Source organism: Nomascus leucogenys, chromosome 5 (genome assembly GCF_006542625.1).
Source record: "Nomascus leucogenys isolate Asia chromosome 5, Asia_NLE_v1, whole genome shotgun sequence".
Classification (NCBI taxonomy): Eukaryota; Metazoa; Chordata; class Mammalia; order Primates; family Hylobatidae; genus Nomascus; species Nomascus leucogenys.
This window is the reverse complement of record NC_044385.1, coordinates 39,261,169-39,549,526: the sequence shown is the minus strand read 5'-3', so window position 1 is coordinate 39,549,526 and position 288,358 is coordinate 39,261,169. Positions and strand designations below refer to the sequence as shown.

The following is a 288,358-nucleotide window of genomic DNA, read 5'->3' as shown; positions in this document are numbered from 1 at the left end:
AGGTATAAAAAAAGAGTATATTACAACACACATTTTTTACACTTTTTAAAAAGCATACTTTTTGAAAATACAGATAATGGGAGGATATTATGAATAGTTTCATGGCAATAAATGTTAAAGTTTAAATAAAATTGCCAAATTTCTTTTCTAAAAACTCCTACACTCTTTTGACAAAAGAATAAGTAGAAAATAATCTATATTTATTTTAAAAAGTTAAATCTCTAATTTAAAACATTCCATTAATCTCTAGGCTCAGATAGCTTCACTGGTTAGTTCTTCCACATACTTAAGAATTAAATATTATCAGTCTTCCACAAATTTTTCTAGACACAGAAAAGGTGAGCTAACTTTATAAAGCCGGAATAACCCTGATCCAACAACTTGACAAAGGTATTATTGTCAGAGCAATCTCTCTCAAGACCATATAAAAATCATAAATAAAATATTAACAAACCCAATCCAATGTTATGCAAAAATGATAATACACCAAAGCCAAGTAGGGTTTTTTTAGTTCAATCAATTTAAGTCAGCACATTAATGAAATAAAAAATAAAATCATATGGTAATCTCAACAGAGGAAAGCATTTGATAAAATTCAACACTCTTTATTCTAAAAACTCCTAGCAAACTTGGAATAGGGTGAACTTTCTTAATTGGACAAATAATATTTTTTAAATACTTATATCAAATATCACATTTAAGAGTGAAATACTGAAAACTTTCTCCCTAAAATTGTGAATGAAACAAGGATACCTGATACTACCATTTGTATTTAACATTGTACTTGTTGACTTGGCTGGTATAATAATGCAAGAAAAAAATTAGAAGTAAGAATTGCTATAGAGGAAATTAAAATGCCCTTACATATAACATGATTGTATGCAATAGGCAATCTAAAAGAATATACAAATAGAACGAGCAAGTGAAACAAATGAGATTGATATTAATTAATTACATAATTGTTTTCATGTAACAGTAGTAAATGGAAAGTAAAATTTTAGAAAATACTACCATTTACAATAACATCAAAGACACGAAATACTTAGGAAAAAAATTAATGAAAGAGGCAAGACTTTCACAGTCACAACTATGAAACATTATTGAGAGAAATTAAAGAAAATCAAAATAAACGGAGGGATATACCATGTTCATGGATTTAACAACTCATACTATAAAAATGTTAATTTCCCTCAGAATTGATCTATTGATTTCATACTATCTCACTCAACATCCCCAGCAAAATTATTAATTTGTTTTGTGAAAAAAAGACCATCTGATTCTAAAATTTGTGTTGAAATGCAAAAGGTTAAGAATAGCAAAGACAATTGTGAAAAAAGACAATACTGGGAGATTTACCCATGAGTTTTCAAAACTTGTTTACATCTACATTAATTAAGACATTGAAGTATTGGTGTGTTGATAGATACATAATTAGAACATAAGAGAGAGTTCAAAGATATACTAGATGGTCAATTGATTTTGACAGTTATTTCTCTGAAGTGTAGTTTAAAAATAATGATCTTTGCAATAAACGTTACTGGCTCAATTGGAAATTATTATTGAAAAATGTAAATCTCAATTGTTTCACAACAAGAAGCAACAAAAACTAATTATCAGTGAAAAACAGATCTAAATATGAAAATGCAGAACATTAAAGCTTCTAGAAGAAAACAAAAGAATATACTTTTATGATCTTAGGGTAAGAAACAGATTTATTAAACCGAACACAAAATCAATAACATTAGAAATTATGAATTATATAAAAATTAATAACTCTTATATACCAAAAGAGTATTTAAAGAGTGGAAAGTCAAATCAGGGGGCTGTGGCAGAGGAAAAATAAAATAAATAATTAATTTAAAAAAGAAAAAGTCAAGTTACAGAGTAGGAGAATATATTTGACATATATATAGCAAAGAATCCATATCCAGATTAAAAAATAATAATAAAGCTACAAATCAAGAAGAAAGAGGCACAACCAAAACAGGCATTTCACAAAAGAAGATATCCAAATGGCCAATAAGCATATGAAAAGGTACTCAGCTTCATTAAACATTAAAAAAATGCAAATTAAAATAACAAAAACAGTACATTACACATCCAATAGACTAGGTATAAAATTTCTGACTTTACCAAACTTTGTTGAGTATGTAGAGCTACCTTCTACCTGCTGGGGAGAGAGTAAATTATTTGAACTACTCTGAAAAACCCATAGGCAGTATCTAACAAAGCCAACAAAACAGGTACTCTATGACCCAGCAATTCAGCTTCTAAGTATATAGCCAACAGAAATGTGTTTCTGTTTTATCTGTATATCAAAAGACAAACACAATAATTTATAGATCCCCCAAAAAACTGGAAACAACCCAAATGCTTTTTAATGGGAGAATGGATAAAAAATTCAATACAGCAACAATAAAGAACAAACTATACCACATGCAACAACCTGGGTAATCTTACAAACATAACTGAATAAAATAAACCTTACCTAAAAGTATAAAATATGCAATTCCACTTATTCAAGTTCAAAACCAGGCAAAACCAATTCAAGCTGTTGGAACTCAGAAGAGCAGCGACCTTTGACTAGGATGCAGCACAAGGAGTACACAGGAAATGCTCTTCGTTCTTGGTCCTATGTAGCTGCTAGCTACATAGGTGCATTGTACTTTTTAAAAATTATTCTTCACTTGTGTGCATGTTTCTGTGTATATATTATATGTAATAACATGTCTTAAAATAAAACAAAATAAGTGCATACTAATATGTTTGGTAAAATGAAAACTGTAGAAACAAAATGAATGTATGTGACAATACTTTGTAAACAAGTTTCAATTGCTCAACTGTAGGGATGCGATTGATTCTCAAAATATATTTGGTAAAGAAGGAAAGAGAAAAAGAAATATACAAGGAGGACTGAAAGACAGGTGGAAAGGAAAGAAGAGAGGGAAATAGAAACAGAAACTGCCAATACAGCCAAGGATGTATACACCTTGAGCAATCTCCGCTATGCTAGCTATCAGATTCACTGACATAACCTGTACTTGCACACAAAATATGCAATTTCAGCAGTCCAATAACTCCTAAGTATCAAGCTCTGGGTTTTTTTTCAGTTAGACTTCCAAACCATATTTTTAACTTCCATCCTCTACTGCTAACACAATTGTCAGTTGTTATCTATGTAGACATACTCAAGGCTAAATAAATAACAAGACCTAAGGCTCTCACACTTCCCAAATTTGTTTCTTAATATTTATCTTCCTTTGTCTCTGATGAACAGTGAAGTTGTCACTTGATAAAGGAAAAGCGGTAAAACGTAACACAACAACGTGGTTTCCTACACAGCAGTCTGGAAATGGGTCACTAGGAGGAATGTTTTCAGGGTTTGAACTTGCAGGTGAGGACAGTGAGGCTCTAAAATCATGTTTGTATATGTGCTGAGTGTGAGTAACTAAAGAAAAATATTCCTTTGCTTTCAAAGCAAACCTTAAAAGTTTCTTTCCACCATTGAGAAAGATCTCCCTATTCTGACACCTGTAGTATCCAAGATCACACTGAAGACCCTTCTGTGTGACATCTGTATCCCCCCATGCACATCTTTCATGAAGCCAGTATTCAAGATTTCACATACCTCTTTTCAGGTATTCAGTTTCCTGCCCGTCTGAAAATTCTTACTAAAAACATGTTTGTTGCTCACCTACTGGGTGATTTTTATGGCCTATCTCAACAAATCCTCATCACGTGTCGATGGGGTAGCTTATTGGTTCTCATGTTTCAGAGGAGGACAGTGATGTAGAGAGATGTTAAGGGGTGTGTTCAAGGTCATACAGATATTAAGGGGCAGAGCCAGAATCTGTTGGATACCGAGACCTGTCTTCCCTTTCCACACACTGCCTAAATCAGGCCCACATTGCATATTGCAAACTGGTATGAACATCTGGAATCTGAAAAAAGATAGAGGAATATGAGCAACTCTAAAAAGCAGACTAAAACGCAAAAGGCTTAGCACCCTGAGGCTAAATGGCCAATCTTTCATAATTCCATAGCCTCTAAAACCTTAGTAATTGAATTACATTATAATTATGGAGGTTTGTTTTATAATTACTCAGGTCCACTTATACATGCATTTATTGATCCAACCTTTAGTTAATATCTATCAGTTACCACATACTGGTTTAATAACTAGGAATTCAAAAGGGACTATTACTAATGTTATTATTACTGTTATTATTACGATGATGATGACAGCACGCCGCCTACTTTCATGTACTTTATAATCTAATGGAAAGATAACCAATTAAATTAGCAACACAGTAAATGTGTTATCTGTTATAATGGGAAATTATGAGCTGGGTCATCAAAATAAAAGTACAATCATGATTAGAGTTATGTTGTCCAGAAGGCATGAAAGTGGAAAAGATATTTTAGATTTAAATCAAGATAATATTAAAATAAGTTTGGAACTTTTACATGTATGTGCCTTAATAACCAGAAAACTGTATAGCAAGAATACTCTTTTTTGGATGATACAAAATAAATAAGAAATTATTGCAAGTGATTATCTACCTCTGTTTGACAGTAAGATCAAAGCTCATCCACATGAGCTTTTAGGTCTGGCTGTATTTCCATATCTAGCAAGGTATTGTGTAAAGTGCAAGATCTCTGGAGGCACAGGCACTGAGTATGAGTATCAAATGTGTCCCAAGACTGGCTAGTTCTTTATTTTATTTCTATTAGAAAGAGCTATTCATAAGAATATTGGGCATAAGATTGTTGTGAGAACCGAGGAAGATAACATATGTAAATGTACTTTGTTATATATTTTATTAATCAGACACTTTTTGGTTGCAAGTGCCAAAAACTTAACTCAAATTAGCTTTAAAAACAGTATTTACTGACTCCAGTAACTAGGAAGGATGGAGCAGATCTCTCCTCACAAGTTGCTAGGGCTTAAAGGATGCAATCTGAGTGCTCTCCATCTCTTGCCTTTGGCTTTGTCCTTTCTTTTGTAAACAGTCTCCTTGAGGTTTACCTAATCCTAGCTAGCAACCCTATAGGAAAGAGCAAGTCTTTGTCTCCACTTCTGCATCTATAAATCCCACAGATTCTCATTGGCCAGACTTTCATCCTATCCCTAACCCTCAAGTCAATTAATAGGACTAGAATAAGAGAACTAGTGTAACTGACTAAGCCTGGTCACATTTCTCCCATGTGGTCACATGTACCGTACATGAAATTGGCATCCCTATCAGAATACTGTGGCATGTGTTCCACGGGAGGAGCAATTCTCCAAAGAAGACAGGACAGGAACAATCATACTGGAGAGTCAAATCTATGACTATGCAATCCACTACACTGAGTGTGCCTAAAGTTAAGAACTGTGGATTTCTACAGATGCCTCATTAAATTCTAGCTGTGTGATTTGGCCTAGATATTTCACTGTTCTGGGCTTCATTTTCCTCATCTATAAAATAACACACTTTGCAGAGCCATTGTAAACATTAAATGAAATAATAAACCAAGGAAGCATTGTGCCTTGGACATAAAACTGCTCTGTGGGTAGCCATTATTAATAATACTAATTTTCATCTCAAAGGCATAGGAACAAAAGCCCAAAGCGGTTGTGACTTACTCTTGGCCACACCCACTGAACACCCCAATGGAGAGATCAGAACAAGTGGAAGAGCCTGGAGCCCTGCACACATCCTTTACACTCTGGGAATTGTACAAATGACTGATCAATGGTGACGTTTGGTCCTGAGGGAGACAGAGGCTCACATTTAGCTGTGCTTAAAGACAATCGTATAATAATCATAATATCTTGTGCTGCACAGTGCTTTTATTTTTCAAAGTGTTTGCCATCAATTACATCACTTTACTCTTAAATATCCCTATGAGTCAGGAAAGACATTATTGCCATTAGTTGTTGTTCTTATTATTGATTTTTTTAAATGCTACGCTTGTTACAGAGCAAATACAGCCATTCCCATTTTTAAACTGTTTCTAGTATATTTTTTCAATACATTCCGTGGTTTAGCTTTCTCTTACTCGAGTTGTCTTCAAATTGAAACATGGCAAATTTCCTTGACAAATGCACAGCAAAATGGCTTAGGAAGAGAATCACTAAGGGATGGAAGAGCAGGAAAATGCATTTTTATGTACAAAAAAATGGATTAAAAAAATCTGTAATTCCCATTCTTGAATTTCTGCAGCAGCTCAAGTCAGGAGGACCAAGAGATCTATGAGCTGATATGACAACCCAAGTTAGCAGCTGTTCACATGGATCCCAGGCAGTTGCCAAACGAATGCATCTCTCAATGTAAACAGAACCAGTGGAAAGTCTGGGCCTCGTGAAATCTTGAAATCTGCCAAATTATTCCAGCTGCATGAAAATGAGTTCTTACCTTCTTTTATCATCATACAGAGAAGAAGGTATGATGCAGAAAACATAATTCTCCTCTAGGTAAAAGCCAGAAATCCCAGATTCTACCACTCAGCTCTGCCATGGCCTTACTTTAGGCAAGTCAAAGCCACTCTCCGAGCCTCATTCACTTCTAGAGAGTGGAAATACATGAATTTCTGAGGAAGAAGGTCTGGGTATGAATCTAGATTTTCTACGTTTTGACTGCATGACAAGTTATTTAATTTTCTGAGCTCTAGTTACATTTGAATTGCTTAGATTTGAAGATTAACACCCATTTGTAAAAACACCTAATATAGTGTTGGGCATATAGCAGAGGATTAAGAGTTATTAGTAGAACAAAATAAGCAATAAAGTTTACATAGGCTTGAAAGATACACAGATGATATATACATTTATATTTACAGAGGTATTTCTTAAAAATAAAATCAGTTATTTTAAATGATTATAAAGGAATATGATACATCATGCATAGTATACATTAAATGTTTTATATTATTTAGAATTCCTGAATAAATAATTACTCTTCAAAAAAAAGTAACATTGTATAAAAGCAAAGGGTAGGATCACTCTCTTCTTTCATACAATAATTATCTAAGGATCTCCTGTGTGCCAAGCACTTTCATGCACATGCTACTAACAAAACATATGGTGTCTGCCTTGTATAGAAAAGACATTCAACCAATAATAATAAAGGACTGTTCTTCCCTGGGGAAAGTACTTAGAAAGAGTGTTTGAGGAATATATAAAAGTGCTGTCAAACAGTCTCAACAGAATTTAGCTAGGTGAAAACAAAAAGGTAGAGAATTCTAGGTTGAGCAAAGAGCATCAATGAACCAGCTTTGAGGAAGAAGATGAAAGACATTTGCTAAGAAAGAAAGAGTCTATAGAAATCTTGGGAAAAGCATGAATGAATCTCTTAATTGACAAGAGATAAGATCCTTGTCTAATAATATAAGCAGCTACCACATGATGAATGCCGATCTTTCCAAGCACTTCCATCCTTGTTTCCAAAATGATCAGTGTGCCCATCTACAAAAACAAAGCAGAGAGGAGCTTAGCTGCTAAACGTGCTTTGGTAGTCAAACATTCTCATGAGTCTCTAAAGGTAACCACTTCCATAGTCCATCCAACACTTTGTGGCCAACGGGGTTTCACAGTCCAGCTAGGCCACTTACTAGTCAGATGTCCTTGGACAAGTCACTGAAGACCTAGACCTCAGTTTCCCCATTGTTCAATGTTGACAGTCATAAACCATTTCAGCCTTCTTTTCAACCAACCACATGAGACCAACATTTTGATGAAAGGTGTGTTTGGATGTCACCTCCTGCCCTACAATTTTATGTATTTATCATGAAGCCTGATTTTATCATCAGCCAATAACCACTTATAAAAAATGAAAATATCCCTGCATAATAAGACTCTTGTGAGAATAGTAAGGGAGTTGGAACTCACTTATAAAACTCAAGTAGCAAAATGATTTAGCTGTTGGTTAACTCCAGCCTGGGCTATGCCGTGCATGGGAAATGAGCTCAGCTTTGAATGCAGCAGATTCTGCTTGTTTGGGTAGTACTTCTAATCGAAGCATGTACGTATATTTTCCCTCAATCACAGGAAAACAAATTGGCAGTGGCATATTGCTTTGATATTTCAACCATTTGCTGGATTTCCATCCCTCCAAGATATCCAGCATCCAATTCATGCTAAACAGAAGCATGAAGCATGAGTAGGCCAAACTAGAGAAACCAGTATTTATGAGCCTATTCGAACCTTGTAAAGATTTGATCAGCAAATATGCCAATTGATACACCATGTTTTACAACTGCAGTTGTCTTGGTCTATAAAACTTATTATAATTCTGAAGGGATTTCTGCTTTCTTTGCAGACATTTCTGTTTTACTGCCACCGAGTGGTCTAGATTAAAATTGGCAGTTTTGTTGCTTGGAGTTTCAAGAAGCAAAAGAAAGAAGAGTATTTTTATTTTTAAGTATAAGATACAAATAAATAATCCAGAAAGGCATCTTTCTCTCCTGCCTGATTCATTCTATTTTCTCCATCTGAATCATCTAAATATCTCCCCCAGTATATACACACCCACACACGAGCATGCACACACACAAACACACACCCCATTCTATTTTCTCTATTTAAATCATCTAAATACCTCCCCCAGTACACACACACATCCCACACACATTATTCCAGCCAAAATCTAGAAGACTCTAGTATGGATGATGGTCTATAGTATCAATGGGCTATTCTACCTGTATGACCTTGAATAATTCATTCTACTTTTCTTTTATACAATAGAGATTTGGTGAAACACTGTAAGGATTTTTTTTTTCAGCTCTTCTTCCCCATCCACTCCCTAGGTGGTATTTCTGATGTTTTAATATTATCCCATTTGTTATAAGCTGGATTGTGACCTCCAAAAATTTGTATGTTGAAGCCCTAATCTCCAAGTACCTCAAAATATGACTATATTTGGAGATACGGTCTTGAGAGAGGTAATTAAGTTAACATGAAGCCGTTAGAATGGGCTGTAATCCAATCTGACTGGTGTCCTTATAAAAAAAGGAAATTTGTACACATAGACTACAGAGATGCAGGCACACAGAAGAAAGACTATATGAGGATACAGCAAGAAGGCAGCCATCTGCAAGCCAAAGAGAGAGGCCTCAGAAGAAACCAAACCTGCCAACACCTTGATCTTGGGCTCTGGCCTCCAGAACTGTGAGAAAATAAATGTCTGTTGTTTAAGCCACCCAGTCTGTGGTACATCATTATGGCAGCCCTAGCAAACTAATATGCCATCTGAAGCAAAGATATCAAATAATACATAATGTATAGACTTTGAAGCAAGCAACTGGTGTCTTGTTAAAGAGTCTGTGGCATGAAATTGCCTGAATCTCCAATCCTAAGAGGTCTCAAGATGATTGAAAACTTAAAGCTCCATCTGTGTAACTATATATACCTACATAGACATGTATATTTATATATGTAAATATGTATATTTACATATATGGATATATATTTATATATGTAAGTATATATGTACACACACATGCATATATGCTATATATACACACACACAGCTTTGAGAATGAGACAAACAGGTTCAAATCCAGGCTCTGTCACTTATTAGCCAGGTGGCCTAGGCAAAATACTTCTCTAAGATTTATGACTCTGTTTTATATGACAAAATTGGAAAATAACAAAGCGTAATGGTATAATGAAGTAATACATATGTATTAAAGGGAGTAATATTTTTTCTTCATAATCCATACTTATACCTCATGTATTTATTAGTCAGTGTTCTCTATAGGGACAGGACTAGTAGGATAGATGTATATATGAAAGGGAGTCTATTAAGGAGTATTGACTCACATAAACACAAGGTGGAAGTCCCACAATAGGCCATCTGCAAGCTGAGGTGCAAGGAAGTCAGTCTGAGTCCCAACACCCCAAGGAAGCCGACAGTGCAGCCTTCAGTCTGTGGCCGAAGGCCCAAGAGCCCCTGGCAAACCACTGGTGTAAGTCCAAGAGTCCAAAAGCTGAAGAACTTGGAGTCTGATGTTCAAGGGCAGGAAGCATTCAGCATGGAAGAAAGATGAAGGCCAGAAGCCTCAGCCAGTCTAGTCTTTCCGTGTTCTTCTGCCTGCTTTTATTCTAGCTGCACTGGCAGCTAATTAGATGGTACCCACCCAGATTGAGGGTGGGTCTGGCTCTCCCAGTCCACTGACTCAAATGTTAATCTCTTTTGGCATCACCCTCACAGACACACTGGGGAAGAATACTTTGCATCCTCAATCCAATTGAGTTGACACTCAATATTAGCCATCACACCTCAGATCATGAAGAAAATAATTTCCACTCCTTTCTACCCCTTACTCAGGTCGCCCCAGGGGGAGGTGCAGTTAATGCTAATACTGAAATCTGATGTAGATTTGGACCTGTTTTCGCAAGGAGAATGGCCCAACATTAAAGGGAAACAGCCTCTCTTTCCCCATTATTTTCTGCTGATGACTTAGCCTGTGACCCAACAAGCCCCTGGCTAAGTACATGTACTCAGCATCTGCTCGACAGAATCAGCTAGACCCACAGGCAGGACCTAATCTTAACTTGGAGGAAGTAGAAAAGATCCCAAATCTATTTTTGCCAAAGGGCCCTGATCTTTAATATCTACTGGGCTATAAATAAAGATGACATTTTGGCTCCAATTTGACTCCATGTTTCAAAGTTGGAATCCAATGGAATGAAGCTTCTAGTCTTCTGACAACAGGTACCAAGAAATCAGTGGTGTCAAGGAGTAAATATGGGTTCCTCAGGAAAACACTGAGTTGATCTTGGCAGAGAATCATTGCCCTGGACAAGCACACTGGGATGTCCAGTGGAACTTCTTTTCTTTATTATTTTTTAAATTTTCGTTATTTATTTATTTTTTAGTTCAATAGTTTTCGGGGAACAGGTAGTTTTTGGTCACACGGATAAATTCTTTAGTGGTGATTTCTGAGATTTTGGTGCATCCATCATCTGAGCAGTGTACACTGTACCCAATGTGTAATCTTTCATCCCTCACCCCCTCCCACACTTCCCCCCAATTCCCCAAGTTTATTATATCATTCTTATGCCTTTGAGTCCTCATAGCTTAGCTCCCACTTACAAGTGAGAACATATGATATTGGTTTTTCCATTCCTGAGTTACTTCACTTAGAATACTGGTCTTCAACTCCATCCAGGTATATATATAGATCTGGTAGATATATATATATATATATATATATATATATATATATATATCACAATTTATTTATCCACTCATTGGTTGATGGGCATTCAGGAAATGGAACTTCTTTTTATGAGATTTTAAGAGCAGTAAGCAAAGGCAACAAGAGAAAAACCACAGCCGCATTGTACTCAGCATATAAAGTGTGAGAAAGATCCCATTCTACTGAGGCTCTATGGTTTCCTATAGAAATACTGGTTCCAAGGTAGCACAGAAATGTTCAGTCTCATCAGATTAATAATTTTTCATCTCAACAGAGTGGCATCCTGACAAGGAGCATTTGAAATAAGGAGATGCATTTTGATAACCACAATGAATGAATGGAGTGCACTCTTGGCATTCATTTTCAAGGGCTGGGGCTGCTAAATGTTCTGCAATGTTCTTGACAGTCCTGCAAAATGAAGCATGTCCCACCTAGAATGCCAGTACTACCTCCACCAAGAAGCACCACTGTTACGTGAGGATTGGGGCAATTATTCATTCTATTTCATTCTTTAATATAACATTTTCTGAGCTCCTTCATATCAGGCACTGAATGAAAATCGATGGATCTGATATTAACAACATAGTCACCCCTAAATTTCAAAGCATACCAGTGGATATTCCATGCATTCTCACCAACACACCAACACTGTACTTTGGTTGAATTTTTTTTCTCCCTTGAGGATATCATGGAAGCCACTTGAGAATAGCACTTTGAGGGTGTTCTCCAGTAGGATGTTATTACAATTACCTGCCAAGGATGCTATGGTCCAAAGTGCTCCAAGCATCAAACCCTCAAGAGACTACAACAGACTTGCACTCATGATTCTCACAGTGTTGAGGCCACACTGGGCTTTATGCCAAAGAATGGGTGACACCTTTGCTTTTCCCTTTTATGTAACTCTGTCACTTGTTCACCAAACAAGTGCTGCTTGTGTTCTCATGTCTCAGAGTCTCCCCACATCACTCCTTTATCATCCACTTCTAGCTGTGTATAGAATAGACTGGGGTACATGAGCAGGATACCTAAATTTCAGATAAACACTCTAATGTCCAACCTTTTTCAGACTCTGTCCTAGATACCACATAAAACCACATTATTTTTCTCCTTCAACAACCTTTTTCCACCCCTGGAAAAAAAAACCCTCATACAAATCCACTCCCTAAGGCTTTACTTACCAGTTCAATTTATCAGATACATGTAAATCCTAGTTTAGGGTCAAACTGGATTTCCCCCTCCTACTACATATGAATTGAATTAACTACACTTTCTTATACATGTTGATGATTTACATAGATTAGATAAATAAGAGGACAGATCCACTGACAGAGAGAGGAAGGAAGGAAGGAAGGAAGGAAGGAAGGAAGGAAGGAAGGAAGGAAGGAAGAGAAGGAGGGAAGGAGGGAAGGAGGGAGGGAGGTAGGAAGGGAGAGAGGAAGGAAAGACTCCTAATTAACTTTAGCTATTATCATTAACACATGTTGCAACAACTGTGCTATCAATGTCATTTTAAAAATGCAGAAACTGAGGCTCAATGTCACAGGCAATTAGTCCATAGCTTTAGGAGTCTAACTCATCGCTGACTCCAAAGTTCAGGCACTTTTGATTAAATTCTACAAACTCTACATTCCACCCTATGTAAAGCTCAGCTATTTTGAGACCATGGAACAATGTATCATATATGGAAGACTGTGTGTATACCCATTATGTATTTGTGCTTCATTCTGTAAGCATGGGTTCCTCTCTTATCACATTCTGACAAGGAGGGTAAACTGTTGTGGTTGGACTGCAGTGTGCAGCTGAAGCCAAATGTCATGTCAGCTGCATGTCAACAAAGCCTATGTCACACTTGACATACACCAATTTATGCTATTCTAGAGATAATAACAGAAACAATTACGGAAATAAGTAGGTATCTTTCTTCCACATGTATTGTGGGTGGATCAGCTGTAAACAACATTTTCTTTATTTGAAAGTGGTAAATGCAACAGATGGGAAAATTTCTGTTAATAACATATCAGCAATCATGCATATCTATATTTTGTTTGTAAATATAAACTTGTTCTGAATCACAGTGAATTTTCTGCAAGTGTGGGTGTGGTTAACATTACTAGGGCTCATTATTATCCACTTCTCTCTTTTCAGGCACAGGGAGACTGTGCCCTTTTTAAGGTATAAGGCTGTCATTGATTCAGGCCAATGGACTGCATGCAGCAACGATGTGTGTGTCTCTCCTAAGGCAAAGCATTTCATTCCAGGTGGGTAACCTTCCAGCACTTTCTTGTCTTGCCACAGGCATCATGGTAGCACGTGTTGAGACGGAGGTGCTGTAGGGTCCACAGAGACCAGATTGTTGAGCCAACACATGGAGGATAATCATCCTGGAGAATTGCCCAAATCCACAGCAGAATTTGTGTGAATGAAAATTACATTTTTGGTTTCTTAAGCCACGGAGCTGTAGGTGTTGTCTGTTAACACAGTGTAACTTGGCCTCTCCTGATTAACACTATGGATGAGGTTATTTCATTCATACTGTAAGTTAACACATACATCTCTCTGTTGTAGTCAAAAGTAACATACGCATTGTCATCTGATACTAAAACTCTACAATCTGGCCCAAACCCACTTTAGCAATTTTGTCTTCTGAATTCTCCAAATGAACCTAGATGTGATTCCTTGGCCACATCCCATTTCTTGCTTTTCTATGTCTCCACTTACGTTATTCTCCTGCTTAGTGTATTATCTTCCCTTCTCATATGTCAATTACTACCTGTCTTTTAAAGATTCAATTCATCTGTTAACTCTTCAAAGAAGTCTTTCCTAATCCTACAGTTATGAAGTAATTTTTCTTTCCTTTGAATTTTAATATTTATTTTTTCTTACTCTTCCTTACTTTATATCGTATCTAATGATTATTTATGAGCATGTTTTATCCCTCCTGCCAGTAATCTTTAGAGGGGTATTTGAATCTGATTCATCATTGTATCCTCAACAACTCACCATGGTGCCTTAAAATTACATTCAATAAATATTTGATAGATGTAGAGGTACCAGTATTATGAATTTAGTAAGTTTTATCATAAAATCAATTGGGGCCACTTGGGGGTGTCTAAAGGAGTCAAGAAGCATTCCTTTACTCAATCATTTTTTCTTCCCCTTTTAAAAAAGGGAGAGCATTATCCTAACCAGGCCATGTTTATTAGTGGGTGGGAATATTAGGCATTGAAAAGTCCTCCTGCATATACACAAGGCTCGTCTTCTAGGCCATGAAGCAGTATCAGGAAATAGAGCAGGCTTTCTTCTTGTCCCACAAGCATTTCGGAAATGGGGATTTTATGGCCCTTGGGCTTAGGGGCTGGTGGTAACAAAATTGGAACTGAAAGAAGAGTATCAGCAGCACTAACAGTTATTGGGAATGTAGAGTGTACCAGGACCTGTGCTAACTGCTTTATGTATGTTATATCACTTGCTATTTCCAAGAGCAGCAGGGAGATGGTATCACGTGGTGGATAATGCATAAGCTCTGTAGCCAGACTGCATATGTTTTAATTCCAGCCCCATCACCACCTGAAATCTTGGACAAGGCACTTGACTTGTCTCTGACTCAGTTTCCTTAATTGAAAATAATACTCCCTACCTATTATGATAATAAATGTGTTGATAAATAAAAAACACTTAGAATAAGGCCTGTACATGATAAGTGCACAATAAATATTGCTTTAAAAAAGAATGATATTGCTGTTATTATACTTGGTTTATAGATTAAGATACTAAAGCATAAATGCTAAGCTCATTGCCCAAGGACATTAAGGTAATAATTAGCAGAGCCAAGATTTGAATCCACACCTTCTAGCCTCAGAATCAGCATTCTTAATTCTTCTACCATACAGCCAGAGGCCTTCAGCATCACTGGGATAGAATGTTACAAGGAATATTAAGGCTCCACCTGGCTGGGTGGAAGAATGGCCAGACCCGGTAACTTGTGAAGTGTATTTCAACCTTGAGATTGTCTTAATCTGTTCAGACTACTATAATAAATATACCATATACTGGGTGGGTTATAAACAACGGAAATTTATTTCTCATCGTTCTGGAGACTGGGAAGTCCAAGATCAAAGTGCAGCAGATTCAGTGTCTGAAGAAGGCCTGTTTCCTGATTCAGAGACAGTCTTCTTCTTGCTGTATTTTCCCATGGTGGAACAGGCAAGAGAGCACTCTGAAGTGTCTTTTATAAGGACTCTAAACCCATTCATGAGGTCCCTGCCCTCATGAACTAACCTCCTCCCAAAGGTCCCATCTCCTAATACCATCACCTTGGGGGTTAGGGTTTCAACATATAAATTTGGGGGAACACATTCAGTATGTAGCACTGTAGTTCTATTCACAGATATTAAAACTTAAAGGCAGGTAAATTTCTTAACAATCTAGAGCAGGGTAAGCTAATGGCAGAGGTGGCCAGATGGTCTTTATGTGGTTTAGAACTTCTGCTCTGTGCTCATTCTCTTGAACTTTATTACAACCACATTTTCCAGGCCACTATTATTATACTATAGAATTTTAAAACATAATGCTCCAAGGAGACCCTTTAGAGTCAGGCAACTGTGAATTTGAATCATTGCACTACCATTTATTTGCAGTAAGATCTTCGGCAAGTTATTCAACCTCCTATCAGGTTAACCTCTATTGGGTTCCTGTACCTTATAACTGTCTGGGTACTAACTCTTCCAATAGCTCCTACTAACAATTTTGTACATGATTCTACTACCCACCAGCTCCATCCCCCAGTACGATTCATTGGTTCAGATATTTCCTGACCAAGCTGGGCTGACCATAATTTCTCCTGTAGCAAATGGAACTAAGAAATTCCAGATTTGCCAGCTCCTTGGGTAGAAATGAAACTTGTGAATTATGATTAGTGACTTTCTTTCTGGTGATTATTTGTGATCATGTTTTATCCCCCAGCATGTGGCCTGGGGGATGAGAAAATGCTAATGTGTGCTACAGAGAAGAATAAATGAAGCTGATACATAGAGTAGCAGAGACAAGAGTCCTAAAAAATTCCCTGCCATAGTCCCTGACTGTTCCAGAGGCCTGGGTTCATTTCTGTACTTAGTTTCATAAGAAATTCCTTTTTTGCTACAGTCGGCTCTAGTGGAGTTTCAGCTATGTACAGCCAAGGTCCTGGACAATCCAACACTCTGAGATCAGATGCCTCATCAACAGAACAGAGAAAATAATACCCTACATCCCTTGTAGGCTCATTACCGAAATTAAATGAAGTGCCACATATAAAGTGCCTCATCCAATGACTAGCACATAGTAAACCTCAAATAGTAGCTTCTATGATAATATGCTTATCAAAATCACATTATACTATTAAAAGTCATCTATCATGTTTATTTTATCTCGTGTATGAAATATACATTTGCAATCACATACTATGTACTATCACTGTGCTCAGAATGGGCTATGTGGGGAGTAAGACATAGTATTTATTTATCATCAACAATTGAGCAGGTGAGAAAGATTCCAAAGCCATAGTTGCTATCGAAATAGTAGATTCAATAAAACTGCTGGTTTACTGAAAAGAATGAACCGTCTGACTGGGGGCATTGAGGATAAATGCCTTTGCAGGGTCAGTAACACGGACATGATCTTAAAAGTCAGAAACCGAGTCACACAAAAGACCTTTCAGGCAGAACAACGACGAAAACACTCAGGAGAGACACATGGGGATAAAACCTCAGGGAAGGTTGCAGAACACCAGTTAACTGCAGCTGAAGTTCATTGGTTTGGTAGAGAACGTGGGACATGAGTTTGGGGAGGTGAGCAAAGCCAAACCAAAGAGGCCATAATGAAGAACTTGAACTCTAGTGTTCTTCAGCACCGTAGGGTGACTAAGGTTAATAATAATTGATACGTATTTTCAAACAGCTAGAAGAGAAGTTCTGGGATGTTTTCAACACAAAGAAATAATAAATATTTGAGCCGATGGATATGATAATTACCCTGATTTAATCATTATACATTGTACACAAGTATTGAAATATTACCTTTACTCCATAAAATATGTATAAGGAAAGAACACTAATAGCAGTAAACTCTTGCAGTGCCAAACGCTATTCTAAACATGTAAACTCATTTTATCCTCACATTATGGTACATATTGGTATTATTCATGAAGAAATAAAGTCACAGAAAGGCAAAGTAGTTGCCTGAAATAACATCATATTAAATGGAAACCAGGTATTGAACCCTGTTAAGGGCTGAATGGTGTTCCTGCCTCCCAATTTATTTGTTGGAGTCCTAGCTCTGACCATCAGATCTCACAATGTGACCTTATATATACATAGGGTGGTTGCAGAGGTAATTAGCCCAATATCACTTGTGTCCTTATACACAAGGGGAAATTTGGACACACACACACACACACACACACACAGGGAGAACACCATGTGAACATAAAGACGGAGATCTACAAGCCAAGCAACATCACAGACTTCCTGCAAATCCCCAGAAACTAGGAGAGAGTCATGGAACACATCCTCCTTCACCACCATCTGAAAGAACCAACCCTGCCAATACCTTGACCTCAGACTTCTAGCCTCCAATAACTGTGAGACAATGCATTTCTGCTCTTCAATCTCACTTTGTGGTACTTCGTTATAGCAGCCCTAGAAAACTACCACAGGGCCCAAAGTTGACCCATCTAATCAGCATGCTACACAGTCTTGTTTTTCCAGAGCCAAGAGAGCATTTTAAGGAGAAAAGAAACTTGACCATATTTGCATTCTATTTAAAGTCAGCCTGCCTTTGCTTGTCTTTTTACCTGAAGTCCCTCATTAGTCATAAAGATTAGTAGCTTGGGTCCTGTATGTCTCTTGGAGAAAAAACAAATGTAACACCCCCATATCTTTGTAATACATCTCAGTTTAACATCAGTATTTGCCTCTCCTCTATTTGGATAAGAGACTTCACTGCAAAATGCCTCATTTTTATAGATCTATGATTAGACTCTTCAGAAGAGCAGTTCTTTATTGCTTCCTGTTTATAAACTCATTCCACTTTGACTTATAAGGGCAAAAACAAAACATTGGAGACCATTTTTTTTTCCTCTTCCTTACTCTGTTTGATGGTAAATGTAAAATCCTGAAGTTTTAGGACGGGGCATTCTCTGGTCCCCTTATTACAGCTATTTGTCTTTCTTTGGGAAGAAAGGAGAGAGCGCTGACTCGGATGGAGATGTTTCTGTGGAATCTTTCTCTGGTGACTCGTAATCTAAAGCTGTTGAATTCAAGGAAGGCAGTTTTAACCACAGTATTTAATCTTATGGAGACATTTATTGCACAGATTTTTGTTTTGCCTTGTTTAATATAAACCACTGGAGAGATGTTTCGTGGTTGTGTCATTTCATAAAGCAGAGTGTAAAGTAGAAAATAGCAGATAAGAAAAGACCACTCCTTAGGAATTCTGTGACAGAATCTGCATTCTGTAAGGAATGAAGAGCCTTAAAACAGCAGCAATAAAAATATTATCATTAATACACATTTATAGTAACAATGGCTAACTAACATCCACAGAGGAAGTAAGGAGGAGGGGCTGGAGGGGCTATAGAGGCTACTTCCAGAATCAGGCACACCTGGATTTTTTACTGTGCTTCTGACTTTTCCTAGCTACATTCCCTTCAGCAAGTTCTTTATCTTCTCTAAGCCTCATGTTCCTAATCTCTGATATGAGAATATTAATAGTCTTTTTTCATAAGGTTGTTATGAAGATGAAATGGAATGTTGAATGAAAAGCTCTTAACTCAGTGTCTGGCACATACTAAATATTCACTAAATATTAGCTGCTATTGTTATAAACAAGAATATAATTTATTATAAGCCTGCTGCATGTCAGGGGCCTCCAGGTACATTATCTCTAATCCTGATAACAATCTTAGAGGGTAATTATTATTTTCTCCACCTTACAGATAAAAGAGCTAAATTACTTGTTCAAGGTCACTCAGCAGAGGTTCCCTCAGGTCTGAAAAATAGATCAGATTTCACCTGAATGCCATCAAACTGGTAGAAGAGGTGTCCAATAGAAAGCCTCTCACCAATGCCAATGTGTTTCAAGTTGGCATTTGTAAAACCTACAGAGTCAAGATAAGGTCAAAGGATAGTCTTTAGTAGAATAACTAATTTAGTCAAAACCAATTTGTTCCTTCAAGCTTTATCACAGAACTTATAGGAAAACTCAAAATGCCATCCAATCAATTAACTGTATCCTATAGATAAAATTTAATAACCTGGAGTTTAAGAGTCTCTGTGTTAGGTCTCTTTGGGTAAAGATTAATGACAGTCATCTCAAAGTATTATAAACAAAAGGGACGTTTATTACTCGTGTGTTTGAGAGTTCTGGAATGTCTAATTTCAGGCATAGCTGGATCCAGGCTCTTTGCTTTCCTCTCCTTCCCCACACTGGCTCTGTTTTCAGCTCTGCTTTTCTCTGTTGGCTGACTTCTTCCTCCTCTCTGAAAGATTGCAGTATGTGTTGACACAGATATCAACACCTTATCCTCACAGTCTAGTAATCTTAACAGATATAAACTTTTTTCCTCCTATATGTGTATACAAATGGTCCTTGAACAACACAGGTTTGAACTGTGCAGGTCCACTTACAGGCAGATTTTCTTCCAGCTCTACTACCTCCAAGACAGCAAGATCAATACCTCCTCTTCCTCCTCCTCTTTAGCGTACTCCATGTGAAGATGTTGAGGATAAAGACCTTTATGATGATAACTTTCACTTAGTAAATACATTTTCTCTTCCTTATGATTTTCTTAATAAGATTTTCTTTTCTCTAGCTTACTTTATTGTAAGAATACATTACATAATACATATAACATACAAAATATGTGTTAATTTATGATGTTATCAGTAAGGATTCCAGTCAACAGCAGGCTATAAGCAGTTAAGTTTTGGAGGAGTCAAAAGTTACACGCAAATTTTCAACTGCATGAGGAGTCATCACTCCTAACCTCTGTGTTGTTCAAGGGTCAGCCGCATTGGTCATTGATAAGAACTCTGGCCTTTTTAAGCCATAGAGTATAATCAAGCAGCACTTTGATTGAAAATGCCCACAAGGACTCCTTGAAATAGGAAAAGAGATTCCCAAAGAAAGCATTCATTTCACAGAAAGAAAGAATAGGCAAGCGTTTTAGGTAGACAAAACTTCCACAAGTACCATTTTCATTAGAGTATTTTTTAGAGAGAAATTTTAATATTTAATTTTGGTTCTATTCTCCTTCATTCATTCAGTCAAAAAATTCTGTAGAGCACACTGTAATCTAGACAATGTTCTGGATATTTAACAAACACAGAGAAGAAAAAGAAAAGAAGAGTCCTTCAATAGCATGACATTAAATTTTCCCATGGATAATATAATAAATTACCACACACAAATGTATTGTCTTACATTTTTGAAGGTTAGAAGTCCAAAATCAGTCTCACTGGGCTAAAGTCAAGGGGTCAGCAGAATAGATTCCTTCTGGGGGTCTTGAGTAGAATCAGTTTCCTTGCCTTTTCTAGCTTCCAGAGGCCATCTGCATTCATTGGTTCATGATCCCTTCCTCAAATCCCTGTACCCTCTTGCCTCCATTGTCACATTTACTTCCTCTTCTGTCATCAAATCTCTCTCACCTCCCTCCTATAAGGACACTTGCGATTACATTTAGGGCTCATTTGAAAAATTTAGATAATCTTCCCCTCTCAAGTTCCTTCACCTAATCACATCTGTAAAGTTCTTTTTGCCCTGGAAGGTAATATTCACAGGTTCTGGGGATTAAAAGGTAGACATCTTGAGGGAGGGGCATTATTCAGCCCTCTACAGCATAGCACGAGAAGCCCGGACAACCGAAGCAAATAAACACCACACTCTCAGACAAAGACAGACATATTTCCTAAGAGAGAAACCACAAGTTATATATAAGATGAAGAAGCCACTTTCAGCTCTGGAATCCAGTTTGGCTTCTTCCAAAATAAGAGCAAACATTTACATTGTTCGTTATGTGTCAGGCATTGTTCTAAGTTCTTTTCTTATATAAATCGCTTAAACTTCACAAAAAGTCATCCTCATTGTATAGCAGAGGAAACTAAAGCACAAAGATGTTAAGTGATTTGCCCAAGATTACACTGAACTAGCAGGGCAAGGATTTGAACTCAAGGTGTCTGATTCCCAAGTTCACGTATCATTTGAGATCCAACTTAAAGAATGGATAGGCAGGCTGACACAATGAGAAATGGAAGGGCATTATAGGCAGAGGAAACAAAGTGAACAAAGGCACCGAGGCAGAGATATGAAAGGGAGATTCTGGCCAGCGAGTAGACTGGGTTGGATGCAGCATAACAAGCCTAGGAGAAGTAGTGGGAGATCAAGCTAGAGATCTAGCTTGAAGTCAGATAGTGGAAGGTCTTGAAACCACAGACACCTGCTGTGGCTGATGAGATCTTTCAGACATTTGAGTAGAGGAGGGGGTTTGTCAGAGTTGGGCCTTGGGAAGACTGATCTGGAAGCAAAACGAAGGCTAGGAGGGAGGAGTGAGAAGGGAGCTGTCCCCACTTCTCTGCTCCCTTAGCACTTTCTATATCATAGACTGTGGCTGTGTGTCTCACCCACTAGAGAGTGAGCCCCTGGAGGGGAGCTGAGTGTGCTGTCCACCTCTGGCTGCATGTGCCAGTGGCTGATACATTTACCTGTAAAGCACAAAACAGCTAGAGGTTAGGAGGCAGGGGTACGGATGCTGGAGCTGCTGCTGCCTATGTTGATGCAAATAACAATACCGTTTGGGAATCAATCTCAAGTGTCTTTGCCTACATCAGCTGAAGTTTCTTTTAGCATAATAACAACTGTCTGGAAATGTAGGATATGCAGATCTATATTCTAATCTTAGCTCTGTACTTGCTTTTGCAGGATTTGGAGTAGTTTATCAATACCCCAACTTGTTTCTTTTCTCTTTAAAATAAAGTAAAACTATTTTATTTATAACTATTAACTTGTGAGATGAGAGTTATCCAGCTTGTCACATAAGGGATCTGGCATAGAGATAGTACTCAACGTTATTATTATCAGTCTATGATATTCTGCTTTTTGTTTGTTTGTTTGTTTGTTTCTTTGTTTGATACGGAATCTTGCTCTGTTGCCTAGGCTGGAGTGCAGTAGTACGATCTTGGCTCACTGCAAGGTCCACCTCCCAAGTTCAAGCAATCCTCCTGCTTCAGCCTCCCGAGTAGGTGGGATTACAGGTGCGCACCACCACGCCCGGCTAATTTTTTGTATTTTTAGTAGAGACGGGGTTTCACCATGTTAGCCAGGATGGTCTCAATCTCCTGACCTCGTGATCTGCCCACCTCGGCCTAACAAAGTGCTGGGATTACAGGCGTGAACCACTGAGCCCGGCCGATATTCTTATTTAATTTAGTCACCAAATCCCAGTTAGGACAGTGTTATTATTTTGCCCCGTTTTAGAGATGAGGAAACAATCTCAGGGAAGAGAAGGGATTTACTCAAGCTATACAGTGGAGACGTCTGGATTTGAACCTACTGTGTGGAATCTCAACTATGTGCAAACTCACAAAGGGAAATGAAGCCTTCGGAGGAAGGGCGGGACAAGGGTGACCACACAGGTGAGCGAGATGGGCTTCTAGAAGGACGCCCGCGTATCTCTGAGGAACAGAGAAGGCACAGATCAGAAACACCTAGGCTCTTCACCCGTCGGCAGCCAGAGCCTGGGTCCACTGCCTAGGCAGTGGAGAAAAACCTGGTCCCCGCCCAGAAACAGCCTTCAGCGTCCTTAGCGACCAGGGTGGAACAGGCGCCGCCTGCGACGCGGGCCCTGTGATTGGCCGGATTCCTGGGCTTCGTCCCCACGGCCCGTCCCGTCCCCAGGTCTGAGAGTGTCAGCTTCCTGGGGAGAAGCACGGACCGCGCACCTCTGAGCTGCCAGGGTGGGGACGCTGCCCTAGCGGTAAGCCCCCCGATTCTGTTCTCTCCGGGGAATCAGGGCCGACACGCAGCTGCTGGGCAGGGAGGAGACTTGAGGATCACGAATTCCGGGTCTGGAAGATTCCAGACAGGTGCAAAGAGGTTGCAAGTCTCCGGGATGAGGGGCTGCCCTAGCACAGCAGGTCTTCAGTGTTGGACTTTTAGGAAGAACCCTGGTCTAGACATCAGACCCAAGTACTGGAAACAGTCCCGTCCTTCATTCCTCTGTGATCCTTGTCAAATAACACACCCTCTCTGGGCCTTAGTTTTCAAATCTGTGAAGGATCCTTTGGAGTAGAATGATTTCTAAAGGACTTTCACTCTCCGGGTGGTTCTAAAAGGGAGTGTTCAGCTGTGGCCAGATTTACTGAACTGATTTTCCCTTGGCATCACTGTTCAAACACCTTGTGCAGGAGTTCAATTTCAGATTCATTGTATTGTTGTAGAAAGAGATCAGTGATCACAACAAAAGTCTGTCTCTCTTGTGTACAGTCTCCCTTCAGATGCATTATCTCCTTGGATTCACCCTCAAGTCCCTGAGAACAGACCCGGAATTACCCTGATCTCATAAATGGGGAAACTAAACACCAGAGCTGAATATGGATTCTTCATATGTCCCACTAATGTCCTTGTTTCCGCTCTGACCTCACTGGAATTCCATCCTATGTCTTGTAGTACAGGAAGGTAGAGTCACCTAATGACTCAGTAGATCTGCTGTGCAGACCTCTTAGGTGAGATTCCCAAGTCGGCTAATTACTGGTGATGTGATGTGATGTGATGTGAGTAAGTCATATAGCTACATTTTGCTTGTTTCCTCAACAGTAAAACAAAAATGATAATAGTAATTAAAAATATCTTTCTCATGCCTTTGTTAGGAGTGTTAAGTGAGGTAATATAGGTGAAACACTTTGTCCTGCTATTATTGTTGCTTGTTGTTATTGACAAGGATGATGCAGTTCTCTAATGGAAAATCAAGAGGAACAATTTACTTATTTTCGCCCCTAGGGATTTGAAGGGATTTTGAAAGGAATCATGTCTTCAGCCTGGAAGACTCCCTGTGGATCAAATGCAATGCCTGAGATCACAGTGAAAATCATTGGAAGTAAACACTTTCGATACCTCGTGGAGAAGCCAAAGACGTAAGTCCATATTTGAAAAATACGTATGTTGCTTGGATGATAATGAAGTTTTATTGTTTTGTTTTCATCCAGAAATTTAAACTTAAAAAATGCCATCCATGGAAAACGAAATCATTAGGATGCAACAGTAGAGGTAAAATCGTGTTGATAACTTCCATGTGCACTGTTTTCCTGATACTTTTCATCTTTATAATTCCCCATACTCCTTAATTACTTGGGCTGATTTTCCAAATAGATGGGAAATATGAGCATTGCGACATTTATAAATATTAATGGAGCATTGCTGCCTTTTCTCATCGGGCTTGTAATCTACCACATGTAGTAATTTTGGGGAGAGTGGGGGAGGTTTATTAGTCAATTTGTTGTGAATTAAAGGAGTAGGATTAATACAGAATCATAAATTGTAAGGTTTTCACTTACTCCTATTTGTATTTGATACTCCTCTAAGCTTGGGCTTCTCAGATCATGGCTAAGATCTCTTTCTTCTCTTCCAAACCCATCATAGTCACATTTAAGAGATGACACTCATATATTTCTAATATTCACTAGATGTTTCAGCACAGAAGAGTATGACTAGCTCTTTCTTACAGAGTTTCAGTGGCTCAAAAAAGGAGGGAAGGTACTAGATCTGTCTTTCATATAGTAGGCATTCCATAAGTAATAGCTAGTCAAAAATTACTTTTCCTTCCTAAGATTATTTCCTTAGCTCTATTTTCTATTTCAGAAACTCATAGACTGAACAAATATACAAAGATATGGTATCATTGAACATAGGTGCAAGAAGAAATTTTTACTAAACCTAGCTATCATCAGAATCACCGGGAGAGATCTCAAAAATAAAGATTCAGGAACCAGCTCAAGGTCTGCTGAATCAAAATCGCTGAATGCAGGTCACCAAGACTGCTGTTATGAAGTACAGGCTTTAATAAGGCTTTAGAAAGGCACATTAGTTCCTCTTACCCACTATCAGTATTGTAAGGTCTAGAGGGATTCCAAAATGACTGCTATAATCAGTTAGTAATGTCTTCCACTGCACAGGAACTGAGGTTTGCAGCACGTGATTCATACATTTGAGATCCCTACAGTGCTGAGAGGTGTGAAATTGAATCTTAGGTCTGATTCTTTCTTGCCTTTTGACATTGGGAAAATAAATTAACATCTTTGGCCTTAGATTCTACATATATGAAATGGGGATAAAACAACACGTATCTAGTAATAGGGTTATTGTGAGGATTAAATGAGAAAAAGTATGCAAAGTACCTTTCCAGTGTCTATTATAAATAACATGCTCAGTAAATAATTCTGCTATCATTATAGAAGTCTTTCTATAGATATAAAACGTAACAAAAAATTAAACCTCTTTCTATGAAATGCTTGATGTCCCTTTTATATTCTATGCCTAGGACACAGTTTATGTCTGTTTTGTAGATGAGGAAACTAAGACACTGTGATATGGTAAGTGATTATTTTGAGATATGTCAAATCCCTGTCACTGTCAAGAAAAGTAAATAGAATTAGTTTGGATACCTGGCTCAGATCTCCTACCTGGAAGACTATATTATTACTAATTCCATTCCTTCTTTAGGTTGTTTGTTTAGCCTTATTCCCTCCCAAACCCCTTGCTTTTTCCAAGGGTATGGAGCTTAATATGTTTTTAAACAGAAAGCAAGGAGTAGTATTTAATTTTTAAAATAGTGAAAAATTAGCTTTATCTTATAGGAAGGTGCCTTTCCCCATTTTGTTTTCTAAACTTCAGGAACCAAGAAATAAAAGAGTACGTTAAATCAGCTAAATTAACTGTAAAATAAAATATGCAGTTCTATCTCTCCTATTATACTATAACAACTGGTATTTTTTTAGGTAGTAAGATGGGTATTTTGTTTGTTTGCTGTGTTTCCTATAGACTTCACGTTACTGTTGCTGGGATGACATAGGATAATTAATGTGCATTGCTAAAATATTCTTGTATGTTTAAAAATAAATAATTCTTAAAGGCTTCTTGTTGCTCAGGTAAGGAAAGTGCCGCCACTATCATGTCATTCATGCCGCAGAATCTGTCTTCCCAAAAGTGTTTATACTCATAAACCAGGACCTCAAAAGGGTGTTTTCTTTGGGTTGAATAAGTTGAATCCATTAATAAAAATCCACTTAAGAAGCATAGGTAAACATCAAAAAATAAAGGCTTCCCCAAAATGAAAATTTGAATTAGAAGAAAATCATGGATCAATAATGGATAGAAAAACAGAAATCTTCTGTATAACCACATTTTGCTCAGATTTCCTGCAGGACCTGTGTTGATGATGGGATAGTATGACAGACTTGAAGGTGGCCTTTTAGATGCAGCCCACTATATTAACTTGCTAGGGCTGCTGTAATAGTGTACCACAAACTGGGTGGCTTAGAACAACAGAAGTTCATGGTCTCAAGGTCTGGAGGCCAGAGGTCTGAAGTCAAAGTGTCCATAGAGCTGTGATCCCTACAAAGGTGCCAGAGAAGGACCTATGTGTTCTAGGCCTCCCCTTGCTTCTCGCAGTTCCTTGGCTTGTGGCAGCATATCTCCAAGCTTTACATGGCTTTCTCCCTGCATGTGCATCTGTGTCCAAATTGCCCCTTTTTATAAAGACATCAGTCAATTAAATTAGGGGCCCACCCTAATCCAGTATGACCTAATCTCAACTCATTACATCTGTAATAACCCTATTTCCAAATAAGGTCATATACTGAGTTATGGGGGTTACAATATCAACACAGGAATCTTGGCAGGGCCACAGTTCAACCCATAACAACCAGCCTCCCATTTTACAGATGAGGTGAGATAGCTAAGGCCTCAGTGGTCTTAAAGCAAGCCCCTGAAGTTCCAGGCTGGTTATTAAGAACTAAGACTGGAATGGAGCTCTCCTTCCCTCTTTCCTTAAGTTAACCTGTATAATTGTTCACAGGTCAAAGAAAAATGCTTTTATTTAGTATACATATATTTCACAAAAAAGCAAAAGAGACTAATCTGCAGGCTTCAAGGAGTGAAACAAGTTTCCCCCTATTTGTGCCATCATCATCTTCCTCCTAGGTCACCATAACCGCATTTCAACCTAGTTCCCTGTCTCTAATCTTCACACTCTCTAATTGACTCTCTGCAGCTTTGCTCCTGAATGTGTAGTGCATGGATCTCCAGCATCAGTCTCAGCTGGGAACTTGTTAGAAACAGAACCTCAGCTCCCTTCCTGATATATTGAGTCAGAATCTTACTTTAAACCTGAATTTTCAGGTGACTCCTCCACACATTCCAGTTTGAGAATCCCCATTCTCAAGTATGGCCAGCGTGATCTTTCTAAAATAAAAATCTAATGATATGCTGCCACCACCAGACCCACATTTGCCTGCCCCACCTGACGGCTCCTGTAACACCCATAAAGAACAGTACATGCTTACAACTTCCTACACATTTCTGTCTCCCCATTTTACTGTAAATTGTATATGCACGACTATATCCCCAGCGCAGAGGATAAAATCCTGTACATGGTAAAAGCCTATTAAATAAATTAGAGTAACATGGCTGCCAAGAAAAATAAAGATCTAGAAAGATAATACTTACTTGCTTTAAATAAATCCAAATCTAAAGGCCCATGCTGTTAAAATAACATCCAGATGTTACCATGGAACCCTGATGAGTAACATGCCATGTGACAGGAGACAAATAATCTCATTTTCAGAAAGGAGATAGAAGCTAGTAATAATATCACAGAGTCAGAGGCTTGTGGACAATCCCTGCCAAAACCGTAGGCCAAGGAATTAACTACATTAGTTGTGAAAATAAAACATGAAAGCGATGATCACCAAGAGTAAGTATGCATTGACTAAAAATAGAATATGTCAAACTGGTTCCATTCTCATCATTGACAAGATTACTGCAGCCCAAATGAAGAGAATGATAAAGACAGTATGTATTGATTTTGGTGAGTCATTGGGTACATCTTTTTCACAAAGACCTGAAACAAGGCAGAGAACTCTAGACTGGATAGTGTTGAGATAGGTGATACACCAACAAAGTGGTGATGGAACAATTGATATAATCACAACTTGCTGGAGGTGGGGAGGATTTGTGTGTATGACCCTGCTCTGTGTATTCAACAGTTTTTAATACACAGTCAAAGGAAGATAGACAAATTGTTTTAGTAAACCCGTAGGTAGCAGAAAGCTGAGAAGACTTGGCAGGGAAATAAGCTAAAACCAACAAGATTAAATAAACAGAAATATATGCAAAGGCTATCTTTGGAGAAGTGTACATGGAAATGGTTATATGGAATAAATGTTTGGGTATTGCCTGTGTTTGAGCTTAGCATGAGTCAAGGGTATTCAGATAGAGAGATGTGGAGGCTCACTCTACACAGAACTCAGTGGAGTACTGCACACTTCATTCTGGATGCCACGTTTTAGGAGGGACCCTGGCACGCTAAAGGTGGGGGTAGTAGAGGGCATTATGAAATATCCATTGACCAGGACAGAGGTCTCAGAAATAACACCACACATCTACAACCATCTATCTTCAACAAACCTGACAAAAACAAGCAATGAGGAAAAGATTTCCTATTTAATAGATGGTGCTGGGAAAACTGGCTAGCCATGTGCTGAAAACGGAAACTGGGCCCCTTCCTTACACCTTATGCAAAAATTAACTCAAGATGGATTAAAGGCTTAAATGTAAAACATAAAACCAAAAAAACCCTGGAAGAAAACCTAGGCAATACCCTTCAGAACATAGGCATAGACAAAGACTTCATGACTAAAACACCAAAAGCAATTACAACAAAAGCCAAAATCGACAAATGGGACACAATTAAATTAAAGAGCTTCTGCACAGCAAAAGAAACTATCATCAGAGTGAAGAGGCAACCTACAGAATGGGAGAAAATTTTTGCAATCTATCCATCTGACAAAGGGCTAATATCCAGAATCTGCAAGGGACTTAAATAAATTTACAAGAAAAAAACAACCCCATCAAAAAGTGGGCAAAGGATATGAACAGACACTTCTCAAAAGAAGACATTTATGCGGCCAACAAACATATGAAAAAAAGCTCACCATCTCTGGCCATTAGAGGAATGCAAATCAAAACCACAATGAGATACTATATCCCACCAGTTAGAATGGCAATCATTGAAATGTCAGGAAACAACAGATGCTGGTGAAGATGTGGAGAAATAGGAACGCTTTTACACTGTTGGTGGGAGTGTAAATTAGTTCAACCATTGTGGAAGACAGTGTGGTGATTTCTCAAGGATTCAGAACCAGAAATACCATTTGACCCAGCAATCCCATTCCTGGGTGTATACCCAAAGGATTATAAACCATTCTACTATAAAGACGCATGCACACGTATGTTTATCTCAGCACTGTTCACAATAGCAAAGACTTGGAACCAACTCAAATGCCAATCAATAGTAGACTGGATAAAGAAAATGGGGCACATATACACTATGAAATATTATGCAGCCATTAAAGAGGATGAGTTCATGTCCTTTGCAGGGACGTGGATGAAGCTGGAAACCATCATTCTCAGCAAACTAACACAGGAACAGAAAACCAAACATCACATGTTCTCACTCATAAGTGGGAGGTGAACAATGAAAACACATGGACACAGTGAGGGGAACATCACACCAGGGCTTGTCAGTGGGGGATTGGGGGAAGGGGAGGGTTAGCATTAGGAGAAATACCTAATGTAGGTGACGGGTTGATGGGTGCAGCAAACCACCGTGGCACGTGTATACCTATATAACAAACCTGCACATTCTGCACATGTATCCCAGAACTTAAATTAAAAAAAAAGAACATTTGTGATTCATGGGAGGATGTCAAAATAGCAACATTAACAAGAGTTTGAAATAAGTTGATTCCAACCCTCATGGATGACTTTGAGGGTTCCAAGACTTCAGTGGAGGAATCACCGCAGGTGTGGTGAAAATAAGAGAACTAGAATTAGAAGTGAATCCTGAAGATGTGACTGAATTTCTGCAATCTCATGATAAAACTCGATTAGATGAGGAGTTGCTTCTTATAGATAAGCAAAGAAAGTAGTTTTTTGAGATAGAATCAATTCTCCTGGTGAAGATGCTGTGAACATTGTTGAATTGACAACAAAGGATTTAGCATATCACATAAACTTAGTTGATAAAGCAGTGGCAGTAACTGAGAGGATTGATTCCAATTGTGAAAGAAGTTTCCCTGGGGTAAAATGCTATCAAACAGCATCATATGTTACAGAGAAATCTTTTGTAAAATGATGAGTCAATGGATGTAGCAAACTTTATTTTTGTCTTAAGAAATTGCAGAACCACCGCAACCTACAGCAACTACCATCCTCATTAGTCGGCAGGTATCGTCGAGGCAAGCCCCTCCTCTAGCAAAAAGATGAGGACTTGCTAAAGGCTCACAGATGGTTATTAGCATATTTTAACAATAAAGTATTTTTAATTATGTGCATTGTTTTTGACAATTGTATTGCACACATAATAGACTACAATATAGTGTAAACGTAACTTTTATGTGCACCGTGGAACCAAGAAAAGTATGTGAATCACTTTATTGTGATATTTACTTTATTGCAGCACTCTGGAACTAAACCACAAATCTCTGAGGTATACCTGTAATATGCATTGATATTTATACTCAAGATATGCAAAGTTCTGGTATTTTTCCATGTGACTCCCCTAAAGCCCATATTCTGCCATTTTTGAATCCCCCAAAACCATTTATAGTAATAAATTCTTTGTGACTTGTCTTAAACTTCTTTAGGTGTTAATGTTAACAGTTTTAGAAATTAATGTATATATGGAATTCCATCAACTTCCTTTTCACAAATATTAACTGAGCACCTACTGAGTGCCAAGCCATGGAGACACAGAAGTGTACCTGAAGTTCTAGTGATGGGAAACACATAATAGACAGATAAACAATGATTGTTGATGCAGGGATAGTGCAATAAGGAAAAATAAACGAACATGAGGGTCTATCAACTCTTAAAGGGTCCCAGAAGCTGTCTCTGAGCAAGAGACATTTGAACTGAGACTGTGCGGAGATAAGCAGCTAGAATTATGCAACGAGAATTATCCCAGTTTAGCTACCAGTGAGCTAAGACTAGCCCAGCCTTCATCCGTGTGGATATGGCTCTACCAGATTTAAACTCTCCATAAAGCTAATAGTAGCTTCTTCCCTCCCCTGCTCAAGAAAAAGAGGCTGCAACTATTCACAGGTCTCAAGTTTGCCCAATATTGGGCATTTGGCATTCTCATTTACTGTTACAAATCAATGGCACCTAAGGTGACCACCTGCAGCCCAGGCAATTTTTTTTTCTTTTGTATAAGGTTGCCTCATGCTTGCCTCATTGTATTAGTCAGGGTTCTCTAGGGGGGCGGGACAAATAGGACATATATAAATAATATATATCCTATATATAAAATATATGTTGGACATATATTACATATATATGATATATATCCTATTAGTTTTTTATATATATAATATATAATGATGATTATTAGCATATTTCAGCAATAAAGTATTTTTAATTAAGGTATGTGCATTGTTTTTCAGACAATGCTATTGCACATGTAATAGACTACAGTATAGTGTAAACATAACTTTTATGTGCACCATGAAACCAAAAAAAGTATGTGAATCACTTTATTGTGATACTGTGTGTGTGTATATATTATATTACATATATAATATATATAGTATATATAACATATATTATATATAGTATATATATTACATATAATATATATTATATATTACATATAATATATATTACATATATATTATATATATTATATGTTACATATATACTATATATAGTATATATTACATATATACTATATATAGTATATATTACATATATACTATATATTGTATATATTACATATACACTATATATAGTGTATATATTACATATACACTATATATAGTGTATATATTACATATACACTATATATAGTGTATATATTACATATATACACTATATATAGTATATATATTTTATATATATTATATATAAAAGGGAGTTTATTAAGTATTAACTCACACAATCACAAAGTTCCACAATAGGCCATCGCAAGCTGAAGAGCAAGGAGAGCCAGTCTGAGTCCCAAAACTGAACAACTTGGAGTTTGATGTTGGAGGTCAGGAAGCATCCAGCACAGGAGAAAGGTGTAGGCTGGGAGCCTAGGCCAGTCTAGCCTTTTCACGTTTTTCTGCCTGCTTTATATTCTAGCTGCGCTGGCAGCTGATTAGATGGTGCCAACCCAGATTGAGGGTGGGTCTGCCTTTCCCAGCCCACTGACTCAAATGTTAATCTCCTTTGGCAACACCCTCACAGACACACCAAGGATCAATAATTTACATCCTTCAATCCTATCGAGTTGACACTCAGTACTGGCCATCGCACTCATAAAAACTAGAACACCATCCCTCACCAGGAGCACAGCGCTCAGATCCAGGGAACCCATATACCTGCTGCTTTTCTTTTTTTTTTTTTTTTTTTTTTTGAGACAGAGTCTCGCTGTGGCCCAGGCTGGAGTGCAGTGGCGCAATCTCGGCTCACTGCAAGCTCCGCCTCCCGGGTTCACGCCATTCTCCTGCCTCAGCCTCTCCGAGTAGCTGGGAATACAGGCGCCCGCCACCACACCCGGCTAATTTTTTTTTTTTTGTATTTTTAGTAGAGACGGGGTTTCACCGTGGTCTCGATCTCCTGACCTCGTGATCCGCCCGCCTCGGCCTCCCAAAGTGCTGAGATTACAAGCGTGAGCCACCGCGCCCAGCCTACCTGCTGCTTTTCTGCTGCTGAGGTCCAGCTTGCACCAAGTGATACCACAGGTACTCTCCTCCATCCTAGTGACTCCACAGACCTACAGAGAAAGTAAATCATGCAAATATCTGATGAAAGAGCATTCTAAGGAGATAGAATAGTCAGAACAAAGCCTCTTGGTACGTTTAAGAAAGAGCAGGAAAGCCATTTTTTGGGAGCACGGTGGGGAACGGGGAGAGGAGCAGGAAATAAGGTCAGAGAAGCCAGTAGGGCCATAGTAGGAACTTTGGATTTTGTTCCATGTAGAATGAGAAACCATTGGAAAATGGAGAGCATTGGAAAACTGAGAGCAATGCTGCTCACATTGTATTTATGTTTTCTAAAGGCTGCTTCTGTCTGTTAAGTGCTGAGTAACTTGGGAGTGACACAAATAAAAAGAGAGAAAACATTTAGAGAGTTATTATGATAATCCAGGCAGGAGATGGAAGCACTGAACAATTATAGTCCATACATAAAGTATGGATAAATTTTGTGATTGAAAAATTCAAGTATCCCATTTATCATTTTTTACAAACAACTGATCAATAAGCCTTATCTTTGTTTATTACTTTTCTCACTATACAATCTACACAATAGCTGAATATCTATGAATTCAATCTCTCATTAAAACTGAACAATAACATCACAGAAGATACTTATCTTCATTTTTACAAGTTCAAAATAATAAAGTAGTATGCTAAAATCATACTTCTATTAAGCCCTTTCCACTGCATTAAACTGCTTCCGTATTAATATCCTGGAATAATTTTTGTTTGTTTTTGTTTGTTTCTGTGTTTGTTTTAGGCACTGTGAGAAGTATAAAGAAGCATAATATACTGCTGTTCTGGTCATAAGTTTGTAAATAAGAATACAGGGCATTATGAGAGCAAATGTTAAACAGATGTTTTAGAAAACTTATAAGTGTCCGTTGATCCCAAATATTGAGATTATGAAGTAAGTTATTTTTGCCATTTGAATTATATATAGATTAAAAAAATATAATACAAAGTCAAAGTCAAAAACAAAATACTGTTTATAACATATGTGATAGAAAAATAACTCCTAAATGCATAAAGAGCTTTTCCAAATCAATGGGAAAAAGATGAACAGCCTCATTTCAATAATTGGCAATAGACCTAGACAGGAAATAGAAGAAATAAAAAGGAACAACAGATATGTGGGGGTATATTCAACCTGCAGGATAATAAAAGAAATGTAAACAGTAATGAGATATTTTTTACAAAACAAATTAGGAATGTTTTTTAATGGAGATACCCAGTGCTGGCAGGTGTTTAGAGAAAATACCCATATGACACTGTGTTTTTTAAAGTATACTTATTGAAAGCCTTAAAAGTATATGTACTTTGGCATAAGATCTGTATCTATGAATCAGTTCTGTGGAAATGATTATGGATGGGTATAATGATTTGGTTTTGAAGATTTACACAAAAATATGTGTTGTGTCTAGATCCCAATAGGAAACAGATTATACACTCAAACCAGGATGGCTTTAGTTAAAAAGGACTAATTACAAAGATGTATGCTGAGATTAAGAGAACTGCAAGCTATGGTGCAGGAATCATGGACTAGCATCTGCAAGGTTGGTAGGAGCACTAGGTCTGAAGAGAGGAGAGGAGGGGAATGTTACCGAAACTAAATAAAGGAAGCATTCTGCAGCTCGGGCCATCTTGAGAAAAGTAGTGACCTTTGGTCAAGAGACACAGGTAGCCTGAGTCAACCTTGCAGGGAGGGAACCTCCTCCTGCCGGGGCTACCCATTGGCCCAAACCACCTAGAATCATAAGACATAGGCACTGCTTTTCTTAGAGACAGGATCTCTGTCCATCACCCAGGCTGGAGTACAATGGAGGGATCTTAGCTCATTGCAGCCTGGAACTCCTGAGCTCAAGCAATCCTCCTGCCTCAGCTTCCCAAGTAGCTGGAACTACAGGTGTGCACCACAACGCCCAGCTAATTTTTTTTTTATTTTTTATTTTGGTAGAGATGCGGTCTGGCCATGTTGTCCAGGCTGGTCTGGAGCTCCTGGCTTCAAGTGATCTTCTTACCTAGGCCTCCCAAAGTATGAGATTATAAGTGTGAGCCACTATGCCTGGTCTCATGGGCATATAGAGTAAGTCCACAGAGGTCAATTTTCTGGGGTTGAGAAGGATGATGAGGATATAGGTGTAAAAGAAACATCTCCAGCAGAGCAGCAACATTGGAATTAATAAAAATTTGGAAACCAAATTAATGTTCAACAATATAGGACAAGTTAAATAAGCTATTGTGTATCTATATAATGAAATACCATTAGACATTTAAAATGTTGGTGTAGAGATAGAAGTATTGGCCTGTAAAGGTATCTGTGTTATTTTGTCAATTGGAAAATTTTTTAAGAGATTAGAAAGGTTGATTACAATCAATCTTTGTTTTAGAAACAAAATAAAACTTCTCGTGTGTGTATATGGAAGTTTTGTATAAAGAGATAAAATGATATTTGGCCACCTTTAGTTTTGCCAGCTAAGATTTTGAGATAACAAATTTATAATGATAGAGTATTTTTTTAAATCCATCATCTTTTTATAGATTCCTGATTTAGTTCAACCTGATTAAACAAAATAACATAGCAATAATGATTGCTCCTCATTCCCATAGACCATGTGGATGCATCCAGACGTGATGCAGAGAGAGAACTGTTTATGCTGCATCCTCTCACAGTATGGATAGAAGACCTGGCTCAGAAACTGTGCCCTACAGCACAGAGGTCATTGGTGAAGAGGCCAGGCAGTTGCACAGTCATTTTGCTTAGACTTGCAAAAGCAAAACAGGGGGGAATGCAAGTGCAAAAGACACTACATTTCAAGCCATTAAAGATTGGGTCCCAGATTTACATTTTAGCTGATAAACATTGGCTCCAGACTGGCAAAGCTGCACTGTCTGTAAAGCTCTTGGGTGTAATCCACCTGAGGACATCGTGATGCAACAATGTTTGGGTTGTTTTTTTTCTGTAAGATTAAGGAATGTGATTGCTTTATCAGAACAGATTTTTAATACTAATTAATCTTTGTTTTTTAAAGGGGGGGTGATTTCTAAAATTTGTATTTACTGTGATTGGTAAATAACAAGGTGGCCAGATAGATTTCATTAATTATCTCTCTTTTTATTTATTTAAATAGATTTTCTTCAGTTCCTATCTACTACAAAACCTTGACTTTTTTAACTTCAGTTTTGTCTGTCAATAAAGGAAGTTTTGGGATTCCAGAGAAAGAAGCATCCCTTTGTACCTGGGTGATGAGGAGTGTGTGTATAAAGGAGCTAGCACTTTAATTTATGATTAACATAAAATTACTGTTTGTCGAGGGCTGGTGGAAGAACACCAGGCTTGGTGCTCAATATTTTATACATTTTATCTTGATAAGGATTATTTTTTCTCATCTCGCAGCTGAGAACCTGAAAATCAGATATTCCCAAAGTCACACAACATGAAAGAATTTATGTGTGGTGGCTGACACACATAAGCATTTAGATAGAACATATTAGCTAAAATAATTACATTGATAAAGAAATGATTCAAGTATAGGTTCAGGAGTTGAATGAACGTATTTTTATGATCTTTTCGAAGACTAAATTTCTATGATAATAGTATATGGTATGGCTCCATGACATTAAAAAAAGAAGTAAACAAAAAACCTTCACACTTCGACACAATAACATTAGCTACATTTGCACAGGCTTCACATTTCAGCTTCCCTTTGGAGTTTGGTGAGCTTTTTCAGCTGTACTCCCCTCCCATTTCTGATTTTATTTTTTATTGTCTTTTTAAAAAGAGAAAAGTCTGGTTGTCTTGATTATCTCTTATTACTTACAAATAAGAACATGCTTTCATTTACTGAAATTAGATCCCCATTCACTGTGTTGGCACACTCTAGGCTGTCTTCTCCAGAGGGTTTAGGGCCTGTTAGATGGCGCACAGTTGGAAATTGGTGGCATTGAGTCGCTGCCAAGGCTGGCAGACCTTTAAGATGGCATCTGGTGACCTTTTGCTGAGCCCCCTGGGTCCTTCATTTGAGATTTTATGTTCTCGGCAGGGGTGTAATCCAAATCAAATGTGAGATCTGGTGAGCTGGAGTTACATAGGAGGTGGGGCCGCGGGGGATCCCTACCTTGCTTTGGGCAGAGGATGCTACTAGACGCCTTTGCAATGTTTCTTTCTAACCCTGAGACTCTGTGCTCTAATGGAGGGTGACTCTAATGGGCTGGTTTGCAGAAAGAGCCCGGTGAGAGAGGGAACGATTGGACAGTTTTCTCCTCATTTATTTATCATCCAGCAACACAGTAATCCTCTCTAATTGCTCTCATTCCTGGATGACACTAAACTCTTCACGGCAGCCCCAGAGCAGCAGCTGAGGTCAGAAGTACATATGCGGAAGCTAGCTGTGTCTTGCTTCCAAGATAGTATTGATGGCGTTTTTTTCCCCCCTTCTTTTGAAATGGCAAATGTCTATTTTCAGTAATGTAGGTAGATGGTACACAAGCCTAGGAGAAAGAACTGTGAGTTTGTGAACAACATAACAACCAATGCGTGTTGACAAATTGTTTGTGCTAACCACAGACACATGCCGCTTCTCAGCTAGAGAGTCATTTTCTTGATAATTTTCAAAGTGCTATGTATTTTTTTTTAAATACAGCTTTTACTTGAAACAGATTTAACAGGTTATTTTTGGTTTAACATCTACAGGGACTGTTTTAAAAGACAGGCAGATATATTTTACATTTCTCAAGCGACTCTGTCCTGACACTGCCCACAAAAAGATTTCAAAGGTGATTAAAGCAAAGATAATCCATTGTCCCTGGCTTTATCCAAGAGTTAACTCCCTGCCAAATGACCATTTTTGCCTTCAAATCCTGCATGTCCTGCTTTGCTTACCTGCTCCTGTACTTTCAGCTCCTCACATAATCCCAAACTTCCATGGACCTTCCTCTGACTCTACTGCCAATAGGATCTGAGTCTGTGCAATGAAGTAGACAGGTTTAAATCCTGGCTCCACTACTGAAATGCCATGTAAATAGAATTAGGCCAATCACGTCAACTTTCCTGGCCTTAATTTCTTCATTCTAAAATAATAATAATAGGAACATCTGACTATATGGTTGATTTAAGAAGTACATAATCTAATGTATATAAATAAGTATAGCGTGGCTGTCATGTTAAATGTTCAGCAATAATATTATTTTTGTAACCATGGCAAACCATAGTTATTTCTGTTTCTTATGAACTTCAAATAGTACTGAATCTTTGTAATGTTCATTTGGCATTTATTTATATGCTAACTGGGTATGTTTCATATTACTTATGTAAATTTTATACCAATTTAATACTTTATAGAAATACAACATACCTATATTTACATAAAAGTATACATCATAAGTCTACCACTCACTGAATTCTCACAAATGTGGTATACTCATGCAACAAACACTCAGAACAAGAAACAACATAGTACCAGCATCCCAGAAACCCCGTTATGCTTTCTTCTGGGCTATACATCTCCTCTCAAAGGTAATCACTACCGTGATTTCTACAATATAGTTTTACCAGTCGTTAGATTTATTGTTTGCATTATTTTTGGAAAACTAAATGAAACTTAAATTTCTTGAAGGCAGGGAACATATATGTCTTCTCTCATTGCAAAAAACCTATTTGTCAAATATACACTCTCCTTCTCATACTCCCATCTTGCACTACTATCATTTGAGTGTGTTTGTCTTGCAAAGCCCCAGTTCTCTGTGAGCCTCACTGTCTGCCTTCTCTGCATGTCTGCGAGGACTACTGGGTGAAGTGCCATTCACCCTCTCAAACTGATTTCACAAAAACTGATGGTCTTTAACCTTAACTGGCCACTCAGTTGGCCCAGCCAACCTGTCTTATTTTCCTGATCATCCCTCTTCCACTCTTCATAGCAGCTGTCCCGAACCATCTGCCCTTAATTCAGACTTTCTACCCCGTTATTTCCCCAATGAGACCCAAGGTAACCATACCTTGTTATCAGAGAAAATTCAAGCTGTCAGCAATTTGATCAACATCTTGTCATCAAATGTACTAATTTGCCTACATCCTTACCTATTTTTCTACAACCTTAACCCTGAGGTTTCCCTTCGGCGTCTGTCCTCTCAATGACTTCCATTTCCCTTTGTCAAGGTTCATCTTATATCATCAATGATATCCTCTCCTTTTCTACAGTTCAACTGGCTATTCACCATTGGCATTTCAACAGGCTAAACTCCCTAGCATCTTTGAACATGATAACAAAGTCTTATCTGAAACCCTATATTCCACATCAATCATCACCCCATCTTTCTCCCTTCTTGCAGCCAAACTTCTTCAGAGAGGTCTTTATACTTCCTGTCTACATTGCTTGTCCCCTCCTCTTTCTTCAATCCACTTCAGTCTATCATCCACCTACATTACCTCATTGAAACTCCCCATACCAGGTTTCCTGACTACATCCTTATGGCTAACCCAGCGGACCCTTTTCAGAAATTTCCTCTCAGCAGCATTTAATACTGTTGTCCTCTCTCTGGAGACATCCTCTTGCTTTTCTACCAAGTCTTCCTTCTAGTCTCCTGATTCCCCTTCTACTTTACCAGGAACTTTTTTTGAAGCTCTTCTTAAGGCTCATCTTTCCTCTTTAAATGTAGTATCCATCAGAGTTCTTTCCTAAGCCTTCTTTTCTTCTTGTGCTACCACCATCAAGAGGATGACTATAAAAATATACATATATTCAAATTATTGCCCATGGTTTGGTCTTATTTAAATCAACAAGTATTGGAGTTCAACAAATATTATTTAAATCAATGAATGTTATATTTAGATAACATGATATGCTTGTAAATGGATCTTTTCCACTGTATATATAAATAATAGCTAGAATTTATAGAATGCCATGTAGGTACAAGGCATAGCTACTTTGAAACTTATTTTTTCTGATTATAGAATAGTATTTTCTTATGTAGAAAATTTAGAACAATAATACTATAAAGTATAATATGACATGGTATAGTGTAATAGAGTGTAATGTAATACACTGAGTTCTACCACCCAGAGATACCGTTAACTTCTGGCACATTGTTTACTAGATTGAATAGGCATACACATTATATATATGCATTTTACACAGTTGAGACAATCATATATTCACTTACTTTTATAAGTGGACATTTACTTGTATCATTAAATTATTCATAACTATTTTAATGACTTCATACACTTGATCATGAGCAAAGAATGAAATAGTCAATGCATCCACCTATTACTAAATATTTAGAGTTTTCTTTTTTTGCATTTTTCTCCTTAATACACATGCTTTAACATTGTTCTACAATGTCAGAATTTCAGTTTCTTGACTCCTAATGTTTTGTCAGGTCACCCACTGTAAGAATTATATCTGCCTTCTATGTTTAAAATGGTACCTTGTTACTGTTTTGATTTGTAAGACTTTCCGTTATTTTTTTATTTTTTATTTTTTTTAGAGATGAGGTCACCCAGGCTGGAGTGCAGTGGTGCGATCTCGGCTCACTGCAACCTCCGCCTCCTGGGTTCAAGTGATTCTTCTGCCTCAGCCTCCCAAGTAGCTGGGACTACAGGTGTGCGCCACCACACCCGGCTGATTTTTGTATTTTTAGTAGAGACGGGGTTTCACCATATTGGCCAGGTTGGTCTCAAACTCCTGACCTCGTGATCCACCCACCTCGGCCTCCCAAAGTGCTGGGATTACAGGTGTGAGGACTTTTTAATTATTAAACAAAATTGAACCTTTAATTTTGTTTGTTACTTGAATTTCCTTGAATCATCCTACAGTTTTTTTTTTCTTTTCTCTAATATTAAACTTAAATGAAAGGCTCCCAGGAGAAAAGGAAGTCTCAAAGGGAGAGGCATAGGGCAGAACTGGAGCTGACAAACTGTTTTGACTTTCTTTTCTAAGGCTGAAAATACCTGTTATATTTACAAGTAAGAAATGTGATAACATTTAGGGTTCGTTTTTCATACTGGCCATTGCTTACAGTAAGGGTTTGGGAGCAGATAGATAGATTATGAATATAAGGAAGAGGGTAAGGAAAAAGATAAAGCCTGCAAAGATAATATTAATAACATGTTCTCTCTATGGTGAATGACGCATAGACAAATAACCAATATTTATGCTTCCACATTCCACTGTGCTGAGTTACCACTGTTCACAACACCAAACACACCTTCTGTTCTTATGCCAGCCTAGTGTATGAGGAGTCTGCCTGTAAGTAACAAAGTATAAAATTCTTTCTTCACAGCAAGGAGAATGAGAACTTGAAAACAAAAACCCAAACAATGCACCAGAAACCAGTGACCGATAATGCAAGGCAGATGAGCAGAGACACCCCAGTTCCCATTAACTTCACTGATCAGCAAACCAATGATAATCCAGATGATGTGAAAGACAAAAAGCACCCAGAGAACAACCAGAAATCAGAAAACAACCAGAAACTACTAACAGGGGCAAACAGTAGCAGATTCCTGGATGGCCAAGTGAGTGACAAAAAATACCCAAGTTTATCTTGATAATTTATTAGGAAAATATAGATAAAAACATAGGTTCACACAAAAACACACCGTACAAATGTTCATTAATATATTTTGCATGAGACAGAAGTAAGAATCAATTATTTTCAATCTGAAAATGAATTTCAGGGTCATTTTGTATATTGTATCTTTGCTGACCACCAACGGAGTTGGTCATGATCACCAATGAAGTTGGTCATGACAACCAACGGAGTTGGTCAACCTATTCTGCCTGTGGTTAGCTCAGTGATACTCAGTGTTGTTACTATACATGCAAAGTTGGGGCGTGTTGGAGGATAAGAGTCTGTCTGCTTTTACATTACAAAAAGAAATAATTTATTTTAAAAATCCAATGCAACCATGTCTAATTACAAAAAAAATTATAGGCCCAAAACTCTGTTGATAGAAATATATATCACTGCACTCTGTTAACAATCAACCAAACAATTCATAACAAACTAACTTGATGATGATGAATCTATATGATTAGTAATTTGTAATTAAAAAGCAAGTAAAGCAGCAATTGAAAACTGGATCTAAATCAAGACAAAACTAATGATTCATTGATAACAAAGTACCATTTCCAAAATTGCTGAAATTGCAATTAAACAGATACATAGAGTAGGAGTTTTGCAATGCTGCCAAGCATTAAGTGACAGCCAGATATTTTAGTAAAATACTGAATTAGAGTCTGCAGTACACTCTAACATAACTATTTTTAGTTTGTAATTTTAATAGCCCTTTCTAAATCACTGAGCTACTAGCTAGTCTTTAGTCATATGAGAAAATGAATGCCTATGGATTTGTGATCTTCTGTTCATAAGAACCATGCAAAGGATCAAATTTTGGAGTGGTTAACAGCCAAGGTCTAGTTGAACACTGAAGACCAGAAATGAAAGTGACTTTCCCAAAACATGAGTGACACAGATTGAGCTGTCACTCAAGCCTCTTAGTCTCCAGTTTGGCTGAGTCCTTGAATTTAGGCCTTCGTTACAGCAAAAGATAGTGAATCTGCAGAGGTGATATAATCCATTTGAATGATCAAATCTGAATTTTTATCTGAATGTTTTAAACTAATTTAGATTCTGGCATTAATATATTTGTTGTTTTTGCTCCCAAAGAATGGCTTCGGTAATAATATTATGGTTATAAAAGACTTTATTATCGACTGATTGCTTCGAGGTAAATTTTATTATTTACTCTTTGAAATTAATCCTGTGAGGTAGATGCCATTGTTATTTCTACCACCATGGCATAGATGATAAAACTAACACTCAGAAAGGATAAAGTGACTCAGAAGTGTGCAGATAAGATGTTTGTCTAGGTTTTTTTTTCTTTACTTAAATTTTTATTGATCTTTCTAATTATAAAACAGCATAATGATGTAGCAATTTTTGAAAAACAGGAGAATATAAATAAGAAGAAAAATATCAACTAAAGAAAACTAGTGGTTTTCTTTTCCTTTCTTCCTCTTTTTTCCTTCATGCATAGATATAGAATGAGAATCATTATATATACTCTTTATTATCCTGCTTGATTCACTTCATATCATATGAAAAATTCTCCCCTTGGCATGAAAAAAATCATCCTACGCATCATCTTTAATGGTTCTGTGAGAGTTGTACTCAGAACTAACACCTAGATGGATAGCATTTACTATGTGCCAGGCAGTATTCTGAGCTCTTTACAGATATTAACTAATTTACTATTCCCAAGCACCCGGTGAGGTAGGAACTCTTATTATCTTTAGTTCATGGTTAAGGGAGCTGAGAAACAGAGAGGTCAAGTGCCTTGCTAAAGTCATAGAACTGAGAAGTGGCAGACCCACACTTCAAGCCCAGGTTCTAGGTCCTTAGCACCAAACTGTATACATTCCTTTATAGAGATATAACACGGTTCACTTAACAAACGCCTTATGGGCCCTTAAGCCATTTCTAGTTTTTCTCTTATATATAGACATCTGTTTCTTGACACTCCTCCTAATACATCAAGCTGCTCATTCCTGTAATGGACTCTGCATTCACCATTACCATAGGTAACATGTTCATTAGGTAAGCTGTTCTTGACCTCCATGATCTGGATTATTTGCTAGTTCCGCAGTACAGGGAGAAAATTTGCCCCTCCCCTCCCAGAACTCAACAGGGCCTCTAGTGGGAGGCTCAGCGGGGGCTAACACCCTGCCACCAAACAAGGAAGGCCTTGTGGGAGGTGTGGGGACCGACTAATTGGTTCTGTCTGCCGGGCGGGCGTGTGGTGCTGGCCTGCCAGATGGCAGCCACAGTTGCCTGGTACAGAGACCCTCATTACCAGCTTGACTAAGTGGTAAATGGAATCCTGCCGCAGTTACAAAAGCACACCAATCAGAACTCTTTCTAGATCCTTATCACTCACACATAGATGAAAATAAGCTTTCCTGCCTGGGACGTAACAGGCAATCTGGACCAGCTGAATTTGCTCCAAAAGAGAAGTTGCTGATAAAGACTGAGCTAACATGCGTGAGGACGAGCAAGTGTGAAACTCTTTTCCAAATCACAGAGTAAGTTCGAAGAGTCTCATTGGTAGGAAGTAAGTAAAACTGAAGATGTTAAGAGAATCCTTCGTTTTGTGTATATAAGAACAGTGAGATATCTTAGAAATAAACAAGTACAAACGTTCCTTTCACAAAGGAAGAATGAGAGGACCAGAGAGATTAAATGCTCCACAGTCTCACAAGAAAAGAGCTTGGCTTTTCTGACTCCTAGTTCTAGGATCTTTTTGCCTCCAAATTCTGCTTTATATGGGTACGTTTTTGAAAAAATACATATTGTTTATATCATTTCTCAGAATTATCAGCTCTGCCTTCTCTCAGAAGAATAAAAAAGAACGTGTGACTAGCAACAAACTGAGTAGCACAGTTTCAAAAATAAAATTGTAGCGTGCTTTTTGCATCTGGCAGCATGAAAACGAAAGTGTCAGTGCTTTAATTTTAATAATTATCACAGTTTATTGGGAAGGTTTCTTTTCAAAGCCCTTTTGTGTGTTTTCCCTTGTTCATTCTCCACAATAGCCCTGCAAGATAGGTAAAGGCACATGATGTTATCTTTATTTTATAGATGAATAGACAGATGTCAAGGACATTTCTACTTGGCTGTGCATTTGCAGCTCAGATTCAGCAAGTTCGAAGCGGAGCCTTTTATCTTGTACTTCTGGTGGTCTGTGTCTCACAGAATGGTCTCACCCCTCTCTCAATTGCACCAGCAAGAAACCTGAACATACTTTCGTCCTCTCTTTCCCTAACCCTGACATCCAACCAATCACAGATTCCTTTAAATTCTACCTCCTTCGTGTCTCTCAAAACCTTCTCTGTCTTTTATTTTCCTTGTCATCACCATAATCAGACCACCATTTTGTCTCACCAGGGAGATTTTAATTATCTTCCAACTGACTTTTCTGACTTTAAAGCTCTCTCTCTGTATTGGTCAGCTATTGTGATAAATACTGCTGTGTAACAAATCACCCCACAACTCAGTGGTTTATAACAATAATCATTTATGCTCACATCTACAGATATAAGCTTAGGCAGCTTTTATTTATCTCAGTTGGGTTGGGCTGGGCTTGGCTCTAAACTGGATTTGATTCAGGTCTGCTCTGTGTTTTCTTGTTCTGAATCCAGCGAGCTCTTCAAGGATGTCCTTCTCATAGTGATGGAAACATTTTAAGAGAACAAACTCAGTTACACAAGGACATTTTAAGTCTTTGCTTTTTGCTTGTGTCATATCCACTAACATCACATTAGCCAAAGCAAACCACATGGCCAAGCACAACATGAATGGGGCAGGGATATATATGCTATCTCTTTTAGGAGGAACCACTTGATCAGATATAGCCTCTGCTTAAAACACTTAAATTCCCTTGTTAAATCCCAATTGCCCTGGTATAAAATTTAAACTCCTTGACTTAGCATTCTAGCTCAACTCTGTCTATTCTCTATTTCACTTTCATCTCCACATCTCACTAAACTGAAATTCTTTTTTTTTCTTTTTTTTTTATTATTATACTTTAGGTTTTAGGGTACATGTGCACAATGTGCAGGTTTGTTACATATGTATCCATGTGCCATGTTGATTTCCTGCACCCATTAACTCGTCATTTAGCATTAGGTATATCTCCTAATGCTGTCCCTTCCCCCTCCCCCAACCCCACAACAGTCCCCGGAGTGTGATGTTCCCCTTCCTGTGTCCATGAGTTCTCCTTGTTAATCCTCCCTAACACATTTTATGAAGCCAGCATCGTCCTGATACCAAAGCCTGGCAGAGACATAACCAAAAAAGAGAATTTCAGACCAATATCCTTGATGAACATTGATGCAAAAATCCTCAATAAAATACTGGCAAACCAAATCCAGCAGCACATCAAAAAGCTTATCCACCATGATCAAGTGGGCTTCATCCCTGGGATGCAAGGCTGGTTCAACATACGCAAATCAATAAATGTAATCCAGCATATAAACAGAACCAAAGACAAAAACCACATGATTATCTCAATAGATGCAGAAAAGGCCTTTGACAAAATTCAACAACCCTTCATGCTAAAAACTCTCAATAAATTAGGTATTGATGGGACGTATCTCAAAATAATAAGAGCTATCTACGACAAACCCACAGCCAATATCATACTGAATGGGCAAAAACGGGAAGCATCAAACCCACAGCCAATATCATACTGAATGGACAAAAATGGGAAGCATTCCCTCTGAAAACTGGCACAAGACAGGGATGCCCTCTCTCACCGCTCCTATTCAACATAGTGCTGGAAGTTCTGGCCAGAGCAATCAGGCAGGAGAAGGAAAGAAAGGGTATTCAATTAGGAAAAGAGGAAGTCAAACTGTCCCTGTTTGCAGATGACATGATTGTATATCTAGAAAACCCCATCGTCTCAGCCCAAAATCTCCTTAAGCTGATTAGCAACTTCAGCAAAGTCTCAGGATACAAAATCAATGTGCAAAAATCACAAGCATTCTTGTACACCAATCACAGACAAACAGAGAGCCAAATCATGAGTGAACTCCCATTCACAATTGCTTCAAAGAGACTAAAATACCTAGGAATCCAACTTACAAGGGATGTGAAGGACCTCTTCAAGGAGAACTACAAACCACTGCTCAATGAAATAAAAGAGGATACAAACAAATGGAAGAACATTCCATGCTCATGGGTTGGAAGAATCAATATCGTGAAAATGGCCATACTGCCCAAGGTAATTTATAGATTCAATGCCATCCCCATCAAGCTACCAATGACTTTCTTCACAGAATTGGAAAAAACTACTTTAATGTTCATATGGAACCAAAAAAGAGTCCCCATCACCAAGTCAATCCTAAGCCAAAAGAACAAAGCCGGAGGCATCATGCTACCTGACTTCAAACTATACTAAAAGGCTACAGTAACCAAAACAGCATGGTACTGGTACCACAACAGAGACATAGATCAATGGAACAGAACAGAGCCCTCAGAAATGATGCTGCATATCTACAACTATCTGATCTTTGACAAACCTGACAAAAACAAGAAATGGGGAAAGGATTCCCTATTTAATAAATGGTGCTGGGAAAACTGGCTAGCCATACGTAGAAAGCTGAAACTGGATCCCTTCCTTACACCTTATACAAAAATTAATTCAAGATGGATTAAAGACTTAAATGTTAGACCTAAAACCATTAAAATCCTACAAGAAAACCTAGGCAATACCATTCAGGACATAGGCGTGGGCAAGGACTTCATGTCTGAAACACCAAAAGCAATGGCAACAAAAGCCAACATTGACAAATGGGATCTAATTAAACTAAAGAGCTTCTGCACAGCAAAAGAAACTACCATCAGAGTGAACAGGCAACCTACAGAATGGGAGAAAATTTTTGCAACCTACTCATCTGACAAAGGGCTAATATCCAGAATCTACAATGAACTCAAACAAATTTACAAGAAAAAAACAAACAACCCCATCAAAAAGTGGGCAAAGGACATGAACAGACACTTCTCAAAAGAAGACATTTATGCAGCCAAAAAACACATGAAGAAATGCTCATCATCACTGGCCATCAGAGAAATGCAAATCAAAACCACAGTGAGATACCATCTCACACCAGTTAGAATGGCCATCATTAAAAAATCAGGAAACAACAGGTGCTGGAGAGGATGTGGAGAAATAGGAACACTTTTACACTGTTGGTGGGACTGTAAAGTAGTTCAACCATTGTGGAAGTCAGTGTGGCAATTCCTCAGGGATCTAGAACTAGAAATACCATTTGACCCAGCCATCCCATTACTGGGTATATACCCAAAGGACTATAAATCATGCTGCTATAAAGACACATGCACACGTATGTGTATTGCGGCACTATTCACAATAGCAAAGAGTTGGAACCAACCCAAATGTCCAACAACAATAGACTGGATTAAGAAAATGTGGCACATATACACCATGGAATACTATGCAGCCATAAAAAATGATGAGTTCATGTCCTTTGTAGGGACATGGATGAAACTGGAAAACATCATTCTCAGTAAACTAAACTGAAATTCTATTCCATAAATAGAGTTCTGTTCCCTTTAACCTCAAATCCTTTGCCCATGCTATTCTTTATGGGTAAAATTCTCTTCCCTCCATCTTTATTTGATTAACTTCTAATCATATAAGTGTCCCAACTTAGATAGCAGCTCTATCAAGAAGCATTATTGTCTGATTTCCATGACTGAGGTAAATGCCTTTCCTAATGTATTTCCCAGTGAATCTGTGCTACCTCTACAGTAGATGTTGCCATACTATTAAAATAAACTGTTTCCTTATCTGTCTCCTTCCACAAGTCTGTAAGACCACTGAGAGTTAAGAATTGTTGCTTGTTCATTTTCATTTCCAAATGTCTTTCTCTGTATATTGGCTCAAAGCCAACATCTAATTTAATGGGAAAACACCAGAGACTTTCTCATTTCGGTTTGGAAGAAGTTAAAGAGTGCCCACTGGGTCCACTGGCTTTTAATATTATCCGGGAGGTATTTGCCAATGCAATTACATAAGAGAAAGAAAGTATAGGCATATTACTTAGAAAGGAAGAGGTAAAACTATTTTCAGAGTATAAGATTGTACATCTAAAATCTCAAGACAGTTAATGAAAAAACTACAAACAATCAAGAGAATTCGGCAAACTAGAAAGTTATAAAATCAATAATACAAATCAATGGCCGTCATATATGTCAACAAAAATGAGTTAGAAGATAAAATGGAGGAAAAGGCACCATTTACAATAGCAAATAAATGTAGAAGTAAATTAACTAAATAAATAAATCAAATGCCAAGACATAAACTTAACAAGAAATGTCCAAACCTGTATGAGAACAAAATATAAAGCACTCCAGAAAGACACAAGAGTAGATTTGAACAAATGGAAAGGCATGCTGTTTTATTGTACACAGAATGTTAACATCATCAAAACGTCAGTCCTCCCTAGGGTAATTTATAAATTTGTTGAGATTCCAACAAAAAAATAGTATTAGGTTTTTATTTTGTTTTGTTTTACAACTAGCCAAATTGATTAGCAAGTTATTTTGGAATAACAAGCAAGCATGAATAGTCAAGAAAACCCTGAAAAGGAGAGCAGCACTATGAGTAATGGGTAAGATACCATTACCAGATATTAAAACAAAAAGTCTCTATATTTAAAATAGTGTGGTTTGGGCACATGAATACATGAAAGACCAATGCAATTGAAAAGAAAAATTCAGAAATAAACCCACTGGCATATTGTTATTTTGTATATGATAAAGGTGACATTGAAAATTAATAAGAAACAGATGGACATTTTAATCAGTGACACATTATTGGATAGCTATAGAGAAGTTTTAAGTTGGGTCTATTCTTCATATACCATACATATATAGGATGTATATTAGGATATATTCCAAATGCATCAAAGGTTTAAGTGTAAAGAAATAAAAATATACAAATAGTACAAGTAAACATGAGTGATTTCTTTTATCATCTGGGATAAGGGGAAACTTTCTTAACTGTGACTCAAAATGCAGATACAATGAGGAAAACAATGATCCTTTTCACTGAAGGAGTGATTATTTTCACCATATGGCCAGAACCCCTGTAAGCAAAGCACATAAACACCTGACAAAGTTGGAGGAAAATCTGCAACTTGCATCACTGACAAATATATCTCTCATCTATAGAATATTCTACTTAAAATAGAGAAGAAAAAGGGCAGTAAACTATTAGAAAAATGGGCAAAATACATGAACAGGCAGTTAACAGAAAAACAAATGTAAATGTTCCTTAAATATATCAAAAGATGTGGACTTGCTTTTAATAAGTAGAATGTAAATTAATTCTACCCTGAGATATAATTTCTCATTAACAAAATCCAGGAAATTGATAACATAATTTGGCAAAATCCATAATCTTAATAATATACTTTGTTGGAAGGATATGGGGAAACAGATACACTGCTACGATGATAGAAAAAAATTTAAATGGAAAAATTGTTTTGGAAGAAAAATTGATAATAGCAGAACTATATCTACATTTATTTTTTTATAAGAAAATCTCACTTTGAGAAATCTATCCCAAAGATGTACTTGAAAAATATAATATTAAAAGATTTATGCAGAAGATATACATTCCAACATTACCTGTTACACCAAAAAATTGTAAACAACCTAAATTTCCATAGACAATGGACTGTTTGAATAAACTAAGGTACATCCATACCTGGAGTACTATGAAACTGTAAAAAGAAATGTAGAATTTGTGTATATATGAGTATTATTATATATTACTATGTGGAGTAATATAACAAGATACATTATTAATTGAATAAAAGTGAGGTAGAAAAAAATATATAGATTATTCTACTGGGTATCTATCTATCTATATATCTATTATGTACATATCCCTTATGTTTTTTAAAATGAAGGAATTAATTAAGAACATTATTAAAAAGTGGTTATCTCTTGGGGATAGATGGAACATGATGAATGGATAAAAAATAGAAACCATACTTCTCTGAATGTCTTGTTTTGTAGGTTTGGCTTTGCAGCCACATAAATGTTTTACACCACAGAATTATAAAGTAAAATTATATGTTAAGAAAATCAATTTGTAAAAATCAAAAACAAAATAAAATAAATCTGGTGTTGTTATCTTTGGGTATATAACAAATTGCCCTAAAACTTAGTCACTTAAATCAATAAACATGTATTACCTGCTACTGTTTCTCAGGGAAGGGAATCTAGGAGTGGCTTAGATGAGAGATTTTGATTCAAAGTCTTGCAAAATTCCACCCCAGATTTCACCCAGAGATGCAGTCATCTGAAAGCTTGACCAGAACTAGAGGATCTACTTCCAAGCTCACTCATGTGGCTCTTGACAGAGGCCTACTGGCTGTGTCCACAGGTCTCGGTTTTTCTCATTTGGGCTTCTCTCTAGGGGTGTGCATGACATGGCTGGCTTCCCATAAAATGAGTGATCCGAGAGAGATTGATTGGAAGCTGCCATATCTTTGATAACCTAATCTCAGAAGTGATGTACCATCACTTCCACAGTATTCCACTGGTCACATAGACCAATCTTAATTAAATGTTGAGGGGATGAAGGAGACTACATAAGGCCATGAAACCAGGCAGCAGGGATCATTGGGGCCACCTTGAAAATGAGTGACCACATGAACCTAACTATATATTAATTGGCAATAAAATTAAACAAAATGAAACAATTGTAAATGATTTTAAAACACAGTGACTCCATTGCATATCCCTAGTGGAATATTTACTGTAAAGAAAATATTTCTTGAAAAAATATATTTAAATGTTTTTAATGACCATTATGTTGATACCGTTATTCTCTGTGTGTATATTTTATGGGATAAAGCAAGTGAGTCATTATCTTGGTGGTTTTTTCTTTTTTTTTTTGGACTTGCTATTTGGAGTATAGAAGAAATAAAATATAGATAGAGTATTAATAAAATTACATAAAACCCCTATGGTCCTACATTTGAAATGAAAAATCAGTATGAACTCTTTTTAAAAACGTATTTCCCAGTTCTGTCCATTGGAAAAATTTAGAAACAATGACTAGGCCTGAAGCAATGAGTAGCCTTGTATCTGCATTATGTTCAGTAAAATTCCAAGAGCTGATTCCACCTTTGAGCCTGGAATATCCACTTATACCGAAAGCAATGAAGATACCCAAGGCTTCCTAAGACTGGTCAAAAAAGACTCAGGGTCTAACTTCAAGAGGTTCCCACAGTGGAAAGCAACATAATTTGGGCATCAATAAAAATAATAATTGCAATAGATTGAAACACATTAAATATGTTTAAATACATATATTCATAATGATTATTTTAAAAAACAAAAACTCATTGGTCATCTCTGAAGAATGCTAGGGAACAAACTATTTATTTGAAAAAACAGTAAATAAAAGAACCAAGCATTTATTCATTTGGCCATTTTCTATGTAAACTGTATCTGAAGTAATAGTTGATGAAGGGACGTTTCCCTTTAAAGAACTATTTCTGTTAATAAATGAAGAATGGTGGGATAAGAATTTCACCATTTTGCAAAGCCCTAATGAAAACAAAAGGAATTAAGCAATGCATATGAGTGCCTGTAATTATGACCCAAAAAAAGACAATTAGATAGCATTTGCTTCCATGGGAAAATATACCACCTATAAAAATGTCTTGTCAAATAAAATTGATCTTGAACATGAATAAGACTTTAGATATAACTACTATTTTACAGGAAATAAATGATACTTTTTAAAAACGGCATAGGGATGCCAGAAAATGCAGACTGTGTAAAACTCTACAGTGCAGACAACACAGCTTCTTCAACAATTGCAAGAAAAAATAACGATGAAAGGGGCAGAGTGGGAAGACTAGACATTTTAAAAATATGTAAGCCTGGATGCAGTGGCTCATGCCTGTAGTCCCAACACTTTGGGGGGGTCAAGGTAGGAGGATTGCTTCAGGTCAGGAGTTCAAGGCCACTCTGGGCAACCTAGCAAGAACCTATCTCTACAAAAACAAAAAGTTAGCTGGGTGTGGTGGTGTGCACCTCTAGTCCTAACTACTTGGGAGGCTGAGACAGGGGATTGCTTGACTCTAGGAGTTCAGGCCAGGCTGTGGTGAATAATGGCTGTGCTACTGCACTCTAGCCTGGGTAACAGAAAAAAATAAAAAAAAAAAAAAGAAGGAAGGAAAGAAGGAAGGAAGGAGGAAGGGAGGGAGAGAGAGAGAAAGAAAGAGAAAGAGAAAGAAAGAAAGGAAAGGAAGATAGGAAGGAAGGAGGAAGGGAGGGAGAGTAGGGAAGGGAGGGAGGGAGGGAGAGGGAAAGAAAGAAGGAGAGAAAAAGAAAAGGAAGGAAGCAGAGGGGGAGGAGAAGGAGAAGGAAAGAAGGAAGGAAGGAAGGAGAGAGGGGGAGGGAGGGAGGGAGGAGGAAGGAAGGAAGGAAGGAAGGAAGGAAGGAAGGAAAGAAGGAAGGAGAGGAAGGAAAGAAGGAAGGAAGGAATTTAAACAGATGTAAGGAAAAGAGGAAAGGAGGAAAAAGGAGAGAAAGACAGGAAGGAAGGAAGGAAGGAAGGAAGGAAGGAAGGAAGGAAGGAAGGAAGGAAGGGGAGGAGGAGGAGGAGAAGGAGAAGGAAGGAAGGAGACAAGGGGAGGGAGGAAGGAAAAAAGGAAGGAAAGAAGGAATTTTAAAAGATGTAAGGAAAAGAGGAAAGGAGGAAAAAGAGAGAAAGGCAGGCAGGCAGGCAGGCAGGCAGGGAATTTTAAAAGGTGTAAGAGATATTAACCTATTGCAATATATGGTTCATATTTTGAATATACAAACTATGAAAATAAGATTTACCAGACAACTAGGGGATTTTAAACACTGATGAGGCATTTGGAGATATTGAGGAATTACTGTTAATAATAAGGAATTTTTAAGTGTTATAATGTTATTGTGTATTTAAAAAGAGTCCTCATTCTTGGGGCAGTGGTTCTCAAACTTCAGTGTGCATCAGAATTACTGGAGGACTTATTCAAACACAGATTTCTGGGCCTCATCCCACAAATTTCTATTTAGTGGGTCTGGGGTGGGTCTCAATAATTCTCATTTCTCACAGACTCCCAGAGGAAGCTGAGGCTTCTGGCCCAAAGACTACACTTTAAGAACCACTGCTTTATAGACATATGCTGAAATAATGTGGATGAAATAACACACTGTCTGGGCTCACTTCATCTCTGGTGGAGGGTAATGTGGGGATAAATAAAATAAGATTGTCAGTTGGTCACTGAAACCTGGTGATGAGCACAGGGAGTTTCATCATGCTATTATCTCTACATGTGCCTGTTTTTGAAGTTTCCAAAATTAAAAGTTAAAATGTAAACAAAGTATACATTGTTACAAATATGAGTAAAATAGCCAAATGATTAATATCAATATGTATTGTATTAATTTGTTTAAAGCACATTTAAAATCACACATTACATATAATATTAATTTGGAAATACTTTTTTTCTAAGTCTACATTTCTTTAAAAAAAAGTATACAACTTTTTACTTAATGCTTCTCATGGCTGTCTTCATTATCACTACTGCCCATTTTTGAGCCATTTAACAGCTTTCTAGAACACCCCAGTACCTTGGTCTAAATTGTTTAAGAAACAGAACTTTTCACATCTGCATTTAATGCTATCTCTGGAAATTTTCTCCCAAACCACAGCTATCCATTGCATAATGTTAAGATGATTTGTTGTGTTCACTTGTCTTGAAAGAGAGTGTGGATGACTCCACACACGCTCAAAAATAGTTTTATTTATAAGCAACCTTTAAAAGACTTGTTTACATTTCCAACTCTTGCAAGTTCCAACGCCCCCAGAAGAGTTAGTAAATCTGTGTTAGATTTCTGTGCTTCATTCGTACCAGTTCTTTTAGGCAAACATCACACAACTAGGATTGATTGAAATCACTCAGGCTATGGTGTTGGTCCCCAAGTGGTATTTTGTTATTCAAAGTAAACTAAATGAGAGAAATCTATGGTATTAGAGACTTCATAGGTGCTCTGACAAATCCCAAGGTCAGAAACCTGGGGAATCTTGATAAAATTTCGCATTTTATCTTTTTTGACACGTGGGGAACACTCTTCACTTTGGAAAAACGACAGCCCCAGGTGACTTAAATCAGCAAGGGAGAAATCTGAAGCCCAGCCTGCAGCTGGCCTGAACCCAGGCACCAAGAGCTCCTCCCCATTCTCCCATGCTGTTGCTCTAGTTTTTCAGCAGATTCAAGGCTGTTCTTGATGTGGGGGGGGTGTCAGCCAGGCAAAAGACAGAGTCCTGGCCCACATGGAGATCATATTATTGGAGGGAGATACACAAAATACAACAAATAAATATATCAGAAGGTTTTAGAATGTATAAAATATTTAAAATACGTAACACTCATTCTTCACAGCATTCTAGGGAGTACAGTATATTTTCCCCTTTCCATAGGTGAAGCCAGAAAACTTAGTCTGTGGCCAGGCACAGTGGCTCACGCCTGTAATCCCAGCACTTTGGGAGGCCAAGGTGGGCGGATCACGAGGTCAGGAGATCGAGACCATCCTGGCTAACACGGTGAAACCCCGTCTCTACTAAAAATACAAAAAAATTAGCCAGGCATGGTGGCGGGCACCTGTAGTCTCAGCTACTCGAGAGGCTGAGGCAGGAGAATGGTGTGAACCTGGGAGGCGGAGGTTGCAGTGAGCCGAGATCGTGCCACTGCACTCCAGCCTGGGCGACAGAGCGAGACTCCGTCTGAAACAAACAAACAAACAAAAAACAAACAAACAAACAAAAAGACTCAGCCTGTGATGTCTAGGCCCAAAGAATTCTGAGGGCAGGAGTCATACCTGCCTTGTTCATTTGCATCTGTAGTGTCAAGGATAAAGGCACTTAATACATTTTCATGTTTAAATGAAAACAAAAGCAACTGAAAGATACCTTGACTCATGGAATGATGAAGTATTGGTAACATTTCTTTAAAACACTATCATAGAAACACATAAATTCTCAGAGGCAAAAAAAATTTGTATGTGGCTGAAAATGGAAATATTTTATATTACAAATAATTTGCAAAGAAACATATTGTCCTGTGAACAATATGTCTGAAATACCTAGCCAAATATTTTAAAGAGTGAAATTGGCCAGGCCTATAATCCCAGCACTTTGGGAGGCCAAGGTGGGCGGATCACAAGGTCAAGAGATCGAGACCATCCTGGCCAACATGGTAAAATCCCATCTCTACTAAAAATACAAAAAAAAAAAAATTAGCTGGGCATGGTGGCATCCGCCTGTAGTTCCAGCTACTCTGGAAGCAGAAGCAGGAAAATCTCTTGAACCCGGGAGGGGGAGGTTGCAGTGAGCCGAGATGGCACCACTGTACTCCAGCCTGGCAACAGAGTGAGACTCAGTCTCAAAAAAAAAGAGTGAAATTGCTTTGTGGACTGAACACTGAATCTCCCTCATCCTAGTGTAATTGTGAAAAGCAGGATTCAAATATCTGCAAAATTTACTAGGGAGTAAGTTTTGGACAAGTCTGCTCTAGTCATTGCTCTACTAATAACATTTTTATGGCCCCCATTGCCCTCAGAATAAAGCATAGATGCTAACAAGGCTAAAGGTAATTCATTGCCTTTCTCCTGCCTCTCTCTCTCCAGGCTTATCTTTTGCCTTTTCCAAAAGTTAAACTATGCTCTGAAAGCATCATCTGTCTCTTACATACATGCATACACACCTTTGAAGTTTTCTATATCCAGTTCACTCTTCCTGTAATCCTCTTGTCCTCTCCTCCTCCCTCTCCATTTGTTAGCCTATCCAAATCCAAATCTGACTTATCTTGCAAGCCTAGATTTAGATGCCACTCCCTTCAGACCTGGACCACCAAGTCCAGATCAGGTGGACCATGGACTATTCTGAGAGTGGCCCTTAGAATCCCTTTTCTATTGTCATGGTTACTTGCTACGCCTCCCACCATTAGCAAACTCTGTGTGAGCAGGGGCTGGGTCTGTTTTTTTCACTGTAAGGCTTATGACAGTGCCTGGCCCAAACTAGACAACCATAAATGTTTTTTAAATGAAGGAATAAAGTTATATAACTTCCTCAAGCCTTGGCTTTCCAAATGTAAAAGGATGCTAGTACTACCTACCTTGTAGTGTCATTGTAAGGATTTAAATAATGACATGAGCAGGACACCCATGTGGTGCCTTGTACAAAGTATGAGCCAAATAAATAACTCTTGTGATTTTTATGCCTATTCAGAACTCTCTGTCATTCTTGCCCACTCTGCTCACTCTAGAGAGACTCTTGGTTTTTCCTTAAAATGTTCATGACTATAAAACATCTGTAGATTGCTATTCATACTGACAGGTTATTCAACATGACTGTCAATTTAGTAGGTTCTAGAGAATCCTTCTGATCATGTCGTCCTTCTATTACCTGGTATTAAAAATAACCATGTGTCCAGAGGCTGAGGCAGGAGAATCACTTGAACCTGGGAGGCAGAGGTTGCAGTGAGCCGAGATCTTGCCACTGCACTCCAGCCCGGGTGAAAAAACAAGACTCTGTCTCAAAAATAAATAAATAAATAAAATAACCATGTGTCTTGATTTGTACCAAGTTTTTGTTTTAATCAGATATGGTAAGATACCATATTTGGAGACAATTGCCTTTGAAAAAAGAGTTAATTGCTTTCATTTCCCAAGAGAAGCGGGGATTCCACACCACATCGGGCTACTTGAGGACCTCAAGGAGGCAGAAGGAGGAGCAAGGAGAGAAAAGCACAAGCCACAGCCTTTCTCTGGGGTTTAGGTGGGAAAGGCAAGGCAGGGCAGAACAAACAGCTTAGGACTAGCTAGTTGGAATAATTCCCCCAGGCTTTGGGGCATACTGACTATCCCTAGTTGTCTGGAGCCTAGTCTTGGATTTATTTAGGGCAGGAGAAAAAAAGGCTTGCTGTGTGAGAGTTAAATAAAGGAGGTATCTGGGGGTTTGAACTCAGGACTAGTTTGCATATGAAAGATGTATTAGCAGGCCAGTTGTTTACCATCTCTAGGAATTAGCTAGTCCTGGGAGGGGCAGGCTCCCCAGCCAGCAAGGCCTACCTTCTGAAGATGTCAAAACACCATAAAATATGAATAATTTAAAAACACAATTAATATACCATGCTCCATGGCAAGAGAGAACAGGGTTTTACTACTGATCCTAATTCTATCATTTATGCTATTGTAACTTTTAGTGACATTACTCCTAGAGTATAATATTCTGAGCTTTTTAATCTCTTGTCAAAATTAACAATTACCTTTGCTGCCCTTCCTGAACCTGCTGATTAAAACAGCCTAATGATACCCTTATCTCTAATAAGAACCCCACATTTGCCTATAAACACCTTATGTTCTACCTATTATTTTTTGCCTGTCACGACACTTTCTTGCCCCAATGAGACATACCTAAGTGTGAATATATTTGTCTACCACGTGTCAAGCATATAATGCTGAAATTGGTGTGAAGGCAACATTTCTTCATGATGATTCAATGACTCAATGATACATGGGCTAAAGTTCATTTAGAATTGGGAATGTGCTTAAATAAATTGGTTGGTTTACTCATTTTCTCCATTCTTTCCTCTTTCCCTTCCCTACCTCCTCTTCTGCTCCTTGCTTCCCTTTGTCCTTGTTCTGTTAAGATTCCCAGTCAGGCAAATGTCCACTGCAGCTCTGTACCAACCGGAGACCAGTCCCTATCCTATGTGCATGGCATTCCCAGGAGAAAGCTTAGAGACTGGTCCTTGGAACAGATGGTGAGAGGCAGCTCTGACCAACTTGAGGTGTGTATACTAAGAGTTGTTGAGTTGTGTCTATTGTAGATGAAGGAGTGTTATTTGTTGACTGTATTTCTTGATGTGGAGCTGATGATAAGTTGGTCTGAGGGCTGGTCATAGTGGCTCACACCTGTAATGCCAGCACTTTGAGAAGCCAAGCTGGGAGGATCACTTGAAGCCAGGAGTTTGAGAGCAGCCTGAACAACATAGTGAGACCCCACCTCTACAAAAAAAAAAAATTAAAGATAGTCTGAGAATGGACAAATGGACACCAGACTTCGTTTATCCAGTCAGCTTTCCAGAAAGTGTCCTGAGGAGTTCACAGACAAACCTTAAAAATTTCAACCGAACTCCTCATGTTCCTCCCACCTTCCTCCTTTTCTAGGATTGCTGAGCTCAGGAAGGGCCATTATGCTCCCAGTTAACTCAGTCAGGGTCTAGACACCATCCTTGATTTGCATCCCCCATGCTAAACTCCCAGCTGCAATGGGGTCTCCAAAATGCGTTATTCTAAATTCTTATACCATCAAAGCAGTTATTTTGTAAAAGGCAAATGATGTATGTTAAAGCATCTTCTACCACACCATGTACTCTAGGATTTGCTTTCTTCTCCTGAAGGAAGAGAGCCGATGCATTGTAAATAATGAATACACCAGATTGAATGCTCACCTTCAGTGCCACCAACTTGTCCTTCTCCAGGCCAGGACTGCGAGTGGATGCTCAGATACCAGCCCCAGTGTGCCTCTGCTTCCTTGCTTTGGTCTTTAGCCGGCTGACTGAAGAGTGTTGCTCTTTATTTTTCATTGTTGTATTAGGATATTGGCCAGAGCCCAAGTGAGACAACAAATGAAGACGCTTTGCTTCTTGCCCTGGTCAGAAGAGAACTCGAGTCACGTCCTTTGAGTTCCAACTTATTAGAAAAGCTTCAGAAAGAGCTGAAGATCCTGGACCCAATCTCTTCGGGATTTCTTCTCCAATCTCAGCTGAGCCGCCTCTTTTTGAAGCATGAAGTCCCTCTACAGTTACCAACAGTTAAAATCCTTTGTCAGAGATTTTCTAAGATGAGTTCTTCTGAAATGGTATGGCAATCGTACTATTGGAAGTGTGGGTTCCTTTTGTTTCTTTAACTGGTACCCACCAGGGTAAAAGACTAAGAAGTTAGCTACTTTCTTGCAAATGACTTTTATCCCTGACTACTGAGATAAAAACCTTATTTATATTCATGTGTAGAAATTTCTAGTTCGAATAGAAAATAGAGTTAGGTCTCTTCGCTCTGTTTCATTTCTCTTTAAAGGTCCTCCCTGCCCCAACTTGCACTGTCAGCTTTTAACAATGTTAGGGTAGTTACAGATTCAAGAAAATGGGCCCACTCGAGTCCATTCATGAGCTAGCTTAGTCTGCAGGACCCAAGGTAAGAATTGAGACTGAGCTGAGATCTCCTTTGTGTCATCACAACTTCCTAGAGTTAGAAGTGGGAAGTATCTTTGAAATTTACTGATTAGGGAATTGGGGCCCAGAGGATGTCCAAGAACTTGTTTAAGAGACTCAGAGAATTAATGGCAGATCCCATGCTAAGACACAAGTTTCTCAATGACAGGGCCAGAGTTCTTTGGGCATTGTATTTTCCAAGCTCATACCTATGTCTGAATATAAAGAGTAGTCCAAGTGTCACTAAATTCAGGGAGCCAGAGGAAAATACCCTGAAATAGGAAGAAATAATAGCAATAAGAAAATCATTAGTGAGCATGTATCAATAACAAAGCAATAGACAGTGTAAACCTTAAAAAAGAAGGCCTGGACTTTAATCTTAATCCCACCATCTTAGCTCTGTGACATGGAGCATACTCTACTCAAGTTCTCCCATGCCTCAATGATGTCATCCAGAAAACCAGGCCAAAACCAACCTTGCAAGTTTAGTCTCAGGATTTAGTAATGTGATAAATGCAAACTAATAGAATTAGTTATATATTTATGAGAAGTATTTGGCAATGCAACATTGATTTATTAGTGCGATCCATATGAATATTCAATTCAACCAAATTTTCTGGCCTGAGACCTAGTTTCTATCAGGGACCCTATCTAGCTTTCCTCTCCCACTGCTCACCCCTCTGCTACCCTGGAGCTGTCTGTCCACCAGAGTCCCTAGGATGGCATCCAGCTTAGCAGTGGAAATGGATGACATTCCTTCAGTCCTTTCCTATGCAGAAAAAAGGTCTTCAGATTTTTCACTTAGCCTAATAAATTTTTGTCTTCAGATTATCTGAATATATCTGCTCAATATATCTTAATATGTCTGCTGAATACATCATATATAATAAATGCATAAGATATGTGAGAAGGAACAAGAGAGAGAGTGGGGGCAGGGGTGGGGAGAGAGAGAGAGGCTAGAGGTTAGGTTGTACTGTAGTAATAACCCCAAAATCTTTGTGGCTTAAAGCCACAAAAGTTTATTTTTTTCATTTTTATTTCCATAGAGCCAGCCATAGTTCTTCTCAACACTGTTGTCATTTTAGCTCCGGGACCCAGGATGATGAAACAGCCACTTTAGGACATTTTTGGACAGGACAGCAGAAGGGGAAAAAGAGTCCTGGAGGGTCTCATGTTAGCTCACAGGGTCTCAGTTCTGCTTATAACTCATTGGCCAGAACTAGTCACATGGCCTTACCCAACCGCAAGACAACAGGAAGTACAATTTTACCATTTGTCTAGAAGGGAAAATAATAAGAATACTTGCTAAAAAGCACCAATAATTATGATACTATATTTTTAAGTGTTTTTTTAAATGTTTGATGGTAAAAATTTGCCAAATACATTTTATCTCAACAGGCCTCTTTCTTTACATATAAATTAAATGAGGATGTTCTATTTTACATTTAATTTTCAGGTGAATTATGAAAAGCTACTCTGGTTTTTAAACAGTGCAGCATCAGATTATCTACAGCAAAATAAAGCAGCTGCAGACCTGAGAAAAACTGAGAGTCATGGCACTCATATCCAAAGGTACTCTTCTCCCTTTTTGTGAAGGTATTGTTCCTAGGTGTCTTAGTCTGTGTGGGCTGCTATAAAAAAGTACCAGAAACTGGGTGGCTTATAAAGAATATAAATGTATGAATCACAGTTCTGAAGCGAAGGCTGAAAGTCTAAGATAGGGCACCAGCATGGGTGAGTTCTGGGAGGGCTCTCCCAGGATGCACACTGCTGACTTCTCCCTGTATCCCCACATGGCGGAAAGAGAGCAAGTTGGCTTGCTGGCCTCTCCTTACAAAGGTATTGCTATGGTTTGAATGTGTTTCCCAAAGTTCATGTGTTGGAAGCTTAATCCCTAACGCAACAACAGCCCTAGGAGATGGGACTTAATGAGAGGCAATTAGGTCACAGGGCTCTGCCTTCTTGAACGCATTAATGTCATTATCTCAGGAGTGAGTTCGTTACCGAGAGAGTGGATTTGTTGTAAAAAGCAGGTTTATCTCTCACCCTTGCCTCCTCTTGCCCTTCTGCCTTCCACCACAGAATGATGCAGCAAGAAGGCCCTTGCAAGATGCCTGCCACTGACCTTGCACTTCTCACCCCTGTGAACTGAAGAAATAAAATATCTGTTCTTTATAAATGACCCGATCTCAGATATTCTGTTATAGCAGCCCAAAATAGACTAAGACAGGCACTAATCTCACTCATGAGGACTCCACCCTCATGACCAAATCCCACAGGCCCAGCCTTCTGATGTTATCACGTTGGCATTAGGGTTTCAACACAGGAACATTGAGGGGATGCAGTCAGTCCATGGCACTAGACTCCTAGAGCTGGCAGGGATCTTGAAGGCATTCACTCAAACACCTCACCCAATGCAGAATCACTTTGCTCTTCACCAGCACTTGGCTTGTGCTCAGAGTTTTCTCTCTCTCTCTTTTTTGTGCGCAGGCCAACATAGAAAGTTATTTGCAGCAATTGCATATGTTTTTTAACATCAAGCATGTGTCTTTTTATGAGGTTGCTGTGTGAAAATGAAAAACCTCATTATGAAATAAGAAATGATTGTGTACGGGTGCAGAGCTCATCTATAAAGTGTGATTCCAAAAAGATGTTCAGTCAGTCAGCTCCTGGGTTGCAGGCACAAGCAAAAAAAGGTTTGAGATTCAGGCATCCATAGTCACTTCATATAATCTCAAGGGAAAGAAATTATTCAAAACAAGATGTGAGGAATATAATCAGAAATGAAACTCAATAAAGTATAATATTCTCATGTTTGCCAAGAAAGGTGACAAATTGCAGTGGTTAGGAGCATAGTTTCCATTGCAAAAGCCTCGCCTCAACTATTGTCTTTGCCACTCTGGGGCTATGTGACCTTGGTATTTCACTTAACTTCTCTGTGGTTCCATTCTCCAACTGTAAAATGGGCATGATACACTTCACTTCATTGATTTGTAATAGTAACTGAGTTAATAAATGCAAAGTTCCAAAAATCAGTGTCTGGTACATAGTAAGTACTATATAAGTGTTTTTATTATTTTTAACTATTCTTCTAGAAGACACTCTTTTCAGCTGCAAATAATGTGGCATGGTGGTTAAGAGCTATAGCATTAAAGTTAAGTATTTTACTCTAGGAAGAAGGTAGTGTTTTTTGTTTGTTTGTTTGTTTGTTTGTTTGTTTGTTTGAAAATGTCCTTGGGTTAACAGTTGGACTTGATTCCTTCCTACAGTGTGCCCTGTTTCACTGTGATAACTTCAACATTTATTGAATGTGAGCTGTTTGCCAGGCTTACTTTGCTGGGCACAGTGAATTCCAGGATTGACAAAGCCTAGTCTCTTCCTTTAGGGCTCATGGTCCAAAGAAAACAATACTGCCATCTAGGCACTCCAGTCAAATATCACTCTAGGAGCAACTGTCTTACTGAGAGCCATAAAGCCCTAGAAATTTTTAACTAACAGCAACTATCCTTCACATAATACATACTGTAAAATTTTGGCCCTCAGAGGTCATAGACCATGTGGTAGAATACATGGCCAATCCCTGGCATATACGGTCTTATGAGTCCTAGACAGAAAGCCTTTGCTGATACCTAGATAAGGTTAGATCTCTGTATTGTTAGTCCCATAGCCCTTCCCCTTCATAGCAGTTATGGCATTTTCTGTTATTTATTTGACATTTGAAGTTAGGAATCATGGCTGTCCTGGCCAACTCTCTGTCTAGCATAGTTCCAACATAGTTCCTGGCATGCAGAAGATGCTCAATAATATTTGCTGAATGTAATTGGCACCTCCAATTTTCTAAAGAGCTCACATCAATTTACTTTCAGGGATACCTGAATATCTGTTCTATAGAAAAGGCACATGAAGAAATCATTGTGAGTTCATCAGAGAAGGTGCTGCTTTATAAAAAGCAGACAGTATGTTTGTAGAAATACAGGACTGATGGCCTGTAATAAAGCCAGGCTATTTGTTAATTAAGATATGGATCAGCAAAATCCTCTTCTCATGCTCTGTCAGGTAGAGCCTTTAATAGGGTAGCTCTGTGATGTTTTAAAAGGTTCCAGCATTGCCAGTGGCAGCAGGGGTGGCAACAGCTCTCGTCTCCTAAATTGGACCAGATGAAATAAATTTCTGCAACAGGCCTTCTAAGAAACCCTACCAGCTGCAGTAAATGGGTTCCATACAACACCTGCCCATCCAGTACTCAGTGTACGGGGCTAGGGACCAAAGCTTCATGAATTCTTATCTCCAGAAATTGTCCTTGCAAGAAAAGAGGAAGGAAGACTTATGATTCAGAGCTGGAACAGAGATATCTGATTGACAGTGTTTGAGTCACGTGCCCTTGCAGCAAAGAGAGGCTGGTAAAGCAAATAGTTGGCATTCTCCTCGGCCACAGTGAAAGGTGGAATGTCTCATGAGCTGGGGAACTCCCTGGACAGGTGAAGGCACATGCAAAAGTTGGTGACCAAAATAAATGCACATGCCCACTATTCCTTCTCTGTACCAAACTTTTGGAAAATATTATGTATTATTAAGTAGTTCAGAATAGTATAATTTGGAGCCAAAACTTGTGTGAGAGTCCCAGAGCCAAAAAAAAAAAAAAAAGGAAATAATATGACCTTTGGACAAAGTTATATACATCTGAAATGAATCAATTCCAGGTACTGTATAAGATCCCTGGGAAACAGTAAGGAACAAAACAGATTTGACCTCTTAGAGTAGACTACTAGGGAGGAAGTCAGACTTGAAAAAATAAGGAAATAGAGATGTGACTGCAAGTTGAAGGAGACCTATTAAGGAAAAGAACAAAGCACTATGAATAAGTATATAAATCAAGGGTGTGCAGGAGCCAGACATGAGGGCCGATGATGCACACCTCTTCCCAACTCCTCATTCAGCGATGTCACAGTGGTAGCCTGAAATCAACCATGGTGGGAGTATTTACACCAGGGAACTCAGTAATGCAGCAAATTAGGGCTTTATCTTGCAAAGCTGAATGTTAAAGATTTACCAGTATACCACTGAAAGAAACCCAATTTAGATGGGTAGAAGTTGAGCAATGTCATGGACTGTCCCTCTAGAGAACTTGGTGTTTAACTTGAGACAATGGAAAAGAGGAAAAGCTTCACAGAGGAAGCAATAGTACACCTGGATCTGGAGGAACAAATACATTTGGCTGTTAGATAAGTAAACCTATCAAACCAGTTTCATAAAATCAGTGACTATAACATCTCACCCTGTTGCTTTTCACCTATTACTTAAAATAACGATAGTCAGTTAGACAGACCACCTTAATACTTATGTACATTTGCAGGCCAGACTGTAAGTAAATAATTACTCCCAAACATTTCTGAGTTTTTCAGACATAAGGAGCAGAGTCAAGATTAATGCAGGAAATTCAGCTGGTTCAGGATTTCCTCCCAGGGAACTAGGCTCTCTTGGTATGGGGATCTGGTGGAATCTGCTTTGCTTTGCTTGTGGCAGTGGGCAGTTTAGAAATTTCATTTGCCATCAGTAATTATCTGAGTTGAAGAAAAGTAAAATCAAGCAGGTAAAGTAAACTACTATGATTGCTTATTTTTTGTCTCAACCTAGAAAAAAAAGAGTTACAAAGATAAATTAAGAATTTGGGGCTTTGTTGTAGTCAGATTTATTGGTGCCTCTTGGAAAAGAGATGGTAGAGCTCACTCAGATGGAGCAGGTATGAGTTAAGCTATGAAATGTCTGCATGCAGCCTCATGACCAGGTTCCCAAGACTGAGAGGGCCTTCATAGATGGGCTCTCTGGTTCCACAGTGTGTAGCAAAGTTGAGAGATGTAGTAGGAAAGCATGCAGCTGCCTTGAGTGGCTAATCTTTTCATAGCCTTCCCCATTTCCCCTCCAATCAGCACTCCACCTCAGCACTCCAGCTCACAGCCAGAAGTGAACAGGAGCCTGTTGGAGATTTTGAAGATGGCACTAAGGACAACCAATGGCAGACTCAACATAGACAATCTCAATCTGAGTTTTCGAAAAGAAGATCGCTCGTTCTCTGGCTGCCTCCCTCCACCTAAGGTAACCAAAATTCAATTTCAGATTTGTTCCTCTGTAAAGGCCACTTCAGGGCATTGGGTCTATAGTAATAAGGCACAGGGCTGATCCGTATTCTGCCTGTGGATTACATTACACAATTGTTCGTTTTCTTTGCCTGAGAAGTGAAAAACAAGGCAGAAAAGGAATGGTGAAATGTACAGAAATTGTGAAATTGATCCAGGAATTACTTATATTGGGCTGTTTTATGTTAATAATAGAGAATATGACAACACCCAAATAATATTTCACAATGGAAAACAACTATTTTTTCAAGGCCAAATGTTTATTTCTCACACTCTTTCCTGGCTTCCAATGAGAACAGCATGTGGTGTCCCATCCCTTAGCAAAACCAAATTTTAGGGACTGATGTAATTTACTGCCAATAGAGGCTATCATGCTGTTTTGGAGCATTAATTAATAGTGCGGATGTGCTTCATGGAAGATAATCCAGAACCATAATAATTCATGGAACTTCTGCAGCCAAATAAACCCCATCATAAGGCTACTTTGGATACAGGTAAAATAATAATTACCACTACTACTGTAACTCTATTAGCAACACCTCATCATCACTACACTTTTACTAAGTGCCAAGCACTGTGCTAAATGCTTTGCTTACATTATCTCATGTAACACTTACAAAGTTAATTCTATACAAAATACTACAAAATCTAGGTAGTCCTTATAATAGCCATTTAATAAATTTTTAAAACTGAGTCTCGCCGGGCATGATGGCTCACGCCTGTAATCCCAGCACTTTGGGACACCGAGGCAGATGGATCACAAGGTCAGGAGTTCAAGACCAGCCTGGCCAATATAGTGAAACCCCGTCTCTACTAAAAATACAAAAAAAATTAGCCAGGTATGGTGGCACATGCATGTAATCCCAGCCACTCAGGAGGCTGAGGCAGGAGAATTGCTTGAACCCGGGAGGTGGAGGTTGCAGTGAGCCAAGATAACGCCACTGCACTCCAGCCTGGGTGACAGAGCGAGACTCAGTCTCAAAAAAAAAAAAACCTGAGTCTCAAAGAGGCCAAATGAATCACCCAAGAGTCACAGCTAACAAGTGGCAAGGCCAGGATTCAAAGTCCAGAAGAGTTATGGAAACTGAGAGGCAGAATTGGCACTTCATTAGGTAGAAGATATCTGGATGATTCCACTGAGTTCAATATACAAGAGTTAGAATTCCAGAAGATTAGAAAGAATTGGAAATTATAGGCCAAAAAATCCCTGTTAGAAATATTGGAAAATGCCTTTCATCTAGGTATACAGAGGTTAGAATTGAGGGAGTCAGAGAATTTAAAAGAACGGTGATGTTTACTAAGGAGCAAGGACATGATATGCTGAAAATGAGTTCTTATTCTAGGACAAAAGCATTTTTCTCTTAACTTCTATATTTAAAATCAACTCTGCAAAGGCAAAACTCTGTGTGTGTGTGTGTGTGTGTGTGTGTGTGTGTGTGTTTTAATATTATACATGCAAGCATATTTCATGAGAAAGAGAGATAGAGCATTGCAGGAAAGTCCACACAGCACATGTGGCCTTTACTTATTTGTGAGAAGATCTACAGAAATAGACTCTTAGTTTAAAAATTCTTAGCAGCAATTTTTTCTTAGATTAGAAACCACATAACCCAATGGTGAAGCTTGAATATTCTCAGATGATACTCATAGAATGAAACATAAACAACTTGAAAATCAAAATATATTTACTAAACCTCTTTGAGTCTCGGATTTTCCACTGGCAAATCTGGGTCCCAAATATCTACCTCCTGTGTCTATGTGAGGATTAAATAAAATAAACATGTGAAGGCATTTAGCATACTATCTGATTTATAAGGCCCTCACTAAATATGCTTCCTTTCCTTCTTATAAAAAAGAAATCAGTGTTTGGTGAGGGTCTCACTTCAAAACAGCCTAAGAAAGAAGAATCTTCCCACAGTCAAGTGATGGCCACATTGAGGTCTGGTTATCAGGGCAGACCTTGAATCTTGAATGTTCTTCTCCCCACAGCCGTCCCTGAAAGCTTAACTTTATGGTTCAGATCCAAGGAAATGGGGTACATTTTCCTTGAAGCTGGTCTGCCTTTCGTGAGCCATCTGGCATCTCTTAAGACATCTGGAACTCACTCAGAGCATAATACCATTCTGGGAGGCGTGTAAAATAGAATTCTATTTCCCCAGAACATGAGGCAAATTGAGGCCCAAGGGACATTGGAAACAAGAAGCAGCCACTATCACACCTCAACTCCCTTAATCCTGGACACAGGACTTCAGAGTGGACAAGGAAAGGTTATGACTGAGTTAAAAGGGTTTTTTTTTTTTTGGGGGGGGGTTTGTTTTGACCAGTAGCTCTGAATTTCCTTTGGGTGCAGGAGAGAGAATCACAGACTATGAAAACTATGCACTCTCTCTCCAGAAAGATTTAAAAAAAAATTTAAAAGCACATCCACACAGCCACCATTACAGAGGGTTCACAGATCATCTGTAACTTCCAAGATAAATAAATGCAGTCTTCAAGGATATTCTATGGGTCTTGTCACTAAAATCAATGGAATCTGACCTTCCACAGAGATCAGTATAGAAGCATATAAAGTATCTGTCATCTTCATTCCGTGGACTCACTCATCCTGTTCCTCTAGCATGCCTTCAATGCAATGATGGTTTCTGTCAGGATTGCCAAGGCAATGTGGATACACATTCATTTATTTATTAACTTCCCTGACCATTACCCAAGTCAGGTGTAGATTCAATAGGGTTGTAGAACCTAAGACATTCTATGCATGCAGGCTCAGTTTAACCCTTTTACACAATCCATATTCTTCAACATTTGAACTCATCCTCTTTCCGCTTCACAGCACAAACCCCTCCCAAATTGCTCCCAAACCTGCCTCCCAGGAAAAGCTAGCTAGAACATAGGTTGTTTTAATTGATCTTTGCTTCGTTTTCATATAGCTTCCTCATCATTGGGAGGGAGTCCCCTTGATAGCCTGGGTTTGTGAATGTGAAGTTCATTCTTGTGGCAAGACTCTAGCTAGGACATATGTTTAAGTGGACCAGGACTTTAAGACCTCCTTCTGTAGTTTGTCAGGTTTTATTTTCATATTTAGTGTTTTCTATAACCGTAAGCTCTACCTTAAAAGTATAAAAAAGATTTTTACTAACTTTGAATCTTTCTCCTCTTCCAATGCAACAGCCACCTTTCTGATCAATATGGCATATTTAATCCATTCTTACATTTGACATAATAATCACTCAATGTGTTCTGGGCATTGTGGTAGGCACTGAGGACAACAGACTTTTATGGTTTGGGCTCATAAGTTCTCCAGGAGCTCAGGGGAAAGGCAATGTTTTAAATACATCAACACAATTCTGTGTGACAGTGGAATGACAGCAGTAACTTTGAACACAGAGAAGGAACACCAATGTGCCCTGACCTGAAAGCTCTCCAGAGGAGATGATGTAAACACTGAATCTTAGAGGATAGGCAAGTTTGGCAAAGAATGGGGGGACGAGGGAGCTAGGCATGGTGGCTCACGCCTGTAATCCCAGCATGTTGGGAGGCTGAGGTGGGCAGATCACAAAGTCAAGAGATGGAGACCATCCTGGCCAACATGGTGAAACCCTGTCTCTGCTAAAAATGAAATAATTAGCCAGGCATGGTGGCACATGTCTGTAGTCCCAGCTACTCGGGAGGCTGAGGCAGAAGAATCACTTGAACCCAGGAGGCGGAGGTTGCAGAGAGCAGAGATCCTGCCACTGCACTCCAGCCTGGGTGACAAAGCAAGCCTCCATCTAAAAAAATAAAGATAAAAATAAAAATAACTTGGGGACAGGGGAAGAGATGGGAAAAGTGTTCTCGGTAAAAGTCACAATGTGAAAGCACTGACATGAGAGCATGGCTAATTCAGGAAACTGTAAGTCCTGCTCAAGTCAACTTTAGAATGGAAAGTAGGAACCAGTTTATGAAGGGTCTTTCTAAGGAGCGTGAATTTTATATTGAAGGTCCAAAGGAATCATTAAAGGATATTAAACAAGTGAATGATATGATCAGATTCAAATGGGAAAAAAGAGCATTCCAATCGAATTTGGAGAATTGATTAGAAGCATGCAAAACTAGGGCCAGAGAGACATTTTAGAAGGCTGTTTCAATAATCCAGGCAAGAAATTATGAGGGTTTAAGCCAAGGCAGTAACAGGAGGGATGGAGACATCAAGGAGGTAGAAAAGCAAGTCTTGATGACTAATTGGATATGGGCCCTGACTTAGGAGAAATCAAGAATGACTCCCAACGTTCTGGCTTTGGCAACTTGATGGATAGTGGTGCCATTCTCTAAGATAGGAAACAGAAAAGGAGTAATTGAGAGGGGTAGAGGAAGGAGTGATGAGTTCAGTTTTGAACATGTTGATCTGGATAGAGAGGTGAAAACTGAATAGTGATTTAGGACTTTTCAATATGGAGTGGAATTCATAGTAGTTAAGATTACCCAAGGATGTAATGGCAAGTGAGAATGGAAGAAGGCTGAGGAGAGCACTCATTGTTAAGGAGTAGTAAACAAAGAGAAGCCAACAAAGGAAATTCAAACAATCAAAGGAGACATAGGAGTGGAAAAAAAAAAAAGCAAAAAACAAAGAGTTTGGAGAAGGATGGCATGATCGGCCATGTCTCATGCTGCAACAAGATCATCTATAAATAGGATTGAAAAGTATTCATTAAATTTAAAACCATGGAGTTCCTAGTAACTTGGTAAACAGAGTTTAAGCAGAATGAAGGGGTAAAATGCAAATGGAGCTATCTGTGGGAAAAGAGGGAGCTGAGACAGTGTGTACTGATCTTTCAAGGAGCATTTTGGGAAAATAAATGTTTATTTCACAAGTTATTTTTAATAACAGATATTTTATTTACTTCTGTTTAAAAACATTTCCTTATTAAACAGAAGAAACTACATAGAAACATTTTCTTACCAAGGGACATCATTATGAATACTGATGCTTTAAAGGATTTTAATAATAATCGTGAATAACATGGAATTGCTGTGATTTTCTGGTAGATGTTTCTGTTGTGCCTCTCTAACTGGCAGCAGTCAGTTCTTAGCAGCTATCAATCAGTCTGCTTCTAGGAACCCTGATGTACTATTCCTAATATGCTGTTCATTTTAGCCTAAAGCAAAACTCAGTGTTGCCAGAAGTAAGTGATCTGTTCTTAGAATAATCTCTTAATATTGATATTTAAAAATACATCAATATGTTCTAATCATGAAGATAGTTCAGTTCTTATTTATGGAGTAAAATGGCCTAGTGTGACCAATCTCTGACTCTTGAACTTTATTTTTTTGCCAATCTCCACTCATGCACATTCCACTCTTCAGTGAATTCAACTCATGCATTCATGGCCTCTTTCACCCATATATACATTTATTCAATAATTATTGATCCTTTATTTTTCAATACTCTGCTAGCCAATGGCAATAAGAAAATGAATGATACCCAATCCCAGCCCTGAGTAAGCCACCACCTTGTAGAAATGCTCAACAAGTAACAGATAATTACTGCCCGGCCTGGAAAGGGGTATGACAGCAGAACAGATAATGTCAAAATATATGCTACTTCTAAAAAGCACCGTGCTCTTTCTCACCCATAATTACACATGCTTTTCCTCAGCCTGAAATGCCCCCCAACTCCTTATTCTTCTAGCAAACTCTATTCATTTTTTCATGTTTCAAATCAATCTTTTTTTTCCTCTTTTAAACTTCCCTGGCATTTCTCCTCTGTACATAGGAACATGCAAGTTTCAAACCCAGGTTGGTTGTCTTTCCTTTCATAAAGACAAACGAAGATGAGCTTTTTGTTGTCATTTTAAAATGTTGGTTTTATGATTATTCAGGTATGGTGAAACCAACAGATCAGGAGATGAGATGATTGCTACTGAAAAGACAGTTTGTTTATCATCGTTGCTAAGAGGAGCGGGCACGCCACACCATGCGGGGCCAGGCCACACCATGCAGGGCCAGAGGAAGTGCCAGGCTCTGTCAGGAGGCAGAGAGAGTGAGGGGAATGTGGGCATGAGATTTTTTTGTGGGGAATGGGCAGAGCAGGGTAAGCATGCTTAGGATTGGCTGGCTTGCATAACCAGCAGGCTCTGTACTTGGCCCCAGGGTGGTTAGAGCAGGGAAATAGTGGCTCTGTCAGCGCATCAATAAAAGAGATGGTTGGAGTATGGGCTTTGGATAAGTTGGTTAGCTGATAAAAGGCAGACTTCAGGAAGGGCAGTCTCTCCAGGGTCAACAAAGCCCTACAAAGGCTGAAGTATCAATATCAAAAGATAGGCTTAATACAGGCTCTAGACTGAGCTTCCTCTAAAAATAGTAACAGTGACTAAAAATACAGGTCAAGTATCTCTTGTCTGAATTACTTGGGACCAGAAGTGTTTTGGATTTTGAATGTTTTGTTGGATTTCGGATAGTTACACATACATAATGAGTTATCTTGGGGACAGAACTTCAAATCTAAACATGAAATTCATTTATGTTTTGTATATCACATATACACATAGCCTGGAGATAATTTTATACGATAATTGTAATAATTTTGTGCATGAAACGAGGTTTGTGTTAAATACAAATGTGTAGAATTCTGCACTTGTGGTGACCTGTCAGCACTCAAAAAGTTTCAGATTTTGGATTTTTGGATTAGGGATGCTCAACTGTAGCTATGTTTGGACTAAATAGCTATTTTTAGTAGCTGCTATTATTTACTTATATATTCATTTTTTATGTAGTTACTATTAGAAATGTCTAATTTAGTGTAAATAGTCCACACATTAAACTTGACATTTCGTTTTTCCTTCCTTCTCCCCTTCCTTCCTTCCTTGATACTCCGCTACCTCGCTCGCTTTCCCTCCCTTGTTTCCTCTCTTCTTCCTTCTTCCATTTCTCTATTTTCCTTCTTCCATACTCTCCCCTCTTCTCTCTTCTTTCCTCTCTCTCACTCTGCTTCCTCTCACCTCCCTCTGTTTTTTCTTTATTTCATCAAATATTAATCAAATGCCTACTAAGAACCAGGCACTATCCTAAATGCTAATTTTATCATTGCAATCCTCACAGAATCCTGGGAAGTAGAAAGTACTAGTCTTGTTTAGTAAATGAAGTTGTAGGACACAAAAAAGGTTAACTAACTTGCCAAGATCAGAGAGATCACAGGCAGCAGATCTGTGCTCAAACAAGGTCTGTTTGGTTCTCTCATTTATATGTTTAGCCATTATTCTAAATATACAACAAAAGTTACTACACCCTAAAAGTATGAAATATTTGAATCTAAGTGTCACTTACCCACCAACCTGAGAACTGAACTAGTTTGTACTAGTTCAGAACAAGATTTAGAACATATTATGAACTTGGGAAACTTCAATGACACCTCATTCATTCATTCAACAAATATTTATCTGAGCATCTGGTTTCTAGACTAAGTTCCATAACTTATTAGCTATGTGATATTAAGGAAATACTTAACCCCTCCACGTCTTTGTTTCCTCATATATAAAATGTAGATAGTAATATTAACCCTGATAATACAACAAGCTTGTGTGGCTAATCAAAATGGATGATACAAAAACATTTAGCAATTTACCTATATAATCAAGTATGTATAATACATAGGCATTGACTACCCATTCCATGGCTGATAAAAACGTAAGATCAGCATTTCAAACCCCAGTGACTTCTGAGTAATGAAGTATACCTCTGTGTCAACTGAATAAAAACTTGCTGGTAAGCATTCAGTTGCACATTCTTGTCCTAAATGATATCCTGAACGATACCTCAATGGTAGAATGTACTCCTGGGTATTAATTCTTTGTCAAAATAATATGGCTTCTAATTATGAGAAAAAACAAATATTAATTGTATCCTATTGAAACATTTTGTATCCTAGCGAAATATCAAATCTTTTTTATTTTTTTTTTAACTTGTAGGTCAGGGCTATATGTGGGAAGCATGGATTATATCTGACCCTAAGCCTGCTGGAAACATTGCTTAATCATCAAGATTTGGGTTACCAAAATGAAATAAAGTAAGTCAACTTTTATTAAGAACTGAATGTTTGTATCCACCACCCCTTCCCCAAATGATATGGTGAAGCCCTAACTTCAAATATGATGGTTTTTGGAGACTGGCTTTGGGAGGTGATTAGGTTTAGATGACGTCATAAAGATAAAACCCCCATGATGAAATTATTGTCTTTGTAATGAGAGGAACAGACATGAGAGTTTCCTGTCTCTGCCATGTGAGGATATGAAAGGCAGCCATCTGTAACTCAGGAAGAGGGTCCAGAGCAAGAACTTAACCTGCCAGCACCTTGATCTTGATTTTCTAGACTCCTACCTAGTGAATGACATTTTGTGATAGCAGCCCGAATTTTTTATTCACTCTGTCTTCTGTTAGGATACCAATCCCATAGATCTGTCTTTAGAGTAGGAGTTCCATGTGTGAAGCAATCGATTTCATCACTTGATAGAGTTAAGAATGTTTGCTTTTATTGCTACCAAAGGGTCTTCTTGGCCATAGAAAAACAAAGCAGGAAACTTCCACTTACAACCATTACAGACTATCAGGGACTAGATTTACCATTCTACCTTAAACAACTAAAAATAGGACAAAATATATGAAGCAGTGATTCTCAGACATCGAACGGCAAGCAGCACAGAACAATGACTCCTGGGAGAAGAAAAACAAAGCAAGTGAGCCTAGCTTATCGCATAGGAATGGGGAATTCAAGCAGAGCCAAGCGTTCTCCCTGAGTTAAAGGGACAGAGTTTCGAGTTCAAGAAGGCCAAAAAGACTAAAATACACAGTACAGAGGAGTAGAGAAGGGAGAAATCCCCAAAGCCCTCCCTGGAGATTCCCAAGAGTTACCCTTAAATTTTCAAGTGAGTGCTGGCTAATGTGTCCATTTGAGGAAACTACCCAAGGCCAGGGAAGGTAACACCAAAAGCAAGAGGTAGAAACATTATTAGATCTCACATAGGATTGGGAATACTTCATGTTTCCACCAGCTAGTGAGGCAGACCTTGTAACACTACGGCATTGAGTAGAAACCTTAAAAAAGTACAGCACTGTAATAATGGTGCCAAATTACCCCAGACAAACTCAACAAATCTTAAAACTCTAACAAGTCTTGAAAATGATCAAAATGTTTTTGAACAACTTAATTATATCTAAGAACAAAGTCCCCAATTTCAAAGGAACAGAAAATCTCAATCAACAATGTAAAAATCACAATTTCTAAAATGTATACAAAAATTGCTAAGCACAAAAAGAAGCAAGAAAAGTAGGACTTATTATTCAGAGAAAAACCAGTTAATGAAAGCAGATTCCTAAACAACACAGATAATACAATTAGTAAACAAGCATATTAAAAGAGCACTTATAAATACACTTCACTTGTTCAAGAAGGCATGAACATAATGAAAGGAAGATTTTAAAAGATCCAAATAGAACTTCTAGAGATAAAAAATACAATGTCTTCTCCCCTACAACATGAAACCCCAGTGTAATAATGTGAAAAACACTAAAAAATTCACAAAAGAGGGACATTCTGCACAATGCCTAGCCAGTGCTCCACAAAATTGTGAAGGCCATTAAAAATGAGGAAGATCTGAGTAACTGTCCCAGCCAACAAGAACATAAGAAGACATGAAGACTAAATGTAATGGGATAGCCTGGAGGGAATCTGGAACAGAAAAGAAATACTAGGTAAAAATTAAGGATATTGGAATTATGGACTTTAGTTAATCATAATGTATCAATATTGGACCATTAATCGTAGCAACGGTATCATATGATTGTAAGATATTGACAAAAAGGGAAAACAAGCATGAAGTATGTGAAAATTCTCTGTACTATCTTAAATTTTTTACTGTAAAATCTAAAACTACTTTAAAAAAATAAGGTTTATTTTAAAAATACAATACCTGCAAGAAAAATGTTTGTTATAGAAGCAACGGAAGATAAAACACAATAACAAATAAATGAGCTTGACGACATAGATATAGACACTATGTAAAATAAAACTCAGTGTGAAAAAATGAAGGAAAAACTAATAGAGCATCATTGCGCCTTGTGACACCAGCAGCCTCATACATGGGAAATTGGAGTCTCAGAAAAGGAAGAGAGGGATGAAGGGAAGAAAAGCATGTTGAACAATTAATAGCTGCAATTTTTTTCAAATTTGGAGAAAACTATAAAGACATGGACGCAAGGAGCTCAATGAACTTCAGACACAAGAAATTTGAAATAAACCATGCAAAAGTTCATTGTAATCAAATTGCTTAACCCAGTGGTAAAGAAAAAGCCTTAAAAGCACACAGAGAAAAAGACAAATTATAGTAGGTTTTCCCTTTCTGTGGTTTCACTTTCTATGACTTCAGTTACCTATGATCTGAAAATATTAAATGGAAAATTCCAGAAATAAGCAGTTTATAAGTTTTAAGTTGTGCACCGTTCTGAGTAGCATGAAGAAATCTTATTCTGTCCTGCTTGGTTCTGCCTGGGACATGAATCATCCCTTCATCCAACATATCCGTGCTGTATATGTTACCCCTGTGTTAGTCACTTAGTAGCTGTCTTGGTTATCAGATTGACTGTCATTGTATCACAGTGCTTGTGTTCAAGTAATTCTTATTTTGCTTATTTGCTTATTAATGGCCTCAAAGCAAAAAAGTAGTAATGCTGGCAACTTGGATATACCAAAGATAAACTGTAAAGTAATTTCTTATGTAAAAAGATGAAGGCTGTCAACTTAATGAGGAAAAAAAAATGTATGCTGAGGTTGCTAAGATCTACAGAAAGAACAAAGCCTTTATTTGTACAATTGTGAAGAAGGAAAAATAAATTTGTGCATAGGATATATAGGGTTCAGTACTAGCTGTGGTTTCAGGCATCCACGATGGGTCTTGGAAAATATACCCTGTGGATAAGAGGAAACTACTGTAATTTCTTTCTCAAATTTTTGGTAGAATTCACCAGTGAACCCAAATGGGCCTGGTACTTTCTGTTTTGAAAGATTAATTATTGATTTAATTTATTTAATTAGCAAACCAACTCATATCCAGAATCTGGTTCCCTGTCACCCCCTCTATTGTTACTTAACAACACCCATCCACACTACCATTATCTTTCTCCTGGATTTCTGTAATAACCTCCGAACTGAACTCTGTTTCTACCCTTATACCTAGTTTATCTCACTCCCGCAGCTATTGTTATCTATTAAAAAACCTAAAAGTGTTCACATCATTACTCTGATCAAAACACTGCAAGAGTATGTTATTACACGTAGAAGGCAAAAAAAAAAAAAAAAATCAAAGTCCTCTATACGAGTTGCTCCCCCATCACTTTGGCTCCATCTAAAATTTCCTTTCCCTAATCTGTTCCAGTTACGCCATGCCTCTTTTCTTCCTCAAACACACCATGCAGACTTCACCTTAGGACCTATCTTTTGAATGTTCCCTCTACCTTGAAAGCTCTTCCCACAGATATCCTTATGCTAACTCCCTCACTTTCTTCAAGTTTTTGCTCAAATATCTCCTTGTCAATGAGACCTACACTAACCACCCTATTTAAAGCTGTAGCCCCCATCCTTTGTTCCCCTTAAGCTAGTCTCTTTTTGTTTTCTTTTATACACTTATCAACCTCTAATGAATTAAGTAATTTGCTGATTTATCCTCTGTATAGCTATTATCTGTATCTCCCTGACAGACAGTAGATGATAGTGCCATGGGGAAGTCAGGGTCTTTGTTTTATTCACTGATGTATCCAAAGTGTCTAGAGCAGTGCCTGGCACATAGTAGGTTCTCAATAAATATTTATTGACTTGAACTGAATTGGGGGTTGGGGATACATTGACTTGAACTGAATTAGAGAGGTAATCCCTCAAAATATTCTCAGGGATGCAGATACATAAATTCTTCCCTGTCCCTATCTCATGAACAACTTGAAGAAGGCCTTCCTTACCCACCTCACCAAAATCAGGTTCTTTGTGCTGTACTCTCTCATGGCACCCAGTCATTTTATTTGCTAACACTTATCAGTATTTGTAATTATGTGTGTATTTGTGTGATTTGTTAGTTTAATGTCTACATAGTGATCTCCATGCTAGCAAGGGGCCTGACTATTTTCCTCACACTATATTTCCAACATCTAGCCTAGTACTTGGCTCTGTTAGTCTGTTCTCACAGTGCTATAAGGAACTACAGGAACTACCTGAGATAGAGTAATTTCCAAAGAAAAGAAGTTTAATTGACTCACAGTTCTGTAGGCTGTACAGTAAGCATGGCTGGGAGGCCTCAGGAAACTTACAATCACGGTGAAAAGCAAAGGGGAAGCAAACACGTCTTACCATGGCAAAGCAGGAGAGAGAGAGAGATAGAGAGGGGGGAAGTGCCACAGTTTTAAGCCTTCAAACTTCATGAGAATTCACTCACTATCACAAGAACAGCATGAGGGAAATCTGCCCTCATGATCCAATCACCTCCCACCAGGCCCTTCCTTCAGTACATGGGGATTACAATTTGACATGAGATTTGGGTGGGAACACAGAGCCAAACAATATCATTCTGCCCCCAGGTCCTCCCAAATCTCACGTTCTTTTTACTTTTCTAAACCAATCATGCCTTCCCAACAGTCCCTCAAAGTCTTAAGTCATTCCAGCATTAATGCAAAAGTCCAAGTCCAAAGTCTCATCTGAGACAAGGCAAATCCCTTTTACCTATGAGCCTGTAAAATCAAAAACAAGTCAGTTACTTCCAAGATACAGTGGGAGTACAGGCATTGGGTAAATGCTCCCATTCCGAAAGGAAGAAATGGGCCAAAAGAAAGGAGCTACAGACCCCATGCAAGTCCAAAACCCAGCAGAGCAATCATTAAATCTTAAAGCTCCAGAATAATTTATTTTGACCCTATGTCTCACATCCAGAGCACACCGATGCAAGGGGTGGGCTCCTAAGGGTTTGGGCAGCTCTGCCCCTGTGGTTCTTCAGGCTACAGCTCCTTTGGCTGCTTTCACAGGCTTGCATTGAATGCCTGTGGCTTTTCCAGGCACACGGTTGCAAGCTGTCAGTGGTTTTACCATTCTGGGGTCTGGAGGACTGTAGCCCTCTTCTCAAACTCCACTAGGCAGTGCCCTAGTGGGGACTCTGTACAGGAACAGAGTCCTGTTTTTGCCACAGCTGTTTTTGCCACAGCTGGAGCTGGAGCAACTGGGATGCAGGGCATCACGTCTTGAGGCTGCACAGAGCAGTAGGGCCTTGGGCCCAGCCCACAAAACTATTTTTCCCTCCTAGACCTCCAGGCCTGTGATGGGAGGAGCTGCCAGGATCTCTGAAACATAGAGACATTTTCCCCATTGTCTTAGCTATTAATATATAGCTCCTCATCACTTATGCAAATTTCTGCAGCCAGCTTGACTTTCTCCCCAGAAAATGTGCTTTTCCTTTCTATCTCATGGTCAGGCTACAAATTTTCCAAACTTTTTGGCTCTGCTTCCCTTTTAAACATAAATTGCAATTTTAGACCATCTCTTTGTAAATGCTTATGACTGTACACTTTTAGAAACAGCCAGGTCACATCTTGAATGCTTTGCTACTTAGAAATTTCTTCTGCCAGATACCCTAAATCATCTCTCTCAAGTTCAAAGTTTCACAGATCTCTAAGGCAAGGGCAAAATGCTGCCATTCTCTTTGCTGAAGCATAGAAAGAGTGACCTTTACTCCATTTCCCAAAAAGCTCCTCATTCTCGTTTGAAACTACCTCAGCCTGGATGTCATTGTCCATATCATTGTCAGCATTTTGATTAAAACCATTCAACAAGTCTCTAGGAAGTTTCAAAATTTTTCCCACCTCTTCCTGTCTTCTTCTGAGCCCTCCAAAATGTTTCAACCTTTACCCATTACCCAGTTCCAAAGTCACTTCCACATTTTCATGTATCTTTATAGCAGTGCCCCACTCTCCTGGTACCAATTTTCTGTATCAGTCTGTTTTTACATTGCTGTAAGGAACAACCTGAGACTGGGTAATTTATGAAGAAAAGAGGTCTAATTGACTTACAGATTTATAGGCTTAACAGGAAGGATGGCTGAGTGGCCACAGGAAACTTACAATCATGGCAAAAGGCAAAGGGAAAGCAAGCATATCTTACCACAGCAAAGCAGGAGAGAGAGAGAGACAGTGAAGGGCGACGTGCCACACTTTTAAACTATCAGATCTCATGAAAACTATCATGAGAACAGCATAGGGGAAATCTGCCCCCATGATCCAATCACCTGCCACCAGGCCCCTCCTTCAACACATGGAGAATACAATTTGACATTAGATTTGGGTGGGGACACAGAGCCAAACCATATCATTGGCACAAGATAGGTACACAGTAAATGTTTAAGGAATTTACTTATTCATTTATTTAGCAAGCATTTACTGGGTACCTACTACATACCAAGCACTACTCCTACACACTAGGAATATAGATATGAATAAAACAAAGCCCCTTTCCTCATGAAACTTATATTCTAATGGGAAAGATAAATAATACATAAGCTAGAATATATGGCATATCACATGGTGATAAGAGCAATACAGAAAAATAAAGGGTAAAGGTTATGAGCCACATCAATCAATGAACATATGAATAATGAGGTTATGATATTTAGCTTAGTCAATGAATTTCCACTGTGCCAGCTTTGGACATGACAGTGTGCCTTCTTTAAAACCTTGGGGGTGGTTGGATGAAGGAGAGAGGTGTGGTTAAGCTGGAAATGCAGAAAACTGAGCTAAGAGCTGAGTAGAAAATCCCAAGGCCAAAATTAAGACTACCAAAAAGGCACCAATCTAAAGGAAGAAAAAGCAAGTATCAAAGCTCACATTATACCCATACGTAGTTGAGACTCAATAGATATTTGCTGATTAAAAATTGAGATCCAGGACCAAGATTCCGAGAATCGGGAATATGAGACCAAGAGAAAATGGGGAGCAAATAATGTTAGGCTACTTACTATCCTATTAACACTCTCAATTTCTCACTGCTTTTGTGCAGATCAGAGAAGCACACAGATTTCTTTATTCACCTGTCTTTGACTTTTAAATGTTCAAGGATATCAAAACCATAATAACTAAAAACGAATTGCATTTATAAGAAATAAACCTGTTTCATCCCTAAACAGTCATTGGCTAAAGCTTCTTTTGTTGAATTAAATCCATTTTGTTAAGGGCTTTGTATGCAAACCTATATCCTTAAGAGATCAAAGATGCAATTTAGACACACATTTTAGAAGCTGAATGCACGAATCATTATTTTAGTACATATTGTCCATTAATCTGCTGTTCAATTGGGAACCCATTTAGAATGTGGCTGCTTGCTAATTAGCAGGATTCTAGTGCTGAGCTGCTTCCTGACTAAATGTCCTTTAGAATCAATAAAACATCAGGAGGGATTATGGTGATGTGGGATTAGCCCCATCTAACCAAATAAAATGAGTTGCGTTTCCTCCTTAAACTGTCATGTTGCAAGAGTTGACGAGAGGAGCAATTTCACAAACCCTGTTACAAAGTTGTTGTTGTTGTTGTTTTAACATTGAGATTTGTTTTTTTGCCATTTGCCTACCAATTAGCAGAGACATTAGTGAATGACTGCCAGGATAAGGCGATTTTGAGAAAGACTTGATTACGATTTCAAATCTCTACTCTGAATCACCCTTATGTAAAATGAGTTCAGGTTTTGCTGGATGGAAATTATTATCTGTGTTCTTGGCCAGGAACATGTAAATCAGAATTAGCATTTAATGTTTCTGTGTGACTTTGCAATAAATGGTAATTAAGGAGGGCAGAGAGAGAACAGGAGGCAAACTAATACTCTAAAATTGTATTGGCAAAATTAAATGCTTCAAACCAGTTTAAAACACATGCACACAAGCCAAATTGTGTTGGGGGAAGGGATAAATAATAAAGCTGCTATGGAAGCTTCATGAATAGAGGGGAGCAATTGACACAACCACAAGTAGGACTTATCATACACATCTGGCCCATTACTGAGAGTGCAATTAAGTTGAAAAAGACTGGTTTTGCTAATCCCAGGAACAGCCAGAGGATTTTAGAAGATGAAGGAAACATGAGGTGTTTCAGCAATTACTTCTAAAGGGAATAGGAAAAGTGTTGGGTAGCAAGCTATTAGAAATATGGTATAGATCTGCCCATTGGCTGTGCCTTAGAAATCAGACCTGCTGCCTTTTCTCTTCCAGAAAATAATAATAAGTGCTTTATAAATATTAACTCTTTTAATTATTGTAACTTTCCCATAAAGTAGATATATTATTTTTCAAATGAAGAAACTGAGGCATAGCAGCACAGAGAGGCTAAAACCAATACACAACTAATAAATGAATTCATCAATAAGTCTAAGTCAAATGTAGGTTCTCTACCTTCAGTCTTGGCTCTTGGTCACTACACTACACTGATTCTCCTACAAGTCCTATGAAACTCAGTTTATAAGCCTAGGCACAGAGGCTTTGGCCAAACTGCCTAAGTTCCAGAGCTGGCTTCACCCTTGGGCTTGATGCTGAACAGAGTTCTGGATTCGAGTTTAGTATCTCTTGCCCTCTCCTCCAGGACCCAGGAGGCATGTAAAATATGAATACCAAAGAGGGAAACATTTAAGCTCCAGGGGCAGGTATGATCCAAACAAGCCCCAGAGCTTGGAAGCAACCTTTCCTTATCAGTGTAGCCCTTCTACCACCTCTTCAGCCCCATCTATGGAGAAACCCAGCATGAGTCCTAGCTGGCGACCTGGTTCTGAAATACACTAGTTTTGGGAGCCTGAATAAGTAACAAATTTCTCTTTACCTTAATTTTCCCATCTGTCAAAAGGGAAAAATAAGAATTCATTTGTTTAGATTTCAGAGTTTATTGCCTCTATATCAGGGAAGGGCTGTATTTCTCCCAGTTAACCGAAAGGTGGAAAGAATAATAACTTAGTACATGAACAAGAAGGTTAAAGCATAGAAAAACAATGCAAGTGAATGAGCGTCTCTGTAGCAAGGTTAAATGACATGATCAAAATAACCCCCTGACTTGATTGGATAAAGAATTAATGCATATGCACCCAATACATCCAGGTATGGGGCTAGGTGCTCTATGTGGCCACACAGCATAGTCCCAGCAACCCCATGAGTTGGTTTTCCTTTTAGAACCACTTCACAGATGAGTAAACTAAGGTTTAGAGACATTAAATAAATTACTCTCAAAAGTTAGGCTTGTTTGACTCTTACTTCTGTTAGGGCTGTTAAGGCTGAATTGTATCTCTCCAAAGTTCACATATTGATGTTTTAATCCCCAGTACTTCAGAATATGGCTATATTTGGAGGGCCTTTTAAAGAAATGATAGCCTGGTTATGGTGGCTTATGCCTGTAATCCCAACACTTTGGGAGGCCGAGGTGGGAGGATCACTTGAGGTCAGGAGTTCAACACCAGCCTGGCCAACCTGGGAAAATCCTGCCTCTACTAAAACTACAAAAATTAGCTGGTGTGGTGGCACGTGCCTGCAGTCCCAGCTACTCTGGACGCTGAAGCACGAGAATCGCTTGAACCTAGGAGGCAGCGTTTGTAGTGAGCCGAGATCGTGCCACTGCCCTCCAGCCCAGGTGAGAGAGTGAGACTCTGTCCGCCAAAAAATAAAAATAAAGAAGTGATAACTGAGTTAAAATGAGACTGTTAGTGTGGGTTCTAATCCAATCTGAAGGGTGTCCTTATAGGAAGTGGACATTTGGACACACAAAGAGACACCAGGGATGTAGGTGCACAGAGGAAAGACCATGCACAGAGAACACAGCAAGAAAGTGGCCATCTGCAAGCCAAGGAGATAGGCCTCAGAAGAAACTAAACTTACTGACACCTTGATCTTGGACTTGTAGCCTCCAGAACTGCGAGAAAATAAATTTCTGTTGTTTAAGCCATGTGATCTGCGGTGTTTTGTTATGGCAGCCTGTCTTAGACTATTTGGACTGCTATAACAAGATGCTATTAACTGGGTGGTTTATAAACAACACAAATTTATTTCTCAGATTTCTGGAGGCCAGGAAGTCCAAGATCAAGACAGAAGCAGATTTAGTGTTTGGTGAGGGTCCACTTCCTTAGAGACAGATGTTTTTCTCACTGTGACCTCCTATGGTGAAAGCAGAAAAGGGTCTCTCTTAGGCCTCCTTTATAAGAACACTAATCCCATGCATGAGGGCTCTGCCCCCATGGCCTAATCACTTCCCTAAGACCATAGCTCCTAATACCATGGAAGTGAGGATTTCAGCACATGAATGTGGGGGAGATATAAACATTTAGACCGTAACACAGCCCCAGCAAACTAATATAGTCCCTAAAGGCTAAAGGCCTCTTCGGTAATCTTCCTGTCTGGTTCCTCCTTCTGGCATATTTTGTTTCCCTTGACTGAAGTAGAGGATTAGAAGATTCTGAAGGCAATTCTTCAAATCATGGGACTTAATTTCTGATCCTGGCAGTCTGAACAGAGCTAACTCTTTATCAATATTCTATACTATGTCTCAGCTGAGCTTGGTGGGATTTGTAGGAGCTAACCAGATAAGAGACGGGGAAGAGTATTTCAGAGATAAGGAGCAGTATGTGCTGAGACAAAAGCCAAGCAAAAATAAGTTTGGAGAACTACATACCGTTCATTATGGCTGGAACATACATTTCAGGAGGCAAAGAAAGGTAATGGGCTTGGATGGTGAATACCAGCAAACCTTTTGACTTAAGCCTTCGTAACCCTCATAGAAGAGTATACCAGCTGAAATTACCTTCATCAGTATTACAAGGATGTTTCAATAAAACAGGCTACATTTTGTGTGTTTGGTGCTTTAGGTTTGTTTGTTTGTTTTAATATGTAAAGCTTTTTGTATAAAATGACATCTGCCTAACAACCCCCAACTAAAATTTCTATGAAGAAGGAAAGAGACAAACAACATATGAGTAGCAAAAACTGACTAACAGAGACTCTAGTGTCAGAATGTACAAAAGAAATCTTCACTGACTGTAAATAAAAGGAATGTGGGAAAATCAATTCGTTGCTTGCCCCAAGCTGTGCCCTACCCACCTATAAGAAGTGCAGAAAACAGAAAATACTTTATCCCTTCACCACAATCTTCCCCTTGATTTGGGGACCCAAGTCTTGACCAACCAGAAAATTACACAAGTGTTGTTTTATTGTGCAGCCTGAGCACTATGGTTCCCCCCATCTCCTTTCCTTCCCTCCCCTGCCCAAGGATACACACTTAACCACACACAACTCTTCTGTGCCTATTTGGAGAGCTCAACTACCAAGAATGACAGCAGAAAGTTGAAGTAAGCAAGGTGGGAAGGGGAAAATATGACTACGGTGCTTGCATCTGATGAAGGTAATATCTGATAATAAAGTTGCAGAGGTTAGTACAGAAAGGAAGATCACTGTCAGTTGTATATGATGAGGAGCATATAGCTTATGGCATACTACACCAATATGGGGTATGTGATATACAACAAATGTGGTGAGCAGATCCTATCTCTGCCCTACCAAGGTGCACCAGGTGTATGCCTGAGAGGCACCAGGAATGGATGGAAGTTGTCATCTGCCCTTGACTTCAGGTCTAGTGAGCAGTGAGCAAAGCCAAAGGAAATCAGTGCAACTCATCTGCTGGGTTGTACTGAATGTGAATAGATACTCATTTGAAGCACAATACCTAATTAAAAAACAAACAAACACACACTACAATACATGGAAAGGAAGCCACAATTCTGCAGGCTCCAAATCTCACCAGACCTTTTAAATTGATCTACTCTTAAGAAAAATGTAGAAAACCATTGATTATTTTGTAGAGTATAAGAAGCCATGTCCTCTACTGAAATGAATTGGAAAGTAATCAACATAATGAGATTTAAAGGACACAAAAAATGAAACTTAAAAAGCACAAAACATGAACAGAAGAAACTAGAAAGAATTTTGGTAAATATGGATGGTTTCAAGAAAACTAAAACTTTCATAGTGGAATTAAGAGGTAACGAAGAATCAATATGTAATGTCAAAATTAAGAGGCTTTTACAAAATCGAGAGGAAAATAACAAAGAAGAAAATGAGGATAGTAGATATAAAAGAATAAGAATAGAGATTCAGCCTAAGAGGCCTCGGTGTTGTGAAAAAGAAAACTAAAAAAAATGGAAAAAGAAATAAAAATGGGAGTCCCAGCTAAAGAAACTTTGCAGAGCTGGTACAGCTGTACAGATTGAAGGGACTCAGTGTGATGTAAGCTAAATTAAGAAAAAATGTATTCACATCATCTCAACAAAACTTTTATATTATAAAGACAAAGGCAATTATTCAGGGATCCAGGCCAAAAACCCAATAAAACTGAACCAAAGCAAATAAAGAGAAAATTAATTACAAATGACAAAAAATCAGACTGACATCAGACTTCTGCAAAAGTAAATGTCAGAAGACACTACAGCCGTGTCCATGGAACTGCAAAGACAACAAAAATGTAAATGAAGTCAAGTTACATTACGTTCGGATAGATTTGGTGGAGTCAGGGCATAAATCCCATTGATCCATGTGCCCTTTGGACAAGTCACTTACATGCCCCATAAGACAGTTGTCTCAATTAAATGAGATAATGCACAAAAAGTACTCAGAATGTTCACTCCATGCCATTTTAACTTGAAAAACTCAGTTAAAATGGGATTTGAAATTAGGTCTGCCTGAATCTAGAATCAGGCTCACAGGACTTGTCCTCCAGTCCTGATCTGTCTGGCTTGACATTGGAGGTTTGGTACCTACTTTTGTTATTAGAATTATAATGCCTGCTATGGCAACTAGAACCCACTCCCAAATTTAAGTTGTGAATAGCACTTTGAAGGTCTTGGGGGTAATGTAAAGAATGTGGGAGAAAAGAAATATTTTGTTAGAAGGATCTTAAAAATCGTATTGGTCAAGTAAGTCCTATACCATTCAAATCAGGCAATATAGTTAAAAACTTTTCCCTCAATCTGCTTCCCCTGCTGTCAGCATATAATCAAGAATGGGCAGAAAATGTTCTGGTGTCATTTTATCCAGAGGCCTTATCTCATATCATACCTGATATCTAAGAGAACACTACCTGATAATTCCTAACATCTCTGAAAAAATAAATGTTGTGTAATGTGTAAATATTAGTGGATCTAGGTTTTTGTTGTTGTTGTTGTTGTTTTGTATTTTTTTTTCATCAAAGGGTCAGAAGGTGCTGTAGCCATAAAGCTGGACTTCTTAAAATAGTGTGGAAAGAAATTGCAAGAAGTGTAGAAGACAGGAGATGCTTCTATATTGTAGTTTATTTGCAGATCTGTGCTAATATCAGATCTTTATATAATTATTAATATTCCTCAAAAGTGCTTGCTACTTCTTGTTCCACTTTCTCTTACCTGCCTAGACCTACCGCATCTGATATAGTCATCAGCTTATCTGACTGGCAGTCCTGCATATCCATCATTTATCTATCTAATCATGTGCCCAAAGTGGCATGAAACTCTGGAGGTCACATGTTCAAAGCCCAATATCATGATACTTATCCTGACCAAATAATTTCTCTAAATGTTATGTCATATATAGGAAAGCCTTCATGAAATATAAGCAAAATCAACTAGTTACCTATTTAACTCATCATTTTATTTAAAGATAATAAAGTCATATGACATTAGAACTTTTGTTTAAAAACCTGGCATATATATTTCCCAACTTGTTCTTCATTTTCGCTTGACTTCTTCTGATGGACAAGATGGAGAAAGATAAAGATACTTAGTTGAGGTTTGGTTGCTAGCAACAGAAACTGTCTTTTGCTAACACAAGTAAAAAGAAATATTTTCAAAGGATATGAATTAACACAAAATCGGAGAAAAATAAACTTCAGGAAGGAATAGAACAAGACATTAAGGTAGAGATAGAGGCAGAGATAGTGAGAGAGAGAGAAGTGAGGGAGGGAAGAAGGGAGAAAGGGATAAATAGATTGAGATTAACTAGAGGGCGTGGGTCACAACATTGGCTAGGGCAAGGTATGGGACTTTGACCATACCGTAGTCCCATCCATACTGTATCCAAAAGGAAATCAGTAGCTGTCACCCCAGAGAAGAGCATATTTATATATAAATGGAAGGTGGATGCTCGGCAAGCAAATATAAGTGATTTTCAATGTCAAAATTTTGCTAAAGTACTTTTTAAGCTTTAAATGATTACCTGGTTGTCTCTTGCAGACATATTACTCAATGTAATTTCCACTTGGGAATTCACTGACTATTGTGTTCTTGCACTCAGCACTCATATTTATCCCCTTCTATGTTTTTTACTGTGTTGTAATGCTTTCCATACTTGTGAAGGCTAGAAAGAACCTTTCTGAAACCCTCTTGACACAAAGTTCTAAAACTGTTTTAAGTTCTGTCAGTGAGATGCAATTTCATGAGATTTGAAAGGCAGAAGCAGTGGTGAGAGGCCAGTGGCACGGAGACAGTTTATATTTATTTATTTATTTATTTATTTATTTATTTATTTATTTATTTATATCAACAGCAGTAGCAACTGCAGAAACTGGCAAGTGGTTTTTTTTTTTTTGGTTTTTTTTTTTTTTCCCAGTAGTCAGAAAGCAATTTGTACTGCCTGATGACAACTTCATAGCTAGGGACAACTGAGACATCAGCCGGATTTTCTTGCTGTTCCCTGATCTCTGGACCACATCTGCTGAGGCCTGACCCTAAACTTAGAACTTTCTGTTCTAATGGCTTTGCAATAATTCCCTATATCAAAGCCTTTTTTAATGAAGATATACAAAGTAGTTTCTGTTTCCTGCACTGGACCTTAAATGACAGAAGTATCAAAAAGCTTATTCAATATCACTACCAATATAAACAGAGCTTCACTGGACATTCTTTCAGGGCAATCATATTGATCACCAATTTATGTTTCCTTTTCTTTCGCAGATGGCAGAATTTTGTTGAGATGCTGACCAGAGCTTCTTCTGATTTGTTATCTGATTTGCCTGCAGGTGAGTTCCATTATTTTTTTGCTCCAGAGAGACCTTCCATTTTTCACAGCTATTGTTGACTATGCTGCCTAGCTTGAGTGGTTTGCTTGTTGGATTTCGTCTCATTTCTCTCAGAAATGTAAATAGCTCCCCAGTGAAGGAAAAATGGGAGTGAGAATCACCTTAATGGCTATTCTTTTAGGCCAGTTGGATCATAAAAGTCACAATTCTCCAAGTTTTATTTTATCATGAGACATTCTCTAGTGGTAGCCCTTATAGATGAATGCAGTACATTTACAGAAGTTAGTATTATTTAGCAGAATTTCAGGTGCACAGTTGCCTAGATCAAAGGAGCTCATAGCTAGGTAATTATTCCACTGATGTCTCAACAAAAAAAAAACCTGTGAGATGTATATATATGTTTAGTGTAGGTTTTTTTGGTAAACATTTTTAAAAACAAATAACAGAAAGATCCTTTGTGGGCTATTTAATTAAATTACAATATAACCAATTGATAAAATGATGCAGTTGTAAAATAACATGGCTGGGTTGCTACAGGAAGATTTCCAAGACATATTATTAAGTGAAAATTGTAACGATGCATTGGGGAAAATATTTAGCAATTAGCAAGTTTTAAATATGACAGGTGAAAAAATATGCATTGATATTAATCTGCTGTTGTAGTTTTTCTATTTATTACATCCATCAACCATTTACTGATTGCCCTTTGGATCAAAATATAAAGTACTGAATGTGCATGCGTGTGTGTGTGTGTGTGTGTGTGTGTGTGTGTCTGGGATTAAATATATCAGTCTGTATCCAAGTGGAAGAACCTAAGAAACCTTACTAGGTATTTCAAGCAGAGGAAATTTACTACAGGGGATTGGTTATGTAAGTATCCAAAGGCTGAAGGATAAAAAAGAATATGGTGAGTATATTCATTTCCCAGGGCTGCCATACAAAATACCACAATCTTGGTGGCTTAAAACGATAGAAGTTTATTCTCTCACAGTTCTGGAGGCTGGAAATATAAAATCAAGGTGTACGCATGGCCAGACTCTCTCTGAACACTCTAGAGAAGAGTTCTTTCTTGCCGGTTTCAGCTTCTAGTAGCCCCAGGCCTCCTTTGACTTGTTATTGTGTAACTCCAATCTCTGCCTTTGTTTTCTCAAGGCCTTCTTCTTTCTGTCTTCTGTATATCTCTGTAACCAAGTGTTCCTCTTCTTTATCTTATAAAGACACCAGTCATTCTAAGTAGGGCCTGCCCTAATGTAGAATGACTTCGTCTTAACTTGATTACATCTGAAAAGATCTTGTTTCCAAATAAGCTCAGATTCACAGGTACCAGTGATTAGGACTTGAACATATTTTTGAGGAGGACACAATTCAATCCACTACAGGGAGGTAATCCAGACATTAGTAACTGTAGAAAGCAGCTACCACCTTAAGGCTGAGGGAACATAGAGGAAGGGGTACTACTATCAGAATCTAGTAACTAGTGTCACCACACAGATGGTTCTAGGGTCTCCACGGAAATGCCAAGCAGCTGGAGGAAGGATTTCAGAGGGGATTTCATACAGCTGATTCTTGGACTGCGACATAATTTAAGGCTCTAAGAAGGTGGCTGCACTTGGATCTCTTACAAAGCATCATATTTTCAATGAGGAGACCATTGAAGTGATGTCACGTGGCTGTTCATCTGACCTGAGGTTTCACACGTGGCTAGGGCTGAGAATGCTGAAAAACATTATAGCAGTAGCTCTTCTGATGCTAGGTGGATACTTGATGTGTCCTCACATGGCTTTCCTCTGTGTGTGTGCATCCCTGGTATCTCTGTAGGTCTAAATTTCCTCTTCTTATAAGGACACCAGTCAGATTGGATTAGAGCCCACCCTAACAGCTTCATTTTTACTTAATCACCTCTTTAAAGGCCCTGTCTCCAAATACAGTCAGATTTTGAGATTAGGGATTCAACATATAAATTTGGGGCGGGGGGGTACACAAGACCATAGCGTAGGGAATAGCAGAAAAATATGCAAAATGATAAATTGAAGTCTCACACAACTAACTACCTTATATTGGGACACTTATTTTATTTCTCTCTGACTCATTTTTCTCATCTCTAAAATGGGCAAAATATAAAAGAAAAATGCAAACCTGCCCTATTGATCTTATAGGGTGATTGTGAGTCTGACAAACAAAATAAGCAACACATCACTAATTTTTATAGGCAACGTGTCACTCTCCAGAACTACAGGGTTGGGGTAGTGTTGCTATTGCATTGCTGTTGTGATAGCTCACTGCTTATTTACTTAGAGGATGTCTTAGTCTCTTCTCGTTTCTGTACTGCTGGATCTATGATGACTAAATGCTCTTAAGCACGGAGTGAGCCATTTATTTCTGTCTATTCTTTAGCTCCACAGGTAAATGTTATGAAAGTGAAGGAGGGGCATTATACAGAAACTAAAGAAAGATACTCCTTATGGGTGTGTGGAACTGTGAATTTTCTCTTTCCTAGGACCTTTCTGCACTCAAAGATGCTATGCTAACCTAATTAAAATAACTGATTTTATATATACTGCCTTTATTAGAAAATTTATATCATTAAGAATCATAAAAATCCTGGGAACTTGTTTTTCAATGTACATATAATTTTCACATAAATACTTAATATCTGTGACTTAACACTAATGATAAGGAGAGACTACTTTCCAGCAAGCCAAACCTCCTGGCAAGAATAACTAGAAGATTAGATAAAATACAAAAGAAGATTTGTTTGAAGACTCTTACTTGGAATTCAGACTGAACTACCAGACAGAAGGGGGAGAAAAGCTCTCTGTGAAAGGAGGTATCATACAAAATCTCTTAAGTTTTTCATACAATATGTCCAGGTTCAATTAAAAATTGCCATGGATGATGTAAAGCAGGACATAGATTTTGAAATAACTATAATTAATATATGCAAGAAAATAAATGAGAAGATGGGGAATTTTCAGCAAAGAATTTGAATCTGTAAAAGGAATTAAATGGAATATCTACACTTAAATTTATAAAAATTAAAATTTAAAAGCTCAGTAGATGGGTTTAACAGATTAGACATCACTGATGAGAGGACCAGTGAACTGTAATATAGTTCAATAGAAAATATCCAGATTGAAGCATGGATGAAAAATTAGGATATAATACGTTTAAAAGTATGTAAGAGTCTGGGTGCTGTGGCTCACACCCATAGTCCTAACACTTTGAGAGGCCTAAGTGGGAGGATCACTTGAGCCCTGGAGTTTGAGACCAGCCTGGGTAACAAGGTGAAACCCTGTCTCTACAAATAATAAAGAAATTAGCCAGGCATAGACGTGCATGCCTGTAGTCCCAGCTACTTGGGAGGCAGAGGTGGGAAGATCACTTGTGCCCATGAGGTCAAGGCTGCAGTGAGCTCTGGTTATGCCACTACACTCCAGCTTGTGCAAAACAGTAAGACCCTGTCATAAAAAAAAAAAAGTATGCAAGAGACACATAGGAAATGGTGACAACATCTAACATACATGTAACTGAAGTCAAAGAAAAATAGGAGAAAGAGAATAAAGATGAAGTTGAAGCAGTTATGACTGAGAAGCTTCCAAAAGTAGTAAAAGACCTTAAGCCACAGATCTAAGAAATATGATGAACTCCCATTAAGACAAATATAAAAAGAGCTTAGGCCCCTCTAAACATGGTAAGGTCTGAAGTCTAAAATAGTATTTCACAAAAATGAAGTATGATCTCAAGTATGACTGCTGACAAGAGAAAACTCAAAGGAGATGAGGAGTAGCATAAGAGGCTCATTGACACCCCTCAAACATTTCTTGAAGACCTATCACTCAAGAAAACAGAAAAATGGTGAAGGCTTGGCCTCCCTTTTACTAAGGAAAAAAAAATACTCATACTAGTTACTAATTAGAACTACTTCTATTGAAGGGAAAGAGAAGCAAACTCAGTTGGTTCAGACAATATAGAGGTTTTGGTTTATTTAGCTGAAAATTCTGGCAGCAGCAAGGGCTGCAGGAATGGTTTGATCTAACCATTCAGATATCAAAATCAAGGATCTGCCATCTTTCTGGCTCTCTGATATGCCTTACCTGCTGTTGGCATCATCTTCAGGCTCTATATGATAGTCCCTCAACTACTTGGACATTCTACAATAGCAAAATAGCTATGGTAGCTATGGCCATCACATCTTCACAGCATGCTCTTTGGATAGTTGTTCTCCCAGGAAGGAGAGAACTTTACTATCTAAGAAACTGTAACAAGTATTTCTTCTCATATAGAGGCTCAGATTGAGTTTTATGTCCATCATTGAACCAAGACTGTGATTGGGATACCATGATAGGCCTAAACTAATCAGAGATCAAGCTTGGACTTGGAACTGGAGAGTCAATCCAACCAAACCATAGTGCACTGGGATGGGGTAGGAGTAGTCACTACAAAGCAAAACATAGTTGCTATCTTCAGAAGGGGATAATGAAGGAGAGAATCACTAGAGGGGAAAAAAAATGAATGCTAAAGAGCACACACACACACACGCACACACACAAATCAGCTTCAGTCACATGGTGTGGCCCATGGGGCCTTTTAGCCCTGTGAACAATTCACCCATTTCTCTTCCCTTTTCATTCTGCCTCACCCAGGCTCTGCTCTCAGTTATTGCTTGATGCACCAATCACTCCTGCCTTATGGCCTTTGCCTTTGCTGTAACATTTTCCTCCAATGCTCTTTACCCATATATTTTCACAGCTTGCTCTCTTGTTTCTCCTCCGTTCAGGGTTTTATTTAAATGTCACTTCTTTAAAGAGGTCATCGATGAATTCTCTATCTAAAGTGGCAACTATCATTACTTTCCATCCCCTAATCATTGGTTTTAGCTGTGTTTATAGCACTTATCACTACCTGACATTCTTTGATGCATCTCTTTGTTCTCACCACCAGAATGCACACTCCATGAAGGAAAGATTCTGTCCTATAGTGCTCAGCAGCATATAGTAAGCACGGAAATGTTTGTTACATGAATGAATTAGTTCAAGCCACAGACGTAACCCTGCCCCTGTTGTCTTAAAGAGGAAACTAAAACGTTCATTGCCTCAGTTTCCTCATCTGTCAAATGGGGATAATTTCTACCTCACAGGGTTAATTCTTTAGATTATGTGGAAATGTCTGTCATTTATAGATATTTGACATATATGAGTTTCCTTCTCACAAAAGCTTCATTCAGTAGGCCCACTGAAGCCAGAAGCTTTTATTAAAGTCAGTTGTTCTGTATCCTGGTTTTACTTTAGAATCACCTAGGGAATTTTTTAAAAAGTACTGAGCTGGGTTCTCACCTCCTGAGATTCTGATTTAATTGGTCTGGTGTGACGCCTGAGCACTGGTAATTTTTAAAGCTGCCCAGGTGGGTCTAACATGCAGCCAGTGCTAAAGGCTACTGATTTCAAGTCATTAGTGAGGGCAGACAGGAGCGCTGGCTATGTAACTATCAGAGCCCACTGGAAACCCTGTAAAACCTGGCCCTCCAACACCTGGAAATCTCTAGAAGCCAGCTTGGCTTATTTCCTCTGGTACAAATCTTCAACTGGTGGACTAGACAGATGGTTATTATTTATCCTTCTTGCTGTGTTAGAAAGAAAAAATAAATAGCTCTGCCTCAGGTTTTTCAAACAATTTTTACATGTGCAAGCCATTACCTTTTTATATGCTGTTAGGTATAAGGAAAGAGAAAGGGAAGCTTAAAAGAGACTAAGTGGACTAGTATGTATTTTTTCCTAATGGAAGTTTTAGAAGTGCAGACAGTAGAGAGGAATGGGGCTAGGACAAAGTTTAGGTTCTAGATCTTATTTTTAAAAGGATAATGCATTGAACAGTGTCCCAAAAAATGTCTGGCACGTGTTAGTTTCTCTTCTCTGGGGAAACTCGATTTGCTTAAGGACACATAATAATAATAACACAACAACTGATAATAATACCTTGAATTGAGCATCTTCCCTGTGTTAGGTATTTTACATAGGTTTTTTCTTTAATCTCCACAGTATTATTGCAAATTTCTGTAATTTCACAAACGAAAGAATTAAGACCCAAAAGCTTGAAGCTGGTAAAGAGAAGAATCAGGGTTAGATGTTACGTCTGTCTGTTCATCCTCCTCCCCTTTCCCCACATACTGCTCCAAGAATCTCTTTAACAGGACAGCTGTATGATTCAGAGTATTTTGAATCTTTGATAATAAACAGAAAGCTTTTCTTTCACATATTGGTTGAAATAAGCAGGAGCCAATGCTACTAGTTGAGGATGGGTTCTCATGACAACTTAAACGTTCAACAGATCAAATAAGATCTGCCTTGAAAGGCTGCCCTAACTGGATGCCATCATACTCTTCATTTAGCCACTATTAAGGTTTGCTCTATATAGCATCTGGGGTAGATGTGAGAGGATAAAGAAATACAGAGAAAAATCACCCCTCCCCCAGGACTGGAAAAGAATTTGGAAAAATGGCACTAAATATCTAGTGACTTTATTTTTCAAACTATGTATTAGGACACATGATCATTTATTCAGCATGCATTCATTGAGTATTTAATTCTAATGAGGGGTGCTGGGGCTTCAAAGAAGGTTATGAAATCACATGTCTTCTTCATCAAGAAACTGAGGGAGAACTTTCACAATGATTTGTTAAGTGTGATGCTAAAAATCCATATAACAAATGGCTTTTAAATTGATATATGAATTTATTTATAAAAATATCCTTACCTAGATAACACTGTTAGTTAACATTCACTGAACACTTGCTGTGTTTCAGGCACTTGCTTTACACTTTCTAGTCCATGTAATCCTTACAATAGCCTATAGGTGTCATTATCCCCTTTATACAGAAGAGGAAACTGAGGCACAGAGAGGCCAAGTAACTTGCTCAAGGTCATGCAGCTAGCAAGGAACAAAGCCAGGAATCAATGCCAAGGCATCTAGCTCGAGATTGTACTCTCAACCACTATGGTACACTGCGTCTTTGTTTAAAATTTATTGATTAAATCATTTTTATTAAAGATAGTGAGACTCAATTTAGAAATAATATACATTTGTTAATGGCATATCTGAATTATGCACTGAATAATAAAGCCGAGGCTCCCAGAAACCTGTGCTGTATGGTCATCACACAGACTTGCAAAATAAATTAGTCACCAAGTCAGGTGGAAAGTACTGAGTGATCAATGACGGATACCTACAATAAGGCTTAGAGGATTTCCACAGGTCTTAATGTGTGTTTGTGTTTTTCCTGCATCCTGTGGAAATCTCTTCTATTCATGAAGGCAGCAGCATGCAGCAAGTAGTACCTGGAAAACAGAATCCACTGGATTAGGGATGAGGCTGTTCAACCTCTTCCCGTCCAGTACCACTGACCATTCAAAGTAGCAAGGAAGGAAGATCAGAAAGGTTGTTCCTGGTCCTTTGGGTGCACGTGTGTGTAAAAGGAGGGGCAGAGGTTCTTAAGAGGCAGCACCACAGGAAGACATCCCTTCAACTCCCTAAATTACACAAGCCTTTCTTAGGGCCTTTCTACAGGTTGTTGTCTCTGCTTTTCCGGAACTCTCTACTCTGTGTGCATCACTACCATCACCTTTGCCTGGATAACTCCTCTTCAGTAGTGATAAGTGCTACAAACACAACTAAAACCAATCCTTCAGGTTGCGAATTTGTGTCACTTCCTCCGAAACCCCCACCACTGTTACCCCCGCCCCCAAATAAGTTTAAATGCTTCCCTATTTTCTCATATTTTTCTTTAATTTATAGTAACTTGTAACTAAATAATAATTTAGAGTAATTGTTTAATATCTACTTCCAAATCTGAGGTCCATCAGGGTGGGAACCAGGTTTTTCTCACTCATCTGAGTGTTCCATTACCTAACACTATGCCACCCACAGAGCAAAGCCTCCATTTTTTTGTTGCTGCTGTTGCCTTGTGTATATGTGTGTGTTACATGAAGAGACCAAGCTAAACCCTTCCATTTTTTTTTTTCATTGTTGTTCAGTGAAGAATGAAAAGAAAGTTCCCGCCCCTCCAATGGAGCCTGAAGTCCCTGAGATGTCTCAACGCAAAACTGAACATATGGTATGCACCTGGGGTATATAGAGTTTGGGGGAAGGTTTTCATGGATACTCGGCCTTTTCTCTGATGCTGGATGGGGCTCTCTCCTGTGGGTTTTGATTTTCTCCCAAACCCTTGATGTCAGATTGTCTTTGACTTCAAGATTCTCCGTGGGCAAAGAAGGAGGCAAAAGAACCACTCGAGTGTGGGTTAGTTGCTGTCCTTGCTGGATTGCAGAAACCTATTGCCATCACTTGGTGATGGGCTTGCCACCTGCCCCAAGAAATTGGACTTGTAGCACACGTCTGGGTGTCCTTCCAAAGCTTGTGACTGATTCACAAACTGCCATCAAAATAAAGAGTGGTTATGAGATCTATTTTAACATCTTAATTCCAACTTCCAGAAACTGAGGGTGACCTTTTCCCCAGACACCACACTTTAAAATGTAATAGCCTCTCTGATTAAAAAGAAGAAAGAAAGAAAAAAATCTGGCAAGCAGTTAAAACCCATTTTAATATTCCCAGCATTTAGCCAGGAGAAGTTGTAGACAGAATTTAAAAACAGCCTGAGTTTTTCTGTTGTTGTTTTTTAAATGCCCGGATTAGAACATAATTCATCTTAAAATGACGGGAGGCCTCCTCATGCACTTCACACGTTGAAATATTTTAGAAAATAGTACCCATTTTGGCAAGCCTCTTGCCATGCAAGAAACAACAGCAAATGCTTTTCTCCTTGAGTGTTAAGTCTGTTGTGAATAAGATTATAAAAAATATACTTTGCTCTTTTATTTTGCCTCTTGTTTAAGGAATTTATTGCATCTCTGCGATAATTGATTCTTCTCACATTCCTGTACAAACAGAATTGATTGTCCCACTTTTTAGAAAGAGAAATTGAAGCAGGGGTCTGGTAAAGCAAGTTTCCTATTGTCCCTGAGAAAATCATTCATTCATTCACTTATTCTCTCATCAAACATGTCTTGACAACCTACTGTGTGCCAGCCACTAGCCAGACCTCAAGGATACATTAAAAACTCTCTCACAGGCCCAACCTCTGGATCTCTGGTAGAGGTAATACTTGAGACAGACATAGACAACATCCAGTAGGAGTGCTGTGATGGGTTGGGGAGCTACAAAGAATCACTTCTTGCCCAGCCTGGGGCTGTTGGGGAAGGCATCCCACAGGAAGTAAACAATTAGCCAAGTCTTGAAGAATGAGTAAGAACCCAAACAATCAAGGCGTATATGGCAAGAAGGGTTTTTAGAACAGAAGTAACAGCATTATAAAGGCAAAATGGTATAAAACAGCTTCAATTTTTCAGGTTTTTGTGGCCAAAGAAGATGATATGTATATAGGACTAAAAGAAGATTAGCTGGGTAGATAAGCAAGAACCAGAATATAAATGGTTTTGTGTGCCACCCAAGGAATGTGAACTTCATCTAGATACAGTGGGACCAAAACAGTGAAGGATGTATTAGTTACATTGTTAGTTACTTGCTGAAGTCTGATTCAGGTCCCTACAAATCTCCCCTTGTCCTTGTCTTCAGTGGTCAAAGAGAGAGTGTTGAACTATCTAAAGAAATATAAAACTACTTAATTTCTCAGATCCAAGGGCACCTGTGATCTCTCTAAAATTATCCATCAAAATGTATGCAAATGTGCATTAATCTGCTCAGATTTTCTAAAGCTTTCATCCGATTTCTAAAGTAGTCCAATGCTCTAAACAAAGAATAAGAATCACTATTCTAATTTACTATATCAAAACTTTCTGCTTTTCCCAAAATTGATTTTATCAAAGTAGAATTCTTTTTATAGGAATCCCTTAAGACGTACTGGTTGTTTGTCATCCATGTGGGTACAATTTCATATAGCATTCCATGATCTCAAACAAAAGAATTCTTTACATTCCCCAGCAGCAACTTAATCCATGTTTGTTAAGCAACTCAGAATTTGGCTTCTTATTGCACTTACAATTCTTTAGGGCTTTGGGATTCTCACAGCTTATATATGAGAAGTTTGAGACAAAGGTACAAAATTGGAAAAATTCAGACATTTGAAAGTTGGGGGAACACAGATGGTATACAAAAGTTAGAGGCATAATTTTATGGTGAATTAGTTAGGAATATTTAGATTGCAATGAACAAAACCAACTCTACTAGCTTAATTTATTGGAAGAATAGAGAAGCATATTATGCTCTCAAAGGACAGAAATGCAACATTGAACTAAAACCAGAGACTCTAACACCATCAAGACTTCCTATATCTTTTTTCTTCTCTCTGTTGTCAGCTTCATATTCTCTCTTTCTTTCTCAGTAGAGCTTTTTCTCATTTGCAGTACACAAAATGGAAAACCTGCTGGAGTTCCAATATCTCACACATAATCACCTGCATTTTTCTCTCACAAATAGTACCAAAATTCCTGGACAATGGGTTTTTGGTTCATTTTGTATTAGATGCCCAGTCCTAAACTATGCAGATAGAACATGGCAGTTCTTTCTACAGCCGTGTGGATCAGCAGGAAGGGCAATTTCTGCAAAAGGTGGGCTGGGCAGATCAAATAATAGATGCCCACTCTCTGCACATGGTAAAGGTCAGAATGCCTTATATGGCACTGCTGGGACTCATGTGTCTATTTCATTCTAAAACACCTCTATTTTGTACTGGCAATGAGGTTAGGACACTAAGATGAGCTAGCCTTTATGCCCTGCTTCTAGTCTTAGGTCTACTCTAAGATGTGTGTGATCTTAGTAAACCACTTGTACTTTCTGGGCCCCAGCCTCCTTTGCTAAATGAACAGGACTGGCAGACTAAGAGTGCTTTAACATCCTTTAAAATGGACCCACAAGCCTAAGATAATATCATTATTGTTTCGATCATCTTTTGTCAAAAACCTCACACTCATGACCCAGAGGTATTTCTATCAAGAAGTATGAGCATTGTCTGAAGTCTACCCCCTGCAGACCCCACTAGTAGAAAACAGAGTAGAACGTCATGAAAAGCCTCAGTCAGTTACAAAGTTCTTTGCTTCATGCAAGTCAAAAATGAAAACTGAATAAAAATCATGATGTCACCCTTCTCTTTAGACACACACACTTAACATGTTTGTATCCAGCAAGATTTCACAGATATGATCTTATGGCACTGAATATTTGAAGCTCGTCCTCTTAGCTTTCCAAAGTCAAACCTTGCTATAAATCTTGCTAGTTGTGTGGCCTCATCTTTGGCCAAGAGATTGGAGAAGCTCTGGGTGGTGAATGTGTTGCCAATGCTTTTGTTGTTTTGGTAGAAAACTCCAGAAGAGGAGCTGCAGCCAGAAAGCTCTCCTGCTGAAACTTCAGCCTGCAAAGATCCTCTGAAAGCTTTAAAGATCAGGCCAGTCTCCCAGCCCTTCGTGAATCCAGCTGTGAAGAATGAGGCTGAGGAATGTGAGACGTGGATAGACAGGTTCAGGAAGCTGGAAAATGCCCTCTACCTGTGTGATCTGAGTAACACAGGTGAAGTATGAATTGTAAAGCTGGCATAGCTTTCTATTTGTGTTCTAGTCTACAAGTAGGCACCTCATTTTCTTTTGCCTCTTGAACAAATGATACAATTAATATATAAATCATGTGCCCTGCACTGTGCTGAGCACAATCCAGAAATATGAAGACGAATCAGACAGGAATCCCATACCAGGTTGCTTATAATTTCTTTGTATTCCCAATACTTCCTGCACCCTACTGCCAAAAAGTAAACCCACAATCCAATTTTATAATTCCTCTGATTAAAATACCTCAGAGACACCCCACTGATAAGAGGTTGAACTCCAAACTCCTTAGCAAGGCAAAGTCTGGTCCCTATCCACCTGGCCAATCTCTCCTCCTACTATTGATATTCTCTCAGCACGTCCTGCCCAGTCATAATGAATAACTTGCCTTGCCTCGAGCAGGCCTTGTCTCGCACATGCCTGTGCCATTTCTAACTCCCAGTCTTTCATCTGAGCTCTTTGTTTCCTCTCTACCTACCCCACCCCCCACTAACTCCCCATCTTGTCCCCTGGCTAATCAATACCTAAACATCTTTCATGTTTGAATTCAAACACGATTCCCCTGAGACTCCCAGACAGATCTAGGCCAACTTTCCTATGGCTTCTTAGGATTCTTTAACATCCATCATCATATGCAACGTATTGTATATTTTTATTTGGGGGCTTATTACTATCTCACCAGTAGACTATCTTCCTTTTTTATCCCTGGCACCTTGCACAGTTTTGTTTTGAGGAAACAAATACATGAGCCAATGTGCGTAAATAACCAAATCCAAGATAGATGGTGATAAATGTTGTTAGAGTATGCTCTGTGGGCATTCAGAGAAAAGTGAATTTCTTCCTGGTGGGGTCATCATGGAAGGCTTTGTTAAGGTTAAATTGATCATTAAACTTAAAATGCAGTTTGGTCACAAAGGAATTAAATAGCCTTTTCTGGCAAAGGTGCAAATGCTGTGTGTGAAGCTCGGTGCAGGGTGCTCAATATAGGGGCTATTAAAAAGAATATTAAACGATAAAGATGGAAATAAAGAATGGGGCCAGATATTGAAAGATTTTAAATGCCAGACCAAGGAATTTGGAGTCAATTCAAAGATAATGAGAGCACGGAGAGTTTCTAAGCAGAGGAGTGGTGTAATGAAGTTGTACTTCAGAAGGATCCTTGATGACTATGTGCAGAATGAAGGAGAAAGTGAAATAAGGGAAAGTGGAAAGGAGAGAGAGAATGAAATCTAGAACCACGTCAGAGTGCAAAGCCATAGTCCCAAACTGTCTTATTTACTTTGTTCATGAAGAGTTGGTGTACACATTAGTACCATCTAGAAGTAATCACATGACAATAGCAATGTCTGTCTTTTCATTCTCTTTGTATGTTTTTGTTTTGCTTTGAATTTCCAAAGCAACTTAATTCTAGACCACAGGAAGTATAATTGCCATACAAAATCCAAGGACTCTTAATAATTATACCAAAGAGAAAAAAAACCTGAAATTTTTAATTGAAAGATTCATCTGGTTGAATTATAAAGTTATTTATTAAAAATCTGTTCTGAGCCTAGAATTGTGTTAGAGGCTGAACCAAGAGGAAAACCGGAAAGGATGAGACATGGTCTCTGGCCTCAAGGAGCTTACCTTTAGGTAAGACACAGAGACTAGCAATAGTTCAGTGCCAGTAAACAAACAAAATTAAAACACAGCATTAAGTATTACAAATGAAGGTACATGGCTGGGCATGGTGGCTCATGCCTGTAATCCCAGCACTTTGGGAGGCTGAGGTGGGAAGATCACTTGAGCCCAAGAGTTTGAGACAATGAAGGCACAAATAAGAGTTCAAGAGTCAAAAGGAAAGTGAAGGTATTAAATGAGGCTCACCATCTAATGCGAGGCTTGGGACAAAGAGAGGACTCCAAGGGAGAGAAAGAACTTGAGCTGAGACTTCAGGTAGAATTTGGATAGTTGGACAGGTCATCCTGAGTTTGAAGTCATCTCCTGCAAAAGTTAGAAGGTGAGAATGAGTATGATGGAGAAGTGAGTACCAAGACAGGACTGGAGGTGGATGTTGGACATACAGTAAAGTTGAGAACCTATTATGAACCATAAGGGATAGGATGAGGCTTCATTCTTTACCCAGTATCCCAACATACATGCAGAGGAAGGCATAATGCAAGGTGAGATGGATGATTTAGGGAAGGTACTGGAGAGAAGGAGATGAAAAGGTTATTGAAATAACCCTGAGTCTGGGTATTCACAACAGGGCTATGAGAGTGGTGATGAGGTTACAAGCAATAACAAAACATTTAAAAACAAATGACATTTCTAAAGAAACAAATGCTTACTTGTGGTAGTGGATAATGGATCATAAACTTAGTTGCTAAGACACTCTCCAAAGACTGGGAGCTTTCTCATGCTTCTGAACCGTTCTGAGGAAAAACGGAGTTTGTTGACTTTGGAGGCAGATTCCGACAGATTTGAAATGCCTTTCTCATGGCCTCTTCACTATTTATGCCTGTTTTCTCTGTTTCCATGAAATTCATTAGTTCCTCAACAGCCAAGGAATGTGTCAGCCAGATCTGGGAAAATCTACAACTGTCTTTAATGAGGAAAGAGGATTAACTGAGGTCACTTTGTTGGTTTATTAACCCACAGTACTTAGCAGACCACCATAGCCCCATTCTAGATGCTGAGCAGATGATATCTGCTTTGCCCATGGATGAATCACTATTCTTTATTATGTGCAAAGAAATATGTAGGCCAGCATGTTCTTCATCCAGGATGAGGACAGGCCATCCATCATCACATCAGTGCTTCTGGGAACCTACTGTGCTTATTCTCTAATGGGGGTTGTCAACAAAATAGCCTTGAGGAGAAGGGATAAGGAATGAGTATGAATAACTGGTCATGTTTTCTAAAGAAAAAAAAACAGTGGTTAAGATAAATGTCTGGGTGAATGTTGCATTTGGAATTTTCCCAGTGAAGTAAAAGCTAAATAGAAAATGTTTTAGAGTTCAAGGAAGGAGAATGCAATGAGAGCCTTAAAGAAATTCCTCTGCATTAGCCTGGACTTTACATATACTACATCACTAAATCCTCACATCAACAACATGCTGAAGGGATTAGTAGCCTTATTTACAGAGAAGAAAGCCAAGCTTGAAGTGATAAAATAATAGCCAGTATGATGATGAGCCATAATTCAAGCCCAGCTCTCCATGAATCCCCACTACAGCCAGTCCCATGACATACTAGAAAGAGCACACGGTTTTGCTTGGTTTTTTTTATCAGAAGGTTTAGATTCAAATCCAGACTCCACCAGTTGTTGATCCGTAAAAGCCAGTCACTTACGTTCTCTTCGCCTGTTTCCTCATCTACAAAGTAAAACTGATAATAATAAAACATACTTCCCAGATGTGAGAAAGGATCAAATGAGATAAAAGGTTGAAAGTTCTTTGTATACTGTACAATGAAGTTGATGTTGAAAAGATTCTTTTTTTTTTTTTTTTTTTTTTTTTTTTTGAGACAGAGTCTTGCGGTGGCCCAGGCTGGAGTGCAGTGGCGCGATCTCGGGTCACTGCAGGCTCCGCCCCCCGGGGTTCACGCCATTCTCCTGCCTCAGCCTTCCGAGTAGCTGGGACTACAGGCACCCGCCACCTCGCCCGGCTAATTTTTTGTATTTTTAGTAGAGACGGGGTTTCACTGTGTTAGCCAGGATGGTCTCGATCTCCTGAACTCGTGATCCGCCCGCCCCAGCCTCCCAAAGTGCTGGGATTACAGGCATGAGCCACCGCGCCCGGCCGAAAATGTTCTTATGGTGGGGTGCAGTGGCTCACGCCTGTAATCCCAGCACTTTGGGAGGCCAAGGCAGGTGGATCACCTGAGGTCAGGAGTTCGAGACCAGCCTGGCCAACATGGTGAAACCCCGTCTCTACTAAAAATACAAACATGAGCCGGCCGTGGTGGCGGGCGCCTGTAGTCCCAGCTACTCAGGAGGCTGAGGCAGGAAAATCGCTTGAACCCAGGAAGTGGAGGTTGCAGTGAGCCAGGATCACGCCACTGCACTCCAGCCTGGGCAACAAGAGCGAAACTCCATCTCAAAAAAAAAAAAAAGGATTCTTCATTTTTTTTAATTTTGGTTCTGGTTAGAAAAGACAGGCTTTCCAACACTAAGATGGATTGTAAGGGCTATTTTCTGCAGCTGTTCTGGGCATCCCCTAATGACAGAGTAAATTAGACAGATACAAATTTCATTCAGTGGACTTTTTGTTTGACTCTAGGAATCTTCTATCAATGGTAAAGCTTAGAAGATAGAAAATACTATTGTGATTCCTAGATGTATTTTTTAACATAACTTTTAATTTTTAATTAAAATATAAACTAAATGCTATCTATTTTAATAAGCAATTACATATATAATGTTTATATATTTTTAAAATAATTTTGATGACATAATTATTATAATTATCCTATAGTAAAATTTCACATTATTGAGTTCTTACTAGTACTGGATACTGTGTGAACTTAATATTTTATTGATTTTCACACAATTTACCCCTATTTTCTTTTCCTTCTTTCCCTCTTTCTTTCTTCTTTTGACATTTATTTATTTATTTATTTATTTATTTATTTGAGACAGGGGCCTCACCCTGTTGCTTGGGCTAGAATGCAGTGGCATGATCACAACTCACTGCAGCCTCGACCTCCCAGGCTCAAATGATCCTCCCACCTTAGTTGGTGCACGCCACCACACCTCACTCATTTTTTTTCTTACAGTCATAAACTTATTCCAAATCCATGTCTTATATTTCCAGAGGCAGGGTGTGGAGAAATGGCCAGAGGAAGCAAACCTAGACAGGACTGACAGCAGCCATCCTACCCAGAAAACTTCGAAGATGCAATTGGCCAACTCAAAGAATGAGGTTTACATAAATGAAAGGACCACTGTTCTAATGAGAGAGACAGACAATAAATAGGCAATGAACAAACCAGAACAGAATAGAAAATGAACACACTGGAATAGAACAGAATAAATTAGGACCCCACCTATTGTGGCCTACTGTTAAGAATAGCCATTAAAGAGTAGTTGAGAAGGTGGCACCATGCACAATAGTACTTGCATATTTAAAAATGAGTAATATTTGGTATCTTAAACTGAGATGATAAGTATCTACCATTGCCCAACTCTAATGGACTAGTAGTGGCTTTCCGCAAAATGACAAGGCACTGCCTCTGGATTCTTTAAGAAGGAATTTCACCATCACTCTTACAGTTCGCACACATGAAGGACAGTAAAAGAGGCCGGGCACAGTGGCACATGCCTATAATCCCAGCACTTTGAGGGGCATAAGGGGGAGGATTGCTTGAGCTCAGGAATTCAAGACCAGTCTGGGCAGCATAGTGAAACTTCGCTACAAAAAATAAAAATATTAGCTGAGAGTGATGGCACATACCTGCAATCCCAGCTACTCATGTGGCTTAGGTGGGAGGATCCCTTGAGCCTAGGAGATCGAGACTACAGTGAACCATGATCGTGCCTCTGTACTCCAGCCTGGGCAACAGAGTAAGACCCTGTCTCAAAATAATAAATAAATAAATAAATAAATAAATAAATAAATAAATAAAATGACCCCTACTTGAAGCAATCTCTTTCCCCTCATTCCATAACGTACTGTAGTGGTTAACCTCAGGCAATCAAGGGACTTGCAGTCTCTAGGCTTTAGTTTCTGCCTCTGTGAAATGAGTTATTGTAGGGACTCAATTAGTTAATATTGGTGAAATGCTTGGAGCAGTTCCTGGAACATAGTAAATTTTATATTTAAATATTGGTTATTATAATTATTATTGTTGTATCCCAGTTAATTTTCTAAATAACTTCTCTCCCCCACGGGACACAGAACTTCCAGAGGTAGCAGAACAATTCTCTAAATCTTCTGTATTCCCAAGCACAGTATCTGACACATAGATCCTTGCAATTAGGGGCTTATGAGTGAGTTATTGATCTTCAGTGATGCCGTGGTCTACACTGCGACTCCTCCCAACAGCCATCAAAATCTACCCAATCTCAACATGGAAAGCATACTGACATTGGTATTGGCATATATAATGTGTGGGTACCAGAGCATATCCTGCAGTCATACACATTACCATCTCTATTACACAGATTCAAACTCTGAGCTATGAGAAGTTAGATGCTTCACCTGTGATTGCACAGCAAGCTGGAGGGAGTCACAGGACAGTCAGTCCTCTGCATCTTTGTATTCCACAACTACAGATTCAACCAACTGCATATCAAAAATATTTTAAGAAATAGAAATAAAATATAATGACATGACAACAAAAAACAAAGTATGAATTTTAAAACACAGTATAACAACTATTTGTATTGCATTTGCATTGTATTAGGTGTTACAAGTAATCTAGAGATGGTTTAAAGTACATGGGAGAATGTGTATAGGTTACATGCAAATACTACTCCATTTTATATTGGGGTTTGAGCATCCATAGGTGTAGGTATCACTGTTGGGGAGGGGAATATTATGGACCTAATCCCTGTGGATACCAAAGAACATCTATAAATACATTTAGAGAAATGCATTTTAAAAATAAGCTGTTTGTTTAATCCCTGCATGTTTAGGAATGTGTTTGGAGACTTTAACAAGATAAAAAGAACTCAGGACAATTAGAAATTACTTTTGCTAGGCATCCCCAGTGTTTCAAAAATTGGCCTTACAAGTTTTAAAGTTACAAAGAAAAGCCTGAATTGCTTTAGAATTTATCTATGGATCTTATTGGATCCCATCTTGTTCTCTCTCTCCTGAAATCACCCTCAGATTCTTCCTGAAATCTATGATGCATACCCACGACTATAAATATTTTTTAAGATGCCACTTGATTTTTAAGAAGCTTAAAATTGCAAAATATTAGCGTTTAGTCTTTACCTGGAAGTCATTCAAGCTAATTTATGGTTTTCTCTGTTTTCCCTCCATCCTCTTTAAAAAACCTTCCACCTACCCAATCCAATCACAGGAGTTCTGGAGAAGGAACGAGCCAGACGCCTCATTCACAACTACAATCTCATTTACAACCTGTCCCTGAGCCCTCAGAAAATCGAGCAGGCCTTGCGCAGATTCCGTTCGGGAGAAAATATGCTCTTGGAGCCAGCGCTGCGGTACTTAAAGGAGCTATGATAACAAGTCCATATTGTGAGAACAGATGTTTCCCTTAGCTCCCTTTTTACCCAGACACGTGTTTCTCCCCAGCCTGAGTGTAGTGGCGGAGGCATTGTCAGAGTGGAGGCCGAGGCAGCTATTGTAGATGCTTTTGATTTGGACTTAGTTTCTGGCTATGATGCTCGCTCATAAGCAGCTCAGAGTGATCAGAGGAAACCTAGTTTTATCTTTTGATGTGGTGAGAACCCAGCTACTTCGAATCTCCTTCTGTTTTAATAAAACTTATTATTAATATTACGTGTTTGATTTTTTTCCTGCATTGCTAATCAAACTATGTTGTTTCAAACCGCACAATTCCACACAGTAAAAAACACATTACATGTTGCCACTTCCCCACAGTACCTGGAACCTAGTAGACCTATGAACATCGTTTTTGGATAGGTAAATCATACCTTCTCCTGGTCATTATTCTGGGAAGGATTTCCACACCATAAGAAAAATAAAAGTATTACCAATACACTATCTTAATCTTAAGCAGTAGAAGAACCATTTCAAGTGATGTTTTCTGAACAAGTCCAATATTTTCTGCAGTACAAAACTAAACAACGTTACACTGTCTCCAGGAGTATTTTCCAACAGTCCCAGCTAGAAGTTCTGAGGAAGGACTCCTTGGGACAAAGGGTTTTGGGAATAGGTAACATCCTCTGCTCTGCCTGGACAGGAAAACCAGGTGGAACTTTCCATCATTTCCCATAGTTCTTCTGTTCGTAACATCCCCCCTGACTTTGCACCACTCACATAGCACACAGTTACACACGTATCACACCATACAGGTAGCATGAGCTCATTGAAGAAACACTGGCCTGGACCTTCAGAGACAATGTGCTCCCAGCACTATCACTAATACTGGGTGATCAGGGTACTGAGTTTCCAATCTCTGTGCCAGACAAAATGAACAAGTTAGGTCAAGGGGAAAATCAAACAGAAAGGCCTCTGAGCATCCCTTTCTATCCATTTTATAAAATGAGGTGCTTCATGTACTCTTATAGACAAGGCCTCAAGAACAAAATTATTTGGATCCACTAAAATAAATGCTCTCTAAAGGTCTTCTAGTCTGACCTGCTTTGGTTTTTTATAATCCTTGAGTTGTCCAGAAAAATGACTCTTGAAACCGACTGACCACCCTTTCTAGAAGCCTTGGACTTTCTAGCTGCCTTTTAGATCAAAAGAGCAAGCAAACAGACACGGCTTTCTCATTCTAACAAAATGCCAACTAAGGACAATTAGAATAGTAGGTCAAAAATTTAATATGCCTTGAGCAACTATTGTGTTTGAGGAACCTGACGTATTAGCTTTGGTCTATCTCTAACAACTCAGTAAGACAGGTTTCACAGCTCTGTTTCACAGATGAGGAAACAGGCTCAGAGATGTGAGGACAAGAAAGCTGTTCAGTTGTGCCAGTTAATATATGCCAGAAGGTTCGTGCTTCCTGTGAAGGACTGGTCAAATGATACTGAGAAGGTCTCACTTTACCCTTCATCTCTGGGAGTAAGTGGGTTGGAGAGGCAGTTTGGGTAAAAGAAGATCCTAAACCTGAAGTTTGGGTTATTAGACAAAATCATAAGGCCCTGAAGAGCAATGATTTTACCTTGCCCAATTCTTAATATCCAATATCTAGTATAGTTTCTGAGAAGTAGCCTCAGCATCCCCAAGCTACACAAATGCAGGGGGCTGCATTTACATAGAATGCAGCATGAAAGGTGCCACCAGAGCTGTGTGACCACAGGTTAAGCATAACCTGTACTATAGTCTTGGCTGAATTAATACGTCTATAAGTAGGATAACCTTTACCAGATCTAGATCCACAGTCACCCTAATACCCCACCCCCCATATTTCCACAGAGAGTAGAAAAAGAATAAATAGGCTTCAAAAACAGCCAAAATCTGGCTCTTGCACTTAGCGGGTGGTAGCCTTGACAATTTGCTTAATCCCCCTGGAGTTCAGTTCCTTCATCTATAAAACAGAAGCAATTGCATCTGTTTGAAGGATTGTTATAAACGTTGAAAGCAATGCCATTTGGACAGTTCTTTGCATGTAATAAAGATATACCCTTTTTATGTCCCTTCCCTTAGCTGCTGAACATTCAGGAAGCTTCCAAAGAACTTTGAACAACGGTCTATGTGAAATGGCATAGGGAGGTCAGGCCACTACTACAGCAAGAACAAATTTTGAGATGTATCTGCCTTCTAGAGTCAAGTATCAATTGCTTTTGCATCACCTCCTACCTGCAATTCTCCACTGCTTTACCCCAAGGTGTGTGTGTGTGTGTGTGTGTGTGTGTGTGTGTGTGTGTGTGTCTGTCCGTCTGTCTTAAAGAAAAAATTATTCTGACTCTTGTTAAAATCGTAAGGCAGGTTTTACTCAAAACTATCACAATAGTTATAGGAAGTACTGCAATGGAGTTTTGCAGTAGGGGAGAGATATTGGGCTCAATTCTAAATTCAACAAGAAAAAGGGGGAATTGATAGACAAGGAGCATTGGGGAGGGGTGTTGGTGGATGGAAAATTACTAAGAAGTGCCAGGAAGTCATTATGGTTCAGAATATCATTATGATCTCTATGCTGGAACTTCATGGTTTACTTATAGAAAGTCTGTTACTTTTCTCCCTTTTTTCTCAGAGCTGCGTCATTGTGAACTTCTAATAACCACTGTGCTGGGTAAGTCTGGTGTCAGTCTTGACCATTGTCCTCCAAAAAAAACCTTCCTAAATGGATGTCTGTGGATAGTGGACTGGTTATCCTTCGGTGTGCTCTGGAGATGCTTGGTGTCAATTGAATATGTCCCAACTCCCCCAGAAACCTCAGGCTTTAAGGATGGAAAGGGCACAGAATGACAGAGGCAGGTTCTCATCAGCTGGGCAGACTCTCACCCAGCTGTGTGGCCCTGAACAAGTCACTACTTACCCGAGAGCATCATTCATATTAAATGAGATAATGCATGCAAATTGCCCAGCACTATGCCTGGCACATAGACATGCTCCATAAGGGAAACTAGCTTATTTTAGTCTTATACAGGATTTCATTTTACCCCATCCAATGGGCCAAATGGTTGAATGCCTTTTCCAGGTACAGACATTTTCCAAGCCCACAGATGGGTTCACCGACTGTGTGGTCCTGGAGGGCACAGAATATGTGTTCCACATTCCTGTCTCTCATTCTCTGTCCTGTACTTACTCCTCAAAGTAAACCAATGAGGTTGGCATTACCATGCCCATTGTACAGGGGAGAAACAGAGGCTCAGGGTAGTGTATGTACTTGTCTAAGGACTTATATGTGAGTGACTGAGCCAGGATTAGAACCCAGTCTTGCATAACTCCAAGTTCCTCAATGCTGTTGGCCACAGTTAGAGCAAATAACCCATACATTTCTCTTTAGCATGTGTGGTGTGTCACTCTCAGCAAGTCTGGAGGTGACTGCAAGCCAGGAACAAGATCTTCCTGTCTTTGTGACCAGCGCAGAGCTCAGACGCACCACCAAGTGGGCACCTGGCAATCATCTGCTAAGTGGAGCCCCCACAGGTACATTTTGAAAACCCAACAGCTTTTTGTCCTCTTCTCAGCCTCCAGCTTCATCACTGCCTTCTGGGAACTGGAACAAAGATGGTTTTCAGAACTCTGGCATGGTATGTTCACATTACCAGAAGCACAACTGTAGAGATGGCGCAGTCCAAAAAGTTTGCTAAGTGCTTGCTGACTCTTCTGAGGAATTTCCCAAGATCATTAAGAGAAACAATAACAGGGGGTTTGATATTCTAATTGGGATCAGAAATTGGACAGCTTTGGAGCTGGCCAGAGAACTGTGAAGCTCTGAAAACAAATGCTCTCCTTTCTTCTCTCCCTCTCTTCACTCCCCTCTCTTCTAAGAGCCTTTCAGCTACAGTTCCAATGTTCCTTAGCAACAAAGGCGGGGTTCCCAGAGTCGGGTGTGCCTTAGGAATGCCAGCCATTTCCCTCATTAGCATTCAGGGGCCCTCATCTGCCTGCACAGTTGGCCACGGGACTGTGCAAAAGGCAAGGCAAAGTGGCTTGCGGGAAGCCCAGCATCAAGCGTGGTTTGTTGGGAAATGGGAAACCTCCACAAAGAGTTTTCAAACAAAAGGCATCAATATTATTTGTGGAGCCATCAGACTGCCTGGGGCACAATATGGCTCTGGCTGGGCCACATGCTCTCTCTCCAGGTTCTGTGTGAAGGCTTAGTGGGGCTTCCCAGACACCTCTTGGCCAAGAACGCTAGCACATTGGAACGTCTCCCACCTCTTCCCTTCTCTCCTGTCCTGTCTTTCTCCAGACTCAGTTTATCCAGGATGGACAATGGGTGGAATCCATGGGCAGATTCCAACTGGCAGTGGAAGTGCCCAGAGGAGGAAGTTGACAAAGGGTAAATGGTCAGATGGTAGGACAATCGCAAACAGATGGTGCTGCTGGGAATGGATTCCAGGCAAATTCACAGGCAGATTGAGCCCTGACAAAGGCTGATCGAGACTTAGCTGGTGAAGAGAAATTGGCACTTTGAACCAAGCTCTTGCTTAAAACACACACCCCACTCTCCCACACTATCTTCAACAGCTACACAAGGGCGACACCTAGCCTGGTTCTGACTCACCCAGATTCGAAAATACTGATCAATAGACCAATCTCTGGAAGATTACAACCAGCAAAGCTATTTCTCAACATTCTCATAGAACCAACCCTAAGCAGGATTTCCTTCAGCCTGCATATTCTTGGACACCTGCAGGGACATGGATCTCACTACTTGTCATCTTTTGCTCTCCAGAGAGCTCCAACTTGTTCTTCTAAAACAATTTCCTCTTCTAGTCCCTTTTTTCTCTCCCTTGTGGCCAAAGAGAATGCAAAATGTGGTCAAGAATTGTAACAACAACTAACTCTGTGCCTGGCCCTTCTAGGCATCAGGGATAATTAAAAAGAAAGAAAGAAGGAAAGAGAACTGTATTTCTGTCCTCCAGAACTGACTTAATTTGGGAGGGATTTGGTGGGGGTGGATTTAGGGGAACAGATGTGTAGGCAAGTGTATTAGTTTGCTAGGGCTGCCATAACCAAGTACTGCAAACTGGGCAGCTTAAACAACAAAACTGTATTACCTCACAATTCTGGAGGCTAGAAGCCCAAAATCAAAGTATTGGTGGGGTTGATTCTTTTTGAGGGCCACAAGGGAGAATCTGTTTCATGCCCCTTCCTTGGCTTAACATCTTCAGTATTCCTTGACTCGTTCAGGCATGACCTTGATCTATGCCTTCACCTTCACGTGACATTCTCCTTCAGTATGTGTCTCTCTCTATGTCCAGATTTCCCCTTTTCAATATGACACCAGTCATATGGAATTAGGGCCCACCAGAACGATGAAGGACCTCATTTTAACTTGGTTACCTCTGAAAAGGCTATTCCAAATAAGATCATGTTCTGAGGCACTGGAGGCTAGGACTCCAGCAGAACTTTCATGCAGGGATGCAATTCCACCTATGACAGCAAGTAGGTAAATAACTGTAGTAGTGTGATAAGCACTTTCTTAATCTTACCCTGGGAGTAATGAGTGCACAACAGAAGGAATAAATGTCTCAAATTGAGTGAATCAGTGGGAGCTTATTGGGGGACAAGATGCTCGTGCTCAGCCTGGAATGTTGAACTGGATTCTGCCAGGTGAGTGAAGGCAGATGACCTTTCCTGGAAAGGGAAGAGCATATGCAAGCCACGTATTATCCCTTTTCCACCTGATGCTTTTTTATGATTTCCTGCCCCACCCCCACAACACACACAATCCTCCTAGGTTGTATACACTATGCCCCCCCTTCCTCGATAAGCCAGGATTGGGATCCTTTCCTCACCCTGGGTGCACTCCTCCAGAGAGTATTGAACACAGGACTCCAGAAATGCTAAGGGCAGCCCCAAGCTAGTAGGACTTGACTTCTGACATTCACATGATTGAAATATAAATCCTGTATTTCATGATGAGTGACTGCCAACAACTGAAGGGGTGACTATTGCCTGAGGTTGATGGGCATTTCCATAAGATCTTTCAGTGCCCTAACCCCACAAGGTAAGAATTCTGAGCCCCCTGTATGGTCTATTGCAAAATAACTATTGTTCAAAGTTTGTTTCGTCCACTCAGGGAATGATACTTTCCAACCTCATTGATGTCAATCAGGCTTGGCCCATAACTTATGACTTATGACTTGCCACCCAATGAGAGAATTAACTCCACCCTGTTGAGCCTGATCACTGCCTTTTGTCAGTGAAGTTGGGTAGAAGTAACATGTCATTCCTAATGGTAGTTTTAAAGGATATTGTGTGGTGCTCCCATGTTCTCTTTTTCTTCACCGATAAGCCTGTGATAGCAGCCTAGGACCCAAAGTAAAGACAACGTGGAGCACAGTAGAAGTCAACATCATAGACATCAACATGAACCTATACATAAACAAAAACAAGTCTTTGAACATAAACAAAAAATTAGCCACTAAGAATCGAGATTGTTGCCATGGCAGAAGCTTACTGATACACCCTGGCAAGTAGGAGGAAAAGGAACATAATTCCCAACAAGAGCCTTTTAAACGCTGCAGCTTGAAATGCCCATTTGGAATCTTCTGGCTTTCCCTCTCCAACTCATTCATGGAGTCTTTGTTTCTTCAGCAAAATTGGCAGAGACAGCTAGCTGTCCACCAAAATTTGTGCTCCTTCTTTCATAATGGGTGGCTGAAGGTGGAAAGTAGCTGTCAAGCAGGGGCTTCATTTACAGCCCATCTTGCAAACAGACATGGTTTCTTGGCTAGGTCTCACCAGTGGAATGTGAACTGGAGTAATACATGTTCCTTCTGTGCTAGATATTTTAAGAAGCAGCAGGACCTTCTCCACTCTTTGTCTTTCCACCATGCTCTTAATGACAAAAACAATTCTGCTTCTTTATGTACTTTCAGATACCTATAGCTGTCTCTCAGAGTGTGTTCCCTGGAATATTAAAACCAGGTGATGCTTTTCCAGACAGGTGTTCAATGTTCAAGTTTGGGAAACACCACAGCCTATATCCCTTCCTCCTTGGTAAGTCTCAATGCCCAAGGACTAACACAATGAAAACAAAACCAAACAAAAAGTCATCTTCTTCTTGTTTAATCCAAATTAACTTGGCCAAAGTAGTTTTTATTTGCAAATATAACATTTTGGCAGTTCTCAGAACTAGTGCTCTATGCAAGACACTACAGAAAATGCTTTCCTAGGTGAAGTTTCAACACCTTAAGTCTTTTAAGTCACCTACCACACTTACTGATTCAGCAAGCACATTTAAAGCATTTACTATGTCCCAGGCCCTATGCTCCCAAAGTGACAGGGCCTCAAATAGGGCATAGCCTATATGGAATATCAAATAAATATTGTTAAATAAACTGTGTACTAATTGCATTGCTGCCATCCCTCACCAAATAAGACCAACTGTAGTTTGGCTAACATCTTGCTAGGAACAAGCAGCTCATTGCATCCTTTGACTCACCAATGCCCATCCCTCCTGCCTCATCTGCCACTGTTTTCTCATCTTTATTTCAGCCACATGGACGACTCTTTTCTTCCTAAAGACATTATGCATGTTCCTGACTTTTTGCCTTTGCACATGCAATTTTCTCTTCTTGCAATACCTTTTCTCTTACTTTTAACTGTTACATTCCTTTTTATTCTGCAAGAACTAGATCAAAGGTCCCCTGTTGTATAAAACTTTCTATATCTCAAACCCTGACCTACACCTTCCTCTTTGAAATTCATATGTGTGAACCTCTGAAAAAACAGCCCATCCCAATTAAGTCATATCATCTATTCCCACTAGGGTTGACCTTACTTAACAACACTTTCTACTCCTTACTCAGCCATGGCACCACATGCCCTTAAATTCAGCATGTGGGAGAGAGATTAAAGGAAAAAAAAGCAGGTAGGAAAGGTATTCCACTCTTTAGGTGCCAGGAGTGGAGGTAGGAATGGAAGAAGTTATAGAGAGGCTGATTTTGAATTAATCTGATAAAACATACTAACAATCAGAACTGATGAACAATGAAGTAGGCTACCCTATAAGGTTGGTAGCTTCCTGAGAAGGACTCAGGATGAATGAAAATCTATTCACGATGGGAAATAGTGGTCCCTTTCAAGTTGGGTTATGAAGGATCTGAGGATTTGCCAGGTCTTGGCCTCAAGAATCCAATGGCAGAAGGGGAGGGAGAAGGTACCACTACACCTAGGCTAAATTCGTGGTCTCTGCTCTTTTATATCCATAATCATACTAGTAACCACATAAACATCTTCTCCAGCTGATTTGCAGTCCAGAAGGCCCTAACTAAACCCCTGCTATTTGTCTGCCATATATCGAACAAAGTACAGTGCACAATGGGAGTTTCCAGAGCCTGAGATCCAACTTACACTCTGACTTTTGAAGGAGCATTTGGGTTAGATGCTCCTTCAAAAGTCAGAGTGTAAGCTGCATCTCAGGCTCTTTAAACTCCCACTCATTATTCCTCCTACCTCCTGGAGGGATGAATTTCTGACCAGATCAAATGTGATGACCTATGCGTTATCTAGGGCATGTTTCCAAGCATTCCCTCTATCCTCAGAACAACACAGAACAGCCAGGGGTGGAGAGGAACAAAAGAAGAATGGTGACTATCTGCAGATGAGAATGTGAGACTCAGAGAAGTTCTGTGACTTTGCTAAAGTTACAGGAGGAACTGGAGACAGAAGTGAAGACCTGCCTTCCTTCTGCACAGCTCTTGTTGCCCATTATTTGCTAGACCTGCCAGTCCTACTGCATCCTATCTTATTATCCAGCTTCCAGCAGCAGGTTTGCCCTATTCCAACAGCCAGGTTGGCAGAGGGTGCAAGAAACTTTGTTTCCACTCAGTGCAGCTTAGGATGTGTTTCCTGCTGCCTTGTACCAAGGTTCACTGAACCTAAGGCAAGGGGAAGGGAACTCTGAATGTTGAACACATGCTGTGGGCCAGGTTCTGTGGTCTAATCTAATACTCGCGACAACCCTGAGAGGTGGGAATTCTTTCTACTTTATGAATGAAGAGGTGAGGCTTGGCAAAAGAGTGGTATAGCCATGGCTTAATCACAGATCTTCCCAGCCCCAAGGCCTGTGATGACCCCCACGCTGGGCTACCTGGAGGAACATGTAATGGCCTGGGTGTAGCTTCCTTCTGGAGCTTCTAGTTACTGTGGGCCTCTCCGTCTCAGGAAGGAAAAGAGGAGCTCAGCCCTGCCTATTTCTGTCTTTTTTATTCAACAAGCATTTACTGAGCACCTACTATGTGTTAGGCCTCAGTGAATAGTTTGAGTGGATTTCCAAAGATATGTCCAGACTTCCTTGGTAATGTTCCTATCCAAAAACCACTAGACTTCCTTCCGATACTGACACTTACCTGGAATTGGTCTGTTAGTAGCTTTTCTCCCTAGTACTTAGGGGATCAGAAAATACATGTCCATTTTCATCTACCTCTCTAACACCTCAATCTCTCTCATCCTGAGAATGCCCATCAGCCAACACCTTGGATTCCCTCAGCTGTCTCTGGGATCCTGATGAGGCATTGTTACTTATTCCTATATAGATAGCTTAGCTGTTCGTTGACATGAGGCCATCACAAATACTGCAGATGTACCACATGGACACTTTAGAACAAAGCATTTGTCATTCTTATCCATCCATCCACTTGTCAGTTCAACACACACAAACCCGTCATTCTGCCCAGTGCTGTGCTGGGTACTGGGCACACATGGATGAGTAAAGTAACACCACAATCTATGAGAGAAAGCAGACACTAACGCTGTTGAGTACGATGGTGTGCAAGTGTTGTGTGTGAGGAAAACCAGGAGGGCTTAGCCACAGCAGAGAGGCACATGGCTCAGCACAGTAAGAGAAAGGCAGCTGTTGTCAGGGAAGGCTTCCTGGAGTATTTAGGACTAAGCAGAGTCCTGGGAAAGAAAAAGCAATTGGCCAGGGTGGGGATCGGGCGGGGTATTTGGGTGGCAGGGATGAATTTTCTAGGTAGAACGAGCAAGATCAGAGTGACTCTGAGACATGAATTTGCTCTCTGTTATGACAATTGTAAACTATGGTTACCTACACACATGAGATGCCAGGTGAAAGTGAAGGAGGCAAAACCAGAGAAAACAGGAGCAGATCTTAAAGACCCTTGATGGCCGGGCGCGGTGGCTCACGCTTGTAATCCCAGCACTTTGGGAGGCCGACGCGGGCGGATCACGAGGTCAGGAGATCGAGACCACGGTGAAACCCCGTCTCTACTAAAAATACAAAAAATTAGCCGGGCGTGGTGGCGGGCGCCTGTAGTCCCAGCTACTCGGAGAGGCTGAGGCAGGAGAATGGCGTGAACCCGGGAGGCGGAGCTTGCAGTGAGCCGAGATCCCGCCACTGCACTCCAGCCTGGGGGACAGAGCGAGACTCCGTCTCAGAAAAAAAAAAAAAAAAAAAGACCCCTGATGCTCTTCTAAGACTCCAAACAGGATGCAAAAGAGTGTGATGTGGTCAGATGAATGTTTTGATTACTTGGGGGCCATTTGAGGAGATAGGTCAGAGACTCAAAAATGAAAGCAGGAAAACCTACTACATACTACTTGTGTGACTTGGTTAAAACATTTAATCATATTGAATTTCAGTATCTTCATCTGTAAAGTAGGCCCTTGCAGGAGCTCTTTTGCAGGAGCATTATAAGGGTTGGACACAACATATAGAAAGCCTTACACACAATGTCTAACACTGAGCAGGTCTCATAATGGTAGCGGTGTAATTTATAATGTTCATGCTCTGTAATAATCTGACCATAAAGACAAAGGAACTTTCAGTGAGATGGGCCTTTCTTAGGAAGGGCATGTGGGATAATGCCATCAGGAGAACAGCTTCAAGGGAGTCATTAACACACACCAGTAAATAATTTATGCGTTTGGACCATTTTTTAAAAGCCCTGTTATTATTCCTACTCCCTGCCTCACAGTGACGCTGGTATTTGCAATGCATTAGTTAATTTCATGGCCCTGTTGTGAATCTTACAATATTTCATCCCCCTAATTCAAAATACTCATTCCAAGTGGTTCCAACTTCACAAATAAATAATTCCTGTTGGAAAATGGGGTTTTTCCATCTGCCCAGCCCATTTTCCATCTGTTCCTACAAGCTCATGGCAGGACAGAGCTGGGTCATGAGGCCCTGTTGATTGGTCCTGATTTAAGAAGAAATGGCTTTCTCCCAGATGGATTGCATGTTAGTGATAAAGATTAGTTTCTACTGTTATCAGTTACTATGTTATGAGACAGTTTTAAGGATCTGGAAAAGAATCGAAAAGTACGTGACAGATAGAAGAAAGAAAAGAAGTGTTGTGTCGACTTAGCTCCCACGATGAGCTTCACATTCTTCTAGGCACTATATATACCATGCATACATCATTTCATAACTGCAACAACACAACAGGTATATGTGATTATGTCTATCTGACACATGAAAGAAGTAAGGATTAGAGGGGCCTAAAAATCTGCCTAAGGTCTCATAATTTGCAAATAAGGGAGCTAAGGCTGATCGCAAAACCCAGGCTCAGTCCACAACACAAAAGATTCAAAAGAGCATTGTGCTTTGAGAATGGAAAGTATACTGGCCAAAGAATTGTGATTCTGTTTTTTTCAATAACCATGTAATATAATAGATGATCCCATGAAATAAGAGCAATTTATTTTCAGATCTTTATGATGATGAGCTAGGCAAAGGAAGAGAGTCACTTCCTGATAATCAGAATATAGATAGAGTCTCATCTTAGAAAAAGCAGTGAACTATGAATTGGGAAACTCGAACTCATATTCTAGGATCCTTAACTTACTGTCTTAACAGCAAGAGCAAACCACTTAACTGTCTGGGCCTTGGTTTCCACAACTGGAAAGAGATAGTTCACATTATGTTGCCTCTTCCATACCTCACAAGGTCTAGAAAGGTACACCTATAGGAAGCATGTAGGACTACAGAGAGTAATACAGTTTGTCAATGATAACATTTCATGCAAATATTAGGTAACATTTTTATTTCTGTCCCTGCCTGAAAGAAAATAAGGAGCTTGTGTCAGAGTGAAAATCTAGGCAATGCTTCCTTCATTGAGAAAATCTGGCAACAAAAAAATAGTAGCTGAACTTAGTGGTGTACTTAGTGATGTAATTGATTTACTTCATCACAGACTAAGCAAATAGTCCATGGACCAATGCCAGCCTGTGACCTCCATGTTGAGTCTTGCTGTATAGACCACCTTGAAGAAAGCAGTGTGTGAGCATTGATGAGAGAATGCCTGGGAATAGAGTCTCAGATCATTTCTTAGGAACTTTGTATGACCTTGATCATCTTGCTAAATCTCAGTTTCTTCTTTAGAATGCAGTTAACAATGCCAAATTGGTAGAGTAGTTATGAAGATGAAATGAGAATACATTTGGACTCTTAGAGTAGGGCCTAGAACATGGTAGCCAATGGGGGAAAATGTTACTTATTGTTATCATCACCACCATCATCATCCACCCAAAGCATCTGTCCTCCTGGTCTACCACAGTTTGTGGATTCCCATAATTCAGGCATATCCCAGCTGTTTGTCAAACATCAAGGAGGTTGTGCCACTGACACCTAGTGAGTAGAGGCAAGGGATGGTTCAAAACATCCTACAATATCCAGGACAGCCCCTCACAACACGGAATTATCCAACCCAAAATGTCAATAGTGCTGAGGTTGAGAATTTGAGTCATTTGGGTTGAGTGAGGTCCCTGGAAATCAGATCAAGATTTAATAACAGATTTTCAGGCATACCAAACTTGTGCTTTCATAGAGAATTAGCCCTAAATGAGACCTTTGATGTTATATGGCCCCAATCTGTTTTACTGAAAATAAACTTTAGAAGAATGAGAACTTACCTTCTTTTAATCATCCCTCCTAAAAGCACACTTCCCCAGATGGATTAGAGAGGCCCAAGGTCAAGGCCATCTGGCCACCAAGTGAGAGAGCTACAATTGCATCCCGTGTTTCTGGATCCTGTGGCTGAGGCTAAAGAAGGGGGAAGCTAGGATAGCCCAGGGCATCTGTAGTGCAGAGACCAAGCCTCCACATCTCTTGAACCCTCACCCCACAGAATCAGGCACAGTGGAGGGAGGTGTCCATAAAATAGTATAGTAGTAAAAAGCACTAGACTTGATGTCAGAAGGCTTGGAACTATGTACCCTCTCTCTGACACTTTGTGTTATTGGCCAGTTATATAAGGCATAGAGCCCTAGAATGATGGCACTGAAATATCTTTAGAACACTTCAGGTGCAAAGTTAGCAAAGTTCATTCTATCTCTACCTATCTATTCATCTATTGATCTATCTATTATATATATATATACACATATATATATACATGTATATATATATACATATATATATATGTATATATATATACATATATATATACATATCTGTATCTCTCCTTTAAAAAAAAAGGTCACGAATGTACTTACCTCATAGAACTGTTTGGAAGATCAAATGGGACTAAAAGTGCAATGCAAGTTGTTACTAATGCTTAAAAGTACAGACTTTGGAACCACACAGCCTGAGTTCAAATCCTGGCTCTACCAATTACTAGCTCTGTGACCCTGGGGAAGTCACTTAACCACACTGTGCCTATTTCCTCATCTCCAAACTGGGCACAGTAATATCATTACCTGCTTCGTGCTGATATTTTGAGAATTTAGTGAGTTAGTATACCTAAAATGCATATAGAACAATGCCAGGCTCGTACCAAGTTTTATGCAGAGTATTAGCTGTTATTGTAACTAACCATCCTTTGTCCTTATTCTTCCTACTAAAGCCAAAAAGCCAACCAAAGGCATTTTTAAAGTAAATTGTGGAACTCTACAATGGCTAGTAAGAAGGCAAGTTTCTTCTCCCAAATTCTGCCACGCTCACCTTCCTGCCAAATCCTATTTTAGTATTAGGAGGCAACATCGCCCTCTGCTGCCCAGAACTGAAACAGCATGTTCAGCCCTGTGCCGGCTTCTTTACTCCCGTCCTTTCTGCTCTGCCAATCTTGCCTCCTGAAAATGCCCTTCCCAGACAGATGAAATTGCTTCTATGTACTAATATCATCAGCGAGGCATTTTCCTAAGCAGCTGACTCATGACTTTTCTTTCAGTCAAAAGGAATCATCTCTCTAGGCTCTAGTTAGAATGGGAAGAGCTGCCTATTCTCCAGTTCCCAGTAGGCAGCGACCCTCTGGAACCCCAGGAACTGAGGAGGGCATCCTCTCCACCTGCAAAGAAGCTGTGGAATTGGAGCATTATAACAAATTATTCCCATCCACCAATCACTTTGTAATGTGGCTGTTTTCAAGGTAAACTCATTCGTCTTCTTGAACAGATGGCAAAAATAAATAAATAAATAAATAAATAAATTCTGTCTTTGCATATGTGACTCCCTCCAGAAAACTCTATCCCAGATTCAGAAGTGGGCGAACAGGCTTTTCACTGAGATGAGCATGATAGCTTGAGTAAAGTGGACTGTCTCTATTTCCTCAGAAAGAAGGCCAGTATTCATTCAAAACCTACCACACCGGACATTTTACGAGTATTATCTCATTTCATCCTTACAACAGCCTTGTGAACTAAAATTCACCATGCCCAGCACTAATGCAGGAACTGAGGCCCTGAGAGGTTCAAGAATGTGGCCCAAAGCCAAACAACTGATAGATGCCAGGGCCAAGGATTTTGGTTTGGCTCTTGCTGACTCCAAAGTTCGCCATACCTCAATGTCTCCTAGGGACTCAAAGTCACACTGGGAAAACGGCGGCCTGCAGATTGGAGAGATAATACTAGAAATGATCAGAGAGGAGGAGTGTTTCATGTGTGGTTCAAAGGGGATCCTCTATTCCCCTATTCACAGGGAGCTTCTAAAGGGTCTGAGGTGGGACATCCCTCCAACCCTTCCCCAATAAAGACCTGCAGTCATCAAGAAGGACTCTGGGTCATCCAGGGCTGCCTAGAACATGAAAAACCATCAAAGGGATGCAGTGTACTGGCAAAGTCTACCAATATTTAAGGAAGAAATAACATCAATTCCACACGAACCCTTCCAGAATATAAAGGGGAAGAAGGAGCACAGCCCAACTCATGTTTTACCCATATACCAAAACCAAAGACAATGTGAAGAAATCTACACACCAACAGCCCTCGCGAGTATAGACCCCAAATCCTTCACACAATACCAGCAAATCAAATCCAACAATTCGTAAGATACATAATACCATGTGGAGCCTCTCCTGGAAATGCAAGGCTGATTCAACATCCTAAAGCCAATCAATGGAATTCACCATATCAGCAGACTAAAGATGAAAAATTACATGAATAGACAGGAAACAATGGAGTCCAACTCTGACATTCTCCAGATGAGAAGCCCGAGGACCAGAAGTGAGATGAGATGTCCCAGTGTCACAAATTACTGACAAATCTGTATGTAGAATGCAGCTCTCCAGACCACAGAGCCATGTGAAGCTGCTGCCCATGCCGGATGCAGGGAAGTCCTTAAGTATGAAGGAGCAGTCGCCAAGAGGCTTCATTCACAGCTCCACATAGCTGTAACTGAAGGGAGGGAGTGGGAAGCAGCTGGCTCCAGCCCACACCAGCTAGAAAATATCTGAGGTTCACAGACATGAGCATCAAGGGAGCATGAGGTTGGTGGTAGGGGTTATTTTTTCCCTGCAAATTCCCAAAAGAGGTGCGAATTATAACTGCTGAAAATGTAATATAAGGAATTCACTTTTACATATGGTGGCATGTGCCTGTAGTCCCAGCTACTCAGGAGGCTGAGATGGGAGGATCACTTAAGGCCAGGAGTTGGAGACCAGCCTGGATCACATTGCAAGATTCCCATTTCTAAAACAACAAAAAAAATTACCCAGGCATGGCGGCACATGCCTGTAGTACCAGCTGCTCTGGAGGCTGAGACTGAAGGATTGCTTGAGTCCAGGAGTTTCAGGCTGCAGTAAGCTATGCTCATAGGGTGCCCCTACTAAGTTCAGCATCAATGTGGTGACCTCCTAGAAATCAGGGATTACCAGATTGCCTAAGGAGGGGTGAACCGGTGCAGTTTAGAAACAAAGCAGGCCAAAACCCCAGTGCTGATCAGTAGTGGGATTGTGCCTGTGGATAGCCACTGCACTGCAGCCTGGCAACATAGTGAAACCCCGTCTCTTAAAAAACAAAAAAGATAAGAAACACACTTCATAATTTGAGAAATACAAGCCATAGTCATTTCTTTTTAAACAGAGTTTTCAAACATTATGGGCTTTTCATCAAGACACAAGGAAAGGCTACAAATACTTAAGTATAACTAAAATGATAGGGACTCCTCAATCTAACCATCTCCAACCAGATGGGTTTCAGCTCTGTGCCCTTCACAAATGTTCACTCTTGTCAATACCTTACATTAAACCACTTGATGTCCATTTTTTTACTCCTCTTTAGTAACTTGATATCTTGATCACAATGACAAAACTAGTAGTTTATTTACTCTTAGTTGTGACTCTTGGAAAATAATGTCAAAGTCAAAATGTCTTTTCTTCCCTTCCCACCCCAAAATTACATACACAGAGAGAGAGAGACACAGAGAGAGAGAGAGAGAGAGAGAGAGAGAGAGAGAGAGATACACTCACACACACACATGCACACACACTTCTCTCCCTTCTCTGCCCCTTTCTTTTCTTGGTTTGAAATTCTTGGGTAAGGTGTATACAAATTCACTTTTGTTTCTGGGGCAATAATCAATGGCCAACTAGCCTTAGCTCCAGAATCTTTAAAATGAAGTGGAAATTGGATATACTTCTTCTCTGTGCATTTCCTCTTAAACTAGTCCTTTTAAGTCAGCTCGATTTGTTTTGGAGCTTTATCATTTAAAAGGTACTTCAATACTTAATGCTCCCAATTGTCTAGCATCCCCAATTTACAGACAAGGAAACGAGCTCAAGAGGGTGAAGTCAGTTTCCTCCACCTGCTCAGTTGGATACAACAGGAGCCAGGCACTTGGGTCATGCTGCTGGATACAGATGTATTATGGCATCCAGCCCATGGAGGGACATCTCGTGGGCAACACTGGGCAAATATATAAAGTGACTTAATCATAGCAACTATTTAATGGGTTCTTACTGTGTTCCATGCACTGAGCTACATGTTTTTCTTCAGTAGCTCAGTTAATCCACATAGCCACCCCATGGAGGAGGTGCGATTATCCCCATTTCACTAAAGGAGGAACTGAAGCTGAGAGGGGTCATTTAACTTGGACAAAGTTATACATAACCAGGAAGCGGCTGCATCTTGCAAAGTCAGGGGTCCTGAAAGAGATGCAAACAGCATGTCGTGGGGGCAAGTGTGCAGTGGGAGTGGGGGTGTTAAGGAGGCAGTTTATGGTTGAGAAGTGAACCTCATATGCTTGGGGAAGGGTATATCAAATAAGATGATGTGGCAGTTGACAGGTATCTTGATAGAGGAACCGGATTTGAAAAGGTAGACCTGAATGAGGGAAGAAGAGCAGGTTTCCAGATGGGGCAATGCCACAAACAGAGGCTCAGGGGTAGAAAAGTGTACTTTGTATGCAGATCATAATAATCCTGTTTGGAGGGAGGACCAGCTATGAAGTGTTTTGCAAGAAATGTGACACTAAGGATAAAGAATGGAAGTCTGACTTTATGTAATTTTCCATGTAAATAAAAGTCAAGATTATTCTTGTAAATATCATGGTTCCTGAACTCAAGAAACTTGCATTCTGTTGGGAAGATAAACAACTCAACAAGCAATTACAGCACAGCGGTAAGTTCTATGAAAGGTGAGGCACAGAGTGGTCCTTCTAACTCAGACTTAACAGAGGCATGTTACAGAGTGATGTCCATGCCGAGAACTGAGGGACATGTGGGTGTTGTTCACACAATGAAGGACGCGGGGTACTGGGTAGAGGGAACAGCTCTTGGGAAGGCTCAGACTGGAGTCAGACCATACATCGCTTGTTTGTGAGGGCTGCAGGTGTTAAGCACAGCGGAAGAGGAGAGAGCAGGTGGGAACTGATAACGTGTGAGGCCAGGGGGCCTACACGGGGTCAGCTCATGATGAGACTGTGTGCCATGTTAAAGAGAGTATGTGGTAAGGCGCCCTGGCCCAGTGCAAGCATGGGCTGGCTTCCCACTGCAGTCAGCAAATCAATTACGCCCTCCACCGACTTTCGCCTTGTGTATTTAGAATGCATGGAGTTAGCCTGCCAAACATCTGCTCTCGCTATTAACCATGCCATGGTAACCATTGCACTCCCGTGCGTCAGCGCCACCAGGATTGGTAATAATCACAAGTGTCAAAAACGAGAAAGAATGGAGAAGGAAAGCTGTGCAAAATCCAGCGGCAAGATGATTGGACTGGCAGCTCCACTCCGGGGCCCCCGCCAGCTGCACCTTCTGCTGCCCCTGTTGGGGGCAGGGGAATTGATGCGGCTCTGGCCTCCTCTTGCCCCTTCTGTTGATCCCTTTCCCTGTATTATTCATCCACTGCTTCCACCGACATTGGAAAATGTGCCGTGCCTTTGCCAGAACAACATATGTGCCCCTGCGTCATTGTGTGTGATAGATAAACCCGCCAACAGCTCACCAGACCCAGGGGGCCTCTGGGTGAAGACCCCGCATTGACACAGGCAGGCAGCATGGTGCCCTGGCAAAGGTGCAGCTCTGAAGGCAGACAGACCTGGCTTAGGATTTCAGCGGTGCAACTTCACAGCCTTGAGACCTTGGGCAAAACTCTCACCCTCTCTCAACCCTACTCGCCTCGTTTGTGAAATAAGGGTAGGAACACTTACCTCAGGACTGTTCAGGGGCTTAGAGATAATGAATGGGAGATGGAACAGCACCTTTCACAGAATCAGAGTTCAAGGTTAGCTAGTATGATATTTTTTAAATTGAGCTCTCAAAAAAATGCTAGGCACAATGCCGAGATCTTTCTTCAAATTATTGAATCTCCACAAAAACTTTGTAAGGTAGACATTATTATTGCCATTTTACAGGACTGAGGCTAAGGGAGGTTAAGTGACTTTTCCAAGGCATGGAGGTCGTCATGGCAGACCAGACCTGCACTCGGGGCTGCCTGCACAGCCCACCGCTTACTGCTTAAACCATTCACTCCTCCACATCTGCAAGGTTCTTCCCGTGTTGACCTAAAATCTCCCTGTTGATAAATATTACATGTAAGTCCAGTTCTGCTGCTAGAGCCACATATAGTAAAATAAGCCTGTTTCCTCTTTCAAACCAAAGCCCTTCAGAAAAGCAGGGCGGGCTCCCATAGCCCTCGAATCCTCTTTTCCCCTGAGTCCCTGAGCAGGGCTCATGCAGCCTGGTTCTCACACAGTCACTCCCCACAGGGCACCCTCCACGCTGGCCAGTGTCTCTCTCAGAGATGATGCCCAGGTGGGCTTTGTGTCTTTTCTTCCAGCCCTAGGAGTCACTGCATTTCGGGGCGCACACGGAGGACCTGGGCCTGGAGCTGTCAGGGCTGGTGCCTTCATCCGGCACACACCCCATCGTTTTTCCGCCTGTCCCTGGACTCCGCCTCCCAGCCGAGAGCGCGGTAACATGGGCTCCAGCGCCCTCTAGTGGAACGCGAAGGAAATCTGCGGTCAAGGAGCTCGGGATCAGCGTGGGAAGAGGAAGAAAGTGGCTGTGTCTGCGTGAAAATCATAATTATTAAAAATGCCCGCCCAATCCACCCCCGTAGCTGCCGTTTGTTTGTGTCTGGACTGAATGTCAGTCTCGCCAGGTCAGTGTGAGATGGGTGACTTCCCAGAGGACTGCTATTTCTAAAGTCAGTCAGGAAAGAGGCAACGGTGTCCTCACCTCCCATGCTTTTAATTAAACCTCATTATCCACCTCCCCACCAGCGTTCCTTCAGCTATGCTAAGAATATACGGAGAAGGCATATTTGAACATATCTGGGCCCAAGCATCAAAAGTAGAGTGATCCCGTTTGGCACCGCTGCCCCATAGGCTCTTGGAGGGGATGGCAGGAAGGGGTATGATGAGCAGGAAAAGAACACCTGAGGCAGTAGTGGGGGATTATTGGGAACAACATGAGGTCAGATAGCAACTTGAGTTGGCGCTCAGGGTTACTGAAATACCCAGCACTGGCCCCATCCTCCTGCCTTATGCAAATGAGTGGCTTCTTTCTCTACCAATAACTCACTGGGGGTCATTAGGCAAGTCGTTTCACTTCCTGGGCAAGGTAGTGTCAGAGGTCCTCCATTCAGTTGTAATATTCAGTGAATATTCAATGAGCTCTAACATCACATGGTCACCAAATCAATTTCAGCCATCTAGCAGACTGCTGCCAGACTGGGCCACAGGTCTACTGCACTGTTTTTTGTTTTGTTTTGTTTTGTTTTTGTTGGTTTGTTTGTTTAGACAGAGACTTGCTCTGTCTCCCAGGCTGGAGTGCAAACTCCACCTCCCAGGTTCAAATGATTCTCCTGCCTCAGCCTCCCAAGTAGCTGGGATTACAGGTGCCTGCCACCGGGCCCAGCTAATTTTTATATTTTTTAGTAGAGACAGGGTTTCGCCGTGTTGGCCAGGCTGGTCTCGAACTCCTGACCTCAGGTGATCACTCTCCTCGGCCTCCCAAAGTGCTAGGAAAACATAGGAAAAGAACTATCATCAAATATCTGATGTAGCTTTGATGCCATGGTTTTCTTCCTTCCTGGTAACAGGGCGGTCTTCAACAAGTCAAAAATGAACAAAAACGTGGAGGTTTTTTTTATTGCCTTCATTTAGTATCTTTACAATCAAAGGAGCTTACGTGCAGGAATCAGACTCAGAAATTACACTGTCTTATCCCTCATACGCAGGGTTATATAATAACAGCTTTCCCAGATTAAAATTCTTCAAAGGTTTCCAAATTTCATAAGCATATCATGAACCACTGAGTTACAACCTTGGTTGGAGCAGCTGGGAGAGGCACATGCTCATCACAAAGCCGGCACAGAATTGCTGTCTCAGTGACCTGCATGTGCTGGTTGGTCCCCCTTCAGGCCTTTTACACCTGTCCATCCCTCCCACAGCTCTGTCCTCTGGTGTCACTGTCCATGAAGCCACACAAACTTCTCATGCTCTTGCAGCCAATGGTGATTAATGGAACTGGGATGCCCCATGCTCTGCAAGGAACTGCCTGGAGGGAGAAACCCTCTGGAGTATGAGCTAGCAATTAGCTGCCCTGTTCAGGCTGTGTGCCCATCGCCTCATCTCTTCTCCCTGGGACTCCAGGCCCTCCAAGCATCCTGACAGCAGGCCTCAGCCATGAGGGTCCAGGTACTTATGTGTGTGGGAAGATTGGGACCAAGAGGTGAAAGGTGGGCTGTTGGGGAGGCAAGGCAGAAAAAGCAAGGGTTTGAGGAGAGCGACAAGAGAGAGGAAAAAGGAATAATGTGGGAAAGTCAGTGCTATAAGTCCAAATATTTTCATCTGACTCCAATCAAATAATCTCATCTCTTGTTTGGGTGCTTTGAAGATCTGTTTTAAAGAAACTTTTCTGGAAAAGGAAAGAGAATCAGGCACTACCAACTTTTTCATCAGAGCTGTCGAATGGTTTCAATTAAGCCATTTCTGATTTATCTCTGTCTCCTTTAATGGTATCATCCACAGCTGGAGATCCCCGTGCACAATTACCTGCGTCACTTTCAGTTTACCTTCCTCTTGTATGGAAGAACAGAGAATTCTTGCAATAGAAGCTTCGTGATATCACAACCTGCAAACCTGGGGACTTACTGGAAAAATGTGAGACTCACACACCTGGCCAGGTTGGTAGACCGTGCAGCTGTTTGTCTGTTTATATACAGTGAAAAAGTTGAGTCTTTGACCTTGATCTTAAAACACAAATGATTCTATTTCAGATTTATGGAAATCTAAACAAAACAATTTTATTTAAAAGGCCAGTATTTCAGTACTTACAAATAGCATGTTACAGTGTAATCCCCCCATGTCCACACCCAGTGCAGCCTATTTCTTCTCATGAGATAGGGACATGAAATGAGCTGTGCTCCCATAACTGAGACACAGGAGGCATAGGCTTTGCTGAGTGTGTTTTCCAACTCATTCAAAATTAGAGCCTAGAAAGCCTAGCCTTGCTTGTGGATACATGCTCAGAAAGACGGCACACACAAAGGCAAGTCTGGTCTGCAGAAGGCAGATAACAAGGCAGGTGCAGGCAAGCAGAGGCTCCGGCAGTCTGGAAAGGAAACGCAACCCACAGCATGCCTTGATAACAGAATCCCTGTCCCTACTGCTTGTGGTAGGCCATGTTAATGTAGCTTAAGGGTTATTTTCTCCTTTAAAGAATAGGTCGAGTTTTAAAACCCCATCTTCTTCCAGCCGACAGGCTCATGCTTTGCCAAGCTCTGTTAAACACTGACTCATTGGAAAGGAACAGCCTTTCCAAAGAGGAAATTGGATGTATATTTGTGTAAACCTCTTTTAAGAGGTTTGCATAAACCCCTTGTGATTACATGGCCTGGAGATTTGTTCCTGGCTTTGTGGCTCCTCGAGCAAGAGCTTTCTTTAGTGGTTATCTCAGCTCATTCTTAAAACTCGTGTAAGCTTTTGTGTCTGGAGTTCTCAGCCTAAACCATAAAACTACATCTGCTCAAAGGCTGGCTGGTTCAGAGATGGAGGCCAAGGTCATATTTCAGGGGAGCAAAACAGGGAAGGTTGGATATACATTATAAAAGCAAAATGATTGGTTTGAGGAGTAGTTTTGCCTGAAGAGCTTGGATTTCCTTAATCTAAAGAACTTGTGCCTTTCAACCACCCACCACCAATACTTAGAAAGGCCAGGACTTCAGAATAAACAACCATCCAGAAAGCAACAAATTCAGTCAAATGTGTTCGGTTTAGTGATATGGGTGAAAATTTATGTCACTTACCTTTTCTGCTTGTCCAGAGTGAATTCAACCAAACTAGCTGGTGTGTGAAGACAGTCACAGATAACGTTCATCTTCCTCTGCTGACGCCCACCTTTTTGCAAAGGTGTTGCTACTAAAGAAATTCAGCTGCTTTTTGTTTTTTTAATTGGCCCCACCTGCATTTTTTCTCATAAAACCTACTTAGTCCTCACCAACAACCACCCAGCAGTTTTGTTACATGTTTGTTCATAGCACATTTCATATGGCATTAGGCAAAAACAGTGTCATAAAGTGGAAAGAACACCAGCTTTGGAGTCAAAGACCTGTGTTTGGGTCTCAGGTCTGCCATTACCAGCTGTATAATCTACGTGGCCTTCAGTTTCCTCATCTGTAAACTGGAAATGGTAGGAATAAGAAATATCTACATCATGGGACTGCTTGACAATTCCATAAAAAACCTTAAATATTTTATGGTACCCAGGACATACCAAGTCTTTCATTAATGTCTCCGTGAAAGGATATAAGTAGAGAATGCCAGGAAGGCCTTTGGAAAGAGATAAAGTTGAGGAAGGAGAGGAGTGCTCTGATGAAAAGTTTAGTCAACATGATGAAAAGTCTGGGCTGAGCTTATGTTACCACCAGACTGAGAATCAAGCTTAACCACTATCATTTCTCTCTGCCACCATCTTGCTCCTGGACCAACCAATGACAGGACAAGTGGGATCTATGATAAATGTGAGGGTAGCATCAGATCTTCAACATTACAAGCCTTCCAAAATAAATTAACCCTGCCACACACTAAGGACATGAGAGCTTACCAATGGTTTTACAATTTACTCAACTAACATAAAATCACAAAGCTTCATGATCATCAGAATTTGGGTACACGCAGGCTGGGCATGGTGACTCACACCTGTAATCCCAGCACTTTGGGAGGCTGAGGCAGGTGGATCACCTGAGGTCAGGAGTTTGAGACCAACCTGACCAACATGACGAAATCCCATCTCTACTAAAAATACAAAAATTAGCTGGGCGCGGTGGGGGGCGCCTGTAATCCCAGCTACTCGGGAGGCTGAGACATGAGAATAGCTTGAACTTGGGAGGCGGAGATTGCAGTGAGCCAAGATCGCGCCACTGCCCTCCAGCCTGGGCAACAGAGCGAGACTCTGTCTCAAAAACAAAAAACAAAAAACAGAATTTGGGTACACCCTAGTAATGCCACAGCACGGAGTCCACCACTGGTCAGGGCTGTCAATCCACTGAGCACTCATCCCAGGACAACCACATAGCAAGTGCGGGAAAGGGGTACTTAGGAAAGTCCATGTTGTCAACTTTGCCGAAGCTGGGCCACTCTGACAGTGGATGACAACTCACTGTATCTCTTATGCTCTGTGTTTCTTTTCCCAAATGTGACAAATGTCTTGTATTTGTGTCATGGAGTTGGAGTAGCCCAGGGCTCAGCCCTCTGAACTCTGTTCTTTATCCACATTCGCTCTCTAGTTGATTTCACCTAAACCAGAGCTTTATATACCAGCTATATTCAGTGTCCTCTGGTTCATATTTCCAGCCTCACCCTCTCCTGTCAATTGCAGGCATCCAGCTCCCTGTTTAATATCTTTACTTGGTTGTCTAAGAGATATCTCAAACCTAACGGTACCAAAAATGAACTCCTAACTCTCCACCAACATCGCTACTGTTAAACCTGCTTCACCCTTTTTCAGAAAATGACAATTCAGCTCATCTAACATGTTACAATTACCCTTTACTCCTCTATTTTTCATATACTCATAATTATGTTATGAGTAGATTCTATAAACTCTCATCTCAGGATATATCCTCAATCTGACCTATTCTTGTGATCTTTCATATGTCGTTCTGGCCTAAGCTTCCATCATCTCTCACCTAGATTATTACAATAGACTCTTAACTGGCCCCATGTACTCCTCCTGCCTCCTCCCAATATAAATTTTTCCACATAGTGTGAAGAGATATTCTTTAAAAGTGTAAGCCAGATCATGTTATTTCTCTGCTCAAAACTCTCCATTGGTTTCCCATGGCATTCAGAAAAAAAAAGAAAAAAAACTGTTTACAATCTGAAAGGTTGTAATGAAACTGTAATGTAACTGAAATTTTGCTAAATTAATCGGACTGTGAACTTTTAAAATGCAAGCTCATCATACGGAATTTACCTTTATTTTCAGGAGGAAAAAACTCAGGACTGCAGTGGACATTTGTCCAATTGGTGGCCAACAATGAGCTTTGAGTAAATTTTCTATATTGAAGGAGCTTCTCATCTTATGCATGCCGTCTCTGCAAATTAGAAGCTGGGACTCAATTTTCCAGTCTCTCTTGCAACTAGGATATAGACATGTGACCTGTGCTCTGGCCATTAGTTGCAGACTTTTGAGATTTGCATTCACAACATAAAATGCGAAAAAGCGAGCACTGACTGAATCCATTCCTGGAGTACGTAAGTAGCAGAAAGTGGTGATGGTGAGCTTCTATGGACATTAGTGCCTGACATCCCAGTACTGTGGTAGTATTCACACGCTCGGTTCCCACACTGTCAGTGCCGGGCAGAGGTGAGATTGCAGCTAAACACATTCCAGAAAGGTGATTGCATCTTATTTGACCCTATTCTCTATCCAAATTGAAGGTTCTTTGACCTACCCAATATCTTCTCATAAATTTTACTTAAACCAGTTTAAATAAGTTTTGGCCGTGATTGATCAGACACTAAGCCTCTCAGTAAGGCAAAAAAATTAAGAGGCTGGTCTTGTGTTTTCAAAAAGAGACACATTAATGGGCTAAAAAGACACAGACTGTCATCAATAGTCTCTGATTTCATTTTGTTTAGGTATTGAAACATGATAAACTGTGGTCATTGTCTTGCTTTATAAATTCCTATTATAAATTTGAATTTATAAAATATATTTGTACTCACAGAATATAACAGATAATTTTATTTTTCATGTGAACTGTTTTGTTAAACCCCAGTGTCTAGAAGTGTTCTAATAAAAAAATGTTAAAGCTGTCTTGTTTGAAGATGAGAAAACAGCTTAGAAAGTTGTTTTTCCAGGAGCTAATAGCTGTTCATAGACATATGTAGGGCTACACTTGAGGCCACCTGATTCCCAGTTTCATGTATTTTTTATTTCAAGATAGTGTCTCAATTGAAAACAGGGGTTGAACAGATACCTGTATATCTATGTCCATAGAAGCATTAATTACAATAGCCCAACGGTCGAAACTACTCAAATGTCCATCAATAGATAAATGGACCAACACAATGTAGTATATACATACAATGGAATATTATTCAGCCATAAACAGGAATGAGGTTCTGATATAAGCTGTAACATGGATGAATGTCATCAACATTATGCTAAGCGTAGTAAGCCACAAAATGACAAATGTATGATTCTTCTTTTAGGAAATATCTAAAATAGGCAAATTTTCAACCACAGAAAGTTGATTAGAGGTTACCCAAAGATGCGAGAGGAGAGATGGAGGAGTTATGGCTTAATCAGTACAGTTTCTGTTGGGTGATGAAAAAGTTTTGGGATTACATAGTGCTGATGGTTGTACAACCTCGTGAATATAATTAATGTCTCTGAATTGTACACTTAAAAATGGTTAAAATGGCAAATTTTTCATGTATATATTTTCCCACAACTTAAAAAATTAAGAATGTAATTCCAAACGCCACTGAACTATGCCATTTAAGTGGGTGAATTGCGTATCTCAATGTGAGATGATACATACATAGGTATTTGAATTATATCTCAATAGAGCTATTTAAAAACAAAATGTTCTGGTGAAAATGGGAACAATTTTTATAATACATAATACTTTTATAATATATAAGCATTAAAATATTCAAAAAGATGGTGTCTCATCCATATTCACTCAATGGAGTCAGCTTGTTGAGAAAAACAGAAAAGCATTCAGAAACTGGATGGTTGCAAAGCTGGAATAGAATTTTCTCAAAGATTGATGGGATAATTGGTTTGTTTACTCTATAGTGGAGCCAGATGTCATGCACTTTTAAACTTGTGAATTACAGTGGCAACGTAGTGTTCTGGTGGATGTTAATCTCAAGGATACCCAGATTTCAATCCCACCTCTGCCATTTAGTTGGTTTGTTGCATTGTCACTGGTCAGTTCAGCAACACCAATTGTATCCCTATTCAATTATAACATTATGACTATGTCAGTGTTGTTCACTGCTGAGCCTAGTAGTTTACTCTGATTACATTTCCATTTTTACAGATTTTTTGTCTTTCTTGAATTGATAATTGACTATTTCTCTGTTTGTTTGATTTTCAATCTTACCAGCTCGAATTCTTTGCTAGCTCTCCAAGAGTCGACTGTAAGTGGTATTTTTCCCAAGACAAAATGTATAAACCAAAAGAATTGTTTTCCCCCTGGAGTCATCCCTATTGGAGCTCTTCTCCTCTGGTTCCTTTTTAGCAATGTTTCTCCTTGGGCTGGCTACGTGGCTGCCATCCTGGGCTTCCCTTTGCTGCTGTCTTACATTAGGGACCCAGAATTATGAATTATTTAGGTTATAGGTTTACATACTTTTAGGTTTATCCCATTGACTCAATGCAACATATCCTTCAGTAACTTCCTAGGCAGAAATTTCTGTGTGGTAAATTTTTGGGAAACACGAATTTCTAAAATGTTTCCATTCTGCCTTCATTTTTTTATATAATCACAGCTTTATTGAGATATCATCTACATACCATAAAATTTACCCATTTAAAATATACAATTAAATGTTTTTGGTGTATTTCCAAAGTTGTACAGCCATCACCATAATCTCTTTTTAGAACATTTTATCACTGCAAAAACAAAATCCCTTATCACTAGCATCACTCCTTATTATCTACCTCACCCCAGTCTCTAAGGATTTCCCTATTCTGGAAGTTTCATATAAAAGCAATCATACTATATGTGGCCTTTTGTGCCTGGCTTCCTTTGGTAAGCATAGTATTTTTGAGGTTTATTTATTTTGCAGCATTTATCAGTACTTCATTTCTTTTTATTCTATTGTTTGGATGTGACACATTTTTATTATATAATTATAATATTGTATGGATATGACACATTTTTAATATCCACATTAGTGGATGGATAATTGGGTTGTTTCTACTCTTTGGTTACTCTGAATAATGCCTCTATGAGTATCCATGTATAAATTTTTATGTGGACATGTGTTTTCATTTTTCATTATATATAGCTGTGGAATTTCTGGGTTAAATGGTAACTCTATGTTTAAGATTTTGAGGAACTGCCAGGATGTTTTCCAAAATGGCTTCACCATTTTTCATTCCTACCAGCAATGTATGAAGATTTCATTCTGTACACATTCTCACCAATACCTTAGCTGTAAGTCTTTTTTATTATAGCCACTCTAGTGGGTGTGAAGTAATATCTCACTGTGGTTTTGATTTGCAGTTTCCTAATGACTAATGACGTTGAACATCTTTAATGCTTCTTGGGCACTCGTACGTCTTTGGAAAAATATTTATTTAAATCCTTTCCTCATTTTTAATTGTGTTATTTGCCTTTTAATTATTGAGTTATATGACTTTTTTGCGGATATGAATTCCTGATCAGGTATGATTTGCAAATATTTTCTTTTATTGTGTGTGTTGTCTTGGCACTTTCTTATTGGTATCATTGAAACACAAAAGTTTTTAATTTGGATGAAGCCCAATTTATCATGTTTTATTTTATTGCTTGAGCTTTAGATATCGTCTCTAAGAAATCATTGCCTAACCCAAAATTATGCAGACTTACTTCCATGTTTTCTTCAAAGAGTTTTATCATTTTAGCACCTATATTTAGGGATATGATTCACTGAGTTAATTTTTGTGTATAGTATGAAGTGGAGGTCAAAAGTCATCCTTTTCTTATGGATATCCAGTTCTACCATTTGTTGAAAAACCTATTCTTCCCTCGTTGAATTGTCTTGGCACTTTGGTCAAATCCTTTATTTTATTATTTTTTTAAGATGATGGAGTCTTGCTCCACCCAGGCTGGAGTGCAGTAGCACAATATCGGCTCACTTCAACCTCTGCCTCCCAGGTTCAAGTAATTCTCCTGCTTCAGCCTCCCGAGTAGCTGGGATTACAGGCACCTGCCACCACACCCAGCTAATTTTTGTATTTGTACTAGAGTCAGGGTTTCACCATGTTGGTCAGGCTAGTTTAACTCCTGACGTCGAGTGATCCACCCGCCTCAGCCTAAATCCTTTATTCTTGATTGATAGTTTGGCTGAGTATTCATTCCAACAATATGTATTAAGCCCCTATTAATTTCCAGTCTTGCTCTAGTCTCTGGGTATGCAGTGGTCAAAGACTGATAAGCCTCCTGTACGGCAGGCACAATCAGTGCCTTGGACCATTCAGTGTACTTTCCCCTGTGTATCCACGTCTGAACGTGCCATGGAATTCACACCTTCCTGCAGCATCTCCCAACCAATGGCTGAGAAAAGTTAATTTGTATAGTTTCCCCAGCTCTCTCTTCACTCAGATGGGGTAATTCTATAGCACTGGTTTTATTCCATTTCCCAGAGTTTCTCCATGAGAATTAGCTCTAGTCATTCACTATGATAGTTAGCCTAATAATGCATCCTTATTGGCTGTTTTCACTTCCCTATATCACTTTTGCACTTTCCTGCCATTTTTCCCTACAATTTTCAAATAAACTCTACACTCAAGTGCTTATCTTGGGGTTTGCCTTGGGAAAATCCCAGAAGTAAGCATTCCTTACTTCTAGGAGCTTGCATTCTTTTTATTATTATTATTTCAATAGGTTTTGGGGGAGCAGGTGGCATTTGGCTACATGGATAAGTTCTTCAGTGGTGATTTCTGATATTTTGATACACCCATCACCCAAGCAGTGTACACTGTACCCAATGTGTAGTCTTTTATCCCTTGCCCCACTCCCACTCTTCCCCCGGAGTCCCCAAAGTCCATTGTGTCATTCTTATGCCTTTGCGTCTTCATAGCTTAGCTCCCACTTATAAGTGAGAACATACAATGTCTGGTTTTCCATTCCTGAATTACTTCACTTAGAATAATGGTCTCCAACTCCATCCGAGTTGCTGTGAATGCCATTATTTTATTCCTTTTAATGGTTGAGTAGTAGTCCATGGTGTGTACACATATACATATATATGTATAGGTGTATATATGTATCTACATATATCACACACATATATATCACATATATACATGTGTATCACATATATACATATATATCACATATATACACATACATACATATATGCACATACATATATATATATATATATATATCTCACATTTTCTTTATCCACTCGTTAATTGATGGGCATTTGGGCTGGCTCCATATTTTTGCAATCGTGAATTGTGCTGCTATAAGCATGTGTGTGCAAGTGTCTTTCTCACATGACTTCTTTTTTTCTGGGTAGTTACCCAGTATTGGGATTGCTGGATCAAATAGCAGATCTACTTTTAGTTATGTAAGGAATCTACACACTGTTTTCCAAAATGAGGGCTTACATTCTAGTGGAGAAAGTGGGACTATAATACATAAGGGATTTCTTTGAAGAATTTTACTATACAAAGAGCATAGGAAGAAAATAACAGTTAGAGACATGGAGTTAAGAGATGTTCTTTTTCATGTTTCATAATATTAAGGCATGCTTGTACACTTAAGGAAATCATCCAACATACAGAGAGAAATTAATCATGAAAAAGACAAGGGGCCTAATTGCAGGAGGGAAATCTTTGAGAAGGTGAGCAGGATCTGAGCATACATAAAAGCAATGGCTTTAGGAGCAGGGCCAGATGAACAGGAGGAAAGCAAAAAATATATTAAAATTACAGGTCATAGAATCTAAGTTAGTTAAAAAGTGGGCAGATAAGGTAAGTGAATGAATTGCAGGAGCATAAAGGGTTGAGGCAATCAAGGAGTGAAGTTTGGAAGAAAATATATCAGAGAAACTAGAAAGATGGGAGAATGGGATACTAAAAACTGAGATTTTTGGAGGTTGTTCACATAGAGATAATTGCATGGTCTAGGGTATAAGCATGGGAAAGTGTGGCTAACATGAATAGAAGATCAGATTCTTGACGGTAAGGAGGTTAAGGACCTAAGTGATTAAGGTGTTGGATGGAGAATGAATCGTATCTGTAACGTGTTGGTTAAGAATGATGAAAAGAGGATGTGTGGAAAAAAAGAGAGTAAGTTACATGCCAAGTCAATGAACAAGAGCAGCAGACAGCTAGCTCGATGGTGACTAACTGCAGCACTATGGGGTGGAGGGGACTGGGGCTTCCGGAGAATTAGGATGTTCTAGGAAGGAAAGGGCAAGTGGCAATGAGAAGGACCCCTGCCCACTTCCAGTTCCAGTGATACCAGGGCCTGGGAGGACAAAAACAGTTAACAGAACTGTAACCAAATGACTATGGGGGAGGCAGTATTCCCAGAGGAGAACCTAGTTTCAGTTAGAGCAAGAAATTGAAGCCCTCCTTTGGACAAGAGGTTAAGGATATGGAAAACTCTATTGATAATAAACTGTGAATTCCAAAGGGCACAGTGGAAGGACTGGGACATTGGGTAAGGTGAAATGTTCGGCAAATCTGGATGTACAGAATATATAGGGATACAGGTCTGGAGAATGTGGGAAGATCTAAGAATGCAGGGCTTCTGGGGACAGTGTTCAGAGTAGTAAAGCAGAATGAATGTGTCCTGATGTGGTCTGTTAGGAGAAATTGGGTAATCAGTTCTAATTTTGGCTTCCTTCATAGAACTGTTATTTTAGGCAGTTTTTAGCAGTAAAGAGAGAAATATTCAGAGACCATATTGTCTTGTCAAGAGCACAGAGATCTGTGTTCCTTACCATCAATTTAAATCCTGCTAAGGAGTGTGCCAAGACAATATTCATGGTATTCCTCCATAATTTCCTAGTATCGCTTCCAGAAGGCTAATGCCATTATTCCATTTTATTCTTCAAGTAGCATCTCATTCCCATCCTATGGTATCTTTTAGAGTAATCTGTTTACCCCAGTGCTCTGAAATTTTAAGACCGTGTGTCATTGTGTGGGCCTTTTTTATTCATTCAGTTCGATACTTGGTAAGCCTTTTGCCTTTTTAGTCTGGAAATTAATGTTCGTGTGTGTGTGGGGTGTGTGTGTGTGTGTGTGTGTGTGTGTGTGTGTGTGTCTGTGAATATTTCTCATAATGGAACTTTCCTTACTTGTTTATCATGGCTAAGAAGGATGCACTTGAAAATGGATTGGAGGATATGAGTGAATGGGTAGAAGGGAGCTGAGGATTTCACTACAGGCCCTTACTGAAGCCTCCTGGTTTTAGTGTAGCAGCTCTCCCTCAGGGTCTGCGATGCCTGGTGTTATCAAGTTCAGAGCTCTTGGGGTTCAATTTATCCACAGAGCACATGTCCTGTTCCTTGCTGGGATAAAGAAGAGGTAACTGCCTGGCTCAGAGGAAATAGGATGACTTGTTTACAATATAGAAATAGAATAATACAATATTATTTCTAGCCTCATGCCCCACTCCCACCTTCCTTGGTAGCTGGTCCTCCAACTTCTAGATCTTTCTAAGATTATGCTATGTTAATGGAATTTCTTTCTGCTGTCATTTCCCTTCTGCAGATCCTACTGTTCAGCTGTCTCCTGTCTTTCAATACCTCCATCTCCTTTCCCTCTATGAGCTGGTTACCCATCATTGTGTTGAACAAACCATCCTAAAACTTAACGGTTGAAAACAAAAACAATTATTTTCTTTCCTCTCACAGTTTCTGTGGGCCAAGAATTCTGGAATCACCCAAGTGGGGGGCTCTGTCATGCAGTTTTAGTCAAACTGTACTGGAGCAGGCATGATGGGGATAGGCCAGGATCACCCTCCATGCAGTCTAAGGGCTTTTCCATGTGATCCCTCCACATGGGTCACTTTCATGGCCTGAAGGTAATAGGGCCTCTTACATGGTGGCTTATAGCTAAGATAAGCAGAAGCTACATGTGTGTTCTGACCCAGCATCAGAAGTCACCAAATGCTACTTCAGCTTTCCTATTGTTCCACCGGTTAGCAGATTCAAGGAGAGGAACATAGGAATTCCACCACTCATTGAAAAACATATGATTTCCAGCATGTTTTAAACTGATGCATTCCTTTTGAAATTATTTTTTTCTTATTTCTTTTCAAGAATATGAGGTTAGAAACAGCTGTCATTTAGATCACGAGTATCAGTTGCCAGCCTTTGAAACAGCAGGTAAAGTAAGTTGGAATTAATTAGCATTTAGAAAACCTGTACACTGTATCACACCAATGCAAGGAAATGCCTGTTGTTTCTTGCAAATTACTTCATCTATTAAAATTAGTTTGGATAGAAAGACAAAAACATAGCCAGAAGTTGAAACATTGAAAAAAGAGAAGAGAGTCCTCTTCTCCTTCTAAAATACTGTACTCATATTCATAAGTTCAAAGGTATCGTCAGATGAAAAATATGTCTGAGTTTATTGCACTCAGGAGCACACTATAATTTCACATTCTGACGGAACATCCAATACACACTTCCTTATGACCATCTCTAGCACTGACCAACACAATGGCTCTACAGAAATTTTTTTCTCTTTCCTTTTTATTTGAAAATAATTTCAAAGTTGTAAAACAGTTGTAAGAATAAAGATATTGTATCAAACACCCAGATACTCTTTACCCATTTTCACTTACTATTAACATTTTGATCTATTTGCCGTCTGTTCTGTAATTTGAGTGCCTCCTCTCTTTCTCTTTCCCATTCACTTTCTCCCCATGTATGTGTGTACATAGGTAGGCATATGCATATAACATATGCATACGTATACATCACTGTATTTATAAATGCGTAACAGCTTTACAAGCCAAGTGAAAATAAAGTTGCATGAGGTCATGATGCATGCAACTTTACCCCCAAATGGTTCAGAAAAAATAAACACACACGCACGCGCGTGCGCGCACACACACACACACACACACACATACACTTGATGTCCTTTATAGCATTTTTTCCATGTGTCATCTCATTAGTTTCCTGTATATTAGAACATTTCCCCAGCCTTTCCTTTTCTTTTAAAGCAATGACATTTTGAAGAATACAGCCAACCCCCTCTTCACTTTTAAATAGAACCTTCCTCATTTTATCTAATGTTTCCTCATGCATACATTAAGTTTATGTGTTCTAGCCCAGAATACTACATACGTGATGTTGTATTGTTGTCTGGGTATCAAAATCAGAGGCATAGGATGTGTCCCTCATTGGTGATGTTTATTTTAATTACCTGGTCTTAGTGTTGCCCAGTATTTTCACTGTATAGTAATAATTTTTTTTTTTTTTTTGCAAGTAAAAAGCAATCAGTGGGCAGGCACTTTAAGATCATGAAAATATCCTGCTCCCCATCAAAATGTCCCCTTAGATTAAGCATCCATTGATGATTCTTGCCTGAACCAGTCTTCATTATGATGATATTATTAAATGATTAACTTCCAGGGCCATCCCTCCCTCCCTTCTACCAGTTGACACTCGGCACTCTCTTGTAAGCAAGAACCCTTCCTTATCCATATATATATATGTATATATGTATAGATATGCATACATATACACACGCATATGCACGTACTTTTAATTTTTTTAATTATTTACTTATTTATTTATTTTAATTTTGGGGACGGTCTCACTCTATCTCCAGGCTGAAATGCAGTGGCATAATCTTGGCTCACTGCAACATCCACCTCCCGGGCTCAAGCAATCCTCCCACCTCAGCCTCCCGAGTAGCTGGGACTACAGGTGTTTGTCACCACACCCAACTAATTTTTGTATTTTTTTGTAGAGAAGGTGTTGTGCCATGTTGCCCAGGCTGGTATTAAACTCCTGGACTCAAGTGATCCGCCCACCTCAGGCTCCCAAAGTGCTGAAATTATAGGCACGAGCCACCATGCCTGGCTACATTTTAAATATATAAGAAATCATGAGGCCAAACATACCTCTAAATGTAACTCAGCTTCACTCGATTTCTTCATGCCTTCCTGCATTCCATAGTTTTATGTCTCCTCCTTCACAATGAGAATCTCGGTTCCCCAAAACATTAACACATTTACTCATGGGCTTGATCCTATAATATATTTAAAATATTTCAAAAATTGCTTTGCCCATATCTCTGCAACGAATGAAACTACTAATAAGAGTTTAGGCTTTGTTTGCATTCTGCCCCCCACCAAGACCGAGGATATATTATTAAGTGTTATGTTCTTGTATTCCTTAGATGATTTCTCCCCTTCAAAATGGTTATTTAATTCATTTGAAATAAAATATGTTCCTTTGTTTACTCTTCATTCATTTGTATGTCTTGTCATCTATTATCTACTGTTTTCTCCTCTTCCACTCATGTTCAATGTTATATCTTTGCTCTCATATTAGTGGACTTTGAAGGAGATGTGGACAGATAGGTACATTACTCACAATATTAACTGAACCAAAGTGATTTTTAAACATGTAAATCAAATTAAATGTGTATTTGTCACAATAGACTTAGTTGTGTAGCAGAACAATCACAAAATTTCAGCACTTAACATCGTCTTCCTTTTTCTCATTCATTCTACGTATACTGCATAGATGAGCTGCGTAATTGCAGTCACCCAGAGACCCAGGCTGATGGAGGAGTGAATGTGACACACTTCCGTGAACATCATGATGGGAGAAGTAGAAAGTGATAAATAAGACACTGACTCAAAGATTTTACTGAAGCATGACATATGTTACTTCTCACATTTTATTGGCCATGTCTAACTTAAAAGTGGGCTGGAAGGTGTAATCTTACCATGTGACCATAGGAAGGGAGAACATTTGTGCACAGAGCTATCAACTGCAGCAATATTTCTGGTCCCAAGTTCTCCAGTGTCTTTCTGTCACTCCTAAAATAAAATCCACACTCCTTACTGTGGCCTAAAATCTCTCCATGATATGACCCTTACTACTACCACAGGCTCATCTTCCACTACTCTCCCCTTTGGACTGTACTCCACATTAGTCTCCTTGCTATTTTTCAGAATTACCAAATTTTTGCCACATCGAAGACACTTTGCAATGCTTCCCCTCTCTGGATCACTTTCTCTAAGACCCTCCGTGGCCTACTGCCTCCCTTCATTTAGATCTCCATTCAAATGCCACTTCCCACAGAGGCTTTTTATGACATATGTTACTGCTCACATCTTCTTGGCCATGCCTAACTTAAAAGTGTGCAGGAAAAGTGTAATCACCCTCTATAAGCACACACACACACACACACACACACACATATACACACTGGTTTCTCTCTCTATCCACTTATGCTACTTACCTTCCTTCATACCAATTAACACTGCCCGATATATTATCATATATTCATTTTTCTTTTTTCGTTTGCTCTTTTTCTCTAGAATAAAGGCAGGCTGTTTTCATGGTGTTAATATACATTATCACCATAGTCCTAGGACCTAGAACAGTATCTAGCACAGAGGGGGTGCCCAATAAATATTTGTTGAATGCATGATTAAATGCTTCCGACACTAATAATTAGACTAAGCCCCATCACAATCCTTATTTAGACAGGTGCTGAGGGCTTAGTGAGCAATCAAGTAGAGAACTTCCCTGGGCTCTGACACAAAGGGCAGCCACCCATTGTCGTAAGTGGTTTGACCTTCCTCGCATATGACCTTTTGCATCATGTGTATCCCCACACTTGGAAGAGCTACTAGGCAGGCCAGAGGAGAGCTTTTCCTTGACCTTCCTAGGTTTTCTCTAACTCTATGGTCTTACTTATTTCTCTGACTACATATGTTTGCATTTCACTCTCTTCCAGTTGCTGAATATCCTTTCCATGCCTTACTTACTGTGTACCTGATCCTCTTTCCCTAAAGCAAAGTGAACCATTCATTTTGCTTATTCTACTGCATGAATGCACTTAATCATTTTCATGCAAACAAAAGATAGGTAGAGGAGGGACCATGTCTTGCTGGCTGCTATATCTCCAGTGCTTCTTTGCAGTGGATGTGTCCTGGTGCACAGTAGGACTCAACACATATTTGTTGGATGAACACATGAATAAATGATGACTCCCAGTTTATATTTGCTACACATTGATTGAGTACTTGTATTTCTGATATACTGTGCCAGCTGCTGAGGACTCAGAAAATAACTAGTCTTTATTCTAGAGTTGTCCTTGTCTTCTCTGGTTCTGCCTGGCTCGCTGAGCAGTAGCCTCCCCCTTCTGGGAAGGGTTCTTCCTAATACCCCTTTCAGCTGCCCTCACTGCCTCCAACACCAATTAGACAATGCCTGATAACTTCACCTGGCATTCTGTATGTTGGCATCTGGATTCCCCACCCTGAACAAGTCCCATGCCTCCTCTTGAATCTGCCATTGCTAAGCACCAGCTAATGATTGCCCAGACAGAAGCCATCTGCTGGTTATTAAGGAAAGTTAAATAAGCAAAGATGCTCCAGGGAAGTTTAGAAAAAAAAAAAAAAGAAGAAGAATAGCATTCGCATAGAGAATTGGCAACCAGTTGACCCCTGTGATACAAGGTTCATTGTGGCTATGTTAGGCATGCATCCCTCAGAATTACTCAGCTTACTGGCTCATGGGAAGCACTTCTGATGAAGCCTGCCCTCATGCTCCTCTCTAGCACAAAGGCAGCCCCCAGCACTTCATTAGATGCTTCTGTCATTCACTCTGTCTGAAACACAGTCTCATCTGGGACCAGGGTGGGCCTGGTTAAGTGCATAAGTTTGGTGCTAGCCTTACAGTATTTATTGAACTTTGTATCGGGTAGTCAACAATGAACAAAACAGACACTACCCCTGATCTTATGAAGAAGATAGTAGAGTGGTCAAAGCCATAGTTTAGATGACAGAGATGGGAAGTGGGATAGGAGATTTGATCAAAAGTGCTGCTCAGAGGGCAATAGGGTCAAAAACAAGAATGTCAAAACCAACAGTTAAAAGCTGAGCCAAAGATATGGTATTAAGCGAAGAGTCAGAAGCTAGCTGGACATGGCATGTGGAAAGAGCAAGTTCGGGAGAGAAGACAGGGGGGTCCTTGGTGACTAATAAGGATGGGACTAAGACCCTCAGAGCTTACTTTCAGTCACCATACATTTCTTGGTGCACTGAGAGGTCAAAAGGGGTTTTCAGAGATAAGGTAGGCTCATTCCATGTCCAGTCATTTAGTGTTTGTTAATTACTACTATGTACTAGTCTTACACTATATGATCCAAGAGATAGAGAGATACATAAGACCCAAGCCTAGTTACAGGGTTCTTAACAGGCTTATAATTAAAATATTAGAACACTCAAAGAAGGTTCTGCTTCAGTTACCTGATTTTTTGCTTTATTTTTTTAAATGTGAAGAACCTTAGGAGAAATACTGTGAAAGTTTAAGCTGGAGGACTATTTATTTCAAGCTTAGAAAAATAGGGAAAGTGGCATTTTTCTGGGCCTTGAAAGCCACGTGGGAATTGGACATAAAACCACGTAGTCAGGAGAAGGATCAGAGATAAATAAAAAGGAAGTTGTAAAGCAACAGAATGTAGAGGTAAAGAATATGAACATTGGTATTGAACTGATCAAGGTCAAACCTTGGCCCAGCTACTTAGCTGCTGAGTGACCTTGGGCAAGTAAGTACCATTTCTATGTCTCAGTTTCCTTAGCTAGTGTGGAAATTGTTTTCAAAAGTGGCCACAATTCCTCCCATACTCCTTACAAAAGTACGTTGCCATTCTTTCCTTCAAGAGGGGAATCTAGTTCCCCTCCCTTCCATTTGGGCTGGTTATTTGCTTTGAGGAATAGAATCTGGCAGAAGTGGTGCTGTGCTGCTCCAGGCTCAGGCCTTAAGAAGCCTGGCAGCTTCTGCTTTCACCCTCTTGGAAGCCAGACGATATGGAAAAAAATTCCAGCTATACCACTGAACAGTCAGAGACCATGTGGACAGAAGAGACATGTGGAAGAGAATTGAGGTACCCAGCGGACAGCCAGCATCAATGCCTCAGATGTCAAATGAGACCGTCTTTGACCTCCCCATCTTAGTTGAGCCACAGCAGGCAGTACACACAGGACTGAGATGAACAGTCTTGCTGAACTCTGCCCAAAGTTCTGGCCCATAGAATTGGGAGCAAAGAAATGGCTTTTGGTCAAGCCACTATGGTTGGGGGTGATTTAAATTGCCCGCTTCATTGTAAACAGCCCAACTATCTCCTTTGTTGACTACCTCATTGCCACAAGAGATGGCAGAGTTTGGTTGGCAACACAGAAATATCTCCAAGTATTCCAGGTGTAAAGAAATTACCCATCCACTTGGAAAGCTGGGAAGCAAATGTCAGGGAGGCCAACACTGAAGATTCAGCCTGAGGATCTGAAATGGGCTCTAAAGAACTTGCCATCAAGTCAATGAAATATGAAGAGCTCTGGGAAGCTCTTGATTGTGCCGTCCTGTTGCAGCAAAGCAAATGGTCTTGACAGCTCACAAAAGAACCTCTCTGAATTCTGTACCTGTACCTACTTAGGGCTGCAACTGACTGGAGAAGAGCAGTGTCTCCTTCCCTTATACCTACCAAATCTCCTGTTTCTGCTACTCATTGGTAAACTCTAACCCAAACTGTATGGGAAGGAGATTCTAGGAAATGGAGTCCATGGCTTCTTAGAGTCTTTAGCTGGAGTGCTAATAATACCGAGTTGACAATGGACCATTCAGCTCAAAGTGCAATTCATTAGTTGTTAGAGAGTCTTGACCTGTTCAGTTCTTTGAATTGGACTATGCTTCTTCCCCATTCCCAAAAGTTTTCATCAGGTGAGATGATACAGAACAACAACAGGAGGAAAAAGAACTGAGTATCCAAAAATACCAACAGAATATTCCCCTCCTTCTCCCTTGAAAGTAGTAAGACGAACAATAGCAGTAGTCCTGGGGTGGAACTGAGAGGGTGGAGCAGAATACTCCAGGTGACTGGAGCCATTAAAAAAAAAAATCCCTGGCAAGAAGACTTCTGTAAAGAAAGGGAAAAATAAATATCTGCTGAGAGCTATTTCCACTCAATAAGATTTTGCGCTCGTTCTCAAAATAAAGAAAAAAAAAAGGCTTCCAGACACAGATCAAGATACCCCACTAGAGAAATTAGAGAAATTAGGACCTGCTCCCTCTAGTGATTGGGGGTTACTGGGGTTTACTCATGGTGGAATTGTCTGAGAGATGTACTTACCCTGCAGACTTTATGGAAGATATTGGCGTTCACTTATTTACTCCACAAACATTTTTTGAACTCCATGAACTTGGAAAGTTGTCAAGGATATACAGTTTCTTCCCTCAAATCTAATAGTAAATTGATACAAATAAGCCAAAAATATACAATACACTAAAAAATATGTATATTTAATCAAAGGGAACATAAGGATATTATCCAAACACCAAATGAGTAAGCAGTGGATTCTAAGAGTCAGGGGTGGGATTTGGAAAAGCTCAAAGACAAATAGCATTTATATCCCATACTTTTGAAAAATGACTAAAAATCCATAGCAGACAAAGAAGATCAAGGACATTCCATGCACACGCAAAAACACAGAAATAGGAAATTATGTGGTGCTCTATGGACCTGTAAGTTGTGCAATAGGTGTGAGATCAAGTATGTCAGGAATATAGGCAACAACAGAGACAGGGTAGAAGGAGGAGTTGGACCAGCCTGTAAAGACTTCTGAATGCCATCAGGAGAGTTCGAATTCTGTTCTTTTTCTTTCATTTTTTTTTTCAGAGACGTGGTCTCACTATGTTGCCCAAGCTGCAGTGCAGTGACCATTCACAGGCACAGTCATGGCACACTACAGCCTCTAACTGCTAGGCTTAAGCCATCCTCCTGCCTCAGCCTCCTGAGTAGCTGGGACTACAGGTGTGAGTCACTTCACCCAGCTTGGATTTTCTTCTTTAAGTCAGTATTTTCCAAAATGGGTTTGCATTTGCACCAAGGGCTGCACTACATTCTCCATCGGGATGCTGAAAAAAATTTTGATAATGATAATATTGCTACAGCAGTCCTTTAGATGAAATACCCAAATAAACTGAAGGTAGAACAACACAGGCTTTAACTGAGGTTTTCAAAAATAATCAAATGCATCCAATTGCATTGCTGTCATTACAAAAAGATTATTAGTGCAATAAGGTAGTGTATACTGTTAATATTAGGTTGGTGCAAAAGGAATTGTGTGTTTGCCATTATGACCAAACCTTTTGCACCAATCTAATAACAATATGATTATTAATATTTTTCTATCTTTTTTATTTTTATTTTTATATGTTTTATAACATGTATGATTTATGACCATAGTAGTACAGGTAAATGATTTATAAATGCCTAAATAAATTTATGTTGTGGGTGCATGCTGCAAAGTATTTTACTAATAGATGTGCATAATCAAAACATCTGAAGGCCACTCTGAAAAGTGATGGACAGCCATCAGGGGATTTCATATAAAACAGTGGCCTCTTACTGTGAGTTTTTGGACATACCATTCTCATAAATGTTTAGAGAATAACTGAGGGAGAAGAGAATGGATGCAAGGAGACCACTTAAGAGTAGTCAAGGTGGGAAATAAGGGTGCCAGATTAGGTGGTCTTGGTTATTTAAACTTCTTGAAATAAAATGCAATTAAGACTATGTGAAAGCAAAGGGACCAACTTTCTAGTGGGCACCAACTTCCACTAGAAAAATGAAGATTCTCTATTTTCATCCTGACAGAGAATCCCGTGCAACACCTGGTGCAAATGCAAATCTGCCTAATCTTAGGGGTCTGGGAGATGCAAAGCCGAAAGAACCATTGCATTTTTCCCAAAATAACTCAGGCTCTTGGTGGCAGAGGCACAAGGGTTACAGATGATTTTTAAGCTAAGTTTTCAAATATTATGGATACTTCTTCCAGTAGAAAGGGATGCATAGGGCATTCCAGCCCACAAGATTATACATGCAGAAGCACAGAGCAATGAGTGTGCCTCCCATATGGAGGACATAAAAATGCCCTTAGATGGAGCCAAGGATGGAAAGTAAAGCTGGCCCAGATTATGAACAGCTAGGAATGCTGTGCTTTCTCAGGAATTCACACCTTATCATACAGTCAGTTTAGACAATGAATATTCTCTAGAAATTTACTGGCGTGATCACTCTCATCGATGGCCTTAGATCTGGAGACAGAGTGGTTGGAAAGAAACATGAAAACAGCCAAGCTCTCCCAGCAACTCTGGGAGTTGGCTTACTTCTGTAGTTGCACCTTAAGACCACATGGAGGCGGACTCAACCCATCGCATCCCAGAAGCTCTCTGGCTCAGCTGAGAACTTCAGATTTCACCTAAGCTCTCCAATTAACTGCACTCTCCGGATTCTCCAGGTCAAATTCTAATCTGTTCTTTTGGTGTTTTAGTTTTCAAACTACACAGATGACATTCCATGGGATTTGGCAGTGCAGCCACTGACAGACCATGCACAGTTTTGCTTTACAAAATGTAGCACATCGTGTAGCCTAACCTCATACCTCCATGTTGTAGACCAAAAAAAAAAAAATAAGTCTCAAGTACATAGTACAGTGGAGAAATAAAAGTAGCTAGAGAGAACAGCATAGTGGTCAGGAGACTGCATGAGTCTGAATCCTGTCTTCATCACTTAATGGATGAACAGTTTGGGGCTATCCTTCACTTTCACTGCTGTATCTTCGTTTTCCCATCTTATCTTCCTCAAATGAAATTAGTTTTTTGGTTTTTTTTTTACAAAATGCTTTTAAAATGCTTCAAAAGTTGCCAGGAATTAATAAGAACTATATGCATTAGGTATTATTATAATTTCGAAGATTATATTTTCATATTTAGAAATTGTATTGGTGCTATTGTAAATATAAAAGTTATTTTGTAATGTGTAAACTCTTCCATTTTTACCTTACGAAATCTAATCTCTTCATCATCTTTTAAAACATTTGACATTCCTTAATGTCTCTTTCAGATTGCTTTATTTTCTGTACTTCTTAGAGTGTGAATTTTTCCCTTTCATTTTGTATCTCTTGACTCAGTCAACAAATGTTTGCTGAATATTTACTGTGTACCGATCATTGGCGACATAGCAGTGAACAAAACAGACAAAAACCTTTCCCCTCATGGAGCTCACATTCTAGTGTGGGGAGCAGAGGAAGAATAAACTATCAGTGCATGTCATATGCTAAGTGAGAATTAATGGTGTAAGAAAAAAATAAAGTAGGAAAGAAAGGAGTTGCAGTTTTACATAGAGTAGCCAGAAAAAATTCTTACTGAGGTGATAATTTCTGAGCGAAGACCAGAAAGAGATTAGGAAAAAAGACATACAGCTATCTTGGGAAACAGCTTTGCAGGCAGAGGAAAGAACAGGGGCAGAGGCTCTGAGTCAGGAGGGTACCTGGCACATTTAAGGAGGGCAGTGTGCCAGCAGTAGACTAAAAGAGGGTGAGAATCCTAGATCAAGTCAGAGAGATCACAAAAGCCAAGCCATATAGAGCCTTTCAGAACATCATGAGGACGGTGGCTTTTATTTGAGTAAGATGGGAAGGCATTAGACAGGTACTTTAGCAATGGAATGACATGATCTGATTTTGTTTTTAAACTCTGGCACGATTGTGCATGAATGTTCACAAGGCAGCCATAAAAGCAGGAAGACTGTTAAAGCAGGCTTTTGCAATAATGGAGATGAGAGATAAGGATGATTTGTGAAAAGATGCTAGCAGTGGAAGCAGTGAAAAATGATTGACTTCTGGATAGATACACAAGGTAGACTGAAGTAGATTTGCCAATTAACACTTGAAGTATAAGAATGAGAAAAAATAGGATGATTCCAAAATTCTCAGCCTGAGAAGCCAGAAGGATGGAGTTTTCATTTCTAAGATGTAGAAGACGGAGAGAGGAACAGGTTTGATAAGAACCTATTCAAGTTGCCAGCAGGACTTTTCTCGTAATTGGCTAGAGCAGCTGATTCTCAAGTTTATAATGAAAATCGAAATTTAAAGAATAGCCAGGAAATTCTGAAGAAAAGGAAATTGGGAAGTATGGGGACTAAGTCTGAAATTTATGGAAGATAATAATTAAGCTTCTATAATTTAAAAAAGGCTCCTGTTAGCGTATAAGTAGATAGAAAGCTCAATAGAGCCAGTGGAGGCCCCAAATAGTTTTAACTGGATAGATAAGTAGATAGATAGATGATAGATAGATAGATGTTTGATAGATAGATAGATAGATATTTGATTGATAGATGTTTGATAGATAGATATGAATTGATAGATGTTTGATTGATAGATGTATGATAGATAGATAGATGATAGATAGATAGATGATAGATGTTTGATAGATAGATATTTGATTGATAGATGTTTGATAGATAGATAATAGATAGATGATAGATGTTTGATAGATAGATGTTTTATTGATAGATAGATGTTAGATAGATAGATAGATGATAGATAGATGTTAGATAGATGTTTGATTTATTGATTGATAGATGTTAGGTAGATGTTTGATTGATAGATGTTAGATAGATAGATGTTTGATAGATAGATGTTTGATTGATTGATAGATAGACAGATAGATGACAGAAAGAGAGAATTTTACTTTCTGATTAAGATAGCATTTTAAATCAGTAGGAAGAAGATAGATTAGTTAGCAAATTGAATAGCCATGGTAGAAAAAAAAATGAAGTTAGATCTCTGTCTTCGTCTCATAACAAAATAAGTGTCAGATGGGTCAAAAATATTACAGCAAAAATTAAACCACAAAAGAATTCAAAGAAAATTTGGTGACATAATATTATTGCAGTAAAAATGGTATTTCTAAGCATGACACAAAGCTGTGAAGCCCCACTCCCCAAAAAAGTTTGATAATTCTGGCTACATTTTAAAAACAAAATTTCTACATGGTAAAATGTAGAAAATATTTAAATGAAAATACCCTTTTGCCCAATAGTTCTCCTTTTATGAATTTGTCCTACAGACATACTCAGGAATTTTTGGCCGGGCATGGTGGCTCATGCTTGTAATCCCAGTAATTTGGGAGGCCAAGGTGGGCAGATCTCTTGAGTCCAGCAGTTCAAGACCAGCCTGTCCAACATGGTGAAACCCTGTCTCTACTAAAAATACAAAAATTAACCAGCCATGGTGGCACGTGCCTGTAGTCCCAGCTACTTGGCGAGCTGAGGTGGGAGGATCTCTTGAGCCTGGGAAGTTGAGGCTGCAGTAAGCCGAGATCACACCATTGTATCCCAGCCTGGGAGACAAAGCGAGACCCTGTCTCAGAATAAATAAATAAATAAATAAATAAGACTACAAACACCTTCTCTGAAGCATTGTTTATAACTTTAGACAGCTAGACACAATACCAATGCTCATTGTATGAGACATTATATGTAGTCATTTTTTAAACTATAGAAATCTATACATACTTAAAAAAATGGCTAACATATTTTATTAAACTAAAATTGCAAGGTTTAGGATCATTTCTCTAGCAAGCAAGCAGCAATTTGTACATTAAAGGGGCCACTAAGTATACAAATGCATATATGTATATATGAAGCTACATTTTGAAGGAATTACCTTTAGTTGCTATCTCCCCTTCAACTACCATTTCTTCAGCATACCACAGTCAAGCTTCCTTTCTAGCCACTCAACTGAGATAATCTGAGATCACCAGTGACTTCCACACTGACAACTCCAAGTACCACTTCTCTGTTCTTATCCCATTTTTTCACCACAAATTCAACACACTGACCAATCCCTTCTTTTCGAAGATCTTTTCTCTTACATCCTTGATGATGTCAGACTTTCCCTTCTTTCCCTACACCCCTTTGTGGGAAAAAAAAAAAAAAACTGCTTGAGATATTTTCTGCAATACTTTTGAAAGCTCTTGAACTCAGTTATCTTGCTAAACCCAAAATCATGGCATATACTCATCAGAACTTGCTAAAATTGACTGTTTCCTTGCTAAACTTCAACTACAGACCATACTTTCCTGGACTTGTTTACCTGTAGCCCTGTAGCCTGTCTAATTCTGACCACTCGTGCTAATCTCTGCGTTGTCCCAACCACATATTCCTCTCTCTCCATCCGTATTTCCTCACAAGAAATGTATGTGCCCAGAAAACATCAGCTAATCACCAGGAGTGAAGACGAGTTGTACTTCCAGGCCCTCCCTCCTGCTAGCAGTTATGAAAGGTTTCCTCTCTCTTTCTCCATTTGGCTGGTCTTTATTTCAGGACTCTTGTTGGCTCCTTCTCCTCTCTTCTACTTCTAAGCTTTGGCAGATCCAGGACTCTTTCGGTACCTCTTGATTCTCTCTCTCTATTCTTCCTAGATGATTTCATTTAGTCCTGTGACCTAAAAATACTTCTTCCCAAATCATCAGACCTGAATAATCAGCTTTCTACTTGACACGTCCACTTGGATAACTAATAAATACATCAAATTCATCGTGTCCAGAAGAGAATTCTTTATTGTTCCACTTAAACCTATTCTCCTTTCATTTTTTCCTCATATCAACAAATAGCACCACCACCCAAAATTGAAACATTAACTATTTTTACCTAGTTGTTAAAAATTAGATACTTTACCTTTAGTTTCTTCATTTGTAAAACGGGGTGCATAAGAGTACCTACTTCAGAGTATGGTTATGCAGTTAAGCGAGTTACTCTGTGCCCAGCACACAGTAGTTCTTAAAAGATATTATCATTATTATCATTATTTTTTATTACTCTCTTCTCATCAACAAGCTCATTTTAACTCTACTCCCAAAAACGCGTCTTGAATTCCGTCTGCTTTTCTTCACTCCCCCGCTACTGCTAATCTAAGCCAATGCCATCCACCAACCTGTTCACTACAATGATCTCCTAACCTGTCTCTCCTACTTCTGCTCTCACACCTACAGTCCACAATCTTTAAGGAAGGCATGGAAATTTAGCAGAAAAAAAAAAATCAGATCATGTCACTCGTTGATTAAAAAGTTTCAATGGCTTCTAATAAAACTTAAAATATAAACCAAACTGATCCTGGCTCACACATTCCTTGCCCTACCTGATGTCTATCCTCCAACCCTCCAGCATTGCCCCACACCTCCCTCTCCTTCACCCACTCTGCCCCAGCCACAGGAATATGCCAAGATTCTTCCCATTTTAGGAGAAGAATCTTTTAGGCAAATCTTTACACTATCTAGTCCTTCTTCATGGAATGCTTCCCCCTCCCCTCAACTATAACTAGCTCTTTTCTGGCTCTTTCTTGTCATTCAGGGGCAAATTGCTCTTCCTGCTCATGGAGACCCTCCTAGGTCACCAAACCTCAAGCAGACACCAGTCACTTTCTTTCACATAGCTTTATTTTATTTTTCTGGATAATTCTCTGAATTATCTGATTTTTAATTTTTGGTTTATTGGTTTATTATCAGCTGCCTCCAACCAGAACATAAGTTTCACAAAAAATGTGGTACAAAATACAGAAAAAAAAAAAAGGTACACCTGTATAAGACACTTACCACGAATGGCGCTTCCAACACTGAAAATTGTTTTGGGTGAGTCAGTGTGTGAGTGGAGAGTGAATGTGAAGGCCTAGGACATTACTATACTTGACTGTAGGCTTTAGAAACTAAATAAATTTAGTGTAGCCTAGTGTACACTTAGGCTACATTAAATTTATTTAATTTTTTCCTTCAATAATAAATTAATCTTAGCTTAATGTAAGTTTTTTACTCTATAAACTTTTAAATTTGTTTAACTTTTGATTGAATAGCACAGCTTAAAACACACATTGTGCAGCTGTACAAAAATGTTTTCTTTCTTTACATCATTATTCTATACGTGTTTTTCTATTTTTTAAATTTTTTTTATTTTTTTAACTTTTAAAATATTTTTATTAAAAACTAAGACACCAGCACACAGATTAGCCTAGGCCTACACAGGGTCAGAATCATCAATATCACTGTCTTCCACCTCCACATCTTCTCCCATTGGAAGATCTTCAGGGCAATAACAATGCACCTCTTATGATAACAATGCCTTCTTCTGGAATACCTTCTAAAAGACCTGCCTGAGACTATTTTATAGTTAACTTTTTTTTAATAAGTAGAAGGAGTACACTCTAAAGTGATGATTAAAAAGTATAGTAAGTACATAAACTAGTAACATAGTTGTTTATCATTAGCAAGCATTATGTACTGTACATAATTATTTGTATTATACTTTTATATGACTGACAGCACAATAGGTCTATTCACAACAGCATTATCACAAATGCGTGAGTAATGTGTTGCACTATGCCATTACAATAGCTACAACATCACTAGGAGATAGGAATTTTTCAGCTCCATTATAATTGTATGGGACCACTGTCATATAGGCAGGCCATCACTGACTGAAACATCATTTTGCAGTGTATGACTGCACATAACCTAAGCCAGGCCAGCAGAAGTCACTCTCTTCAAACTTTGAAGTGCTCAAAAATCAGGAAAAGTTGTGTTAGAGTTCAATCTGTCACAGAGTACATTGTTGTTAACTATAGTTACCTTACTCTGCTATCCAACATTAGAACATATTCCTTCTACTGAACTGTATATTTGTACCCATTAAGCTACCTTTCTTTCTCCTTCATCCCTTTTACCCAAACACACACATTCCAAGACTCTGGTAACCCTATCATTCTACTCTCTACTTCCATAAGGTCAACTTTTTAAGCTCCCACATATGAGTGGAAATATGTTTGTCTTTCTGTGCCTGGCTTATTTCACTTAATATAATAAGTTCCGGTTCCATCCATATTGCTAAAAATGACATGATTTCATTTTTTGTGGGCAAATAGTATTCCATGGTGTATATATACTACGTTTTCTTTATGTACTAATCTACTGATGGGCACTTGTCTAATTGTACTAACAGATCAATAGATATATTGATTTCATATGTTTGCTATTACGAATAGTGCAGTGGTAAACATACAAATGCAGGAATCTTTTTGATATAATGATTTATTTCCCTGTGAGTACGCACTCAGTAGTTGGACTGCTGGATTGAAGGGTAGTTCTATTTTTAGTTCTTTGTGAAATCTCCATACTGTTTTCCCTACAGGTTGTACTATTAGTTTGGTGCAAAAGTAATTGCGGTTTTTGCCATTAAAAGTAATGGCCATTATTTTAATGGCCCTTAAGAGTTTGGCCAGTATCCAAGATGCAAGACAGTAGGACAGGGCACCAGTCAGAGTCATGAGACCGCCTTTCCAGGACTTAGCTACCAGATGCGATTTCTAGACACACCCTGCATCAGAAGGGAACTTGCTGTCTTGAAAGGAAAGATCCAGTCCAGGAATCAGCACTTGCCAACTGAAGAGTCCTTGGGCCCTTATAACCAACAGCAATACCCAGGTAGTAAATCGTGGGCCTTGGGTGAGACTCTGAGACTTGCTGGCTTTAGGAGAGACTTAGCAAATTCCCAGCGGTGGTGGCTATGGGAAGAAACTCCTTCTTCTTGAGAAAAGTGAGAGAAAAATAAAGGGCACTTTGGCACCTTAAGTTCCAGCTCTGCCACAGGGCGGTAGAACACAAAGTGAGCTCTTGGGAGTCTGTGATTCCAGGCCTTGGCTCTTGGATGGCACTTCTGGACCTTCCTTGGGCCAGGAGGGAACCCACTTCCCTAAAAGGTGAGTCCCAGGCCAGGCAGCATTCACCACAAGCTGACTGAAAAGCCCTCAGGCCTTAAGGAAACATTGGTGGTAGCCTGGCAGTACTCTCCATGGGCCTGTGGTGGCAGTGGCCATGGGTTAAGGCTCTTCTGCCTTTGAAAATAGGAGGGAAAAATGGGAAGAGCTATGTCTTGTGGTTTTAGTTCCAGCTCAGGTGCAGTGCAGTAGAACATCAGGTAGACTTCTAAAGCTTTTGACTCTAGTCCCTGGCTCCTGAACAGTACCTCTGGACCTGCCCTGGGCTTAGAGGAACTTGACCCCTGAAGGAAGAACACAAGCCTGGCTGGCTTTGCCATCTACAGCCCCAGAGCCTTGCGTAAACATAGGTGGTAGCCAGGGAGTGGTTTTAGCAGATCTTAGGTGAGATCCAATGCTGGGCTGGATTAGGTCTGAACCAGTGCAATCCTAGTGGTGGTGGCCACAGGGGTGTTTTTGTCACTCCACCCCCAACTCAGGCAGCTTGGAACAGAGAGAGAGAGACTATTTGTTTGAGAGAAACTAAGAGCAGAGAACAAGTCTTTTACTTGTAAGCCTGAGAATTCTTCCAGATCTTGTCTAAGACCATCAAGGCATTACCTCTAGGAGCCTGCAAGAACCACAGTGTTACTGGGCTTGGGGTGCCCCCTAATGTAGATACAGCTAAGATCACAACATCTAAGTTTTTTCAGATGCCTGGAAATTCTTCCCAAGAAGAACGGATACAAACAAGCCAAGACTGTCAAGACCGCAATAAATACCTAATCATTCAATTGTAGGGAAAAGAAAGAGAGATCAGACTGTTACTGTGTCTATGTAAAAAGGGAAGACATAAGAAATTCCATTTTGACCCATACTCCAAACAATTGCTTTGCCCTGAGATGCATTAATCTGTAACTTTACCCCAACCTCTTTGCCCCAACCTTGCGCTCGCAAAATCATGCGTCGTATGGAATCAAGGTTTAAGGGATCTAGGGCTGTGCAGGATGTGCTTTGTTAACAAAATCTGTACAAGCAGTATGCTTGGTAAAAGTCATCACCATTCTCTAGTCTCAATAAACCAAGGGCACAATGCGCTGCGGAAAGCCGCAGGGACCTCTGCCCTGGAAGGTCGGGTATTGTCCAAGGTTTCTCCCCATGTGATAGTCTGAAATATGGCCTCGTGGGATGGGACAGACCTGACCGTCCCCCAGCCCGACACCCGTGAAGGGTATGTGCTGGGGAGGATTAGTAAAAGAGGAAAGCCTCTTGCAGTTGAGATAGGAATTTGAGTTGAGGCAGGGACTCCTGCCTGTCCCTGGGAACGGAATGTCTCGGTATAAAACCGGATTGTACATTTGTTCAATTCTGAGATAGGAGAAAAACCGCCCTATGGCGGGAAGTGAGACATGTTGGCAGCAATGCTGCTTTGTTACTCTTTACTCCACTGAGATGTGAGGGTGGAGAGAAGCATAAATCTGGCCTACATGCACATCCAGGCAAATTACCTTCCCTTGAACTTATTTGTGACACAGATTTCTTTGCTCACATGTTTTCTTGCTGACCTTCTCCCCACTATCACCCTGCTCCCCTACCACATTCCTCTTGCTGAGATAGTGAAAATAGTAATTAATAAATACTGAGGGAACTCAGAGACCAGTGCCCCTGCAGGTCCTCCGCATTCTGAGTGCCGGTCCCCTGGGCCCACTGTTCTTTCTCTATACTTTGACTCTGTGTCTTATTTCTTTTCTCAGTCTCTCGTCCCACCTGACGAGAAATACCCACAGGTGTGGAGGGGCTGGCCCCCTTCATTCAATGTCCAGAGACAGATAACCATCCACAAATATGAAGACAATCCAGGAAAACATGCCTTCACCAAATGAACTAAATAGGCACCAGGGACCAATCCTAGAGAAACAAAGATATGCGACATTTTACACAGAGAATTCAAAATAGTTCTTTTGAGGAAACTCAAAGAAATTCAAGATAACACAGAGAAGGAATTCAGAATTGCATCAGATAAATGTAACAAAAAGATTGAGATAGTTAAAAAGAATCAAGCAGAAATTCTGGAGCTGAAAAATGTAATTGACATACTGAAGAATACTTCACAGTCTTTTAATAGCAGATTTGATCAAGCAGAAGAAAGAATTAGTGACCTCAAAGACGGGGTATTTGACAATACACATCAGAAGAAACAAAAGAATGAAGAATAAAACACAATAAAGCATGCCTAGGAATCTAGAAAATAGCATCAAAAGGGCAAATCTAAGAGTTATTGGCCTGAAAGATGAGATAGAGAAAGAGATAGGGGTAGAAAGTTTATTCAAAGGGATAATAACAAAGAGCTCCCCAAACCTAGAGAAAGAGATCAATATCCAAGGTTGTATAGAACAAGAAAATTACAGAACACTAAGCAGATTTAACACAAAGAAGAAGACTCCTAACTGTGTTTAAGTTAGTTCCCAAGGAGCTTGGCACACAGCCTATGGCTAACGCTAATTACTCCCTTAAATATCGATTTTCCTTTTTTTTTTTCTTTTAGTAATAGAATGCCTTGGGTTTTAATAGACACATGGCTGCTAGCTAGAAACTACATTTGCCAGTCTCCCTTGCCAACTAGCCATAGCCATTATTACCAGATTCTGGACAATGGGATATGAGTGTAAGTGATGAAGACAATTTTCAGATCATGGCTTTCAAAAAATAGATGCTTGCCATTTTAACGTTTTTCTTCCAATAGACTAGAATATGGCTATTGTGCTGTTGAACCAGATATGCATTTGGGGATAAAGACTCCATCATAGGAAATGGAGAGGTAACAAGATGGAAAGAAACTGGAACCCTGGAGGGTTCGTGGAACAGAACCACCTGTCTGGTGGCTGGACCAGCTGCCAATCTCCGGAATGTTCTGTTAGAGATAAATTTTAATCCTGTTTGAATCACATGCATTTGGGATCATTGCTACAGCAGCTTACCCTTTGCCTGAGCTAATATTCAGTACTCTCATTGCTTTTTATAAACCAATAAGTAACCTGAGTTACTCTGAGTAGAAATCAATTTGTATTTATGATATGTGATCATAATAACTGAAGATTTATTCCTAAAGTTAGCATGTAATCTGCTTGACACCTCACCGGCCAGTTAACAATTCCTTTGAAAACTGGTTCCGGATATCCCTCCATCAGGGAATATCTGATCCCATGTCCTGGGACAGTGAGCCTTTGACCTGGCCCTTGATATTTGTGCAGAATTTCAATATTTATTCTAGGCAGAGACAGCAGGGGAAAAAAACAAAAGTAAATAATCAACATAGAGCAAAGTACAAAAATACCTAATGTCCTGGAGGAAGTAGGACCTAAATTGAAGATGAACAGGATTTAGATTAATAGAAGGACTAGAGACGGCACCCCAAGGAAGTCCAAGGTGCATGTGTTTAAAGGTAAAAATATTTATTCAGGTGAAAGGGTGGAGTCACTGGGGCTAAAGTGCATGTTTCAAAATAATTGATGATTCAATCAGAGGGCTAGGCTGGAGAGGAAGGGTGGCATGACTATGGAGTTTTGGGACACTAAGCAGAGGTGTTCATGTGTGATGCAGAGTAAAGGAATTCACTCCTGATTTTAAAGTTTAGGAAAACAACACAAATTCTGCTCTCAAGCAGAGATGGGTGTGATTTTTTGCTTTGCCACTCACTGGCATTTTAAACTTGAACAAATGATTTCAAATACACAAACTTCAGTTTCCTAAAAATTAAGACAATAGCACTTACATCTGAAGTATGCTCTAAGAATTTAGTGAAATAGTTACTGTAAAAAGTGCCATTATGACATTCGGCAAATAGGTAAGTGGAGGATTAATATTCACATCTCAAGTGTAAGAGAGTATATTCTGGGCCGGACGCAGTGGCTCACGCCTGTAATCCAGCACTTTGGGAGGTTGAGGCGGGTGGATCACCTGAAGTCAGGAGTTCAAGACCAGCCTGGCCAAACATTTTTTTGTACTAAAAATACAAAAAAAATTAGCCAGGCATGGTGGCAGGCACCAGTAATCCCAGCTACTCAGGAGGCTGAGGCAGGAGAATCACTTGAACCTGGGAGAAGGAGGTTGCAGTGAGCCAAGATTGTGCCATTGCACTTCAGCCTGGGTGACAAGAGCAAAACTCCGTCACACAGAAGAAGTAAAATTTTTCCAGGCTGAAAAGATGATATCAGACTGACATCCTGATGATATTAAGTCTTTCTACCCATGTACGTGGAATATCTCTTCACTTATTTACACCTCCTATGATTTCTTTCATCAGAGTTTTGTAGTTTACTTCATATATATTTTTACACGTTTTGCTAGATATATACCTAAGTATTTCTCTTTTCTTTTCTTTTGGGTGATCTCTTATGTTTTTCTGCTTTACTGAAATATAATTGGTAAATAAAATTTGTATATATTCAAGGTGAACAATGTGATGCTTTGATATAGGTATACATTATGAAGGGATTACCAATATCAAGCTGCTTATCATATTCGTCACCTCATATAGTTACACGCACGTGCATGTGTGTGGTGAGAATACTTAAGATCTACTCTCTTACCAAATTTCAAGTATAAAATGCACTGTTAACTCTAGTCACCATTCCGTACATTAGGTCTCCAAACTTATATGTCTTATAACTGCAGGTGTGTACCCTTTAACCAACATCTCACCTTTCCCCACCTGCAATCCCTAGTAAACCTCCCTTTCACTCTGTTTCAGTGAGTTTGACTTTTTTGGATTCCACATAAAATTGAAATCATACAGTATTTGGCTTTCTGTAGCTGGCTTATTTCATTTAGCATGATGTCCTCCACATTCGTCCATGTTGTTGCGAGTGGCAGGATGTCCTCCTTTTTTAAGACTGAATAATATTCTGTTGTGTATATATATATATAATATCACATTTTCTTTATCCCTTCATCTATCAGGAGGCACTTAGGTTGTTTACATATCTTGGCTGTTATAAATAATGGGATAATGAATATAGCAATACAGTTATCTCTTCAACACAGTCATTTCATTTCCTTTGGATATATAACCAGATGTGGGATTGCTGGGTCATATGGTAATCGTATTTTTAATTTTTAAAAGAACCTCCATATTTCATAATGGTTGTACCAGTTTGCATTCCCACCAACAGTGTGCAAGGATTCTATTTTCTCCACATCCTAGCCAACTCATATTATCTTTTGACATTTTGATAATAGTTATCTTAACATGTATGAAGTGATACCTCATCATGAGTGTGATTTGCATTTCCGTGATGATTAGTGATATTGAGCATCCTTTCATATACCTGTTCACCCACTTGTGTGTCTTCCTTAGTAAAATATCTATTCGAATCATTTGCCCATTTAAAATCAGGTTATTTGGGGATTTTTTGCTATCAATTTGTAGGAATTTCTTATATATTTTTTATATCAACCCCCATCAGATACATGATTTGCAAATATTTTCACTCCACTGATTGTTTTCTTGTTGTGAAGAAGCTTTAGTTTGATGTGTTCTCACTTGTATATTTTTGCTTTTGTTGCCTCTGCTTTTGATGTTATATCCAAATCATTGCCAAGACCAATGTTATGGAGTCTTTCCCCTATGTTTTCTTCTACGAGCTCTATGGTTTCAGGTCATATGTTCAGGTTTTTAATCCATTTTGAGTTTATTTTTGTCTATGTTATATAATAAGGGTTCAATTTCATTCTTTTACATGTGGTTATACAGTTTTGCCGCACCATGTTGAAGAGACTGTCCTTTCCCCATTATGTAGTATTGATATCCTTGTTGAAGACCATTTGCTCATATATGCATGGATTTGTTTCTGGGCTGTCTATTCTGTTTCTTTGGTCTCTAGGTCTGTCTTTATGCCAGTATCAGATTTATTTGGTTACTGTAGCTTTGTAATGTTTTGGAATTAGGAAAGTTTCATGCCTGCAGCTTTGTTTTTGTTTCTCAAGATTGTTTCACTTTTTCAGGGTCTTTTGTAGGTACATATAAATTTTAGAATATTTTTTAATTTCTCCTGCAAAAAAGGAAATGTCAAGAGGATTTTGATATTGATGACATTAAATCTGAAAATTAATTTGGGTAATATGGATATTTTAACAATATTAAGTCTTTCGATCTATGAACATGGGATGTCTTTCCATTTATTTGTGTCTGTTTTAATTTCTTTTAGCAATGTCTTGCAGTTTTCAGTGCACAAATCTTTTGTCTCCTTAGTTAAGTCTATTCTTTTTAACGCTGAAGTAAATTATCTCTGTTCACAGATGACATCATCTTATACGTAGAAAACCCTAAAGATTCCACACTCCACCCCCCAAAAAACTGTTAGAACTAATAAGCAAATTCAGCAAAGTTTTAAGATACAAAATCAACATGCAAAAATCAGCTGTGTTTCTATACAGTAACAACAAACAACCTGAAAGGGATATTTTTTAATCCACTCTGATAGACTATATCTTTTGATTGGTATATTTAGATTATTGACACTTAAAATGATTATTGATGTAGTTGGGTTAATATCCACCCTATTCTTACCTGTTTTCTACTCATTGCTCTTCTTTTTGTTTCTTTTCTTACACTCATTTTTAGCCTTGTGTCATTTTAATTGAGCATTTTATATGATTCTACTTTCTTTCCTTTCTTAGCATATCAATTGTATTCCTTTTATTAAACTTGTTTAAGGTTGCCTTAGAGTTGGTACTAGACATTTCCAACTGATTGAAATCATTTCAAATAATACTATACTGCTTTCTGGGTAGTGCAAGAATTTATTCCATGCATTCTTTGTAACATTGCATCATTCATTTCACTTATCAATAAGCTATAATCACTGAATACATGGCTGTTACTTTTACTTGGAGCAAACTTATCTGCTCAATCAATTAAAAATAAGAAAAATACTTTGGGAGGATGAAGAGAGCAGATCACTAGAGGTCAGGAGTTCGAGACCAGCTGGGCCAACATGGTGAAACCCTGTCTTTACTAAAAATACAAAAATTAGCCAAGCATGATGGCATGTGCTTGTAATCCCAGCTACTCAGGGAGCTGAGGCACAAGAATTGCTTGAACCTGGAAGGCAGAGGCTGCAGTTAGCCATAATTGCACCACTGCACTTCAGCCTGGGCAACAGAGCAAAACTCTGTCAAAAAAAAAAAAAATACAAAAATAAAATATTTATCTTACTTTCATTTATCTCTTCTCTGGTATTCTTCCTTTCTGTATGTATATCTCAGTTTCTGGCCTAAATATTTTTCCTTCTTTCTAAAGAACTTCTTTTACTAGTTCTTGTAAGGCATGTCTACTAGTAAAAAACTCCCTCAATTTTTGCTTTTTACTTCTTCTTCACTCTTTTGAAGCTTAGAAACTTAGAATTTACTTTTTATAAAAGCATGTTGACAAATATTAAAATGTTATAGTTGCAATTTGAACATTATTAGATGAATATAAAACACAAAACACTCTAAATTGAATCTCCTATGGCTGATTCAATTTAGATATTGAGTATTTTATTTCTTATAGAAAAAAACTTTCAGAGTTTTGTCAATGCTTATAGCATGTATTATTACTCCTCAATAAAATTTTCATGAAATCTAAAAGGTTGATAGTAAAAGTAATGATTTTTTTCCTATGGAATATCCTAAAACATACCTGTAGAGATTAGCCTTCAGATTTTCAGGACATTAAAAATATACAGAGTACCTCGGAATATTTTTCACACACTTAGGTTAAGTTTGCTTACAGTTATGACAGAAATACCTTCAACTTTTATATAATAAAAAATAAATCCTAAGCAAACATAAAAGTTATGATGACCAAGTTACTACTTAGTAAAAATAATATGCCACATCAATTAATGTTTAAACTAAATCCTCAAAGCATTCAAAAAACATTTACGGCTTCTAGTTGTCAAACAATGTATCTATGTTGTGGAAGAAGATGTAAGATCACTAATAGAAATTTTTAAATCTCAAATTATCCTGATTTCTGAAATAAGAAATTTGCAAAATAAGAAATTATCATTGTTGCTTGGGAAATATGCCTTACTTTTTTATCTCAAATATCCTTTAAATTTTTGGTATATAATTTAATACCTAGAAGTATTCTAGCTAAATTTTATGTTAATATTTATAGAGTTCACTTTTTTGGATAAACAGGTTTTCAACAGTTTTTAATGCAGAAAATATCATTTCTTAGTTGTAATCATAAGTAATGATTGATTAATGGGTTATTGGTTTATTCAGAAATGTGGGTGGCATAAGGACCAATAAAGGGAATAATCTGATAGTTTCTCACTGTTATTCTGCCCACTAGTAATACTAAGCCAATATGTTATATATGTTCTACTCAGTTTCACTTGTATTTTTCCATGTGTGTGCTTTAATTAAAAAAAAAACATGTACACAATATCAGGCTTTTTTTCTTCTTTCTTTTTTAAATATCAACTCGATGATTTGGGGGATTGGTTAATACAATGCTGAGAACTTGGTTGGGCTCCCAGAGGAAAAACTAATGATAATATGAGGTCCCTCTAAGACAAGAATCCCCAGAATTTCTAAACTCTGAATCTTATTCACACTGAGCATCTAGCAATTTGTCAATTACAGCTTAAGTATAAAATTTCAATTTTGAATTTAAAATTTCAATTTTCCTACTGTGGTACTGGTGGTTTCTGCTCCCTAGGCTCTGATCCATTAACCTGTGATTGTTTGCATTTACCTGGACTGTGTGTCTCTAATTTTAGGAGTAAGAGTTTGCCCTGTTATCTTACTTTTCTGATCAATCGAAGAAGAGTTGGTAACTTTCTGTTTGTTCAGGTTTTTTCTTGTTGCGAAGATAGGAGTGATGACTTCCAAGCTCCATTCACACTGGACTGGAAACCAGACATATTTACAAATACTTTGTATAGCAGTTAAAAGGAGAAAGGAGAAGAAATATGCATTTATGCCATCTTTTATAATTGCATAATGAACTTTGCAATGTGTGTTTCCACGTAGTGTCTAATTACTGCCTAGGGTCATTTGCTTTCAATCTAAGGACTTTCTTATTTCTTAAAGTCTGCTAGCAATAAATTCTCTCATTTGTTGAATTTTTTTAATCTGGAGAGAGCTGTTTTTCCCTTCATTTTTTAAAAAAAAATAAACCATCTGCTTCATATAAGATTCTTGGCTGACACTTGTTTTTAGGGAGAAAACATTCACAAATCATATATTTGATAAGATTAATATACAGAATACATAAATAACTCCCATAATTAAACAGTAAAAAATTAAACAGCCCAATTAAAAATTGGCAAAGAACCTGAATACACATTTTTCCAAAGAAGATATACAAATGAACAACCAGAACATGAAAATATACTTAGCATCACTAATTAATAGGGAAATTAAGATCAAAATCACAATAAGATGCTACTTTACACATATTAGGATGAATAGTATAACAGAAGATAACAAATACAGATGAAGTGGTGGAGATATTGAAAATCTTGGGGACAGCTTCTAGGAATGCAAAATGGTGTAATCACTATGAAAAACAGCATGGTAGTTCCTACAAATATTAAGAAATAGAGCTACCATATGATCCAGCAACTCTGTCTCTGGGAACACACCCAAAAGAATTGAAAGCAGAATCTCAGAGATATTTACACACCCTCATTTGTAGCAGCAGTATTCACAGTAACCAACAGGTGGACACAACTCAAGTGGGCTAACAGGTTTCTGACTTTTTTTTTTCTTTTAGCACTTTGAATATATCATCCTACTGCCTTTTGGTCTCCATTTTCTCTAATTACAAGTTGGCTGTTAATCTTTTTGGAGTTCCAACTTATTGGATGCACTATTTTTCTAATGCTGTTGCAGGATTTCCTCTTTGTCTTTCAGTATTTTTACTATGATGTATTTGAGTGTGGATTCCTTTGCATTTATCCTACTTGGAGCTCACTGAAAGTTTTGGATACATAGATTAATGTTTTTCATCAAATTTTGGAAATCTTACAGCTATTATTTCTTCAAATATGTTTCTGCTCTTTTCTTGACAGTGTATTCTATGGTATTCTGATTACATATATGCTGGCGTGTTTAGTGACGTCCCACATTTCTCTGAGATTGTTTATTCTTTTATTCTGTCTCTGTTTTCTACATTGCATAATCTCTATCAAGCTATCTTCCAGTTCACTAATTCTTTCCTCTTCTACTTTACATCTACTGTTGATCCCCTATAGTGATTTTTAAAATTTCAGTTATTGCAATTTTCAATTCAAAATTCCACTTCTTTTATAATTTCTGTCTCATTACTGATATCCTCTATCTGTTGAGACATTGTCTCATACCTTCCTTTACTTTCTTCACCATGATTTTCTTTAGTTCTTTGGACATATTTATAATTAAGTTGCTTTACTTATAAAAAAAAGTTTGCTACGTTTGACATCTGGCTCTCTCACAGGCAGTTTCAGTTGCCTACTTTCTTTCCTATGCTGGGTCACACTTTCCTGCTTCTTTGCATGTCTTATCATGTTTTGGTGAAAACTGTACATTTTAGATAATATATTATGGCAATTATGGCTAATGATCTGCTCTTCTCTCCCAATTCTTTTTGTTTGTACTTTCATCTGTTTGCTGACTTGACAGGACTGACTAATTTAGTGAAACATATTTTCCCCACAGTGTAAAGCCTCTGATGTCACTTACCTGAGGGCATGGACTTGGGTGTGCACACAGTCACAATACAACGACATTGGTTTTAGCAGGGCTGTCTTTGACTATCTTTTTCTCTGTTCTGTATTTAAGACTGTCTGCCCCTGTTGGTATTACACAGTCTCTGCTGACTTCCAGCTGATTGCTCTAGTGTTTTCAACAATGCCTTGGGGCATACATTACTTCACAATTTGATGCAATTAAATTTGGGCTTCTTCTCAGGAACAGTCTTTGAGGCCAGACTTTGAGACTTGTTCTGGTCCCAGGAAGGTTCTTCCTGGCTAACTCTTGTGCTGACTGACTTTGGTAAACTTCTAGTTAGCCTATGGTTTAGCCTCTTGTTCTCGTAGAATTACCAGCCTCCTCTTAATTGCTTACCGCCAAAATCTCTATTGTTTCAGGCATTAATCTCTGGTGTTTGTGGCTAACCTCTCCTGGTGTGGAACCTCTATCTCATGAGAAAGCTGGGATGAGGGCAATTATGGCCTGGGGTAGGTATTGTTTCTGCCTTACAAGTCAGGGCTGGATGGAGGAGGCTATCCCTAGACCTCTTAGCCAGTCTTGCCTAGAATAGAGCTTCTGCAACATGAAATTTTGGGGGCTGGCTATGAGAAATGCTGGCAGTTTTTCCCTCTCAGGGAGATACTATAGCCTTCATTTGGGAGCTAGGGAAAGTGTTCTTGGATATAACTGTCTAGAATGGGGTTTCTGTCACATTGATCTGGGGACCAGGAGAAAGAGTGAGTTATGGCTCAAATGCCACAGACTCTTACTGTGTTTACTACGGTTTAGTAGATTCTTCTTAAATAAAATTTATTTATTTACTGTATGCCTTTAGAACAATTTTCAGGGACTTAAATTATTTTAGTTTTATAAATAATTTTTAGCAATCACAGTTTTTTACTAGGAAGAGGTTCCGTGGGGTTTCTCATGCTGCCATTATGGAAGTCATTCCCCTGCATCATTCTTTAATGCAAAAAATAAAAAGGAAGGAGAGATACAACAAACCTGATGTCCATTGATATGCGAATGAGCAAATAAATTGTGGCATAGTAATAGAATACTATCCATCTATTAAATTAAATGAATTAGAGCCACATATATCAGTCAGGATAAATCTCAAACACATAATATTGAGTTGTAGAATAATTCGTGTAAAAATATCATATATAAATATTAGAAATACTGTATGGATGCATAACAGCTGTAGTAAAACAGGAAAATGTGGACTAGAAGGATACAAGCTAAGCTCTGACTAGTATTTGTCTCTGGACCTTAGAAAGAGAACAAGAGACTTCAATTCTCATTTCATTTCTTGTTCACACCTGTAATCCTAGCACTTTACGTGGCCGAGGTGGGCAGATCACCTATGGTCAGGAGATTGAGACCAGCCTGACCAACACGGCAAAACCCCTTCTCTACCAAAAATACAAAAATTAGCCGGGCATGGTGGCATGTGCCTGTAGTCCCAGCTACATGGGAGGCTGAAGCAGAAGAATCGCTTGAACCCGGGAGGTGAAGGTTGCAGTGAGCTGAGATGGTGCCACTGAACTCCAGCACGGGTGACAGGGCAAGACTCTGTCTCAAAAATAAATAAAGAAATAAAATAAAATAAAATATTGTAAGCAGAATATGTGACTCTATGTTGAGTACATGAGTGTGTACCATATATTCCCGAGCTATGTTTCATGTTTTGAGTCTCACCATTTGTGAAACCCAATCAGGCACTCACCAGATGGTATGAAAGGCTGGAACCTGGTGGTCCCACAGTCTTGGGGCTTTGGGGAGGAGCCTTATAGAGCAAACCAGCAAGGATCAGAACTAAGACATTCCTTCAACAAATGTTAATTAAGCACTTATTGTGGATGCCGCTCAGTGCTAGCAGCTTTGGTGTAGTGCCTTTTAATCTTCCAAACACTTTCAAATACAGGACCTCGTTTAGATGTGTTTCAGAAGGGTGGATTTATTTGTTCACCACATACTTAGTACTTAACTTTTCTGTTTCCTCAACTGCAAGATGAGACTACCGAGAGCTTCTCCTTCATAATTTTGTCAAAATGAAATAATAATCTATGTAAAGAGGCGGATGTGCTGCCCGGCATATAGTAAGAGCCTAAGAAATGTTAGGTACTGCTGTTGTCATCACTGTTTACCACGCACGGTTCCAATCATGGGAGAGACGGTGATTGAACTAAACAGAGGTTCAAATGTCTGTGGCACTCTCAGTAAACCCATGAGCTTTCTAAATAGAAAAGAAACTGCTCCTAGCCTGGCCTTTTCTGAGACCGGTGCGTGTCCTCCCGGGAATCCAGCGCCTGGCATCTTCGCGGGGTGCTGTGAAGGGGCGGGGCTGGGAGGCGGGGCACGGCTGGGAGCGAGGCGGGGCGGGGACCGTCGCCTGCTGGGACCGCCGCCTGCTTGGACCGCAGAAGAGCAGGAGGGCGTCTGAGCCATGCTTGCGGCGATGGGCTCTCTGGCGGCTGCCCTATGGGCAGTGGTCCATCCTCGGACTCTCCTACTGGGCACTGTAGCCTTTCTGCTCGCTGTTGACTTTCTCAAAAGACGGCGCCCAAAGAACTACCCGCCGGGGCCCTGGCGCCTGCCCTTCCTTGGCAACTTCTTCCTTGTGGACTTCGAGCAGTCGCACCTGGAGGTTCAGCTGGTAGGAGCGGGAGAAGGTGCCTGGCGTGTCCTGACCCTAACCCTGTTCTGCAGCACAAGGGACGTTCCGGCAACGTGGGTGGGGTGGGGGATGAAGGGCAGGAAGAGGTGTGGCTAACGCTGGTAACCTGGTAAAACTCATTTTGAGTTTCATTTCCTAACCCATTAACTGGCATGATTCCACCTGCACTTTCTAGGGATGGAATATTATTAAATGTTTACTATTTGCATGTTGTCATGTTAAACATTACTGGAAGACCTTATTTATAATGTGATTACCTTGCCCTCTTTTATATGATTGTCCTTAAAAATGCTACACTTTCTTTCTGAGAAACTTCATTTCCCATACATAAAGTGGTGATAATACTACCTCAACCTTGATCATTTCTCAACTGAGTTATTCCCACTACACTAACTGAGCCCTCCACCTTCAGCCTCCTTTCCTCGCAGTGCACTCTCACTAAGTAATAATTTTAAAATGTTCTTCCTCTGCTTAAATTTTTGCCAAACGCTGTTCAGACTCCTGACTGAACCACCTGGGACCCTTCTTGATGCAGCTTCTTTCCACCTCTATACAATAATCTCCTATCAGGGCTCCCCGACTCTGGTGACCAAATTCTTTCAAGTTCTCTCAGACATCAAACCCTATCTCAAGAAACCAACACTGGTTTTCCTGCCACTCAGCACAGGTAACTTGCTGAGAGACAACAGTGTGACAAGTGATTATGAAGATTAGATAAAACAGTGAATGGTCAATATTGACATATAGTTGGTACATAACAAATATTAGTTCCCCTTTTCCTGCACATGCCTGCAGTACTTTAAACACATGGCTGAATATTGTACTCAAATATTGATAGACAAAGTTTTATCAGTTTATGGGAGAAATACCCAATTGGTAATACTAAGTGACAGAATTAGCCACAGAATGTTAAAGCTAAGCCCCCAAACCTATGCCCTTCTTTAATTAATATATTGTTTAATTTCCAAGTATGTGGAGATTTTGTTGTTAACATTCTGTTAATTATTTCCAGTTTGACTCCATTGTGGTCAAACATCATACTTTGTACAATTTCAGTTCTTTTAAATATGTTAAGGTTGATTAAATGACACAAGATATAGTCTATCTTGATAAATGTGCCATGGAGGCTGGAAAAAATATGTATTTGACTATTGTTGGGTGGGATAATTGATATAAATTATTGTTGGGTGAAGTAATTGATATCAATATCAATTTGATTTTACTGGGTAATGATATTGTTTGGTTCGCCTATATCCTTGTTGACTTCTTATCTACTTATTCTATCAATTACTGAAAGAAGAATGTTGAAGTTTCAAAGGACAATTGAGAGTATCTATTTCTCCATTCAGTTCTAGTAGTTTTTCCTTCATGTATTTAGAAACTCTGTTGTTTTGCACATACACATTTAAGATTATCATGTCTTCTTAGTGAATCGATCCTTTTATCCTGTAATGTCCCTCTTAATTCTTCATAATTTTATTTGCCTAAACTGTACTTTATCTGATATAATATAGCCACAACTTTTTTTCTGATTAGTATGTGCATGGTTTATGCATTTCTATCCTTTAACTTTTCACCTTCTTGTATCATTATACTTGAAATTAGTTTCTTGAAGACAGCATGTACTTGGGTCGTTTTTTTTCATTCTGGCAATCTCTGTCTTTTAATTGGTGAATGTAGACTATTTATATTTAATGTAATTATTGACATATTAAGATTTGTCTACCATTTTATTATTTATTTTGTTTTTCCTGTTTTTTATGCCTCTGTTTTCCTTTTCCTATCTTCCTGTGAATTACTTGAACATATTAAAAATAATTTTGTTCTTATTTATCTGAGGTGTTTTTTAGCAGCTGTCTTTGTATTATGTTTTACAAGTGATTGCTCTAAGGATTACAATATGCAGATGTAGCTGATTGCAGTCTATTAGTGTAAAAATTTTACTACCTCAAGTGAAATATAGATATCTTGCAACCATTTAGGTTCCTTTACCCTCTCTACTTCATAATTGTCGTAAGTGTTATCTCTATATATGTTGAGAACTACATCAGATAATATTATAATTTTGCTTTTAAATGTTAAATGCAATTTGAAAACTCAAAAGAATAATAGTCTATTGTATTTACTCATTTATTTACACTTTTCATTTATCTTTTTTCATTTCTGATGTTACAAGCTTGTCATATCCTTTCAGATCTGAAGAACTATCTTTAGTTATTCTTTTAGTGCAGATGTACTGGCAAGAAATTCTCTTAGCTTTCCTTCATCTAAGCATGTTTTATTTCACCTTCATTTCTGAAGTATATTTGCACTGGACATAGGATTCTAGGTTGACAGTTCCTTTCATTCAACATTTTAAAAGGTTATTCTTCTTCTTTTTGGCCTTTGTGGTTTCTGTTAAGAAATCTACTGTCATCTGAATTGTCATCCCCCATATGTAATGAACTTTTTCTCACTGCCTTCCTTCAAGAAATTTTCTTTGTTTTTGTTTTTGTTTAATTTTCAGAGGTTTAATTATGATAGATCTTGGTGCTACTTTCTTTGGGTTTGTCCTGTTTGAGTTTCTAAAACTATAGATTTGTCTTTTGCCAGTTTGGGGGAGCTTCAGCCACTCTTTCTTCAAATATTTTTCCACTACACATTCTTTTTCCTCTCTTTCTTGGACTGTTGGATACTAATGGCACAAATGTTAGATCTCTTGTTGTGCCACAAGTTCCTGAAACTCTGTTTTTGTTGTTTCCAGTGTAGTTTCTCTGTATTGTTTAGTTCGAATATGTTCTTCTGAGCTGTCTGCAAATTCACAGATTATTCTATCATTACCATTCCGCTATTGAGCTATTTTGCTGAGTTTTAAAATTTATTCTATCGTATTTTCAGTTCTAAAATTTTCACTTGGTTCTTCTTTATCTTTTATTTCTTTGTTAAAATTTCCTAATTTTTTGTTTGTTTCGAGACTATTCATAGTTATTGGAAAAGCTTTATGACAGCTGCTTTTAAATATTTAATTATTCTATATTTCTAACATCTGTGTCATCTCACTGTTGGTGTAACTCATTCAATTGATGTTCTCTTGATTCTTGGTAAGGTGAGTAATTATGGACTACATCCTGGACATTTTATATATGTGTTATAAGACTTACCCTGGATACTATACAGATCTTTTATTTTAGCATATAGCCTATTTAGATTCTAAATGCTCACTTTTGTGGGTGGCAGTTCAAATATCAATGCAGGTTATAAAGCCTCTGCAGTGCTATTCTGGTCTACTTCACTTTGTATTACCCACTCCCACAGGAGCCCATCTCACATTCTCATCAGTGCAAGCTGGGGAAAAGGAAGATGGAACAGAAGACAGGGATCCCTCTGGTATAGTAGCTTATTCTTTACTACAGAGGGAAGAGAGTCAGAGATCTGCCCATATCTCCTCCGAGGGGAAGTGCACCTCCTTATTACTGTAGAAGAAGGCTGAAAAGCCTCATTTGCCCTCTGACTCTTGCAGGGAGTTTCTTTACTTCAGCTTAGGAATAGAAGTCACAATTCAGCTCATAGACTCAGCAGAGAAGGGTACTACCTCATTATTGCAAAGTAGGGTGAAAGACAAGGTACCATCCATGTACTCTAGTGCTGTAGGACCTTTCAGAGTTGGGAAGGGTCAAATGTTTTTCATGGTATTTGCCTCCACAACAAAGAAATAAAAAGGCTAAATGGTTTCTGTCCTGTTGGGCTTTCCTTTTCCCGGTCCTTTGGCTAGAGAGAGTAGACTTTTCTTGAAGATATTTGTGTCTGTGTTAATTGGTGTCACGATTAATAGAAGTAAAATGGAATGCTTTTTTTCAACCTTATCTGGAATAAGAAGCTTGATCTGCACCTTTGTTGTATTCCTAAGATAGGTGTTTCTAGAGGGGTTAAATGACTTGCCTAATGTCACAAAACTAGCCAGTGACAAAACTGAGACTGGGATCTCATCCTTGGCCCTGTGATTTTCTTATCACACTGTCATTGTTTATTTTTATTTTATATAGGTTTGCATTTTTATATTTCTGGGTGTAAAACAAATGGAGTTAAATTATGAAATTTAGTTATAATTAAAAGTACATTCTTGCAATTGGGAAACATTAACTACTAACTAACAGATCTTACATAAGGATTTTTATGTTAGTTTTCATTTCATCGTCATGATGGGCACACAAGTTAGGTATGATCTGGTGGTGCTTCCATTTTACCATGGAGCAAACTGACTGAGAACAAACAGTGAACTGCTCAGGGTATTCAGCTAAATAATAACAAATAAGGATTTGAACCCAAGACTATTCGATTTGTATACCTATTGTGGGATCTGGCCAGCAGCCTGCAATGCAACAGGGCTCTTTCTTTGTTCCCAGGTGGATCGGCAGGTCGAGAAATAAAAGACACACACAAGATAGTGAAAGCTGGATCCAGGGGGATCACCGCCTTCTGGACCTGAGATGCCGCCAATGCGCTGGATATACCAGCATTTATTATTAAGTTTAGTGAGGGCAGGGGTAGGTTAGTGAGGGATTTAGGGTCGTTTGATTATAAGGTGAGATGGTCACAGGGGGATGAAGTAATTCTTTAACATAACATTGATATGCAGAAGTACAGTATACAGAGATAAGAATTTACAATATAGTGTGTGCATCAGCAATTTCTAACAGAGCCTTAAAACAGAAACACAGTCTTTCCATAACCTATGATTAGCAAGATATTAATCAGCAGTAACAGTTGCAGCAAAAGCTGGTTGCAAACAATCAGTAGAAACAGGACATGAAGCTAGACAACCGGTTAGACAAAAAATTCTCAGAAGGGAGTATGCCTTAACCCTAAAGAGACCTAGAAGAGCCCTGTGGCAAGATAAGGGCGTTTATAACCCTATCTTACCCATATGAACAGGCGCCCCTCATGCGTCCATTTATAGGCTCTCCACAAGAGTTGCATTCCATTCCCAGAGCTATGAACATCTGCTTTTCTGGGATAGGAATCTTGGTGATGTGAAACCTCCCTGACTGCAAGTCCATTTATAGGCTCTCTGCAGGGGGAAGCACCTCACGCGCTGTTGGCTCGTTCTGGCAGCCCAACGTGGCATTGTCTTTACACAATCCTGCATGCAATTTTGCATTTACAATAATCAGCATTTCATCTTTTATTCCATAACAATAGTTTCAGGGGGTCTCCCTACATATACCTGTTATCTACTTTATGTTGCCTGACTTTTCATGACATGATTAGAGGACAATTGATGAGCTCACATGTTTATTCATTCAACAGACATTTATTAAGTGCTTATCATATGCCAGGCAAAATACAAGGCTGTATATGACTAAATGTATAGTGTACACTCTTGGTAACCAAATCAGATATAAGGAGATTGGATCACTGAATGGAAACCCTGGGGATAACCTTTTGTAGAATGTTGGAAGAAATTGGGCTAAATTTTAAAGGAAATTTTGATTTTTGGCAAGTGGCTAAATGGAGTAAAGGGACAGAAGATTTTTAATAGGGGAAAATGGTCTGAGCCATAATAATTTTATTATTAGTTTTAGTATTATAATTACTTATCACAACAATACTAAACATGGCAGCTAATAACACCCCGCATTTTATAGACTTGGAAACTAAGATAGAGAAAAGTTAAATAACTTTCTCCCAAATCACACAGAAACTAAGAAGCAGAACCTGTATTCAAATAAGTTTGTGTAACTTCAAAATCCAAACTCTTAAGCACTCCCTTACATCATCTCTCCTACTCAAACATCTTAGAATTCTGATTGAAAACCAAACAAGATCCAAAATATTATACCTGATATTAAGACTCTCCTCAGCCTACCTCAGATTACCTTATCAGCCTTGTCTCCCATCTCCCTTATCAACTGAGAAGATACTTTTCCTAGGAGCCTTCCTCAACCCTGGTCCTCTTATGTGGTTCTTAACTTCCTCCCATCAAATATTTTATTGTAAAGAATGACAATAATGAGAAGTGATTATTTATCTATATGTTCCATTAGATTGTTAGCTTCTTGGAGTGAAGGATTTGTTGCACTCCCCAGCACCTGGCCTTGACCTGCCACATGGTCAGTGCTCTTTAAATAATGAACCCTATGCTTCGGTCAGACAAGGTAGCTCTCTTGCTCCCAAACACCTTCTGCATTTCCCCTTTACATCTGTATATGATGTTCCCACAACTTAGAATGCCTTTGATTTCTTACTACATGTTTTTTATTATCATTGTGGTTTGGGGGTTGTTGGGTTTTTGTTTGTCTGTTTTTTGGTGGCATCCTGACTTTCATTTAAGATCTGGCTCAGATACCATCTACTCTTTAAAAAGATATTTTTCTTATATCTGTGGTGGAAAATCATCTCTTCTTGTGATAGCTTTATGTCCCTCTCTATCAGCATAATAACATATGTTATCTGCTATGCATTCCAATTTTTTCTGCACAGTCTCTCTCAAGAGACTTTGACACTTTAGGAAAACATCATATCATATTGATCTTTGTATTACCTCCATGTATAATATACCAGTGCCAGAAGGTGCCTGGCAACTCTTAAGCATCTCATAAAAGCCTGCTAAATTGAACATGAATTTGATCTCCACAGCCTGTTCTCAGAAACCAGCGCAGCCCCAAGAACTACCTGTGAAACCATTATTCTTAGAAGGAGTTCATGGGCCCCAGAGGACTGGTAACTCCTGAAACTGCATGCAAAGCTGTTTATGTGTATAGCTGTGTATGTATTTACTGGAGATCAGGTCTATCATGTACATTATATTTTCAAAGGATTCTATAACTCAAAAAAGTAAAGAACCACTGTTTTAAAGCTTTATTTCCCATTTCCTTGTTTATTTTTTTTCTTTATTGGACAAAAAAGCTTTTTGACTGTAAAGGCAACAATACATACACAGCGAGAGAGCATATTAAAATACAGTTTAAGAAGAGAGAGAATCTTACCTGTCTTTGTGCCTATCCTGCCACCACTGTGCATGTGTGCACACGTGTGCATGTGCACACACACGCACACGCATACACTCAGCAGTACCTCTGTAGGACCTTGGTGGATATCTTTCCAGATTTGTATGTAAATGAAAATAAAATTATATTTCCAACTTCTTATTAGAAATTCCACGTATCAATGAGAAAAAAAGTTGAATACCTTGATACAGAAATGTTTGAAAGACATAAACATACGACTTTAAAAATACAGCATCCAGATTGAGAGAAAGATGTTAAACCTCAGAGAAATATAGAAAGAGCATGCATTTTTGTGCCTCTTAGGATCTCCCTCTCTCCCTCTCGCTCTCACACACACTCACAGAGGCACAGCTCAGGGGAACAGACCCTCTGACCTACTGCTGGCAGGAGTGTGAATTAGTCGACTCTTTTCCTGCTTTTCTTTTCCTCTTTTCATGTCTTTGTTCTGTTGGTTATTAAATTTAAGAACTTAGATTCGGTGGAATCTCTGTCAACTTTATAGCTCATGGTAGCCATGGTTCAATAGTTCAGTCTCTTCTTCCACTAATCCTTTACTTCTTCCTCTTTACTGTAGACATTAATTTTTTCCACCCTTTTTTAAATAATTATGCTACATTTGGAATTTTTATTCCTAGCATTACATTTCCTGTCTCCTATTGCGTTTGTTTGACTTTTATAGATTCTGTTTCAGTTCTTTTCTTTTTCTATTTTCATTTCTGATTTTAAGACCTTTTTTGCCTTTCAAAGCATCTTATTTTTATCTCCTTGTGTTTTATTCTGTTGAAGTATTTTTTTTTGTGGCTCATTTAATGACATACAATTGAAAAGTGTGCCCTGCCTTACAAAGTCTTCTCAGAGGCCCTCTGGGTCATTTGATCTTTCTAAAGAAATGGATAAAATGACTGACACGGTGCACGTGAGGATTGTTAGACGTCGCCATCCTCATCCCAGGGCTCCCACCCCGTGTTTAAACAGTTGATAATACCATACACGTTTTTTATCTAGTTCTGTTTAATTCAAAATATGCAGTGGCAGAGAGTTTGTAGAGATAAAATTCTTAAGAAGTTTATTTCAGTAAATAGTAATGGAGTTCTGAATCCCTCCCAAGTACACGTTGAGATTCTAGGCTGTATACTTTGCTAGTTAGAAGTCATTTAACTTAACCTGAGATTTTTCAGCTCTTCCAAAAACATCCTTATTTAGTGTTCTAAATTAGTCAAAAAATCCTTCTTGTCAGGCCTAAGAAGTTCATTCAGGAATTCAGCAAGTGTACATTAAAAAAATTGCTTGATGTGTATGGTCCCATTACTGCCATTTCTTAGAAGCAAAGATGCTTACTTTAGGAGCAAACTGACTTGAGATTGAATCTCAGCTCTGCTTTTCCTAGCAAGGCAGGACATACTGTGTAGGAGATAAAGATTGATGGAGGACTCTGGGCCAAAAGAATACAAGGACTGGGTTCAGGCTTGGTCTTTAATGTGGGAGTAAGGTGGTGGGATAAGACTGAATCCATTGTATTTGCTCTGATGGGGACCATTAGGAACAGGACTCTAAGAGGAACATGGTGGAGTGTAAGTGCAAAGGCATCTGGATTGTGGAGAAGAGGCCACAGACACCTAAAGGAAATGAAGCCCTTCAGATTGTTACCACTGCCTGCAGCTAGACACAAGCCAGGCAGAAAAAAGGCAGAGGCAGGGGCAGGGTCTACCTGGGACCCTTTGTTGAAGAGATACATTAGGAAGGATTTTGATTCATGACCGTACACTGTCCTCCAACCTACATTTGCAGATATTTGCACGCTTGTGCATATTCATGAACATACACACCCCCATTCTCTCTCTCTCCCACCCCAACTCTCTCACTCTCACTCATTCTTACTTTCACTCTGTCACTCCCACTAAACTCTGTCACTCAGGTTCTGGAGCCATCTTGGGCTCACGTCCTTGTCCTCAAATCTTATATAATGCCTGGGAAATTCCCTGAACCAGTCAATAGCTTTGTCACCTTTGCTATGTTATTTCAGCTATGACTCATTTTCCCTCTTGAAAGATAAGAACTATTACCACTGTAGGGTGGTTGTGAGATTAATGAGATAAAATATGAAAGGTGCTTAGCAATGGCTGCCTGTGACCATGAGTGCCTTCTTCCCACAAACCAGTGGGTTCCTGTCCCCTTTGCCACCATAGGAATGCATCCACGGCCCTTTGCACACAGAGTTCTTTCATTCCTTGGAGACTCGCTGGGTGGCTGTGCGCCTGGAACAAGAAAACAAAGTGCCTTTCACATTGCTGCTCTCATTCTTCCTCACAGAACCCTAAGAGGAAGGAATAATTTTCTCCCTTTTATAGCTGGGGAGTTGAGGCTCAAAAAATAAAGCAACTTCCGCAAGGGCCCAAAATGATTGAACTGTACAGCCCAGATAGTCACGTAACTCCAGAGCTCGAGGGCTTTCCTCCATGCCTGGCCCCTGCCCTAAAATGCACCTTGCATTATCTAACATATGTTTCTGTTATCTATGCCCAGTCTAGGAAGCGGGTATTCTCATTTGGTTAAACGGATAGTTATGATTTACTAAGAAGTCCATGCTTGGTACACCAAATTAACACTAATCATGTCTCAGCCTTCTTAAGTGACTGAGACATGATTAGTGTCCAGATGAGAATTCAGATGTGCTGAATTCTCTCTATTCACTAGACTCTAGGATGCTCGGGGTTAGAAATCTTGTTTACTATGTCTATATATTGAGACAGGCTTTCACTCTGTCACCCAAGTTGGAGTGCCGTGGCATGATCATGGCTCACTGCAGGCTCGACCTCTCAGGCTCAAGTGACTTTCCCACCTCAGCCTCCTGAGTAGCTGGGACCATAGGCATGTACCACCATACCCAGCTAATTTTTTTTTTTTTTTTGTAAAGACAGGGTCTCACTATGTTGCCCAGACTGGTCTCGAACTCCTGGGCTCAAGCAATTTGCCTACCTCGGCCTCCCAAAGTGTTGGGATTACAGGCGTGAGCCACAGCACTTGGCCAGAACTTACTTATTTTATTACAGTTTTATCCTCGTGCCTTGCCCTAGGGACACATGATAGATGCTCACTCAATTCATGTTGGTTGAATACATAAATAGATATTTTATAAAGAAACATTCACATTCTGAAGTGAATTGAATCTGAACCTTGTTGAGAGAAGGAGAAAAGGAAATAAAAGCATTCCCGTGAGACCAATGTACACTCACTCTCACACACACACACACACACAGACACAGACACACACAATCCTCTCAATATGAGCCCCTCGAGCTACACACATCCTCCATTTCTGAACACATGGACGTGCATATTCAACTGTTACTATTTAACTATTTTTCAGTTTGTGAAGAAATATGGGAACCTTTTTAGCTTGGAGCTTGGTGACATATCTGCAGTTCTTATTACTGGCTTGCCCTTAATCAAAGAAGCCCTTATCGGCATGGACCAAAACTTTGGGAACCGCCCCGTGACCCCTATACGAGAACATATCTTTAAGAAAAATGGTAAGTTTCTTGGCCAACGAAAGGTGAGTGTTTGATGTTGATAGTCCTATAGTCTGTTAAAGGCACCTTGATGACTGTAATTTTCCAACACTCCTAGAAACCAGCCCCATAATAAACTTCCTGCCACTAAAGGAAGCTGGCTATTCACATTTCCTGATTGAAGTCACTCCCTCAGAAGATTTGATAAGATCATCCCTCACTGGGATTTGGGAGAAGCCACATGCCCTGCGCAAACCTACTCTGGATGCTTTTATAATGAAGTAACCACATTACCCATTTAGAGCAGAGGGACGTGTTCTCTCTGTTTTCCTCTTCCAACCCTCTCTCCTTAGGAAAATGGATGTGGATCTTCCTTCTTCTGCTGCACCTTTTTCCTGTCTCTATTTCCTTATTCTCTTTCATTAAGGTTGTGCCACACAGAGGATCTTAAGCCTTCTGGTCTATGATAGAACAGATTGGCATGAACACTTAAAATTACCATTAAATATACTGAAACATTTAAAAATTGAAATGAAAATCTCAAATCTATTATTCTATTAAAGCACCACTTTTAGGTTTGAAGGGGGCCAGCCCTTCCACACCTGTGAGTATTTCTCATCAGGTGGGATGAGAGACTGAGAAAAGAAATAAGACACAGAGTCAAGGTATAGAGAAAGAACAGTGGGCCCAGGGGACCAGGGCTCAGCATACCAAGGACCTGCACCGGCACCGGTCTCTGAGTTCCCTCAGTATTTATTAATTACTATTTTCAGTATCTCAGCAAGAAGAATGCAGCAGGGGAGCAGGGTGATAGTGAGGAGAAGGTCAGCAAGAAAACATGAGCAAAGGAATCTGTGTCACAAATAAGTTCAAGGGAAGGCACTATGCCTGGATGTGCACGTAGGCCAGATTTATGCTTTTCTCCACCCAAACATCTCAGTGGAGTAAAGAATAACAGAGCAGCATTGCTGCCAACATGTCTCGCCTCCCGCCATAGGGTGATTTTTCTCCTATCTCAGAATTGAACAAACATACAATCGGATTTTATACCAAAACATTCTGTTCCCAGGGGCAGGCAGGAGACAGTGGCCTTCCTCTATCTCAACTGCGAGAGGCTTTCCTCTTTTACTAATCCTCCCCAGCACAGACCCTTCACGGCTGTTGGGCTGAGGCACGGTCAGGTTTGTCCCATCCCAGGAGGCCATATTTCAGACTATCACATGGGGAGAAACCTTGGACAATACCCGACCTTCCAGGGCAGAGGTCCATGCGGCTTTCCGCAGTGCATTGTGCCCCTGGTTTATCGAGACTAGAGAATGGCGATGACTTTTACCAAGCATATTGCTTGTAAACTTTGTTAACAAGGCACGTCCTGCACAGCCCTAGATCCCTTAAACATTGATTCCATACAGCATATGTTTTTGTGAGCGCAAGGTTGGATCAAAGAGATTGGGGCAAAGAGGTTGGGGCAAAGTTACAAATTAACAGCATCTCAGGGCAAAGCAATTGTTCAGGGTACAGGTCAAAACGGAATTTCTTATGTCTTCCCTTTCTACACAGACACAGTAACAGTCTGATCTCTCTTTCTTTCCCCTACAAGGTGCTTCTCATTTCTTAGAAATATTTCATCAGTTAATTCTATATCCATCCAATCCATGTATTATCTGCCTTGCGAAGCACAGTACTAGGCATGAGTGATGTAATCGTGAGAAGAATAGATAAAATCCATATCCTATGTAGTTTATATTCTATGCAGAAGGAAAAGTAATATCAGTTAACTATAATAGTTAGAAACCTACAGTGTTACGAAGTCAAGTTTAGGATGTACTTATTAATGCAGTCCTGGGATGCAGAAAAAGTAAACAAATATTCATTTAATAAACTGGTGAAGCAACCTGGCAGACAGAATAGAATATGAAAAGTCCCTGAAGTGAAAAGGATGGGGAACTTGAAGAAACGAAAGGTGGCCAACATGACAAGCATGGGGATTAAAAGGAGATAATTAAAGGGAGATGAAGCTACTGAGCTTGGCTAGAAATAGTTCCTGCAGGTTCCTGTTAAGGATATTAGTTGTTATCCTAACATTAATGGAAGCTCTTGAATGGCTTTAAGTAGAGAAGGGAATTATATTTACACTGTATAGTTTTAGGTTTTATTTAGGCTGCCATTCAGAGAATAGAAGAAAAGGAGCAAGGGACTTTTGTAGCATTTTAGGTTATAGACAGTGGTAGCTCGGGCTAGGGAGGTCCAATAGCAGTAGGGAAATAACAGTAGGTTAGACCAAGCTAGTATCAGTGAAGACCTGGATTTGAGATATCCAGGAAGTACACCTCTTAAGACATGATGACATAGGTGCAGGGAGAAGGAGGTGTTGAGGTGACACTCAAATGGGTAGATGATGGAAAGAAGGAACACTTAGAAGAGTACAAAGTATTTGGTTTAGTTGGGCATGGGTGAAAAGTCGTATGGAGAAAATTGTGAGTTCAATCATGGATATGCTGAATTCAAAATACCTTTAAGTCAGCAAAGTCAAGCAGGCAGTGTTGCATATATGTTTCTGGAGCTCAGGGACAGAAATAGATGGTCACTATCAATAGATGTTATTTAAAATTTTAGGAGTTGATAAGATTTCCCAGAAACAGAGTATAGGGTGAGAAAAGTAAGAGGTTTTAGATGAAGAAAAAGTTCCTGAAGAACTCCACCATTTCAAGATTTAATAGAAGATGAACCAGCAAAATATATAGGAAGTTGCTGGCAGAGAATTAGGAAGAAAATCTGGCGACAGTGGTATCCTGAGCACCACTGGAAGGCAGTATTTCAAGAAAGAAGTGTCTGCTGCTGCTGCAAGTAAGACGAGGTCAAAAGGTATCCCTGGATATGACAACAAGGAGGACCAATTCAGTGGGTAAGAAGGCCATAGTCAGATATTAAAAGGTGTTGAGGAATGCTCTGGAATTGAAGAAATTGAAAGGAGTGTGGCATTACCTGTGTTATAAAACAAATGATGGTCTGTCAAACACACCGAAATTTTTTTTTCTTTGCTTGTACTCTTCTTTCTGTATGGAACTTTCACTCCTCCTTGATCTCTTGATTCCTTACATCATCTTTTAATGTCCAGGTTAGATAGGACCTCTCCTATAAAGCCTTTCTTAGCCTCTTTAAGAGTATGGGCATTGTCTTATCTATTAGTGCATTCCTAGTGTTTAGCATAACATAAATACTTAACTTTACTTATGTAACTAATAATCAAAGCATTGGCTTTGGAATAAGGCAGACCTGAAATTGAATACCTGTTTAGTTGCTTACTGTGAGACCCTGTAAAGTGTATTTTATCCTTTATCTCTTGTTCCTCAGTTTTTTCATTAGAAAATGTGTGGGTGGGGGTGGTAATAATTATACCTATCCCAGAGAGTTTCTATGAGTACTAAATTATATAATGCATAACAAAATACATATTAAAGTGCCTGCCATTGCAAGCAATCAGTAATATTAGCCATTATATCCATTGCTTTGGGATTATTTCTCTGGGCAGTTTTCAAGTGCCTTAATGATCTTCTCCTGTCCTTCATCTGATACACATCCCCATATCATTTGCTGGATATTCACATTATGGAATCAGAATACCGTAATGTTGACTTTCTTTTTCCCAGGGTTGATTATGTCAAGTGGCCAGGTATGGAAGGAGCAAAGAAGGTTCACTCTGACAGCACTAAGGAACTTTGGTTTAGGAAAGAAGAGCTTAGAGGAACGCATTCAGGAGGAGGCCCAACACCTGACTGAAGCAATAAAAGAGGAGAACGGTGAGCATTGCATATGACAGATGTGAGAGACTGTGTCCCATTTGTTCACTGGACAGATACTTACTAAGTGAGTAAGTGCTTGTTCTACGCCCAGCACTGTGCTGGGAATGGAAGATAGAACAGTGAAAAACTCCGTCCTCAAAGAGTTTTAGAAGTAAATACACAAAGATGGGCACTAAACACATTACTGAATTTAAGCCCTGGTCCACAGTTTGACTTCCCTGGAGCTGACTGAATACTTGTTGTATGTCAGATGCAGTGTAAGGTCATGTGGCCAGAGCCTCATATATGGTTCTGCACTAGGTATGTCTTATGCCATGTAAAGTAGACTCTCAGTAGGAAATGGAGACAAATCCATCAGAAGGATCCATCTTGCCCTTCCTCCACCTTCAGGACAGCCTTTTGACCCTCACTTCAAGATCAACAATGCAGTTTCCAATATCATTTGCTCCATTACCTTTGGAGAACGCTTTGAGTACCAGGATAGTCAGTTTCAGCAGCTGCTGAAGTTACTGGATGAAGTCACATACCTGGAGGCTTCAAAGACATGCCAGGTAAGGCAGCTGTCTCTCCATATCTTGGTTCAGCAAATTGGGGCCAATGTCAGACACAGATGGGTTTTTCCTTTTAGTTTTTTGTGGATTTTTGAAGCTAAAATATAACCTTTCAAAACTGATTTCAACACAAACTTATTTGAAATCAATCTATTGACTTTAGTTTTTTAAATAATATGGAATATTTATATGCAAAACCATTTCTAACATGCATGTAAAGTACAACATGTTATATGACACACGCCTATCCACCTATGTTGTTCTTTTTAAAAAGAAAAACAATATCGCTGTTCCCCTTGAGTCTCTCCTCGCTGTGTCCTTCCCCAACTCGTCCATTTCCCTCCTCCCTCGGAGGTTCTCTTCTGTATTCGCTTTCTTCCTCAGCAAGTTGCTTTGAGATTCATCTGTGCTGGTTGTTCTTTTTTAATGCAGATTAGTATTTCATTGTATGAATGTGCCATTTTTTGTCAATCTGTTCTGTACTGATGGACATTTGTTTCCAAGTTTTGGATGCTATGAATAAAGCTGCCATGAGCATTCTTGTACAAGTGTTCTTGTGGTTACATCCACTCATTTTTTTTTTATATCTGTATCTGGAGATAAAAGATGTTTAAAGATTGCCAAGCTCATTGCATTATTTGCCTGCCCACCAGCACTTAATATCATCAATCTTCTAATTCCGTAGAGTATAGCCGTTTGGAGTTCAAACTCACTTCTCCCTTGGTGGGCCCTGCACTCCAATTTTTGTCCCTGTAAGCCTTTGAGTCTTTGTCAAAAACTCTGCTTGGTTTCTTGGTTCCTCAGACACTTTTCGGAATTTGGAAGACATTTCTGGGAGCCGGGGGGCGGGGAGAGAAGTTGACCCCAAGTATTGAGTTCATCCCCTGGGCTTTCTTCTTCCCCTAAGCCTTATCCTGGAAACTACCTCACTACCTTAATTTGTATGTATGTGTGCTTAAATGTTTACACATGTATCTTTTTCGTCTTTTCTTGGTGTTCTCAGTAGAAAGAGTGCCCTTGAATTATGCAGTATGCCATTATCAAAATTTTTAAAAATTTCCTTGGTTTTAAAAAATGATTTTATTTTTGAAAATTACAAATATATATAAAAGAATATAATCATGAATCACTGTGTACTCATCAGTGAGCTCTAACAATTATCAACACATGGCCATTTTCACTGTATCTGCATCTATGCCCTACTACCACATTCCCACTGTCCCTGAATTATTTTGGAGCAAATTACAGACCTCAATTATTTGATACATAAATATTTCAGCATATATTTCTAAAAAGACCCATTTTAACAAAAATAAAATACCATTGTGCCTGAAAAATATGAACAATAGTTATTTAATGCCTTCAAACACTCAACCAGTGCTCAGATGTCCCCAGATGTCTCTTAAGTATTTTTTTTGGTGGCAAGCTTTTGGGGTGGTGAGAAGTGGTCCAAGGCTGGATATATTTTTGACAGAGAGCTGAACTGTTTTGCTAGAGGGGTGAGAGAGAAAAGAGGGGTCAAGGATAACCAAGGTTTAAGTGTGAGCAAATAAAAGAGATGGAAAGAGAAGACGGTTTCTGTTGTCCTAAAAAGTGAAAAAATGGCACCATGTTACCTGCATGATTGTTTTGTTTTTCTCAATTAGCTCTACAATGTCTTTCCATGGATAATGAAATTCCTGCCTGGACCCCACCAAACTCTCTTCAGCAACTGGAAAAAACTGAAATTGTTTGTTTCTCATATGATTGACAAACACAGAAAGGATTGGAATCCTGCAGAAACAAGAGACTTTATTGATGCTTACCTTAAAGAAATGTCAAAGGTGAGAAAACCAAAGTCATTTTGTATTTTGTTCTTAGAGCACAAATAGGGGTATATTAGTTTCCAATTGCTGCTGTAAAAAATGATCACAAACTTGGTGCCTAAAATAGCAAAGATTGATTCTCTCACAGTTCTAGATGTCAGAAGTATGAAATCAGCTTCACTGGGTTACAGGTAAGGTTTTGGCTAGGCTGGATCTCTTTGGAGGTGCTGGAGCAGAATCTGTTTCTATTACTTTCCCAGCTTCTAGGAGCCGCCTATGTCCTTTGGCTTGTGGTCCCCTCCTTCATCTTCAAAGCCAGAAGCACAGCATCTTCTCTTCTCTCTGGTATCTGCTTCCATCCTGACATTCTTTCTCTCTGACTTTGACCCTCTTCTTTCCCTCTAATAAAGACTATTATGATAACACTGGGCCCACTGGGATGTGCCAGGATATTCTGCCCATCTCAAAATCCTTAACCACATCTGCAAAGTTCCTTTTTCCCTATAAAGTAACATCCTTAGGTTCCAGACATTAGGATGTGGATGGATATCTTTGTGGGTCATTACTCAGCCTGCTACAGGAGTAAAAATAGGGGCAATATTTCAGAAAATGTAGGGTAGCATTAACTCAAGATTGATGATGCAATTAGAGATAAAGACAAGGGTTAATGACATTTGGTTTGAGGTCCTGTGAATGCCCAAATACGGCCCTTTCATCCCCCATCCCCTACCCTCTACTGTTATTTGGAGGTATACACAAAGGGGGAACATAGCAGTTAATCCTCAAAGCTCTGTTCTATCATTAGTTGGGCCTGGACCCAATGACCTACCCTTTTCTCAGCCCCCATAGGGAACACAAGTAAAGCTGAGTTGGATGCCAGAGTTTAAAGGCCAACTTTATTAAGGCCTGTGTTGGGCTTTGCCTTCCCTTCTGTTTTGTACCTTTCACTTTCCAACATTATAGGCCAGAGGTGAGGAGGAAACCAAATTGAATGCATGACCTTTAACACAGTTACCCCTCTGGTTAACACATATCACTGCATCAATACTGTCATCTTTACACATCAGGAATTGGGTCCTACTTCTGGAGTGGAAAGAATGGTGGATTTCTTTCCCTCTTATTTCACCTTATTGGTATGACATTCATAGAAGTATTATCTTCTCTTCAGAGGAGGAGACTCACTATATGTTGTGCAGGTAAGGAAGGGACCATTAACATCAAGAGCAACACTGGACAAATTGAAGTTTCCAGAAGATGATGGTAAAGATGACAGAGTATCATGAGGAATGGTTGGTAGAATCAGTGAGGTTCAAATTGGAAAGGAAAAGATGAATGAAGAGATATGAGAATTGTTGTTCGTAAGAGAAATTCCTTTTGCCTTTTTTTTTTTAATTATACTTTAGGTTTTAGGGTACATGTGCACAATGTGCAGGTTTGTTACATATGTATCCATGTGCCATGTTGATTTCCTGCACCCATTAACTCGCCATTTAGCATTAGGTATATCTCCTTTTGCCTTTTCTGTTATCAGTACAAACATTTGTTGAGTATTTGCTCTGCGTCCTTGCATTCATATAATTCATAATGCCCTCTTAAGGGGTGTGCACTCCTATTTCCAGTGTATAAAACAGGAAACTAGAACAGAGAGGTTAAGTAACTTGCCCTAGGTCACACAGCTGCTAATTGAAGTGGTTAATATTGGAAGCCAAATCTGTCTTATTCACATCCCATTCTCCTTTCACTGTACTAAAAGCTTCCCCCAAATTACAGGCATAAGAAAATAATTGTCTTGATTTTCATCCATCCAAAGGTGTCCAGCACTTGGGGCAGGACAGTGCTAATGATATTGCTGTAATAAGAGTCTGCCTTCTGAAGAGGCCAAAGGGAAAATTGTTTCTTTTGGGGACCTTTTCTTCCAAATGTCCTCCTAGGGTGAAGCCCCTGTGTGTTACGGCAATCAGGAATCCTCTGAATAAACCAATAAATAACATTAAACATTGTGTTTTCTAGCACACAGGCAATCCTACTTCAAGTTTCCATGAAGAAAACCTCATCTGCAGCACCCTGGACCTCTTCTTTGCTGGAACCGAGACAACTTCCACAACTCTGCGATGGGCTCTGCTTTATATGGCCCTCTACCCAGAAATCCAAGGTGAGCATGTCAGTGAGGGAGCCTGGACCAGGACAGAATAGTGCCTGCTGGGACGTGCTGCCTGAAGTTGGGGCCAGAAGATAGCATTGTAGGATGAAAAGAGAGGCAGAACAGTCATGAGTGATGAGGACTTGGAAACTGCACATTCTTCACATTTTCTGTCTGAATTGTGATGGGCCCAGGTAATATAAACGTAAGAGAGAATCCCTGTCCTCAAGAAGCTCAGAGGCAAGAGGGAAATCAATGAAGTCAGTCGACATTGAGATAGTTCCAGGAAACAGTTACTTTCTGATGTGAAAGTCTAGTTGTGTCCTTCCCTTCTTTTAAGTGATGCCTTCCCATTTCCTCCTGAATAATGTTCAAGCACTCTAGTCTGGTATATATTACCCTCCGATATGCCCCTTCTGCCTGTCTAGCCTTGGCCCCACCTACCCTCCATGGTGGTGGCCTCACTAAGTGACATGTCACTTTCTTTGCAGTCTATATTTATGCCTCTATGTCGTGATATATGCTTTTCCCTCTACTTGCCCAGTTTTCCTACATAGTAAACTCCTAGCTCTTCTTGAAGAATCTGTTCAAGTACTACCTCTCTAAGATGTTTCTGCACTCCCCTAGGAAATTATTAGCATTTTCTCCCTCCAGAGATGATGTAATGTGCCTTTATTACTAGGCTTATCATGTATCATCTATATATAGCTTCCCCACAGACTGTAGTCCACTCAAGAATGATGTTCTCATCATTTTTCTTCCTCCAGCTTCCAGAAAAGTTTGAACATATGGGGCTGGGAACTCTTAACAATACAGTTTTTCAAATTGTGGGTAACTGTTTATTAATGAGGCATAAAATCAATTTAGTGGATCAAGACCAACATTTTTTTCTTAAGATAAAAATAGAAAAGATCAGAGTGCTTCCCACGTACTAAGGTAAGTTTCTTTACAGAACTTTATTTTTTTCATCTGTAGCTGCATAACGTATGCTTTATATGTATATTTAGGTATATGCATCCAGGGTCATGCTCAATTAAAAAGGCTAGTAACAAACACACAAGCACTGTATGATTCCACTTACATGAGTTATCAAGAATAGTGAAATTCCTAGAGACACAAAGTAGAATGGTGGTGGCCAGAGGCTGAGGGAGGGGATATAGAGCTTTAGTTCTGCAAGATGAAAAAGTTCTGGAGAGTGATTGCCCAACAATGTGAATATATTTAATACTACTGAGCTGTTGATTTAAAAATGCTACCATAGTAAATTTTATGTTATGGGTATTTTACCCCCAAAGAAGATGTTTTTCAAAAATGATAATTTATTTCGCTTTCAGGTAAAAAGAAAATCCAAACTAGGCTTTGCAAAGCCGTTAGGGTTTCCAACTCCTTCCAACTTGCTGCTCTGTTGTGATTAGAATGATGCCCTTGTCAGCACTCTGTAAGACGGCTCACCAACAGGCTTTGCACCAGTAGGAAGCGAAAGGGGGAAGGAAGTGCATATCCTTTCTTTAAGAACTTGTTCCAAGGATTAAACATCACTTCTGCTTACATTCTCTTAGCCAGAATTTAGTAATATGGTCACACTTAGTTACAATAGGACCTGGAAAATATATTCTTTTTTCTCGCTCTGTCGCCCAGGCTGGTGTGCAGTGGCACCATCTCGGCTCACTGCAAGCTCTGCCTCCCGGGTTCACACCATTCTCCCACCTTGGCCTCCTGAGTAGCTGGGACTACAGGCGCCCACCACCACGCCTGGCTAATTTTTTGTATTTTTAGTAGAGACGAGATTTCACCGTGTTAGCCAGGATGGTCTCTATCTCCTGACCTCGTCATCCGCCCGCCTCGGCCTCCCAAAGTGCTGGGATTACAGGTGTGAGGAAAATATATTCTTTAGCTGGGCAGTCAGGTCTCCAGCTAAAATCTCTATTACTCTAGAAAAAGAGAAAAGAGATAAGACTGCTACAGTTTCTCTCTTTGGCTAGGTGAGCACTCAACCAGTGAAAGAAACTGGGAGCAGTCCTATCTGGTCACACAAACCTCAAAACATCAGTTCATGTAAATCTCAAAACATCCTTAAGACGAAGGTAGATTTATCCTCACTAATCAAATAAGGAACTGAGGTTTAAAGAGTGTAAGTAACTTACAGCATCAATGTTGTAGAGCAAGAGTTTGCAACCTGATGGGTCTTACCTCAGGGCCCACTTTCCACTCTTATATGTCCACCTGAGAAATTAACGTCCGTAGATCTGCTATGGGTTGGATATTTGGGCATAGCCCAGCCCAAATTTATATGTTGAAACCTCATTACCAGTGTGATGATATTATGAGGTGGGGCCTTTGGGAGGTGATTAGCCTTCAGGAATGGGAGTAGTACTGTTATAAAAGAGACTCCAGAGAGCTACCTCACTCCTTCTACTATGTAAGGACACACTGAGAAAATGCCATTTGTATACCAGAAAGTAGGTCTTCACCAGACACCAAGTCTGCTGGGGTCTGAAGTGATGAAGTTTAGCCATGTTAATCCTGGTCATTCCATCCCATAGCCTAACCAGGCTCAAGGAGATTTACAGAGATGGTAGTTTTCTGAATAAGCCTTTCAAAAGGTCAAGAACCATTTTATTTCTTGCAACCTGGTCACTAATTGAAATACAACAGATGACATCTTGGAGACCACTCATACCTCTTTATAATAAAGCATAAAAGTTTAAAAAATAATAGAACGCTTCCCTCTTTACCAGAAAAAGTACAAGCTGAGATTGACAGAGTGATTGGCCAGGGGCAGCAGCCGAGCACAGCCGCCCGGGAGTCCATGCCCTACACCAACGCTGTCATCCATGAGGTGCAGAGAATGGGGAACATCGTCCCCCTGAACGTTCCCAGGGAAGTGACAGTTGATACCACTTTGGCTGGGTACCACCTGCCCAAGGTAATTAAGCAGATCTTCAAGCCCATCTTTTAGATGGGATAGAAACTGAACTTGAGAAGTGACATTTATTCTTCTCCTAAGAAATCATTTAAATGGAAGAAAAAGATATCTTATACCTGATATAATACTAGATTTTCTCCATGTGTAGTCTTCAACTAGATAAATAGATATTGTGGGGAGGGGAGCAGGAAGGATTCCCGTGCTAAATATGTTTAGATAAAGACTAACTTTTCTTTCCTGTGGGGCCTCTCAGTGTTTTTACTATGCTAATGTGCATTGTGAGTCTGTGGGCACGCAGCAGGCAGCAGTTCTAGGTCAGACTTTATCACAGAACACTTTTCTCTGTTTTGGTAGAACATCTCACCAGACTAGGGATCTGCCAAACTTTGGGAAATTCTGCTTCATGATCCTGGGGTTCTAGAATGCTAAAATGTGAAAGGACATTTAAGACCACCTAGGACAACATCACATTAATGCTGGTGTTTTTAACATAATATCCCCACAGGTATTTTTCCAGTTATTTCTTATAGTCCCATGATGTATAATTTATTAATTAATGTATTTACTTATTTATTTGAGATGGAGTCTCGCTCTGTTTCTTCCAAGTAGCTGGGTCTACAAGCATGCGCCACTGTGCCCAGCTAATTTTTGTATTTTTAGTAGACACGGGGTTTCACCATGTTGGTTGGCCAGGATGGTCTCGATCTCTTGACCTCGTGATCCACCCACCTCAGCCTCCCAAAGTGCTGGGATTACAGGTGTGAGCTACCGCTTCCGACAGATGTATAATTTATTATCTTATAAGGAAGCCAATCTAGGCGTGTGCAATATTCATTACTGGGAAGGGAAAGAAAGGAGCGAACATGTATTAAGCAATGATTATGGGTTGTGGACAATGTGGTCTCTTTCAAAATGTCTTATTCAATTCTCAGAGTAAGTTTACTCAGAAGAAGCTTGTTATTTCCATGTTATGGATTGTGAAGTCAAGGCTCAGAAAAAATGGGTTTGCATGAGATCTCTCAACTATGAAGAGTTGGGATCTAGAAGCAGATCTGTTCTGTTTCTTTGTGAGACACCATGCTCCCTTCACAGGAGTTGCTTTACTTTGACTTTAAAATCATCTCCCTACTATTTTTTCAACTGGTGTAAGTTAAATTCCCTGTTCTCACAAGTGGGACTCTTTCTTTTTCTTTCAACTTTTGTTTTAGATTCAGGGAGTACATGTGTAGGCTCGTTACAAGGGTACATTGCACGATGCTGAAGTTTGGAGTATGATTGAACCATTACCCAGGTGATTGGCATAGTATCCAATTGGTAGTTTTTCAACCCTTGCCCCCCTCTCTCCTCCAGTAATCCCCAGCGTCTATTGTTCCTATCTTTATGTCGATGTCTATCCAATGTTTACCTCCCGTTATAAGTAAGAACATGCAGTATTTCATTTTCTGTTTCTGCGACAAACAGAATTCTGATGTCACTCCACTTGCCACTCTTAGGATCTCTGCAGACAACTATCCTGTGCCCTCTAGTGCCCTCTCCCCACATTGCACATTTTCAGTTCCTTTCCTTGCTTTCTAACCACTTTGGTCAGCCTCTGTGGATCAATTCCAGTCTGTCTAAGTACCTCTGAGTGTGTCATACCTGGGGAAAATCTCGAGAAGTAGAATCAGAAGAGCTTACCCATTGGGCACTACTTGCTTACTGTCCCTGCAGAGCCAGGAAAAGCAGCTGTTACATTTACTATTTCCTTACTGATTAACCATCTAGTGGATAAAGGCTGAGGTCTAAATTCCCCAGATGCTGTTTGCATTTTTCTAGCAATTTATTTAACTCAAGGAAACAAGCTTGACTTCTTCTGCTACTGATTTTTGTCAGCTTTAAAAATCATCTTGGGAACTGACAAATTGAAATAACCGTGTGTTACACAGTCTATGAGCTATGACTTTGATGTCAAATAGACCTAATTCAAATCGTGGCTCTGCCTCCTCCCACAGTCTGACTCTGGGCCCATTATTTTACCTCTCAAAGCTTCAATTTCTTCATCTGAAGAATAGATAGAGCTGAAAAATGCATTTAAAGCTACTTTACAAGATCCACATGGAGGTAAAATGAGATCATGCATGCAGGGCATTTAACCTAGTACTTAGTACAGAAAGTGCTTAAAATAGCAGTTATTGGCCAGGCATGGTGGCTCACACCTGTAATCTCAGCACTTTGGGAGGCTGAGGCAGGTAGATCACCTGAGGTCAGGAGTTCGAGATCAGCCTGGCCAACATGGTGAAAACCGTCTCTTCTAAAAATATAAAAACTAGCCAGGCATGGTGGTGGGTACCTGTAATCCCAGCTACTTGGGAGTCTGAGGCAGGAGACTTGCTTGAAACCAGGAGACAGAGGTTGCAGTGAGCTGATACACTGCACTCCAGCCTCAGTGACAGAGTGAGATTCTGTATAAAAAAAAAAGTTATTACTAATATTGAAAATCATTGATATTAATTCCTTGAAGTAATATTATATTAATATGTTAATATTTGAATGAATTCAACAAACACTACATACCTGAAATGCTCAGGTCTGGCAAAACAACCCTGAGAAAATTAATCATGCAAGTACATATTTAGAAACATGATAACTGCCCAAAGGAAAAAACTCACTGTGGTCTATAAAAACACAGACTAGTAGGAGTGGTCAGGGAAGGCTTCCAAAAGGAAGTGACGTTTGAGCTGAGGATTAGCTTCAAGAGTTAGCTTGATGACAAAGTGGGGAGAAAGAACATTCTTGGCAAGAGGAATAGCATTTAAAAAGGGTGTTGGAATAAGTAGGAACACAGCATGTTTGAGAAACTGAAAGAAGAGCCCTGTAGGGGGAGTGCAGGCAGATGGGGAGAGTGGCCCAGACCAGGACCAGGTGATGAGTCTTTGCCCTGAGAGCAATGGGTAACTATTGAAGTGTGTCAAGTCCTAGGTATGAGCAATGGGGGCTGTGGAGGTGGGGAGTGACATGACTAAATCATGCTAGAAGCTCACTCTCTCCCAGAGTGTGAAGCAGATTGAAAGGAGTGACAGGATTTGGGGCATAGTTAGGAAACTATAACAGGGGTCCAGGCAAGCCAGGAAGAAGTCTGGACTAAGTGGGCATGGTGGACATGGAATGGAGGTGAAAGTAAAATTGACCAGTCTCGCTGATGGGTTGGATAAAGACAGAGTAAAGGAAAAGTGCCCTCTGGGAACTCCTGTGTTTCTTAGTATGTACCTGGATGGACAGGGGCTCCTTGCATGGGTCTACCTGATTCTATTACTAAACCTACCGTGGGGAGTGGGGTGCCATGTACTAGACATCGGAGGAAAGAGAATGGCGAAAACAAGATGAATGACACGTCTTTTACCTTTGTAGAGCTGCCATCGTTATAGCTTCACTGAGCAGCTGGGCTGGTTTTGGTACAGTGCAGACTGACTGTTGGATTATTCTCTCATCAGTGCATTCATGTCCCCTCCTTCCAAGACCTACCGAAACTGACCTGTCCCTGTAAGGAAGCTCGATCCTGCAGTCAAGAGTAGCCAAACATCCTTGTTAAAATTCCCAGCAGGGAAATCCAATCTAATTTGTAAGCTGTCCCAGACAAAGAGGAAGGTCCTGAGTTGGGGGACACAGGAGACTGTGTACCACAATTGGGGAGGGTGGGGCAGTATGTTCAGGCCCCCGGCATGGACGCCTGAGGATGACCACCCCTCTGCATAGGTGTGCTTTTTCATGGGTCAAGCCTTTCCTGAGTCTCTGCCGCCTTCTCTAGGGGACCATGATCCTGACCAATTTGACGGCGCTGCACAGGGACCCCACAGAGTGGGCCACCCCTGACACGTTCAATCCGGACCATTTTCTGGAGAATGGACAGTTTAAGAAAAGAGAAGCATTTATGCCTTTCTCAATAGGTAAGTTGTAGTAAACAGGTGTGTGGGAGTCCAGGGCCCCTCTCCCAGCCCTCCCCTGCTCTCTCCTGTTTTCCCTTGTTTTCACTGGAATGTCTCCAGACAGCCTGGCAAGTGCGACTCACTCCATCTTGCTGTAGGGGGCAGCCCTGGGATTTCCAGGGCTGGGCATTGCTTCAGCCTGCCCTTACTTCCTAAGCCCTCCATTGCCTCTGCTAGAGATTTCAGCTTTCCTGTGTTCTGTCCTCTGGAAAACTGGTGACAGAGACCCAGACTCCACCACCAGCTCACAAAGAGGATTAGGTGCTGCCATTTTTTTTTCTTTTTTTGATACGAAGTTTCACTCTTATTGCACAAGGCTGGAATGCAATGCCATGATCTCAGCTCACTGCAACCTCCGCCTCCCAGGTTCAAGCAATTCTCCTGCCTCAGCCTCCCTAGTAGCTGGGATTACAGGCATGCACCACCATGCCAGGCTAATTTTTTGTATTTTTAGTAGAGACGAGGTTTCACCATGTTAGCCAGGCTGGTCTCGAACTCCTGACCTCAGGTGATCCACCCGCCTCGGCCTCCCAAACCTAAAGTGCTGGGATTACAGGTGTGAGCCACTGCACCCGGTCGAGTGCTGCCATCCTTACTAAATTTAAAATGTCCTCAGTTCTTTTTAAGGGCTGCCCACTCACACAGAAATAGAGCTGATCTATAATAAGGAGATAGAGAGGGACAAGGGGAAGGAGAAACTTATTTGTCACATGGACATCAGTCAGTGGCTTAACTTGATTAGATTCTACTCTCTAAGTACTCCCTTGAAAAGGTTCTTTGGTCTTTGTAAATTTTAATTCATTTTTAAAAATCTAATTAATACATTTATATAATATGTAACTTGAAAATTAAGAAAGAAGAGGCAGTGAAAACTCTCTTTTTTCTCCTGTTTTTAAGATAGCCAGGTCCAAAAATATATTTTTAACTTATGACATTGAAAAATCAATAACAAAACTTCTTAGTATGTTCCAGGTTTTGAGTTAGATATGTTGCATAGATTCTTTCAAATAATTTCACAATTCTTTAATTCCATCAATATTTATTGAGCATCTATTATGTGTCAAGCATTCAGCCCTGGTGATATGACAATGAATGAGTGAAACAGAAACCAAAACAAAACAAAACTGCTCCCATGGTGCATATGTTCTAGTGTAATCATATAAAGTTTATATTACTATAACCACTTTAGTGATGAGGAAACTGAGACTTAACCAAGTATAGAAACTAAAGTCATAAAACTCATCTGGCAGAGGTAGGATCAATGTCAACCAGATTAATCAAAAACTAAAGTGGGTGTTCTTGCTAACACTATCTACTGAAAATAACTAAATACTACACAGACCCACACTGTGGAATGCACGATAGTTTGCTTATTGTTAATTTAAAATATGTATTGATGTTCCAAGACAAGATCATTTTGCTGAGAATGACACTGAGGCTCAGAAAGGGCAGAAACGGAAAGACCCATGTTGGTGTGACTCCAAAGCCCATGCTCTCGCCCTGTGCTGTGCTGCCTTAGGTGTCTCTGGGCTGATTCTGATGATCGATGCCGTCTTTGTCTTTCTTCATCTAATTCTGTCACGTCCACTCACGCTGGACAATTCACTTTGAATATGAAAGCTGATATAAGATGTAGGACTATCTTCCAGTCTTCCTGTCTACAATAGTTTCAAATTTTGTATTATAGCACCAAGTTTCAGCTGTTATGTTCCAGTTATTATAATTAATTATTCCTGTTCTTTGGCTCTTGCACAACATCCATGTGAAAATGCTAGAAATGTGACCTCTGCATTCCACAAAAATGCTTCATCTAATGCCAGCTGCAACTGTGATGAGAGGAATCTTATTAGAAGTCCATGGCTTTAAAGGGAAAAAGAATCCTCTGGGCTAAGTGATGCCTGGATACCTTTTCTTCACATCACAGAAGCCTGTTTCTCATAGTTCCTTCATGTCTCCTGTTTTAAAAAAAATTATCTTATCTGAATTAGCAGTAGTCTTTTTAAAAACTATACACGGTGACTCACTGCTGCTTTGCTATTGAGAGTTGTATTGCACCCTCTTAGAGACTTCATTTGCAAGAAAATTGTCTAATTTAATCATTGCAACAGCCCAGTTATTAATAGTTAGGCAGGAAATGGATAGGTATCTCCTTTTAATTTAAGATAACTAAAAATAAGAGAGAGTTCTTTCTTATCCAAGATCTGCTCAAGGAATTTGCAGAACTGGATCTAAAACTCAAGATTTTATACTTCTAGTCTAGTTTTCTCTCTAGTACGACTAGAATGTAGCTTACTTCCCCATTTAAAGGCCTCTCTAAGATTCACTAATTTCATAACATAGGCATCAATTAGCATATTGCTACGTAACAAACAGTCCAAAACTCTGCAGCTTAAAACAGTAAGCATGAATTATTGCTCACAAGTATATAAGTCAGATATGTGGCTCTGCCAGTCTTGGCTCGGCCCCCTGGATCTCTCTGATCTTGGCCAGTGGTCAACCGGCTGATGGCTGATCTAGGATATCTTCAGCTGGGACAGTGGGGCCCTTCTCACGTTATCCCTCATCCTCCAGCAAGCTGCCCTGGCTTAGTCACATGGTGGTGATAAGGTCAAAAGAGGGAGAATGGAAGCACACAGACCTCTTAAGGTCCATACTGGGAACTGACACACCATCACTTCCATTGCATTATGTTTTCCAATGCCAATCATAAGGCCAGCCCCAGTTTAAGGGGAGGGGATACTACTACAATTTTTGATGGGAAGAGCTATGACATCGCATTGCAAATGATGTGGATCCAAGGAGAGGGGAAAATTGAGGCTGCTGTGTTCTTACCATCTCTCTTTCTGACTGAGAAGAATGAAATTTATAGAAGGCAAGCAATTTATCTGGGATGTCCCAAAGAAGATGTGATGGGATGAGGACTATGTAAATGGATCAGGAGATAGAAATCTGAAGAATCCAAAGGGTTGACAAAACATCAACACAACTGTCTGTTTTTTCATCACATGCCCATTTTTTGGCGTGCAGTTGCTTTTCCTTGCTGTACCTTTACTCTTGGTAAAGAGTCCTCTAGAGGACTCTTCCGAAGTCCTCACTTTAGAAGATGTAACAGCTTCTAAAGTGTGCATAATCAGGACAGGTTTCAAAGTTTTATTGCAAATTTATATTTACGTTTCCTCATTTAAATTCTTCCTGTTTGATCCATCAAACAAGATGGATCTTTGTAATTTTCTTTTTCATGCTTTTTAAATTATTGCTGTGAATAGGTACTAAGGGAGAAAGTAGGCTACTAAAAATGCACACAATAGAGACAGTGGTAGTGACTTGTGTGGGGTGCTGTAGCCCAAGTGGGGTGAGGAGGACATTCACATAGGGGAGGGGGTGGTGGAAGCCGAGAGCTGATCTCAGAGCACAAATGGTATAAGGTGGAGTCTGCACAGGGTGGCTGTGGCAGTGATGAGAGGTAAGTTATATACAAGGGATACTGATCCAATAAGTAAATATATTAAGGATAATGAGAGGAAGTTGCAAATAAAGAAAGGGAGAAAATCGAACTTTGTTGTGTTGGATTGGAATCCGATGTAATCTACAATGAACTCAGATTTTCAATAGGTGAATCAATAAATGTAGAAATGTAGATGTAAATATGGGTATATATATATTTTGTATATATATATTTTATATATATATATATTTTATATATATATATATACACACACACCCTTTTGGACATATACCCACATTATATACATACATATATTCCCTAGCTCTGCCCACTGACATGAGCTAGGGGCAACAACATCTGGAGAGCAATGAGCATGCCTAATGCCCAGATCTTGATTTCTACATATTATTATCCACTAAAAGAAACCAGGACTTTTGGGAAAAAATGGCTGATTCCAGGGCTGGGGAAGGGAAAGTATTATAAACCTGGAATAGATTGTTGTGCCAAAAGTGAGGAAATATCAGCTTGAATGAGCATCTAATGGTCAAATCTGGAATATTTTGAGCATCAGAACAAGTAATGATAGTAACAGATTATAACCCTTTGAATAAAAACAGGAATCCCATGCATCTAACTGATATCAATAAATGAGTGAATAAATAAATGGGAAGGGGAGCAAGCATTTCCCTTAGCAGAGTGTTAACTAATAAATATGGAAGGAATGACAGAATTTTAAAAATCGCGATTTGGTAGCCATCAGCAATTAATAATATGGTCAACAAATAGCAATGGAAAAGAGTGGATCACAGTTTAATGAGAATGGTTTGTTGACATAGTCTCAAAGTACTTATTAGTTACAGAGAAAAGGAATAATTTTACAAGAGAACTTGGTAGACACCACCTTAATCAAGAAATTGTATAGCACTTGATAGGATAAAATGAGAAGAATACAATATCACTTTGGTGATATTCCTACCCAAAATGGAAAACTCCACAGCCTGAATCCAATCATGAGGAAGCATGAGAGGCATTTACAAAACATCTGGTCTGTAATCTTTAAAAAGGCCAAAGCCATGAAAGTTGTATAAAGAGTGAGGACTTATTCCAGACTGAAGAACTAAGGTGACATGACAGCTAAATGCAATCCATGATCCCATACTGGCTGTACTGGACCCTTTTCTAATGAAGGACATTGGGACAACTGGTAACCCTGAACGGGACCTCAGGAGAAGATGTTGGTCATGCAGCAGTGTTAATTTCCTGGCTTGGATGGTTGCATTTTGATTATGTTGGAGAATGTCCTTCTTTTTAGAAAATACATACTGAAGATTTCATGGGTAATGTAGGCAGTTTACTCCCAAACAACTTAGGAGAGCCAAGTTCTTTGTCTTATCTCTGCAAGTTTTTTGTACATTTGAAATTATTTCAGAATAAAAGGCATGTTATGGAAAGTATCACAGTAAAGAATTGTAATATACAGAAAGCTGTTTGAGAAATGCTACCACCCAAAAGGTTTTCTTTAAAGGTCATCTTTTAAATTGTATTCTCCTGGTTTTTGAGAATTAACCAGCTCAAGTTAATAATAAGCAATTGTACAGCTATGTTTATTATTACCTAGGTGACATTTTAAAATACTTTGTTTTGAGGTATAAATTACACATATTCATTTTCACTAATATGCACACGTACATTTTCACTGATGCCTAGAGAGGTTGTTTAATTCGCCCCAATCATGTGGCTACGAGGTAGGAGAAGCTGAATTGAATCTCTGTCCTTCTGCCTCCAGTTCACCCACACATAACAGGGAGTGGGACGAGGTCAGGGCAGTGCTAGGTGTCAGCTGTGGAGACCAGGACCCAACCTCGGGCCACACCTTAGAACAAATGCCTGCAAAGGGAAAGGTCCACTGTGCATAACAAGAACCATTGAAGGAGGAAGGCCAAAGCAGTCACAATATAGAGGGCCACCCATGCCAGTAGGTCCCCCATGATTAAGGAGGAAAAGTGGCACAGGGAAAAGATGACTTATACCTTAGGAACTCTGCTCTGACATTTAATTCCTTATATTTTCAATAATTTTTTTAAGGATTAAAAAAGTTAACATATTTGGTTGTTTTTGTTGTCTTTTTTTGTCATGTTTGTTAAATGATTTTTTTAAAGCTCTTAGGCTAAACATCCCCTTTCTAGCTCAGCCCACGCTTTCTGCTTCTATGGTCCTACACCCTGCAACTTCATTCTGGAAGCTCACCTGCCGGACCCCTGATGGCATTTGACTTCGTGTTCCTGGACTTCTGCTTTCTATGCATTGATGAACCCAAGTGGTTGTCAGACTTAAATAAGCTGCTGGCCATAACACCCTGGGGCCTACAGGCCCTTCCTCTGCTCCAGTTTTTTTGGGATATGATTGAGGATAACAATCTCTGCTAGGCACAAATGCCACCTGAGAAGATAACCTGTCTTTTGATTTTGTCTTACAGGAAAGCGGGCATGCCTCGGAGAACAGTTGGCCAGGACTGAGCTGTTTATTTTCTTCACTTCCCTTATGCAAAAATTTACCTTCAGGCCCCCAAACAATGAGAAGCTGAGCCTGAAGTTTAGAATGGGCATCACCATTTCCCCAGTCAGTCACCGCCTCTGCGCTGTTCCTCGGGTGTAATGTTGTTAAGAAAGAAAGGGGCAAGGAAAGTAAGAAGACATGGCATGTGTTCTGAAGCCACTGGTGCCTGCTCAGATGTGTTGGGACGAAACGAAAGTGACTTTCAAGAAAGATCAGAGGAATTTGACTCAGAGGAAACTAGATCCAAATCCCAGCTCTACTGTCTCGTCCAAATTAGCCTTGGGAGAATCATTTATGTGCTAAATAATTTACCTTTTTATGTAGGAGATGAAAAGAGGATAATGATTCCTTCCATAAAGAAAGCTCTTGTAAGAATCAAAAGAAATGGTGAGTTTAAGTGGTTTGTAAACCGTAAAGCACATCACAAAAGTTCTATCTGTAGTGTGCCTCCTTCCTGCTTCCTTTGTGAGGTATGTATTTGCTTCTGGCCTGTTGAGAAGCTCAAGTCAAAGTGGTGCAAAATAGTTGATAAGAGTTAAAAGTGGGCCCTAGGAGCAGCCACAGAAGTGAGCTATGAAGGCTCCCCAGTTTGGTAGCACTGTGCATGCTTTATCTTGTTTCTGTCTCAGACTGATCATCTGAGAAGTCAGCAGGGCAGGTTTTATTCCTCATTTAGAGACAGGGAAAGCAAGTGTCATTCAAACAGTTTCTGTGGTTTACCATAAGCACACACCCAAGGCCAAGTGGAATATGACCACAATTAACCAACCTGGGAAACAGGTTTCAGGAACAAATGTGGAAATATTTTTCATCCTTAACAATACCTTCTTGCCTTTAATCCTCCATCAGACACTTATTCCCATGTTGTTTCACACTGGCTTTAACGATGGTGGGTGTGATCTTTTCTTGCAACTAGACGGTAAGCTTTTTGTGGCTATTACCAGCCTGAACTCCCTGGGCCCTGTTTTTTTTTGTTTTGTTTTGTTTTTTGTTGTTGTTGTTGTTGTTGTTGTTGTTTTGAGATGGTGTCTTGCTCCATTGCCCAGGCTGGAGTTCAGTGGTGTGATCCTCTTCCTGGGTTCCAGTGATTCACCTGCCTGAGTTTCCCTAGTAGCTGGGATTATAGGTGCATGCCACCATGCCTCGCTAATTTTTATATTTTTAGTAGAGATGGGGTTTCACCATTTTGGCCAGGCTGGTCTAGAACTCCAGACTCAGGTGATCCACCCACCTCGGCCTCCCAAAGTGCTGGCATTACAGGCATGAGCCACTGTGCCCAGCAGACCTTGGTATTTTATAGCAGGAAAACAGAAATGCCAAAATCTTGCTCACTCTTTCTAGGTGTGGCTGCTGAAGGAAGATAAGGATTATGAAATAGAAGGCCAGGCAACACTGATAGTACACGAAGTTTTGACCCCAATACCAGTGCAAACAAATAAACTCCCTGGGAACCTGGGCTAAGCCTTATAAAAAGATCCTTTTTCCTAAGGTGGTGCCTTAGTCTGTTTTCTGTTGCTATAACAGAATACCTGAGACTGGATATTTATAAAGAAAAGGAGTTTGTTTGTGTCACATTTCTGCAGGCTGGCATGTCCAAGGGCATGGTGGCAGCTTCTGGTGAGGGCTTCCATACTGTGTCATCACATGGCAGAAAAGCAGAAGGACAAGCAGGTGCATGCAAAAGACAGCGGGAGGTGCCAGGCTCACTTTATATCAGCCCACTCTCACAATAGTGAACCCACTCCCATAACAACGACATCCATCCATTCACGAGGGCTGTGCTCTCACAACCCAATCACCTTTCATTAGGCCCCACGTTCCAACACTGTAACATTGGGGACCAAGTTTCAAAATAAGTTTCGGAGAGGACAAACACCCAAACCATAGAAAGTAGTTAGACCTAAATAATTTAAATAGCTTAAAACAAAATGGGCCATGAAGTCACGGGGCTCTTTCTTCCTGCTGTTTGGGATTCAGAGAAAAGTCAATTAAATTGACCCTGTGAGAAAGGGAAACAGAAAAGGATGGGAGGAATGTTTGACTGCTGCTAAGCTAGCTGGGGAGCCAAGAAAAGAGTATGTCTGGAAGGCATGGTTGGGTTTTTAATGTGTGGGAGGAAGTTTTGTTTCTTCCCTAGTAAAAGAAAGAAGTGAGAGCCCCACCTATGTCCATTTTTTTTTGGTAACCCACCAGAAATTTGCATCTCTAGAAAACAGGCCAAGTGGTATTCTGAGAATAAAACCAATCAAATCAGGCCCTGAACTTGAACTTCTCAAACATCCAGGACTTCCATTTTTCCCCAATCAGATCACCCAAGTAGGAGACTCAAATGGACACTGGCCAAAATACATGATGTGTCTCAGTTTCCTCATCTGTAAAATGAAGGACTTTGTTGAAGTCATCTCTGAGTTCCATTTATACTCTGCTGTGCATTTTCTGTGATTCTAGATGGGCAGTACACACCTGTTACTTGGGGGAATAAGTGTAAAAACACTGGGAACTCATCCTGACCTGATAAATGCAGTGGAACCCAGGGCCAAATAGGATGTGAGCACCATTAACCAGAAGCCTTGCGGAATAGATGACTGTGAGTAACTGAATTTTCTGGCCATATAAAATATCTCTTTTTTCTCAAAGCCCATGGAGAGGCTCTAAAATATGAGCCCCCGTTTTGCCCAAGCACTTCCTGTCCCACACAAAGATTCTGTTCTATATGCACTTTTGTAATTCTCCTTTTCCCCCATCTATTTTGGGAGCTCCAGGGCCCCTGACCCCCTTCTGTTGTATCAGGGGGTCTGATAACACATGGTATGCAAACAATATAACATGATCTGTGGTATCGTGGATGAAGAATGGATTTACCAAGAGGTACCCAGGCTGTGGATCTTCTCTCCACCACTCTCCTACAAAGAGATGCAGACACATACATGCTGCAATGTAAATTTAAAACCAGGTTGGAGGTTGAGGGACTTATAGCAGAGGAGGAGCAGGACACACAGGATACCCTGAGTTGTTAGGGAAGTGTGCTTGGGTCAGGCATAGTGGGGCTGCATACACCCAGGAGAGGTCCAGGAGGAGGACTGACCTCACAGTGCCTAATATGGTTTGGCTGTGTCCCCATCCAAACCTCATCTTGAATTTTAGCTCCCACAAATCCTATGTGTTGTGGGAGGGACCTGGTGGGAGGTAATTGAATCATGGGGGCACGTCTTTCTCATGCTACTCTCATGATAGTGAATAAGTCTCAAGAGATCTGATGGGTTTATAAAGGGGAGTTCCCCTGCACAAATTCTCTTCTCTTGCCTGCTGCCATGTGAGATGTGCCTTTCATCTTCCACTACGATTGTGAGGCTTCCCCAGCCCCTTAGAACTGTGTAGGTCCATTAAACCTCTTCTTTTGTAAATTGCCCATTCTCAGGAATGTCTTTGTCAGCAGTATGAAAATGGACTAATACAGTAAATTGGTACCAGTAGAGTGGGGTGCTGCTGAAAAAAATACCCGAAAATGTGGAAGTAAATTTCGAACTAGGTAACAGGCAGATGAGGATACAGTTTGGAGGGCTCAGAAGACAGGAAAATGTGGGACAGTTTGAAACCTTCTGGAGACTTGTTGAATGGCTTTGACCAAAATGCTGATAATGATATGGACAATGAAATCCAGTCTGAGGTGGTCTCAGATGGAGATGAGGAACTTGTTTGGAACTGGAACAAAGGTGACTCTTGTTATGTTTTAGCAATGAGACTGGCAGCATTTTGCCCCTGCCATAGAGATTTGTGGAACTTTGAACTTGAGAGAGATGATTTAGGATATCTGACGGAAGAAATTTCTAAGCAGCAAAGCATTCAAGATGTGACTTGAGTGCTGTTACAGGCATTCAGTTTTATAAGGGAAGCAGAGCATAAAAGTTTGGAAAATTTCCAGTCTGACAACGTGACAGAAATGAAAATCCCATTTTCTGAGGAGAAATTCAATTGACTGCAGAAATTTGCATAAGTGACAACTGGGAAAATGTCTCTTGGGACTGTCAGAGGTCTTCACAGCAGTCCCTCCCATCACAGGCCTGGAGGCCTAGGAAGAAAAGACAGTTTCATGGGCTGGGCCCAGGGTCCCTCTGCTGTGTGCAGCCTAGGAACTTGGTGCCCTGAATTCCAGCTGCTCCAGCCATGATTGAAAGGGGTCAAAGTGCAGCTCAGGCCATGGCTTCAGAGGGTGCAGGCCCCAAATCTTGGCAGCTCCCACATGGAGTTGAGCCTGTGGGTGCATAGGAATCAAGAACTGAGGTTTGGGAACCTCTGCCTAGATTTCAGAGGATGTATGGAAATACCTGGATGCCCAGGCAGAAGTTTGCTGCAGAAATGGAATGCTCATGGGGAACCTCTGCTAGGGCAGTGTGGAAGAGAAATGTGGGGTTGAAGTCCCCACACAGAGTCTCCACTGGGGCACTGGCTAGTGGAGCTGTGAGAAGAGGGCCACTGTCCTCCAGACCCCAGAATGGTAGATCCACTGATAGCTTGCACCATGTGCCTGGAAAAACTGCAGACACTCAATGCCAACCTGTGAAAGCAGCCAAGAGGGAGGCTATCCCCTGCAAAGCCACAGGGGTGGAGCTGCCCAAGACCATGGGAACCCACCTCTTTCATTAGTATGACCTGGATGTGAGACATGTGTTCAAGGGAGATCATTTTGGAGCTTTAAGATTTGACTGCTCTGTTGGATTTTGGACTGGCATGGGGCCTATGGCCACTTTGTTTTGGCCAATTTCTCCCATTTGGAACATTGGTATTTCCTCAATGCCTGTACCTGCATTGCATCTAGGAAGTAACTAACTTGCTTTTCATTTTACAGGCTCATAGGCAGAAGGGACTTGCCTTGTCTTAGATGAGACTTTTGACCGTGGACTTTTGAGTTAATGCTGAAATGAGTTAAGACTTTGAAGGACTGTTGGGAAGGCATGATTGGTTTTGAAATATGAGGATGTGAGATTTTGGAGGGACTGGGGCAGAATGATATGGTTTGGCTGTGTCCCCACCCAAATCTCATCTTGAATTGTAGCTCCCATAATTTCTACGTGTTGTGGGAGGGACTGAGTGTGAGATAATTGAATTATGGGGGTGGGTCTTTCCCGTGCTATTCTTGTGATAGTGAGTTCTCACAAGATCTGATTATTTTATAAAGGGGAGTTTCCCTGCACAAGCTCTCTTCTCTTGTCTGCTGCCATGTGAGATGTGCCTTTCACCTTCTGCCATGATTGTGAGACCTCCCCAGCCACTTGGAACTGTGAGTCCATTAAACCTCTTTCTTTTTGTAAATTGCACATTCCTAGGAATGTCTTTATCAGCAGCATGAAAATGGACTAATACAGTGCCCTACGTATTTATAGACAGGAGGCAGGGCTGACTAGGTGACTAAGTAGCAAGGACAGCTTCCTGGGTGAAGAAGCAACTTTGTTAGAATGGGGAAACTTTAGACACCCCTAGTGTCAAGCTGTACACCCCTTGAGCTCGGTCAAGCCTGCTGAGCCAAGTTTTTTCTAAGCCACCAAAAGGAAAGAGATAGGGTGTTCAGTATGAGTGTCCAGGGTTATCCTGATTTGTCACTCCACAGCCCCTTACTGTGACTTTGAGCAAGACATTTAAACCTTCAAGCCTCCAATTTCTTCCTCTAAAACAGTACCTCACTATGTGATAATAAGGATAAATATGAAAACATGAAATTCTGTCTGTGTAACAGAATGAAGGGGAATAAGGCTCATTAGAGTGCAAGACAAAAGTGGCTTTATTTCCACCCCACCCTGCCACCACAATCTGTAAACTATGTCTGTTTTGCCTCTGAATTAAATTTCAGGCAAGGCTCATTACATTTCTGATATGACAAACATCCCTGTCCTCACACTCCTTCCTGTGTCATTTTGGTCCTTACAATTTGCAGTCCAATAAATACACAATTTATATAACTATCGGGGGAAATTCAGCCAGATATCGGGTGAAATTCACCCCCGATATTTCACGTAGGTTCTTTTCTATTTTCCTTAAGTGTTGGCCGGTCTGAGAAATAAAGGGATAGATAACAAAAGAGATAAATTTTAAAGCTGGGTGTCTGGGGGAGACATCACATGTCGGCAGGTTTTGTGATGCCCCACAAGCTGCAAAACCAGCAAGTTTTTATTAGTAATTTCAAAAGGGGAGGGAGTGTACGAATAGCATGTGGGTCACAGAGATCACGTGCTTCACAAGGTAATAGAATATCACAAGGCAGATGGAGGCAGAGTGAAATCACAGGACCACAGGACCGGGGTGAAATTAAAATTGCTAATGAAGTTTCAGGCACGCATTGTCATTGATAACATCTTATCAGGAGACAGGGTTTGAGAGCAGACAACTGTCTGACCAAAAATTTATTAGGCAGGAATTTCCTCGTCCTAATAAGCCTAGGAATGCTATGGGAGACTGGGGCTTATTTCATCCCTACAGCCTGACCAGACCATAAAAGATGGCTGCCCCCCGAAGCAGCCATTTTAAAGGCCTACCCTCAGAGGCGTATTCTCTTTCTCAGGGATGTTCCTTGCTGAGAAAAAGAATTCAGCAATATTTCTCCCATTGGCTTTTGAAAGAAGAGAAATATGGCTCTGTTCCACCTGGCTCACTGGCAGTCAGAGTTTAAGGTTATCTCTCTCATTTCCTGAATATTGCTGTTATCTTGTTCTTTTTTCAAGGTGCCCAGATTTCATATTGTTCAAACACACATGCTCTATAAACAATTTGTGCAGTTAATGCATCATCACAGGGTCCTGAGGCGACATACATCCTCCTCATCTTACGAAGATGATGGAATTAAGAGATTAAAGATGGCATAAGAAATCACAAGGGTATTGATTGAGGAAGTAATAAAGTGTCCATGAAATCTTCACAATTTATGTTCTTCTGCCATGGCTTCAGCCGGTCCCTCCATTCGGGGTCCCTGACTTCCTGCAACATATAACTCCATACATTCACTGATTTAGCTTCCTTCAACTCAGTTTTAGAACTGGACGGTTTCCAGGCTGGGTGGGCAGGGGTTTGCCAGCCCTTCTCTCTGGTCCAGTGCTCCCTCCTTCATGGGCATTCCTACCTCACACACCACCCACCCCATCCCACCAGGGCCCTTCATATGCAGTGCCTTTGATGTAGACAGTGTTATTTCCTTAGCTTAACATTGTTCGCCCACTCTGGGGCATCTGCCAGTGCAGCTCCTCTTCAGGACACGTTATCCCTCCAGGACTCTTGTTGGGATCCAAGACAGCCCCACACTGGCTGCGCCACGGGGCCCACGTGGAGTCCCACACCCTTGTCTCAGTGTGAGAAGCAGTGCAGTCTTCTCCAACAGAGCCCCCACTCCTTAGCTACCACTGGAGCCTCACCCAACCTCTTGCCTAGAGGAATTTTCAGGCATCTGTGTGCCACTGATTCTTGCCTCCCCAGAGAAATACAGAGCACAGGTAACTCCCTTTTGGCTTGAAGCCTCTCACCTGGTGAGGGTAAACCATGTGCCTCTCCTGCTTTGTGGGAGATGGGTGGGAGGTCAGGAGGATCCGCCTGTCAATGAAAACCAGAGCTGAACTGCATTTAAAGCAGTAAAAACAAATTTTAGTCAGGAACTATTGCAATAGGGGAAAGGAGATTTCAGTATAGAACAGGGCTCAATTCCAAATACAGTATGGATGACAAGTGGGTATTTATAGCCAAGAAGCTGGGTTGGGGATGGAAAATCTAAGAGGAAATAGGGGCGGTAAGGACAGATTCTGGCTAAATCCACTGGACAGGATTCTTGCTGAAGGCAAACCCGAGTGATCAGGTACCAAGGGTGGGGGATGAATATTTGGATCAGATATCAAGGGGTCAGGGGTTGCCTCTAAACTGACTTGCTGCAACTGGGCCATTAGGCCCAACATGGACAGATGCCAAGGTCAATGCCTAGAGGGTTTAGAGGAGCTGAGTCTTTGTCACTCCTTACCACAGAAGTCTCTCTACCTCTTCCATTAGTCCTCAATGTAGGCAATGGGCTATAAGGGTGACAAAAACAGTTATCCGAGGCCCCTGTGGCAAGTCTCACACAGGATTTCAAGTGCCCTACTTTACAGCTGTGGGTTTAATAGCACTTGGCATGGGCTATTTGCAGTAACTGGGACTCCATGTGAAACTGAGAGATGAAGAACCCCATTTTGATATCCTGTTACAAATATAATATCCAGCCCACAGTGAGACCCCAATGAGTGTTATTTCTCTTTCTGTGTTGAATGAAGGAGTGGATACATGACTCACAGGACACCTCAGGATCTTGCTGTGGCTCAGGGTCAGTGCTGTGAACAGCAAGAAGAGGACAGGTCTATAAATGTGGCAAACACTGGATCCTGCTTTGCTGGGCTGTGACACTCACTATGAAGGATTCCTTGCCATGTTTTTATTTTTACTCTATCACACATATACATGGGTGTTTCTGCCATTAACTATCTGAAAGTACAGTTCCAAGTACATCTGCAGTGGAAGACACTCCTTCCTTTTATTCTGATTAGGTTTGAATGTATGATAGCATCCTATAATACAGCTAATAATGTTTTCTCACTTGGTAAAATTGCATTGCTTTCCTCAATACCCCCATATGCTGGTGGTATCTCCCTAAGTGTGGAAAAACCAAACCTTATGAATTTCTTCTTCTACTTGGAAAGAGAAAATGGAGCTGCGTTTTTGGTACCAAGCCTCACATTAATAGTCTTTTTAAGTCAATTCAACAAACACTTACTGAGCATATACAATGAATCAGATAGTGGTTAACAAAGGGAGATACAGAACCATCCCATTTCAGAGCTCATTCCAGTGCTGATGAAAGTGAGAAATGGGGGATTGTAAACATAAAAATCAACTGACATTAGTGGTCCCCATTGGGTTATGAAAACCAAAGGAAACATTTCTGAAATACACATGGCTTCACAACATCTTTCTCCATTGCCATCACTGCATAACCATCTTTGGGGGAGGGATATATGTTGACGAAGTCCTCCAGGCTGACTCCTCTCCATCTCACTTATTCTTGAAAACCACCACCATATATTGTGCCTTGAATTCTCCCCAGATTTTCTCCCTCCTCCTCTCTTTTTCTTCCATCACAGAATGTCTTAATTTTGCCTTCATTTTTGAATAAAAATTTCACCATATATAGAACTATAAATTAACAGGGTTTTTTTTTCTTATAGCACTTTGAAGATGTCATTTCATTGTTTCCTGGCTTATGTTGCTTCTGATGAAAGGGCCACAATCACTTACATCCTTGTTCCCCTATTTATTAGGAGTCTTTTGTCTTACAGCTGTTTTTAAGATTTTTTTCTTCATCATTCCTTGTCAGCAATTTGGTAATAATGTATCTTGGTATTGTTTACTTGGTGTTTATCTTTATTAAACTTCTTGTATTTATGAGTTTATTGTTTTTAGAAAATTTGGATAAATTGTGGCCATTATTTCCTTAAATACTTTTTCTTAACCCACTCCCTGCTCCCATATTTCTGGGATTTCAGTCATACATATGAGGCCCCCTTGATGTTGAATTACTGGCCACTGAGGTTCTGTTAATATTTTTCAGCGTTTCTTCTCTCTATGCTTTAGTTTGGATAGTTTCTGTTCAAGTTTCCGTCTTTAAGTTTAACTAAGTTCACTCTTAGTTTCCTCTGCAGTGTTGTTTGTCCTTAAGCCCACCCATTAATTTTTTTATTTCATCTATTTTATTTTTCTAGAAGTATCAATGCATCTTTTTAAAAAGAGTTTCTATTTATCTGTTATTTTTCTTTAGATCTTTGAATATACTTATACTATTCACTTAAAAGTCCTTGTCTTTTGTTTGTGTCTGTGTCTCTTAACTGAGTTTTTCTCCTTGTTACAGGTCACATATTCCCACATCTTTATGTTTAGTAATTATTATGTAAGTTTTTCATTGTTGAGTGTTTTCATTGCCTTCCTTTACAGAGTATTAAGTTTTATTTTAATAGGCAGTTAATTTACTTGTAGGACACCTTAATCCTTTGGAAGCTCATTTTAAAGCTTTGTTAGAGTAGGTCTAACGTAGCCTTCATTCCAGGGCTCCTAAAGAGTGATACTTTTGGAGTCTCTACTGACTGCCTGAGATATTCAGTGAGGTATATCCACTCTCAATGAATATAGCTAATTCCAACCCTGTAAAAGCTAGGGTAATCTTGTAAATTTGTTTAAGTTCCTTGTAGATTCTGGATATTAGACCTTTGTCAGATGGATAGATTGCAAAAATTTTCTCCCATTCTGTAGGTTGCCTTTTCATTCTGATGATAGTTTCTTTTGCTGTGCAGAAGCTCTTTAGTTTAATTAGATCCTATTTGTCAATTTTAGCTTTTGTTGCAATTCCTTTTGTTGTTTTAGTCATGAAGTCTTTGCCCATGCCTATGTCCTGAATGGTACTGCCTAGGTTTTCTTCTAGGGTTTTTATGGTTTCAGGTTTTACATTTAAGTCTTTAATCCATCTTGAGTTAATTTTTGTACAACGTGTAAAAAAAAAAAAAACCATCAAAAAGTGGGCAAAGAATATGAACAGACACTTCTCAAAAGAAGACATTTATGTGGCCAACAAACATATGAAAAAACGCTCATCATCTCTGATCATTAGGGGAATGCAAATCAAAACCACAATGAGATACTATCTCACACCAGTTAGAATGACAATCATTAAAAAGTCAGGAAACAACAGATGCTGGTGAGGATGTGGAGAAATAGGAACACTTTTACACTGTTGGTGGGAATGTAAATTCCACCATTGTGGAAGACAGCATGGAGATTCCTCAAGGATCTAGAGCCAGAAATACCATTTGACCCAGCAATCCCATTCCTAGGTAAATACCCAAAGGATTATAAATCATTCTACTATAAAGACACACGCACATGAGTGTTTACTGCAGCACTATTTACAATAGCAAGGACTTGGAACCAACCCAAATGCCCATCAATGATAGACTTGATAAAGAAAATGTGGCACATGTACACCATGGAATACTATGCAGCCATAAAATAGAATGAGTTCATGTCCTTTGCAGGGACATGGATGAAGCTGGAAACCATCATTTTCAGCAAACTAACACAGGAACAGAAAACCAAACACTGCATGTTCTCGCTCATAAGTGGGAGTTGAACAATGAGAACACATGGACACAGGGAGAGGAACATCACACACTGAGGCTTGTCGGGGCTTGCAGGGCAAGGGGAGGGAGAACATTAGGACAAATACCTAATGCATGCAGGGCTTAAAACCTAGATGACTGGTTGATAGGTGCAGCAAACCACCATGGCACATGTGTACCTATGTAACAAACCTGCATGTTCTGCACAAGTATCCCAGACCTTAAAGTAAAATAATACAAAATAATTTTTAAAAAGCTATGGCAATCATTAAGCTTATAGCTCTCTGGTAGGTGTTTTCTCTCTAGTAGATGTCCTTTGTCCAACCTCATGGAATCTTGCTCTACACACGCAGAGGTTGGTATTCAGCTGATCTCTTTCAAGATTTCTGGAGCTCTTTCTTGCTGTTGCTTCCACCATTCTCTATTCTACAAATTCTAGCCATGTCAGTCACCCTAAGCTCCAATCTATTTTCTCATCTTACCAAGACTACGGTGTTCTGATTGTTTCCCTGCTTCTTGGAGTGGAGTCTAGTAAATCCCTCCAGGGAGGAAGCCAGATTTTGTAGAGCTCACTTCATTTGGTCGTCTCTGTTGGGAAGCAGTCCTGCATTTTCAGCTTTCCAATATCTGGAGAAGTTTATTTACCTTGTCCAATTCTCTGGTCTTTCTTGTGGTAGAAGGGCTAGTCCAGTCCAGTTACTGTCACAGCATGAAACAGAAGTCTCTCCACTCTGTTGTATTTTTCATGGAACTTAAGTCTGGCTGAGAGTTATATTTATCTGTAAAAAGAGGCTACAATAACTCCCTTCCTTGTGTCTACACCCCTTGAAATGTGACTTTACAACTTCTCTCCTCACGAGCCAGCATCTACTTACAGTCTCCTTTGCTTGGGGCTGGCCTGGTGGTGAAATGACTTTCCTGGCTGACCCCAGGGCTGAAGAGACTGTGTGTGCTTCTGCATGCTCTTCTAGGACTCTCCTGCCACCATTTAAACAAGTCCACTTTACTCTGCTGCAGGATAAGAAAGATGTGGCTTCATCATTGCCATCACATTGCCCTAGCTGATAGCTGGCCAGCCTCCAGAGCTGTGCATAAGGACCTGAGATGAGTTGGATCCAAGCAAATCTGGAAGTTGAATGCACTTGCATGAGTGAGCCCAGACAAGAACTGCCTGAGCCAGCCTAAATTTCCAACCTGAGATTTGTGAGTTAAATAAATGGTTACTGTTTTAAGCCACTCAGGTTTGAGGTGCATTTTCACACAGCGGTAGTTAACTAATACACTACACTCCCTGAGGGCAAGAGCAGTATCTGTCTTGTTCAATTCTGAGTCCACAGTATTAAGAACAGTGCCTGCAACATGGTAGTGTTTAATAGTGAATCAATGAACAAAATCAGTGGATTCATTGTGGGTTGGTGCTAGGTGGGACCTATCACCAGAAGTCAGATCTCCGCCACTACCCCTCTGTCCTTGTCATCTCACCCCATGACCTTATTTCACAGCCCTCATGCTAACTTCTATTATAATCCTTCAGGAATGCAGTGGAGGAGCACAGGCTCCTGTCTTACCTCACTCTTTCAGTCCCAGCTGGCTTTCTGGAGTGGTGCCACCTAGCCCATTTCCCAATGCTTGTTTCTCAACAACAGGCTGATGCCCTGGATGAAGATTTTGTACTTTCTGGGTCACACAGTTTTTGTGTATTCACCACGAACTATTTGTTCTGCTCTGGAAAGCTAAGAACCTTTTCTTCTTTTGAAACAGACAAGGGATTAAGCTAAACAAGAAGAAGGGGTCAAATGCAAAGGGTCACTTTCAGAGACTGGCTCTGTCATTGATGATGCTGGTTATAACAATTAGGGTCAGAACAGAGGCTTCTCTTTGTCAAAATACATCTGAAGTCCAAAGACATCACAGGGCTCTGATGCACACAAAACAACATTAAAAGACTCAGCGGGGTAGCACTGGGAATCAGATGAACTGGAGGTCGGATCTTTGTAGCTAAGCTGGCCTGAATTCCATTCCTGGTTTTTACCATTTATTACCTTTTGCTTGTGAATTAAACAGGTTACTTTACTTTCCTGAAATCATTTCCTAATCTGAAAAATAGAATAACACCTGCTGAGGTGGAGTATATGACTGGTCAAAGTCCACTGTCCCCCTCTGGGGTGCCTCTCCTTGTGGTGCTCCTCCCTTTGGGATGATTATGTATAACCACCTACATGAATTCAGGAGTGGCCGTGTGATTGGCTTTGATCAATAGAATAAGAGCAAAAGTTCCACGAGCCACTTCTAAGTGCTTGAAAGCTGGCTAGTAGTGCAACATGTTTCTTCTCTGCCATGAGACCACCAGTGTTCTAGATAAGGGTCTGTCACCCTATGTCCAGTGTGACAAAGACACAAAGCAGAGTCACAGCTTATTCAAGATGAACATATGATGTGAGAAATAAAACTATTTTGTTATAAACTAAAATTTCAGAATTACTACTGCAGCATAACTAACCCTATGCTGTCAGATACGCCTGCATTGTATTTCTTGTGAAAACATGAGATCAAAGTAACATGATAATCAGTTACAGTAGTAATGCTGTATGGTTATTTCAGAGAGGCATCCAGTTATGCTGTTATACAATTTGGAGAACTTATTTCTAGACCTTTTTTTTCCCCAGGCAATTTGATCTTTTCCTCACTCTGTCCACAAAACAAGATATTCTCCCTGCTGACTACAGGATAAATTACAGATTCTTCAGTATGGCTGCTATGTTGTAAAACCCCAGGCTGCCATTCACTTGTAGTCTAGGTGAATGGTGCCCTCTGGAGTTGGACCATGTAGAGTAAGTTTGTGAACAAGTGGCCCAGGATGGCTTTGAATGCGGCCCATCACAAATTCGACAACTTTCTTGAAACATGAGATTTTTCTTTTTCTTTTTTTTTTTTTTTTTTTAGCTCATCAGCTATCGTTGTTAGTGTTAGTGTATTTTATGCGTGGCCAAAGACAATTTTTCTTCTTCCAACATGGCCTGGGGAAGTCAAAAGATTGGACACCCCTGATGTAGGGCCTGCATAGCCATATGTAAGAGCATGCTCGTTAGGTGGACATATGGTAATTTTTGTGATCTGAAATCTATTCACCTTTTGAATTACGTCTCTTAGTACTTCTCCTGCCAAAGTACTGAACTATTACTTCCCTAAATAGGCCAGATCCTTCATCATCTTCATGTCTTTATAGAAGCTAGTTTTTCTGCAAGAAATGTTTAATTATACCTGGCAGAATGCTATTCATCCTGTAAAGCCCAGCCTAAACGTTAGCTCTCCAATGACATTTTTATTGACTCTTGGTTAGTTGCTCCTTCCTCCATTCCCTGAGAATTTAATTTAAAAGGTTTTATTTCCTATTTCCATATAATTTCCCAATTAAAATGAGCTTTTCAGAGGTGACTGTGTCTTGTTCACACACATTCAGTACCTGTTTCATGCATAGCAGATGCTCAGGAAATGTTTGTTGGACATATAGTGGGGGTGAGGGGTAGGGGAGAGCAAGCAACCAAGCGACATCAATGCTGCAGTGTGCCATAAATTTTCTGTAGCTATGCAGCAAGCTGTGTACCTCTATATTTCTTAATTTCACATTCTGGAAAAGGTGGGCTTTAAATACTGGTTACTAAGGTCACTCCTACTTTCAAAAATCTGACTTGTGGACAGATCTTCTGAAATGGTAATTTAAGAAGCTCCGAAAATCCATTCCATAAAAGCACTGAGAACATGAGCAAAAATAATCAAAATCAACATTTCCAGAATGCTGAAAATTAAACAAAGTCTCACAACAACCTGAGCATTTGTTTAAAGAAAGAAGAGCTGCTCTCAGTAAAAACAGGGAGCTCTGTTTTAACTTGCCCTATGCCTGTTCTCCTCTCCCCAGCTCTCAAGTATCCTTAAAAGCAACAGTCTCACAATTACGGTAGCTGTGAACACCAGTGATCAAGCAGCCACTGGAGGGAGCAGAATGGGTTTAGAGCACCCCAAAGGCCCCATTCCCAGAAAGCTGTCATTATATGACCTCTCTGGCAGTTCCTTGAAAAGCCCCATTCTCAGAACTTGTCTTTATTTTACCTTACTAAACACTGATTCTGTGCAAACCACACTACGGGACATTTGTTAAAAAAAAAAAAAAAAAAAAAGTGACAATTGTGCAACATTACAGTAATCCAAGGTAGCAATACAAGTTGGAGTTGAGAGGATTAAAAGGATAAACTGGGAATAGAGATGCCCACCAGGGCTTTTAACACTCTAACATATGCCTAGAAATCTAGAAGGCCATGCACATGTGAGGGCTACATGCATGCCCAGGCAAAGACCTGGAAAGACTCTAATCTCTCATCTCTGGCTGTGAGGGTCTGTGTAAGCAAGAAACTAAGGTTATGATAGAACTGTAAACTACCTGCTGGAGTGTTAAAGGTATAACCCAAAACACATGTAGAGCTCTTTGGGAAAGGCTGAGAGACTTATTTCAAAACATTTAAGGAAATCGCTGTCCAAAATTAGCTGAACACTTTGCTTAAAAAGCACAGAATTCAGTGGCTGCACATGATGAAGAATGGAATTTTTACAGAATTAGTTCAAGTCTCTAAACAAAAGGCAACAACAGTAACAATAATAAACCGTGGGGCGGGGTCTGATTTCCAGAGTTTCCACATATTATTTATAATGCCAAATTTCCAATAAAAAATTATGAATCATGTGAAGAAACAGAAAACAATGGCTCATAGACAGGATAAAAAGAAGTTACTGGAAACAGTCCCTGAAGAAGCCCAGGCATTGGATTTACTAGACAAAAGCTTTAAGTATGTTCTATGAGCCTAAAGAATTAATTATTGGATAAAGAATTAAGTTAAATATGAAAATGATTTTCCACTGAACAGAATATCACAATAAGGAGTTAGAAATAAAAAACAGCAACTAACTAGAATTCTAGATTTGAAAAGTACAATAACTGAAACAAAAAATTCACTAGAGGAACTCAGCAGCACATTTGAGCTGGCAGAGGAAGAATCAATACACTTGAAGATAAATCAATGAGATCTATTCTGAGGAACAGAATCAAAAGAGAATGAAGAAAAATGGGCAGAGCCTTGGAGATATGTGAGACACCAAGTATAAACAGGTGCATAATGAGAGTACCAGAGAAAAGGATAGAAAGAGGAAGAAAGTATGTTTCAAGAAATAGCCAAAAATTTCCCAAGTTTAATGAAAAGCATTAGTCTGCAGATACAAACTCAATAAACTGCAAATAGAATAAATTTGAAGAAGTCCACACCTAGATCCACAACTGATCATCTTCTGATAGTCAAGCTGTCAAAAGCCAAAGACAGTGAGAGAAGCTTGAAAATTCCATATCCCCTGGAACTTCAGACGAATGTGAATTGTGTACATTCAAGCTAGATATCTAGAACAAAGCTGTATCCCACCTAGTCTGGGAAGCACAGTTTTGGTTTTCTCTTTTTTTCCTGGATAATAATATAACAAGCTAAAATATGGGATTCCATCACTAAAGTAAGAGGGGTAGAATGGATATTCAGGGATAAATAGCAGTCTCTAAAATTATATTACCCAGGAATGTCTTGTTTCTTTTTTGAGACAGAGTCTTACTCTATCACCCAGGCTGGAGTGCAGTGGCACGATCACAGCTCACTGCAACTTCTTCCTCCCAGGTTCAGGCGATTCTCGTGCCTCAGCCTCCCAATTAGCTGGGACTACAGGTGCCTGCCACTGCACCTGGCTAGTTTTTGTATTTTTAGTAGAGACAGGGTTTTGCCATGTTGGCCAGGCTGGTCTCGAACTCCTGACCTCAAGTGACCTGCCTGCCTCGGCCTCCCAAAGTGCTGGAATTACAGGCATAGCCACCATGCCCGGCCCCAGAAATGTTTTGATTCTGTGTTAATGCAAGATATCTAGGTTCCAGAGGTGAAAATGGAGACATAAAAAGACATATTCCCAAATCATTTAATATATCTTTTCATTCCCCAAAAAATTAAAAGGAAAAACAAAATTAGAAGAATGCAATTACTTTTTCTTTACAAACCTAAATATTTTCAGTCCTCTATTTAATGCAGCAAATAAACATGCATTTATGCCCACTAAAAACCCATCAAAATCAACAGACACAGAAGCATAAAGTTTATTTACTTAAATCATTTCACTATTATATTGATAATGGACAATCATTTATTTAAAATAATATCCTAAATACTTACAAAAATAAATCAAATATTGGTTCTATTTTTCAAGTGTCAAAGTCTTTGCCATAGAAAATAGAAAGGACCTTTTATAAACTAAACATTACATTTGTGCTACATCATTTAATAACTCCACACTATTTTCTTTTATGGTTTGTGTTTTACAAATTTCCAAACTACTTCTTTACAATGTACAGGTGCACAATAAGAATGTATGCATATATTCATATACACACGTTTTTACATAGGAATATTTCTCATGAAAAACACATTTAGAAAACCTAACGCAGACACTACTGTGGCCTAAAAGCCACCCCCAAGCCCCAGGGTCAGGTGTGCCCCTAGAAAGAAATAGGTATAGATGTGGAAACATTATCTAACATTCAAATTAGCACTCTAATTATCAGAAATGATGACATAATGAGGAATACTCACTTTAATATTTCTAAAAAAGACATCATTAATCTATACTAAATCATTTGACAGCCTTATTCATTGAAAAAATAAACTTCAAATTTTTCTCAATACATAAGTTAATCTCAACATAGACATCACTGCCATATGTACACACCCTTAACCTTAAAAAGAAAAGGAATTTTAATCTTAGAGCAAGTGCTTAACATTCAAGATCATTTCCAAATTGGTCTGTGGTTTTACTTTATAATCACTAAGACATTTAATTCCTTATTAAATAGACAAATGCTGAATATCTCTTTATTGGTGTATGTACTCAAGCCTCCCTTACAACACAGATGTGTACAAATCATGGTTCCAGATGAAATGTTTATAATGCTTTACCACCCACAGGGTGTCAACTCACTACATTAACCAGATGTGGAAAAGAATCTCACTTCTGATCAGTTCCTGAATTTCTGCATGATTAATCACAATAATACAGAACTTTGAATTACATTAGTCTTATATAAATACTTACATATCAAACGTTTTGAATTCTACTTACCAACTAGAAAAGTGATAAATCAGAAATTTCCTTTTTCTCTATTAAGAAAAATGAATCTAGCCTTATGTCCTTATTCAGAAATTGCATGATTTAGAAATTCCAAGTATAATGATCTGATCTGTGAAAACACTAATTTATTAAAGTTAATGTTTTACAATAAATTCCTTTAAAACGGAGCTTGAAGGGCTTGTAAAATCTCAATCATAAGCAAGTAGAAACACCAAAGGGGCAGATGTCTTCACTGACTAAAATATGTCAAAATGTCATAATATTTAGAAAATGTTAAATACCATGCTAAAATATTTTCAAAGGCTTATTTTACCAGAAGTCACAGGCAAGCAGACACTACAAGAATATATGAAAATGAAATTCAACAATATAACTGTATCAAAATCTAAGAGGTAGTCAACAGAAGTAACCCTGATAGAACAAAATATCCTGACAGGTGCTCCCTAATCTCAGAGATGCAAATGCAGTATGAAATTCTTGTATTTTCAGTAAAAAGTTACCAGGCAAGAATCTAAAAACCAGATATCTAAAAAATAATAATACTGTAAATGGAACAATACTCACACTGTATTTGCAAAGAAAGTCTATGAATAAAATTTAGACCACAGCTCTACAGCATGCAAGCCAAATCTGGCCTACCACCTGTCTTTGTAAATAAAGTTTTACTGAAACACAACTATGCCCATTTTGTTTATATATTGCGTATGGCTGCTTTAATTCTATAACGGCAGAGTTGAGTACTCGCAACAAAGATCATGTAGCCCACAAAGCCTAAGACATTTACTAAAATATTTACTCTTTGTCCATTCACAGAAAGTTTGCTGACCCCAGGTCTAGACACACTGCTGATAGGTATGTATGTTGAACAGCACTGAAATGATTAACTATGGTTGTCACAGCATAAGGTATTCAACTGTATGGAATGTAAGATGCTAATTATGTCACAATTCAGTTCCTTTTTGTATCTGAAATAGTCCTAACATTTTTCTTCTTTTTGTGGTCTAACATCTAATATCAAATAGTATTTCCAAGTTACTATAAAAAGATTTATTATGGTGCTATCCAATAGAACTTTCTGCAATGATGGAAATATTCTATAGCTGCCCTGTCCAATATGGTACCCACTAGCCACATGTGGCTATTGAGCATCTGAAATGTGGCTGCTGCAACCAAGAAACTGAGTTTATAATTAATTAAATTTAAATTGTCATATATGGCTCATGGCTATGATATAGGACAGCACATATTTAACACAACTAAAATTCAAAAGTGCTAACTTTTAAAAATGACCCCAAAAGTTCAAAAGTAACATCTTTGAAAATAAGAGCTTTGGGCAGAAAAGAACTGAATACCACAAACTGCGCCCAAGATAAACTCCTTAATAAGTAAACAAAATCAAACTGATCCCAACTTGTTTCATCACTGCAACATCCCTTTTCAATGAAGCAAAATTATTATATGATACAGTTTTTCAGCAGAAGCTAAATATAATTTTATGCTTAAAAGCAATAACTGAAATCTTCATTAATTACCTTAAAAAGTATATAGACATTTCACAAAAAGTATATATATATATATATATATATATAGCTTACTTTCCATCAGAAAGTCACCTGTTACAAATGTCAGTTTATTTCTTATGCTTAACATTTTAAACATGATATCCAGAAGCCCTTATTTGCCATAGGTACAAATTAGAACTATGAGATTAGATTTTCAGAATATGTAAAATTTCCAATTAATCAATTTTATTATTCCAAAGTCATTCCAATTGTCAAATCTTCCAAATGTTGTATCTTCCATGACATGACAAGGTAGAGGTACACATTTAATGGAAGAATTAGGAGACAGAAGTAAAGCCTTATATATATTAAGTCAAAGAAATCACCCTTGCATAGTTCTGCATGTGCCTGCCTCAAGACTGTTTTTATATAAATCAACAAAAAACAAAAAAAGATTAAACAAATCCAGATAATGTTTTAAGATTAAGTATTACTGAATAGCTATTGAAAATTAAGTTACTAGTACAACTGAAAACATTTAACTAAAATATACAAGGCCAATTTGAAATTATAATACTCTCAAAAGACAAATGTTTGTTTGAAATGTGTGTATAATTGCATCTCCAATTATTCAAATGTGCTCCCTCAGAGAGATGGCTAATTCCATACTTTGTTTTAGAAGTCAACTGGCAAAATTAATTTGATGCATGTTGATTTTAAAATACCTGATATCCCGCATCATAAACTTCTTTTTCAATCTAGTCGTTAGTTGAAAGGTACAAAATATTTTAAGGACACTTCTATTTTATGTGGTTTTTTTTTTTTTTTTTTTTTGCAGTTTAATCAGATGTTGTAGCAGGGATTTTAACAGAGAGATTTCTTCTGGTGTTGGTGATGTGCCGTTGCTGTGCTAAGAAAGACCGCGCAGGAGTGCATGCACCAGTGTCATTGCAGGCACCACCGCCGCTCACAAGTCTAGATTCCATCCCCAGTTTCTGGAATGCTAGACTCTGAAAAAAAATACATGTATTTTTTATTTAACATGACTAAACAGAGTTTGCCAGGTGCTTCTCAGATAAAGACACTTAATCCTTAAAACCAACCTATAAAACTAAGGCTTTCCTCATTTTTATAGAAAATAAGGGTTCAGAAGCTGATTAATCTATGAAATGGTAATGCTAGTAAGAAGGCACAAAATCCAGTCTATTTAATCCACTAAATTTAAAATTATTTAAAACAGTAACTTAAAATAATGGCCTGGAATTAGACTTAATTATAACAAATTTTTGTGTTTGGGCCATCACTCTACCACCTATGAGCAGGCATGTCACAATAGAATGGCTTAGGTCAAAGGTTCTTGAAGGGTGATCCCTGGATTAACGAGATTAGCATCCCTGGGAATTTGTTAAAAATACAAATTTAGGAGCCTTACCCAGACCTACCGAAACAGAAGTTCTGCCAGTGCGTCTAGCAATTTGTGTTTTAACAAGTCTTCTGAGGCATGTTAATGTTTGAGAACCACCAGTATAGTTTAAATTTACTATAGTCTATCTCAATATTGATACCTGATAAATTACCATATTTTGGCTGTTGAGTTTCTTATAAGGGAAGTCATTACTCTCCCACTAGACCACATAACACAATTTTACTGAACTTAGCATCACTAGTAATAGTACAGTACATGGCTATTAGATGCTCAACAAATATAGGTTGAAAAAAATGAATCAACCATGGACTACTTGGCTACAATATCTTCACTGATTTATGTATCAAGAGGTCAAGGAAGAACAAATAAATAATACACAGTCACTGATCTCAACTAGGATGACTGACTCATGAGAGAAAGTTCTAAGAATACCTCACACCTAATTTCCTTCAGGGCCCTTTAAGCCATATTTTACCTAACAGAAGAAAGGAAAGAGCTCAGATGAAAAGCATGGTGTCATGAAAGCATTAGCCATGTTTCAGGAAGAATAACTAGTGCTTTCTGGTGGAGCACAGCATTCACACATGGGAAGTTTATAAAGTGATATGCCTTTGTATAAATAAGAAGGGATAAAAGTAGATAATAGCCTATTCTGGCTGACTAGAATAATGCAAAAGAACCATATACATCGTGAAATGCTACTCTTGAAAATATCCTACTGATACTACCAATGACAAAATAAAACACATTTCAAACTATGCTATTTTCTCCTTGGTAGGACAAAGAGACAATTATGAAGAGTAACCCCTGGATAAAAAAAACAAAGTAATAAATACAGTAAAGGACACACTGAGGCTTTAGAGGATGTTAAAATAAATACTGAGTAACTAGAAGCATTTAATTTTGCATTACACAGATCTCCATATTTCTTCAGAAACCTTTTATGGGCAAAAATTGAATGTTTCAGCTCAAATAAGGCAATTTTAAAAAGGTTTATGAATTATTACACCTGTGCTTCATATGTATCAGCTAAAGGCTGATGAGTCACAATGTCAAGTTAGTGGATTAGGATCAACATTAAAGGAGAATATGACAAAATATCTGAGTGCAATACACAGGGTAACTTTTGTTTCAGTCATATACATAAACATGCTATGTCTTGGTTTATGGTATAAAATAAAATAAATTTTCTTATGTTGTACTTGGTCAAAAAAAGTTTGCTTAAACACTGTTCTCATCCAACCATTTGCTGAACTTCGGCTCACCTTATTATACCAGGCAGAAACAATGAGTTTTTCTTCATAATCACGGAATTTTGCTACTTTGCATTCACTCTGGAAAAAAGATATGAGAACAATTAAAATCCCAGAAATTACCCCAAATTACTAAAGATAGAATAATTTCTTCACTATGTTCATTATTGAGAGAATCTAAAGATTGCACTTGTGAGGCACACAATGTAGTCAAATGTAAACTGAATCAAGCACAAATGCATGCCCAACACCTTTAGGAAAGAATAAGGTTTGTGACTAATAAACCTTTATTTTAAGAAATTTACAGGTAGAAGAGAGGGATTTAAACACACATATACACAACTAGTGATTTTAAGGCTACTGCCCCCCATATCTAGAGAAAAAAGTAACAAGCGGCTTAGGTAAACAAAACAGAGCTGCACCTGTGGAGGAGTCAAAATTAAGGAGAAGGAGGACATAGTCAAAAATACCTGGAAAAATCTTTTTAAGTTGCCTATAAAGTTTAATACAAATTTTTCTCCCTTAATTGTTGGTGGCCTGTGTACTAGATTCCATAGCCATATTTATGTGCCATCACAGAGACTGACATACTTTTCTTGTGTACCAGATATAGTTTGGTTTATATAAATACTATTATCTTGATACATGGGATGTTCATGATACAAAAAGTATACATGAACCAACCCCAAAAGAGAGGTGATGCTCTTCTTCAGACTCACACTCACTCCGGGCACAGAATTCCCAAGAGGGATGGCAGATAGAACAGTCTCTGCTATTTACATTACATTTCTCCTTTTTAGTTTTTGCAATGTGTGTCTACATGAATACACATAAATTAAATGCCCATGTGCTGTGACTTAACCTAAGCTTCTCCTCAGAGTCTTATAGTTACAGGGACTATTTTGTCATCATATCTGTTGGGGATGTACATTTCAAACATCAACAATGGTGTATATTTTCACTGACTTTCACTGGGATGTAAACAGAGCAACTTAGATGTCAGCGATTATCCAATCCCAGTCTCACCATTTTATAGATGAGAAGATGGCGAGCCAGAGAGGAGAAGTAACAATTTCAAGACAAGAAGTTACTAATAATGCTGCAACCCTGGCCTCTGATTTATGTAATATTTTATGTCAGGGGTACAGAGATAAAAGATAGTCTTTGCCCTCAAGACACATCCACATGTACCAAAAAGAAAACCAATGCTGTTGTGGAATAATTTCATGAGTTCGAAGTACATGGACTCAGTGTGGAGAGTGAGACAGTATTAAACTTCCCCTAAGGAATACAGGGAAAGTTTAATAAAGAGATATTTGACTTAGAATATGAAGAATTAATAGCACTTCTTCAGACAGATCTCCCTACCCAGTGCTTTTCATTACACACAACATAGCGTGGACAACCATTGATAACAAGGGCATATTGGGTTGGTGTTATACTATGGATGTAGGAAGAATGGTGTTGTACTATGGATATAGGGAGGAGGGGGTGTTAAAGTCTTTAAGTATTTAAATAAAAATATTTCCACCACAGTTCATACCTACTGGCTCAAATACCAAGAAAAAGGTACATAAATAGAGTGCATTTCTTTGAAATATAACATTCCTAGATGATTTAAAAAGAAACTGAATACAGCTGGGTGCGGTGGCTCACGTCTGTAATCCCAGCACTTTGGGAGGCTGAGGAGAGTGGATCACTTGAGGTCAGGAGTTCCAGACCAGCCTGGCCAACGTAGCAAAACCCTATCTCTACTAAAAATACAAAAATTAGCTGGGTGTGGTGGCATGCACCTGTAATCCCAGCTACTAGGGAGGCTGAGGCAAGAGAATTGCTTGAACCTGGGAGGTGGAGGTTGCAGCGAGTGGAGAATATGCCACTGCACCCCAGCCTGGGCGACAGAGCAAGACTCCATATCAAAAGAAAAAAAAAAAAAAGAAACTGAGTACCATTTATGAGAATTTCAAGGCCAGTATGTAGAATTCAATATGGCTCTGCAATTATGCATACGTTATTAAAAAGAAGTATATATTTACTTCAAGAATAGCATCAAATCTCACTATAGTATTAAATACAGTAGTTTTGTAAAACACTTTGCAAAGGAAACCAGAAGGTGCTCAATTATAAATCTAAGAATACAGAATTCCATAGTGACATACTTACCTAAGGCTCATAAAAATAACATAACCACTAACACAAAAATATCTGTAAAATTTAAAGACTCAGCTAATTAATGAGAGCATGCCATTACTAATATAATTTTGCATGATTAGTAACTAAGAATTCCACTTTAGTTCAGGAGTTCACTGGGATTCTGTGAGTACTTCCTTCTCCCAGAAATTCCACTATTAATAAGTTTGTTTAGATTCAGGTGAGAAATGGCTGAAGACAAGAAAAATGTGGTTGACTGAGTCAACACAGTATCTTTTTTAAACGGTAAAGGTCCGGTTTATATCCCCCAAATGAAATCATATTTGCATAATTTTAAAAGAAACATTACAGCAGGTCTCTAATTAGAAAGTCAGGGATAGCCATATAATGCCTGTTATTGACGAGAAGAGCTACAACTACAGCGCTGCATATAAACAGGGTATATGAGCTACACACAGACCATCTATTGGGCGGCCAGTGAGATGCTTTGTAATAAACACACTGGGTGCTAAAACATGACATTTTTAACTTCTTGTAAAACTTGATCATTAATGGCAAATATATGACAGCAGTTAATTACCAGGATTCTACAAAATAATTAAGAGATGAGTAAATATAAAAGTTTTACCTCCAGAATCTCAATTCTTCTCTCTTTCTCTGCCAACTGCTTTCTTAGTAGCATTATTTCAGCTGATGCTGGATTTAACTTGGGATCCAAAGTTTTTATTACCTGTTTAAGGAAAAAAATATTATATTTGCTTTATATTTTAAAGTATTAAAACATATAGAACATATCTTACAAAAACTGTGTAAGTAAGGTGGAAAATAATCCACAAAGTCATCCAAGAGCTAACTGTAGCTTGTTTTACAATCCTAACTGGGATAACAAAAATAACTCATTCTATATACAAGAAACAGTACAAAAATTCAGTACAAAAATATGAATGTCCCCATTCCAAAAACAAATTTCCCTTCTCCAAGGCTCAGTACATAGAAACAGTTATTTAGCCTTTTCAATACTCAAACTTTATGCATTAAAGTCTTGAAATAACCCTTTCTGTATTTATTTGACTTGAGAATTTTTTTAAAAATAAAAATGAATTCAGTAACTCTAAGGAAACATTGATTTTATAAAGTAAGAATAAAACACAGAAGAAATTCTTAGCAATAATCTTTTTTACTATTATTATCTAGTCAATGTAATTCAATATATAAGATCAATATGATAAATGCTGGTGATTTTATTTGCAAAAGGTAGGGTGCTGAATTGCATTTATGTTATTACTAAAAATTGAGTAAAAAGATATGTTTGACCAGAATGTAGTAGATTCAGCTAAACTACGGAGATAGCATTCTGTTAGAAAAGCAATTCAGAAATGTCAAGAATATATTTCAAGCAAAAACCATAAATTTCAAACAGGGACATCTGCATGATGTAGTTATAAAACTATTAAAAATATTTAAAATTATTTAATGAGTTAGGAAAATTTCATCTATATTTATAGAGGAAAAAGAAGACTGGATGGTAAAATACCAAAATATTATTGTGGTTCCTTCATTCATCCAAAAATCATTTACTGAGTGACAACTATGTGGTAGATACTGGCAGATGAGGATTCAGCAATTTATGGGAGACATGGTGCCTGCCCTCATGGAATGTACACCATAAAAGCAGAATACATTGAATAATTTATATCAATTTAATTACAAAGAGCAAATCATAGTTTATTATCTCTAAGTGATAAATGGTTGTGATTTGTATATTTTCTGAATTTTCTACAATGGACATGTTATTACTTTAGCCAGTATCTTAACCATTATTTAAACTTCTTGCCCCAAATAAGGTAATGGGAAAAAAAAATCATATTTATGAAAGCAAGCAACTCTTTTAAATGATATTAATCAATGGTGGCAAAAATGTGGTATTCATTGTCATGGTTTTGTTCAATTAGTTATAGTCCTCTTAAAACGTCATTTAGAAATACATATCAAGCATCTTACGGTCTTATCCTATGACCCAATACTTCCATTTCTAGGAAATAAGGTTAAGATAATAAACCAAAATAAAGAGAAAGCTTTCTGTATAATTATGTTGACTAGTCTTATTTATAGGAGCAAAAAAGGAAAAGGAAATGAATACAGATTATTTCCAACAGTAGGATAATGCTTAAGTAAACTATGTTATATCCCACACAACTAAGTATTATGTAGGCATTATTTTACTTTTGCAAAGTCTGTTCCATAAATGTAGTGTGGTCACATGCCTGCGCTCCAAAGTGGGAGTGAAAGTGATTTATGCTGTTTTCAGGCCTCGTCCATTACATATCTCCTATGCAATCTAGGCTGTCTTTCTTCACTTGACCTAGTTGGACAAGGTCAAGTGAACCTGGGATCCCTATGCTGAAGAAGGCAGAGCCTCTGTCAGCTTAGGACTCTGAATGACTACATGGAGAAGTGCCCCTTCTCCATTTATGATTGGACTCAATGTGACTATGAAGTAAACCTCTACCTTGTTAAACTCTGAGTGTGATGAACATTTGAAAAGTGTTTAACTGTCTAAAAATGCTACAACAATTTCAAATACATTTAAAAAGCTAAATTTTTACAAAAGATAAAATGTTCATTTTGCTGTTTCTAGAAAAATTTTATTCTTAGAAAATTTGCAAAGATTCTAGCAAATAAGAATTCTGGGCTTATTTTGCCAAGAACTAAAGATTCCATACATTATAGCCATCACTCTCTCTGACATCACTACAAGTCTGTCTAAACAGTCCCTATTAGCTATGGATTATTTTATCTGACACTGATGAGTGAGACTAAGAGTATGAGAACTGATGGGGAAATACCACGGAAACCTGACGGGTAAGGCAATACAGTTAAGAGAGAAGTGATTAGATACAGATACAAGAATGGCAGAAAAATCTGGTGAAATGGGCCTTGCTAAAACGCAGTCCACAAAGTCTTGAGCTCTGAAAGATAAGTGACTCACATTTCTGGCTTTCTCCAAGTACATTTTATATCTTTCTTCCATTGCTTTCATATCTTCATCTTTCTTCTGAAGAGCAGCTTCAAGTTCATTGATCTTTTGCACTATTAGTAAAAATAAAATGAAACACAATCAGTTATTAATATTTACTACCTATTAAAATACCTCATCCTCACATAAAATTATATTTATAATATTTATTTTCTAAAGACTGATATGAGAGCTTAAAAGAAAAGCCTGTTATTTATTCTTTGTAGTGAATTCTTATCTGAAAGTTTTGAAATACAACCAACACATCCTCAATCATGTATTATTTGACCCTTAAAAATATCTACAATCTGCTTTATTTAGCTCTTTTTCTCCTTTCTATCAAGTATAAATAGCAAATATCCCTTACAGTAAGCACAACCACAAGAAAAGTAAAGCATTTCTACACAATGTTTTAAAGTTCATATCAATCTGATTTGAAATCATTTTTACCCACATTTCCACAGATTAATCTTATTTTTTAATGTTTGATACTCCCATATAGCCATCAATTCATTTTATTAGATTTTTTGCTTTAATATATCATTTATTAATGACTTCAGCACTAAAAATTATCATAGTCCTTATTTACAATATATGTATATACACATTGTGCAAAAACTTACACATAGACCTTGCATCCTTCAATAAAAAAGGGTAAGTCCTTAGATGTCCTGTTGTCTGATCCAAGTTTTCACAGATACCTACCATTTTGATTTATATCTGGCTGAAGATCTTCAATGAGTTCTTGTTTCTTCTGTAATTCTTCATGGACCTCTGTGAGTTTTTCCCTAAGTGGTAGAAAAAGCATGGAGACTGGTCTCTGCCATATAACATTTGTGGACCTTGGGCAAGTTGCTTTCTGACCCTTGGTTCCTCATCTGTGAAATGGGAATACTATCTGCCTGACTACAGGGGTTGTCATGAGGATGTAAACAGTGAGACACATAGCAGGTGCCAAAAAGGTTAAATTGTTTCCCTTGCCACCCTTGCTTCCTAAGAAAGTAAAATATTTTATAGGTTTAACATCCCATATAATCTAGTTGTGATAGTTAATCTGTTTTTTACAACTTTTCAAAAGATATTAACAACTGAAAGATGTAGGAGTTTGGGATGGGGGTAGCAGGGAGGCTGAATCTTTAGCATGCTTTTCACTTTTGCAGCAGGTGTATCAATTAGCATCTGGATATTTGCTTTTCTAAACAAAATCCGAAAAGGAGATTAACTTTAGAGGCTTTTACAACCCCTCCCTTCTCATATTTGAAAAGAAACATCAGTTTTACTTACATATGAGCTTCCAACTTCTGCTTTAATTTGCTGGACTATAAAATTTAAAAAAAATTGCTGTAAGATGACTATCTTGACAAAGGTCAATTTTCCAGACATTGAAATCTCTTTACCTCCTTTTGAAGGTGTACCAGGCAAAATTATAAATATTTTTAAAATTTGTATTTCTAATAATACACTTTAAGAAACATAAACTTTTTAGGTTCTTTTTTTACTTCAAAAAGGAAAGGAAAAATAGAAAATGAAATATAAAAAGGTACAAAAACAGAAAGAAAAATGCCTCATGTTTCTGAATGTAATAAAAATTAAATCTGAACTTGAAAAATGCCAAATGCAAGCTGAATGTGATATACTAAGGAGTATCAAACATTAAAATATTTTAAAAATCATTTATTCAGAATAAAAATTTTAAGATTTTGGGCCTCTTATGAGGAACAAACTTAAAGATCTAAAATAATTATCCTTATAATAAAACTTTATTATTATAGTTGTAAATACTTTAATAACTAACACCAAAATGAAACAACTGAATATTGTTAAAAAGCAAAATTTTAAACATACAATTTCCTCTTTTAAAAAACAGTACTTTAAATTGCAATAGTCGTTCCACATCTACTGCATAGGTGAAGTATTTAAAATATATAATCTGAAATACAAGTTGGATACCAATATATTAAAATAATAAAGACATTTATCTTTAAAACACTGCAAGCCAAAATGTGCTCCCCCAAAAAGACCTCATTTTAAAAGTATTCTCTAGTATGGCTTAAAATAATATTTGTATTAGAGAAGTTACAATACCGTATATATGCACATATGAGATGCCGCCATGCATGAGACGATTTCTATTTTCCAAGCCCCCAGGGAAAAAAAAAGAAAATAGTATAAAGCACATAAAAGACAGAAAGGAAATGCAACTCTTTCAATTTTCCTTTTCATCTCTTTACTCTGCAGAGTTTCCTCCCCCATCAACACAGGTATGACCACCTAGCATTTTATCTAATCTCAATCAATCAAGATATCCCTAACACATATCTAGTCCTTTTTTCTTGTTATTTTTAATTAAGTACAACAATCTCTCAATCATTACTTCTTTTTCTCTTCACATAAAAAGATCAAACTATAGAAAAGTTGCTAGGTATAGTCAGATTTTGGCTAAGTTTGATCTCTTTTAAATCCTCATCTCTGCTCTCATAATATCTGCTGTCAAAATCCATCAGAAAATGGTAAGGCCATGAATCATTAAGGAAGGAGGAAGAAATGAGTGATGCCTCCAAGGCTGCATTAAAGTTTCTGTCCTTCAGAGACGGGTATAATCCATTTTTGGCATGCTCTTTAGGAAGAAATCATTTTCCCATTCTCTCTTCTCCTATTAGAAGGTTTCCTCAATTCTGACTGCTAATTACTCTCATTTGGATTTTTCTCAGGCCAGACCTGTTGGAATTCCAGCAGAACTATGAAGGCCTCAATTGTAGTATGCTCTTAACCAAGAATCATCATGAACTTTGGTATAGCTGTTGAAGTAGGACAGACAGAAATCACCTTCCAATGTAGATGATCAACTGATAGGCTCCAAGTTGGCAAAATCACTGCATCTATTATGCAGATATATACGGTATTTAAGGGTATTCTCAATGATAAGGGCTGTACTTTCCAATACAAGATTAATTTGGGCATCATGATCTATTAAAGAAAAGCCATACACAGCAGAATTATTATAATTTCTAAGTTACTTACACTTTCGCCTTCAGACTTGGAACCTTGTTCTTGTAAAGACTTCTGGAGGTCCTCAATCTGCTGCTGCAATTCTCTAATACGCTCTTTGCTCAGCCTATTGTAAGATGGGTCATAAGCATTTACTTGTATTGAAAGTCAAAGCAGTTAAGGATCTACAAAGGTACATTCAGTTAGCAATTTAAGTAAAAAATATTTTTATAGCAATGACAAATGCAGAATAATTATCTGTGCCTAGGTACAATATGAAGTAGGGCAGACTACTTCTAAGAAAATACTTTTTAAAAGAAAACTTTTTTCATGAAAGTATATATGCCTACATTTAAAATTTTAAGGAACTTAAATGTCGGTGGCAAAAACATTTCTACACTGTACTCACTGGTAGAAAAATCAGAAAACCAGCTCAATTTTTCTACAGTTGTATTTTTAATGAATGAATACTAGATTTCCAACTTCTGTTTCAGATTTCACAGTGTATTGGAAGAGGAAGGTCACCATTTTCCAATCATTTCCACGTTTTTTTAAATTTAAATTAAAGGGATTGCCACTAGCAACTAATTCAGATTCTGTGGCAAAATCTCATTCTTTAAAACCCTGCTTAAGAGTTACTTCCACTGGACGTTACTAGCAAGAGTTAGTATCTCCCTCTCCCTCTATGTATATCTGCACATACACACTCACCTGCCTGTTATAATATTCCATGGTTGCAGTTATCACACAATATAGCAATTATCTATTTACATGTCTGCTTTCTTATGTTAATTCCTTAAAAGCTTAAATGATTTCCCCAGTGCTAACAACTTGTATTGAACTGAACAAGATAGTAATATGTAATGGTCTCTTCAGAAAAGTGTTAACAACTGGTATTGAACTGAGTAAGATGATAATATTTAATGGTCTCTTCAGAAAAGTGCTAACAACTGGTATTGAACTGAATAAAATAGTAATATTTAATGGTCTCTTTAGAAAACTAAATTGTTATTCTCCTTTTAACCACAGTTTATGTAACCTTATACACACAAGTTTGAGAAAGGTAAGATTCAAGTGTGTCTAAAATTTCTGTTGGTGTCTAGGATTCCATAAAGGTTAAATAAATCCAAATACCCTTATAGTAAGTATGCCATTTATAACAGGCAAGTTACCATGGTAGTTAGGAGTAAAGACTCAGTAATCAGATTGACAGAGAGTTCATTATGAAGGATCCAGAACTACTAGGTGTTTAACTTTAGGTATATTATTTAACTTCTCTGTATCCATATTCCTTATCCATAGAAAAACAGTTAATCATGGTTACTATTTCATAGAGTTATTATGAGGATTTACTGAGTTAATGGCAAAAAAGTACTTAGAAAAGCATATTATAATGAGTTTTGAGCACTTCATTGATACCACATAAGCACATCATTTGCTTTAAGCTCATTATCTGTAGTCTTCCTAACAACTTGTATTTACACCTGAAGACACTGAGTGTAAGTTTAAGTAACTTGTCCAGAAACAGTTAATAAGTTAAATTAGAAGTGGAATTTAAATTTGATTCCACAATCTAGATCTCATCTATGCACTAGACTTCAGTAGAAAGCCAAACTGTCATTTACTCATTTGTTAAACTTTCTGAATTGTGAACATATCTAAATGAAATTCAAGAATAAGTAGCCTGGTGGGCCAGACACAGTGGCTCATGTTTGTAATCCCAGCAACTCTGGAAGGCTGAGGCAGGTGGATTACATGAGGTCAGGAGTTGGAGACCAGCCCAGCCAACATGGTGAAGCCCCATCTCTACTAATAATACAAAAACTGGCCGGGCATGGTGGCTCACACCTGTAATCCCAGCACTTTAGGAGGCCAGGGCGGGTGGATCACGAGGTCAGGAGATTGAGACCAGCCTGGTCAACATGGTGAAACCCCACCTCTACTAAAAATACAAAAAAAAATTAGCCAGGCGTAGTGGCGTGTGCCTATAGTCCCATCTACTTGGGAGGCTGAGGCAGGAGAATCGCTTGAACCCGTGAGGCGGAGGTTGCAGTGAGCCAAGATCGCGCTACTGCACTCTAGCCTGGGTGACAGAGCAAGACTCCGTCTCAAAAAAAAAAAAAAAAGAAAATAAAAAAAAAAAAACCAAAAACAAAAACTATCCAGGCATGGTGGTGCATGTCTCTAATTGCAGCTATTCAGGAGGCTGAGGCATGAGAATCACTTGAACTGGGGAGGTGGAAGCTGCAATGAGCAGAGACTGTGCCACTGTACTCCAGCCTGGGCGACAGTGGGAGACTCTGTCTCAAAAAGAATAAAAAGAATAAGTAGCCTGGTTAACCAAGAATGTTGAAATTAATGGATTATCCATATATTTTATAAATATAACTGAAATGAATCACCTGACTTCTTTCACAGAGTGAAGCTTATAGTGATGAAAGACTACTAACAAAAATATTAAACTATTTCTAGGTAATTCTAATTACTTTAACTACAATAATATTTTCCATTTCTGTGAATCAAGATTTTATGGCTCGATAATAAAATCACCAAGATTTTCAATTACTAAGGAGCACATCACCTCTGCTCAGTTTCCAGTTCATTCATCTTACGGTGTTTCTGTTCTAGCTGCTCCTGAAGTTCCTCAATACGTTCATTCTCAGAGCCTTCTTGCTGTAAGCGAAGCATCTTATTTTCATGTTGCAGTCGAATAAACACCTCCCTGATGTTACAAAGCAAAATCTTTTTTAATTTTTAAAAATATCAGTCATTATATTCTTTAGTTAAAAAAAGGAAATTCCTGTCCACTCAATAGCTACCATTTTAAGATGCAAGCAGGATCAGCTAGCACAGCTGGTAGGGCATGAAACTCTTAAACTCCAAAAAAAACTTCTGAAAGTGTTTAAGAAAAAATCATGTAAACTGCAAGACTGTGCCTTTAAAAAAAAGCAGTAAAACTTTATAGGTACCATATAGGATTATGCTATAAATCATTAAATTGTTATTATGCCATTCCTGAAGAGATAATAGAAATTATTTTACTTTGGTAATTTAGAAACTATTCGCTAAAGGAAACAAATAGTATATGCTTAGAAAACACATAAAAGAAAAGCAATAGATTTAAGAAACTATAGTTTGACTAAAATTTTAATATATACTTTATAATGGCAATAAGAAAGTTTCTAGATCTTTTGTTTCTGAAAAAAATTTTATTAAAGATTTACACGTATTTTTAAAACATGCAACTTTTTATTAATATTATTGATATTAATATTATTTGTATTAAACAGGGAAGTAATACTCTCCCTTAGTTGTTCCCCTGCCAAATCCCATTCTTCAAAAGCCACTAATTTCAATTAATCTCAATTTTTGTTCTTCTGAATGCCAACAGTATAACTCTAAAAAAAAAGCTCATATGGCTATTTTTTAAATTACTAATTTTAAGTTAATGATTGACTCCCCACTAAGCAAGATAAGTAACTTTTATCACTTTATACATTTACCACTTCTCTCATCAAAGGCTTGTGAAGTCATATTTATTTTTGTTTTCTAATAATTTTCAAACTTTAAAGTATATACTTAAACTTCCCTAGTTAAAGCAATTATAACATAGCACATGGGGGTTATGTCATGTTATAAAAACTAAAATATGTTATTCAACGGGTTTGTGAAATTTTACTTCTGATAAAATTTTAAATTGTTGTGGTAGCAATAATAATCGATTTAGAAAGTTTAAGTAGATCAAACAGTAATTTTCAGCTCTATGAGTCATAAAATAAGTTTTTAAAGGCCAAGACATTTACAAAAAACAAAAAAATTTTAATATTAAACATAATTCTATCAAATTACGAAACAAATTTACCTATATTCCACTGGCATAATCTCAGCAGCAAGATTCTCATAACTTTTTGTAGCAGACGCATCTAAAAAATAACAAAAAATAAATAAGCATTTCAGTATTTCAACTATTTTAAAAAACCCTCCCTCCTTCCCTCCCTCCCTCCCTTATTTTTCTTTCTTTCGATAGGGTCTCTCTGTCCAAAAACCCAACCCTCCCCTCCCCTCTCCTCTCCTCTCCTTTCCTTTCCCTTCCTTTCCCTCCCTCGCATGCTCCTTCCTTCCTTCCTTCCTTCCTTGCTTCCTTCCTTCCCTCCCTCCCTCCCTCTTTCTTTCTTTCTTTCCTTCTTACCTTCCCTCTCCCTTCCCTTCCCTTTCTCTCTTTCTCTTTTTTTCTCTTTCACACCAAGGCTGGAGTGCAGTGGTGCAATCATAGCTCACCGCAACTTCAAACTCCTAGGCTCAAGTGATCCTCCCACCTCAGCCTCCCAAAGCTAGGACTATAGGCACGTGCCACCATGACAGGTTAAGTTTTTATTTTTTATTGAATGGAGTCTCACTATGTTGCCCAGGCTGAAACTTTTCTAAATCTAACAAAATTAACCTGTTTGGTTTAGGTGGTCCTGTTGTACTTGCGAACATCGAAGCTCTTCATTTGTTTCTTTCAAAGTATCACGCTGCTCAATTAGTCTCTGAAAAGAATTGTTGGTATCAGCAAAGTATTTGATTCTGCCTATAAACAATGTACTTTATGCTTACAATAATTTGTCTTAACTAGTTTAATAGTTGTTGCTTAATTTTAACTGACAATGTTTTAGTTTTAAGAGGCTCATTTTCTATTAAGTTACATAAATAATATGTGTCTTTATACATGGTTTTGACTTCCCCATCAGATAGCTTATCTTTGAACAAAATGAATGCAATTATGTAACAGACGACAGATATGCAACTAGGGTAATAAAAAAGCATGGACTTTGGAGGCATAAAGACCATGGTTTGAATACCAATTTCATCACTTCCTAGCTATATTGTCTTAGGCAACTTATATAACTCTTTGGCTTTAGTATCCACAACTTCAAAATAGGAATACCGATACATAAACCCTTGCAAAGGTGTTCTGAATAACAAAGGTGGTTTAGTCAAGGATCTAGACTATAGGTTGGTGTGTAAGAGATGCTGGAGACTAGTTACTTCTTTTTACCGCTGTTGCGAAACTCAACTGGAAGAAATGATACGTAGTATCCTGGAGGTACACATTGGAGGAAAAACACCATTTCCCAAGGACAGCAAGCTGGTACTTCATATCATCGACTATTTTATTTTAGAGCCTATATCAATGACAAATTTCCAGGTTGCGAACAGAAGGCTCATGTTTAAATCATTTTCCCAGAACTTGAAAAGTACTACTGAATATAAAATCATGTATTAAATGCTGTTATGTTCCAAGTCAATAAAAAAGCCCTAATTAGCCCATTATGTGTTTTAAATCAATTTAGCAGTAAACTGGTAACTGATTCAAGGGGTCTGTAGGTGCCTTAAGGATCTCTGATCCCTAAAGTTGGAAATCTAGCAGAAGCAGGCACAAAGACCTCTGTAAATCTCTTCCTCCGTTAACGTAATGCACACACTAGCACATTTGTCATTATCAACTATTTCAGAATTCTGGGAATAAACCAAAGGCCTACAACAGTCTGGTGAGCATTTATTAAAGTAAACCTGCTAAACCTTGGTTAGAACAGCAAGCTCTTTGCTCTTTTAACTTTTCTAACTACTATTCCTGTCTCCCCAGCTCTGCAGTAACCTTGAAAACAAGCAGCCTTTCAATCGCTGTAGCTGTGAAAACCAGCAGCTCTAGCAGCCACCAGAATGGGCACAGACTGGATGGATATGGCGCTCTCTTAAAAAGCCCCATCCACAGAGAATTGTCACTGTTTAACCTGTCTTGCAGCTTCCTAAATCCCATTTATAGGGACTCTTCATGATTTGACCTGATTCACTGCTTGCTCTGCAGGAAGTATTTCCAAGACATTTGGCAAATAGAATCATCGGCAACTGTTTGCCACCACAGATACTGAAGGCTGTGATAATGCCTACGGTACACAAGAGCCTGGCCAAAAATTTGCAAGAAAGACCTGAGAAACAAGATGTCCATAGGAATCTTTAAAAAGCTCTGACATTTTCCCGGAGATCTCGAAGGTCAGCCAAGTACAGGGCTGTGCACATGCCCAGAAAAGACATGAGAGGGCCCACATTGTCTCAGCACTGGATAAACATGAGGCCCTGAGCAAACAGGAAGGCAAAGGCAGGATTTCAAACTGCCTAAGCACTGAAGGTGTTTTCCAACACACATAATGCCTTTACCAAAGGCTCAAGGCATCTATGCTAATCTCTGACCAATCATGAACTAACCACTGTGGTAACTGAGCAGAGACTTCAGTGGCTACACAATACAAAGAACGCCGGCTTTACAGAATTAGTCCCAAAAAGTCACGTAAAAAAACAAACAGCAACAACAATAAACCCTAAGACTGGAAAAAGCCTGATTTCCAGATTTGAAATTTTATATTATTTTAAATGTCAGATTTTCAACAAAAATACAAAATACATAAAGAAACAGAATAGCCTACACACAGGGTGAAAAAAAAAAAAAGTCAACAGAAACGGCCAGTGAGAGTGCTAGTGGGTAGATATACTAGACTAAGACAGAGAGAGCTATTCTAAGTATCTTCAAAGAACTAAAGCAAACCATCTGTAAAGAATTAAAAGAAATTATAGCAATGTCTCACCAAAGAGAGTATAAGAGAATTTATTAAAAAGATATAACTAGAAATTCTGAGTTGAAAAGAACAATAAATGATATAAAAAATTCACTATAGGGGCTGGTTGTGGTGGCTCATGCCTGGAATCCCAGTACTTTAAGAGGCCAAGGTGAAAGGATTGTTTGAGGCAAGGAGTTCAAGACCAACCTGGCCAACATAGTGAGTCCCCATTCTAAAAAAAAAAAAAAAAAAAGCAAAGCAAAACAAACAATTCACACTATGGGAGGCTGAGGTGGGGAGATTTCCAGGAGTTTGACCAGCCTGGGCAACATGGCAAACCCTGTCTCTACAAAAAAAATATATATACAAAAATTAGCTGGGTATGGTGGAGCGTGCTTGTAGTCCCAACTACTAGGGAGACTGAGGCAAGAAGACTGCTTGATGCACAAGGGGTTGAGGCTTCAATGAGCCGTGACTGCACCACTGCACTCCAGCCTGGATGACAGAGCAAGACCATGTCTCAAAAAAAAAAAAAAATCACTAGATGGACTCAGTGCAGACTTCAGCAGAAGAGTATCAGAGAGTTGTAGGACTCCATCAGGTGTGGAATATACACATAACAGGAAACCCAAAAGAGAAAAAATTACCAAAAACTTGCGAAATTTTATGAAAATTTATAAAATTTCCTTATTCTTTAAAAATGGCACATGCATGCAAATGTTTACTGCAGCACTATTCATAATAGCAAAATCATGGAATCAGTCTAAATGCCCATTAATGACAGATTGGATAAAGAAAATGTGGTACATATACACCATGGAATACTATGCAGCCATAAAAAAGAACAAGATCATGTCTTTTGCAGGAACATGGATGGAGGTGGAGGCTATTATCCTTAGCAAATTAACACAGGAACAGAAAACCAAATACCATATGTTCTCACAAGTGGAAGCTAAATGATGAGAATTCATGAACACAAAGAAGGGAACAATAGACACTGGGGTTTACTTGAGAGCGGTGGGTTGGTGGAGAGAGAGGAGCAGAAAAGAGAACTATCAGGTACTGGGCTTAATACCTGGTTGAGGACACAATCTTTACAACAAATCCCCATGACATGAGTTTACCTATATAACAAACCTTCATATGTATCCCTGAACCTAAAATAAAGTGTTCTTTTTTGTTTTTTTGTTTTTTTTTTTTAAAAAAGGTTTGCTTTAATTCTTTGAACATTCTTAGAATACCTCTCTGTGTTAGTCTAGTATATCCACCCATTAGGACACTTCACTGGCTGTTTCTGTTGACTGCTTGTTGTTGTTGTTGTTTTACCATGTATAGGCTACCCTGTTTCTTGGTATATCTTACATTTTTGTTGAAAACCTGACATTTAAATAAGATAATATTTCAAATCTGGAAATCAAATTTTTTCCAACCTTGGATCATCAATCTACAGTTCTAAGAAATTCAACGAATTCAAAGTAAAATAAACTAAAAAGGATCCACACACCTGGATATATCAAAGTCAAAATGCTGAAAGCCAAGGGCAAAGCGAAAATCTTGAAAGCAGCAAGAGAAAAAGGATTCATCACATAAAAGGAGCCTTAATAAGATTAACAGCAGATTTCTCATCAAATAATGGAGGCCATAACACAGCAGGATGACATAAAATGCTAAAAGAAAAAGACTGTCAAACAAGAATTTTATATCTAGTAATACATCTTTTGAATATGAAAGATGAACTGAAATTTTTCCAAGAGTAAAAAAAACAAAACAGAGAATGTATCATTAGCAGACTCTCTCTATAGAAAAATACTAAAAGGAGTCCTTCAGGTTGAAATAAAAGGACACTACTGAGTAACTTGAATTTAGCCAAAGAAACACCACCAACAAAGGTAACTATATACACAAATATATTTTAATGGCTGGGCGCAATGGCTTATGCCTGTAATCCCAGCACTTTGGGAGGTTGAGGCAGGTGGGTCACAAGGTCAGGAGTTTGAGACCAGCCTGACCAACATGGTGAAACCCCGTCTCTATTAAAAATACAAAAATTAGTCAGGTGTGGTGGCGTGTGCCTGTAATCCCAGCTACTCAGGAGGCTGAGGCAGGAGAATCGCTTGAACCCAGGAGACAGAGGTTGTAGTGAGCCAAAATTGTGTCACCACACTCCAGCCTGGGCAACAGAGGGAGACTCTGTCTCAAAAAAAAAAAAAAAAAATATATATATATATATATATATATACATTTTTTTTAAATTAATGTATTTTTAACTCTTTTAGTCTACAATTTAATTTAAAATAGTATAAAGTATTAATTATAAAACAGTATTAATGAGTTTATAATATATAAAGATGTAATTTGTATGACAGTAACAGCATAAAGCAGAGGGGAGGAAAAGTTTTTATTTTGGAGTAGTTTTCAGTATACTATTGAAATTAGGTTTACCATTTACTCTAAATGGATTGTTTCAAGGTAAGATGGTAATTGTAATCCCCCATAACAACCATCAGAAAATAGCTTTTAAAAACTTGTAAAAGAAACTAAGGAACTAAACTGGTATATTGAAAATGTCTAACACAAAAGAAGGCAGTAGTAGAAAAATGGAGGAGAAAAAAAGACATATAGAAAACAAAATAAAATGGTAGACCTAAATGCTATTTTAATCGGTAATTACATTAAATGTAAATGGATTCCAAACTCCAGTTGAAAACCAAATACTGGCAGAATCGATTAAAAACGATCTAAGTAAATGCTAGGTGAAAGAAATAGATCTTAGTATCAAAGACCCAATATAGTTTGAAAATAAAAGGGTGAAAAAAATGATGCAAACAGTAACCAAAAGAAAGATACAGGGCTATACTAATATTAAACAAAACAGACTTTAAGATAAATATTGTAACCAGAAAAAAGAGAGACATTAGAAAAATCAATCTATCAGGAAGATATAACAATTACAAACATAAATGAACCTAACAGACCTAAAATACATGAGGTAAAAACTGAGGGAATTAAAGGGAAAAAGAGACGATATAACAACAATTAGAAATATCAGTATCCTACTTTCAATAATAGATAGAACTATACACAAAGATTCAAGGTAGAATACTTGAACAATACTATAAACCAACTAGACCTAACTGACATATATAGAATACCTTACCCAACAGTAGAATACACATTTTTTAAAAATCCACATGGAACACTCTGCAGAACAGACCATATGCTAGGCCATAAAACAGGGTTCAATAAATTTAAAAGGACTGAATGCACACAAAGTATGTTCTCTGACCACAATGGAATTAAATAAATCAATGACACAAGGAGATTTAGGATATTCACAAATACGTGAAAATTGAGCAAGATACTCATAAGTAACCAACGTGTCAAAGAAGAACTCATAAGGGAAAAAAAATTCAAAAGAATTAAACAAAAATGCAATATGCCAAAACACAGAATGTAGCAAAATAAATCCTGAAGTAAATTTACAGCTGTATCTATATTAAAAAATCAAGAAAAATTCCAAATCAATAACTTAACTTTCTATCTTAACTAGGAAAAAAAACTTATATACACAGGAATTTGTGTTCCTTTACCAATGAATTATTAAATATTAGAGTAAAAATAAATAAAATAGAGAATAGAAAACAAATTTTAAAACCACAAGTTAGTTCTTTGAAAAGATCAACAAAATTGACAAATCTTTAGCTAAACTAACCAAGAAAAAAAAAAAACAGAGAAATTCAAATTACAGAAATCACAAATAAAGGAGAGGATATCATTACTTAGCAAAATTCTCGTTTCTCACAGAAATAAAGAAGAAACAACAATAAACAACTGTATGCCAATAAATTAAATAAATTAAATTGACAAATCTCTAGAACGAAACAAACTAGTAACACTAGCTCAAGAAGTCATAGAATAGCTGAATAGACCTAGAGCAACTAAAAAGATTGAATTAGTAATTTATTAACTTCCTACAAATAAAGCTCAGGCCCAGAAAACTGAACTCCACAAAACATTTAAAAAAGAATTAATACCAATTTTCATGAACTTTCCCAAAACATAAAAAAGCAGGGAAAATTTCTCAACTCACTCTGTGTGGCCAGTGATACTAAAACCAGGTATGTCCTCACAAGAACATTACAAACCAACATCCCTTATAATACCAATGGAAAAATCTTCAATGAAATATTTGCAAACTCAATCTGGCAATATACTTTTTAAAGTATATATTATGAACAAGTAGAATTTATCTCAGTAATGCAAGATCGGTTTAACATGAAAAAATCAATGTAATACATCATATTAATATAATAAAGTACAAATACTATATGTCATCTCACTGATCCAGAAAAAGCATCTGACAAAATCCAATACTCTTTTAGGATAACAGCATGCAACAAACTACGAATATAAGGAAACTTCTTCAACCTTGTAGAGGGCATCCGAAAACAAAAACGAAAACAAAGAACTCACAGCTAGTATCATACATAATGGTGAAAAATTCAATGCTTTTCCCCTAAGATCAGAACCTAAAGAATGGTATCTGTTCATGCCACTTTTATTTAACATTGTACTGACAATTCTAGCCAGTACAACTTAGCAAGAAAAATAAAAATTATCAGAATTGCAAATGAAGAAGTAAAACCAATTCTATTTGCAGAGGTCGTAATCTTATACATAGAAAATCCTGAGAAACTTACCAAAAAACTATAACTAGTAAACAAATTCAAAAAGGCTGGAAGATTCATGATCAATGCACAAAACTCCATTAAATTTCCATATATTAGCAGTTAACAAATCCAAAAATGATATTGATAATTTTATTTAAAATAACAACAAAAAGAATGAAACACTTAGGAATACATGTTTAAAAGGTGCCAGTCTTGCACACTGAAAACTACAAAACATTGTTGAAAGACACTTAAGATCTAAATAAATGAAATGATAGCCCACATTCATGGATCAGAAAATTAATACTGTTAAGTGGCAACATTTCTAAATTAATCTATAGATCAAGAAGTTCTTATAAAAATCTCAGCTGCCTTTTTTTTTTTTTTGCAAGAATTGACAAGCTGATTTCAAGATTCACATGAAAATGTTAGGGAATCAGAATAACAAAAACAGCCTTGAAGAACAATAAAGTTTGAAAACTCACCCTTTCCAATTTCAAAACTTAACTACAAAACTACAGTAATCAATAATCAATATATGAGTGTGGTACTAGCATAAGATTAGACACAGAGACCAGTAGTAAACCATTAAAAGACCACAAATAAACCCTTACATTTATGGTCAAATGATTTTTTTAAACCTTTTTAATTATTAATAGAGGTTATTTTCTGAGCAGTTTTAAGTTTTTGGAAAAACTGAGCAGAAAATACAGAGTACCTTTATATTCCTCTTACCCTCTTCTCACTCTCAGTCTCCCCTATTATTACTATCTTGCATTTGTGTGGTAATTTGTTAGAATTGATGAGCCAATGCTGATACACTGTTATTAACTAAAGTCCATCATTTATATTGCAGTTTACTCTTTTTGTTATACACCCTATGGATTTTCACGAATGTATAATGACATGTATACACCATTAAAGTATCATGGCCAAGTGATTTTTAACAAGAATACCAAAGAATTCGATGTAGTAAGAATAGTTTTATCAATTGGTGGTACTGGTACAACTGGATATCAACACACAAAAGAATAAAGCCAGATGCCTACCTCACGCCATATACAAAATGGATCACAGAGTAAATATAAGAGCTAAAACCATAAAACTGTTTAAATGAAAAACACATGGTAAATCTTTGTACCTTAGGTTACACAATGTTTTTTTTTTTAGAAACATCACCAAAAAAGGACAAGCAACAAAAGGAAAAACAAGTAACTCTGATCTCATCAAAATGTAATACTTGGTGCTGCAAACTATATCATCAAGAAAGTGAGATGACAACACATAGAATACAAAAAAAACCTGCAAATCATATACCTGACAAGGAACTTGTATCTAGAATATATAAAAAACTATTTCAACTCAATAATTAAAAAGCATATAACCTAAGTAAAACATGGGCAAAGGATTTGAAGAGACATTTTTCCAAGGAAGATATACAAATGGCTAATAAGTACATAAAAGATGCTCAACAACATTAGTCAGTAGAGAAATGCAAATCAAAAACACAACGACATGACATTTTATATCCACTAAGATAGCTAAAATCAAAAAGATAATAGGTGATGATAAGGATGTGAAGTTAAACATGGTTACCATATGACCCATCAATACCATTTCTGCATATATACTCAAGAAAAATGAAAACATAACTAAATAAAAATTTGTACATAAACATTCATAGCAGCATTATTCATAATAGCCAAAAAGTAGAAACAACCCAAATGTTCATAAATTGGTGAATGGATAAACAAAATGCCATATAGCCATACAATGGGGCATTATTCGGCAACAAAAAGGATATAGCACTGATACATGCTACAACAAGGATGAACCTTGCAAGAGTCAGTCACAAAAGTCACCAAGTGTATGATTACATATTCTAGAAAGACTAGGAAAATCTGTAGATAGCAAGTAGATTAACAGTTGCTAAGAGTAAGGCTGAGGGGATTAGAGTGCAAGGTAAATGGTGATGGGCGTGAGGTTGCTTTTTAGAGTGATGGCAGTGTTCTAAAGTATGATTATGATGATGGTAACATAACTTTGTGAATACACTAAAAACCACTGACTTGTATACCTTAGGTGAAATTTATGGTATGTAAATTAAATCTTAATAAAGCCATCGCAAAATTATTATCCATGGTCCTTGATCCCAAGCAACTGACAGTCTAGAATTAGAAAATATTCATTGAGACTTATGACCTTGGCTCTACCATTTCATCTACAATTGTGAAGAAAACTAAAAAAATTGAACGAAGATGTAAGTCATTTTTACAAGACACTTTTATGTCAAAAAATTCAATCTGGAGGAAGACAGAACTGGTAGACATCACCACAATTATAGAAACAGCAATGGCATTACAAAACTAAAAGAACAATGAAATATTCCTTATCAATTATATCTATGTTTACCTCTTTTTCCTTAAGTAAAGCTTCGTGTTTTTCTTCAAGCCGCTTCATTTCAAATGCTAGTGTGTCTGCCCTCTTGGATTCGGAGGAAAGTTTAACGTGAAGATCTTGAACCTAATGTCAGAAACAAAAGGAAAAAAAGTCCTTAAAAGTATGTAAGTGTACAAATCTCGATAATCTTTCAGAATTGAGTAAATGAAAAACTGATTAGGAATAAATATCTACACTAAAATTGCAGTCTAATTCTAAATACTTGTGGAAAATAACACATAGATAAGAATTAACATAAAACTAAAAATATTCAAATAATAGTTTTGCCAAAAAAATTAAAAGTCAGCCTCCTAATGTTTAGTAAACAGCAAAACAGAATTTAGCTTATGGCTCCATTCTCTAAGGCATTAACCCTGCTTACCAGAAGTGCTAATAAACAATAAAATCTCAAAAGAAAAAATAATTTCAGAAGGTAGTAAAAAGGTAAAAGACCTCAAACTCAATTATCAATCCTTGAATTAAAATTAAAGAAAGAAATTCATCAGCGTAAGTTCATAGCTTATTATATGCAATGCTTCTCAATTTCTTTACCATTCTTAAGAAATCAAAAGGAATAACAAAGTTAAACTCTTACAATTTTATCAATTAAAAATTAAGATGTTTCTTACCTGCCTTTTGTATGTTTCTAATTGTGTACGTGCTGCATTTGCTTTTTTTAATTCTTCTTCTAAGCTGACTGTATTATGCATATACATCATGTTGGTTTCCTGTAAAGTTTTCACCTGCTTGCGAAGGTCATTCAGATCTTGTAGCTTCTGACGATATATCTCAACTGTTGACTCCAGTTTATTTGCCTTATCAGAAGTAGCCCTATAATAATAAAGACTAAGCATTACTGTATAAAAACTAGTATATACTCATAATTTTACTCTGGCTATAAAATGAATCCTCCAAACTATCACAAAAAAGAAAAAAGTAAATGTGAGTGAGTGAGAAGAGGAAATTGTAAACTTCGTAAGAACTTTGGAAACAGACTCCAGCCTAAATCCATTTAAAGTTCAACCTCTTTGGTAAAAAGCCATCAAAATAAAAATGCTTCAAATCTGACACACTAAATTATCAAACTGTTTCATATATTAGCACAATGAATAAAAAATAATGATTGTGTACATAAAATTAAACAACTCAGCTGCTCTGCAGCTTACAGGCCAACCTTCCTTTGTGTATAACATTCAGCATAGTTTCCTTTTAAGTATTTGACTTAACTGTATTTAGGATGTTGACTAAATTTATAAACTTGTCAGGCAAAGCACTTCCCTTTGGAGTTGTGCTTACCTGACTTAAATATATAAATAAACGAACAAACAAATAAACCAAATCACTTCACTATCACAAGCAGGTCCAAATTAATGGTTATACAAATTTTGTTTCAAATAAGTATTAAGAACTACAAAAAATAATTAAGAAAAATTAACAAAAAAATATAAAGATCACTTGGACAGACTGTTCACTGAGTAACATTTCACATGAAAAAAGTAAATATAAACTTCATATTGCCAAATGACAATCCTCCCCCCAAAAAAGTTAGGATTCTTGCCTATATTTGATCTATAGTTTATCAAATGTCAAAACACAGATTGAGAATACATTTCCTTACACAAAAATTTCACAAAATATGATACGTACAAGAAGGTCAAGTTAAATGTATCTATAAGTACTCCATTTGTAAAATTTCAATTAAAGCTCTCATTTTGGGTTTATGGGTTCTAATGTGAAAATGTCGTAATAAAAATTGAGTATTATCCATGAACTGCAAGCCCAAACAACAAACATAAAAGAAGTTAAAACTATCAGCCTGGATTAAAAACTGATCAGTACTTGATATACAGGAATAATCCTATGAATCCCTGATTAAAATATGAAATACTCAAATTGACTAAATAGCTCAGAAATGGCATAATTATATTTTTTAAGACATGCCACACCTAAGAACATCTATTTCATCTTTCAGGGCTCTTGTTTCTTCCGCAAGACTAGTCAATTCATCATTCCTATGCTGGAATTCGATTAGCTGCTTTTCAAGTTCTTCACAGTGAACACGGTAATCATCTTTTGCAGCTTCAAGCCTTGAACAAATAAAAAAGTAAGTATTTATAACTTCCATGATTTGTTATAATTATATAATTATATTATAACTTGCATGACTATATATGCAAATGCATATATAACACTCAACACAATAAAATATATGATGAATAAAATATGTATTAATAAATGCCAAAAGATTGAACTATCACGGAACATGTTCTCTAATAATAAAGGTTAATTAAATGAGAAATCAGTCGCAATAAGAAGTCTAGAAAAGCTTTAAATCTTTATAAATTAAACAACATATTCCTAAATAATCCACAAGTCAAGAAAAAAATCACAACGGAATTTAGAAAATGTTTCAAACTAAACAATAACAAAAAGACAAGCAATCAAATTTGGGGGACAACAGTAAACCAGTGCCTCTCAGTTGTAAAGATTTATGTTAGAAAGAATGAAAGAAAGAGAGAGAGGGAGGGAGAGAGGGAGGGAGGGAGGGAGGGAGGGAGGGAGGGAGGGAGGGAGGGAGGAAGGAAGGAAGGAAGGAAGGAAGGAAGGAAGGAAGGAAGGAATAAAATCAATGATCTAAGTTTCAACTTTAAGAGGCTAGAAAAAGAATAGAAATTTAAATCCAAAGTTAAGTGTAAAGAAATAAATCTAAAACTAATAATATAGAAAGCCAATAAAGGATGTTTGAAAAGATTAAGAAAACTGATGAACCTCTAGCAAGAATGATCAAGAAAAAGGAAAGAAAACCCAAGCAATATCAGGAATGTAAAAGGGTATATCATCACATCTGCCAGAGTCATTATAAGGATAAAAAAAGAATATTATGAACAACTTCATGTCGATAAATTCAACAACTTAAATAACCATATAGACTGAATTTTAAGGATAAGAAGAGAATATTATGAACAACTTCATGTCAATAAGTTCAACAACTTAAATAAACATATACACTGAAAAATACAACTTACCAAACTGAACACAAGATGAAATAGGAAATCTGAAAAGCTCTATGACCATTAAAGAAATTAAATTTGTCGGTAAAAACCCACTCACAAAGAAAACCATAGGTCCAAATTGTGTTACCGATAAACTGTATCAAAATTTAAGAAAGAAATAACAACATTTTTACATAAACTCTTCCAGAAAATAGAAGAAGAGAGAATATGCCTCAGTTATTCTATGAGACTAGTAGAACTCTGATAACAAATCCTGAACAAGACATTACAAGAGACAAAATTCAGACCGATGTCTATTATAAAGACAGTTATAAAAATTCTTTCGAATTATTAACTGAATCTAGTCACATATACAGGATAATAAAATATGAACAAAGTGGTTTATCTCCAGAATGTAGGTTTTTAACATTCAAAAATCTATCAATATATTACAAGAATGAAAAAGAAAAACTACACCATCTTTTCAAGATGCAGAAAAATCATCTGACAAAAATCAACACCCAATCATGATTGAAAAAAAAAAAAAAAACTTTTAGCAGGGTGGAAACAAGGGGAATTTCCTCAATCTGACAGAAAGCACATTGAAAAATTCTACAGCTAGCATCATACTTGATGGATGCTAATTGCACACGATCCCTCTAAGACCAGGAAAAAAGCAATGATGGCTGCTCTTGCAACAAGGCAAGGAAAATAAATACAAGACAGAAATAATGAAAGGAAGATGTAAAGTTCTATTAACAGATTAAATGACTGTAGATTCTATAGTCTGTGTTCCTCTAAAATTTATGTTGAAACCTAATCCTTATTGTGGTGGTATTAAGAGGTGAGGCCTTTTGGGAAGTGATTAAGTTATGAGGGCCCTGTCCCCTTGAATGGGATTAGTGCTGTTATGAAACAGGTTAAAGGGACCTAAGGATTCAGCAAGAGGAAGCCATCTTGGAAGCAGAGGGCAATCCCTCAAAGAGACACTGAATCTGCTGGTACCTTGATTTTGGAGTTCCCAGTCTTCAGAACTGTGAGTGGTAGATTTCTGTTGTTCATAAATTACCCGGTCTAAAGTATTTTGTTAAAGCACCAGGAATGAACTAAGGATTTTTTTTTTAATCTAAACAAACTACCAGCTCAGTCAGTTAATTTAGAAACTTTGCAAGATATAAAAGTTTCAATATATTTAAGATACAAGTTTCAAGATGTAAGATCAAAGTTTCAATATATAATTGTACATCTATCTACAGATTAGCAGCAAATTTTCACAATAATTCTGAATTTGCATTTACAATAGCATCAAAAACAAAATACTTGAGTAAAAAATTAACGAAAGACATACAAGACTTCTATGCTGGAAACAATACAGCACTGCCGAGTGAAATTAAATACTTAAATAAACGAGACTACATTCATAGACAGGAATTCTCTATATAGTTAAGATATCAATTATACAATCCAAATCATAATCCTGAAAAGGTTTTTAATAGAAACTGACTAGCTGATTCTCAATTTTATGGGAAAATGCTAAAGACTTAGAATAGCCAAAACAAATTTTGAAAAAGAAAGAACAAAATTGGAATACTTACACTACCAGATCTCAAAAGTCATACACTAAAACCATAGTAATTAACATAGTGTCATACAGGCATAGATTTACTAACAGAAATGAAATGAGAGTCCAGAAAAAGATCCCAATTTTAATGGTTATATCATTTTTCACAATAATGTGAAAATAATGTGGCTTATAAGAGAATGTCCTCACTCTTAGGAAATATGCACTGAAATATACAGGGGTAAAGAGACATGTGTCCAACTTTCTCTCAAATGGTTCAGATAAAAATATGCAAATTATATGACTATATACAGAGACTGCTAAAGCAAATGGAGAAAACTGTAATATAATTGTTGAATCTGAGTAAAAGGTGTAAAGAAGTTCCTTGTAGATTCTTGTAACTTTTTTAGTGAGTTTGAAGTTATATCAAAATTAAGTAACAAAAAAATATGTATAGTACAATTAAGAGTGCCTGTCCTCAAGGTCTTAGAGTTCACGGCTCAGTGGTAAGCACACAAAAGATAATCAATGTATATTAAAGGTAAGAATACATGACTTTGTTAAAGAAATATACAAGTTAAAATGAAAAGCATCTACTTGGCTTACGATTTACATTTTTGTCCATTTATTACAGGGTTACCTATCTTATTTGAGAAACTCCCCATTCTCCCGAGGTTTCAGCAATCACTCCCTTGAACTCCTATTGGCTTTCCTATGGCCTTGATTTGGTCCTTAACACATATTTAAATGGTTTTGTTTTTATGTGTATCTCCCACTTCCTAACTGGATGTTAGCCCTGTGATAACAAGAACCACTTATACCATTTGGTATTTTCAGGAGCTTAATCAGTATCATAAAGATGCTTAATAATTAGTTGTTAATACTGTGACTTTTTGCTACTAGTATAATAGACAGAACTCCATAAAATGATTTCCATTAAAAATGCTACCTGAAGTTTTCTTCCTGTAATTGTTCTAGTTGTAATTGTGCATGAAAATACTTTTTTGCAACCACTGTGTTTGGATCATCAAAAGAGCCATCCAACTGGTCAAGTTTTTCATTCATCATCTCATTTTCAGAAACCAGTGAATTCTTTTCATCTTGAAGTGTAGTCACCTAAGAAACAAATATACACACATAAGCACCAGTAGAAAAAAAACAAATAAAACTCTTATTAGATCTAGAATTCTGGATTCTAGATCTGACTAAGCCATTAAATAGCTCGGTCTGTCATACTAGATGAGTTCTAAGGATCCTTCTGAATGCAGAACTCAGAGTCTAGGAGATGTAAGTCAAACAAAAGAAATCAAATCAATACACATATGGAGAAAACAGAGTAACTATATCCTTAAAATGCTATGCCTGCCTTTGTTTGGGGAAGAAAATGTTTTCAAGTCTCTAAAATTTGATGCACAAATGAAACTTCAAAAAATTAATTTCTCTCCTCTTTTAGGTATAAACTAATTTATAGAATGATGTCACCTACTAAGCCAAAATATACACACATATGTTCAAAGTTATCATGATAGGTTGAGTATAAAATTATCAGTCACATATCACATATTCAAGAAATAAGCATATTTGGTTAATGTATCAATAACAAAAAACTGTTTTCCATTTGCACATTTAAGCTATTTGCTTATGATTTAAAATGAATAAAAACATTTTAGTATAGAGCCACATCAATATCAGTACCTGGAGCAATTTTTTTTACTCATATTTTTAAAACATGCATGATTTTCTCTCCTGGTTCTACTTCTTTTCCATTTAAAAACATCTTTAAAAATGTATAGCTAATGCTGTGTCTTTTGATAAGACCAGAAGTGTTACATATGATTAAGAATTAGTTTGAAAAACCATTGATTAACCGATTCTGATTTCCAATGTATTATTGAACAAGTTTGCTATCCATATTTTCAAAACATGTAATTCAATCCAGTTATGAAAATATGACTACACATTGACAGAAAGAACTAATAGGAAATTAACATCAAGTGATTGCCCTGAACACAGTATTATAGGCAAATTACTGTCTTCTAAATGATGAATACAAAGTCTGGGAAACTGTCCCTGGGCAGACAATATAAAGAAATAACTTTCTATTCCTAAATTCAATGCATGCATCCATACCTATTATGTAAGCTGTTTAGTGATTACTATTACCTGTCATGCATAATAATTCTAAGTGATTCAGATACAAAAAATAATAAAGAGTTTCTGCCCTTAAGACCTTTACAGTAGAAATGTAAACAATTATGTAAAAGATGTTGAAGGTGCTTTGATAGAAGTACACTATAGGGCGAGGGTAGGGCACAAAGAAAAGAATATCTCATTCTAGGTTGAGTGTAGGGGCTGTCAAAAAATGACTGAGAGGAAAAACAACACTCTCAGTCATCAAAACTGGGTAGGACTCCTCTAAAAAAGAATAGGACCGAAGGCAAATTTTAGTTTTGAACACCGAGATTGGTGAATAACCAATCTTGCTCCTATCCATATGCTTCAATGTGGCTCCAGAGCCATTTCTGGCACAGACATGAGTAAGGAGGGTGCGAGACAGGCACATTCCTTTTTCCCATCCCAGAACCGTGACTTGGAGCACTGGGTGGGGGTTCCAGGTATCTCCTTCAACAAGCTCTCATGGTGATAAGTTCAATCTGCACCTGTCTCTGCCTCTCTCTATTTGGGATTTCTGCACTTTTCACCTAAAACCAGATCACATATCCTTCATTATTTGTTACAAACACATAATTCTTTAAATGCAGAATTTTGTGTTCTTTATTGAATAAGAATTTCTCAGAAGACCGTACCTAGATCCTACGAGAGAATAGTAATACCTGAATGGCTCAATCTTCTGTTTTTCCTATGAGGTGTTTTACAGGGTGAATATGATCCTATTTAAAATGAACACATTTCAGGTACTTTACATGTGTTTGAAGGTGTATGTTACAATATGTAGTTAGGAAAGGTGCAAAGGAGAACAGATTAAATTTCCCCTACTTGAGACACTTACTTCGTTCAAATACAGAGGACTAGTTTTTACAGATGAAGTTAGAAGACCTGAATTCTAGTGCTCCCACTGCCCTAAGTGACTAGTCACCCTAACCAAGTCTTTTCCTTTTCTTTATCTGCAAACGCTTGAGGGTTAGAAGCATTATCCAGCCCTGTCATTTTAGATATTTACTTCCTCTAGCAAGAATAATGCTACCACACCTTTGCTCCTTGCCCTTACACTTTTCAGAGAATCAACTACAAATTTAGCTCATTATTCAAACAAAAAAATGCCATTTACATACAGCATATTATGAAGGTACACTTAACCTTCTGTACACCTTTTTCTAGACTTATTGCATAATATGCACATTTGTATTTTGATGTAACAGATACATCATATGCAAACAATATACATAGCACTTCTGTGCCAGGCTCTAAGTGCTATATAGATGAACTCATTTAACCCTCATGACCACTCTGGGAGATATATGCTATCATCACTCCATTTCTCAAAAGAGAAAACTGAAGTACAGAATAATTAAGTAATATGCCTGGAGCATATAACCTAGTCATATGACCAGGTTCTGAATGTAGGTAGCCTGGTTTGACAATCTAACCTCTTAACCATTAACTATTGTTGCTCATGCCAAGTTTATTTTAACATACATGTGCATATGAATACAAGATTATATACACACGTTTATATATACATACATGTTAGCAAAAATTTGCCATGAGAGACTGCATACATATATATGAACATGTACTTGAATCTACTGGGAGGGGAAGTGTCAGGCACCACTTAATACTTCCATAAATTACCTCTATTTAATCTTCACATACACAATATGAAGTAGAAACTTTAATTTTCCCATTTTACAAAAATGAAAACTGAGTCCTTATCTAAATAATTGAAATTTTACAATTAGTAGAGTGATTTTCTCAAAGAAAGTTAAGCTAGCAAATTTCAATGATCAGAGAAAAATATTTATGAAATTCATGCTTGAATATTCAAGCCTCTAAGAAATCCTTTTAATGTTAACTCCATGAAGTGAAACCTAATCTACAAAACATAGTGCCAACTAATTAATTACAATAAAAAACTTCTGTAAACTTAAAGAGGAAGTTTTTCTCAGCTCAGGGTTTTTTCCTGTACCTGCATATCCAATTCTTCACATCTTTGCCTCAGCTCTTCTTTTTCTGCTAGTGCTTCCTGAAGTTCTTCCAAGGCTCTTTTAAGCTGAAATACAAAGTGCCCTAAATCTTAGTAAATCGTGTTTTGACACAAATATAGAAAAACAGAGAAATATACTCTTCTCACAACACGCATATACACTGATATGGGAAATTATTTTTTAAATTTACCTAATAACAAATGAGTCTTACAACAAGAGAATTTTAGGCCAATATCCCTGATGAACATCGATGTGAAAATCCTCAATAAAATACTGGCAAACCAAATCCAGCAGCACATCACAAAGCTTATCCACCACCATCAAGTTGGCTTCATCCCTGGGATGCAAGGCTGGTTCAACATATACAAATCAATAAATGTAATCCACCACATAAACAGAACCAATGACAAAAACCACATGATTATCTCAATAGGTGCAGGAAAGTCCTTCAACAAAATTCAACAGCCTTTCATGCTAAAAACTCTCAAAAAAACTAGGTGTCAATGGAACATATCTAAACATAATAAGAGCCATTTATGACAAAACCACAGCCAATATCCTACTGAATGAGCAAAAACTGGAAGCATTCCCTTTGAAAACTGGCACAAGACAAGGATGCCCTCTCTCACCACTCCTATTCAACATAGTATTGGAAGTTCTTGCCAGGGCAATCAGGCAAAAGAAAGCATTAAAGGGTATTCAAATAGGAAGAGAGGAAGTCAAATTGTCTCTGTTTGCAGATGACATGACTGTATATTTAGAAAACCCCATTATACCAGCCCAAAATCTCCTTAAGCTGATAAACAACTTCGGCAAAGTCACAGGATACAAAATCAATGTGCAAAAATCACAAGCATTCCTATACACCAATAACAGACAGCCAAATCATGAGTGAACTCCCATTCACAATTGCTACTAAGAGAATGAAATACTACGAATACAACTTACAAGGGATGTGAAGGACCTCTTCAAGGAGAACTACAAACCACTGCTCAAGGAAATAAGACAGGACATGAACAAATGGAAAAACATTCCATGCTCATGGATAGGAAGAATCAATATCGTGAAAATGGTCTTACTGCCTAAAGTAATTTATAGATTCAATGCTATCCCCATCAAGCTACCACTGACTTTCTTCACCAAATTGGAAACAACTACTTTAAACTTCATATGGAACCAAAAAAGAGCCCACATAGCCAAGGCAATCGTGTGCAAGAAGAACAAAGCTTGAGGCATCACATTACCTAACTTCAAACTTTACTACAAGGCTACAGCAACAAAAACAGCATGGTACTGGTATCAAAAAAGATACATAGACCAATGGAACAGAACAGAGTCCTCAGAAATAACATCACACATCTACCACCATCTGATCTTTGATAAACCTGACACACACAAGCAATGGGGAAAAGATTCCCTATTTAATAAATGGTGTTGGGAAAACCGGCTAGCCATATGCAGAAAACTGAAACTGGACCCCTTCCTCACACCTTGTACAAAAATCAACTCAAGATAGATCAAAGACTTAAACGTAAGAACTAGGACCATAAAAATCCTAGAAGAAAACCTGGGCAATGCCATTCAGGACACAGGCATGGGCAAAGACTTCATGTCTAAAACCCAAAAGCAATGGCAACAAAAGCCAAAATTGACAAATGGGATCTAATTAAACTAAAGAGCTTCTGCACAGCCAAAGAAACTATCAGAGTGAACAGGCAACCTACAGAATGGGAAAAAATTTTTGCAATCTATCCATCTGACAAAGGGCTAATATCCAGAATCTACAAAGAACTTAAACAAATTTACAAGAAAAAAGCAAACAACCCCATTAAAAAATGGGCCAAGGATATGAACAGACACTTCCCAAAAGAAGACATTTATGCAGCCAACAGACATATGAAAAAATGCTCATCATCACAGGTCATTAGAGAAATGCAAATCAAAACCACAATGAGATACTATCTCACAACATTAAAAAGTCAGGAAACAACAGATGCTGGAGAGGTTGTGGAAAAATAGGAACGCTTTTACACTGTTCTTCGGAGTGTAAATTAGTTCAACCATTGTGGAAGACAGTGTGGTGATTCCTCAAGGATCTAGAACTAGAAATATCATTTGACCCAGCAATCCCATTGCTGGGCATATACCCAAAGGATTATAAATCATTCTACAATAAAGACACATGCACACGTATGTTTACTGTGGCACTATTCACAATAGCAAAGACTTGGAACCAACCCAAATGTCCATCAAAGATGGACTGGATTAAGAAAATGTGGCACGTACACACCATGGAATACTATGCAGCCATAAAAAATGATGAGTTCATGTCCTTTGCAGGGACATGGATGAAGCTGGAAACCAACATTCTCAGCAAACTATCGCAAGATCAGAAAACCAAACACCACATGTTCTCACTCATAAGTGGGAGTTGAACAATAAGAATACATGGACACAAGGAGGGGAGCATCACACACCAGGGCCTGTAGGGGTGGGGGGCTAGGAAAGGGATAACATTAGGAGAAATACCTAATGTAGGTGATGGGTTGATGGGTGCAGCAAACCACCATGCCACATGTATACCTATGTAACAAAACTTCACGTTCTGCACATATAACCGAGAACTTAAAGTATAATAATAATAAAAAAAAAAATTTGTCTTTGTGTGAATATTTACATGACCTCATTAACATTGAAGGCTATGGTCCCACAGAACTAAATTTTATGTAAATCCCTGCAAAATACTTTTACAAGTATTAGAGAAGGCATTGTTTAGTTTTATTAAAGAAAAAAAGTTTAGGAAAAAACACAGCATGTTTACATTTAAATAAATTATTTCTTTAAACATTTTCTTTTGAAATACTTGAGATGACTGGTGACACTCATAAAAGAAGTCTCTAAAAATATAACAGAAAAAGTACTTAATGCATTTGCCTCTCCTCTTACCCTTTACTCTATCACCCAGATTAGGTTATAAATGGGAGAAGAGTGTCTTTTCCCCCTGTAAAACAGTCCTGAAGGAAAGGAGCCTTGAGTACAGGGCCTTTGAGCTGTTTCTTCAATATCAAGTGAGAGGATAGCAACAGCGAAAAAAAATACATTATTAGATAAATTAAAACTTAGCAGAGTTTGTTTTTAATTGTCCTCTATTTCACTGTGTAACCATATAGCATGGTCCAAATATACAGGTGTCAGAAGTAATGTTCAATGCCACTCAAGTCTTTCAACATGATCACAAAAACCTCTGGAGACCAAGACCACTTCCATTCAATTGGGATCTTGCAGAAGAACAAACTACATTTTGTGGAAGAAAATATTATTGTATATGCTCTCTTTGTAAGCCTTATGAGAGTAACTGGCAAAGAAACCCTAACATTGCTTTCAATATTTTTCTTCCATACTAAAATACTCACCTGTTGCTCCAATTCTCCAACAGCATCATTTGGAGGAGAGCTCAGTATTTCTTTACTCATCAACTAGGAAATTAAAATAATAAAATTAAGTATAATAATGTGATGTTTATGAAGTAAAATATATTTTCTTGAAAGGATAGTAAAATGATTTATATTTAGCTTTTCCTTGCCTTAATTTGAGGATCCTTAGAACACTATTCAGATAAAAACTTTATTAGAGGTTTAACTTAGTAACACAAATTCAAACATATTAGTGAGAACACTATAAGTAAACTGTGCTTAAAATACATAGATATATTAAAATACTTGTGTACTGAAAAATTTCAATACAAGTTCTAAAAGACATATTACTGATGAAGTGAACACATTAAATAATTTTTAAAGGGATTCATATATATTATAAGTTAATACTTTTTAAATGCAGCCTTTTTGAGAAGTCATTTTAAAAGTAGGAGCTATGATTATATGAAAAAAAGATCCTGTAAAATAACTCTTTGAGATGAAAGGCAGATTTACTTATGTACAGGGATGCTCTGAATCCAAACCAACAATGCAAACTCAGGGAGTACAGACTACCAAAGTCCTGTATGATGTCTCCCTCTAAGTCATGCCCCTTCCAAACTCTGCTTTTCCTGAGGTGTCCTCTGCAATCCATCTCTTTTAGGCTGATATTAAGAATCAACACTGCACCACATTAATTCTGAATCCTTCCTGGCTCCACTTAGATAACTAGACTAGCTTTAATCCAACTTACCTGGCTCTAAAACCTAAGTACCACTGTATTTGCTCACAGATCTAACATTTTGAAAATGCATATGGTACATATAAATAAATTCAGGAAAGATTGTTATAACTGGAAGAAAAAAAAAAACAAAAAAGAAAAACTGTCTGGTGAGAGACTGTTTATCCTGTGTTTCCTGCTTAGTTGAAGTTATTTAAAGGAAGGGTCCCCAGCCCCCAGGCCACAGACTGGTACCAGTCCAAGGCCTGTTAAAACTGGGTTGCACAGAAGGAGGTGAGTGGCAGGCAAAAGAGCATTATCACCTGGACTCCACCTGCTGTCAGATCAGCAGCAGCATTAGATTCTCGTGGGAGCAAAAACCCCACTGTGAACACTTCTTATGTGAATCTAATGCCTGATTATCTGAGGTGGAACAGTTTCATCCCTAAACCTTCCCCCCGCCCGCCACCCCATGTCTGTGGAAAAATTGTCTTCCACAAAACTGGTCCCCGGTGCCAAAAAAGTTGAGGACCACTGATTTAAAGAGACTTGACAATATTAATTTATTAACCAGCTTTTAAAATGCAGAGGTACTAAAATTGGGCTTAAAGGCCTTTTAAAATATTTTTGGGGGTAAAAAAGGAAGACCCACTAGCTAAGGGTAAGTAAACTCACAACAAAGAGCAAGTTTATAAAAAGAAAAGCATAAAGTATGAAAAGTTTTATATAATTTGGTTCAGGATTTTTATACTCATAGGAACATGATATAACTTACCTCTTGAATAGCAGTCATGACCACATGTTGAACAGACTCTTCCAGTGTCATTATATTTTGAATATGTTCTATGATTTAAAAAAATCAAATCTGAAAAAATATCTACTCTTTACACATAGTACCTTAGCCATCACATTAATAGACTATAAAAATTCATTTACCCACAGACAATCCTTTATGTAAATACATTCATTATTTGTCCACCAGTATGTCTTCCTTCCTCACCAAGATAAACTGGGTATTGTTAACCAAGCGAATTCATTCTTCAAGACTGAGATTGTTGCAGTCAGTACCTTGAAATCATTTTAAAAACCAATTCATATGGCAAAACACAAGTGTGAAAGCTTTTAAAAAGTTATGTATCTAGGAATTGAATTCCTTTTAAAAATGGACAAAATTGCTCAATAGTGCTTAGAAGTAAATTATGAAAATATTACATATAATATTAAAATTTTTAGGATGCAACAAATTAATCACTTTAAGGCAAAATTACCACTTAAAATGTCAATTATAGCTTAGAAAAGGAACAGCTGATTAATTCACAAGAAAAATGAATGAGATAAGAGGACAACAAAATTAAATAGTAAAAACAAAATAGAATCAAAGCCAAAAGTTGGCTCTTTAAAAAAGACTAATGAAACTTACAAACCTGGTTAAGATTAAGTAAAAATAAGTTACAAATAACCAGCAATTAAAATATTAAAGCATTAATGAAAAAATAAAAAGAATCACAATTACAACAAAAAATTACTAGATTTATAAATAAATTACTACTTGGGAATTTGTGATTAAATATTTAGAGAAGTTTTAACCTTCCATGAGCAAACGTCCCTGCCTTTATGAAAACCCAATATATAGATCTTTAACTTTATTTATAAGTGAGACATAAAAGCCTATAGAGAAGTACTGGTTTGTCCTAGAGAAAAACTTCTAGTAAATAGTAGAGATGGACTAATATAAAAATTCTCTGACACCTAGTCACTGTCCTTTTATAATTGATAAACTACAATTAATTTCATGTATTTTGTTTTATTTTTCTCCTTTCAGAGTTTGTAGGTAAATTTATCCCAACTTATATCCTTTCTTCATTAGTTAGACAATGTTTAATGTTTTCCAAGGCCCTGGCTTGAAGTACTTTGCATTTTACAAACTTAAGCACTCAACGTTATTCTTTCATAAAGGTGGTGTACTAAGAACAAGTTTGGATGAATCATGCAAAAAAACATCAGCGTCAAAAGTCTCACCACCCAAACAGATTAAAGCCCTCAAGGGAAGGAGGTCTGAGCCTGTTCAGTTCATCATTCATCATTACATGCAACCAAATATAATCCTTTCGTACTCAGCAAATATGGATCACTGTGTTTGGATATACCAATATAATGCATCAATTCCATTTATATCATTAGACCACTTATCTGGAGGATATATTGGACAGATATGCTTCTGAAAAGAGCAGAATATTATCTGAAGAAACTTGAATTATAAATTAGTAGCTGAATATTTATGAAAACTGAATCCACATAAGGTTCTTACATGTAAAATAGACATAATGTATCAAATGAATAAGCACAATTTTTATTGAATATCCACTAAATCTTATGTACTGGGTATATTAAACTAATTAAACTAAAATACATTTAATTTAGCCACTGAATATGAATACCAGAATCCAGGTACAAATAGGACACTCAAGGTATGCCACTTTTCAACCACAGAGTTGGGCTAGAATTCAGATCTTCTGGTTTATGTTTCAGGGTGCTTTCTGCCAAGCTTTAATGATACATTTTAATGCTAGCTTGTATAGCAATGTAGACTGTCTCTAGAAAGCAGAAATCCTCAAATGATTGAAATTCACTTACCTTGCTTCTTTTCACAGTTGATAGCACAACCTAAAATAAGCTGGAGCAACCTCCCAAGCTCCACTGGATCTGAACATTCGGTTATTTGGTTTAAATCAGGGATAAGTGCTTCTGAAATCTGCTGCCCCAAAAACTACAATATTAAAATAAATTAGATCACTTATTTATGTTGGCTACAAAGAATTTGCCACATTTAATATTACAATGAAAATAAATTATAAATTCATGAAACAACTCAGATAAAATAACAAATGACAAATAAATAATTATTAAAACCAGTTAGCAATGTTCAGGCAACATTCCAAAATTCTGAGTAACCAACCAAAAGCACTATATTTCCTTTTGGTTTCGGATCAAATATCCTTTGATTTCACTGTCAGAGAGAAGAATTTAAGAAGCACTTGGCCTCGTCTACTATGATAAAACTTATGCCTGTCCATTAAATAATAAGCATATGTTAAGCCAAAGAATATTCATAATATTTTCATATATAATCAATTAACAGAGAAACACAATGTAAATCACTGCACTCTTACAAATGAATGACAAATCTAATGGATTAATTTTTTTTCCTGGTCTTATCTTTCTTTTTCTTATTTTTTAGCTGATTAAAATGGTTCTTGGCATTAAAACAACTTCAGAATTAGTTTTAGGTATTTAATACACCGAAAAATTTTAGAGAATATTAACCATTTTTGGAAGAAATTACAAGTTTAATTGTGTGACGACTTTAAAAAATAGAAACAAAAATTATTTAATGGAAAAGTCATTCAAAAGCGGCCAATCATTAAGCAATAAACTCTCTTATATCAAAAACCCTACTAGAGAACTTCTTATGATGCTGAATAAGAAAATACAAACTATTTGACTAAGGTACTATCTAAAGTGACTTTATAATACTACTTTTATTTTGCATTTTTTCCAATTTACTTGTATGAGCATAATCTCAGTTATCTTTGCTATTGTTTACACTGGGAAGAAATGTCAAAATAATGCTTTAAATAGAAAATTATTTCAATTAATTATAAAGTCTACTTTATAGTATTGCACAAAATCAAATTACATTAAAGATGAAGGTAATTCTACTTGAAAATACTCAATTTGGAGAGTATCAATACCTAAGCAATGTTATCTTACAAATCAATATATCTAAGCTTATTTTCACAAATGAGTATTCCATAAAAATGACAATAAAACATGTTCTAATTATGACTTACATTCCAGTAAAATATTATGAACAAAAAAACAAGTAATTTTTCAGTCTTAAAGTAATTTTCATATAGCATGTTGCATTTAAACAAAGTCAGATGTTTTTCATACCTCATGATAATAACTCATAATTCCTTGAAGGACCTTCTTTAAATTACTGGCCTAATGTGAAAAAAATAAGAGATTTTTATTTCAGATTAATAAAGGTTATGCCAGCATGAAAGACAATAAAAACTTTCCCCTAATTAAAAAGGACAACAAAAACATTATAATAGAGTTCTATAAATACAAACACATGATGCTTTTTAACCATCAGAGATTTAATCAGTGTTTAGTTAAGTAGGGTGATTCTATTTAAAGTGGGCCACAATGAACTCAAGGGCCCACTTTAAAAATTTATACACAGGCATGTCCAGCTCCAGTCATGCGCAAGTTAACTGGGTTTTGATTTTCTCTCCTGTCACTAATAACTAGAAAATAAGACAAAATACATTAAACAATTGTTTCCAAGCTTTAGACAACAAGTAGTACAGAACTCTGCTTTCTGAAAGAACGAAAACAAACAGAAAATGAGCCCTACACTAGTACAAGCTTTCTGTCTTGAGGCAATTTTCAGACTACAGCATAGGGAGGTGGAAACCAAACACCAAGCCTGATGTTCTCACTGATTGAAGAGATAGACATTAGAATTTCAGGAAGGCCTGGGCAGTTTGAATTTGCAGGGCAGACAGATGAAAAGATGGGAGCTATGGAATGAGCAAGCTCTGGAGATTTGTGTAAAATGGTTCCTTTGACTCTTTGGCTAAATACCAGTTTGCATGTGGATGGGTGAAACTGAATGTTCTTTCCAAAGAAATAACAATCCAGGTAACTATAAACTGAACCATTCCCAAAGATTATACAGGCCAAAAAATTTTTGAAATTCTCACTAGCCAGAATGAAGACACCATGCTACATGCACAAAACATTCACTAAAGACCCCCCAAAAGGTCACAGCTTAGTAATGAGTCCTAGTTCTAAAGGAAAGAATAACTTTAGGTTTGCCCCCCACCACAGCCAAAAATAGGCCTTTAAAGGATCAAACTGATTCCAAGTACCTTAACTGCTTGCAAGAAGAAAATTCAACACTCCTCAAAAGAATATACTTAATTGGGAGGCTGAGGCAGGTGGATCACCTGAGGTCAGGAGTTCAAGACCAGCCTGGCCAACATGGCAAAACCCCGTCTCTACTAAAAATACAAAAATTAGCCGGGCATGGTGGCAGGTACCTGTAATCCCAGCTACTCAGGAGGCTGAGGCAGGAGAATTGCTTGAACCCGGGGGGCAGAGGTTGCAATGAGCTGAGACTGCACCACTTCACTCCAGCCTGGGCGTAAGAGCGAAACTCTGTCTCGGGGGCAGGGCGGGGGGAACCTTAAAAAAATCAGCATTCAATAATAAAATTCATAATGTCTAGCATCCAATTAAAAATTACTACACATGTGAAGAAGCAGGAAAATGGGGACCAAAATTAGGAAAATGTCAATACACATGGTTTAGAAATGAAAGATAAAAGAATTGAGACAATGTTAAAACTTCTAGTTTAAAGATGTTCAAGGATTTGAACAAAAAACATGAATGTAAGAAATAGAATGTTTTTTACAATAAAGAATCAAATACAGATTGTCAAACTGGATAAAAATTTAAGACCCAACTATTAGATGTCTGTATGAAACACTTTCAATAAAAAGACATAGGCAGATTAAAAGAATGGAAAAAGAAATACTAATGAAAAATATAATCATAATCATTAAAAATCTGTAGTAGCTACATTCTATCCAGAGCAAATTTGATTTCAAATGAAAGAATATTACCAGGGATAAAGAAAAGCATTTCATAGTAAGTGAATTCATTCAAGAACACACAAGAAATATAGAGTGTAATAAACTTAATAACAGAAATTCAAAATACATGAAGTAAAAAGCAAAAAAATGCAAAGGAGAAATCAATAAAATCGAAATCATCATTAGAGATTTAAGGGCTCTCTACAGAGTCTCTACTATACTATACACATAGTATAATAAGACAAAATATCAATAAAGATATGGAAAATACCACTATCAACAAATTTAACAAAATCTATATTTATATAACAACTGTAGAATGCATGCTGTTTTCATATACACATGGAACATTCACCAAGACAGACCATAGGTTCAGTCATAAAATAAGACTCAATAAATGTAAAATAACTTCTTGATACAGAGTATGTTCTCAGATCTATTAGAAACCAATAAATAAAAGAAAGGCAACTGGAAAATCCTCAAATATTTTGAATTTGAATTGCCTACTTCTAATTTACTCATAGGTCAAATGAGAAAACTTTACAAGGGAAATTACCAAATATTTTGAACTGAATGAAAATAAAATAACAATCTGTCAAAATATGTGGGATGTGGCTAAGATGGTGCTTAATATTAGGGGAAAAAAGGGTTTAAAGTTGATTATTTAAGCTTCCACCTTAAGAAGTAAGAAAAAGAAGAACAGGTTAAGTGAGAGAAAGGAAATAATAAAAATCAGGAAAATCAATGGAACAGAAAACATAAGCTAATTCTTTAAAAAATAAATAAAATTGAAAAACATCCAGCCAGACTTATCAAGGAAAATAAGTTCAAAAGACACAAATAACCAATAGCAGGAAAATAAAAGGAAACATCATTAAAGATCATTTATTAGCACATTATTAGCACAGTAATTCAGTTAAGGACTGTGTATCAACAAATCATACATCCTATATCAAACAAATGTCCTACAAGACACAACAAAACTGACTTAAAAATAGAAAATCAGTTTGGAAGTTTCTCATAAGGTTAAGCACATACTTACATAACTTAGCAATTCCACCCAGAAATTCACCCACGAGAAATTAAATATGCATCTAGCCAAAGATTCATATATGAATGTTTGTAGCTGTTGTATTCACAATAGTCAAAAATGATAAAAATTCAAACATCCATCAACAAGTGAATAGCTAAACAAACCACAAAATATCAGTCTAATGAAATACTACTTAGCAAACAAAGAAATAACTACTAATGCAGGCAACATGAATGAGACTCAAAAATTACACTGAGTGAATGAAGTTAGACAAAAAGAGTACACATTATATGATTCAATTTATACAGAATTCCAGAAATGAACTCCATAGTGACATAAAACAGATCTATAGCTACCTAGGGCAAGGCTTGAGGTAGGGATTAATAGACAATGGGCCTGAAGTGCATATTTTTGGTTAATGGGAATATTTTCTATTTAATTACGATGGTAGTTATATGAGAGAATACATGTGTTAAAACTCAAACTGTACACAATAAAAAGTACTACAAGTTAATTTGAAAAAAAGATTTGGTTAGCTTAGTGCTAATTTTAGGACCACTGTTTGGGTCAAGTGCTTCTCCCATTTGTTCTGCATACCTTTATTCTCCAGTTGTCCCCAACATCCTCTTTAATTCGACTTAACCAAGGTTCGTTAAACCAAGCTGCATCACTGAAACAACAACAAAAATACTAAAGATGAAAATGTTTTTATTACACAAAAAAAATTAAATAGAGCCAACAGAGAAAGTCACTTTATGTCTCAAAGCCTATCCTTAATAACAATACTATTATTTATATAGCAATAATTTATCATATTAAGTTATTTAAGTCATTTGCACCTTCAATTTAACAAACATTTACTAAATATTTATTACTAGGTGCCCTGCTACCAGGAAGATGCAAAAGTCACAACCCTGAAGAGGTAAAAAACCAACATTTTAATGAGTGTCTACTCTGTATCAAGCACTGTGTTTGATGTTGTTCCAAGTTATTTCATTTAAATATGATGGTAACTTGGCAAATACTCCATTATTATTTCCAGTCTTACTATTTAGGGAATTGAGGATGAGAGAGTCTGAGTAATTTGCCCTAAGTGATACTATTAATAGCACATGGCAAGGCCCAAAATTAATCTATTCAACTGAGTAGAATTAAGCAGAATGAGTTTAAATAAGAAGTCTACAAAGACAAGTTTAGTTTTAATGAAAAACAAAGTCCCATATTGATACTGATGGCCAAGACAAAGAATTGCTATACTAAATGTTTGTGTATTTAGTAAGGTTTTGAAGAACAACATTTGACTATATATAGTGAACTACATTAATAGACTATAATCCAAACAAGTATGTAGATGCTTTCTCTGAGTAAGGAATTGAGCAAGATTAATATGAAGATAATTTACCTTTTTGACTCTTAGAGAACTAGTTATTAAAGGAGAAAAGTAAAAAGCACAAATAACTACACTCAAAGGAGAATGTGATAAATGTTCTAAGGGTAAAACAACTTTAAAATCACAGAATGTTAAGGCTGGAAGACGTCTTAAAGGTCTCATCTAAGTTCTTACTTTACAGGTATGCCAACTAAAATAGGCGAAAAATTAAAGAGCTTCTTTTCCAAGGTTGTAACTTGAATTTAAGAATGCAAAACTGAAACCTTTCTGCTCATATGTTCTAAAACTAGAAGATAACTCTTCTGGCTATGATAACCAAAAAAAAAAAAAAAAAAAAAAATGGCTTCACTATTTTCAATTCATTTATTTGGAATTTGTAATCATTTTTTTATTCATAATCAACATATAATAATTGTACATAACCATTTTCTTTTGAGCAGATTAATATTAGTTGTGCTCAACTATTCCCAGATGCCAAGTCTGCAATTACCAAAACAATTTATCTAAATGTGTAAATGCTATACTGCTGACCGACCAGGTATTTAATTTAAATGACTGAATGAATCGAGTTAATGAGTCAAAACTGTCCAATTCACTTTCTTTTTATATCAGATTAAGTAATAAAAAGTCCTAACCAAAAGAGTTATGCCAGTTGTGATGTTTAATGTTATGTGTCAACTTGGCTAGGCCACAGTAACCAGATATTTGGTAAAAACCCATCTGGATGTTGCTGGGAAGATATTTCCTAGATGATATTAACATTTAAATCAGCAGACTTTTAATAAAGCAAACTACCTTCCATAATGTGGGTGGGTCTCATCCAATCAGTTTAAGGCCTTAAGAAAAAGGCTGAACTCCCCCAGAGAAAGAGCAAATTGTGCCAGCAGATGGCTTTCCAACTCTAGCTGCTCTTTGAGTCTCTAGCCTGCTGGCCTACCCTGCAGAATTTAGACTTGTCATCCTCCACAATCACATGAGCCAATTCCTTAAAAAAAAAAAATCTCGGGCTGGGCGCAGTGGCTCATGCCTGTAATCCCAGCACTTTGAGAGGCCAAGGCGGCCAGATCACCTGAGGTCAGGAGTGCGAGACCAACCTGACCAACATGCAGAAGCCAGGTCTCTACTGAAAATACAACAAAAATTAGCCAGGCATGGTGGCACATGCCTGTAATCCCAGCTACTCGGGAGGTTGAGGCAGGAGAATCGCTTGAACCCGGGAGACAGAAGTTGCAGTGAGCCAAGATCGCGCCTTTGCACTCCAGCCTGGGCAACAAAAGCGAAACTCTGTATCAAAAAAAAAAAAAAAAAAAAAAAGAATCTGTGTGTGTGTGCACATGTGTGTATACTGAGACACAGATTATACACACACTCACCCTCTACTGGTTCTGTTTCTCTGGACAACCCTGACTACCACCCCAGTCTTCTAACTGACCCTAAAAAAATCCAAGTATATGATTCTATGCTATAATTACCTTTAGAAATTGGATCTAGATGTAATTTATTTTTCTCTAGTTTTTCCAAGATAATTCCTTTTGTCTTACATTCCTCCTCATCTTCCTTTCTATCTCAAATCAACTTTAGCCCAGAAAAATACTTTCTAACTTAGTAAAAATATATCTCCTGCTTTCTTACACACAAATTCACCCTTCTCAAACAACTATAATCGCAGTCAACCTTTTCCACTATTAAACTTGATCTCCAACCTCAGAAATCTCAGGGCATCTCTTTTTTTTTTTTTCCTTTTGCACTGCAACCTCTACAACCTCTACATGCCTTAGAGTCTTGGCCCCCAATAATTAGCTCATTTTCTTATATTTCCCAGAACTTCAATAACACTCAAGGGGTATCAAATAAGAAAGGCGATACAGGACTAATGAACTAAAATATGGTCCAATTATTTTCTTTTTTTTTTTTTATTATACTTTAGGTTTTAGGGTACATGTGCACAATGTGCAGGTTTGTTACATATGTATCCATGTGCCATGTTGATTTCCTGCACCCATTAACTCATCATTTAGCATTAGGTATATCTCCTAATGCTGTCCCTCCCCCCTCCCCCCACCCTACAACAGTCCCTGGAATGTTATGTTCCCCTTCCTGTGTCCATGAGTTCTCATTGTTCAATTCCCACCTATGAGTGAGAACATGCGGTGTTTGGTTTTTTGTCTTTGCGATAGTTTACTGAGAATGATGTTTTCCAGTTTCATCCATGTCCCTACAAAGGACACGAACTCATCCTTTTTTATGGTTGCATAGTATTCCATGGTGTATATGTGCCACATTTTCTTAATCCAGTCTATCGTTGTTGGACATTTGGGCTGGTTCCAACTCTTTGCTATTGTGAATAGTGCTGCAATAAACATACGTGTGCATGTGTCTTTATAGCAGCATGATTTATAGTCCTTTGGGTACATACCCAGTAATGGGATGGCTGGGTCAAATGGTATTTCTAGTTCTAGATCCCTGAGGAATCGCCACACTGACTTCCACAATGGTTGAACTAGTTTACAGTCCCACCAACAGTGTAAAAGTGTTCCTATTTCTCCACATCCTCTCCAGCACCTGTTGTTTCCTGTTTTTTTAATGATGGCCATTCTAACTGGTGTGAGATGGTATCTCACTGTGGTTTTGATTTGCATTTCTCTGATGGCCAGTGATGATGAGCATTTCTTCATGTGTTTTTTGGCTGCATAAATGTCTTCTTTTGAGAAGTGTCTGTTCATGTCCTTTGCCCACCTTTTGATGGGGTTGTTTGTTTTTTTCTTGTAAATTTGTTTGAGTTCATTGTAGATTCTGGATATTAGCCCTTTGTCAGATGAGTAGGTTGCAAAAATTTTCTCCCATTCTGTAGGTTGCCTGTTCACTCTGCTGGTAGTTTCTTTTGCTGTGCAGAAGCTCTTTAGTTTAATGAGATCCCATTTGTCAATTTTGGCTTTTGTTGCCATTGCTTTTGGTGTTTTAGACATGAAGTCCTTGCCCACGCCTATGTCCTGAATGGTATTGCCTAGGTTTTCTTGTAGGATTTTAATGGTTTTAGGTCTAACATTTACTAATAAAACTAAGTAAGAATTGCTACGTTTTAACTCCATCCAGGGTATTTATCTTCCACAGTTTTACCAACTGAATTCAGGTAGTAAGAAATACCTACTAGTTACTACAAACAATATAGTTGTGTTGCTTCAATGTATACCCAGAGCCTATTCTTGAAATATCCAGAAATCTTCTCTATTAACCCATCAAACTGTGGTCTATATTTTGGACAGTTGTATATGAAGTATAGATAGATGTTCATGTAAGTATGTCCATGGATAGATGTCCATAGATGGATGTCCATACTTACATGGACATCTATCTATACTGTACACATAACTATCTACATTTTATGTCCATACTTATATGTACATCTATCTATACTTTATACACAACTGACTTTCATTTTATTAATACTCCAAAGTAAAAATCCATTGGGATGGCTTCAATACATTTCAATGATTACAGCTGGTTGGGAGCACTGAACTTGGAATCAGACTAAACTGATGCAAATCCTAGCTTTGTTATTTACTCATCATTTAACTTCCAGAAGCAATTTCAACTTCTTATACCTCTGTCCTCTTGTATAAATTGAAGGTACAAATAACATCTACCTCACTAAACTAGTAAATTTTAAATGAAAGAATGTCAAATGAGTTCTACAATGATGCCTTTATTTAGTAAATATTCAGATGTTGGCTATCATGGTTTATCATGTTAAATGCTCAAATATCTGCTAAATGAATAAGCAAATAAATGCATGATTCTTAAGGTCTCTGAATATCCTACATTCTCTGTCACATTCTTCTCCCTCTTGCAAAAAAAAAGTTTAGTCAAAGACAATAAGAACAGAGAGGTTAACTGGTGCTTAATGTGATGAAGCTAAGCCTTTCTTTTGAAGATATGGCATGCACTATTTACAGTTGTTCTGTACTATCAAAAAAGATATGTTTAAATCCTAACCCCTGTGAACGTGATTGAAATAAGGTCTTCATGTATGTAATAAAGGTAAGATCAGGTCATAATGAATTAGGATGGGCCCTAATCCAATATGTCTGGTGCCCTTATAAGAAAAGAGACACAGACAGAGGTAAGATGACCATGTGAAGACAGAGTAGAGATACGCTGCCACAAACTAAAGAATGCTTGGGACTACCAGAAGTTGAAAGAGGCCAAAGGAGAATCGTCTTCTAGAAGCTTTGGAGGGAGCATAGCCCAGAAAATAGCTTGATTTAGAACTTCTAGCCTCCAGAAGTGTGAGAGAATTGATTTTTGCTGTTTTAAGCCACCTGGTCTGTGGCACTTTGGTACAGTGGCCCTAGGAAACTAATATAGTTGTATAGTTTTTTCCCATGTGTTTTTAAAATAGCTGAAGCTTCTACATGCATTTGAAAAAGAGAGTTATGTGCTACATATTCAAATTGAAGACAATAATTAAGAAACTGTAGAACCCTAGCAATAACTCCATGACTCTTCATGTCTAAGTTAAACAGTTTAGACACCACTTTATAAAGATATTACTATTTGGAAAAATATCTGCCTCAAGTAAATAAAAAAAACTGTTGGTTAAATTTTGCTACTTCCTTAAAAAGCAGAATTTCTCTTCTTACCTTCAGTAACAATTTTGGTATGATAGGATGTCAGCCACTATAGTCATCAATGCAGTATGTTAAAAATTATAACATATTTGAGCTGGGCACGGTGGCTCACGCCTGTAATCCCAGCACTTTGGGAGGCCGAGGCAGGCGGATCATGAGGTCAGGAGTTCGAGACCTGCCTGACCAACATGGTGAAACCCCATCTTTCCTAAAAATACAAAAATTAGCCAGGCTTGGTGGTGTGCGCCTGTAATCCCAGCTACTGAGGAGGCTGAGGCAGGAGAATCACTTGAACCCGGTAGGCAGAGGTTGCAGTGGGCCGAGATTGTACCACTGCATTCCAGCCTAGGTGACAGAGCAGGACTCCATCTCAAAAAAAAAAAAAAAAAATTATAACATATTTAAAGTGCTTTGAAATGTTCAGAGATATATGGTAAAATTAACCTTTAAATCAGAATAAGACATACTGGTCCAACTAGGGAGAAAATGTATGCTTTATGTCTCACTATCCAGGATCCAGACTTCTGAAAAGTTCCAAAACTAGAAAGGAGTTTAAAAAGAAAAATAAATAAAAAGTAGCCCCTGGATGATAAGGAGGCTCAGACACCTAAGAACATATAAAATCGAGTGAATGAAGCAAAGAGAGAGGGAGAGAGAAAGAGAGAGACATTTAGGGTTAATTTTAGGGTACTGGCCATTTGTTAATGATGACAGAGAATTTCTGATTGACTATTTTATTTTTCCTGCAGAAAAGTTCTTAGAAGACTGTTACAGACAAAAGAAAGAAGAAATAAAGAAAAAGCACAGAGAGGGAAGATCAGCATTAACAGCATAATCCAACAGACCATGGAAAAATTAGCTAAAATTTACTGATTCTACTCTAAACATCAGGTCCAGTGCTAGAGCATAGGAGGTCAAAGAGCTATATGCATCACATCATGGTAAAAACAGGTTTCTTTTGATTGTATTCTGGCCTAAAGCTACCAAAGCCCACCAAAACATATAGAAAGGACAGCTCTGAATGGGACTGTTGAAATGAGTGAATGCATACCAGCCTTACATTCACACCAACCACAATGTTGCGCATCTACACCAATATTCACAACATAGCATGATGAGAAGAAGGCAAGCATAAATTCCAGTGACAAAAAACAATGATGACTTTCTCGAATCATCAGAAAAGAACTATGTCCAGAATGCTTGACTGTGATGAATTAAATCATTTCAAAATCAATTAAGATATAAATAAATAAAACATTTAAGAAATATTTTTAAGACAGAATGGGAGTAAGGTATATTTTAGAATAATTGTCACCTCCTCAAAAGTTAACATGTTAGTTAAGTTTGTCTTTCAAAGTATTAATCATAAATTAACCATTAAATCAGTCTATTCACAAGAGATCATTTTGAAGATTCTAAATAAGTAGGATTTTTATATCATTTTAATTGTTTTTCTAAGACAGGCATAGGACTTTTGCTAACCCATCTAAAGGGTTTTCAATGTAATTCATGGCAAATCTTTACAAGATGATGGTGACAAATAATCTGACTATAAAACAGTGAAGCAGAGATAGGATTCCGGTCTCAAAGTAAGCTAATATAAAGTTGTTATAATTATTAATTAATAAATTGTGAGTGCAGAATTGGCCTTGTTTGTCCTACTTAGGGTACAGCTCATATTATAGACTGTAACCCAAACCCTTACACAATGTTGGCAAATATTAGGAGAAAAATGGATTTAGAAACTTTTGATATTATATGATTACATAAAATGGGTCCAGCCTAAACACAACCACTTTATTAAAGTTTCCCAGTACCTGTGACTTCAAATTTCTTTAATTCCTCATTTCATTATTGGTGAACTCATAAATTACTACTATTAATTCAGAAATACATTTTAAAATTTAATACTTTAAAAATTTTTTTTCCAAATCCAATATTTTATGCTTCAATAATTTCTAAGATAATAATTTCCATGCATGGATACCTTAAAATGACAACAGTACAACCAAAGAAAACACCATAAGCAATTATATCATTAACTTGCTTCTTTTATAGTTTTAAAATAGTGTGAACATGCTCATAACAAGTTTAAAATAAGTTAACTTGAATAAATAAGAATCCTGATCACATATCCGGTTAAGATGTATCTCTATGAACAAGCCAGGAATAATGAGGTGGTAAACTTTTTGTTCCCTAGCCGCAAGAATGCCTTGGTGCCATATTCCTGAATATGTCACTGGGTAAGATAAAGTTGCAACAACCTTTGGAATTCAAGTCCAAGTTTTCTTCCTTGGTATTTATTGGGTTTACAATGCTTTTCAGGGAGAGTCTGACCACTACTCACATTTGATGAAGAACTTGTGCCATGGCAACTCCACTAGTCAGCTGTTTGACATCTTGACAAGGTGAAGCAGTATTGAATGTCTGCAGCTAAAATGACATAAAGCAAATGATCTTACTGCTTCTTTATACCTACAAGGTAGCATTACAAAATACAAACATAAATTGAAAACAGCTAAAAAAAAAAAAATGGTCCTGTTTTGTTTAAATGTAGACCCAGACAAACAAATGGAACTATGCTAATATGTCTGTCTCTATGGCTGTGTATATAAATATTTTTATTTATAAAAATAAACTAAGCATTTCACAAAATCATGCCTAAGACATTAAAACACATTGATGCCATGCATAAGTAATACATAATTTGGAATAATACAAAGCCAGGTATATAACTCTAGTCTTGTGTTTTGTCTACATTTAGCAGAACATCAGAAAAATAACCCAACATTTGCAACTTAAAATTTCACTCATATCATTTGATAGAAAAACAAAGGCTAGAAATGTCAAGTCTAAAGCTACTTACAGTTTATCCATGAGTTCTGAAATAAGACTTCTGTTTCCTATCTAAAAGTTGGCCTTACGTCTTGAAGAATCAAGGCCTATCTATCATGTCAAGTTGTTTCTATCTATTTTGGCTTTAGGTATACTAACTTTTCACATATATCTGTTAAATATTCATGTATATATTGAAGAGAAGTAGAATAATCTCTTTTTACAATAAGCAAATATGAGATACAAAAAATTTAGAAAGCAAATTACATCAGAGCAAAAATGGATCATAAACTTTCTAGAAATGTAATCTCAACCTATAAACACCTTAAGTTAAATATACTATGATTCTCTTTTCCCACACATACTCACCCATTTCACTCTTCACTAATAATTTCTTAGTTTACCATTTAACTATCTTAATCCAATAAAATTCTCTCCCACCATAATTCACTTTTAATGGTTCTGCGTATTTTCAGAGTTGGCAACTGGAGCTTCAGACCTCCATTATCTAACACAACACAGATGAATGATACCGGCAAACTAAACCTAGCCAGTTACTTTCAAAGCACACGGGGACACTTTACTAAGCTCCTACACTATGTGAGACACTGTGGTACATGATGGGGCTACAAAGGAAAATCACCAGGTTTCTACCCTTAAAGCTTCAGTCAAAAGGAGAGGAGAAAAAGACATAAATCATTTCTAGACAATATGGTAAGTCCCATGATTACAGTATGCACAAGATGTTCCACAAAAAATGGGTGTCAACTAATCTAATTAGGGTTTGTATTTAGGAAAGACTTCTTGGAGACGATTTCTGAATGGAAGGTCTAGAGGGAAGAGTAGCATATTTTCTAAGTAAAGAAATAGTCAAGGAAAAAAAGCTTCAGGAAATAGGAATATGATAAAAGTACAGATACATGAGAAGAGATATTATTTTTAGGGAACATGCAGTTCAGTATCACTGGATTTGCAGTGCAAAGGCGGCTGGGGAAGGGGTGACAACCAACAGGGTTAAAGAGCCAGGACTCCAAAGGGCCATGACAAGAAGCTTGGACTTATTTTACACTTAATGGCATTATCTACATAATGGGAAACAGTAGAGTAGTTTCTACCTCACAAGATGGTTGGGGAATTAAATGAAATAGCAAATATACCTGTATCAGGGCCTGGCATGTGGCGTAAGCTCAACAGCTGTTAGCACATTAGCTATGAGTCAGGGTTTCTCCAAGTACAGGGCTTAGAAAGAATATGTATCAGAATCTCTAGACATATTAAATAAGAAAATCCCCAACTGATTCTTAAATATGTCAATTTTGGAGAACCACTGCTCTGGGTGATGAAAAATCACTGAAAAGTAATAAGGAAGAGCGACATTCTTTGGCATATTTTGGAGAGCAGCATAGTGACACAGAGTAGCTTTATGCTTGAGTCAGGCAGACCAGTTAGGTTCCTGCAATGGCTGTGATGACAAAAATAGAGTAGATGGAATCAGCATAATATTGACTGAGAGGACATGATGAATTAATGGAATATTTAAAATACAAAATATGAAAGATTTTGCAACTGGGTGGATGTACAGGGAAGAGAAACTCCAAGAATTAGGGCATCTTTAAAAGGAAAATAAACTTCCACTTTTCAGCCCTTCCAACTTAAACATTAACTTTTAATGTGTAACTTAGAAGTTACATCATTAACTTTTTACAAAATTGACACAATTCATGATTTTAAAAGAACAATTTCAGAGGCATAGAATACTAGGCAAAATAAGAGGTACACATGCTAAGGGACTACCTCCATGATCACTATGTTCAGATTAAAATCAATTTTCCCTCCTTACTGCCATGGACATTGGAGTGTCTCTGAGAAGTTCTTAAAATAGCTGCAAAATAAATTAGAAAACAGAAAGTAATTTGATTTGGCTCAATTGAAAGGCTTACAACCAAGAACAGTGAATAAATTAAAAAGCTTAGTGGGGAGGCTGGGCGCAGTGGCTCACGCCTGTAATCCCAGCACTTTGGGAGGCCGAGGCAGGTAGATCACTTGAGGTCAGGAGTTCGAGAGCAGCCTGGCCAACATGGTGAAACCCCATCTCTACTAAAAATACAAAAATTAGCCGGGTGTGGTGGCACATGCCTGTAATCCCAGCTACTAGGGAGGGTGAGACAGGAGAATCCCTTGAACCTGGGAGGTGGAGGTTGCAGTGAGCCGAGATCACGCCTCTGCACTACGGCCTAGGCAACAGAGTTGGACTTCGTCTCAAAAAAAAAAAAAAAAAAGCTTATTGGGGCAAGTGAGGTCAAGGCAGACAGACAAAAGAAAATGTATTCTTTCTAACTGAAGTCTTTTTAGTGAGTGAGCCAAAAAGGACAGACAGGGTTTCCACAGGTGTCTATCGCTAACACAGAGTCCTGGCAAATAATTCCCTTACTTTCTTCTATATTTCTAAATAAAACAAATAATCAGAAATGTGGAAATGCTGTTCCTAAACTACTTTAATATAAATGTCACAGAAATCCAGGAAAATGGGGTTTTCGCAACCGACAGCCAACAAAAACTCAATCTTGGATCAACTTTATTTTCATATTCTCCTCCTCCAGCTCATTACAAAAAAAAAAACAACCATTGCTTTGAGTTTTAAGATCTTCATAAAAATAATTGAACTTTTAATAATTTTCTAAATTTGGGCATATGTTAATTATTACTCTTTCCTTCATCTGCCTGTCAAAGAATGCAAGAACCAAGAAAAATATTTAAATATATTTGGTCCAACCTTCTAATTTTATTGGTGAAAGTAAGGTCCAAAGATATTAAACAAATTTCCTATGTCACAGAACCAAGTAGCAGAATTAAATTTATCTTTATACAAACATTTCTTCAAACTCTCATACATGTCCTCCAACATGTAAATGATGCCCACATTTACCCTTTTGCCCTGAATTTTCTGCAAAGTAGCAGTACAACATTTCTAAGAGCCAATTATTTTAAGATGGTGAGTTCCAAATCATAAAATGCAATTTTTAAAAAATTGCCACAAGTGGCATTCCTTCACATAACTAACTTTTCATGATGATTTCTCTAATTGTGTTGATGTTGGCTCCATTCTCCTCCTAGCACTGAAAGAAGAGTTATTCCCATTATCTCCATGATTTGGTCCCATCATAACTTTTTTTAATCTTCTATCTCCGGGCCAGGGTTATCATGACAAATGTGTATGTTCCGCTATCTCCCTTTAATCTATAGCCAAAGGAGACCATTTGTTTTACTACTAGTGTCTCTTCCCTGTGTCTGGAGAACTAATTTCCACTGATTTCTACTTGCTGAAATCCAACAATCCTCTATGACCTAGTTAAAAATTCACTCCCAAGTATTTATAAAAAACTAAGCTATATCATACTTAATGGTGAAACACTAGTCTCTGAGGCCAGAACCAAGGCAATGATATTTACTATCACCACTTTGATTTGGTGTCTTATTGGCAATAGTTGTCAGTGTTCTCCTAGGGACAGAGCAGAAAATAGGTCATGTAAGAGCTCTGATCCCAAAAGCTAACTGGATTACTTTAGAAAGTACTGTGTTATAGGTAAGACAGAAAGAGGTTAACAGGTTACAGTGGGATAAGGGTGGGAGACAAACTTTAGAAATGGTTGTAACAAAGAGTCCCTGAAAAGCAACATCTGACCCAAGACCTGAATGACGGAAGCAGCCAACCACTGGAAGAACTAGAAAGAGAATATTCTAGGTAGAGGGAAAAAAATCCCTGATGCATTAAAACAGCTTAGCTTCTTCAACAAATAGAAAGTCAATGCGGCATGATGGGCTTGAAGAAGTGTTGCTTGAGGTGAGTTTGGAGAAAGTTGGGTAGGTGAGGTAAGATCAACAGTGAGGTTGCTGGCAAAGGCAAAAATAATTAGTTAATTAAAAAAAAAGACAGTAAACTTCACTGGAAATCATCTAAAGAGGTAAAGAAAAGGCCACAGACAAGATAACCAGAAACCAAGACAAGATAATTTCACAAAGGAACCATCGAATAAGAAAATGGTAATATAACACTTACTGGATTTAGCAAACTGGTAATGAAGCGAAAGTCTTAGAGGAAAGAAACTCAAGGGTAGTGGGATGAAGACTGAATGAGAGTGAAGCATAAAGGGTGAGTATAAAACACCTCAAATTTTACTGTGAAGGAAAGGGGAAATACAGTGTGACTTTAACATGGAGTAGTGGCTCTTTGTTCTCTGTTAAAAAAAAAGGGGAATATTTCAGCAAGTTTATACGTACAGAGAAAGGAGCCAATGGAGAGACAGTAGTTGTAAATACAGAAAGGGAACAAATGATACAATAACGTTTTAGAAGAGGTGGAAGGGATGGAGTCTAAAGCCAGAGCCAAGGATAAGGAGGTAGTCATTTGCCCGAGAGGAAGAAGAGTTGGGGGCTCAGGTAGAATACTGATAAAGGTTTGCTAAGAGGAATGTCAGAGAAACTGTCTGGTTATTCTTAAGTATGTGCAATGTTATGAGAAAAGGTGCATTTGACAGTAACAGCATTAGTAGAGGCAACAGTTTGCACGGTCATTCAATTTTCTCCACAGTGCTCAGCAGCCCAAGGGAGGACTGAAGAAAACGACCAATTGTACTCTGTTATCTGTGATTCCTTATCATTTGGTTTACAATATTATTTGCAGCTTTTACAGAATTTTACCTTCCACTGTAATTACACACAGCTCTGGCTACCACTCCGGTCTTCCCCAGTGCCTAGCTCAATATTGGAAGTCAATAAATTCTGGTTAAAACAGTGGATACAGTCACATAATATTTTAAAATATTACAACACAAAAGAAAATCCTGTGCTTCTCCACCACCTCACATGTAAGTCAATGACATCATAAAGACTAAGCTTAACACTTCAGTCACCTGAGGTTTACAATAATGTAGCAGATTCGGATACACCCTTTAATTAGTCTGTTTTAACAAAACAAATCATTAAAAGTAATGTTGCCTTGTTTCTATGACAGTCTTAAATACAGCACTTCCACCCCAATACCTATTTCAAATGAAAATTCAGCTGAACAGTTAGCTAATTGCTTTTAACTCACAAACCCTAAATATTTGCATTCCACTAAAAGCAAAAGTTATTTACTTACAAAGTGTAAATGCTTTAAATTATGGCTATTTCCAATAGGCTTCACACATTTCCATAAACCTGGATTTCTCATTCTTTGGAATTAGATGCATTAGATCACTTGGGAATCTCAACCGATTACAGCCTCCTGATGCAGTCTGTTTACATTCCATTCTGCACACACTCCCCTACACACAACTAAACAACTGGTTTGGGATGAGCATCATCAACAGCACCTGTGGCCCATCAAACACCATCCTTACTCAATATGGGTTAAGAACCACACCTGAACGCCAGCACTGATACCTAAGTAACTCTAAGAGGTGGGATGTCGTTTTGCTGACTGGAATATTAAACAATCTGGGGACAGATACGCCTGTCCAGACCCAACACAAATTAACAAAAATCCTAAACATAGATAAATCCTGAAGAAAAATATCAACTCATTTTCTTTAAAGAAAATGCTGTCCATTTAGAGGAGGAGAGGGCCAGCGAGAAAAAGGGAAAACGACCCCCGACTCCCAACACATCTTTTTCTCCATACGGGAAATACAAACATCTCTTTGAAGCGGCTTCTACAAAATCGGATGTTCTAGAGTCCTGAAGGAGCACTGGTCCGGGAACTAAAACAACCAGCCACCTCCTGGCCACCCGTGTCCAGGTAGAGCAAGGTGGTTTGAGGATGCAGGGTTAGGTTTCGGAAAGCGTCTTCACGCCCAAGCGGACGAAGGCAAGAGAGTCGGCGATCCAGAAAGTGGAGGGCTCGGGCGCTGTTCAGGGGGAGAAAATGGGGCAGCGGGGAAAAAAGAGGATGGGCGCTTGGTTCATATCCCAGCTGTTAGGGACACCAGGCAGGTCGAATCCTCTGGCTGAGACCAGAGCCTCCACTGTTACGCTCCCAGAGCTTCCTCTACCCCCACCCCCGGACACCAACCCGCCCCACACACCTGCCCGGCGACCCGCAGGTGGCACTCTCTCGGTCAAGGGCGACACGAGGTGAGAAGGGCAGGGCGCGCCAGGACCCTGTGCAGGTAGCCCCGGCTCACCTGGGAGAACCGGGCGCCCCAGGCTCCTCCTCTCGGCCCCCTCGCCCCCTCGCCTCCTCGCACTCACCCAGATCATGAGGCTGTCGCACAGGGGCAGCTTAGGCTGCGGCGGCGGCTGCGTCTCCTCCATGGCCGGCGCCGCCGTCGACGACGCCGTGGACACCTTCACCTCCCTCCTCCCGGCGCTCCTCCAGGAGCCGGCGTCCACGACCTGCTAGCCCCCAGCAAAGCTCGGTACCAGGCCCGACCCGCGCAGCTCACGCGCGAACCCTCGCGCTGTCGACGTGTCCGGCGTCACCCCCTCCTCACCCGCCCCCGCCTCGCTCCACTGTTCGCCCCCTCCCCTGCCTGGGCCCCGGCCGCGCTGCCAGGCACCTGAGCCCCGCCTTCTCCCACCCCTCCCCTCCTCCCACCCGTCCTGCCCACTCCCGCACACCTCGCCGCGCCGCCCTGAGTGACCTGGCCGCGCACCAGTCACAGAAACGGTAGGTACTCGGGAGGGCGGGCGGGGCGGGGCGGGGGCGGGAAGAACCGGGATAGGTTGCGCAGGGGGGGATTGCTGATTGGACGTGCCCTCGTGGGCTCTGGCCAATCAACGTGAGACAAGCCTGAGCCTTGGGGAGAGAGTGAGAGTGGGTGGGAAGAGGTTTATGACCTGGCAGGTGCAGTGTGGGCGGGGGCGGGAGGTTGCGCGCGGGAAGCGAGCGCGCGTGCGCGGCGGGTATTGGCAAGGCTGAAGCTTGCACAGCCCCAGTGGCCGAAGAGGCAGAGGGGCAGCAGAGCACCGGCCCGGCTTAGGCGTCTTCCCTCCTTCTTGGCGGTAGGTAGCACGCCGCCTGGCTACACCTGTGGAGGTCCACACTCTGCTTCCACATTGTCTTCAGAAATAGATCATACCGGCTGAGCGAGGTGGCTCACGCCTGTAATCCTAGCACTTTGGGAGGCTGAGGCGGGTGGATCACCTGAGGTCAGGAGTTCGAGACCAGCCAGGCCAAGATGGCGAAACCCATTCTCTACTAAAAATACAAAAATTAGCCGGGGTGGTGGCACATGACTGTAATCCCAGCTACTCAGGAGGCTGAGGCAGAAGAATCGCTCGAACCCGGTAGGCACAGGTTGCAGTGAGCCGAGATCACGCCACTGCACTCCAGCCTGGACAAAAAAGCGAGACTCTGTCTCTAAAAAATATATAAAACAAAATAAAGAAAGAAAGAAATAGATCATACCCATGAATGAAAACTCTTTGAGGAAGGAAGAGCAGATTTCCTCCTAGGCACTCATTGGAAAGGGATGTTTTCATTTGCACACGTGGCAAATGTGCCACATTTATAAGGAAAATAAAATCCGCCAATGCTCCTTAAATAAGCTCTCACGGGACCATAGATCATGAGCAATTTTATTTTACATGGGGCAAAAGGGAAGACCGTTTTCAAGTAGCAAAATAAACGAAATGCTTTGAAAAACATGGAAGATATTAATGTATCCATTTTCCTTTGGCGGTTGAAAATTTGCTTTTTCTGAGAATGTTGTGGGGTGGAGGGGGGTCGGGGGAGGTGACCTGAAATTGGAAGCTCTCCAAGGTATTGATAGATGGCTTAGGTGATTGAAAAGGGCTAGACTATTCTTAGTCTTGCTGTCACTTCACTCATTCATAAACTCATCAATTCATGCTCTGAGTAAGAAAACAGCTGGCTTTTTTTATATTGCTGCGTTTTTATATTTAGACACTGAAAGTTTAAAACTGATGGACGACTGCAATTAAAAGCCCCTAAGTGTAAATCAGTCTCATTCTAAAAATACAGTACGTACGTTTGCTATTGACTCCCTTAACATTATTCCAGAACTTTCTTAACGCCTCTGGAGTCACTTTATATGCTGGAACTAGGTACATTGGTAATGTGATTTAATTAAAACTACAAGATTTAGGAATTGAAGACCTGGTCTGAATCTTGACTTTATTCCCCACTTGTCTGCTTCTATAGCCCCCAACCTCCACATTCCTAAGATCATTGTAATTCAAATGTAAACATACATGGTAAATGTAAATTATAAACTTTGTAAATATGGGTTACTATTATCATCTACATATATGGGAACTTCTCAACATATTTATCACTGAGAGCCACAAGTGACCAAATTTCTCAAATAAAATAATTCATGAGAGTAACTGGGGGGGGCAATTAAGTTATGCTTCTGGACTTTATAGAGAGTAAATTATCAGGGAAGGAAAAATTTAGCAATTTTTATCAAGAAACTTTAAAATATCCATATCATTTAAACCCATTATTCCAATTTATTCTGCGTCAGTCATAAATTCTATTGAAATCATCAGAAGTGCATTTGGAGGCTTTGAACAATTATATGTATGGCAATGCTATGTATTGATCAATTGTATAATCGATTGATACAATGCCCAATAAGCAAGAAAGGCTAAATATTTTACAGCAGATTCAGTGGTCTGGAGAATATTTGATAACTCAGGAAAGTTGTCACAATGTATACTATTAAATAAAATTTAGATGAAAGTATCAGCCATACGACCTCAATATTATAAATATTATTTATGTATTTTAATATATACACAGGAAGAAGACAAAGGAATAATCATAAAACTTGTTATATTTATATACAAATGAAAAATGACTGGTTTTCTAATCTTCCATATTTTCTAGGCTTTCTACAATTAGCTTATGTTACTTTATAATCAGAAAGAAAAAGGCTTTAGAAGAAATGCCAAATACAACATGAGTTATCATTTCCAACTATTAAATTGGCATCAATTCTTTAGAAGTTGGCATCCATGTTTGGGGAGCTGAGTGAAACTAAATCTTCAACCCTAGCTGTGGGATTATAAATTGGTACAATCTTTCTGAAAAGTTTTTTGACAATATATATCAAGAGCCTTTAAAATGTTCAAAGTCTTTAAGCCAATAAGTTCACTTTCAGAATCTATTCTAAGAAAATAATCATATGCCAACAAAGTTGTTGATTGCAGTACTATTTATCAAGCAAAAAGGAAAAGAAACAGCTATTAAATGTCTGAAAGAGAAGTGATTAAACACAGTAAGTTATATTTATACAATGAAATGTATCATAGGCATTAAAATATTTTAAAATAAGTTTATTCAGGAAAATGCTTATCACATAATGTTAAGAAAAAAAGTCATTATGCAATCTGTGCATACAGCATAGGTCCCAACATATACATAAATATATGGGCCCGGTGCAATGGCTCAAGCCTGTAATGCCAGCACTTTGGGAGGCTGAGGTGGTGGGAGGATCGCTTGAGTCCAGGTGTTTGAGATCAGCCTGGGCAACATAGTGAGACCCCGTCATTACCTTGAATAAATAAATAAATAAATAAATAAATAAATGTATGTAAATATATATTTATGTGTGTATCCCTATTTGGGTGTGCCTGGGTGTGTGTATATATACTGTATACATACACCCCCAGAGAGAGAAAAAAAGAAAGAGACTACAGAAAATATACCAAGATGTTGATAGTGATGATGATAATGTCTAGGTATTGGAATAATGAGTGAGTTTTACCTTCTTTGTAATTTCCAGTGAATTTGAAATTTTCTACCGTGATTTTATTGTCACGAAAAAGGAGTAAAGCCTGAAAATGTTTAAAATTATGAATATGGTAGAATCTCAACTGTGAAGAATATATATAGGAATACATGCACACATACACACGTGTGCCCATGCATGCGTGCATGCGTATGCATCCATACAGAGAGATATTGAGAAGAGAGTTGGCTAAAATTAAGCCCAAAGTTTAGTGTTATAGAGACCTGATATCACTTCTTATTGCCTGGGTGATCTTGAGCAAATGACAATTTCATTAAAGCTCAGTTTCAGTCTCTCTAAGCTGGGATAATACTAGTATATTTCTGTGTATTTCTGTATTGATTAGGAATTTTTTTGGTGGTAAGTGGGAGAAACCAAACCTGGTAGCTTATTTTTTTTTTTAATGTTTTTGGAAGAATACAAGAGGGTTCACAGATTCAGAGGAAGAGCTGAAGAACCCAGCATGGGAAAGTGCAGGTCCCAAAATAGCTCATTGGATCTAGGTAGCAAAAACTATGGGAGTCTTTTCAGGGTACCACCACCTGGATGAGTAGGATAAAATGGCTGCTCAGTCTTTCTGAGTCATTCTGTTCAAGATTCCAATTCCAGGGGGAGCATCTGACTGGCCTGTTTTGGGATTTTGTGTAACCCTTTCCCAGAAAAGGATAGAGCACCTAGACTGGCTGCCCCCCATAGATTGCAGACCTAAGGCAAGATCACAGAGCTGTTGCCCATTGAAAGGAGGAATGATGCCTGCAGCCAAAAATGAAACCAATTCTTTCCACATGACTTCATATGGTTGTTGTGAGGGTCAAATGTATGTAAAATGCTTAATATAAACCCTAGCTTATAGTAGTTGCTCAATACATTTTAGCTATTCTTTACACCACACGTGTGTGTGCATGTGTGCACTGAAAAGAAACCTGAAAAAATATTAAAATACCAGTAAACATTATTCATGGTAATTATTATCTTTTTGTATTTTCCAATTTCATCAAAATGGATGAATATTTGTTTTTTACTTAAAACAAACTTTTTTGTGTGTGTTAGAGAGAAAGGATGAGAAAGAGATTTTAGGCTCTGAGTTGGTCTGTAAGTAAATAGATAAATGATAAGAGGAGAAAATCCCTAGCGAGGCATTTTAAATAGAACTGTGGCAGGCTCTACTTGTAAAGAAGATATCTGTGTCTTACACATACAAGTCATGAAATGAAGAAATTGAGAATTCTAAGGCTTTCCTGCTGATTTCTAGGTAACCCTGAATGTCTCAGAATGGATATCAGCTAGAAGACTCTGACCTGGACAGATGCAGCTCTAGACATACAGTTCCTGCAGTCATGCTAGTCGAGAGATCATGTCAGCAGCAAACAGTGCAATTGGACGTCAGCAGCAAAGCATTCATTCCTGAAGGAAATTATTGAACCCACACACAGAGAATTCTGACAGCATTGTTTAGGTAAAGCTTCCCTTTCCACAGACCCCCAAACCCATGTCCTGCAAATGTTGAAGGTAGGAAGGAAGGATGAAGGCATAAAAGAAGGGAGGGAAGAAAGAGGGAGAAAGGAAAGAACTGCAACATAGGCTCAATCTCAGCAACCAAGACAGTGGTAGCCAGAATGATATGAGATCCAGTTTGCTTTTCTGGATGATGCCCACAAGAGTGGTCTGCGATCAAATATGCAAAGAATTATAGCAAATAGCAAACTCAGGCTACCTCAAGTCAACATCAAAGTCCAGAAGCAGTTGAATGCAGCAGCTGTGACAATTTTCAGAAACTGGGAGGTACTTTGGAATAATAGTTTCCAGGCCCTGAGGGAGGAGATTTATATGCCCTAGGCAGAGTCACAGAAAGAGAGACAGGAATGAAAATTGACGTTTTACAACACCTCCTTGTTCTTAGACCTGCAACCACAGTGGGCACAAATACCTAAGGTGTATTTGAGCTCCATCAAATACCATACTAGCGTTTAGGGAAGCAAGACCAATCCCAGACATTATGGGTAAGATTTAGCTTTCTGTTAATGGAACAACCTTGACCATAATTGACTTGGATCTGAACGTTTAGGTAACGGGACTGGGAAGATAGGGACAAATATCCTATGGATATTTTCAGCCAGCATAACTATTAAGGTAGAGACTGAAGAAAGGTGACCAAGGATGTGGATTCCTTCCCACTGTGTGTAAAAATGAATATTCATTTATTTTTCACACTGGCTTGAAACTCACTCTTGTTCTGAAATTAATATTCATTTAGAAACTGTATGAGATACTGGAAATTTTACTTCTAGGGCTGTTGAAGACTTGAGTTACATGGATTTTATATCACTTAATGAAACTGCCTTTTAATGCATTTTACTTCCAAGAGATGTTATTGCCAACCTGTTGGGCTGCCCAAAGAGAGATTACTCTAAGGATTCAATGGAGAAATTGAAGCCAAGTGCAAGTTCAAATTAATGGAGACGGCATCTCTGTCACTAGAGAATGCGCATCCATAGAGCAAGAGATTTTAAAATTGTACCATAAACAGAAAAAAAAATCTTAACTTCAAGGACTTTTGTTATTGCAGCCTGTTGTAAATTGGATTTTCCAGGAAGTAGACCCTGAGATGGAGATTAGCATGTTGGAGGATTATTAAGAAATGCTCTTGGGAATAACAACTGTGAGAGAGGAGGGAAGGAAGAAGTAGTGGGCAGAGGGAGAAAGCAGGTTGTGGTGCAGGCTCAGTGAAAGTCTTGACTTATCCCTGGGGAGTGCTGAAGCTGGAATGGTCCTTCCAAGTTGTTCCAAGTTTGAATGAGGGGAGTTGGTCTGTATGCTTCCATGTTGACAAATCATTCTTTGCATGTGGGCTGCCCTAGAGAGGTGAGTGACGTGGCAGCCTAGGCAATTCACAAAGAAGGCTGATGGCTGATGGCTG

At 38.4% G+C, this 288,358-nt stretch overlaps 3 protein-coding genes across 5 annotated transcripts; 2 read left to right on the top strand and 1 right to left on the bottom strand.

The window, feature by feature from the left end:
- Window positions 1–23,120: 23,120 nt before the first annotated feature.
- C5H1orf87 (chromosome 5 C1orf87 homolog) lies at window positions 23,121–108,334 on the top strand. Its single transcript, XM_003265155.2, has 12 exons — window positions 23,121–23,194; window positions 24,217–24,350; window positions 41,514–41,748; window positions 58,526–58,666; window positions 59,476–59,739; window positions 61,545–61,660; window positions 66,016–66,181; window positions 74,166–74,263; window positions 89,213–89,277; window positions 97,305–97,384; window positions 100,644–100,851; window positions 107,895–108,334. The coding sequence occupies exons 2-12, from the start codon at window positions 24,244–24,246 to the stop codon at window positions 108,053–108,055; spliced, it is 1,641 nt and encodes a 546-aa protein (XP_003265203.2). The 5' UTR covers window positions 23,121–23,194; window positions 24,217–24,243; the 3' UTR covers window positions 108,056–108,334.
- Window positions 108,335–170,920: 62,586 nt separating this feature from the next.
- Window positions 170,921–203,324, top strand: LOC100589053 (cytochrome P450 2J2). 2 transcript variants are annotated; one of them, XM_003265154.3, is made up of 9 exons: window positions 170,921–171,182; window positions 181,557–181,719; window positions 185,349–185,498; window positions 185,892–186,052; window positions 187,699–187,875; window positions 189,868–190,009; window positions 192,736–192,923; window positions 196,708–196,846; window positions 202,807–203,324. In XM_003265154.3, the coding sequence occupies exons 1-9, from the start codon at window positions 170,973–170,975 to the stop codon at window positions 202,983–202,985; spliced, it is 1,509 nt and encodes a 502-aa protein (XP_003265202.1). In that variant the 5' UTR covers window positions 170,921–170,972; the 3' UTR covers window positions 202,986–203,324. The 2 variants fall into 2 exon arrangements, with proteins under 2 accessions (XP_003265202.1, XP_030668781.1); XM_030812921.1 differs by having other exon boundaries at window positions 170,964–171,198.
- A 16,886-nt stretch (window positions 203,325–220,210) lies between these two features.
- Window positions 220,211–282,251, bottom strand: HOOK1 (hook microtubule tethering protein 1). 2 transcript variants are annotated; one of them, XM_030812919.1, is made up of 22 exons: window positions 281,933–282,251; window positions 275,214–275,299; window positions 267,446–267,518; window positions 264,104–264,154; window positions 262,784–262,916; window positions 260,925–260,992; window positions 259,429–259,491; window positions 255,997–256,080; window positions 252,799–252,965; window positions 249,242–249,382; window positions 247,925–248,126; window positions 247,269–247,379; window positions 238,032–238,119; window positions 237,453–237,513; window positions 236,172–236,312; window positions 233,624–233,717; window positions 231,887–231,921; window positions 231,308–231,390; window positions 230,576–230,676; window positions 228,215–228,316; window positions 225,448–225,516; window positions 220,211–223,766 (listed from the first exon to the last, which is right to left on the bottom strand). In XM_030812919.1, the coding sequence occupies exons 1-22, from the start codon at window positions 281,993–281,995 to the stop codon at window positions 223,596–223,598; spliced, it is 2,187 nt and encodes a 728-aa protein (XP_030668779.1). In that variant the 5' UTR covers window positions 281,996–282,251; the 3' UTR covers window positions 220,211–223,595. The 2 variants fall into 2 exon arrangements, with proteins under 2 accessions (XP_030668779.1, XP_030668780.1); XM_030812920.1 differs by lacking the exon at window positions 281,933–282,251 and adding an exon at window positions 275,733–275,787 and having other exon boundaries at window positions 223,569–223,766.
- Window positions 282,252–288,358: the final 6,107 nt, after the last annotated feature.

Excerpts from the sequence above, each read along its gene's own strand:
- C5H1orf87 (XM_003265155.2), top strand. The coding sequence starts at position 24,244 with ATGTCTTCAGCCTGGAAGACTCCCTGTGGATCAAATGCAATGCCTGAG. Across the intron at positions 59,740-61,544 it reads AGATGAGTTCTTCTGAAATG|GTGAATTATGAAAAGCTACT; the intron begins GTATGGCAATCG and ends TTTAATTTTCAG. Across the intron at positions 100,852-107,894 it reads GTGTGATCTGAGTAACACAG|GAGTTCTGGAGAAGGAACGA; the intron begins GTGAAGTATGAA and ends ATCCAATCACAG.
- LOC100589053 (XM_003265154.3), top strand. The coding sequence starts at position 170,973 with ATGCTTGCGGCGATGGGCTCTCTGGCGGCTGCCCTATGGGCAGTGGTC. Across the intron at positions 181,720-185,348 it reads ACATATCTTTAAGAAAAATG|GGTTGATTATGTCAAGTGGC; the intron begins GTAAGTTTCTTG and ends TCTTTTTCCCAG. Across the intron at positions 187,876-189,867 it reads ACCTTAAAGAAATGTCAAAG|CACACAGGCAATCCTACTTC; the intron begins GTGAGAAAACCA and ends TGTGTTTTCTAG.
- HOOK1 (XM_030812919.1), bottom strand. The coding sequence starts at position 281,995 with ATGGAGGAGACGCAGCCGCCGCCGCAGCCTAAGCTGCCCCTGTGCGAC. Across the intron at positions 256,081-259,428 it reads TTGGAGAATTGGAGCAACAG|CTTAAAAGAGCCTTGGAAGA; the intron begins GTGAGTATTTTA and ends TTTGTATTTCAG. Across the intron at positions 231,391-231,886 it reads CAGAAGTTGGAAGCTCATAT|GGAAAAACTCACAGAGGTCC; the intron begins GTAAGTAAAACT and ends TCTACCACTTAG.